Source organism: Diadema antillarum, unplaced genomic scaffold, assembly GCF_040938485.1.
Source record: "Diadema antillarum isolate AM-2024a unplaced genomic scaffold, OU_Dant_1.0 scf00000099, whole genome shotgun sequence".
Taxonomy (NCBI): Eukaryota; Metazoa; Echinodermata; class Echinoidea; order Diadematoida; family Diadematidae; genus Diadema; species Diadema antillarum.
The window spans coordinates 3984021-4233128 of NW_027270988.1; the positions used below are offsets into that span (position 1 = coordinate 3984021).

General features: G+C 39.4%; 3 protein-coding genes across 3 annotated transcripts; 2 read left to right on the plus strand and 1 right to left on the minus strand.

Moving 5' to 3' along the window:
• Positions 1–201: 201 nt before the first annotated feature.
• LOC139718795 (MAM and LDL-receptor class A domain-containing protein 1-like) lies at positions 202–40678 on the plus strand. Its single transcript, XM_071630259.1, has 32 exons — positions 202–318; positions 1759–1882; positions 2550–2735; positions 3052–3314; positions 4600–4690; positions 5203–5331; positions 5721–5980; positions 11128–11212; positions 12310–12540; positions 12892–13154; positions 14753–14840; positions 15402–15575; positions 16726–16880; positions 18491–18683; positions 19431–19571; positions 20204–20469; positions 21354–21438; positions 21570–21656; positions 22743–22886; positions 23544–23803; positions 25741–25825; positions 26670–26816; positions 28924–29081; positions 30521–30713; positions 34220–34357; positions 35139–35410; positions 36051–36135; positions 36864–37037; positions 37951–38159; positions 38604–38694; positions 39377–39514; positions 40404–40678. Exons 1-32 carry the CDS (start codon positions 202–204, stop codon positions 40676–40678), a joined length of 5307 nt encoding a protein of 1768 aa, XP_071486360.1.
• A 9469-nt stretch (positions 40679–50147) lies between these two features.
• On the plus strand, positions 50148–196847 carry LOC139718796 (MAM and LDL-receptor class A domain-containing protein 1-like). Its single transcript, XM_071630260.1, has 143 exons — positions 50148–50316; positions 50841–50960; positions 52074–52295; positions 52963–53106; positions 56112–56386; positions 57581–57665; positions 58054–58200; positions 58715–58869; positions 59279–59474; positions 60103–60243; positions 60963–61116; positions 62011–62128; positions 62737–62821; positions 63679–63849; positions 64841–65100; positions 65468–65558; positions 66312–66461; positions 66969–67234; positions 70501–70591; positions 71377–71514; positions 72253–72387; positions 73117–73350; positions 73947–74090; positions 74707–74960; positions 75926–76010; positions 76703–76849; positions 77996–78051; positions 79160–79352; positions 79774–79914; positions 80886–81151; positions 84330–84414; positions 85002–85172; positions 85448–85707; positions 86320–86413; positions 87457–87588; positions 88485–88735; positions 90284–90374; positions 90993–91130; positions 91556–91678; positions 92661–92885; positions 93591–93779; positions 94802–94975; positions 95609–95791; positions 96364–96501; positions 97391–97516; positions 98070–98155; positions 98922–99081; positions 99823–100112; positions 101620–101818; positions 102601–102870; positions 104262–104389; positions 104920–105124; positions 105497–105753; positions 106311–106475; positions 107056–107302; positions 109035–109148; positions 110389–110630; positions 111154–111403; positions 111861–112117; positions 112647–112737; positions 113820–113960; positions 115210–115407; positions 116074–116226; positions 116918–117058; positions 117596–117730; positions 118457–118587; positions 119513–119624; positions 120303–120709; positions 121791–121881; positions 122717–122854; positions 123675–123884; positions 125394–125546; positions 126665–126805; positions 127302–127430; positions 128283–128413; positions 129070–129199; positions 129837–129986; positions 130758–131005; positions 131660–131750; positions 132501–132641; positions 133816–134072; positions 135182–135431; positions 135942–136207; positions 136738–136942; positions 137930–138067; positions 138868–138993; positions 140977–141107; positions 142334–142418; positions 143309–143428; positions 144369–144515; positions 145075–145346; positions 146476–146731; positions 147401–147629; positions 148183–148354; positions 148950–149052; positions 149765–149917; positions 150661–150842; positions 151987–152155; positions 153234–153365; positions 154170–154432; positions 154953–155187; positions 155630–155716; positions 156898–157067; positions 158097–158217; positions 158766–158915; positions 159552–159808; positions 161435–161525; positions 161923–162054; positions 162705–162850; positions 164155–164271; positions 164882–165116; positions 166307–166533; positions 167138–167261; positions 167665–167781; positions 168595–168735; positions 169469–169725; positions 171366–171450; positions 172112–172240; positions 172841–172990; positions 173461–173567; positions 173960–174124; positions 175506–175596; positions 176291–176446; positions 178456–178575; positions 179078–179196; positions 180005–180160; positions 181268–181457; positions 182905–183051; positions 183630–183727; positions 184813–184977; positions 186072–186192; positions 186733–186849; positions 187863–188003; positions 188659–188933; positions 189790–190006; positions 190534–190671; positions 191342–191439; positions 191913–192074; positions 192830–193004; positions 193957–194046; positions 194440–194533; positions 195318–195399; positions 196758–196847. Exons 1-143 carry the CDS (start codon positions 50148–50150, stop codon positions 196845–196847), a joined length of 23286 nt encoding a protein of 7761 aa, XP_071486361.1.
• An 8637-nt stretch (positions 196848–205484) lies between these two features.
• Positions 205485–217473, minus strand: LOC139718797 (dnaJ homolog subfamily C member 5B-like). The gene is made up of 6 exons (XM_071630261.1): positions 217377–217473; positions 215500–215731; positions 212554–212635; positions 211274–211330; positions 210203–210355; positions 205485–205565 (listed from the first exon to the last, which is right to left on the minus strand). The coding sequence occupies exons 2-6, from the start codon at positions 215598–215600 to the stop codon at positions 205485–205487; spliced, it is 474 nt and encodes a 157-aa protein (XP_071486362.1). The 5' UTR covers positions 215601–215731; positions 217377–217473.
• Between the last annotated feature and the right edge of the window lie 31635 nt (positions 217474–249108).

Genomic DNA, 249108 nt, shown 5'->3' on the forward strand with positions numbered 1-249108 from the left:
TCATATGCACCCTTTCTGTAAAACGTTCAAACGTGTAATAGAAAACTCAAAATTTGTCTGTGATAACATTGCCCTTTAGGTGGTCAATACGCCTACATCGAGACATCGAGCCCGCGGACAGTCGGGCAGACTGCACGTCTGACCAGCCCGTTTAACCAAGTAACCGCCGGAGGAACCAAGTGTCTGAGGTTTTGGTACCACATGTATGGCGCCACGATCGGCTCCCTGCGAATTTACGTCTCCAAGCAGGGCGACCCCATCGGCAGCCCAGTGTTCCAGATGTCCGGCACACAAGGAACTGATTGGATTCTCGGCCAGGTATAATTGGTTAAACACAGTCGTAGACATAGTACACCCATTTCTTTGTATATTTTGAAATCCAGAGAGATTTCGTGAGAGAGCCAGGTTATCTAGGTTATGGTTCATATACGCAAGACAAGAACCCCCTGCCTTACTTCATCATTCTGTGTAATCCAAGACAGATATGAACTCATAATACTGGAATGGCAAATAAATGACAAAGTAATATCGTCATGGTGTAGGATCGAACTGAATTAATTGATTATTATGTATCATGTGCATTTTGCACATTGTTACAGTTACGTAACTACTGTATGTTGTTCGGGTGACGAGAAATCTTGTAAGCATATTACAGGTGGCTGTCTCGATATTTTCTAATGTATTCTCATTGTTTGTTTCTCTTGCTCTTTTTACTGTCTATTCCTTTACGTCACACTCCTTCCTTTCATAGTTTTCGTTATTAGGTTGATTGTTTATAACTTCAACATTCATCTAAGGACCTATACGATACAAGCTTGCTTTTCAGTAGGTTCCTCACATTTCATGTTTGCAAATCTGTCTTCTCTTGTCTTCTCTTTTAATTACGACGTTTTGTCTAGTCTTGTGTTCTATCGATGTGGTGTGTACTGCTAACGACACCTACAACATCGCTCATTTTATCAATTTCTAATGTCAATTCATGTCGGTTCATGAGATCATATACAGACCAATATTCTGATACTGCGGTAAAGAGAAAGTCTAGCTCTCCTTCCCCACTAGCACTATAGAATTAGGTGATCCGATTATCCTCTGGGATCATTATTTTTTTTTTCGCCCATATCAAAATTAACGGGAAAATCCTAAAATAGCTCATGGCCACTTTAATACAGTGCACTCCGGTTATCACGAAGTCTTCGGGACCGGTGGTGTTCTTTCGTTGTACCGAGAATTTCGTTATAGCCGTATTTAATTTGTTATAACGGGAGTGCATTGTAACAAGTTACATCTTGAGAGGGATCTCAACTACAGTTGTATATGAATGTATGTTTACACGTATATTATATATATAGTGTATCTATCTCGATATACATTGTAGGGATTTGTACATTTATTTGCATTATGTAGGTATGCGTACACGTTATTGTGTGAATATAATATGTTTATATACTCTGATTTATGTTTTTAAATTTTATTCTGACCCCTGTTTATGAATGCATAAATCCGATTACCTATATCCATTTTTGTACTCGTTTATTTACTTTTCCCTCGTCATTATTTGAATAAAGAAAACGTATCTATCCATAACCACGGAGACCACCTTACCCTTGATAGTATAACCACATGACAAAAGTGAAGAATGTTTCAGAAGAAAATGACAAAACCTAAGACATTTCAAAAGTATATGCATTTGGATACATTTATAAAAAAATTCCAGATTGTCTGACACTGAAGGAGAAGATATTACGTTTCCCCTGACAGGTGGATATTACTCGTCAAGATGCTGATCGATTCGTTGTCACTATAGAGGGCGTCGTGGGCACTGATTTCACGGGGGATATTGCAATAGATGACGTGCAGATATACAGCGGTTATTGTCCTCAAGGTAAGTGGAGTATTTTGGAGTAACATTCTGCCCAGTGAGCAGATAAAGGTCACAAAATGAAATGAGACAAAATTCATGACATAATGAAACACAGAGTAGGAGTTTGTTAACATGAAAGTACGTCATATTTTGTTTTCTTTTAAACGTTTTTGTTGTTATTTGTTAGTTGCATTGATTGGATGGGAATGTGATTTCGCATAATACATGGAAATTGGTAGATGAATCTGGTCGAATATTACAACAATGATGTTAATCCTCTATACGCGCTTATGTACAATAACAAAGTGTGACAAGAATTACATTAATGACACATTAATGAATTTTGATAGTTGATGTGACTTGATCCCAACGGTTAATATTGCAATAGCTTATCTTGATTTTGCATTACTAGGAAACTCGTTTAAGCGTCAATAGAGAACTCACTTACTTGAGGTCGCTATATTCGTTTATCTGTTCCCTGTTGTGTGCATTAATCACTTGCACGTCTAGAAAATACGTTTGTCAGGTTATAAGGAATTTGCAATATCCACTGTGTGATTGCTTTCGTTAGGGAGTTTTCATGATTTGTCTTTTACAATAACAGAAAAACAGACAATTAAAAAAAGAAGAAGAAATGAATAAAGATTGAAAGACAACTGTAAATCTTATCAAAATTCTTTTGTAATAGTTGTCGTCACGCCGAGCCCTTCTTCGATTCCCGCCATCGTCCAGTGCGACTTCGAGGACCCCGCCATCTGTGGCTTCTACCAGGACGTCAGCGGGACCGACGACTTCGACTGGCAGCGTCAGAGTGCGAACACGCCCTCATCGGATACCGGACCACCAAACGACCACACGTATGGCACTTCCGCCGGTAAGGGATTTATTTCAGTGATTTCATTGCGTTTATCAATATTTCATTTTTAATAAAAAGAATATGATTACTTACAGAAAATGTCCTAGAAAAAGTTATACACGTTCGAAATTAGATTGCATAATAGGTGTGAAGTCATGCAATATGCATGATAGAATAATTATTTATTTTCAAATTATTCATGGGATGTGCATACTCTTATAGCAATTTCTTGTTCAAAGGTAATCGGACACGAGTGGGTCTGTCTGAGCTCGACCCCCCCCCCCCCTTTCCCCTGGGTGAAACATTCAGGGCAATCAATTTCTTTTCGATGAAGGTTATTACATGTACATCGAGTCTTCCTCGCCTCAAGTCCTGGGTGACGAAGCCCGTCTGTGGACGCCATCTTACCCAGCCGCCGGTGGTCACTGCGTTGAGTTCTACTACCACATGTACGGATCCAGCATCGGAACGCTGAACGTGTACGTGGTGCAGAGCGGCGGATCAGTGAGCCAATCACTGCCCGCCTGGAGCCGCTCCGCAGACCAGGGAAACGAGTGGTACATCGCGCGCTTTGTGAGCACCATTCCCACTTACCAGGTGAATTTCGTTGACTTCTTTCTCTTAGTTGTACGGAACAGTCTTCCTTTCGTGTGTGAAGAGCAATTACAACAGACTTTCATTTGTTTCTTTTTAATAGGGGTGCAAAGTTATAAAATCATAAGAGCCACACCGCTTCGTTGTAATTTTCTTTTTGCGAGTTATCGATTGAAATACTAGTAAACAAAACCAGGTACTCTTTTAATGGTCCAAGACTTTCATTCTAAATTCTTCTATGTTACTTGTGTCGATTTTTTGTCCCCGCCGAACGAGTTCGAGCAGGGGACTATGAAACGGGCTCCGTACGTGTGTGTGTCCGTGTGTCCGTCCGTGTGTCCGTCCGTCCGTGTGTCCGTCCGTGTGTCCGTGTGTGCGTCCGTGTGTGATCAAAATCTTCAATTTGCTACTTCTCTGTCATTTATGAGCCAATTTTGATTCTGTTTGTTTTATATGATAGCACTACATGGGAGCTTTGAAACTTCTACACAGAATTTCAGTCGTGACCTTTGACCTTGACCTTTGACCTATATTGTACATTTTGCTACAAAATGCTACTCCTTCGCCATTTCTAACCCGATTTCGATTCCGTTTGCTTTATGTGATGGCACTAGGTGAGGGCTTCAAAACTTCTACACAGAATTTTGACCTTTGACTTCTTTGACCTTTGACCTTGATTTTTGACCTGTATTGTACATTTTGCTACAAAATGCTACTCCTTCGCCATTTCTTACCCGATTTCAATTCCGTTTGCTTTATGTGATGGCACTAGGTGAACGCTTCAAAACTTCTACACAGAATTTTGACCTTTGACTTCTTTGACCTTTGACCTTGATTTTTGACCTATATTGTACATTTTGCTACAAAATGCTACTTCCGGCGGGGACATATATTACGCACTGCGTAATTTCTACTTTTCCTTGTTTTCTGTATTCCCCTAAGATGGCTAAGCAGGTATACAATAACATTTCAGATTATTATCTCAGTAACACAGTTCAAATCAGGAATAGTTAGTTGCAACGTAAATACATGTATCTGTGAGGTTGGTTTTTAATCTAAATAAATGTTCTAAAGAGATTGTTTTGAAGAAAAAGCATAATCTTATAAAAGTAAGCAAAGAATAGAACAATACAATTATAGAAAACAACAATACACTACCCCCTCCAGGGGACATAAATAGCTTGAAAATACCAGTTATACTGTTAGAATTCGCGTTTCATTTCAAAAGCAGAGTCATAAAAAAAGGTCGATCTTTAACATCTCGTTCAATTTGATAAAATTTTTATAGGTTGTCTTTGAGGGCGTCGTTGGGTCAAGCTTCACCTCCGACATCGCCATCGATGACTTCAGAATCACAGACGGCACGTGTCTCGCTCAAGGTGGGTGTCAAGCAGGGCCGCGGAACGGGGGGGGGGGGGAGGAGTGGTGTTGCAGCCCCACCTACCCCACTTTTGGCTCGTAAAAAAAAATGAAAAATGAAAATAAATCACAACATTGATCTTGACCCCCCCCCCCGTCCTGCAGCCCCCATCGCACACTGAAAAAAAAGGAAAACAAAACAAAACAAAACAAAACACGTCAAGTCTGTGTCAGGGATACAAGCTCACACGTCATTCTTATGAATTATTTCAGTTTCAAGAACTGTCTAGGCGAAGTCGAAGCCATAGCTAATGGTATTATTTCCTTCCACAAACACTTCCCATCACATACAAAGCAATAATCCTGACACTTAATCCGTAAACTGCTGACGTAGGCCATTGATGCAACGGATTCTTATTACTAGCTAACTCCCATGTAGCATTATCTGATTTCAACATTCATTTGCCATGTTTGCTCAATATACCCCGGGATTTCCCATGACTTCCTATGATAACTGTTCTCTTTGTTGCAGGTGATTGTGATTTTGAAGACGATTTGTGCACCTGGACCAATGACGTCACTTCAGACGATTTTGATTGGATCAGAAAGCAGGCTTCGGCAGGCACGCCCTCTACAGATCACACGCTGGGGACTGCAGCAGGTACCTTCACTCGTTTTCTGCTGGACAAAAAAAGTTTTACGTTCAGATCCACGACATTCTGGCATGCAATTACTTAACTTTGTGGTTCTTCATTATGACATAACAAAATAGTGTTTCCCTCTTATTATTGCGATCTCTCTCTTTAACTTAAAGGCACATGTATTGTGGACACCTTTTTTTTTCTTTTTCTTTTTTTTTGCATGGCATGCATGGTGGATACGAAGTTGTAACTCATACTTATGTTAATGGTTAACATTTTCATAATAGTGTGTGTCTTGATGTGTTGACTTGTGCGATATTGGTAGAGTGGGCCAGCCCTACTTCTGACTTTTATTGTGACTTTTCTGAATAATGTTGTTGGGTTTTTTTTCTCCAAAACCCGACTTCAGGCTATTACCTTTATCTCGACACCACCAATCAATCCCCCGGCAATTCGGCCCGGCTCGTCAGCTCGCTCTTCACCGCCGCTCCGGGCACACGACGCTGCGTCACCTTCTGGTACTACATCGAGGGTGTGGATTCTGGCGCCATCGTCGTTGCTCAGGAGATCAGCGGACAACCTGACGTCATCAGGTGGAGATTAGACTCAACTCAAGGCTCGTCGTGGAATTATGGTCAACTGCCAGTCTCACAAGATAATGATTACAGGGTAATTATCGTATAAAATATGAATGTCTGTGTGGATGTATCTGTGTGTCAGTGTATATTAAGGGAAACGCCACCCCTGGACCTGCCTCGCGAGAGAGGTAAGGCAAGTGCTTTTTTTTAGTATAGGGCCTATGCTAGATGAATGACGCTAGAAGATTATTCTCTCTATATCGTTACCCTACCCTATATACATGTATAGGGCCAACTGTGAAATCATGAATTGCTGCAGTCTTCATATGCAGCGATGACGTCACATGAATCTAATCAGAATTTTAGAATTCGCAACTTTTGAACGGATTTTCCGATTTTCCTCCAACTTCACTGATGCACAATACAAATATACTCATGAACTTTCATCGCCCGTTAATTAATTCATGCACCTGTTTCTATCAAAAGCATCACAAAAAACATTTTAAACATGCCTTCCTGCTTTGATCTCATCCTCACAGCCGACGGCCATGCCATGTTTTAAGGTTTGCTGCTCTCTATTGTGTTTATTCAAAGGCATTTGAGTCTGAAAAGGCAGCTCAGCTACATGACCCGAAAGGGTAAACAGTTCTTTTGTCAGCAACGATGCACGATTACAGAATCGTCATCGCCCAAAAATTTGAATGCACAGATGCACATAATCAGGACGTGGCGGCGGTGATGATGGGATCAAAGAAAGACCTCCGTTCATAGTCCATAAGCGGGTCCATGGTTGGACTTGTACGAAAGATCATGCAGCTCGTTGAAAATGTTGCCCTCTCCCAGATGTGCGGAAACGCGCCTGGATCGGAGTCTGTCCAGAACATGCGGAGAGGTTGCCGAATGAAAACGGATCTTAATAAATTTGCGTTCCGGCGTCTTGTCCGGGCCCTAGTGGAGGCCAGGTTCAATTTTAATCGAGACCGAAATTTGCACGCAGAAATCAACTTTCCGACACCTTCGGCAACTTGGTCTGTTATTGTCATGAGGATATCGTAATGCGGGGCATCCCGCCTTTCTGCAACTACTTCATCCTCTTCTGCTCAAACGCTCCTGCTGAAAGCCTTCGTCGTGCGGGCAGCTTCCGGAAGGAAAACGCGGACCATGCAGACGCGGATCTAAGGCCCCAGTCACACAACAAAATACGGATCCTCAATGATCTACACGATGATCCGGGGAGTTCCGGGATAATTTCGACCGCGATGAAGCGTCGACGAGCGTTGATATGACTGTACACAATGTTATCAACACGGCAGCTACACGGATAAGGCCGGAAGAGCGCCGCGTCTACACGGACCAACACGGCATCTACACGGATCAACACGGCAGCTACGCGGCAGCCACACGGACCATCCCAGATTGCTCTGCCAACACGGCAGTCCCCGGATGACGCCGGATGACTTCCAAAAGTTGTCGAGTTGGCCTCCCCGAAGGCGTCAACACGGATCTCTCCCCGGAACACCACGGATCAGATCCGGGGTTCCCGTACTGATGCCTCAGTCACATAGACATCCCGGATCAACCCCGGATCTGATCCGGGGTGATCCGGGGAGAGATCCGTGTTGACGCCTTCGGCATTCTGGGACATCCGGGAGGACAACACGGCAACTTTTGGAGGTCAAAAACATCCGGCGTCATCCGGGGACTGCCGTGTTGGCAGATGCGGGATGGTCCGTGTGGCTGCCGTGTAGCTGCCGTGTTGATCCGTGTAGATGCCGCGTTGGCCGCGTTAGCCCCGTAGACGCGGCTCTCTTCCGGCCTTATCCGTGTAGTGCCGTGTTGATACCGTGTGTACAGTCATATCAACGCTCGTCGACGCTCCATCGAGGTCGAAACTATCCCGGATCTCCCCGGATCACCGTGTAGATCCTTGAGGATCCGTGTTTTATGGGGCCTAATTGCGAGCTTTACATCTGCGACGCAAAGACGCCGTTTTCAGACAAGGTATTCAGCACAACCCCGTGTGCGAGACACCTTTCTGAACCGTTGTCCATCCCGGCCGGAGGAGGCGCGTCGTTTAACATTAGCGTCGCAGATCTAAAGTTCGCTATTTATAGTAGATTATGAGTGCGCGGAGCTGATTATTGCGGTCAACACACGGAAGCATATACCTACAGGTTGTATGTAACATGTAAGATTTTATTCTCAAAATTGAATTCCGCTTTGTGTCAATAAGACGCAAGAAGTCTGGGGAAGGAAGGCGAGAATCTTATCCCGCAGCCGACCATCTTTTCTCTCTGATGTTAAAACCAGTGATTGTCAACTTTTCCCAGGACCCAATTAGGCCCTAAGGGTGAAAGCAATTGAGCAAAAATGACATTTCGCCTTTCTCAGGAGACTTTATCTTGGCCTTGCTAAGAAACATAAATCAGGCATCAGCCAATCAAAATTGGGTATTCAAAGACTTAATTAAAAAGTAGAAATTTTCGCGGTGTTGAAATTTTCGCGCATTTCGCGCAATCAGAAACTAGTGCAAAAATAAAAGCACGCGAATGTTTTTGCTTGCCATATGTTCCTGTAGTTGATATCTTGATACCGCGGACTTAAAAACACGCGAAACCCGATCTTGTTACCGCGCCGAGCGCGAAAAATTAGTCGCGCGAAAATATCCACTTTTACAGGTCCGAGGGCCTATTTGATTTTCTGACCTAAGTTAGGCCTGTCTAGGGGCCGCGGAACTAGGGTGCCCCCTTCCCCCCCCCCCCCCGCCCCAATGCGCGCGCGCACACACACACACACACACACACACACACACAAACTCGCAAAAAAGTTTAAAAAATATAGACCCCCTATATAAATCGGGGAAAAAAATAGACGACCCATTTAATTTCCAAAGGTTCCGCCCTTACATTCTTCGATCCCGTCTAACGGGGATCGAGAGGGGTGGGGAACCACTGACCCACGCGTCCCGTCCCCATCCCACATCCCCCATCCCCACAAAACCGTTATGCAACCCTGGCGAGCGGGTATTCCGGGAGCGTGTTTTTTTTTTTTAGACGACACAGAGTGGGGACCCTAAAAATCTATTGGGGACCCTATCCCTAAACCTAACCCTCATCCTAATCCTAACCCTAACCATCAAACCCTAACCCTAACCGTAACCGTAACCGTAACCCTAACCCTAACCATAAACCCTAACCCAACGTTTTTCCCATAGGTTTAATACGCGCCATGCCCCAATCTGTGCCGTCTTAAAAAAATAACGCATCCCGGCACCCGGTATAAAGATGGGGAGAGCGCGCGGGACTTCAGTACGATGTGAGAGGATCCCACGCCGGGCACGAACGAACAAACGCTAAACCAAGGAGGTATAATGGTCCTCTCATACCTCCTTGGATAAACCGAGCCTCTGCACTACTAGTATTCGTAAAAAAATGTATACTAGCCGCCGAGATAGAGATGAGCGCTAGCGAATGTTTGGCCTTGGTTCTCGATGTCACTGCTATAATAGTGCGTGACGTGCTACCTCTTCACTTCAGTCGTAAAAGCACAATGAGTGTTATGGGGTGACTGGGGTACTAAGTAAGTAATACTGCTATCATAGAGATAATCGAACTACTGTACATTAGTTACATCATGTTATTTGAATGTAATTAAACTCGCAGTTGAAAAACTGCACTGTTGTCCCTCGGACTTGTCCGACTACTCCGGGCGGCCAGAGGCCACTGCGAGGGGTACAGGTGGGGTGGTGGTGGGTGCCTGTCATTCAAGGTGTTGCACGCAATAGGTCTATAAACCATATTAGAAACTACGTGGGCGTAAAAGTTTGCCAATCAAGAACGGACGTATATTAAGACTCTAACGTTATTTGCAGTAGTCAGACAGAGGCCGCACTTGCCTCTGCTCGAGAAGATCGAAAACTTTGATATGGATTCTAACGTTGGGTTGATGATCGTGATGATCTGTGGAGTATGATTGTACATCCTATTCCTTGCAGATCTTGTGATCTCAAGTCTGCATAATGTTGGCCCAAACCATCACTACAGGCATCACAGTGGATTTACATACTTGCCAACTCTACCGCATTTGGCGGGAGACTACCGCTTTCAAAAGATTTCATTAGCATTCAAGCTAGCGCTGCTTGGATTCTACCGCTTTCTCAAATGAAAATGTTGGCAAGTATGGATTTATAACCCTAACTAGGCCGGGGGGGCCTCTGAGGCCCTCCCCCTCGACGTTCCGTGCGATGTATCGCAATCGCAAAAAGCTTTCGCCACAACGTTTCATGACTTTTTTCTTTCGAGTCTCGCGCATCTTTTGACACCAAATTTGCGACGCCCGGACAGGCGATTCCGAAGTTATGCATAAATATGTTCATGCACGCGGACCAAAAATTGCTCAAAAACGTGAATTCGTGTACAATTTCAATGCAAACTGTGCTTACAGGCAAATTTCAGAAAAGCATGATTATTTTGGTGTTTTATTGATTATAATCAGCGAATAACATATTTTCTTGTTCGGAGTGATGTCGTGCACAAATTTCATCGAAAAAACAATGAAAAACATAAAGTCGAAAAAACAAAGAAATACATAAATTCAAAAAAACAATAAAATACTTAAAATTTTTTTCTGATATCACAATTTTTTTGAATTACATTTGCTAAGGACACTAAAAAGAATATTTACACAAAAAATGTGCCTGTTTTGAGCTTTATTTTGTGATTTATACCAAATAGTCTGATTTCACGCATCATTATGCATAAATTAGCATAATTTAGCATAAATGATAACTTTTTGAAAAATTAACTTCAAGGTATTTTAGATTACATCATAGGCAATGTGTGTGCCAATTTTCGTCGCGATCGTGCGGTCGACGGCCGAGATCTGGAGGGGGGGCCTGGGAATGCTGTGTTTTATACCATTTCTACACTTGGCAGTGATCGAGAGCGATCTAATGTTATATGTTACAGTACTCGGATTGACAAAGATGTGACAATTTGATCAGTCTAATTAAGTAACAGCAAGATCTGCATGTTACATGCATTCACCATCATCTTTATTTTCTTTTTTGTTCATCTGCTATGTAATTTGACCAAAGTTTGTTGGAATATATTTTGTATGGTGTATGCATCCTATTCCAGTACAATGCAAATGAGCTAGGAGTAAAGTTACCCTCCAGTGGTGTGTTTTTATCCACCTTAAGATAGTCTTCAACCATTTTATTTTTCGTTTATCCCGTAGCTTGTGTTCCAGGGAGCGGCGGGTTCCTCCACCACAGGGACCATTGCTGTGGATGATGTCATCGTCACAGACAATAACTGCCCAGGTACAAAGGATTGGTTCAAGCTCAGCTGGAGCCCATAAATTCTTACATCATTCCTGTCAGAATTAATCTATGCTCTCTCCAGTGCTATTAAACAAAGTCTTCATCAGGCAGCATCAGTAACTGTTTGTTTGTAATTTCAAAGCCTGGTTATAGGCCTACACTGATGTTCCAATATCTGTTTGGTCTATGAGTTGGGGAAAAAAGAATTGTGGTATGATACACAACTTTTATCATGCCTGGAGCACTTTGGATTTTTTGTGAAGTTGAATTGGTGAATTATGATTTCCTTCGAAATTTTCTTTTCTGAAATTTGCAGGCCTAGATCAGGGTCCAAAGTACACAATCAATAATATGTTTAGAGAGAAAATGGAATTCACTATCAGTATGGTATTGATTGAAGTTGAATGATAGATTACCGGTACAATGTAAGTGGATAGATTATGAGTGCTAAATAAAACATTTTGATCATGATATGATAACTCATTATAAAGGAAGCCTGTCATGTAGCATAATTTCTGTGAACTTGTGTGTTCAGAGAAGTTTGTCTGGGCATTTCAGGCAATTCAGCACCCAGTAAGTTTGGCATTAGGATAACTAAATACCTCATTTGGATTGAACATCAGTCTATTAGTGTTGGCAAACTATGCAATAGACCATGTGTAGGTTTGGTTCTACATACCTGGTACCGTACGTTGTCACATTTTTATGAAAAGAGACAAAAAATGCACTCTTCGTTGCATTTACTTGGTTGGGGGTTACAGTGTATGCTGTGACTCTTTTCTTTACACATGACATGACAATCATCCTTGAGGGTCATGAAGGTACTAAAAATGATCATAATAGAGCTCAGCTTTTTGCACTTATTATTGGAGCCACCTTCTCCGTATCTGATACCCTTGCATCTATGGAAACTGTAAGCTTCCATGATGCTTCTTGATAATACTGGTATCAGAATTCAAAGAAAATTTATGACACGATATCTCATAGACACCTGACCATCATACGTAAGTGAATTCCAAGTGTCTTGACTGTTATGATATTCAATTTCTTCCATATGCTATCTACTTCTCCCCCTCCCCACCCTTTTCTGAATACAGTGCGCCCCTACAGTGCAGACATTGGCCCCACCTTTCCCCCCTCTAGCCCCATCCCCACCACTGCTCCCCACATCGTGATCCCAGCTGGGCCAGCTAACTGTGACTTTGAAGGGGGCCTATGCAGCTATGTGCAGTCAGGCAGTGACGGCTTTGACTGGACCAGGAACTCCGGCCCCACCCCAACACAAAATACTGGTCCTAGTGATGACCACACCCATGCAGGCAGCATCAGTAAGATGGAAAATGATATTCTGTATGTTACATATAAAAAAAAGTATGACATGCTTTGAGAAACTCAGAAATGGAATCTATTGACTAAGATCAAACATGATTGATATTAGGAGTTTGTTATTTTGACTTTTTGCCACATACATAATTATGTGTAGGTATGTGGAAACTGTATCACTATTAAGAAAGAAAAAAAACATATCTATTTATCTTCAGGGAAAATTTTGTAGCTTTTTTTTTCATATCCATAAGAGATAGCAAGAAATGATGAGATTTCTTCTTGCCAAAAATGTTTAAGGATATGCTGATAAAGTTCAGTTAATCGTTTAGATCTCCTGTGTTTGCATTTTGCAGGTATTGCTGGATCATACATGTACACAGAAGCAGATACCACCACCGTCGGACAGACAGCTCGTCTGAATAGCGCCCTCTACAGTCCCGTCACATCTGACTCCTGCCTCACATTCTGGTATCACATGCATGGCCAGAATGTCGGGACACTGAATGTCCTGACGTCGTCTGGATCAGCGGAGACTGTGCACTGGACACGGTCAGGCACACATGGTGACCAGTGGCTAGTGGCCAGGGTACCCTTCTCTGGCACACAGACCTACAGTGTGAGTACCTCAAAATTTGTCCTAACTTTTCATAAGTAGTGCACACAAAGGCATGTACAATTTAATTAGTATCTGAAAGACTTGACCGAAAGATCGGTCAGTATCTGGTCGTTGGGGATATGTTCTGCAGAGACTGCCTCTGGCTTCACAGAATCCTCTGGAGGAGAGCCATAAATGTCAAAAATGATAGAAAAAAACTCCTCTGGACATGATATTTCTGTCTACTGTAAGGCATATTTTACTCCAACAGCTTACATCCTTTAATTATTGCCAGACTGATATTCATATGCTGTGCAAAAATATCGAAGGGAAACTTGAAACATTATTGCTGTATTGGAAGGGAATCATGTAACATGCTGTTTTGTCATTCTAGATCAGGTGTAATCTACAAAAGTCTATATGATGATGTATAGCTAATTAGCAGACATCAGAATGGTATAAGATGCTTAGTAAATTACAGGGTTTCAAGTCTAGTTGGTGGTTAACCAGTAGTGTCTGCCTGCTTTGTTCACTGAGTGGCACACAAGCTAGAGTGTTTTTTTTTTTGCTCAGACATCTGAAAACTAATTTTCAAAAGAATAGAGATTACCTAATCCCCCTAAGCCCTATTGTGTCACCATGGCCTTTCTGTTGGACTGAGGCACATTGCTACACCTCATTGACCTTACTAACTGGAGTCAAAAGGGGCCTGAGCTTTCGATCCTAGCAGAATCTTCCTCAGAGGCAAAATGACAAGCAGGCAGGGAAAGCAATCACAAGGACTTCACACAATAGGAACAGTCAGGGACAGGCTAGGGACACAACAAAAGAGACAAAAGGAGGGGGTAGGAGGTCATGGGCAAGGAGCCCAACAGGTAAAGGGAGGGGGATTAGAGCAGGAGAGTGGACAGACAAAAGGCAGAGGAGGGTCAGTAAGGATCCTTAGGACCAGGGGGCAACCATTGAAGGAAAAGGATGAATAGGGAGGCAACATCAAAGAAGATAAGGAACAACAGAGGGATAAAGAAAGGAAAAGAATGAAATAGCAACAGCAAGGGGAAGGGAGGGGGGTGGGTAACTGCGGAAACAGTAAGCCCTAAAAGGTGTACCAAGAGGAGGCAAAATGAAAGTGAGAGTCAACCAACAATTGAAAGTTATCAAACATATACAATGTGTACATCAAAGTGTATTAATACACAATAATGGTGATAATAACAACAACAATAATGATAATGATATTGATAAAAGAAATTATTGAGATAATAATTAAAGCACATAAGAAAAAAAAAGGGGGGGGGGTTCCTGACCATACTAACTTTGCAACTAGGTCAAGTTTGGATAGATTACTGACTTCTGATGAAAGAGGTTGGCAAGATTAACTGAGTGCCTGAAGACATTAAGGTTTAACCCCTGTTAGTACCATCAGTCACCTGCTTGAATGTTTTACCAATGTTATTTTGAATTGGTGGAGCTGAAAGGGTTAATCAGAAGAAAAAGCTCATGCTGTGATCAGTGTAATCAGTTTTGCACAGTTATCCAGTTTGCTTGAGTGTGTATATTTGTATATGTGGTAGAAATATAATCCTGTGTGCTGCTCTAACTGGTTGATCCTTCCACAGGTTGTGTTTGAAGCCGTCATGACGGGTGATCCAAGCAGCGACATGGCCATTGATGACATCCTTCTTGAAAACCAGGACTGCCTGGCAGGTAACTGTTAATGATAGTCTTTTAATGATCACTCTGCATCCCCCAAACACTCCTCACAATCCATGTTGTACTGGCCTGTCACTTATGACTGCACAGACACATCCAGATGCTGTTGTGTGTGGCGAGAAAGAGGATCCTAACTGGCAATATGTGAAACAATGTCCATAACACAATCTTGTGTTAGGAAAAAGAAAATATTAAGCTACCATTGTTAAAGATAAGTAGGTTGTTTTCCATGTGCTTTTGCATGTATCTGTTTTGATTCTTTTTGTCAATGACCAATGTAAGATAATTCAAATAGATATATAATTGCACAAGTACAAAGAAATAAATGATTGTTTACTAATTCATGTGACATTGCATTCTCAATTTTACCACAGGGGAGCACACTAATGAAAATCTGTTCCGAATATTGTTGGAATGATGCTTCAAAATTACATGCTATACCGGTATGTTGACATAACTTTCTAAAAATTGTCAATCACTTTTATTTCTTGATTGATCTTTCATTATGTTTTAGTTAATCATTATTATATTTTTTATGTCTGTGTTGTAACTCAGTTACTCCGAGTCCAGGAGCCTTCAGTCCGATGTGTGACTTTGAGTATGGCTTTGCCACCTGTGGCTATAGCCAGGAGTCTGTCCTGGATGATTTTGATTGGAGTCTTGGGACAGGGCCACAAGGGCCATCCACATCGGGGCCAAGTTCTGACCACACCACAGGCACTGCGGGAGGTAAGAAGGGCTGACTGGAACTTGACGAGCTTGGCACTACACTACACTACACTACACTACACTACACTACACTACACTACACTACACTACACTACACTACACTACACTACACAACCCTATACTACACTACACTACCCTATACTACACTACACTACCATACACTGCACTACACTATGCTACACTACACTTCACTACACTACACTGCACTACCCTATACTACACTTCACTACACTACCCTACACTGCACTACACTATGCTACACTATGCTACGCCACACTTCACTACATTGCAATGAAGTAAATATTTCTTATGAAAAGTGATTGTTTCGTGGGGTTCTACAATGAGAAGACAAATTGATAACATCAATCCTGCAACAATGCTGAACAATAAATAACCATGATGGAATAGTTTCAAAGCAGCAAATGGGTTGAAGCATGATGCAAATTTGGTATGCGTTCATTAACAAACTTTAAGGAATTTACAAAGGGTTTAATTATCTGATACATGGGTCTTATGTAGTTTCTTCAACAGTCTGTGGTAAATGACAAACCACTTTGTAGCTGTAGGTCAGTCTACATTGGTGGTCTTCTATGCAAGCCTAAGAGCTACACAGAATTGTTTTCCTTTTTCCACATTACACTGATACATTTATAGACATTAAGAGTTTAGAAAAAATACCAACAAAGTATTTTGACTGACAACATGAAAGTTTATATTTCTCGGCAAATCTAAATTTTCATCTTTTAACCATCTCCTGTCCAAAAATTTTACTTTTCACAGTGTTTTGAATGATTTAGTTTGTGAGGCATATAACTATTGCATCTTGAATTGACCAATTGTATTTATTTAAAAATGGGACCAATTTTACAAGATTGATTGCATGTAAACTTCAAATTTTGATTTCTCAAAACTATGTTTTTCTGGTAATCATTTTGTTACTTTTTAATTGAATCAGCCAACGTATTTATCATGCAACTATAACATCCAGCTGAGCTTGTGATATATATTTGAAAATACCTAAACCAGGAAATCATGGACAGTTTGACCATTAAATCATTTGTTGTAACAGGTCACATTTAGTTCACTAAATTCTCAGTCAAGTGTTACATTGATACTTTGTCATGTACTCTATCAATTTTCTCCCTGGTAGGTAAATACATGTACATTGACACAGCTGCCCCAAGGGTGCCAGGAGAAAAGGCGTGGCTCTACTCACACACCTTCCCAGCTGCTGGTAGCCACTGTTTGGAGTTCTACTACCACATGTATGGGGGCAACATAGGCTCCCTGTCCATGCTAGTGGAGGTCAGTTCAAACTCTGGATATGTTTCTAAGTTACTTCCTTTGTAAAAGGGGAGGAGATGCAAGAGGTGAAATCATGCCATGTTTTTGATAACAAGTAATTTCCTTTCTTTCTTGGAAAGCGCAATAAAAAGTCTATGGGGGGACTTTTCTTGTTGAGATTTGGTAGATCAAACCTAATGCCACATAACATTCTGACTTTGAGAGAAATGGCTGCAAGCTGAAATGTTACATATACATCTGCACAACTAAACTTGAGAGAGTTTATGTCAGAATTGGTACTGTGTCATTAATTTATTACAGTGGGAAGATGTCAGTTGTAGCAGCAACCAGAACTTTACAGAGTTGGTTCACATCTAAGTTAGATCATTCCCCTTCCTTGAAACAAGGACCAAGATAGATGATTTGTTACCTCTGCCATGGAGGGTATGTTTTTGCTGCTGTTGGTTGGTTTGTTTGTTTGTCTGTTTGTCTTTGTGCAAAATATCTCAAAGAGTTGTAAACAGATTTTGATGAAACTTACAGGGAAGTTTTGTAATGACACATGGAAGAGATGATGGAATTTTGGAGGTGATCCAATAATTTTTATGGATTTTTGAAGCATTTTTGATCTTTTGGCAGGTAGGATCAATGAAGTCGGGAGTTCATGCTGCACTTTTTAGGTTTGCATACACGCACTAAAGTGCATGCTATGCTCTGCTTGGGGGAGGCACTGGTTGCTGATTTATTTGATGAAAATCACTGTTGAAATGGCTGAGATATCAAAAAAAAAAAAGGAAAACAAAGTGGTCCTGATAAAAGGTGGATCACACCTTTTCTTAGGACCTTTTTGTTTTGGATATCTCAGCCATTTCAGAAACAAAATGCATCAAATAAACTTATATTCCTAGAATTATATGCTCTTTCATATTTCATCTGAGGTTTTTCATTATCTCTCAAAGAAGTTGGAACCTGAAGCTCCATCTTAACCAAAATTATACCATCCTTTTAAGTGATAGGCTTGGTTTTTAAATACAGTCAAACCTGCCTTAGCGGCCACCTCTCTATAGCGGCCACCTGTCTATAGCGGCCACTGAAAAATCCCCCCGAGAGAAAAGCCATGTTAAAGACCCTGTGTATAGCGGCCACCTGTCTAACGCGGCCAGCGGCCACAAATTTTGTTTCCCGCGGTAGATTTTAACCTGTCTATAGCGGCCAAAAACCCGATGGAGCCGTAGCCGAGCTGATAATTCTGCTTTTTAGCCGTGCCAGTCATTTCTGGGCAACATTCAGTGATCGCCACCGTTGCATTCATCACTTATTCAGTCACAATAATGCACTAATTCATGACTGTGCACATGCTACATCTAGTGTAGGCCTACTGTGCAACAATTTCATAAACACCGGCATTGTTCTAGATATGCATGATACACACGTGTGCATACGTACACACATAAATGTACATGTATATACAACGATGATACATGTACATGTAGGCAATGCACACAAAGTTGGATTACCTGTCTATAGCGGCCACCTGTCTATAACGGCCACTTTATCCGTATCCCTCGGGTGGCCGCTATAGACAGGTTTGACTGTATAATACTTTTTCTGAATGTCCTTTGTAATACTAGGTTGGTGGTTTGCTATCATCCCCCTACTTCACATTGAGTGGTCAGCTTGGTGACCAGTGGAACGTGGCCCGAGTTCCTCTGGCCATCAATGACGACTTCCAAGTTTACTTTGAGGCGACAGTCGGTGATGGCGCCCTTGGCAACATCGCGCTCGACGACATTGACATGTATGCAGGATCCTGCCTTACACCTGGTATGAATCTAAGACTAGGATTGCAGTAGATTGTGTGAGGGCGTTATTGCCTGATCTGGCTGAGTGCAATGGATATTTGTTTTAGCAGTATTATTCACTGAAATATACACTGTACAAAAACACTATAAATGTGTTGTCTTGGAGGAAGACTTTCATTGTTATTGGAGCAGTTGAATGTTTCTTATCATTACAAACTATGTATATCTTCAAGGAACATACATAGTAGTCACCATTTCATCACCCTAACTTTTAAAGCTTGAAATCTCACTTATACTTGTGAGTGCAAAGAAGATTAAGCTATTAAAGGTACATGTAAGAATCCTCTTATTGCCAATTTTGATAACTTCAACAAGTTTTGTTCCTACATATATAGTAACACAAAAGTCCAGTTTTGAAATCAGTTGATTCTATGTTTTTCGTATGATATGAATAGAAAACTCATTGTACAAATTCAGCGTGGATAGATTTTGTTTCACTTTAGTATCTAACAAGATCATTTGGCATCCAACAAACCCTGAGATGTTATTGAGAGCCTCATATGAATCTGCAATATGTCAGACGAAGTACATGATGCCATATCAGGTACTTAATTCTGTGCCTTTCAAGAGTTGACAGGTGGCTTACAAATGTTGGCCATACAAGTAGCTCATCACTAGTGCTACTGACCTTAGGTCTTGTCATGTGCTTAGTGGAGAGTTTTGGCAACGTGATAATTCCGTTCTGTCCCCACATCTCTACTGTCTATAGGTGACTGTGACTTTGAATCTGGCTTCTGTACCTGGACCAATGACCCCACTGGGGATATGTTTGACTGGATCTTGGGTTCAGGTGGCACACCAAGCATAGGAACAGGTCCCTCTGTAGACCACACCCTGGGAACAGCCTTAGGTAACTCTTGTGGCTCCAGTTCTTCACCTGTGTGCTTGTATTCCTTCCACAGTGTGTAATTGAGGAAAATTGTGAACATGACACTATAAAAGTGGAAGTTTTGTGGTAGGGAAATTTTTCGTGGCACCTTTTTGTTTTAGGAAAGGCTTAATTCTGATCCTACTCATGTCCATGTTTAATATTGATGAGCATTCTCATGCTCTCTGGACTGTGTAGATATCATTTAAGAATAGATATTGGAATGTAAAATAGATCATAAATTACAGCAGCAAATTGTACATTGTTGTATTTTGAGATACAGTCAGAATCAGGAAATTTCCATGCCATTGATGCCATTAAGGATCCAAAAGTTTGATTGATAGGTATCTGACAGATGAATTCTTACACCTTAGAAGGATTTTTTGTTATTATCATTAGAGGGATTTTTGTTTTTTGATAGTAAAGGGATTTTTGTTTTTTATTAGCGGAGGGGTTTTTGTTTCTAATTATCAGAGGATTTTTTTGTTTTTTATTCTACTGATCAGAAGGTATCATTCTTTGGTTATGGTTAACTAAAGATTAAATCAGGGTATAGTTTTGGCAGTGTAAAAATCAATGAGTCAGTGTCATTAAAGCTACCGTTTCTGCTCCAGGTACATTTGTTTTCATCGAGACGTCGTCACCCCAGGTGTTTAATGATGCGGCCCGCCTCCGCAGCCAGGCATTTAGTGCCACGCCCTCTGGAGGCAGGTGTCTGCGATTCTGGTATCACATGTATGGCACTCAGATCGGCTCGCTCCATATCTACCTCGAGACCGTAGAGGGCAGCGTGACCTCTGACCTCTGGATCTATGGTGTCAATGTAGGAGATCGCTGGTCTGAGGGACAAGTACCAATCATCAGCTCTGTGAATTACTACGTGAGTCTTTATGTCTTTCAGTCATTGATAACTCATTTGTTTAAAAAATATATATATACAGTAGAACCTCTCTTATCCGGCCTCCCTTTATTCGGATCTCTCTATTATACGGACGCAATCTCGCTGTGATTTTTTTTTAATAATTATGGGAGAAAAGCGGGATTCCCAACTCCTTGAGAACTCCTACACAAACACTCATGAATTACATTATTACTTCCAACATGATTAACATACATTAAAATTTCCTTCCAAATTGCTTACCTTCAGACATTTTAACATTCCCAAACATCCCCAAATGTAACAATGAAAAGGTTGCAGTATACACATTACTACATGTGGTACTACAATGGGCTACATCAGTACATGTGTATGTATTATATGTACATGTATAAAGCATTGAGTCTCCCGTATCCAGCCAAATCCCTTATCCGGATGAGCCCCAGTCCCGACTTGTCCGGATACGAGAGGTTCATCTGTATTTGACATTGTGTTTTTATCTATCCTTTGTCCAAATTTCTTGGTCATAACATGATTTTGCAAGCAAAGAACCAATTATCTGGAACCTATTTTTCCAGTTGCTAGTATTTGTTTTTGTTTTTTAAAACCTCTGTCATAGGATTACATGATCAGATGAGACAGATAATGATTTATTGTCTCAGATACATAACAAAAGCGGATTGACTTCAGCATCAATGTTTGACATATTGCTCAACATGGCAACTGCCTTAAACAAACTGCCAAACTTTGACAGAAATTTTCGTAATTAGTAGTATATTTGCAATCCAGCATTGCAATGGACATCATATTGGTGAGATTTATGCAAATATTTGGTTGTATTGTAGTATCAATTTTTCTTTTGTTTTGTTTGTTTGTTGACATTTTAGGTTGTATTTGAAGGGATTGTTGGACAAGGTTTTGAGGGAGACATTGCGCTGGATGACCTCATGTTTGTGGAGTCTTATTGTGGAGGTGAGTTTTAGCCTTTCTGTGCCAAGCACTTTGGACATTTTGTAGAATGCTAAGGTTTTTTGAGCCACTTGGCACTCAAAGCACAGAAATCTAACATTATATTTTGTCTGTGCTTTACATCCACTCTTTAGTCCTACCACCTCAGGCTGATCCAAGACCGCCCTCATTGACCACTCTAGACACAGGGACAGGACTGCCGTTGTCCACGCCATCACCTAGTAGGTTTGAAATCACACTTTTGTCACTTTGAAGGCTTGGTATGAATCTGTAGAGTATCTGTATTGACAGCATTGGAATTGCTTCATTTGTTGAAAATATTCTGTGGAATGACTGTTTTGTTTACTGAATGACTCCTCTTATACCAGCATGAATAATGATTTCTTCTGTATAATAAAGAATTGTATAGTGTTGTTTTTCATGCAATCAATAAGAGCCTTGCTAAACAACAGGAAAGTTTATTTCACAGAGACTACTCTATTCTCTTTAGTTTGGCAATCTAAGGGACATCATGGGATTAATGTGATATTTTGATTATTGGCAGGAACCAAAGTTGCTAAGCTGAAACAAAAAGAATGTGACACAACTGGTATTTACAATCAGTGCAATGTGCATAGTGAAAGTAACTTGAAGATGTGAGTGTGGTTTTGACATCTGTCATTATTGAAATCATGACATCTAATATGAGGCTTGTAAATCTTGTATTAGCATAAAAAGTCTATGAGGATTTCAGTATCTTGGTTAGATATGGGCTAGAGAGGTCAAACATAGTTCATAGAGGGAATCTAAATTCATCTTCCACTATTTGGAATTTGCATGCAATACATCACAAGGATTTACAAAGAAACTTATCCTGGCTGGAGTGACTTATTGCCAGGATACTGAGTTGACTTGGAGCCTTTTGTGTTCAAATCTAAACTGTGATTTTCAATGGTAGAAAGGTAAAAATATAATGTGATGGTCACTTGTGCCCTTGCAGTAGTCTTTCCCAACAAACTGCATGCGTTTCTTTCTAGACAGAAGCTCAATGGATACTACTATGACCCGATTTGAAATCAATTATGCAGCAGTGATTATGTAGCAACCATGTTCAGATACTCTGAGATTGCAACACTGTTGGTGAACCTCTTTGGGCGATATTTCACTTTTGAAATTGTCTAATCATAGTGGTATTTCAGATGTTTCTTATGCATATGTCTCCATTTCACAATAAAATTTGACAGTGTTCTGCAGGCTTATTATAGAAAGCATTTTTTACCTCTCCTTTATGCTGATGACACTAAGAAATGAATGTTTGTATCTTACAGGTCCCAGTGTGTACAGCTGTGACTTTGAGGCGGGCTTCTGTACCTTCACCCAGGCCACAGACGACGGCTTTGATTGGACCAGGAACTCTGGGGAGACCACGTCCACTTACACTGGACCAGCCACTGACCACACCCTGGGAACAGGTACAAGAGAGATGACCTCTTCAAAAGCTGACTTACAAAGTTTTTAGTTTAACTCTGATGGTGATGGGTGTCACTTGGAAAAAATATCACCAGAAATCAAGCTCTCTAGCAACATTTGTTATGCAGTTGTAGGTTTGTTTAAGTTTTTTTTTTCCCTTCAGTGTGTTCCCAAAATTTAGAAGAACATGATGGAAAAATTAGGTCTATGTAGAAAGGGCAAATTTGGTTATGTGTTAACTGAGATTGCAATAAAATCAAACTATTCAATACGAAATGAAATTCTGACTCTATTCTCAAATATTATATAAACTAGAACATTTGTATTTAGTACTCAGAGAGCACATTGTGTGGCTTGGCATATCTTCAGTGAGTCTAGTTTTGCGTGAATCAAGATTTTCAATAGAAAAAAATGAAATATGTGAGAAACCAGAAGTTGAGAATGGAAGAGTTTGTGTTGGTTGTTATTGCCAAAACAATCCATAAACCACAAATCATAGAACAATTCAACACACAGTAAGACACTCATTCGATAAATTTTTCACATTTTGATTATCTTGTTCTGTATTACGTGGTCTGAAATATGCTGAAATTATTACCCTTTGAGTATTAGAGGTGGTGTTTAAAGGCTATGAGCTCTTTGTATTTCATTCCTTTCAGTCGCAGGATTCTATATCTACACCGAGGCCTCCAATAACTTCAACAACATAGCCCGGCTTGAATCTGCACTGATCCCTGCCTCTGTGGGGAAGATTTGTGCTCAGTTCTGGTACCACATGTGGGGGGCCGACATGGGGACGCTGAGTGTGTACGCCAAGGTTGGGTCCAGCCTCGGTCCGGTCCTATGGTCTCGCAGTGGCTCCCTCTCTAGGAAGTGGTACAATGCCCAGGTGGAATTCATCCCCACTACTGACTACAAGGTAAGATACGTTTAACCCATTGAAGATGAGTCCCAAGAATACTCGGGCAGGTGTCTATGGGAAATGTGTGTTATAGCAAAATCAGTCCGCCCTCAACGGGCTAAGTTACAATTCCTCTCCATAACAAAAAAAAAAAAAAAAATAGTAAAAGTGTCATAAGCTTTTGCATGTCACATTTACAAACTTGACTCAGTCAATGGCTTGCCAACTTGTGAACTTTTCTCAAATGATTTATGCACCAATACACATTGTTTTTGATTGATGGCCATGTTGAAAATCAGGGGGCATATGTAAGCGAGTATCATGTATGATCATGATATTGATCATGGCTAATGCTCAACAACACATGCAATTATATGATATTATACAAATGATGCACAGGATAGAGTGCGTTAAACGCCACGAAATAATCCTGTGCATCATTTGTTTTATAAAATGGGTCGAAAATTCGAAAACTAACAGCATTTTTCTGCGTTTTTCACGCACGTTTGTGGGTCAAGAAGTCCGAAGATGTTCGTCCCAAACATTTACGCACGTCGCACTCGGAAATCCCGCACATATAAGTATGATGGGGGGTTGGGTTTCCGGACACTTAGTTCCCGCATGAAAACTTACTTATTTTACATAGAATATGCACCCTTTACCTTAAAGACTTGGATAGACTCCTCATATAGGCCTACTAGACAACATACTTTGAAAACGGCGTGAGAATTAACCTGCTAAATCGTTGGATTTGCCCTTCAAAGTGACTCCATGTATGTGTTCGGTCCCACAACGCGTGGTCTACTGTACTGTACGTATAAGAGTATACGTACGCCACACATGTTATGCACAAGGGAAGAAAGGCCGGCGGCCGGCAGCCCGAACTAGAAGTTGTTTACAGGATTGACAGCGCGTATGCATGCAATTCAAAGGAGCCGCCGCGCGCACAGACGATCGGCAATAGGATTTAACACGCAGTGCAATGGGACTGAGTAACCAAAGCACACGTGACTCATTTCAGCGCTTCCTATTGGCTACATTCTTGAACCCATTTTATAAAAAAGATTACTTAAAATATACATATTGACATGTTATATACTTTGCATTTATTGGTTGGCTCTCACTTTAATTAGTTGCCACATCTTTGTACACCAGGTGTAGGGCCTGCTGCTTGTTCAGCCCCCCCCCCCCCATTCTTTATCCTTCTGTTGTTCCTTATCTTGTTTGATGTTGCCTCCCTATTCATCTTTATCCTTGACAGGTTGCCCCCCCCCCCCCCCCCCCCCCCCATGATCACTAGCACACCTCTGCCTTTTGTCCATTCACCCCCTTGCTTTAATCCCCTTCCTTACCTGTTTGGCTCCCTGCCTTTGACTTTTAACCCATCCCTTTTGTTTTCATTGTTCTGTGTCCCTATAGCCCTCCTGAAACTGCTTGTTGTGTGTAGTCTATTATGTGAGTGCTTTCCCTACCTGTGTGTCATTTTGCCTCTTACAAAGATTCTGGTAGGATCGAAAGCTCAGACCCCTTTTGTATGTGTAAAAAGCACTATACTCACTGTAAGTCAACTTGAATTCAGAAAAGCATTAAACTTCACAACAAATATGATAATTGTTGAAAATATGATAACTGGAGCATACAATGTATCATTTGTTCTTGTATTGCCTTGCAGTGACAGTCATTAGCCAGAATTGTCTCATATTCCTTTTTTTTTCTCTCTTTTTTACAAGTGAGGAAAAAGCAAATGGGACAGAAAAAAGAATGCAAACAAACAGCATTGTTTGGTATGAGGAATAAAAGAGCCAGTATACTTGGCTTATACAGTACATCTCTCTTTACTGTTTATTTCAAGAGTTCTGAAGACTTGTTGATAAAATTCATTATTTTGTTTTTTTCCTTGTATGTGTATGTTTGCTGATCTCTTAAACACCAGTGTCACATGTTTTTATGCACAGTTTGTGTTTGAGGGAGTGACGGGAACCAACTTTGACAGTGACATCGCCCTGGATGACATTTTCATCACAAATGGAGACTGCCCAGGTAAGATATGATGTTCATTTGCAGAAGGGTACCCCTGATTTCAGCTCCCATCTTCCCCGAAAAAAATAAAAGATTTTGATTTGCATCAGAATAATATCATCCAAAGTCTAGGTGAAGTTGCCTTCTGTGTGGAGCAATGAGAAAAAGGAATCTCTTTTAACTCGTCAAGGACGGGCTGATTTTGCTATAACATGCATTTCCCTCAGACACCTGCATGAGTATACTCGGGACTCGTCCTCAACGGGTTAATCTTTTGATTGTGAAGTGGTATGCTAATTAAGTCGTCCACATCTCACAAATTACTTTGGCCTAGAAACATGTATATGCAACAGTGCCCTGCACTGCACAGACTTGATTTGTGTTTGTCTGATATGAAGATGTCAAAAAGATGCTACAGGGGAGTTCTCTATATTTTTGAATTGTCCCTCTCATACCCTTACAACACAGAAAAAAAAAAGTATCCTCAAGTAATGTGAAATATATGAAAATTTAGAATTATGTTAGAGTCTAAAGTTGTACATTTTGATCACAACCTGTCTGTATTTCACAGTCCATCCAAGGGACCTACAATTGTATAAGACATACCTAATCACACAATTCTACCCCCCCCCCAAAAAAAAAAAGCATTCCAGAAAAGCAGCAAGATTAATACAATTTTCCATGTGTTCTTTGATTCCAAATTTTCAAATAATTATATACAAGAAGAATTACTCTTTCAGAAAATAAAAAAAGCAACAACTAAAGACTGATTACCTGTTTTGAGTCATCGTGTATAATCAGCATGTGTGACTTTTTGTTGGTTTTGTTCACATATGATTGAATACCCATCTGTTTGTGACTGCAGGTTTCCATACATGTGGCTTTGAGGACTCCTCACTCTGTGGCTATGCACAGGACACAACGGATGACTTTGATTGGAGTTGGACAGCTGGATCGACAGCGACGCCATACACTGGACCCTCTGTGGATGTTACCATGGGAACAGCCTATGGTAAGCCAAACAGGCAACTACAAACCATTCTTATGTTCTTTTAGTTTTTTGTCCCCGCCGAACGAGTTCGAGCAGGGGACTATGAAATGGGCTCCGTACGTGTGTGTGTCTGTGTGTCCGTCCGTCTGTCTGTCTGTCCGTCCGTCCGTCTGTCGTAGCGTCCGTCCGTCCGTCCGTCCGTCTGTGCGTCCGTGTGTGATCAAAATGTTCAAAATGCTACTCCTTCGCCATTTCTAACCCGATTTTGATTCTGTTTGCTTTATATGATAGCACTACATGGGAGCTTTGAAACTTCTACACAGAATTTCAGTTGTGACCTTTGACCTTGACCTTTGACCTATATTGTACATTTTGCTTCAAAATGCTACTCCTTCGCCATTTCTAACCCGATTTTGATTCCGTTTGCTTTATATGATGGCACTAGGTGAGGGCTTCAAAACTTCTACACAGAATTTTGACCTTTGACTTCTTTGACCTTTGACCTTGATTTTTGACCTATATTGTACATTGCCTACAAAATGCTACTCCTTCGCCATTTCTAACCCGATTTCGATTTCGTTTGCTTTATGTGATGGCACTAGGTTAGGGCTTCAAACCTCCTACACAGAATTTTGACCTTTGACTTCTTTGACCTTTGACCTTGATTTTTGACCTATATTGTACATTTTGCTACAAAATGCTACTCCTTTGCCATTTGTAACCCGATTTCAATTCCGTTTGCTTTAAGTGATGGCACTAGGTGAGGGCTTCAAAACTTCTACACAGAATTTTGACCTTTGACTTCTTTGACCTCTGACCTTCATTTTTGACCTGTATTGTACATTTTGCTATCAAATGCTACTCCTTCACCATTTCTAACCCGATTTTGATTCCATTTGCTTTATGTGATGGCACGAGGTGAGGGCTTCAAAACTTCTACACAGAATTTTGACCTTTGACTTCTTTGACCTTTGACCTTGATTTTTTACCTATATTGTACATTGGCTACAAAATGCTACTCCTTCGCTATTTCTAACCCGATTTCGATTCCGTTTGCTTTATGTGATGGCACTAGGTGAGGGCTTCAAAACTTCTACATAGAATTTTGACCTTTGACTTCTTTGACCTTTGACCTTGATCTTTTTACCTATATTGTACATTTTGCTACTAAATGCTACTTCCGGCGGGGACATATATTACGCACCTCGTAATTTCTACTTTTCCTTGTTTATCTTGTATGTGTTGTATTTTTACCTGCCAAATAATGTAGGGGTTTAATCCTTGTTTGTGATAGGGGGTCTAAGTCAAACAATCTTACAATGTGCAAGAGGTTGGAGTGTGAAAATTTATCATAATCTTGCACTTCAACATCATTTATTTGTCTTGAATGCAAAACGTGTGAATCAGGATATGCCATCCATTAAAAAAAAAATATGGACATAGTACTACTGTAAAAGTGGATATTTTTGCGTGATTTTTTGCGCTCAACCCGGTAAGAAGAGTTTCGCATGGTTTTAATTCTGCCGAATCAAGATGGTAAGTGCAGGAACATATAGCAAGCAAAAATATTCACATGCTTTTATTTTTGCACTAGTTTCTGGTTGCGTGAAATGCTCAAAAATTTCAACACCACAAAAATGTCCACTTTTACAGTAGTTTTGAGTAACAACTTGTATAAGTACAGGCATTTACATTAATACTAAAGCAAATCACCACATCTCCAGCTTAAGTAAAGGATATGTACAGTACTTTTTTGTTGTTTTTCCGTGATATTTATTGATTTCCTTCAATTTTACATTTTATTATACCTTGCCTATGAAGAATACAAACACACACACGCACACACACAAACAAACAGAAAAAGCTGTACTATACCACTACCCTTTTGTATGTCTGTTCTGTCTGTGTTGCTGCAGACAAACAGTCAAATATGAAGCAGTTGATAATCGTACTGACAACCAGTCAATATACGTAAAGCCAGTCAATATTCAGACAACTGGTCAATATATTATTATACAGAAATCCAGTCAATATACAAACAACCAGTCAATCTACATACATCCAGGCAATGTACAAACAACCAGTCAATATCTAACATTATGTTTTGTCCTGATTTTTTTTTCTCCAGGACATTACGTGTACATCAATGCTGCTACTCAGCAGCCAGGGAAAACAGCAAGACTTGTGACGCCGTACTTCGACCCGGCGACTACGGGTGAGACGGAGTTCTGCTGGACGTTCTTCTACCACATGTTTGGTGACCAAATGGGTGCACTTAGTGTCATGGTGAGTACATCAAAACGAGTTCTATTCCTCAATATCACGTACTCTTTGACAGCTGTGTGTGTTCTTTCCTTTCATTTCACAGTTATGGCAAGCAGGCCAGGAAACACTTAGAAACATACAGTTGGCCAATGTTTCCCAGATAATTGTAATTTCTTTGTAATCAATGTTACATTTTCATTGCCACCCCCATTTTGTGATTGAGAGCATGTATAGTAGTGCGCGATGCACTTGTGACAACTGATTGAGTGCGAATTGCTAAAGTATTCATTGTGACGTCAGTGACCGTGCAGTTTAATATGCTTTCTCTATAATGTCCCATAGGATAACACGCCCTGCTGTTATGCTTTCTTGTTGCACACTTTTTGCATGGCTGTGCATGTTCGTAAGAAAATCAAGGACGCACACATGGCTCATTTTAGTGCTTCTGATTGGCTACATTCTTGAACCCATTTTATAATTGCTTTCATGTGTGCATTATGCATAAAAAGAAAAAAAATATTTAAGAAGAACAATTACTGATGGGGCTAAGTAGATAAAGAAATGAATGAATGAATGAATAGATAGACAAAGAAAGAAAGAAAGAAAGAAAGAAGAAAGAAAGAAAGAAAGAAAGAAAGAAAGAAAGAAAGAAAGAAAGAGAGAAAGAAAAAGGGCTTAAAAAGTACATAGAACTGGACCCTGTGGAAGACCAGCTAGTGCAGCAAAATATGGGTTATCCAGCCATCTTGTCAGGCAGGAAATAAAGACAAACAAACAAACAATCGAACAAATGAATAGTAAGCAAATAATCATCGACTATGAGGGCATTGGTACAATTTAACATTGACGTGGTGATCCGTGAGGTGTCTATTAGGTCAAGCCGAAGGCGAGGGTTGATAGACACCTTAAGGATCAACGAGGAGATGTTAGATTGTATTCATTACCCCAAAAATAGGAGATGATTATTTGCTTTATATCCCACATCGACTGACAAACTTGAGATTTGACCAAAATGTATTCCATCAACTACACAGAGTTTTGTTTTTTAATCGTGCTGAATATTACAACACAGTCTGCGGCAGTCAAATGAACGAGACTAACGTTAGATCGAAGACAAGAACAAGTAATACTGATAATTGTGCGATGTGCATGGATGTGTGCCACTAGAACTTGGTAGCTACCCGCGTGGCTGATAGATGCAAGCAATACCTTATATCGTTTGCAATCGCGGGTATGGTAACAAGTGGTAACCAAAAAAGTGTACCGCATATGTAATAGTACCATGGCATGGATGTTACAGGAGAAAAACATCTCTCAATCGCGTGTTCCAAAGTCAAGTAATCCCATCGATCAAACATACTTATGTGCGATATAATTATATTTAAAAGCTACCATGTAATTCATGCATGGTGTGTACAACCCATCGGAACTGATTGCTCGTGTGTATTGACTCATGGCAGCTTGAAGGAGACCCACAGCCTCTGTGGACTCAGTCAACCTCTGACCTCGGTGACACTTGGTTCTTTGCCTCCGTCAATGTCTCCAGCTCCGCCGTCTTCCGTCTGGTGTTTGAGGCCATGGTAGGCTCGGGTCCCAGGAGTGACATTGCAATAGATGATGTTGACTACCAGTTATCACCATGTGGTGCCATAGGTGAGGAATTCATTAAAACTCCCCATATGTGAGTCTAGCAATTTCCTCCTGTAAGTGCCAAATTTGGATCATGCAAATGAGCTGCACATTGTATTGCTCTGTGCAATCCATATTATCTTGTTCCCTACACAAACCTGGGGGGCTGTAATGTAATCAAATCTATAGGGATTTGAGTAACTTGTGGGAGAAATTTAATTGGAAAGTAGATTTCATGAAATCTCATGTGAATTTCAAAGCCTCACTCAAAACTCACATTTTTCACCAGGCATTCCATTGCTAACTCTCTTGGAGAAGTCTGCGCCTTTGAATGTTTCTATAACAGATATATGGTGCTTTACAAATGCTGTCATCATCATCATCATCATCATGACTAGTAAGAGACATGCTATCTAACCCCCTCCCCTCATGCATGTAGTTGTACACCGCTAATTGAACCCTAATTATGAAGATATTGATCCAGATACATGTGTAGGTAATATGATAGGTAGATAGATTTGTAGATGTAATATGGATGAATCGTTGGATGGATGGTTGGATGGATGGATAGAAAGATAAACAACAGACAGGCTGACAGACGGACAGATAATAGAAAGAGATATAGGAAAGTTGGTAGATAATAGAAAGAGATATAGGAAAGTTGGTAGATAATAGAAAGAGATATAGGAAAGTTGGTAGATAATAGAAAGAGATATAGGAAAGTTGGTAGATAATAGAAAGAGATATAGGAAAGTTGGTAGATAATAGAAAGAGATATAGGAAAGTTGGTAGATAATAGAAAGAGATATAGGAAAGTTGGTAGATAATAGAAAGAGATATAGGAAAGTTGGTAGATAATAGAAAGAGATATAGGAAAGTTGGTAGATAATAGAAAGAGATATAGGAAAGTTGGTAGATAATAGAAAGAGATATAGGAAAGTTGGTAGATAATAGAAAGAGATATAGGAAAGTTGGTAGATAATAGAAAGAGATATAGGAAAGTTGGTAGATAATAGAATGAGATATAGGAAAGTTGGTAGATAATAGAAAGAGATATAGGAAAGTTGGTAGATAATAGAAAGAGATATAGGAAAGTTGGTAGATAATAGAAAGAGATATAGGAAAGTTGGTAGATAATAGAATGAGATTTAGGAAAGTTGGTAGATAATAGAAAGAGATATAGGAAAGTTGGTAGATAATAGAAAGAGATATAGGAGAGTTGGTAGATAATAGATATATAGCAAAGTTGGTAGATAATAGAAAGAGATATAGCAAAGTTGGTAGATAATAGAAAGAGATATAGGAAAGTTGGTAGATATAGATACTGTACAAGTGGATATTTTCGCGCTACGAATATTTTGCGCTCAGCCGGATAAGATAAGTTTCGTGTGTTTTTAATCCCGCGGAATCAAGACATCAACTACAGGAACAATATCTTCATAATTATTGTTGTTGAACAACAACAACAATAATTATGAAGATATTGATCCAGATACATGTGTAGGTAATATGATAGGTAGATAGATTTGTAGATGTAATATGGATGAATCGTTGGATGGATGGTTGGATGGATGGATAGAAAGATAAACAACAAACAGGCTGACAGACGGACAGATAATAGAAAGAGATATAGGAAAGTTGGTAGATAATAGAAAGAGATATAGGAAAGTTGGTAGATAATAGAAAGAGATATAGGAAAGTTGGTAGATAATAGAAAGAGATATAGGAAAGTTGGTAGATAATAGAAAGAGATATAGGAAAGTTGGTAGATAATAGAAAGAGATATAGGAAAGTTGGTAGATAATAGAAAGAGATATAGGAAAGTTGGTAGATAATAGAAAGAGATATAGGAAAGTTGGTAGATAATAGAAAGAGATATAGGAAAGTTGGTAGATAATAGAAAGAGATATAGGAAAGTTGGTAGATAATAGAAAGAGATATAGGAAAGTTGGTAGATAATAGAAAGAGATATAGGAAAGTTGGTAGATAATAGAAAGAGATATAGGAAAGTTGGTAGATAATAGAATGAGATATAGGAAAGTTGGTAGATAATAGAAAGAGATATAGGAAAGTTGGTAGATAATAGAAAGAGATATAGGAAAGTTGGTAGATAATAGAAAGAGATATAGGAGAGTTGGTAGATAATAGAAAGAGATATAGGAAAGTTGGTAGATAATAGAATGAGATATAGGAAAGTTGGTAGATAATAGAAAGAGATATAGGAAAGTTGGTAGATAATAGAAAGAGATATAGGAGAGTTGGTAGATAATAGATATATAGCAAAGTTGGTAGATAATAGAAAGAGATATAGCAAAGTTGGTAGATAATAGAAAGAGATATAGGAAAGTTGGTAGATATAGATACTGTACAAGTGGATATTTTCGCGCTACGAATATTTTGCGCTCAGCCGGATAAGATAAGTTTCGTGTGTTTTTAATCCCGCGGAATCAAGACATCAACTACAGGAACAATATCTTCATAATTATTGTTGTTGAACAACAACAACAATAATTATGAAGATATTGATCCAGATACATGTGTAGGTAATATGATAGGTAGATAGATTTGTAGATGTAATATGGATGAATCGTTGGATGGATGGTTGGATGGATGGATAGAAAGATAAACAACAAACAGGCTGACAGACGGACAGATAATAGAAAGAGATATAGGAAAGTTGGTAGATAATAGAAAGAGATATAGGAAAGTTGGTAGATAATAGAAAGAGATATAGGAAAGTTGGTAGATAATAGAAAGAGATATAGGAAAGTTGGTAGATAATAGAAAGAGATATAGGAAAGTTGGTAGATAATAGAAAGAGATATAGGAAAGTTGGTAGATAATAGAAAGAGATATAGGAAAGTTGGTAGATAATAGAAAGAGATATAGGAAAGTTGGTAGATAATAGAAAGAGATATAGGAAAGTTGGTAGATAATAGAAAGAGATATAGGAAAGTTGGTAGATAATAGAAAGAGATATAGGAAAGTTGGTAGATAATAGAATGAGATATAGGAAAGTTGGTAGATAATAGAAAGAGATATAGGAAAGTTGGTAGATAATAGAAAGAGATATAGGAAAGTTGGTAGATAATAGAAAGAGATATAGGAGAGTTGGTAGATAATAGAGATATAGCAAAGTTGGTAGATAATAGAAAGAGATATAGCAAAGTTGGTAGATAATAGAAAGAGATATAGGAAAGTTGGTAGATATAGATACTGTACAAGTGGATATTTTCGCACTACGAATATTTTGCGCTCAGCCGGATAAGATAAGTTTCGTGTGTTTTTAATCCCGCGGAATCAAGACATCAACTACAGGAACATATGTGGCAAGCAAAAATATTTGTGTGCTTTTATTTTTGCGCTAGTTTCTGGTTGCGCGAAATATTTCAACACCGCGAAAGTTTCCATGTTATGTATGTAGCACTGAAAAATATGTTCTTACTGAAATATGTAACTGTACTGGAGCTTGGGTCATGATGTAAAGAGACAAATTCTCTCTATTTGTTACCTGCTCCTTTTATCATCAGGATCCTGTGACTTCGAGTCCAGCATGTGTATGTGGAAGAATGTGGATGGAGATGACTTTGATTGGCTGAGACTACAAGGGACCACGCCCAGCACAGGAACCGGTCCCAATGTTGACCACACCCTTGGAACCTCCTTTGGTAGGTCTTAATTTGCCACACCCAAGACACTAGAGCAATTAAAAAAAAATCACATACACACACGCACACACACACACACACACACACACACACACACACACACACACACACACACACACGCATACATTGTGTGCAACAATCAATAAAGCAATCGTATCTTTTTATCTGCATGCAGTATTCCTACTCTGGTAAGAAACAAACACCTGCTTTGAATTACATACTTAATAAGCTGAGACTGAAATAATTCAATTTATTATGAAATGATGACATTAGATATTCTACATGTATTAGCTTTTGATATAGCTATATTCTTATATTCACATATATCTTTAACTAGCATGAGTATGAACTGTGAGTATGGCTTCATTGTTTGTGTGACAAGTAAGAGATGACAGTTTTTCCGTGAAGCACCAGGAATGATATCATCTGCAGGAAAAACTCAACTGACCTTCTTTCAGAGAGCGTTCAATGTGCATTTAGGTGCCAAGATCAGTGGTTAGCCCTCAGAACCTATAGCAGATATGGTCACAGTATCTTACTCACTGGAACACAACTACAAATACTACTGTCAAGGAGTTTTCATGTAAAGAAGTTTGATCTTTCACTATCTAAAACAGTTACTGTGTAATCATGCCCTACACTTTTTGGTGCTCAGTTGTGCCTGAGTTTTCTTAACCCATTGAAGACGAGTCCCGAGAATACTCAGGCAGGTGTCTATGGCAAATGTGTGTTATAGCAAAGTCAGTATATCATATACAAATGTTCTATCTTCCCACTGCAGGCTCCTACATGTTCATAGAGGCTTCCTCACCACGGCTAGCCAGTGAGGTGGCACACCTCTTCCTGAGCTCCCCTGATCTCACCGGTCAGCGCTGCCTTGGCTTCTGGTATATGATGTTTGGAGTGGACACCGGTCAGCTGCTGGTCTACGGGACGACAGGTGCAGCCCTCCTTTCTAGCGAGATCCTCTGGTCACTGAGCGGTCAGCAGAATGTTGACCAGAACACCTGGCTGTATGGGCAGGTCACTGTGGACTTTGATGCCATTAATGAGGTGTGTTAACCCTTGGCCAATGCAAACCAACATATGTATGGTGCCTGTTTTAAGTCTATGGCAATTTCAGTTTGAGAGGGAACAGGTTAATCAGGAGATTATTTAGTTGATAACATAAGATGCTGTGCCATGGAGAACACAAACTTGATGGGTTTTTTTATTCTGTGAGAGCCTGAATTGAGTTTCCATGACAACCATCACCATGCACACTAGCCAAGCTGAATATGAAGTCTCACACAATTGTTAAGATGCTCTTTAGCTTTTGTTTGTCTACATGCGCTGCATCTATTAGAAAGTATTTGAGATCTGGTAATAATTAATTTTCTTATATAAATTGAATATCAATTTTTCTTTGTTCAGGAACAGTTTTTGTATGTAAATTACCTGTACGTCATATTTTTAACTCGAAATACTCTCCATCTAACTTCTGTAATTCTTTTTTTTTTTTTTTCGATGACTTCATCACTCTAAAATATCAAGACTTATTTTGGTACCAAATAGGTGTGCTCACTTACACTAAGACCTCGGCATTCTTAAAGAATCCTACAGTGTTAGATAACACCAAAGAATATTTGTTCAAGCCTGCTGTGATTCTATGTAACATAATGATCTGATTGCTGTTGACCTTTGACACACACAGGTCTACTTGGTGGCTGTCTTGACATCCGTTCCCTATGGAGATACATCAATAGATGACATAGTTCTCACAGAGGGAAGCTGTGATAGTAAGATCTCCACAATTGTGAATTGAGTTAATGTAGGTCTCTTTTTTACAGACATTGTTTATTTTAGAAAGAAAAAAAATTACTTACAGGACAACTTGTGCATCATGGTCATATATATGGATAAGTGGCTCTGGAGCAAAACTGTACAGAATAGTTACCAGTCATAGCTGCTGATTAATGTGCCTTGATATTAGCATACTTTTATGATCTGTCAATTTGACCCTGGATATCTTTTTGTTTTGTTTTGTTTTGTTTTCATATTGAATAACCAGCTGTGCATGCATCTAATGCAGTATTAGGATTGTATTGATCAATGAAATGCATACATCTTGCTGTTTCATTCCTCTCCATGTCTGCAGCGGTTATAGGGAAGTCTATGCAGAATTGTAGGGCAAGAGGTGTAGTGCACAAAAGAAAGAGATGAATATTGAAACAAGGATTCATATTATGCCAGCGTGCAAAGTACTTACTGTATCTTGGAGGCATTTGACTAAAAATTTGAAGCGCACCATTAACCCATTGAGGACAAGTCCCGAGTATACGTGGGCAAGTGTCTATGGAAAATGTTTGTGTGTTGTAGCAAATTAAGCCCGTCCTCAACAAATAATAATATGATGAAAAGGTTATGCAAGGAGACTTATACATTGGAAGTATCTTTGTTAAAGTTTCTTTGTTTAACAAATGAACGTATCAACTTCTAAACAACATTGTCTATTTTTATCACCCAGCTCTCCCTGCCTCAGCAGTCCCGAGTGTCAACACAGGTTCAGCGTCATGTGACTTTGAGATCAACTTCTGCCGCTACACCCAGGACCCCTCGTCGGACTTTGCCTGGTCACGCCTCCAGGGGCCAACGTCCTCCGTCAACACCGGTCCTAGCGGTGACCACACCTCTGGTTCAGGTGTGTCCTCATTTATCCATTCTGATATCAAGTTTTGTCTTTTTATTTTAGTTTTTTTTTTTTTTTAGCTTAACTTTTTTCCAGAATATTCAGTTCTGTTTTTGCCTTGTTGAGTTACAAGCCATTGCCAGTTTGAAATAATCTTTTTATTGAATTTGAGATTTACTGGGGGATATTGGGAACATTTGCAAATTAGCTTCCTAAGAATTCTGAAATCAAAGAGAAAAACCTGGGTTCCTGTGGTGATGTTATATGATGTTGTAGAGTTGACAGAAGTGCAGTGTAAAATTCACTTGTCACTGTGAGTAATTCTGTGTCTACAGAACTGTGGTGAATATTAGTCACTCCTTTCTGTGCCAGGGAATTTGGACAGTGTATGTGGCATTTTCTGTGCCAATCAGGGTTCAAAGCACACAAGCACACAAACGATTTAAGCTTTTTTTTTTTTAAGCTTCATTCTTACCACCGACAGAAAATTGTACTGCTGCTGCTCTATCATGTGATATTATCAGGGTGATGTATGTCTTCACAGTTTTTTACAACTGACACCAAGATGATTACCATGTAAAGTGTCAGGTCAGAAAAATGACTGAACTCTGGTATCTGCATGATTCTATCTCCACTATAGTCTTCAATCTCTACACCCAGACATGTACAATGCAAGGTGCCTTACAAAGTACAACTTCTACCTGTAGAATTTTTTGTCCTACACTGTGTATGAGCAGTTAATATCTGTGTACACTGCTTATATTCAGAGTACATACAGTATACACCTGTATATATATATATATATATATATATATATATATATATATATATATATATATATATATATTTCTGTTGTTTTTCAAAGGATTTTATATCTTCACTGAGGCGTCTAGTCCCCGTTTGCCTGGAGATACTGCTCGTCTAGTCTCACCATCCCAGAACACGACGGGGTCTGCTGGAATGTGTCTTGAATTCTACTACCACATGTATGGTGGCACCATGGGAACACTGAAGGTCAACGTCCTGGACGAGAATGGAGCGGAACAGACCATTTTCAGCCGGGGGCCGTCTGACTTTGGGAATGTATGGAATCCAGCAGCCATCAGTGTAGACTCCAGTGGACAAAACTTTCAGGTGACGATACATTGTATGTCATATGTCATGTACAATGAGATTCATGTACATGTACATTGTATCTAGGGGTTTTTGCTATCGTTGTGCACTTCCTAAGACAACAGCTACTCTAGTTGTACCTCATCATACAGAGCTGAGCTGCAATGATTCATGTGTAACACAATGTTCTCTTATCCAATGCTTCCAACTTGTTTGTTTTTACCATATTCATATCTTCATATATTTTTATGTTTTGCAAGACTTTTTTGTGTATCTATTGTACAATATAAGTTAACAAAAACTACTTTCGTCCTGCAGGGTAAGGGTAAGTGTTAAATTGTCAGGCCCAGTTGGAGATAGTTCAGGTACCTGGAGAAGGATTAAAAATCACATTAGTGGCACAATTCTTTGGTTTGCAATAGAAGCTCTGATACAATCTCACATTCTACTTTGTCACTTCCTCAGTTTGTCTTTGAGGGCATCATCGGATCATCGTTTGAGAGTGACATCGCTGTAGATGACATCTCCTATCATAGTGGAAACTGTCCCCCATCAAGTAAGAAATTGTACTATCATCTTCTTGTGTTTCTAAACAGGGATGTATGCAGGGACTTTCCAGGCTACTGTCCTCCCCATCCCCCATCCCAGGCCCTGATTATTTGTGACATTATGCATCTTAATCCCTCCTCTGTTGCAGATTGTCGTGAATGCAAATTTTATGAAAATGTTCCCTTTGTTGTGAAACCATATAAGATCTTAACGTTTACAAGCACAGAGCAAACTACTGTTTGCCATTCCGGTGAAATACTAACCATTTCCCTCTTGGACATGGTCATGTAGAATAAAATCAATCCACATAATATGTTTTCCCATTGCCATTAATTTTGATATACATATATTGTGCAAAATAAAGGTTTCAATGGTGGTTGTTCCATAGGTTTTGGATATGTGACATCTTGAGGTAAACAGAAAAAAAAAAACCACATTATCTCATCAATGTGGCCAAAATATGTAGATGTTATTCTGAGTTCAAGGAAATTCAAGATTGATATGTCTTTCAGAATTTCCCCACAAAATTAGTGATAATTAAATAATACCAGCACCAACAGAAATAGCAATAATTATAACAATAGTAGGATTAGGAGGAAAACTAGTTTCAACTTTTCGTTCTACAGAGTGGTCACTTCAGTCATGAAATACTGGTGTTTGTCATGCCATTTCAAATCTTATTTTTGCAGGAACTTGTGACTTTGAAAGCAGTATTTGTGGCTGGACACAGGAGACTAGTCTGGATGATTTTGATTGGCTGAGAGTCCGAGCGCTGGACGTTCCCCATGGCACCCCACTGGGTGACCACACCACTGGAACCTCTACAGGTACAATTTTATGCTGTCATGTGACACTGTAATATCGCCCTCTCTTGACAGAAGCACAGTATCTATAGTCCCAGTCACATCGACATCCCGGATCACCTCGCATCTGATGCAGGGTGATGCGGGGAGAGATCGGTGTTGATGCCTTGGGCATCCTTGGACATCCGGGAGGTCAACACGGCAACTTTTGGATGTCAAAAACACCCGGGGTCATCCGGGGACTGCCGTGTTGGTAGAGCAATCATAGATGGTCCATGTGGCCACCGCGTAGCTGCCGTGATGGTCCGTGTAAGCGCCATGTAGATGCCGTGCTATTCCAGCCTTATCCGTGTAGCTGCCATTTTGATACCATGTGTACAGTCATCAACGCTCGTTGACGCTCCATCCAGGGTGAAACTATCCTGGAACTCCCAGGATCATCGTGTAGACCCTTGAGGATCCGTGTTTATATGTGGCGGGGGCTTACATGTTGATTTGCTATCAGGAGATGTTTTGTATTGCCTGTTTTACTTTCTGAAACCTGTGTAACACTTTAAATCACTGTGATTGTTCTTGTTTACTGGAAGTTGTCAGGATAGAATTGTGAGAAATTTTCCAATTCTGTATGATTTCAAAGCATTAGTATTAGGGAGGAAAAAAATAATTGTCTCCTGTGAGAATAATAATAAACCTTCATTTAGATGTCAGCATGGGTTGCGGTTTTGCCAAAATTGAAAAAAACAACAACAACAAAAGAAAAAAAACCCAGAAAAGAAGTACATGTATGGTGAAATAGGTCTATTTCTTTTCTTTTGATATCAGTTGATTTGGTGTGCAGGATTTTTGAAATTTGATCAATGTTGTTCAACTAGATTCCATTTACATTTGTACATCCCTTTTCTGCCCTCCGCAGGTTACTTGCTGTTTGCTGATGTAGCCTCTGCACAGCGTTACCCTGGCGACCAGGCCCTGGTGTACAGCCCTTCGTTTGACGCCACCCAGGAGGGAGACTGCATGAAGTTCTGGTACCACATTGATGACTACGTGGACGCAGGGTACATCGCAGTGTGGGAATCTGTCAATGGCGCCCTCATTGGCCCCTATTGGTCATCCACGCCAGGTTCTCAGGGAGCTTCATGGCAGTATGCTACAGTGACGGTCAAGTCTAATGCAACTTTCCAGGTATGAAAAAAACTTTATGTTCACCTTTCAATTCCAATACTGTAAAACCAAAAATATTCACGAATTGAAACCCACAGCCTTTATCGAAGCATGACATTTTTGCAAATTTCCACTAGCATTCAATACATATAGTGTAGACAAGAACTTCTGCATGCATTTCAATATTGTGGAATCAAAATGCATGCAAAATTTTGAATGCACATGAATCTTCTTTGGTTTTACAGTATATTGTAATTCCCCATAGAGTTAAAACATGGTTCCTGTAATCATTGGTTGAGTGATTCCTGTAGGCACAGTGTCTTCTCAGTGCCCTTGACAGAGATGTATATAGCATCAGCAACGAAAGGATGAGGCCTTACAATACATGATTGTGCACAGTTTGATCATTCACAATCATCATCTGTGTGTTGCCCCCTTCCCCTTGCAATCAACCTGCCGTACAATGGCATTGATAAGTACATGTTGTGTCTTGTATACAATGTACGTGGGTAATTCCATAAAGTTGGGGCAACGTCCATGTAGCATCGTGATATTTAAAAAGTACATTTCAGCATAACTCAATATCAATTATGCTATACATTTATTGTTTGTAGGCTTTACATTTGCATTGAGGCCACACATTTTCCTGGAAATTTTGTGCCATTCAGACTCAATTTTGATGAAGTTATTAAACAATATGTAACAGTGTCCTGTAGCATCGTGACGTGTCCATGTAGCATCGTGATATTTTAAAATTTGGTCCTAAGAGGTAAATTATAGCAATCAGCTTGACCAAAATCTGATGCAATATGCATATTTACAAGATATGAATGAGATAGCTAAATATCTCAAATTTCCTGTAAAGAGCTTTTAATTCTAAAAGAAAATTACAAAATGTATCACGATGCTATGCGGTGTCCTTTTTTGTGACATTTGGTGGACACCGCGTAGCATAGTGACACATTGTGTAATTTTCTTGCAAAAGTAAAACTGTGGAAAGGAGAGTTAAAGGACAAGTTCACCTTCATAAACATAAGGATTGAGAAAATGCAACAATATTAGTAGAACACATCAGTGAAAGTTTGAGGAAAATTGGACAATCGATGCAAAAGTTACGAATTTTTTTAATTTTTGTGTTGGAGCCGCTGGATGAGGAGACTACTGCAGCTTGTGAGTCATATGCGTACAACAGTATAAAGAAAATGTAAAAGAAAATTCAACATATTTTCACTTTTTTCGCATAATAAAAGAGCACTTGACTTGCCTCTTTCTAAAGGCAGGGGGAATAATATTACCCATAACATTTGTCGGTAACGAGTCAGGGGAATGTGTACTTTTTTCAAAAGATGGAATTTTGTGAAATTCTCTTTATATTTTCCTTATATTGTTGTACGCATGTGACATCTAAGTTATTCAAACACTGCAGTAGTCTTCTCGTCCAGCGGGTACTGCACAAAAACTTCAAAAATTCATAACTTTTCAACGGATTGTCTGATTTTCCTCAAACTTTCAATGATGTGCTCTACTAATATTGCTACTTTCTCTCAATCCTTATGTTTATGAAGGTGAACTTGTCCTTTGATATTTAGCTATCTGACTAATCAGTAATTATGCATATTATATCAAATTTTGGTCAAGCTAATTGCATCAATTTGTCTTTTAGGACCAGATTTTAACTATCACGATGCTACATGGACACGTCACGATGCTACAGGACACCGTTACATATCGTTTTAATAACTTCATCAAAATTGAGTCTGAATGGCACAAAATTTCCAGGAAAATGTATGGTCTCAATACAAATGTAAAGCCTATAAACAATGTATAGCATAATTAGTATTGAGTTATGAAATGCTAAAATGTCACACTTTGTGCCCCAACTTCATGGAATTACCCACATATCAAGCACCCCCTGCCCCTTGGAAAGCAAACATACAAACGAAAACAAAAAATTATGAATGGATGCATAAAAAGAAAAGACTGTTGCATGTATTGAGTAGTTTTGCACTTGCTGAATTTACAGTGTATGAGGCGCTTATTGATTGGATGTTATTTTGTATTGAATATGACATACTTCTTGATGTGATTCACAGGATCTCTTCTACTTCAGTATGTATTTCTTGGGGGGGGGGGGGGGATTGGGTGTAACCAGTTTTCAGCTATACTGTTGACAAAGTGGAGTTCATGTGCCCCAGTGTTGTCATAGCCAGTAACTTGATGTAAATTGAAATTAGTGGTCTGTGGAATGTAAAGTTATGAGGCAAGGTGTTAATCAAAAACCCTAGCAAAGCCACACTGCCCTACTTTGGCAAAAGGAAACAAGTGACATACCATCCGAATTTGAGTTATTGATGTTTTCATAATTCACATAATGAGCTCTTCTTCCAGGCCAAATTTCATGCAGAAACACTCATCGTACTAAGAGATATATTAGATAAGACATCATGATAGTCCAGTGACGTCAGTGTAAATGACAGACACATTTTGTTCTTTTACGAGAAATTTCACTTTTGTCACTTGCTTCCTTTTGCCAAAGTAGGGCAGCACAGCTGGTGCTCCTTCATGTACTTTAACATACAAACAATCTAAAGTGGAATATATTCATCAACTAGAACCAACTTAGATTGAAATTGAGCACTTTCATTTTTTGATGTAGTGTACTAACCCAGATCATACCTGCTAGGTACATGTACATGTATATGAGTAATGACTTCTCCCTTTTGCATTGGATTTATTACAATGTTTTTTTATAAGACTTGATGCCTAACAGGGCTTTTGTATGTGGAAGAACACCAATATTGTTTCACTGCAAGTCTTAAAGCATAATGGCCAAAAATGATATGAAGTCACTTTTCCTCTCTTGCTAGTCCAGATTATATATTTTTTCGTATGTGTGGTACATGTAGCTGGAAACTTATGATATCATGTTACCAAAACCTAGCAGTATTTCATGATACTGGTTTGTGTGTTTCCAGGTTGTACTCCAAGCTGTGGTGGGACAGATGACAGCAGCAGACATTGCTGTGGATGATATTCTCTTTGAGTATGGAGCCTGCCCAGCACCAGGTGAGTTGATTCTCTACAGTGGGTGATATTCTCTTTGAGTATGGGGCCTGTCCAGCACCAGGTGAGTTGATTCTCTACAGTGGGTGATATTCTCTTTGAGTATGGGGCCTGCCCAGCACCAGGTGTGTTGATTCTCTACAGTAGGTGATATTCTCTTTGAGTATGGGGCCTGCCCAGCACCAGGTGTGTTGATTCTCTACAGTGGGTGATATTCTCTTTGAGTATGGGGCCTGCCCAGCACCAGGTGAGTTGATTCTCTACAGTGGGTGATATTCTCTTTGAGTATGGGGCCTGCCCAGCACCAGGTGAGTTGATTCTCTACAGTGGGTGATATTCTCTTTGAGTATGGGGCCTGTCCAGCACCAGGTGAGTTGATTCTCTACAGTAGGTGATATTCTCTTTGAGTATGGGGCCTGCCCTGCTCCAGGTGAGTTGATTCTCTACAGTGGGTGATATTCTCTTTGAGTATGGGGCCTGTCCAGCACCAGGTGAGTTGATTCTCTACAGTGGGTGATATTCTCTTTGAGTATGGAGCCTGCCCTGCTCCAGGTGAGTTGATTCTCTACAGTAGGTGATATTCTCTTTGAGTATGGGGCCTGCCCAGCACCAGGTGAGTTGATTCTCTACAGTAGGTGATATTCTCTTTGAGTATGGGGCCTGCCCAGCACCAGGTGAGTTGATTCTCTACAGTAGGTGATATTCTCTTTGAGTATGGAGCCTGCCCTGCTCCAGGTGAGTTGATTCTCTACAGTGGGTGATATTCTCTTTGAGTATGGGGCCTGCCCTGCTCCAGGTGAGTTGATTCTCTACAGTAGGTGATATTCTCTTTGAGTATGGGGCCTGCCCAGCACCAGGTGAGTTGATTCTCTACAGTAGGTGATATTCTCTTTGAGTATGGGGCCTGCCCAGCACCAGGTGAGTTGATTCTCTACAGTAGGTGATATTCTCTTTGAGTATGGAGCCTGCCCTGCTCCAGGTGAGTTGATTCTCTACAGTGGGTGATATTCTCTTTGAGTATGGGGCCTGTCCAGCACCAGGTGAGTTGATTCTCTACAGTGGGTGATATTCTCTTTGAGTATGGGGCCTGCCCAGCACCAGGTGAGTTGATTCTCTACAGTAGGTGATATTCTCTTTGAGTATGGAGCCTGCCCTGCTCCAGGTGAGTTGATTCTCTACAGTGGGTGATATTCTCTTTGAGTATGGAGCCTGTCCAGCACCAGGTGAGTTGATTCTCTACAGTAGGTGATATTCTCTTTGAGTATGGGGCCTGCCCAGCACCAGGTGAGTTGATTCTCTACAGTAGGTGATATTCTCTTTGAGTATGGGGCCTGCCCAGCACCAGGTGAGTTGATTCTCTACAGTAGGTGATATTCTCTTTGAGTATGGAGCCTGCCCTGCTCCAGGTGAGTTGATTCTCTACAGTGGGTGATATTCTCTTTGAGTATGGGGCCTGTCCAGCACCAGGTGAGTTGATTCTCTACAGTAGGTGATATTCTCTTTGAGTATGGGGCCTGCCCAGCACCAGGTGAGTTGATTCTCTACAGTGGGTGATATTCTCTTTGAGTATGGGGCCTGCCCAGCACCAGGTGAGTTGATTCTCTACAGTGGGTGATATTCTCTTTGAGTATGGAGCCTGCCCTGCTCCAGGTGAGTTGATTCTCTACAGTGGGTGATATTCTCTTTGAGTATGGGGCCTGCCCAGCACCAGGTGAGTTGATTCTCTACAGTAGGTGATATTCTCTTTGAGTATGGGGCCTGTCCAGCACCAGGTGAGTTGATTCTCTACAGTAGGTGATATTCTCTTTGAGTATGGGGCCTGCCCAGCACCAGGTGTGTTGATTCTCTACAGTAGGTGATATTCTCTTTGAGTATGGGGCCTGTCCAGCACCAGGTGAGTTGATTCTCTACAGTGGGTGATATTCTCTTTGAGTATGGGGCCTGTCCAGCACCAGGTGAGTTGATTCTCTACAGTAGGTGATATTCTCTTTGAGTATGGGGCCTGTCCAGCACCAGGTGAGTTGATTCTCTACAGTGGGTGATATTCTCTTTGAGTATGGGGCCTGCCCTGCACCAGGTGAGTTGATTCTCTACAGTGGATGATATTCTCTTTGAGTATGGGGCCTGTCCAGCACCAGGTGAGTTGATTCTCTACAGTGGGTGATATTCTCTTTGAGTATGGAGCCTGCCCAGCACCAGGTGAGTTGATTCTCTACAGTAGGTGATATTCTCTTTGAGTATGGGGCCTGTCCAGCACCAGGTGAGTTGATTCTCTACAGTGGGTGATATTCTCTTTGAGTATGGAGCCTGTCCAGCACCAGGTGAGTTGATTCTCTACAGTAGGTGATATTCTCTTTGAGTATGGGGCCTGCCCAGCACCAGGTGTGTTGATTCTCTACAGTAGGTGATATTCTCTTTGAGTATGGGGCCTGCCCAGCACCAGGTGTGTTGATTCTCTACAGTAGGTGATATTCTCTTTGAGTATGGGGCCTGTCCAGCACCAGGTGTGTTGATTCTCTACAGTGGGTGATATTCTCTTTGAGTATGGGGCCTGCCCAGCACCAGGTGAGTTGATTCTCTACAGTAGGTGATATTCTCTTTGAGTATGGGGCCTGCCCAGCACCAGGTGAGTTGATTCTCTACAGTGGGTGATATTCTCTTTGAGTATGGGGCCTGTCCAGCACCAGGTGAGTTGATTCTCTACAGTGGGTGATATTCTCTTTGAGTATGGAGCCTGCCCTGCTCCAGGTGAGTTGATTCTCTACAGTAGGTGATATTCTCTTTGAGTATGGGGCCTGCCCAGCACCAGGTGAGTTGATTCTCTACAGTGGGTGATATTCTCTTTGAGTATGGGGCCTGTCCAGCACCAGGTGAGTTGATTCTCTACAGTGGGTGATATTCTCTTTGAGTATGGAGCCTGTCCAGCACCAGGTGAGTTGATTCTCTACAGTAGGTGATATTCTCTTTGAGTATGGGGCCTGCCCAGCACCAGGTGTGTTGATTCTCTACAGTAGGTGATATTCTCTTTGAGTATGGGGCCTGCCCAGCACCAGGTGTGTTGATTCTCTACAGTGGGTGATATTCTCTTTGAGTATGGGGCCTGCCCAGCACCAGGTGAGTTGATTCTCTACAGTAGGTGATATTCTCTTTGAGTATGGGGCCTGCCCAGCACCAGGTGAGTTGATTCTCTACAGTGGGTGATATTCTCTTTGAGTATGGGGCCTGTCCAGCACCAGGTGAGTTGATTCTCTACAGTGGGTGATATTCTCTTTGAGTATGGAGCCTGCCCTGCTCCAGGTGAGTTGATTCTCTACAGTGGGTGATATTCTCTTTGAGTATGGGGCCTGCCCTGCTCCAGGTGAGTTGATTCTCTACAGTGGGTGATATTCTCTTTGAGTATGGAGCCTGCCCTGCTCCAGGTGAGTTGATTCTCTACAGTGGGTGATATTCTCTTTGAGTATGGGGCCTGTCCAGCACCAGGTGAGTTGATTCTCTACAGTGGATGATATTCTCTTTGAGTATGGGGCCTGCCCTGCTCCAGGTGAGTTGATTCTCTACAGTGGGTGATATTCTCTTTGAGTATGGGGCCTGTCCAGCACCAGGTGAGTTGATTCTCTACAGTGGGTGATATTCTCTTTGAGTATGGGGCCTGTCCAGCACCAGGTGAGTTGATTCTCTACAGTGGGTGATATTCTCTTTGAGTATGGAGCCTGCCCTGCTCCAGGTGAGTTGATTCTCTACAGTAGGTGATATTCTCTTTGAGTATGGGGCCTGCCCTGCTCCAGGTGAGTTGATTCTCTACAGTAGGTGATATTCTCTTTGAGTATGGGGCCTGCCCTGCTCCAGGTGAGTTGATTCTCTACAGTGGGTGATATTCTCTTTGAGTATGGGGCCTGTCCAGCACCAGGTGAGTTGATTCTCTACAGTGGGTGATATTCTCTTTGAGTATGGGGCCTGTCCAGCACCAGGTGAGTTGATTCTCTACAGTGGGTGATATTCTCTTTGAGTATGGAGCCTGCCCTGCTCCAGGTGAGTTGATTCTCTACAGTAGGTGATATTCTCTTTGAGTATGGGGCCTGTCCAGCACCAGGTGAGTTGATTCTCTACAGTGGGTGATATTCTCTTTGAGTATGGAGCCTGCCCTGCTCCAGGTGAGTTGATTCTCTACAGTAGGTGATATTCTCTTTGAGTATGGGGCCTGCCCAGCACCAGGTGAGTTGATTCTCTACAGTGGGTGATATTCTCTTTGAGTATGGGGCCTGTCCAGCACCAGGTGAGTTGATTCTCTACAGTGGGTGATATTCTCTTTGAGTATGGAGCCTGTCCAGCACCAGGTGAGTTGATTCTCTACAGTAGGTGATATTCTCTTTGAGTATGGGGCCTGCCCAGCACCAGGTGTGTTGATTCTCTACAGTAGGTGATATTCTCTTTGAGTATGGGGCCTGCCCAGCACCAGGTGAGTTGATTCTCTACAGTAGGTGATATTCTCTTTGAGTATGGGGCCTGCCCAGCACCAGGTGAGTTGATTCTCTACAGTGGGTGATATTCTCTTTGAGTATGGGGCCTGTCCAGCACCAGGTGAGTTGATTCTCTACAGTGGGTGATATTCTCTTTGAGTATGGAGCCTGCCCTGCTCCAGGTGAGTTGATTCTCTACAGTAGGTGATATTCTCTTTGAGTATGGGGCCTGCCCTGCTCCAGGTGAGTTGATTCTCTACAGTAGGTGATATTCTCTTTGAGTATGGGGCCTGCCCAGCACCAGGTGAGTTGATTCTCTACAGTGGGTGATATTCTCTTTGAGTATGGGGCCTGCCCAGCACCAGGTGAGTTGATTCTCTACAGTGGGTGATATTCTCTTTGAGTATGGGGCCTGTCCAGCACCAGGTGAGTTGATTCTCTACAGTGGGTGATATTCTCTTTGAGTATGGGGCCTGCCCAGCACCAGGTGTGTTGATTCTCTACAGTGGGTGATATTCTCTTTGAGTATGGGGCCTGCCCTGCTCCAGGTGTGTTGATTCTCTACAGTAGGTGATATTCTCTTTGAGTATGGAGCCTGCCCAGCACCAGGTGTGTTGATTCTCTACAGTGGGTGATATTCTCTTTGAGTATGGGGCCTGCCCAGCACCAGGTGAGTTGATTCTCTACAGTAGGTGATATTCTCTTTGAGTATGGGGCCTGCCCAGCACCAGGTGTGTTGATTCTCTACAGTGGGTGATATTCTCTTTGAGTATGGGGCCTGCCCAGCACCAGGTGAGTTGATTCTCTACAGTGGGTGATATTCTCTTTGAGTATGGGGCCTGCCCAGCACCAGGTGAGTTGATTCTCTACAATAGGTGATATTCTCTTTGAGTATGGGGCCTGTCCAGCACCAGGTGAGTTGATTCTCTACAGTAGGTGATATTCTCTTTGAGTATGGGGCCTGTCCAGCACCAGGTGAGTTGATTCTCTACAGTAGGTGATATTCTCTTTGAGTATGGGGCCTGTCCAGCACCAGGTGAGTTGATTCTCTACAGTGGATGATATTCTCTTTGAGTATGGGGCCTGTCCAGCACCAGGTGAGTTGATTCTCTACAGTAGGTGATATTCTCTTTGAGTATGGGGCCTGTCCAGCACCAGGTGAGTTGATTCTCTACAGTGGGTGATATTCTCTTTGAGTATGGGGCCTGCCCAGCACCAGGTGAGTTGATTCTCTACAGTGGGTGATATTCTCTTTGAGTATGGGGCCTGCCCAGCACCAGGTGTGTTGATTCTCTACAGTAGGTGATATTCTCTTTGAGTATGGGGCCTGCCCAGCACCAGGTGTGTTGATTCTCTACAGTGGGTGATATTCTCTTTGAGTATGGGGCCTGCCCAGCACCAGGTGAGTTGATTTGATGCTGTGTCTGTCCTTGTGGCCTTGAGTAAGACATTCTTTTGACAATCTGCTTTCTAGATTTATAGAGGAGTGCCTCGTGTGTAGATAATCATGTCTTTAATATCAAACAGATTGAGTGTGTTTCAGTGTTGCCATGACAATGTTGCAAACTTCCACTTTCTTTACCAAGACTTTTTCATAACTGAACCCTTCGTGCTCTCAGGCCTTAGTTTGATTTGCCAAGCTTTTTTGCCAACATTCAGTAATTCAACCAAACTTAACCTCGTTGTAAAGTTTGCAAGCTTACTCAGGTGTAGCAATATGCTTCAGTCCAACAGGAAGGCTGTGATGACACATTAGAATTTAGTGGGATTAGGTACCCTCTATTCAATTACAAATAGGTTCCACTGTGGCAATTTGTAAAAGTAGCACACCAATTACTAGAGGCTGTGATATAGAAAGAAGCCAATGCCGTGAGGAGCCTCTTGCTAACCCGTTGAAGACTAATCCCAAGAATACTCAGGCAGGTCTCTATGTGAAATGCGTGTTGTAGCAAAATTAGTCCATCCTCAACGGGTTAATGCTGAGTCTTTGTCCAAACCCAACAGGCTTCTGTGACTTTGAGCGAGACTACTGCACATGGACCAACCCCCAGACTGGCGACAACTTTGATTGGACGAGGAGCAGCGGGGCCACGCCCAGTGTGACTACCGGTCCCAGCAAAGACCACACCCTCTCATCACCCTCTGGTAGGAATATGATTAATGCTATGGAAACAGACAAAATATTTACAATTATAATTGCCATCGTAGGTATTTCCTGCCGACCAAAAACTAAATTACAAACCATTAGTGCTGAAGAAAGCTTTCAACTTTCGTAAGATTTTGTGCTTGTTGTTAGAAATATTAGAAACAATGAAGTAAGCCAAAATGTTAAATGTTGAAACAAAAGATATTTAAAAGAATGCAAGTTTATTAATTTAGTAATAAATACTTTTCTGTATCCAAATGATCACAATAAAATCTATTTTCTTGTTTAGCTGCTATTAAATATTTTTTTAACAAAACATTTGAAATTATAAATTAACTGTAATTTTTCAGGATAAATGATTATGTTTTGCATTTACTCTCAAATCAGTTTTTTTCTTATTTTCATGTAAAATTTTCGTGTAAAATGGTCTTTCAATACTAAATGATATTTTGTCTTTTAGTCTCTAAATTATGTCAACATTTGTTCTGGACTGAAGGTAAAATGAATATGTTTTCTCTCCCAGGTCACTATGTGTACCTGGAAACAAGCACCTTACTTGCTGGTGATGTGGCTTGGCTGGTCAGTGAAAATCTACCATCTGATGATGGCTGCTTCTCTTTCTGGTATCATATGTATGGAGCAGGTGAGATTATGTGGACATACATTATCATATGATAAAGTATTGTTTTCAAGTTCAAGTTCAAGTTGATTTATTTCACTTCTAACAAGCAAATAAATAGAAATACAGTGAAACGCTCGTATACACAGACGTCAGGGAATCAGTACCACAATGCGATGAACAGAACAACATTGTAAAAGAGATAAAGGTAAATTATCAACAGAGATACAAATAACTGTTACGTCACTGTGGTAAATGCATAAACAATATTGCTGGAAATGGAGGGGACTGCTAAAAAGCAGAGCTTGTAGAATGCAGTCCCCTCATAGAGAAAAAAAAAATTGCTAAAAAACAACAACAAATTTCCCTAAGCGGTATTAAAAAAAAAGACAGTTGTATACAGAATATACAGTTTTATTGTTGTATACAGAATCCTTGATAGATTAGGGGTGTGTGATTTCAAAGGACATTAGTCTCAGCATGTGGTAACTTAGCTTTTCATATAAGAATATAAGATACCTGGATTGCTGTTTGTTTTGCAGGTGAATATTATTTATTTCATATGTTTCCCATGAGATAGAAAAGAGCCATCGTTGCTGTATTCATTTTGAGTTGTTTATGATATTATCCCATTTTAAAGTTTCCACATAAAATGAATAAACCCCCTCCTGAAAAACAACATCCAACCCCCCCCCCCCAAAAAAAAGGGGGGAAATCCTTTGTCTGAGCCTTTTTTCATATCAAATGTCACTAACTACAATATTTTACAGAATAACAGAGATAACATAATGTGTGTTGTGAACACATGTTTGTTTGCTTTTTTTTTCTTTTCACATGCAATATTAATGAGAAGTATTGAACAAAGTCCAAGAAAATTATTACACAGAAATGGACAATTTAAGCTCTTGTGGGATGCCATAGTGGCAAATTCAGTTTTGTCTTTTGATTTTCTTCCCATACAATTATTGATAAAGTAAACAAAATCTGATAATTTAATGTTGGAATTTCACGTCATTAATTATGAGTTTGTGTTTCAGATGACTTTACCTTTAATGTTGTCATTGGTGTTAAAAGGGTATTCGAGGTGAATAGGCTATTCATATATACTTTGAAAATATCTCTTTCTTTATACCTTAGGTGTTGGATCTCTGAATGTCTACCTGATTGATGGCATAAATGGGAACATGGCCCTACAGTGGAGCCAGTCTGGTAACCATGGCGACCGCTGGATCAAAGGTCAGATGTCGACCTCTAACCCCAACACCTACCAGATTGCGGTGGAGGCCACGTTCGGGGGAAATTACACGGGAGACATCGCCTTAGATGACACCTTGATCAGTGTGGCTGGACTGTGCAATGGTAAAGCAAATATTGCAGCTGGATATGTACAAATATATGTGTACTACCCACCTAGATTTAAACACATATCATGAATGAACACTCAAGGATATCACACAGTTTCAGGTTATCAATGTTAATGATAGTAATGTGGTCTTCTTTATCCAGGATAGTCCTTTCTGTTTTGCCACTGCTCTACCAGAGGGCAGGCCCTGCTATTATTATTACCCTAGCATTGCCTGGTACCCATTTATACACCTGGGTTGAGAGAGACATGGTGGCTAAAAACATCTTTTCTAAAGAGTAGGCACTTGACAGGATTCAAATTCAGGACTTTCTGATTGAAAGTCAAAGACTCGTTTCCACTATGCCACAGTGCCCCCACATGCACAAGTGCATTTTAGCAAGGCAGGGCGATAGTAGCTACATGTTTTGTAGGTTAATTTGGAAGAAAAGGGTGCAAAGTGTTATGTGTATGCAACAAATATATGCTGTATTTTAGAAATGCTATGAAGCAGAAGTACTTCAGCACATGATGTGGTTAAAAGTGTGATAAAAAGGTGTTTTATTCAAGAGAAAATTAACTGTCGTTATTATTACAGTGCCTTTTAGGTGTTACTGAAATGTAGCCTTAATAATTGGTGGCATTTGCAATTATGTTCCATTCATTCCTGTCTTCCAATCACAGATTCCAGTGAGTGGGACTGTGACTTTGAGAATGGTTGGTGTCAGTACACCCAGGCCCAGGATGACAACTTTGACTGGGTCCGCCAGCAAGGGTCCACCGGCTCAGTAGGGACAGGACCATCTGTGGACCACACAACAGGAACAGGTCAGTACCAATATCCATTCTAGATATGATCTTACCAACTGCTGTGTGTTACTTTAAAAGCCATTAACTTTGAGCCATGAATAAAAAACAAACACAAAGACTTCAAAAGAGGACTGAATAATTTTTTTTTTTTTCAAATGAATGAGTTGAGTTGCTTACCTTGAGAGCTTTATCTTTTGGTAAATTCTTCTTATTCTTTTAGTCCGTCTTACGGTTAAAGGGAACACAAACCCAAAGAGCAATGTGGATTGAGTAAAAGCAGTAACATTAGTAGAACACATCAGTGAAAGTTTGAGGAAAATCGAACAATCGATGCCAAAGTTATGAATTTTTAAAGTTTTGGTGTTGGAACCGCTGGATGAGGAGACTACTAGAGGTTATGACGTATGAGAGGACCACAATATAAAGAATATATAAAAGGAATTCCACAAAAATTCACTTTTCTAGCAAAATGAAAGAGTTCTTGACTAACCGCTTTCAGAAAGCAGGGGAATAAGTGCTACCCCTAACATATGTCAGTATCAAGTTGATGGAATGTGTAATTTTCATGAAAAATGACTTTTTATTGAATTCCCTTTTTATTTTCTTTATATTGTAGTCCACTCATACGTCATAACCTCTAGTAGTCTCCTTACCCAGCAGTTGCAACACCAAAACTTTAAAAATTCATAACTTTTGCATCGATTGCCCGATTTTCCTCAAACTTTCACTGATGTCTTCTACTAATATTACTGCTTTCACTCAATCCACATTGCTCTTTGGGTTTACTTTCCCTTTAAGTAACAGAATTTTCTTTCAAGCCTCTTTCTTGCTGAATATATGATTGAGAGTTAGATTGACAACACATATGACATGAGTAAAGTTCCCATTTTTCCCCTGTCAAATTGGCAATATTTTGTAAATTTTCTTCTCATTTTGTACAGATGCAAGGAATCCAACCAGTTCCTTGTAGTCTTTGTTCAAGGCAAAATATGCCATGATATTAATAAGGAATAAAAATATTGGAATTTCCCCAAAACTTGACTGTTCAAAGTAATGTTACAAGGGGCAGGGAATTAACGTAATTACAAACAAAATAGCTAGGCATGGTTCAGGCACATGAAAAGGGTCATCAGGAATTCTGTATAAAAAAGCAATCAGTGGTTTGCTCTCCACATCTTGACATAGGTAAAAAGGTGTAGAATGCCTTGCAGTGATAATAGTTACACATCTTATGAAGAAAGCTACACATGAGATGTATGACATGTACACAGAGTTCTGATAGCTGGATCTTTGTGTACACTGTACTTAGAGCATTTTTATGCAAAGTTCACCCCAACAATGTACAACCTTGTAGGCAACTGACCAGTGACACTGTATCATACATCCCCAGCAGTACTCACTGACCTATAAGTTGATATCTAGTGAAGATAGCAAAATACAATGTATGTCCCAAGTGTACGTGTGTCACACCTATTGTGGTACAAATGTTGACGAAACATGGGAAGGATGGTTCTAGCAGAGAGAGCTTAATCTTCTTTTGAAGAACCATAAGAGTCAGCTGACATGAGCAGTACTCCTCATAAATGTCTTCTTAGTATGTCCAGAACATGTTGTTAAAGCATTCTGTTCACTCAGTGACAGAAATATGCTACTCACATACACATAGTTAAGCCCTACTTGTCACAATTCTACAAAAGGAATAATTTTCTGTGCTCAACAACAACAGAAGAAATGATATGGAGATATATCAACTGTAGAATACTATAGCGTGCAGCTTCCATTGAGTACTCTATATCATGGTACATTCACATCTAATGTAGATAACAGTGTAGTGCATAATACTGAACTTCATTGAACTACACAAGGAGCTGTATTTAATGACAATGGCTGAGCTGTTACTGTAGGGGTTACATGTATATCAGCTCAATATACTGTATACTGATGTTGCTTGATATTGCTCACTTGCAAGCTTCATGCAACTTGACCATGAACACCCCCCCCCCAAAAAAAAAAAAAACACACACACAAACAAACAAACAACAAACAAACAACAACAAAACAACAACAACAAAAAAACAACGCAAAAAAAACCCAGAAACACCTTGAAAATAATCTTATTTCAAAAAATTATTGCCATTATACTGGCAGCAAAGATAAACATGAAGAATGGGAAAAAAATCTTTAGAAACATTGTATTTGTTGAATCCATTGATTGTAGTTTAAAGTAATTCAGTATGTTTGGTTATGTAGCAATGATTTCACCTTCTTGCCTATTTACCCATTATTAGGACAAACTGATTTTGCTATCACATGCATTTCCAATAGACACAGGTCTGCCAGAGTACATGTGGAGCTAGTATTAGATGGGTCAAATTAGAGAGTCTTGCTGAATTAAATGTTTGTTCACTTATCTACAAGTTACAAGCAGTAAAAAAAAATGGACTTTGCTATAAAATGAGTTGTGTGAAAAGTTAAATAAAAGAAAAATGACTGAATTGCACAGAATTCATGACATCAACTGTCACTATCAAGATGTTTATTTTATGTGAATTGGAAGCAAAACCTTATTTCTGAAAATGAATTATTCTTGTATGATATATTATTGTCTATCAGAGAGAAAAAAAATAGAAAAAATAAAGTCTTGATAAATCCTGACACAAATACATTTTTCACTCTTTTTAAGCATTACCCAATATTTTTCAGCCCCATCCTTTTGTTATTTTATTGCTTCATTTCTATACAATGTCAAAGATGCTGGTATCTAGATTTCTGAAACTGGAAGTATTGTAGAACACAGCCTCTACTTAATACATTTGCTGTCATATATTTCTATATTTTCAATTGGCAGCAAATGGTTATTATGTGTACATCGAGACATCCAGCCCCAGAGTGTCTGGAGATGAGGCTAGGATCATGAGTCCTGTCATTTCTACCACCTTCCGTCAGTGTCTCAACTTTTGGTATCACCTAGCCTCTACTTAATACACGTGCAGTCATATATTTCTCTATTTTCACCCTAACAGCCAATGGTTATTACGTGTACATCGAGACATCCAGCCCCAGAGTGCCTGGGGACGAGGCTAGGATCATGAGTCCTGTCATTTCCACCACCTTCCGCCAGTGTCTCAACTTTTGGTATCACATGTTCGGCCCCACCATCGAGACGCTGAACGTTTTTGCCAGGCGCAACGACTCGGCGACCTCCAACCTCGGAAACCTCGTGTGGAGCAGCCAGGGTCAGAAGTCCGATGAGTGGTTCTTGGGATCGGTCACCATAGCTGAGGCCTACCCTTACCAAGTTAGTCAAAGCCCCACAATGTAGTGTGCCATGTACAGTAATTATTTAAAACTTTCTGTGCGTGTGAGTCAAATGTGCACAAAATTCACACACAAAGGTGTAGACAGATGATGAATGTGGCATGGTTAGTTCATTATTTAATAATCAGTCATTGATAAGGTCTACTGTGAAAGTGGATATCTTTGCGTTAGTAATTTTTCGCGCCCTGCTAGGTAAGATGAATTTCGCGTGTTTTTAGTTCCGCGGAATCAGGACATTACCCTCTGGAACATATGGCATGCAATAATATTTGCGTGCTTTTATTTGCGCTAGCTTCTGGTTGAGAGAAATGCATGAAAATTTCCACACTAAAAGTAATATCGTATGCTACCCTGTATAAGTCTCACCGTGATACTCAAAGTATGTCAGCACACATTTCCTGTCAAATATTACTAAACAGAAATTAGCCTCAAGAATAGCTTTGCTAGCTTGGCTGGTTTGATGCAAACATTCTAGATAATTTCTCATATTATTTGAACACACATGGTACATACATGTTGTATGTATCTCCATGCATAGCACCCATAAAAGTAATGTTAATGTACGCACCAAATGAAATGTGTAGCTGCGATGTTTAATGTCAACTATGCCAAGTGTAATCTAGCATCAGTATGCTAGAGTTACAGCCTCAGATATAAATGTTGAAGGTAATTCATACCCTGTCTCTGCCAACTTGGTGGGCTTACATGTATCAATTATTACCTACCCATGAAACTATGGGGTCTGATTGGACAGAAGTAGCCATGACAACAGTGAGAAATTATTGAGCTTCTTCCACTGTAACCTTAACCTTGTTCTGTAAGCATGGAATGTATCTGTAAAATATATCTGTACTGTAGTGTAACACTAAAATGTCAATGTTTCTCCACAAAGCTGGCATGAACACAAAATAGAATGGGTAAATAGTTTTGATAGATATTGAAATATGTACAGTTTTTTTTTCAGTCACAAAAAAACTTAGGCAGACATAAGAAAATTAATTGCATCAAAATAGACCCAACACTATCAGTGAATAAAAGTTAAATATTGAAAAGTTTCTGCTTGAACAATTGATCACACACTGTCCAAGAAATTGATGTTAATCTCATGTTTACACATGGAAGAGGCTACAATTAGGAGGCTAACATTCTTGTGTGTGTCTCTTCCTATTTAAAGCTGGTGTTCCAAGCCTACGTGGGATCCTCCTTCACAGGGGATATTGCCCTTGATGACATCACAATACGTCAAGGGGACTGTGAAGGTCAGTGTCAAGGTCACATCCGTCATTGTCCCCTAACCCATGTCTGCCGATAATTCAGGCTTTTTCTCCAGTCATATTTGTTAGTTCCGTGATCACTTATGGGTGTTATTCCTTGGTCTATGAGATTTAACTGTTAGTAAACTGTTAGTAGACTGTTGTAATATCCAAAATACTTTTGCAACAAAGTACCCAGATGTGATGTGTGGCCAGTAATAAAGTCAGAGCCAGTAGACCATTATTTCATGTACTACATGTAATTGTACATGTCTATTGTATGGTCATTATCAACACAGTCTATAATCTCACAATAGCTTGAACAGACAACAATTTAAAGAAAGTGAAAATGATTTGTCCCAATTGTAGTATATTTCTGTTTTTGTCCCCACAGCGACTGCAACTTGTGACTTTGAGAATTCGCTCATCTGCGGCTATCGCCAGGATGCCACCGACAACTTTGATTGGACGTACTGGTCTGGGGACACACCCACCCCACTGACCGGTCCATCCGTTGATGTCACGTATGGCAGTGCTTATGGTGAGGGGAAGCATAGAGAAGTGCTTTACTGCATCTCATGGTGGAAGTGAAATTTGCAGAAATCAAGGCACTTTGACAAAACATGGAATGCCCAGTTTGTGATAAATGCCAAGGTTATGGTAAAATCATTTTACAAACACGTTAAGGTAAAATCATCTTACTTTACACGTAAATCATCTTACAAACATTGACCCCTCAAGCACATACATGTAAATGCATATACACGTAGCTGGCATGATGATGCAAAATCCAAGTGAGTTGAATACAATCTTTTCTGGATTCACATCAGTCATATTCATATGATTTCCAGTTCCCTTCAAGTTTGGTTTGTAAACTGATGCTAGAGTATTTAACAGTATTTTGCCTGACAGTTTTCTGTAGTGTATAAGCCAATCCTATTACATTTTGATAAAGCAATGAACCATGGCCAGTGGATACACTGTATATTTGACTCATCAATTCTCCCTCGATCCATATCTGCTGATTTTGTCTTTGCTTGACTATGGCTCATCAGGTCACTACATGTACATCGAGACTTCCCGGCCCAATACTCCTGGTGCTAAGGCTAGGCTGATTGGTCCTCACGTTTCCATGGAAACAGCATCCACGACTTGCTGGACTTTCTTCTTCCATATGTATGGTCAGGATGTCGGTACACTATCAGTCTTGGTAAGTTTGTGCAGATTATGGTGCCAGACTTTTTGGATGTTTCTGGTTAATGTTTCAGAAAGTTTTGTAATGCATGTAACAAAGCTTTTCAGATATAAATCATAACATGAGTGGCATTAAGAAATACTCATAAGACGCTTTGAGATGTTGGTAATATCAAATCTTACTGTGTATGTATTATATATCTTTACATATATAGACACACTTTTTACTTCTTTTTTTTTTTAAATGGAAATAATCTCACTGATGTCCCATGCCTCATCCTGTGTTGGTATCAAAAAGCATAGTACATAATCCATATTTAGTTTGTATGAGCTCACTCTTTAGCCTTACTTTCTGTCAGCCAATGAGGCAAGACCACACACTGATACCGTATGGTGGATGAATTTCCCAATCCTTTTCTCCTCAGTCCAACAATGCTGATGCCACACGCACCACACTGGCATCTTACTCTGGCAACAAGGGCAACCAGTGGTACAGCACATCGGTGGAAGTCACTGGCAATGGCTACGAGATCGTGTTCGAGGGGACGGTCGGAAATGGGGAAGAAGGCGACATCGCTATCGATGAAATCAATATGATTGATGGTGGCTGTGATGCACTCTGTGAGTAAAACATCAAAGATTTTTTTTCCCTTTAACAGAGATGATCTTCAGCTAGTCCTTTATGGGCTGCCTCTTGTTTTGTTTATGGGAAATTTACTTTCTGAGTTAAAGAGTACCAAAGTGATGAAGTCTTAGTCTTTTGTTGTAGTGTAGTGCTGGGTCCATACAAAAAAATTACCCTTGCATTTCAGGCAGTGGGTTGGAACTGGATGTGAGCATAGTGAGCAGCTGTTGTGTTCACAGATATTCAGACTACCTGAGGTTGTGTAGAACCAGTTTCCATAGCTATGAATGGCTACAATGTATGTAGCTCTAAAATCTGAGGTATGTAGGGGTGAGATTAACCAACATGAAATTGTTAATCAGTATAATCAAAAGTTTTCTTTAAAAACCATTTCTAGAATAAATCGTCACTCTGATGGTTTATTGAGAAAATTGTTGATACTGTATCTCCTTGTATTTGTGGCATTATGATTATTGCACAATGTTTGTACAGTATGCTGTTTTGTGCCACAACTGAACAACACAAATGCAGCAAATATGATAATTCAAACCTTCTTTAATCACTGCTCCTGATTGTAGCTTTAATGTGTATTTGACTTTTTTCCCTCTTTGGATGGACTCACAGTGGATTGTGACTTTGAGGATGGTTACTGTCAGTGGTATAATGCCCCTCTGGATGAGTTTGACTGGATAAGGGTGCAGGGAGGCACCCCTTCTGCCAGCACCGGTCCCCTGTATGACCACACCCTTGGAGCAGTGGGAACAGGTATCGTAATCAGTTTATTAACCCACAACTCTTGCTTGTGTGACAGTACCATATTGTACATTGCATAAAAACAAATGTTTATTATGTTTTAATGAAACCTCCAAGGAATGAACCAATGAAGCTGTGGTGCCAGGAACATTTTGTAAGCATGTTCCTTGCAATGACGAATGTATAGTACAGCATTTACCATGAGAGTTACGAGTTAAACAGATTGTGTGTTAACTTTGTCTAGTTGCTCTTACTGGAGTCCACAAAATGCACACCCTTTCCATGTCAGCTCTGTATTCCAGCTTGTACCAACCCTTTGAATGTGGGTATTGACACAAAAAGTGTATCATAATGTAATTCCTTTTCAATGATGATGAATGATGATTTTTTTTGCTGAAAAAAAGTAATTACACAGTGATTTTTTTACTAGTTTGGTTGTTGAATTAGTGTATTTCCACTCAAATTGTATGTTAGTCATTTGTAACTAAACAGAAAATGCTAATAATTGATGATTTAGAGCTTTCTATGTGGAGTAAAATACTTTGCACTTATCCTGTTGTTGAATTCGCATGTTTCCACTCAGATTGTATGTTCGTAATTTGTAACTAAATAGAAAAGACTAGTAATTGATAATTCAGAGCTTTCTATGTGGAGTGAAATGTTCACATTTATACTGGGAGGCTCCTTGATTCAGTTTTGTTAACATTTTGAATGTAAATTCTTCCTTGAAGGATTTTATGTGTATGTGGAAGGGAGTGCACCCCGGTTGCCGGGGGATACAGCCAAGCTATCCAGCGCCATCTTTGATGCAGGACCCATTGACGTTTGTTTCACGTTCTGGTTCAACATGTTTGGTCAGCAGATTGCTGGACTCAGACTTTACAAGTAAGAGGGTTATCCACTCTTCCACTCTCAAAAGTAAGACCATTGTCCACTCTCACTATAAAAGTCTAAACTTTCATGGCAAGATTGCCTATGGCTTAAGATGCTCCAATTGATAGATGATTGAGAAAATGGTCTGAATTTCATGACATTTTGCTGTTGAGCATGCTATCTGCACCCCTCCCCCCCCCCCAAAAAAAAAAAAAAAAGACTGTCAGTGACAACTAGTCAAGCATTCTGAGTTCATTCAAATGTGAGAATTAAAATGACTTATATGTGTGTCATGATGCAAAGTGGAAGAAACTGATCCTAGTAAATGAGAGAGCAATGAATAGCACTCAGGTAGTTATTATGAGAATTACAGTTAGGAGTCCCCTACAGTGTACAGCTCTAGGTATCCCATTCCTGTTGATATGAGCCATGGCCTTGGTAGAGAGAACTAACCCAGGCCTGAAGTTTGTAACTTTTCTGTGGTAATTCTTGCCTGTAACAACTTAACAGGAATTGTCACAATATTTAAGGTTCAATGTACATTATAGTATCAATCATTTCTTATGCTGTTAGAGCGATAATGCTAGCGTATACCAGGATTGGTTGCAGTTGCCTTTTCATGTCTTTGTACGCACTGAGCATTTCAATTTGATGATATTCACTTTACAGCGTGTGCACCAAAGGTGTATTCTGAGTGATGAAAAGTAAGAGATTGTCACTGAATTATCTCTGATACAAAGCAAACAAAGTTTGAAAGCCTTGGCTGATAGATACTCACCTAAATTAAATGATATTTCATAACAAGGAGGTAGTCCATTTTCTTGTTGATAAATAATCATCAACCATCCCATTTAGACTTAGAATACCTTACTCAGTCTTATTTGCTGATTTATTTCTTTGATCCAGGCAAGACACGTCCAGTGGGGTAGCCAGTCCTGAATTGATGTGGTCACTGGACGGTCAGCAGAGCACTGACCAGACCCACTGGATTCAAGGACAGGTGGCACTCAGCGGCTCATTCCTGGTAAGGAACACCACTCGGAGCTGCCAAGAATTAACTGTACAATTTGTATTAATCATCTGGAGGTATAAAGTATACCATACATACATGGTAGTTATGAGAAGCACTATTAGAGGAGAACATACAGGAGGCAAAGTGTGAAAGAATTGGGGTTGAAAGGAGTCTAGAGATTAGAGTGAAAGATTTTAAGAGTGAGTTATTATTGTTATTATTATTAATATTAATATTATTATTATTATTGTTATTATTATTAATATTAATATTATTATTATCATTATTATTATTATTATTATTATTATTATTGTTATTATTGTTATTATTATTATTATTATTATCATTATTATTATCATCATCATCATCATCATCATCATCATCATCATCATTATCATTTTATTATTATTATTATTATCTCTATCTTTGCAAGATATCTTTTGGAAATTAATATTGGAGATTAATTATTGATACTGTCTCTCCCACTTTCACCACACTCAGCAATGTTTTCAGCAAGAAATACCATCAACATTCATTGTGATGTCAGTCTTAGTTCCTATTTGTGTTATTTTATTCTTTGACCTTATAAACTTACCCTTTGCTTACCCTGTACGTCTTAGCTTCAATTCTGGGGAGTGATTGGATCTGGTTACTATAGCGACATCGCCATCGATGACCTGGAGGTGGTGCCAGGAACCTGTTCTTGTGAGTCTTCCCTTTAATCTTATTTTCTCTCAAAGGACAGCTTGTACATTCCTTAGGCCCATGCCTATAAAAAAAAGTGATGTTCTGCATGTATGTATACAAGCCAGTGGGCATTCTACAAGCTCTACCCATGAAGAGCCACGTTTCTGTACTGTCTATGCCTGTTGATCTTAGCAGATTGTGTTATGAATGACTCCATATTCAAAGTAATTTTATCGGCATCCTAGTTGCATTGTCTATTTAGATTTGTTTTTTTCCTGGAGTAGGCTGCTGATTTTGATCATGTTTCCAAACAAGTGAGTCTTGCCTTGCAACATTGACATGTTGGTAATGGCTGAAAGAAAAAAAAAAAATGCTGAGCTCATTTAAAGTATCTTTCTGTTGCTCATGAGGTTATGATATATTTATCACATGATTTAGGAGGTGTTCACAGAAAATGAAAATATCACATTTCCAGTTAAAAATGAAAGGAACACAAATATTCTAAAACAATAAATTGTTTTGACTTTCATGAATATTTATCATCTGTACCAGGAATACTGAAGTTAATGGTAATGACTGCCTGGCAAGTAACATGTTATTTGGTGTATAAAGAGTAGAACACATCACACCATACATGTAAAGGAATCCATTCGCAGAAATGTATGCACAACATTTCATGCAGAATGAAAGAGAAATCAAAACTATCTGATTCATGTTTATCTTATTTCAGGTCAATGAAAATCTCATACTCTCATGTTACATTCCTTTTTGATTTAAGCAAATAACTGTCCTTGAGATTACCGAAAGTTGCAACATCTTCCTAGAATTTCTCAGTAGATTTAGGTTAATCATCTAATTCTGTGTCCTGGTTACAGTAATGCCAGCTGATGCTGATCCAGACAGAGTGGGTGCAGGAATCTCATGTGCGTTTGATACCATGTGTGGCTGGACACACGACTCCAGTGACCAGTTTGATTGGACGATATACTCTGGCCCTACAGCTTCACTCAATACAGGACCCAGTAGGGATCATACCACGGGATCAGGTACTTCCTGGCTTCCTTTTTCTCATCACAGCCAAATGTAGTTTCTTAACCCGTTGAGGACGGACTGATTTTGCTACAACACGCATTTCCCATAAACACCTGCCCGAGTATACTCGGGACTCATCCTCAACGGGTTAAAGAGCAGACTTTGAAAAAAAAAAAATAAGAAATAAAAAACACACACACACACATATTTCATTTGTTCGTGAACCTCTCTGTGTGCAAGCTCTCAGCTGAGACATGCAGTACTTTTTCATCAGCACTTGGATAATTTTTACAAACTTGTCCTAATCTTATGTTCACCAGCCCACTCGGGCATAACAACAGGAAAGCCAGGGTGACAAAGTAGGGATCAATGAGATTAGGTAATGTCCGTTCATTGACAATTCATTTCCAGACATCTGTGCCAGTCGGCAATTAAAGTGATCCAGCTGAATTGCCACAGGCAGAACAAATCACAGAAAGGGGTAAACTATTGTGCCATTATTCTTATATTGTCTTTTTTACTTTTTGTCTTTGAAGCCTGGAGTTTTGTTTTTTGTTGCTCACAAAAAAGAAAAAAGAAATGGCAGTCTTCACAAATAGCATCACACATTATTCCTAATGATGTTGTTATTGTTTCAGTAGAAATTCACAACATGAAATGTATCGAAGCATGTATATATCAATCTTTTGTTGCCATTGCCAAATATTAATTGTGATCGTTTGTGTTATGCTTCAAAGGCTAGTTTTTCGTTCAAATTGTTTAACAGTACAAACTGACAGTTAAACACTTCGTGTTGTGTGTTATCATTTACTTGGTGGAAATGAAGAATGATTGATTTGAATTGAATTGGAGCATATTGACCTTCCTTGGCTGAAAGTCATTCTCAGTATATCATTCATCTGTACAGTGTACAAATGTATGTTTTACATACAATTGATGTACTTTGCTGTGTGACTCTGTGTAAGAAATATTTCTTCAGTAAATAACTCCTATTTCAATTGACAGGAAGCTACATTTACACCGAGGCATCGGCTCCAAGGCTGCCCGGTGAGGTCGCAAACCTCGTCTCGCAGACCATCGCACCGACCGGCCCCAGTGGTGCCTGCTTTGTGTGGTGGTACCACATGTTTGGTGGTACCATGGGCACCTTCAACGTGTACCAGGAGACTAATGGTGTCAGGAGCTTGCGGTGGGCTAGGACTGGGGACCAGGGCAATGAGTGGAGGCTAGCTCAGTTCTGGATCAACAGTACAGACACCACTCAGGTAGTCTGTTTCCTTCACGTATTTGAGCAATACTTTTCACTACAATGGTCTTTTATGGTCTTATAATGATTTTTGATATATTGATGCCAAGGTTACTAGAGATCTATATGGCAGGCTTATCTAATTTCTATGAGTAATGGTTTGATTTGTACAATGTACATGGTAGGAACATTTGAATTGATAACATACAAATGTTTCCCATGTGTCAGATTATTGCACATTGATGAACATTCAAGCATGAACTAATTTATTTGAGAGCAATAGAGAGCATTCTCGTATGTTTGCTTTGTCATCAAACAAGGGCAATATTCAAACAGTCACTACATTTGTATGTTTTGCTATGTTTGTTATGTTTCACTCCTCACAGATCATCTTCCAGGGTATCGTGGGTGCGTCATGGGAGAGTGATATCGCCATTGATGACACAGAGTTAACTCAAGGAGAATGTCCACCTCTTCGTAAGTCAAACTTCAAGAGTGCAAGTACTGTAAAGCAAGACATACAAACTCACGGCATGAATTTTTTTCAAAGTGGAGCCAACAGCCTGTTTAGCAACACAAAATTTTTGCAAATTGCCTCTGGCATTCATTTGCATGTAGTGTATAGACAAGAATTGTTGCATGCATGTAAACCCGTTGAGGACGAGTCCCGAGTATACTCGGGCAAGCATCTATGGCAAATGCGTGTTGTAGCAAAATCAAACTGTCCTCAACAGGTTAAGTTCGCGATCTTGGCTGTTGCAAAATTAGTGAAATTAGAATGTTAACATTGTTTCATGGTAACTCCTTTCATAAGAACTTGTGTCATATAATCGATGTGTCTTGCAAGTGTGTATTAATCATACTTATATATAAAACCATTTGCAAAACTTGTAAAACAAGTTACATGTACGTAGATTGGGTACTCAGTAAATATGGAATACAGGATATCTTTCTTGGCTTGGAAAAAAAAACCCTTTTTTTTTGGTCTTTTGATCTGCACGTCCAATCTGTTAACCTTGAATGTTTCTTATACACTGTAAATCTTACCGCATTAAAGCTTAAAGTTACATGTATGCAGGAAATTTCTTAGTTCCTCAAGGCTTCATGAGTTTTGTATAGAAGTGTTTTCACTGAAGTCAAATCCAGTTTAATGTGCACAAAGTTGAATGCAAATGAACAGCTGATGTGGACTGGTTCACACAAGGCTAAGACTGGATTTGTCTTTCACAGCAACCTGTGACTTCTCTGACGGCACCTGTGATTGGACGCAGGAAACTCTGATGGATGATTTTGATTGGATGACTGGTTCTGGTGCGGACACCAGATACGGGCCTGCAGGACAGAGTTCTCTACCGGACAAGACAACAGGGGTCATTGGAGGTCAGTGCAGGAAGATTTCTTGGAACCTTGGAAATATTACATGTCGTCATTTTACAGTTTGAAGGGCAAACGTTTCTTTCTGTGCGAACCTGCTGTAACAGTTGTGCCTTTAATTAGATGATGTTTGCATTGATAGATTCACAGGTTTATGTTTTGTTTTACTTCACAACTGAATTGTAAAATTCTATATTTCTTATGGACTGTACTCAATGTGTAGATGGTGAGAAATGAAAGGAACTGAGGTGTTCCATAAAATGAGTTGAATGAAAGATCAGATGAGGATACAGCTCTATGGCACTTTTCACTGTGTGTGTAGACTCTATACTAGCATTTACAACTTTTACAGTGCCTGAGTGTGTATGTCAAACTGACCAAGCAGTCTTCTCTTTTATGATGTACAGGAAGAATTGTAAGATACAATCATACATCTCACTTGTTAATTTAGTAAGAGTTTTGACAAATATTCTTCTTGATTTATTTCTGTCTTCTGATATCATGTTTTGACAGGATTTTATGCCTACCTTGACCTCCGTGACCCGACCCTTGCTCCCGGTGATTCTGCCATGTTGAATAGCGCCCTCAGATCGCCGCCCGACAATGGCGCAGACTGCCTTGGGTTATGGTACCACATCGATGCGGTGAATGTCGGCGCCATCAATGTCTACCAGGTGACCAACGGTACCATGAGTGATGTACTATGGAGCATCGACGGTAACCGAGATGACTACTGGTGGTTTGCTGGCGTCAGTATGATCGGTCAGCTGCCTTACCAGGTATGCACTGCACTGCGATCAGAAGATTTTGGATTTGGATTACATGCGTTCAGACACTCGCCTATTTCCTGCCCCAGTTGTCTCACCTCCCACACACACACACAAGCAGACAGAGAAATAAAGGAATACAAATGTGCATGTACTTGTACATCCATGCCCACAGTTTAAAAGTCATTTTGTTCATAATAAAGTTAAAAGCTAAGTAGGGACTGGCTAGACTTTAAAGTCTTGGCACTACGTTTTAAAAATTTCACTTTCCTTTTCTTTTTTTTTGGTAGTGTAATTGTGCTTTCAAAAAAGTGGGGATTTTTCACATGAAAATGTTTCAAAATAAGTCTCAGAGTGCACCAGAGAGCATAAAGAACCCTGGAGCATCCAGGGCTCTAAGGTGGGCCCTGGACCCCGCTGCAAGGGTCAAGCGCTCTGCGCTCAAGATGTGTGCTTTGTGCAGACTACAACCATGTATTTGGTGTCAGTTGCAAATCCTCCCTAAGTTCGGTTTCCAAAAGTTGGCATCTTTGAGTTTTGCTGTTACGAACAATGCATTTTTGTAAGATGGTGATGTTTTGCGCAAAGTCAAATGTACAGTGAACTGCTGTTATTGGGACTCTAAGCTCTTTCTCGAGTTGTGTGTCTTGGATACATTGATTACAGTAGTCTCTGTATTCTCCTGATCGATTGATGTGTTGTGTCAGTGACTTGTTAAGGGCTAGAGTTTCCTCTTTTCTGCCAGCATAGGCCATTTACTGCTTTCCTGCAAATCTCACACTCATGGTTCACATCACTCCTTGGTTTGGAAACCTGAGCGTGGTGGCCGACTGCTTTCCATGTGTCTTAGAAGCACGTGAATTGCACATGATGGTGACTTGCTTCAGAACATGCAATCTTGTACAGTTTAAAAAGTCCCTCCTGACTGAGGTTGGCTGGCAAAATTATTGGTGGGTGGTTGTCACGTCCACGGGGAGCTGCTGGCTGAGGTAAGCCATTATCCCTGGCATACTCCACAATGAAGTTCACAATGTGAGTTGCTGCATCAAATGTCAAGGCATGCTTTGGTTTTCGTCCAGTGTTTCCATGGCTCCTAGGTGCAATGCCTTCTGTTGCTACAAGCTTCATTAGATTTTTAAGTCGCTTCTCCCCAATGTTATGAACATACAAGAAGCAGTTTTTGCAGATCTCTTGTCCGTTGAAGTTATAAGCATACCGCTTCCTTTTCACTTCCATTGCAGCGCTGCTCGATTGTTTTACTGTCAGCTTTCCCATGATGTACAGATCATGATCCAATTTAGTACTAAGCTCATGCATTGGCAGAGTGTGGTCAAAAACAGTGGAGGCGTCCAGTTTCTGGTAGTGATTTGTCCCAGAGCACCCACAGCCATTGTTCATCTTTATGCTGGTTTTATTCTTCAGTTCATCCTTCATCTACAGTTCCTGGATCAATTCCATCCACTTCCTGCTGGGATGAAATAGATGCTGTAACTTGCTCAATAACTTTTAAACTCATGGGTATAATTTTCTTCCACATCCTCGTCTTATTCCAACTATTCTTCTATTTTGCATTCAGAGGTCTGTGTCTTCAAGTGACTGATGATGATATGTGAATTCCTGGACAAAAAATTCTTTAAAAATATCATCAACTTCCTGCAAAATAAAAGTAAAGGATAAAAGTAAAACACCCTGATTTGGGATAACATTAATTTCATACTGTGATTCATGGGAGATAATGCATTAACTGAAATAATACGTAATATCAATCACATAAGATGATGTTAAAGTTATTTATTCCTAATCTTAGCTCCTATCAACAACAATGTTTGACTACTGAGTACCCTTCAGTAAGTATAATGCAATCTTATATTTACTACTCAATAATACATTAACCACACATTAGAATTTAGATACAGCACTAAATAACAAATGTAACAGTTTCAAAAAGTCCAAGTAACCATGTCCAAAGTTTGATACAGTGTATGAATAGTCTCTCATCAAAGATATAAATATATTTGCGTTCTTCAGAACAGAGGCCTGACTTAATCGTACTGGACTAAACTCTTTGTGTTCAGGCTGCTATAAAAATAAAATCTAGGTGAATGTCTTTTGCGACAAGGCTCAACCACAATGATCGATAGTCAATCGACATGCACATGCAATAGTCATTGCCTGAACATAAAATGCCCTGAAATTATTTTCACCGCTAAGACACAGGATTATTAAGGTCAGCTTGAAAAGCTTTGATTTTGAAATTTGATGGAAAGAGGGGTGATAATAAATGTGACACTGTTATACATCTACGCATTGTCAGACACAGTTCTGTATTTACTTTGTGAAAATTTGTGAAGGTCCACAGATCCGTGATAAAAAATGAAAGATTGGGACTGAGCTTCAGTTTTAAGCACAGTGCAGGAAGAGCACAAAAAATTATTTTGTTTGGTGTGTGTTCTTACCGCTTCATCCATGATGTTGATGCTCAACACAAATCATTCAAGGCAATGAATAATCAAAATGCGACAGTTGCCTTAAAAAAGAAAAGAAAAAAAGAAATGACAGGTTGATACAAGTTGACCCCAACATTACAATAAATGTAGCTAGCTCAAGCAATCACAGTTTTTGTTTATTGGTTTGGTGTGCATTTTCAGTTTGTCAAACTTTCACACCGTTTTCTAGCATTTGTGCACTACATAGCTCAGGGCCCTTTTCTCAAGTCACATCCCTTTTAATATTATCCTCCAGGTATTGGATACTTGGACCCATAATAGTCTAAGGGCTTGTGAAGTATGCATTAATGAGCATGCTTAATGCAAAGCAGTGAAACCATCAAACTTTGAATACTCTGAAGAGCCTTTATAAATGATTGGAGAGAAGAGTTTTGAAACTTGTTCTAGATTTCTGGAGAGTTGCCTGGCAGCTCCAAATGTCACTTTTTCAGGAAAATGCAAGCCATGTGTATCAGTCCTGCAAATGAGTGTGTGATAACGTATTAGAAGAACTTATTTGTAAGTGCCAAATGATGTTCATGTTGTAGCAAAATCAGCCTGTCCTTAGCAGGTGAAGCTTGGATATGTTTCTATGCATTTGTGCAGTTTTGTTTTGTAGAAACACATGGGATATTGATTGAAACTCCAGTTCAAGATTTGTGAATATTGCTCCTACCCATGTTCTTTTTGTGAGCTGCAAGATTGACAGTTCTGTATGTCTTTTGAAAGATTTAATAAAGAAAACAAACAGCCTCCTCTCATACCTTTAATATTACTCCCACTCTCCTGTAGGCTGTGATAGAGGGTGTGGTGGGGTCTGGATCTGAAGGAGGAATCACCATTGATGAAGTAGGCTTCACCTCAGGACCTTGTAATCCACCAGGTAAGATCATAGCAGGGAGTGCAGATCAAATCTTAGCTCCAGTGAGGCCAGTTTGAAATCAGTATTCTCATTTCTAGCTTTTTTGTGATTTTTTTAAAAACATATTTACCAAAGGTGCTGTCATCTAATACCATGTGATTTTATTTCCCATATTTGTAAAACTTGAGGTCGTGTTAGGAGGTCAACTTTTCTGGTTTCTTTTTTAATTCGTCCTTAATCATGATGAGGAATGTTTATTAAACTGACCTGTGAGTATACTACATTTTACTTAACCCGTCGAAGATACAAGTCCCGAGTATACTCAAACAGGTGTCTCTGGGAAATATGTGTTATAGCAAAATAAGCTCATCCTCAATGGGTTAATGCAGAGATTTTAGTGTACAGGAAACAATTTTTGGCGCAAGATCTCCCAGTGCATGGCCTATGAATTGAAGTATAAACTGCTGAATAAAGATTCTCAAGGATTGTAAATGATCTTGCTTCTTTTTCAAGATCGGAGTTAGGACTATTAAAGTGGATATTTTCGCGCGAATAGTTTTCGCACTCGGCCGGGTAAGAAGAGTTTTGCATATTTTTAATTCTGTAGAATCAAGACATCAACTACTGGAACATATCGCAAGCACTAATATTCTTGTGCTTTTAATTTTGTGCTAGTTTCTGGTTGTGCAAAATGTGCAAACATTTCCACTATATAGTTTATCACTCCTTTTGATTACCGTGATAGATTTTGATGTGAAAGAAATTTAGCTTGAATTAATCAAGAATCTTTGTTAATCCATTTGAAGGTCACTGTAACTTTGAGAAAGGCATGTGCTCATGGCAGAACCGAGATGGAGACAACTTTGACTGGGAGAGGACTTCTGGTGCTACAAACTTTGACAACACTGGGCCCAGCTATGATCACACACTCGGAAACGATCAAGGTTAGCTCTGCACTCAGAGTTTCTTCTCTTTTTGAAGCCTGTATACAATGTATGTCAGCAAATTGATACTTGTGGATAGTCCAAACCTACCGTATCTGTAGTGTAGATTTAAGAATTCAGTGTACTGTCAACTCTGTGTATTAAAAAGTCAGTCTTGATAGGACTGAGGAAAACTCATCAACATCAAATTATTTGACTTTTGCAAAGATGACTGTGTGTGATTGTGTTTTTTTCTTCTTCTTACCCGGTATGATCAACTGTCTGGTCCACCAACTCATTTTTTGCTTCATTCAGTTCAATTGTGATTGTCTGCCTTAGCAGACATCAGAGGTATTTGAACAATTTAGTCTCACTGGGAACACCAATTCTGGATATGCTGATGATTCCACTCTGGCTTGGTAGATATGAAGAGTTTGTTCGCAAAAACCGTTAAGTCCATTTTTGAAGATTTTGAAGTACGGTCTCTGTCATAAAGTACAAAATAATACCTTTGAAATGATATATTGGTCACTACATATAAAGCTACACTTTTGTAGTTGTGGTCAAAAGAAGCAAAAAATTTCTTATTATTCTCTTTATTTTTCTTGACCTTTAATCGCAAATATTTCCTTTTAGCAAATATGGACTTATCGGTTTTTGCAAACAAACTCTTCATATAATCAACTGTAAAACTGTATGTTGTGTAGAATCCCTTGTGTCATAATATACCCTTATTATCTGTTAATTTTTCCCCTCCAGGTTTTTACATGCTGGTAGACACTGTACCAGACACTTCCATTCTAGTGGCAGGAGACACGGCTGACCTGTACAGTGAGGTGTTTGACCCGGTGGATGCTGCATGCTTCACATTCTGGTATCACATACGAGGAACAGGTATGCTACATCATATCATAATTGCTATCAACATTAGACACGTGATAGGATGGGGATATACCCCAGAGTGGGAAGGCTGACCCAGCTGTGATATACAAAGTGTACATTGTACAACGAATTGTTGGCAGCTTTATCACTGATCTCTATGTAGTGCACATAGCCGAAGAATCTTGACTGGAGTTGACTCTTACTGACGGTTGTACACTTCCATGCATGCACATACAATTGTATATATTAGTTGACACATGGCTGATGGAGCTACAGATGTATTCGTCATTATTTAATGTACCCGGTGGGTAGCGCATGAAGAACAATGCAATCAGACCACCCATGTTTCCCCATGCTACCGGGGCTGGAATGCATTATCTCCAATTTGCAATACCCCCCCCCCCCCCCCCCCCCCCACACACACACACACACACCAGTAGGCCTATACATATGACAGTGCTCCAAAAGATGAAACTGTTACACCTCTACAAACATTAGATGTAAGTGTTTCAGTAGTAGAATGTACTCTCTCTGTTTTATGTTTAAGATGCCCTAAATTAAACTGACTGTTATTGTGCACTGTAAGTGCCCTTTTGTCATATAACACTCCAAGAATTTAGAGCACTTGATTTGGTAGCTTTGAAGGAATGGGAGTTTTGATGTTTCAGTAACTAGTGAATTGAATCCAGACACTCATGTAAAAAGTGTCCTATGTTGTTAATGTTTAATTGTCACCTGCAGGGCTTCCAGCATCACTTGTAGGCTCAACCTTGACCTTTGACCCTCCCACGACCCACACACTCACCCAGCAGTTTGTCGTGACGGGTGATCAGGGAGGGGCGTGGCTGTACGGACAGTTCAACGTCTCCACGACGCTGGAGTACCAGATCGTCCTTTCGGCAGTCTTTGATGCCGCCAATTGGACAGGGGACATAGCAGTGGATGACACTGGACTGTTTAATGGCCTTTGTGAAGGTGTGCTGCTTTTTGCTATCATCTACAAATAACGAGGTCTATCACCTTTTGCTGCTGACTGGGCTTTGATGGATTATACATGTATCATGGGGATCCAAATATGCTCGGCACTTCCTTTCCCGGCCTTAAACACAAAATTGTCATATCTCTTTCGACTTGGAATAAATAGGAATGAGATGTATCCTTTGCATCAACTGTTATGATTTGAGGAGAGAGAAGTTGATGTAGCTTTGATAATGACTAAGAACTCAAATTTGATATTTTTGTGTACAAACCAATGGGAGAATTGTGAGGTAACATCATTACCTTCTCCAACTTGTGTTTATTTGTCAAAAACATAAAACTTTATGATTATTTTTCTTAATGATATAATGAAATGATATTTCCATCCTGATAATAATATAACAATATTTTCATCCTGATAGTATTCCATCCTTGAACATGATGTGGTATTATATGCTGTACTGTACACCAAGATACGTACATGTAGTGTTCAGTGCTCATTGTATTTCATTAGTGTAGGAACTGTGATATTCATTCTTTTTTTTTTCTTGTTCTGTTTGCAATTTCTCCTCTGTCCATCCATCACCTGATAGTTCCAAACCCATGGTCATGTGACTTTGAGGATGGTCTGTGTGGCTACCGACAAGCCACAGATGATTCTGATTACTGGATGCTTGGAACGGGAACGACTCCGTCGATAGAGACAGGGCCGTCTTCAGACCACACAACAGGCCTGGGTGAGACAAAGTCCCTCATGTACTGTATCAACTGAAATTTTCACAAAGTGCTGCTTGTTGAACATTTGTATGCATTGCTAATCTTTGCAGCTGCAAGAGTTTAGTGACTTCACCTTTCACAAAATAAATAAGAATGAGTAACCAGTGACAGTACTAGCACTGAATGTTTTTACTTGTTGAGTCCTTGAACATGAACATGTAGAGCGTTCTGTAATTGAAGTACTGTACTAATGTGTTTTTTGCACGTTTTTATGTATATCTGCATGCTGTTATTTTTATAGTTTAGAGGCGATGCGTGAAATTTGCAAAAAATCAAACCTCTGCAAAAATTTCAGGTTAATGTGCAGTATTCAGTATCATGTGTCTCATGGGTGTCTTCTTGAGGAGAATCATCTTACCAGTAAAATGGTTTAAGCCACTTGGCTCCACTAGCTCAGTATGCCATCTATTGGTGATGGTAATAAAAGAGTTCAATAGTAGATGTGTCCTCATTCAATTTGATCATTTACTCTCTACATTCGCCTCTGACTAGAATATGCTTTGTACTAGAAGATGACCTACAAACAAAATCAAAATTGTTGACAATGAATCTTTTTTTCACCTACTAACACCATAGGGAGTTACATTTACCTTGAATCCAGCGTGGGTGTGGCAGGGGATACCATTGGACTGATCAGCCCCATAGCCCCGCCCGGATCCTACTGTGTGGAGTTTTGGTACCATATGTATGGTGCCACCATAGGAACCCTCAATGTTTACATTCAAAACAACCAATCATCAACTGGACTCCCAGTGTGGACACGGTCTGGTTCCCTTGGCAACAGCTGGACCAGGGGGTCCATACAGATTGTGGACATTTACTCATTCGAGGTACAGTACATAGCTCATGTCCAGAAAATATGCATATCAGTAACTCCTTTTTGTTCTCAAATCTCAAGTCCCTCGGGTTATATAGGACATTTGAGGTTCTGTTTGTGAGAAAGTCACAACTCATGCATGTATTAGATCTTGATTCATTTATTCATCGCAAAAGGCAGGGTGTTTAACCGGATGAAGTAGTTCCACCTTATATTGATTTGGACCCCGTGGAAGACCAGCTAATGCAGCTGAAGATGGGCTATCCAGCCATCTAATTCTTAGATGAAAAGTGAAACAAAACAAACAAACAAACATAATGTAGAGAAGAAGAAAATTCTAAGATAAAAAGTGAAACAAAACAAACAAACAAACAAACATAAGACATGATGATTGAAAGGATAACTTAATCTTTGAATCAGCCACATGCTGATTTGCAACATTAATGTGTCTTTTTAGGTAAAGCAGAATATATAACAAGCCCACTTTCATTAAAAATCACAGAAAATGACATATGGTGTAGAAGATGTACAATTGTAATTGAATTAGTTGCTTATTCATGCTAACTTGTGTTTCATTCAGGGTACAAAATATGGACAGTGTCGTTTTGGTCGCAAGGTTTTGAAGTGCCTTGGAGTCTAGTGGGCGAGAAGATTGATTCACAGAATCAGTGGATACTGAATCCAATATAGTTTATAGACAAGCTGTCAACTAGCATATTTGTATCATATGATAGTGTGTCTCGATTTTCTTCAACCAATAGCAAAAAGATTAAGAAGAAGAAGAAGAAGAAGACGACGACGACGACGACGAAGAAGAAAAGATATGTTTTTGGAATAAAAAGTATGTTTTATGCCTTAATGAGTTACCGTTTCGTGGATGCAGTTTTTCATTTTGCATCATAGTCCCATGTATGCAAAGCTCTTGTAGGGAGCTTTCATGAGTCTGTGGTAGCTTGATCCATTCTTTCTCCCCCAAAGGTCATCTATGAAGCAGTCAGAGGCTCCTCCTTCACAGGGGACATTGCCTTGGATGACCTTGACCTCTATGAAGGACAATGTCAAGGTGACCTTTAAAATTTTTCTTTCCACATCATGTCAGTGTATAATACCTAATCAAATAGAGCTCTGCCTTGTGCTTTCCGCAGGAAGGCAATGTTGGCGTAGCTTGTCAAAAAATGATCTCAAAAGGTTCTTTATTAGACTGCAGTCTTTTACTGAAATGTGGGCAAAATGCAGATGTAGCTGTTTTACATGCACATGCGTCCGAGGTACACATTCACCCAACACTTACTCCTGATTTTATAAAGTATACTCAGCTACAACAAATGAGTGCGTCATCTCCTCTTGTAAAGTCTTCACAAGCTTCTAGTAAATTACTGTATGCTTGGTATCTTTCAGTAAACTTTAAAAAAGACATTGATTATGGTCATGTTTTCACAAATTCCCCAAATTAACAAGCACTATTTAACAGTGATGCTGAATTGATCGATCATGAACTGAAAACAATGTGATCAATAAATCATTAGTCAGACCTGCTATGATTTGACAAATTTGCACACAGGGAGTTATGAAAAGTGCACAAGAAAATGATGATTATTTTGTATTAGTATCTCTCTTCAAAACATTTTGGAAAAAAAAAAGCGTGCTGTTGGTGCTGAAGGATTACTCATTGACAAAGAACAGTGATCAGGAAAGAGCAAAGCAAACAAACAAGGAAGATGTGAATATAATGTGGAAATGTCTTGTTGATTTTAGCTGCCCATGAGTGTGACTTCCAGGCCCCAGACCGATGCGGCTACACCCAGGATGATAGCGATGACTTTGACTGGTTGTGGGGTGAGGGTAGCACAGATACCATTGGGACTGGACCTGATGTTGATGCTACCTATGGCTCCATCTATGGTGAGATTCTTGTTGAGTTCGGTCTTTTCATGCTGTCTGACCCAAAATCACAAGCGTAGTTTAAATCAAATCCATGTTTTAAGTTGATCAAAATCACAAGCGTAGTTTGAATCAAATCCATGTTTTAAGTTGAAATCAAAATCACAAGCGTAGTTTGAATCAAATCCATGTTTTAAGTTGAAATCAAAATCACAAGCGTAGTTTGAATCAAATCCATGTTTTAAGTTGATCAAAATCACAAGCGTAGTTTGAATCAAATCCATGTTTTCAGTTGAAATCAAAATCACAAGCATAGTTTAAATCAAATCCATGTTTTAAGTTGAAATCAAAATTACAAGCGTAGTTTGAATCAAATCCATGTTTTAAGTTGATCAAAATCACAAGCGTAGTTTAAATCAAATCCATGTTTTAAGTTGAAATCAAAATCACAAGCGTAGTTTAAATCAAATCCATGTTTTAAGTTGAAATCAAAATCACAAGCGTAGTTTAAATCAAATCCATGTTTTAAGTTGAAATCAAAATCACAAGCGTAGTTTGAATCAAATCCATGTTTTAAGTTGATCAAAATCACAAGCGTAGTTTGAATCAAATCCATGTTTTAAGTTGATCAAAATCACAAGCGTAGTTTGAATCAAATCCACGTTTTAAGTTGATCAAAATCACAAGCATAGTTTAAATCAAATCCATGTTTTAAGTTGAAATCAAAATCACAAGCGTAGTAGTTTAAATCAAATCCATGCTTTAAGTTGAAATCCATGGACTGAAAAAGAAATTTAAAATAGTCATAATTTCCCCATGTGTGTGTGTCAGCGCGTGTTCATTGTTGGATGTCTGTTGGCATAAATGATGTGTCATGCGTGTTTATGCAGTCTAAATTTGCATAATTCATGAAATAGATTTAAACTACCTATGGAATTCATGAAAGACTTGCGAAAGACTTCCCATACCTCTCCTTGATGTAATACAATGTCTACAGATAGTCATGGGGAGGGGGGGGGGGTGCCATAGGTTCATAGAATTTCTGATTCACTTCAGCAATGGCATTGTCAGAGCCATGGGAATGGGCTTATCATGTGTACATAGCCTCAGTAGTCTGGGAGAATTTTCATCATTTTTCCCTCCTTTTCCTGATTCACTTTGACACAGGGAAATACATGTACATTGATGCCACAAACCAGACAATGGGTGATACAGCCAGACTGGTAGGACCTACGTTTACACCGGAAACTTCAGGGATCACATGCTGGAAGTTTTATTACAATATGAACGGGGCTGACATAGGTACTCTCTCTTTCAAGGTAAGAAAAGAAGCACAAATGTGTTCCCTTTTTATTTTACATATGTATTTTATACTGGTATTTCATTATTTTTTTAATCATTAACATTTGAAACATAGTGCCTTAATACAGCATTTAACACTGGCACTGGTCCAACAATCTCAGGCCAGTAAAATGGGTTATTGTGCAGCCCTTCTTAATGCTTTTCTGCACATGAGGAGACATTAAAGGTTATAATAAACCTTTACCTAGCTTCTTGGAGAGAGAGCAATCACATGGTTTAATAACAAAAATTATCTTCCAGCTAAGAACATTTGTTATGAAACAAGTTGCATATGGAGTGCCCTATTGTGTCATCAATATGTACACCTGTATGTGTGCAGATGTCCCACACCTTATAAATGTCATATCCGGTCTGTGTCATCGCAGTTGCAAACATTTCTCATTCTTAGAGTGGATACAAGTAATTTATCTGTATATATTTTTTCCTTGTTAATCAAAGAAAAAACATTAATAACAGTTGTCTTTATGGTATTATGATGAATGCCAAACTGAATGCTCAACTTAGATATCATTTTCGATGGATAATCTCTTTAATGCTTGCTGTAAAGTAAGAAACAGCAATGAACCCTTTGTTGAGGATGTCAGGACACGAAGAACTTGAGATTTATTTTTTAACAGAGCGTATTACAGCATTTCACCTTTTTCCTCCCATGGATGGTCCTGACCAAACTTTACCTCAGTTGGAAGTCTTTCTGTCTTTAAAGTTAGCTTCTCTTGTATCAAATGTCAAGGAACATACTATGTGTCTAATAATGTTGATATCCCCATCTCAGTCATGTTCTTTATTTCAAGTTTACTACATGTACAATGGCTGTACCAAACTGAAAATATATATCAGGTCTTAAGACGTTTAACACTTGTTTATATTACCAAACCATAAGGAAAGAGTTGATATTTTCATGCAAAATAGTTAATGCTGGAGTAGGGAAAACAAATTTACTATATATTTGTGTCTCTCTTTATTCTACAGCTGCAGTCGGACTTAAGTACGCCCCTTTGGTCAGTTTCTGGTAACCTTGGTAACGCCTGGTATGGACAGCAGGTGACTATCACCTCTTCCCTTCCGTACCATTTGGTCTTTGAGGCCGTTGTCGGACAGGGAGAGCTGGGTGACATTGCTGTCGATGAGATTGACTACCGAGATGGTGTCTGTGATGACTCAGGTAGATTGATATTATTATCTGTCTTATCAGTTATCATAGAAGAAAAACCTCTACTGTCGATATGAAAGTTTTCATGGTTTGGAAGTTTTTGCGCATTTTGTACAACCAGAAACTAGTGCAAAAATGATAGCACAGTGATATTTTTGCTTGTTACATATATGTACTGCTATGTAATTTCTTGATTTTGTGAAATTTAAAGCATGCGAAATCCATCTTTACTTGACAGAGCACGAAAAACTGCTCATGTGAAATATCTACAGTTGTACTCTTACAGTAATTTGCTCCATTTTAAAGTCAGATCGTGGTGTCAACCCAAATAATTACAAATTATCTTCATTTAGATTTAGTAAAAGTTTTCCTTAAAGTTAACCCAGAACCATAATGTCCACCCCAACTGATTGGTGTCATTTCTGTCCTCCAGTTTCCTGTGACTTTGAGCGAGACATGTGTTTGTGGAGAAACACACCGTATGGAGACAACTTTGACTGGATCCGGCAGAGTGGGGGCACCCCTTCCACTGGGACCGGTCCTCTGGCTGACCACACCCTTGGCACCAGTCTTGGTTGGTCCCCTTCTTTCCCCAGAATCCTTATATTAGAGAGCTTTAGATCTGCTGCACGGATGTTTTGAGACGACGCTTGACCTAGACGTTCTCCTCTTCCCTGCATCGTGCTGAAAAGTAGCTTTAGATTACGCTGAGAAGCAATGTATAAAAAATAAAATGGCACCCCCATATGATCGATGCATCAAGTAGCTCTCTACGTCATGAACTGAGCAGACGTAAAAATAGCCCAGAACGTAGTGAAAACTCAGGCACGTGAGCTATGAATAGATCGCGTCTGATACGCAATTCTGTGCATGCTCAGACCAGGTGTTTTTCTCTCTGAACGTCCTTGTCGCGCAAATCTAAAGCTCCCTACTGTTCCATCAGCAATCCCCTTTCTGTGCCCCCCCCCCCCCCCCCCCCGACCTCTCTACTTTTGAATTTGCCACATTGCTCCTATCAATATTTACTTGTGATCTCTGGTTGTCGTTTGTTGTTTGAATTGGAATTCATCATTCTAAGTTGGTTAGAGACATTATCTGCCTTAGTGTACATAATGAATGATGATATCATATTCAATCCCTTCTCTGTGGCCCACCTGGCTGTGTTTGATATGTGCTGATACCAGGAGAGGAAAGAAGATGGTGTGTTTTATGATAATTGTTTGTTTGTTCATTTTCCATCTGAGAAGATGGCTGGATAGCCCATATTTAGCTATGCTAAGCTGGTCTTCCATGGAGTCCAGTTGGATGTGATAAACCAATAGGCCTATAATTAGTATAAATTGATTATAAGCTTTTGTTAATTGTCATTCATCTTATTCATTTTTTTAAATTTTTTTTTATGTGTAACATTCGAGACTTTTTCCAAGGATGTTGTCTTTGGTGCAACACTCCTTTGATACTACCTTCAAAACACAGTAGTATTATTTAGCTTCTCACAGAGCCTCTAAGTGTATTGTTTCTGTGTAATTCTTACTCTCCCTCCAGGTTTCTACATGTACATTGAGTCCAGCTCAGTGGGAATCAACTCCAAGGCCCACCTCCTCAGCACCATCTTCCCCTCAGGAACCGGCTCCTGTGTCTCCTTCTGGTACCACATGTACGGCTCCACCGTCGGCGAGCTCAACTTCTACGTGATCGACACCATCTCCGGCTCGGAGGAGTACAAGTGGCGGTTGTCGGGGCAACAGACGACCGATCAGAACCTGTGGATGGAAGGCAGGTTCATGGTTATGGATGGAGACGGTATGACGGTAAGATGTGACTCCACCCTCCTTGGATGTTGTGACTTTTATGCAGATTGTCTGCAACAAGGCCATTATTGCATGCTCCTTCATTGACATTAATGGCCTTCTTCCACGAAGCAGACCATTCCATGTACAGCAGGGGCATTGAGAAATGTATTGTCCTTTGTTGTTGGCGTGGTTTTTTATGTAGAGTTTTCCACCATGAAAGGCTGCTAATAGCATGTTGCAGTATATTATTACCTTGGTGCTGGAATCAATCAAACCGATACAAACCTATCCCTGTGTGTGTGTGGGGGGGGGGGGGGGCGTCCCAGCCAAGCTGCTACATAGCATGTTGAAGTCTAGACCTGAGTATATGTGGGTGTCTATTGGAAATGCATGTTACAGTAAAATCAGCTTGTCCTGAATGGGTCAGTGACACATACATGTACGTGTACCTGCTATTAAAAAATCCCACCTCACTGCCCTGTTGAGAAGCATTGTGGATTTTAAGATGCTGTGGAGTACACTGTGGTACATGGTGTAGATCTTGAACCTGCAAGCTACTCATTAAAGATTCAGTGTGTAGACTTCTGGACCACAAGATCCAGTCAAGTGTAGTCTGTGTCAGTAGTCACGAGCACAAAGGAGGTTTTGTTTTTGCCGGCTTTGATTTGTTTGTTTGTATGTTTTTTGAATGCAAACTAACTGAAATGAACAGATTTGGACAAAATTTCAGGAAATGTTTGTAATGAGTCAAAATACAGTAAATTTTGGTAGTCATCCAGATAACTGTCTACATTCAGGAATTGTTTATACTTTGTCATTGTGCTATTTTCAGCATATGTGACCCTGCACCTCAAAACAAACAAAAAGTTGCAAGACATGAATTTTTAGTTAAGACCATATTCTAGAAGAGCAGACTTTAAGCTTTAAAATGATGTATAACTCAAATCAAATGGACTCTCCTAACCTGTGTATCTAAATATTGGAAACAAAGCACAAACCCAGGAAAAGTGTGAACTAAGAAAAGAGGCTCTGAAGTACAGTGTCTATTCAAGCGCTTAATCTTTACAAAACCGTGCTGGCTGTGCGATGAATGGGACAAAAAAACAAGAAGTAAACCACTAGAGTAACAACAATGAAGGGATTATCAAATTAAACTAAAATTAAGCATGCCTCATTAACACATTCTGTCCATAATTAACGCCAACTTTCAAAGCAGTAGCACTATCCTTTCAAAAGTTATTAGAGTTGAAAGTGAAGAGTGTGGACAAGGTTTTTCAGAAATGAAAAAGGGATTCTAAAGACACACCTAATCACAATATTCTAACAAAAATGTTCGAGATAAACTGCTAAAAAAACACACTTTCCTGCCCGTTTTATGATACCAAATTTTAGCACAATGTAAAAGAAGACCCGCTCTTTCAGAAAATATGAAAAAGTCAAGTTCTACTAGGTTGAACCATTTCACTTATTTTCAGTCCTCACGCAAAATCAGTGTGTGCGACTTTTTGTTCGTTTTGAGGTGCACGGTCACATATGCTTGGTGGAGATGTGCGTTCTTTCAGTGCTTTTGTAGTCCTTTTTTTTTTTGGCAATTCTTATCAAGGGCTACTACTTTGACTAGACAAGAGACAAGTTTAATAAAAAAGAAAATCCCTAATTTATTTGAATGTGAGAATAAAATACTGTGATTCAATGACATGAGTTCCTCTTCTTTTTTTTTCAAAAGAAAGAATTCAAAGTATTTCTACTTTAGCATTTTTACAGATGCTTAAAGTGAAGAGGTAGTAGATCTCAATGATCGCTGGCCAAATCAACCCAAATTTGTATTTACTGTCTTAACACTCTGTCTTATATTGTGTATGTATTCAGTGGAAAAAAAAATTGTTGTATACTGTCTTTGTTGTTTACAGCCTTCACCAACTCCCTTCTCTAACATGGTGGTGGTAAGGGGTCACTTCATATCAGTCATTGGAAAAAATTATCACTGTTTACATGAATTCAGACAAATCATATTCCAACCATATTCATGCATATCTTGAGGGAATCGATTCTCTTCCTCTTTATCCACAGTTAGAGTGTGCATGTAGACAGTGTGTGCGAATGTAAATCATAACCAGAATTTTATGACATTCGACTGTCTTATCATTGTACACATGTTTCCTAGAACATGAAGTCACAGACATGTAGATAGTATTTTGAAATTATCTTTTTCTCAGTTTATATATACATTTTTAATGGCATTCATGTCTTTCCTTTCTCTATTTCTGTGCAATTAATTTTCATTTTGATAAATGCAGTAAGATTGAATGTCACCCATATTTACTGACATACCGTGTACGTCACTAGTTTATCCAAATTAGCATACCTTTTGTATAGTCATATAGAATATTATTCAAGCGCATACTTTCGTCATTATCAAACAGTATTTATATGTTGGTATACTGATATATAAACATAAAGATTTTTATGAATATGTGTACTGGCATATGTTTATATGCCAGTACACTGTATATACTGTTATTTTCGCGTACAGATATTTTCGCGGATAACGAGGTCATAGGCATTTTTGCATGATGTTGTGTTCGCGAGTCGACGCCGACGTTTACGTAAATGCTCTATTAACACATTGCATGGAGACATCTTCACGTGTTGTTGAATTCGCCATCCAACTGTTTTTCGCGAAATTTGCAAAAATTAAACCCTCACAAAACTAACAGCTTATACAGTACTTGTAAATGGACTGCTTCTACAATATGTATGTAATGTCAAACAATAGACGAGCCACTGTTTATCGATGCCTGCTGACGATGTTTAGGCTAGTCTGTGATCCACTTGATGATCATTGCATTTCATCTTCCTCAGACTTTCAAGAGCCATTCCATGAGTATGTCACCTATAATATTTTGGTGTCATTTAGCATTTACATTCACGCTGACAAAGGCAGTTCTAATAAATGGCAGAGCATACCATCAAGCATTGGACCCATAACGATGCACTGGCTTTACTATTTATCATATGATTTCTGTTTTTCTCACACATCAAAAAAAAGAAGAAAATTGATACAGCTGTCAGCCTATGTGTATTTCGTGACAAACTGCACATGTATGCAGAGTAATGCAAAACAGGTAAACTTCATAGCTCCACACTAATTGGAATACTGGTTTCTAGAATTTGTTGTTGTTTCTTTGACATGTAGATCAAAGTAGAGGGTACAACAGTGACCAGTTACTATGGAGACATAGCTATTGACGACATCTTAGTTCTGGACCAGGTCTGCCCAAGTAAGTTGATGTAATATAATAGTGTATGAATTAAATTAGAGTCATCTACAAAATGTGAGCCACATTAAGTAGATGAACCTCTATCAAGCTACATTCTCTTTATTGTGTAGTTGTCACCCAGTAAATTATTCAATTCCAGGTGCCTTGAAGAGTACAAAAAAAAGGTTTCTTTTACTTCGTCTGCACATAACATCCCTTTATTTTCTGTGATTTATGAGGACTGTTAATTCTTACTGGAACAATCCTATGTAAAAGTCATTTGTAATGTTTGATTCTATAAGACAGATGGAATTAAAGCTTGTAAGCACAGTGTGCAGTGTGGATATACAGTAATGCAGCCCCAAAGTAAGAAGATGGGAAACTTGTATGAATCAAAAGCCATATATGTATTTTAGTGAAACAACTCACATACACATGTGGTTTGATGATATTTACATGTACATTCAGTCCTTCATTTAGATTTTAGTTATTACGTTCAGCAATATAGCAATATCGTAAACACTCCTATAAATTGTATTTGCTTGGTACTGTGCTTTGTTATTGCAACAAACTTAATGTCTCTAGTGATAATTTCCTCTTCTGCGCAGTTTCCCCTAGCAACGCTGACCCCGCCCTCCAAGCAACGGTCACTTGTGACTTTGAGATGTCCCTGTGTGGCTGGATACAGATGAGCGATGATGAATTGGACTGGACTCGGCAGAATGGTGCCACATCGTCCACCACCACTGGACCGACGGGTGACCACACCAGTGGCATAGGTACAAATGTGATGAAAGGGTGCATACAAGTAGCTTTGTGATTGAGACAAGGATAGGGGAATTGTCCATCCACGTTATCTTGCTGACCCACTTCTGAAAGCATTGCTACAGATTGTTGGGGTCGTTGGGATAGAGAATGCAAGAGAATATGAAAACCTCTCCAACTTTGGAAATATTGCCTTTTGAGATACGAATTAAAAAAAAATCTTCATTGTTTGCATACTCTTCAAATTTTGAATATGCCACATAAGTAACTTTGTTTTTTGTGTCTCCAGGGTTCTACATCTACCTGGAAACATCTACCGGCACACTCGGTGACGCCGCTCGCATCAGATCGCTCCAGATTCCTGCAACCCCAGCCGGTGCTTGCCTCCAGTTCTGGATACACATGTACGGTGCCACCATGGGCAAGCTGAACCTGTATAGACACAGCTTGTTTGACGGGAGTACCACGTTGGTATGGCAACAGGATGGAACGCTGACAAACTCCTGGATCTACCAACAGGTGGACTTTGCCTACGGCCAGGATTATGAGGTTTGTTTGTTTCCATAGAAACAGAGAAAATGTGCTGTTTGGATGGTGGTTGCCATCATCTGCTTATACAATACAGCTGTATCATTTCCATTACAAAAAAATATTCTGCAATGAGTATTGGTCATTAAACTTGATACAAAGTTCTTAAACACCTCTGTGTCAGGGATTTTGGGCAGTGTGTAGATTGCTGTGGGATTTTCTGTGCAAATTGGTGCTCAAAACACAGAGATAAAAAGATTTGTGATGCTATGAATACAGCATGTTGGTGTTATAAGAATGAAATGAAATGACTAGCTATCTGATTGTGTTAGTCTTTTGCAGACTTCATTAACAGGAACATTGTGGTATGCAGTGAAATGTGTTTTCTGTGTATTCGTGCAGGCTTGTTTGTAAGAAAGGGATAGAGGACCTAGGCCAACAATTATAATAAAACCAAATAGATTACTACTTTTTGGTACACATGTGTAACAGAGCAAAGGTTTATTTTTTAGTGACGTAGTGTAACATGTCATAACATTATGGTTTTACTTATGAAGTTATGCACTTATTATAATATGGAAACTTTCATTCCATCTGTTTTTTTTTTCTATCAAATTGTGTAAAAAAATCCAGCTTATATTTGAGGCAGTGCGGGGTTCAGATTTCACTAGTGACATCGCGTTGGATGACATCTACTTCGATTCATCTTCAATCTGTCCAGAGCAAAGTGAGTTTTGGTGATAGCTGCGTTCTGCTCTCCTTCAGCAATACTTGACTGCTTGTGTATCTCACTGTACCAATCTCAAGATTGTTATGCATGCTCACTCAATCTTGGTGATAGGTGACTACATGTATAATGCCTGGTGACAGAGATCTTACATGTAGTTGTGTTTCACAAAGAATTAAAGGCGATCTTAAAAGTAAAGATCAACTTAAAATTATGGTATGCCATTGGTTTCCCTGTACAGTTTTATCAGCCTTTCAGAATCCATTTCTGATTGTTATTTCCCTAATATGTTTTGTATAGATGGCTAAATGAAAGAGTCCCCCAAATTTTGATTTTCATTAGGGAGTGAGAATACCTATGAAGACACGCACAGGATACCGGAATTTGAGTTGATCGTAACTTTGAAAATCAACCCAATTATGTATTTGTTGTGAAACAGCCCTCTGTAGTCATAGATGAGAAGGCGGCTAGACCAGCTCTATCATTTCTGTTTCTGCTTTAAATGCTAAGACACGACCACAAGACCTCATCTGTATTGAAAGCCCATACAGTACATGTACTTAATCAGATTTGCACTGTTTTTTTACCTAGCCAGCTAAAAGTCAGATATTCCCCAGTGCTTTCTTATTAGCATCAGTAATGAATAACTAAAGGCTTCATTTGCTAGCTGTCAAGGGAACATTATCATCACATTGAGAGCCATAACAAATAGGTTGGATATATCAATGCCGTTCTTGTGTGAGGGAATATGATGTCTCCACTATACTGTAACAAGTGGCTTATTTGAATATTTTAAGGTGCATATACAGACAATAATAAATCAACTCATGCCAGGAATGTTGCGCAAGTAGTATACCAGTACTCCAAGAAGGTTCTGCTTAATACTAAAAAAATGTAAAAGAACCGGTCAATTTGTCACTTTTTCTTGAACAAAAGTCCATCAATGTGTACCATACAATCTAATGTTAGTCTAACGTACCATTATTATTTCAGCACATCATAACAATTTTGTTTATATGTTGATTGTTGGATAACATCCACAGAGCAATGCAGTTTTGAGCATGACTTGTGTGGCTGGACACAGGAGACTAGTGTGGATGACCTAGATTGGAGCCGTGGCAGTGGGGCCACGTACCCTGTGGTGCCCACAGACAAAAGCACTGGAACGGCATCAGGTGAGATGACTGTTATTGAGTATGGCATATCATTGTACTATTATGGGGTCATTTTGAGGTAAACTTGAATTCTTTCCCACATTTCTGTGTGGTTTCTCTTTGAAATACAACTGTATACCTTATCGTTTTAAATTTAATAAAATTCACTAAAATTTCTTGACAAAATACTTGTGATAATGTGTAATTTCACCATCATATTTTTACATTTTTCTCAGTTGAATAAATGTTTTCTTGCATAGATTGGTGATAAGTCAGGCAATAAACTCGAATGTTGTTAACCTATGTTGAGATAAAGTTCACAAGATTTGTATCATCACAGCACAAAACAGGATAAAACTAGTCACAACTACAAGGTCATCATGAAACTGGCATATTGATTTCTTTTTTCCTGTAATCACACCCTAACATTCTCAATGTTCACAAGATCATTTGTGGTACAATTTTTTGCATTTTTTAAAAGGTGATTTTAAATACCGTCTTCTCTCCCGAGTAGAGTTGACACAGATTACTGTGTGATGTGCACTGAACGAAGTGAATGGAGAGTAGGTAATAAATGACAATGTGATGTTCTATTTGAGACCAATAACTTTATACAGTACCTTAACATTTGATCAGCTGAAATATTTGTGCAACTTTTTCTGTAAATGAAGGAGGAAGGACATACACATAGTTACAAAGAAAACTTTTGAAAAATAAAAAGCTTACTTAATAGCAAAGTAATTTCAATGCAGCTATAGAGGACCAAAGTGTGATATCATAGCCATTTATCGCCATGGAAACTGGTTCTAATCAAACTCACCTGGCCCAAATGTTTATGCACGCACCTGGTTCCAACCCAAGCTCAAACAGAAGACTGTGACATCATCACTTCAGCACTCTATACTTGTATCACTCAGGTCACTTTGTGTACATCGACACCACAATGCCCCATGCCGACGGAGACTTTGCCATCATACGGAGCCCCGCATACAACCTCTCCTCCTTCAGCCACTGTGTCCAGTTCTGGTACTACCATGATGGTGCTGGTTTCATTACCCTCCACACCCTGGGATCGGGGGCCTACTCCGCCCCCCTGTGGACCACACCCACCAATACGATGAGTGGGTGGCGGTATGGGAGTGGGACAGTCTCAGGGGATAACATCCAGGTAAGGGTGACATTTGCTGGTTTGTGATTTTTTTTTTTCTTTCTGTCATTCATTCTCTTTTGTGTAGATGAAGAAGAAAATTGTGATATGTGTTTTCATTTAACACGTTAATGTCGGACTGATTTTGCTACAACACACATTTCCCATAGACACCTGCCCGAGTATACTCCAGACTCATCCTCAACAGGTTGAGAGTGACTGATTCATAAGGAGTGTGTATCCCTCTGTAGATTAGGACAATAACATGACTTGGCACATAATGTGTTAACCCCCATCTACTGATTTAAGTACAGAGCATAAGCAAATATCACAAAGAGCAAATTCGCACATTAGGCCAACTCTTGCTGAATATGATGAGTTTTATGTTTTGCACTTGAATGTCTTTCATGCATTTATACTAAGCATAATTGTATGTAACAATTATAACGTCAGTTTACCCAATCAAATAGCAGCATGTTCATGAAAATATAGAAAGACAACATTTTTTTTCTAAGATTATTGGAACATGTTCTGATGAAAGGGAAACTCTGAGTACCGAGGTATTGGTATTTCTGATTGCACAGCTTTCAGCCAGCTTGTAGAAAATTTGATTTAGGTTACTATAGACTATGCATAGATTACATGAGAATCTGTCCAGCTTTCAGCAAGCAGAGTTACAAGTGTGTGGGTATTATATGATTGTATGCCCCCATGATTTATTTGTCAATCAAGATCAGTCTCTTGATTGTGCATACTATGGTTGTATGTCTCAGCATACATTGTTCACTATTTGGTTCACAAATTTCTTCACTTATTGGCATAGATGTCAAAAAACTAATTGTCACTGAATATAGATTACTTAATCCCTCTAATCCCTCTAGTGTCACCATGGACTTTATGTAGGACTGAGGCACATTGCTACACCTGAATGGGCTTACTAACTCAATAATTATGTCTTTTTTTGAGCGATTTAATGAATGCTAAGAAAAGACGTTGCCAGTGATAACTCAGTGCCCAATCTCTTCAGGCCTTTAAAGGTGCATGGTCGCGGTGTTTTAGTCAAATGCGTATGCGGGCGCACGGCACAAGTTTCCTATAGAGACCTACACTATCGACTCCTCTTTAGCGCTTAGGCTTTGGCCCACTTCCCCGAGTCCAAAGAAGTCTGATTCACTGTAGTCAGTGGTCCGATCACGGTTCGGCTCATGATTTGGCTGAGGGGGATGACAGCTTCAGCAAACTTCTTTTGTGATGTCATAATAAGAAGCATATACGGTGTATGCACGCACCCTGGCATTACTACAGACTGCGTGATGCGCAGAGAAGACAACGAAGGCAACGTTACTTAGCAACACCTACGCACTTTACTCTTGATGACAGCTCAACTTCGGTAATCTTCGTATCAATGCCAATGGTGATCGGCAGTATCATCAACAGCGCCCTCTACACTACCGGGACCATGCACCTTTAAGTTATATTTTAACAAATTTCTGAAGAAAACCGCAATACATAATATTGATATTATGGCATAAATACTATGAAAAGGTTCTGGCCTTCTAATTGGTCCAGATTGCATTCAAGGGAACAGTGACAGCCTTATACAACAGCGCCATGGCGATGGATGAAATCAACTTAGAGTTTGGAGCTTGTCCCCCTCCAGGTTAGTTTTAGTGTGAGAAATTTTAGTCTGAGTTGGTTTTAGTGTGAGAAATTTTGATCATTTGACTGCAAGTGATACAAATTTGTGGTGTATTGTCATACATTGTTTGTAGCAGAATGATTTCCAGTGAATATACATGTACAGTGTAAAATGGAGTTCCTTTGCAGTTTGATATTGAGCTTGAAGTAGTGTTTCAAAAATGTTGGCAAGATTGTTAGTTGTCAGTAAATAAAGTACCATGTATAAAGTACCATGTATCCTTATACATTGTTTGCGTGTTCTAAAGTTGTTGATTTTTTAACCAAAAGTGTATCTGTTCTAAACAGCATTTTATATGTAAATGTCCTACCTTGCTAAAAACTGTACTATTCAATAGGTACTAAAATGAAAAACCAAAAGGTGTTGTGATATTACATGTACCTCTGCTTAAAAACAAAAACAAAAATAAAGCAACTTTGTCATTCCCATCATCTAAATGTCTCGGATTGTAATTTTGACAGCCTAGGCTGGTCTCAAGTGTGTACATCATACCTCCTTGATATGACACAAATATTTTAGTAACAGCTGTATGTTTACAATGGAGACTACAGTATGTGTCATGATTTCTTTTATATGCAGGTTATTGCACCTTTGAGACACAGCACTGCGGTTGGTCCAATGTTGACAGTGATGATTTTGATTGGCAGATTCACTCTGGGGGCACACCCAGTGATAGTACCGGGCCTCCATTTGACCACACCCTGGGCACAATCCTAGGTGAGCAAAATTTGTGTAATCCAGAAATTCTGATGTATTTAAGAGAATATCCTTTGCATTGTAGTGTTGTCAGCTATTGTACCATTTATCACCATGCCTTTATATGAAGAATAACTTCAAAATTATTTTGAGCACTCTTACCTGTGGTCTTGTTCCATGCTGTATAGAAGTGATGCATACTTCACTTCCAACCAACTTATTTTATGATAGAGTAGACTCAGCGTTTTGTCAGGTGAGGGGGAAGTCAAAGTACACTGTATATTCTTGTTTAATTTGTTAGGTACTTGATATTTTCTTCTTTTTCCATTGAGTAGAATGTTTTGCTTCAAGATAAATTCATATACATGTAAATACAAATTTTGAACATGACTGGTTGGTATTTGTTCTGTATGTTTTGACACTACCCAAATGTTATTATCACACAGGTCATTATGTCTACATTGAGACATCTGATGCTAGCACTGGTGAGAAGGCAAGGCTTGAGTCTGAAATCTTTCCTGCCCGCCCCACCGGCTGTCTCTCCTTCTGGTACCACATGTTTGGTGCAGGTGATGTTTGCCCTTCTTTCAGTTTCCTGTCATTTAAGGGTAGTACAGCAAGTACTGAGTTGTGAAGCTATTAACTCTTAGCATGAAGGTACACATTACCGTACATCACAACTCAAGTCTTGGCATTTCATTTTCTGCCAACTCAAAATGAAAATGAGACCAAGGGGGTGTTTCATAAAGCTGTTCGTAAAGTTACAAACAACTTACAAACGACTGGTGATCAGTTGTGATGTGCTTTACTTACCAGAATTTCCATGATTCAGTACAAGAACTGATCACCAGTCGCTTGTAAGTTGTTCGTACCTTTACGAACAGCTTTATTAAACAGGGCCCAGAGGATTACCAGTAATATACTGTCAGTCAAACAATTATCTGCCTCCATCAATTATCTGTTGCTAATGTTAAAGCTTGTCCACGTAATTCTCAATTTTCAAGTAACATTGCAACCAATACTCCAATTATGACCACACTTAGGTTAAAGGTGCAGTTAAGGTACATGTCTATTCATGTTATGGTGCTGTCCATGGTCATATGCAAGGGACTAAGGTCATTACTTGGTCTCATCTTAAGATTCGCTGCAAGGTTTTGCAACTACTTTGCAACTACTCATCCACTTGCAACAAATTTCGGGGCACAGATCTGCCTTTGTACTTCTCATAATGACATTTCATCAAACTTTCTATCAACTCACATCGATTATTGTAGTGAATATGATTTTTGTCTTCTTGTCTTCAAGACTTCAATTTACCACTGATACTACAACTGTACATGTCACACTTGTTGAAATTGCTCTTCAATTTTGATTCATTCTTCCACTTCACATCACAATATGCATTCTAAAACTCATCCCAAGCCAGTGAGGCACCATTTGAAAATAGATTTTAGTATTACAAATATGTACAAATCAGTAAAAGAAAAAAACACCCCCCCACAAAGAAAAACACATCCAAATGACCTGCATTTACTACCTCTGACCAATCAGACATGGGAACTCTCAACATCTACCTCCAAGAACTACCAAACGGTCCTGAAACCCTCATCTGGAGTCTGAGTGGAGACCAAGGAGACCAGTGGTTGCCAGGGCGACTGGATGTCTCCACAGGGTTTGAACACATCATCACCTTTGAAGGCATTGACTCCTCCAGTTTCACTGGTGACATCTCGCTGGACGACATCGACTACCTCACACGGTCATGCAGCAGCATCTGTACGTATCTGAGTCTATGAAGGTGTAATTGCTGTGCCGTTGACTTCAAGATACTCTAGTTCACAGGAGTTAATACATAGTAGACCAAGTTCCAGTAAACGAGGGGTTAAAATCCTGTGCACAATTTGGAATCAAAGTGTGCAATGTATTTCAAAATGTAGGAGTATAGGTGTAAAACCATTTTTTCAAATGAAGCAATAGACCAAGGTGAACCTATTCAAACGACATTTCCACTTATAATGCAGGTCTAATCAAAGAGTATTTTTATTAATTTGCTGTTTTGTTTGCAGTATTGTCTATGTTTCGTCTTGTGATGTATTGACTAATTAATGTAAAGCACCAAGGAAGCAGTCTGTGACAGGCATTATATACAATCTATGTTTGTAATTACATCTGCAGCATGCGACTGAAATAATGATGTTTATTTGTTTTTCCTTTCTAGTGAAAAGTGATGACACTCATTCATTTCCAGTCCTCCTTACCTACATTTCCCTCATGATTATTTGTTAGATACATGCAGCATGATGACAACTTTTGGTGATCATATTTGGATTCACCATATTTAATCAAAATAATACTTAAAGTAGCATTAATAGACACTGTCCTCTTTCTCACAATATAGCTGATATTGTCAAACACATTTTTGGAACTTCAAGTACACCCTAATTTTGCTGTCTTGGTTTTTTTAAAATTTTCCCTCCATAGCACCTTCCACGACCTTAGCCCCCCAGCCCACCAGGCAGCCCTCTCAGTGGGACTGTGACTTTGAGGCTGGGTCAATCTGCAGCTGGGTACAGGGCACTAACGATGACTTTGATTGGTCACTTCAGCAGGGCAGCACAACCAATAGCGGATCAGGCCCATCAGCTGACCACACCCTCCAGAATAAGAATGGTTGGTCTTCTGATCCTCTCAATTATTTTGCTTTTATTTTTTTCTTGTTTTTTTTTTTGAAGGGGGGGTTGCGGGAGGTATCATTACCTATTACATATTCATCTTTAGTTTATTTCCTATCACATTTCACAAAATTAAATGTGCGCCATACTGTTTCAGATGAAGACATTCTAATGCCCCTTTTGAGTGAAGTGAAATGTTACAAGTGCACTCACATGTTCCTTCAATATTGAATTGAGGTTGACTTTGATTGAAATATAATTTTCATTTTGTTTGTGAATGTTCAAATCATGTTACATTGGTACTCTGTGCAATGCTATATTCATATCTACCTTAGATAGTGCTGCCACGTGGATGTAATGTTTAATCATTATTTGTATACTGTAGTTCTGACAAAATTCAATGTTTTATACAAAAACAGGACACAGATTATGAGCTGAATATCTATCTCTGTATACAATTTCTACCCATAAAACTGCTCAGAATCATTCACAATACATGCGTGCAGGGTTTGTTGTATTGTACTTGATACAAGAATTCCTGTGCACTTATCATACATTTGGCACAATTCCTGTGATATCAAATTAGGAAAACTAATGCAGGTGAAAAAAGAAGACTTCACGAGTAGCACAGGAGTTATTATGTTGATAGTACAATGTACATGTACTTATTGAACATACAGTTCGTAGTTTTTAAAGCAGTTTAGAATGTTTAAAACAAAAACTGAATATCTTACACCACACGGAAGTGAATACCGTGCCATCACATTGCCACTGTGTGTTCAGATATGTTACTCCATACAAAATTAGTTGAAATATTTAGAACAATTTACAATTCCTCTTAAGATTTTAACATTCCATAATCTTACAAATGTGGATGTGACAGTTTGCTGTGGTGATGTTGGCCTTACAACATTAAAATCTACCTGTTATGTTGCTTATACACTTTGTATACCATGTGCGTAATCAAAAACAGTCGATTCTGATTGTGTAGCTTTTCTCCTGGTTGCCATGGTTACCCAGGTTACTATGCCGTGATAGACTCCAGCAGTCAGGCAGAGAACCAGAAGGCCCGTATCTATAGCGACGCCATCCCTCCTCCAGCAATCTCATCCTGTCTTCAGTTCTGGTACTTCATGTATGGTTTCCATGTCGACACACTCAACGTGGGAGTTGGCAACAGTGACGGAAATCTCAGTAAGCTGTCTATCCAGTAATACTGCCATTTCAATATAAAGGGTATTTTTTTCTGAGGATATGTTTGTGCCTTTAGAGTGCAGTAATGCTGGCATTGCTAGATTTTGCTTTGGATACCAACAACCATATTTTGTTCTTTAGCATATTTTTTGTGAAGACTTTGCATTGGTTATACACCTCATTTTTCTGTTAGTAGACCAGACAAAAGGAGCTAATTACAGCCGCATTGTATTTGATAAACATAGAATGTAGGCCTTAATTTTACAGGGGACTTGTCCATATCACTGTATGCAGTATCCCCATAGATATATCATACAAAGTGCAGTTAAATGCTCCCGTTGTATTCTGTGCTGTTTGATCATGGTGTAGTTTCCATTAGTCCTACATGTATGTGTACAATGCATGTATATACAATTGGGTTGGTTTTTAAAAAATAATTCTCTTCAGCTTTGTGTTTGGACTGTTTCAATGTATGAAACAGTCTTAAAACAGCCTTTTGCTGAGAAATCTCTTCAACAAACCACATTTTATTTGTGAGGAATGGAGAGTACGTTGGGACAGTACAATTTCAATATGGGCCGGTGTATAAAATGTACACTGAACTAATGAAAAGCCTTTTATTTTGTTTTGCAGATGGAGGACCTCTATGGACCCGGTCTGGTGAGCAGGGCTACAAGTGGGTCCAGGGACAGGTCCCATTTGCCACCAACTCCATCTACTCCCGGGTCTACTTTGAGGGTGTGGCTGGAAACGGTTACCAAGGAGATATTGCCATCGACGATGTGATTGTTTTGGATGGAAATTGCCCTGAGAAATGTGAGTGTTGCATCTTGCAAGGTGTACCTCTTCTTTTCAAGTCGTCACATACTGTTTGTATCACAATAATTTTGCCATTACATCATATAATTGTATGTACACTATGCAGCACATCCCATTCTGAAGCATACAAGAGCTAAAACATTGCTTGGGGATACTTAGTGGGCCCTGTGACTGGTTATGATGTTCTGTAATCTCATGTACAATCTATTCCCCTATAGGATTCTTAAGTCTCCATAGTCTTTGTACAGGATGGACATATTTTTCATGGGCAGTGGGTTTAACAGATGATACAATTGTATAATGAGGCACATCATCGTGAAACATGGGCTCTGCATTATGTAACTTAATCTTTTTGTTTGCACGCTGTCCACTATTTAATGTACAAGACATCGCTCAGAAATCAGTCTGTCTCACGAGACATCAGTCTTATTAAACATTAAAATTACATTAAAATAGTACATTCCTAACCTGGCATAGAAATCTACATTTGATGTCGATTTCCATTCTCTGTGATAGAATGTACTCCTAACTATACTTTTTCTTCATCCACATGCTGGCGATCCTGACAGTGTACTGTGACTTTGAGGAGCAAGACATCTGTAACTATGTCAACGACAACACCGACGCCTTGGACTGGTCCCAAGAAAGGGGCGTGGCCTCCATAGCCAACCTTCCACCAGTGGACCACTCACAGGGCACTGATAATGGTATCTTACCTGTTAGCTCCAAAGTTCTTCCTTGTTGGTAGAGAATTTAGCTGATTGCTTAAAGGGGAAATCCAGTCCAAATATAAGTTAGTCTGATAAGAAAGAGTAAACTATTACAGCTCAACGGTATAAATTTGATCGAAATGGGATGAAAAATAAGGAAGTTATGACATTTTGAAGTTTCGATATTTTTGGGGGAAACAGTTCTTGAACAGTCAATATGAATTATGCAAATGGCAAAGCTTCAAAATGTCATAACTTCCTTATTTGTTATCTGATTTCGATCAAATTTTTACCATTGAACTTGTAAAATTGTACTCTTTTTATCAGACTAACTTATATTTGGACTGGATTTCCTCTTTGATAATTAGAAACCTAGTCCCATATTGGGACCATTTCTTTATGTATTCCATGAAGGAGTATAGACTACCTGATAGCTAGTGAAAACAAGGGCACTCTTTCATCTTGTGTGTATAGTCTTTCTTGTTTTAATAATAATAATAATAATAATGCAGGGTACTTATAATGCGCCAATTCCACATAACTAACATGCTCAAGGCGCAGTAGAAAAAGTGAGTTATGAAGTACAAAAATCATTACACAAACATGCACATGAAAATGAATGAGACAATAATGATGATGGAAAAAAAAAAATCATAATATACAATTCTACTGGAAAATGGTTACGAACAAATGAGTTTTCCCTTATGATGATGTTCTGCTTTTCTTGGTCATGTGCCTACATTTGTACTTGAGGATCTGTCACCTGAAATACAGTGTAATGTCGCAAAATTCTTGTTTGTTATACTTTTCATGTTACATTCCATGCTGATACCCTCTCACATCCTGTTATCCTAGTCAACAATCAGTGTTATTCTGATGCATGCAGGATACTACATGAGCATTAACACCGGTCAGCGTCCAACGTCTGGAGAGAGTGGACGACTGTTTTCTCCTCCGTACCCCGCCCCAGGGTCAGGCTTCAGATGTGCTGAGTTCTGGTATTCAATGAGTGGTAAGTTTACACATTTCTCAGTAATCAGTTCATTTTTAAATCATACAATATTCAAAAAGAAACTTTTTAGAAACATATGGATTTGCCTATGATGGAGACTTCCTATGTGCTCACATGACAGGATCTGATATAATAATAATGATTATAATACATTTACAGAGCGCATAATAAGCACATGCTTCTTTATGCGCCGATATGCCTACACTGACCATAAACTAGGATTCTGGAAGGATAATGTCTGTGTCTCCAACAATTTGGAGACTTATTTTTCTTTTCTGTTTATCAGACAGATGCAGTACTATGTTGTAAGGCATAGATCTTTTCTACATTATCGTGATCTTTCAGTTTGTTATGTTAGGCATTGTTGATCACACATGTTATGGTGTGAGTGTCTTTCACAAAAATAACTATAATTCCATGGGCTATGATCATGTTACAGACATGATAATAAGATTCAGAGTGAAATGATTATCGTATCAGATTCAGGGACAGTTGCGATACATTTGTTTGTTTGTTTTTCACATTTCTCTTACTCCAATCTGTTTACTTTAAGATTACTTTGGAGTTTTCAGTGTAGAAGCCCAGTTCTATGACAATTATGGCCAACTCTTGCCTACCTCCATGATGACAAGCTACACAGTAAGTTTCCATGTTGGTTTCTTTAATATATGTTTTTCTAAGTCATTTGATAAAATATGATGGTCAATTTTGCCAAAGTGCGAGATAGGAACCACACTGCTGTAGAGTAACCCTTCAATCAGAAGTACAGTGTATACTTTACAAAAATAAGAGAATATGTTGCATAGATACAGACACAGACTGGCACTGAAGTAACCAAACAATTTGTTTTTGTAATTGTCTATAACATAGTTCATGTTAGAAGACCAGTATTTGTGTTTATCAATACTTGCATGTGAAACTCATTGACATTAATTTACAGTGCATGTTCTTTTTCACATACAAATCAAATTTTTCTGAACCTTTGATACAGCTTCAAAGCATGTCACCCTGAAAGCCAAACGAGAAAACTGTAAATTACAAGCTTTGTTTGTCAAAAGTTCCCTTCATTTCCAACAATTTTGATTTTGATTTGGTATAATCAGAAAGGCCACAGTATTTATTGTCAGTTCACAGTTTTATTTTTCTTTGTTACGGCATTATACTGATTTTGTTTTAATGTGTTTATGTAAATGTTTTGTCCTGTTGGAAATGAAATAAAATGAAATGAAATAAAATAGAGGATGTGATGTGTGTTCAGTTCGTAGTGACAGAGAATGATAGTCTCAGAGTATTTATGTGCTCTTTTCTAAATCTTTATTCATTGACAATTAGTGTTGAAGACATCTTTGTCAGTTGGAGAGTAAAGCACAATAAGGGATAATGTTTCTGTTGTGTTTTTGTCAAGGATCCTACACTGGGTTTCTGGAGAAGAGGAACCCTGGAGCTGTCCTCCGCCTACCAGAACGTCTTCTCCTTCAACATCCTCCTCCAGGGAGAAATCCTAGATGCCTACATCGCCATCGATGATGTCCACATCAAAGATGGACAGTGCAGTGGACAACCAGGTCAGGACATTGCTGTAAACCAGAAATTTTCGTGCACATTTTAATATCATGAATTTTGCGAGAGCCAAGATTCGTGAAATTAAAATGCTCGCAGAAGTTCTTGTCTACAGTATATGCATTGAATGCCAGTGGCAATTTGCAAAAATTTCAAGCCCCGAATATATCTGGTTTTACACTTATTCTCATTGTATAGATTTGAGGATTGCCTACTACCAGACTAGAACTACATGGCCAATTACAATTTGTACACATAGTTACATGAACTTTGTAAAAAATAAATACCGTTTTATGCCTAAAGGAGTGATAAAGAATTCTTGAACAGAGATGTCAATTACTGGGCAAAAACCACCATTCAGGCCATGGTAGTATGAAAGTTTAGATCCTTTTGTGTACAAAGAGGCTTTATGTACTGTGTAGGTATGATTTAGGCCCTCTCTTACATTCTACCCAGCATCCTGGCTGGAAGTTTCCAAAGCCGCTCTACTTTTAATGTATTTGTATGTACAGTTGTACATATAAAAGCATTCATTTTTTTAATATCAGTTGGCTTGTGTAGCATTCACTGATTGCAGTAAAGCAGCTGTAAAGATCAATACACTTGAGTCAACATAGATTAATGCGTACATTCACATTTGTACACTGATGTACTACAGTTCATCAGTTGTAAGAATCAGTATACATTCCTTAACTTAGATAATACATAAATCCAGAATTTGTGCACCATTACATGAATTTCCCCAGGGACATGTAACTTTGAGGTGGACATGTGTGATTGGTCCAACACTGAGCTGGGTGATGAGATTGATTGGCTACGACACAGTGGTACCACTGGCAACGTCAACACGGGCCCCGCCCTTGACCACACCACTGGCACGCCCTCCGGCTGGTATGTCTACATTGACTCCGCCCGAGGGGGTACGGGGAGCCGCGCCCGCCTGGAGTCGTCGAGTATCGATGCCACCAATGGGGCGGCTTGCTTCACCCTCTGGTACCACATGGTATCAAGTGGGAGTAGCCCTGGAACCATTAATGTGAGTTATATGGACCTTTTCCCTAAAATACAAAACTAGAGTCTAGTCCCTGATTCATGGGTTTATGTTTATGATAGGAATCAAGAGATGAATTCTGTGACTTAGGCAATATGAAATGTAAGTGAAGTTTATTGTGAGTACCAATACAAGCGATCATCTTTGCCCTTTGTGAGTACATTGTTATTCATCTGGCAAGCTGCAATCAACAAAAATTGTGAAAAAAAAAAATTATGAACTTGCTTATGCTTTGCCCAAAATTACTCAGGGGGTGCTTCTCTTCTCCACTGACATTCTGTGCAAATGAGAAATGAACTCATTGTTGGAGATAGAGCAGAGAGCTACATCAAATATGACTGTGCTCTGAAAGACCCTAGGGCATGTAGTTATTATCCTCGCTTGCTTAAGAGAGCAGTCCATGCCTCTTTGGGTTATATTGATTGAATCCAATACATATGTAAGCACTGGTATTCCATATATGCAAATGAGTGATATATACATGTATACGTCAGATAAGAATAAGAGTTCACCAACTGATATACCAGAAATAAAGAAAAATATTACACTTTATTTTTGCAATTAATCAGTGCCTTTGCTATGGCACACAGTGGTCTGAAATCCACAAAACTACCAGGTAATTGTGGTCAATGTTTATACCTTTGTTAATTCTGACTCATCCTCATGAAATGCATGTATGCCACCATTTGAATAAAATACACATGATTTTGAAATCCATTGATATTGCTTTCTTGTATAGGTTAGAATGTAATGAATTAATCACTCCTTACGTAACAGGTTGCCTGGGAGACAGCATACCGCTCAGAAGTCCTCTGGTCCTACTCGGCCTCGGGACCCGACCAGTGGAGATACGCTGAGTTCAACTTTCAAACTTCCCGACCAATTTAGGGTAGGATGTATAGAAGTGCAGACATACACAGTGTGTAACTGAACTTGTAGATATTTGCTATTAATCTGATTTTGAGGTTAGATGTCATTGATGTACAGCATGGGTCATACTCCCATTGACTTGATATCTACATCGATAATCATCTTTGACAGTGTTACTTGTTTTCTTTCTAATTTGATTAAAAGCATTTATCTAATGGCATTGTTTGTTCAGCCAGATACACTTTGTACTTTCCAGAAAACAAAATATACTCTACATTTTCAGTGATTCAAAGATATGACCAAATTTGATGTCCATTTTATAAATTTTGTTCCTCAAAACTTATAGTCCCACAGTACAATGTTATACCAGTGCCTGTGTTATGATACTGCATACTAATATTCACAGTTCAGGAAAATTTTAATGAGAAACAGCTTGAGTGATGTCATGATGTTTGTCAATTTAATTTCTTGCAAATGTGACAATTTACCTACCAGCCTATTGACATGTGACCAAATTTTGTAATGGCGTATTGACAAAATGATTTGATATCTGCTGTGTAAAGGATGTTGCAAGAGAAGAGGAAAATATTATGAGCATCGTCCTAAATACACTTTACTGCAGATACTGATAGAGGGCGTCCTAGCAGAGACTGGCACCTGCGACATCGCTGTCGACGATCTCATCCTCTTCAACGGGGCCTGCAGCGGGCTGACGGTGGAGCCGCCTTTTGTCTGCAACGATGGCCAGCAGACGATATCAGGTGGCTTGGTTTGTGACTGGGTGGCAGACTGTGATGACGGATCAGATGAGATGAATTGTGGTAGGTGCCATCATGTCTGGACATCATACTTTTCTTTTTGAGATCTCTACTAGGTCTTTGATCCATGTTCACCAAAACATTAACCCATTGAGGACGGACTGGTTTTGCTACAACACACATTTCCCATAGACACCTGTCCAAGTATACTCGGGACTCGTCTTCAACGGGTTAATGGTGGGCCGCTGGGTAAATAAAGCAAATTGTGAAATATTTGTGCCACTAGTGTCAATGTGCAGGATTACCAAAGAAGTACTACTTAAAGGTATTTTCTATCATTTGCAAATGAAGCAAAAACCCAACTTTAGTGATTCAAAATATTTCTAATATGTGAGTTTCCAATAGAAATGACCAGTATAAAAATTTTAACCAATGTGTGTGCCGATTTTCGTCGCGATCGCGCGATCGACGGCCGAGATCTGGAGGGGGGCCAGGGAGCCCCCCCCCCCCCCCCCCCCCCCCCACCCCCGGCTAAATAGCCCAGCCTTGTTAGGGTTAAGTACATGTATTGTGTAATAAGCAAAAATGTGAGTAATAGTTATATCAAAATTGTTTCAGGATACCATCTGCAGTTATGGTTTATTGAGAAAAGTAATGATACCTGTATCTATTCATATTTTAGGTTTCATAGCAAAATTTTTATATGGTAGGATGTTTAGTGATACAATCAACCTACACCTATGCAGCAAATGTGATAACTCAAACATTTTTAAAATCACTGCTCCCAGTGGTAAACAGTACATTTATCTACCTGTTATCATAAATGTTTCAATACAACACAACAGGAGTCTGTGACTTTGACAGTGACATCTGCAGCTATACCAGTAACCCCACAGGGTTGTTCCCATGGATACGGCAAGGTGGACAAGCAACCACACCCCCTCCTGGGCTTCCGGTCCCCGGTTCTGACAGCGACCTCAGTAATGGCTACTACATGATAGTGGACTACACAGCTGGGGCCCAGCCGAGTGACTACGCCCGGCTTGAGGGACCGTCGGTCCAAGAGGCTGGCTCATTCTGTGCCATAATCTTCTACTATGTCTTGAGTGGTTACAGTGAGTGCTAGAATCACTTGCTGAATTTTCTCTTCTTTCCTTTACAATTTTTTATCATCAAGCTCAAGCTTAGATAGTACACTGTATATAAGCCAATATTAGAAAACTAAGGTGAAAGAATTTGGGGTATGATTGTACTTGATAGACGTAAATATGATAAGTGAAGAATACTTAATGATGTAAGAGAATAAATTATACAGAGGAAACATACAGAATGAAGGATATGAAGGATTTAGAATACAGTCAATGTACTACCTAGGAATCTACCAGACCTGAGAGGCAGTCAAAGAAAACTTACAACTTGCCCAAAGTGGCATTCAACCTTGAAATCATAAACAGTCTGCTTGTTCCTGTGACAACAAATGTCATCATGTGGTTGATTACTGGTACAGTTGAACCTCTCGTATCCGGACAAGTCGGGACCGGGGCTCATCCGGATAAGGGATTTGGCCGGATACGGGAGACTCAATGCTTTATACATGTATACACATGTACTGATGTAGCCCATTGTAGTACCACATGTAGTAATGTGTATGCTGCAACCTTTTCATTGTTACATTTGGGGATGTTTGTGGGTGTTAAAATATTTGAAGGCAAGCAATTTGGAAGGAAATTTGATGTAATGTATGTTCATCATGTTGGAAGTAATATGTAATTCATGTGTGTTTGTGTAGGAGTTCTCAAGGAGTTGGGAATCCCGCTTTCCTCCAGTAATCATTAAAAAAAAATCACGGCGAGATTGCGTCCGGATAATAGAGAGATCCGGATAAAGGGAGGCCGGATAATAGAGGTTCAACTGTATTTAGGATTTTTCCAAGGATATACATGTACAGTTTTACCTTCCTCTCAACTTTCCCCATGGAACGATGTTTTGAAAAACCACGTCAAGCAGGACTTAGACTTTTATCATGCTCTGCTACATTGCATGTTTCTGTACTTCAGTTTGCATATACATGTAGATTGTTTACTCAGTCTTCATCATTACAGGCCTCGAATTTCACCAGTTTTAGGGACAGGCAATTTTTGGTTTTAGGGGCACTCTTTCTCAAAAATTTTTAAGGGCAGCAAGGAAAAGTTGCAGTAAGCATGGTAATTTTGAGAGAGGCATTGCGGCAAGTTGCCTTTTGCCTCCCGGGTAATTCAAGGCCTGTCATTATGTAGAAAACCTGAAAAAAATTGCATCTGTTGTTATATCACTCGATACCCATTTATGTTGTTCATGTAATTGTTTGCCTATGGGAGTTTCTGATAATTAAATGTATTTGTCTGTTGGCAAATATAACAAGTGTTCCATTATCGTTAGGTCTTGCTTATCCCCTCTACTGAGTATGACTTACCCACATGGTATAGGAGTTTACCAGCAGTGGCATTATTTTGTATGATTCACTCAGGTGACCTGATGGTGTCCTTCAAGGCCTGGTCAGGAGAGGAGACGGTCATCTATAGACTGACCGGTCCTAAGGGTTCTTACTGGCAGCAGGCTTTGGTCTACACTGGACGTATCACCCACAGCCACACGGTAAGCTGACTCTGGGCTTTAAATCAGAGGAGCTGTTGCTTTCTCACAACAAGCTGTCTTTCCAAGAAATTTTTGTGTTACTTTGAGGAGGGATTATTGCTTATTTTATGAGCAATGATTTTCTTTTTGTATATACCTCCTTCATGGTGTTGATTTGATCAGATTGTGGTAATTCTGCATTCAAGAATGTTCCAAGAGAAGTGGGGATATCAAGAAATTGTCCGTTTTCATTCTCTGAATGCTACCAGTATTTTCCCAGTAGTTCTTTAGATGAGATGGAATGGTTTGTATATGTTGAAGATGACTTCTGCCTAAGACCCCTCCCCATGTGAACATATGAATACGCCTTAATCGGGTGGAATAAAGATGTGTGCAATCTTCACCTTATTTCAAAATCCACATAAAACTGTAGAAGGAGCCATAGTGGAACAATTCATGATTGTATTTTGATTGTTAAACCAATATTTATGTAGGTACTGTCACTAGTACTACTTTGTTGGTGATGTTTTTTGCTTCCCTTTCTACAAAAGTTCAACTTCCTGAGTTTGCCCGACCTCAACAATCCCGGGATCAATGCCGTGGATGATATCAACTTCTACAGCTGTGGTCTACCCAGTCCCCAGCCATCATGTGACATTGGAGAGTTCCGCTGCTCAAACCGCGCCTGCGTCAGCATCGAGTACGTCTGCGACTTTGCTGATGACTGTGGGGACTTCTCGGACGAGATGCAGTGCAGTGAGTGGACGAATGTCATTGGGTTGCCATGACAACTGATGATTTGATATTCCATCATTGGTTTGTTTCATCTGTTTTCTTAATGTCTGGCTCCAACTCAATTAAATGAAAATGTTTTACTCATAATTTCTCTGAAAAAAAATATACGGACTCCAACACAATTAAAGGAAAATGTTTGATTCATATTTTCTATGAAGAAACATAAGCTGTAAGATATTGTCAAGGTGTAGAAAAGGAAAACATTGTATGACCTCGTATATCTGCCTTGTTTTGGGGGGTTTTTTTAGCGAAGTTATCATCACTCTGATTTAAGCTCCATTGTCTTTCCAAGTTTCATTTATCAATTCTTGCCCTCATTTATGGACTGACCAGGTACGTCAGACTACACTGCCCGCTGTGACTTTGAAACGGACCTGTGTACCTACTCTGCCCTTCCTGGTGACTTTGACTGGATGAGGACATCATCCGCCCTCGTGGGGGACCACGCCTATGCACCCACTCGGGACCACACCCGTAACAACAGGGGTGGATTCTTCCTATTGGCTGACTCCCAGGGTCAGAGGTCAGGTGACGTTGCCAGGGTTGTGTCGCCAATCTTTGAAGCCACTGGCCTTATCACTATTTGCACAGTGAGTTTGAGTTTATCTCATCATTTTCATTGTAACACTGTAAAATACCATGATTGTTATATCTGCTTGTACTAGGATGTGCAGGTGTATGCACCATATCATTTGAAAGGGAAGAATTGATAGGTAATGTGAGGAAATATCCAAAAATATGCAGATGTTAAGAAGAAGTTGTTTGCTTGTGTAAGAAAAAAATAATGACAATGTCTTAGAATTTCTTGTTCAAAAAAGCAATTACAAACTAAGTGAACAATTAAAAGTGCATTCATAAGCTAGTAACACAGCAGTATGGCATGTTTGGATTTTTTATTATTATTATTATTATTGAAGAGATTCACCCTAGTGCTCTTTTCTTTTTCTTTTTCTTTTTTTGCATTCTTCATTTTGAAACAATTCAAATAAGTCTGTTGCACCAGGCACCTTCTTGCTCTAAGGCAAAATGTCAAAATTCAAGCTCAGACCCACTCTTTTCTCTTGGTAGATATTTTACTCATGATTACCATTTCCATGTGCATTTGCTACAGTGTTGATTTCATGTGTCTTATTTCATTCCATTCTAGATGCGGTTCTTCTTTATCTCCTACGGACCTCAAGTTGGGACCTTCAATGTCTACACCAGGACAACAGAGGGCGGTCCACTAGATTTGATCAGGTCTATCAGGAATTACGTCACCAACAGCTACATTTACATATCAGAGTCACCAATTGTCACTTCTGACTTCCAGGTACTGCAATGGCACCTTAAATTGCTTTTCAAGTTGTTTTGAAAGGTCATCTTTGCTTGCAATGTAGATCATAGATTTAAACTTATTCTGTATTCACAGCTGAAAATTTTGCTTGTAGAGTTTCTTGAAATGAGAGATACATGTATGTCATTGTGATGAATGTATGTATGGGAGATTGCTTATATATAGTACATTACAAGCAATCCTAATACTTACCCTTGCGGTCATGTAAAGACCATGTTGACGTTCCAGCTCCATCATGAGAAGGTGACATTGTGCATCGACTAGAGTCACATGTGTAGCTGTGAAGGACTTGTACAGTACTTGGGAGTACCTACGTGTAGATACAGGGAGTCTGGAACAAAATTGGCCATGTTCAAACCTGGTTACCTTTTCTTTAGTTTTCCCAAGATGACATGACCCTTTATTATATGTGTAGATGTTTGTTATCCACACTGCCAGATCCTACTAACTCTATGCATCATAGTTAGGAAAACCAATATGAGTTATTTTTTTCTTAACATCCATTTGTATTTAACTGTGTAATTAAATGACTGATGCAAAACTTGTGTGCCCGCAGATTGTCCTGGAGGCAGTAGTGGACGGTGAGAGTGGAACCATTGCTATTGATGACATCAGCTTCTTCAACTGTCCACTGTCCTCCTTGACCTCCCTGCCCCCCGGCTCCACTCCACCCCTCCCCACCACCAGACCGCTCTGCCCCTACCCAGGGGACTTCAGCTGCGGGGAGGGCACCTGCATCGCTGCAGCCCGGGTGTGTGACTTCATCGAGCAGTGTCCCAACGGAGCTGACGAGGCACTGTGTGGTAAGCATTCATGGTTAAATCTAAGATGGATTAAGCATCATACAAACTTAATGCCCAACATGCAACCAAAGAAAATAAAATGAGCAGATCTGTTCTTCTTTATACTGAAATATATAACTTTTTATGCCTCCGCCAACGAAGTGGCCGGAGGCATTATGTTTTCGGGTCGTCCGTCCGTCCGTCCGTCCGTCCGTCCGTACGTCCGTACGTCCGTACGTCCGTCCGTCCGTCCGTCCCGTTTTGTTTTTGTCGATATCTCAAGAACCGTGTGGTGGTTTTACATCAAACTTGGTATGAGGGTATATCCTTGGGGGATAATACTTTGTGTGGATTTTAGGGTCACAGGGTCAAAGGTCAAAGGTCACAGGTTATTTTGTGAAAAAAAATTGACACTTCATGTTTTTCTCCATATCTCGCAAATGGTTCAAGGTATCTTCATGGAACTTAGTATATATGCTTGTACCGATGGGCAGTGATTATCTAGGGAAGTTGGGGGTCATGGGTCAAAGGTCAGGGGGTCAAAGGTCAAGGTCAACTCCTCAAAATATCACTACTTTCCTTATATTTATGCAATGCCTAAAGGTTTTTTTTTTTAACTTGATGTATACATGTATTACCCAATATATATTCTGTGGGAAGTTTCTTGCCCAAAGGTCAAAAGGTCAAAGGTCAAGTGAAAGTGCTGAATTGCACTTTTTCCTCCATGTCTCAAAAGTAACTCAGGTATCATCATGAAACTTACATATTTATGCATGTTCAACCTAACAGTGATTCTCTTTGGAACTGTGAGGTCAAAGGTCAAAGGCCAGGTTTAGATAATGCTATTTTCCCATTTGATACTGAAATTATATTTTTTCTCAATACCTTGAAACTAAATGCATTTAAACTTATAAAAGGGCCAAAAGTCAAGTAAAAATCATCAGTTCCCCAAATACCTGCACTCTGACATTTTAATCATTCATCCAGTTGAACCTAGTTCTAGGAAAGTGAACATTCAGCACATTAAATGTGTCAAACCGGTCATTTTAATATTTTGCCAATTGTGTGAAACTGTCATCACACATTGTCAAGACATTGTACTATAGACCTATTAGGAGAACCATGAATTATTGCGGAGACATATCAGTCGCCATAGCGATATATCTAGTTGTAGTGTATAGTTTCCCAAACTCCTTCGAGAATTCAGGTTGTACACCATTATTCTCACTTATTAGATGTACAATGAAAGGCATACAAACACTTGCGCCGTTAAGAATGTAGTTTAAACAAGTCTGGAAAATTAGTTGTAAATTTTTTTCTGTGTGTAATGAATTGTATTCCTTTTTCTCTTTAATCTGTAAGTATCTTATTTATTTTGAGGTACTATTTGCTCAGTTGTAGAGGTGCTTTACAATGTACTTCCAACTATACCAGTGCCTGTGTATAAGAAAATTAGCATGATTATTTATTTGTGGCTGTTTTTATAAAACCTTGTGCATATTGTCATGTTGTACATACAGCATATTATAGCTTCTTTCTAGACTCTTGGGTGATGATATGGTTTCTACAACTGTAGCTGCACTTGACAAGAATGCTAGTATATCAAACCAAGTTCAAAGATTATGATGTGTGTGTGTGTGTATGTGCTTTTATGGTTTTGTTTTTGTGAAAGGGTGTGGTACATGATGTTAAATATAATATAGATCAGATTCATTACCCTAACCTTCCATCTCTGTGTAATGTACTACTAAAGGAGCCTGTGAATTTGACGATGGATTCTGTGGTGGAAACAACTTTGGCTGGCAGAGGACTCTGGCAGGGTCAGACTCTGATGCACTCCCCACGGATCGCTATGGCAACCCCTCCGGTGAGACTAAATCTTTTTAAGACAAATTTAATCTTCACCCATCTCTCTATTACCTTGGCCTTCAGTTCCTTCCAATTTTCACAAATTCGGAACACAAACTAGCTATATATGTCATATATTTCAGGGTGTTTTATTTTCATGAACTTTAGGAGTCCACTTATATTTGCAGAATGAAGAACTTATGAAAATATCTTCTTTTTTTTTCCAACAGCAGACAGGCATTGTATACTGCATGAGATATTGCCGACTTTTCTCTTTAAATGGATGATGTCCATTTCTGTTACATGTGATTCTCAGTTGTGAATTCAGCCATTTGTTAGCTTGTCTTTCAAGTTGTGATTTGTAAAATACAATGCTTACGAAATGTATGGTGTATGCAAAGTGTGTGTATGTGTGTGTGTGTGTGTGCGCGCGCATATCTTCACCCTTTGAGGACGTGCTGATTTTGCTACAACACATATTTCCCATAGACACTTGCCCGAGTATGCTCAGGACTCGTCTTCAATGGATGAAAGGCATAATTTACCATTTGTAAAAGAAACAAAAACCCAGCATTAGTGCTTTAAAATAGTTCTAAAATGTGAGTTAGGGAAAGAAGCAACCACTGTAAAAATTTAAATCCGTATAATCGATGTTAAGTATTGTTGTAAGTACACAAAATGTGAACAATACAATGTACTTACAATAAAGATGTTTCCAGACTAAACTGTCTACAGTTACGGTTTGATGAGAAAAATGCTGATATCTCCTTATATTTTAGTCATATATTGCAAAACTTTTATATGGTAGGATGTTTTGTGATACAACAGACCTACACATATGCATCAAATGTGATATCTTGAACATTTTTTAAATCACTGCTCCCAAAGGTAAACAGGACCTTGAATGTATGCATACAACATTGGGCCACATTTGTCTAGTGTTTTAAGTCAAACTTTTGTCATTGTAGTGCCAACATTGAAATGGAAAGATCCGTAGTTCTAACATATCGCAGTGCATCTACGTATTGCTAAGTGATTTCAAAGACTGTTGTCAGCTACAATTGTGTGTAATCTGTGAGATGTGTCATGTCTGTATCCCCCTTCATATTGACACTTGTCCGAAAAGATATTGTGTGATAAATAATTCAGTGTCCATGTGGTTTTAAAACATTACTTTGTTAAAAAATCAAATGGTAGATAAGTTAAAACATGAAAAGCATTGTTTTCACAGGGTTAGCATCTTCATCTTTCTCTCTTAGATCCAGGATACTACCTGCAGAACATCTTTGGCTATAACTCCTACACCACGCCGGAGGTAGGACCATCAGGGTCCAGATGCCAGATCCAGTTCTACTACTTCATGAGTAACTCCACGGATCTGCTGGAGCTACGGGCCTACCTGGTGGATGGGGAACAACTCTTCCTGGCCCGGGGTACGGAGTCTCCGGGAGTCTGGCAGCTTGGAGCTGCATACGTTGGTGCTCGTGATGGGAGGTTTGAGGTAAGGGGTCATACACATTCCTTTTGTTGCCAGGCTTAGTGTTGTTATTCCTATAATTTTGTGATTATGATTATGATTATTGTCATTACCAACATCAATTTCAGTAATTTCATTTGTCTTTTTGTTTTTTTTATTCAAGTTATTATTTTTATTACTCTGTCCTTATCATCATTGCTGTTTTTATTGTTGAGTATGACAGACAAAAACAGATATTGTGGGGGACATTTTAAAAGCTGCTCAACCATGGTCTGAACTTGAGAGGTCTACCATACAATTTTTTTGTGTATGACAACCTTTCGCCAGGGGAGTGTAATCTTGGAGATTCTGATCAACCCATTGAATCATGAGTATAATCAGTCAGGTGTGTGTAGGAGATGCATGTTATAACAAAATCAGCTCATCTTCAACAGGGTAATTATTTATTGGAATGAGGATTTGACTATTATACCATGTACATTTGTACAATGTACCTTCCTGTGGACAAACTTTCAAATCATTCTCCATTCATATGTCTGTTATCCAGGTGAGTTTTGATCATGTGTACCTCAATGCCCTGGAACCATTCAGCTATACCATCGCCCTGGATGGCATCAGCTTCTTAGACTGTGATGCCAACTTGACCCTCGCAGCCGACCTGAACTGTACCTTTGAGCAGGACACCTGTGGCTACATCCAGCCTTCCTCCCCCGAGGATGACTTTGACTGGACTAGGATCCAGGGATCTACGGCCTCGGCCCAGACTGGACCCCGCTATGACCACACCACAGGATCAGGTATGTGGCGTCTGCAGAGCCTGGTCCCGTGATAAGAGCAAGCAGCATCATTTAGTTCTCTTTATTTTGACATTCAGTGTACTGCATCTTCTCTCCTGAATATCCACCAGTTTTCAAGAAGTCTGTTGCTATAAAGATAAACTTGTTGCAAATTTTGCCTGCTCTATGCATTGCAGCAAATAAAGAAAACAATCATCTCTTGAATGTGTAAATGTATTATGAATATCTATTGTGCCTGTTGTAGACAGTGTACATATATTTTTATGTATATTTGTTTATTTGAAATACTCGAACATTCAAGAACAATAACCATCTCAAGATGAAAGATGAGATTTATCAAGTCCCAGTCCAAGTCTTTTCAACAGTTGTAGAAATTACACACACACACACACACACACACAATATTGGGCATGCGTGCAGTGTGTTTAAAAAAATATCTTCCACTACTCCTGCACAGGATACTACGTGTACATTGAGACTTCAGGAGTAACAGCAGGCCAAAAAGCCCGGCTGGAGTCCCATCCCCAACCACCCCCGCCAGAGAGTGGAGTGTGCCTGACCTTCTACTACCACATGTACGGTCCACATGTGGACCGGTTCAATGTCATCCTGCAGCAGGGGAGTATGGAGACACTGGTGTGGACGCGCACACAGTCACAGGGAAATGAGTGGCTGCTGGGACAGAGGACGATCACTTCACTCTCAAGTTGGTCTGTAAGTAGTCTTAATCAAGTCTTTTGTAGATATTGTCCCTTCACCCGTTGAGAACTGGCTGATTTTGCTACAACACGCATTTCCCATAGACACTTGCTTGAGTATACAATGTACTTGGGACTCGTCCTCAACGGGTTAATTTGGACTTAAGCCTGTGAGTGCAACAATGTCAGCTTTATTTCAATTTCAGTTATTTCTCCACTTGTGCAAATGAAAACCTTGAAAAAATCACCAATTTTTACTTTAAGATATAAACAAGAATACTCAAAAGAAATAGACTGATATAATTACTTGTATAGTATACAATATTTTAATGCGTCTCTGTCTGCTGCTGTGAAGTGTAGTGTGTTTGATAATGACTTACGACAAATGTAAAATGCTCTAAAATTGTGGGATTCTCAAAAAATGTAAAACGGGGAAAGAAAAGATAATAAAGGTAGGATTGGTTATGACACCATTCCAAGGATTAGAAGTAAATTCTTGTGATGCATCCAAATTTACAAGCCATGCATTTCTGGTCAACTTACAGGTGATCTTTGAGGCATTTCGGGGTCCAGGCTTCTCTGGCGACACCGCCCTTGATGACATCATCATCTATCCTGGAGTTTGCCCCCCTCAGAGTGAGAAAAACTAACTTTCGATCTTTCAGGTCGTTGTATCATGTATCAGTGGTAGAAATATAGGGAGCTGCATCAATCCACTGTACAGAGATGCCAACTGTGCATTGTGCAGTTTTGTTTTGTTTTGTTTGCTTTGCCAAATGTACTGCAGGTTTCATGGAAAATGCTTCATGGAAAATGCTGCATTTTCCCAAATGGTATTACCAGACATGTCTATTTATACAAGAAAGATAAAAATGCTGTTTTCCACCAAAAATACCCCTAAGCCTTTTTCTGTCCTCAGAATACTGCTGTGCTTTTTACAAGAATGGTAGTTCTCTAATCTGTACTACAATCTGTAGAGTTGGTCCCTAGTTTGAGCCACAGTGATACAGGCTTATGGCCCACTTGTGTCCCTATGACATTTTTTCATCTGTTGAGAGTTCAATGTTGATGTTCTCTGCCTCTACTGCTGGGATATGAATTTCAGGTTGTGTCTTTGTGTGGGAGAATAAAACCCCACGCAAGTCAAAGACCCAACTTCGTTCGTTCCAGAGAGCAAGGTACATGTACATTACACTGTACAAACCTGGCAGACAAGTGGTCAATCTAACACAATGTTGTGAAGAATTGGGTAAAAGAGACAGACCTCTTTTCATTTGCCTCAAATGACCTGTGATCTGAGAATAATTGATTTATTCATGTAACTTTTGCCATGCATGAATTTAATAAGTGGTAGACACCACAAAATCAGTGCTGCTGATGTAATATTGTTCATTTGTAGTCACACTCATATCTCAGGAAGACACTGCCTCTCTTTCCTCTAGATTCATCATTTTAGATTAACATGTTGCATGCACCTGTATGATTGCAAACTAATGGTTCCATTTGTGCATGGATATAAAAGTTTTTAATGACTGTAGAAATTTTTATCGTAATTTCTTCGTTTTTGTTGGTATATTGCTGAGAAGGAAAATGATAACATTAAGTCAGTGTGCACATGTAGGTCAGGACATATCTTAAAACTTTTGTCATACTGATGTACACTATTTCTATGCTTAGTGCTTAGGCTTCTTTTGACGTTGACCTTTGACTATTCACAGAGGAGTGTGACTTTGAGGTCGGCGGTCTTTGTGCCTGGAGCCAAGGAACAGACGATGATTTTGATTGGTCCATCGGTAGTGGTGGATCTGCAGCTAATGGTACAGGACCTGGGTTTGATCACACAACAGGCACAGCAACAGGTATTTATCGTACTATGCTATACTTCTTGATTACTGTCTTGTTATTGATTGGTTGTTTGTCTTTTCTTGATTGAAACATTTTGCATAATTTGAATGTCTCATCACCAAGGAGAGTTTACTCTGATGCAGATGAATTAGCCATGTTTGAGATATGCCATAACCTTATATTTTGGGCTATGGAAATGGTGTAAGCAGTTTTTATGCCATAACCTTATATTTTGGGCTATGGAAATGGTGTAAGCAGTTTTTATGCCATAACCTTATATTTTGGGCTATGGAAATGGTGTAAGCAGTTTTTATGCCATAACCTTATATTTTGGGCTATGGAAATGGTGTAAGCAGTTTTTATGCCATAACCTTATATTTTGGGCTATGGAAATGGTGTAAGCAGTTTTTATGCCATAACCTTATATTTTGGGCTATGGAAATGGTGTAAGCAGTTTTTATGCCATAACCTTATATTTTGGGCTATGGAAATGGTGTAAGCAGTTTTTATGCCATAACCTTATATTTTGGGCTATGGAAATGGTGTAAGCAGTTTTTATGCCATAACCTTATATTTTGGGCTATGGAAATGGTGTAAGCAGTTTTTATGCCATAACCTTATATTTTGGGCTATGGAAATGGTGTAAGCAGTTTTTATGCCATAACCTTATATTTTGGGCTATGGAAATGGTGTAAGCAGTTTTTATACCTCTGCCAAGAAGTGTCGCTGGAGGCATCATCAAGCTGTATGATTACCAAGAGTATAGGAACTGCTCACAGAGTCACTGCATACACTGTTCACTCCATATAATCATAGTTACAATGTATCTGTGTTAAGTCCAGAAACAAGTTAAGTAATGAAACTATTCCCACTAAAATCTACATTAGCAGACATTTTATAGCTGGCAACATAATTGAATGGGTTATACAGGATACTGTAGTCAAAAGTTAATGCGTTAAAAAAAGTCATCACAGATGTAAGGTGTTGAATTGGTAGATGTGAGATGATTAGTAATATGTGTATAGTTGTATCTCCTAACATCTAGCGTCAGTTTGGAAGTGCGGTTCTCTGTTGTCCCAACAGTAATATTGGAATAGATTATATCATGTGTAAGTGTGCTTCAGGAGGTCTTCACTGTACCCGCTACATTTGCCTCACTGGTGGGTCTGGAGAAATAAGGATCAACTACTCAGCATTAATCATTCAAATAACTTTTCTCACATCATTGTATGCCTTGTGTTATTCTCTGTTTCCTCGGCAAAGGAATGTTTGCCTATGTGAGCACAGCGCCCCCACGTGTCCCGAATGAGGTAGCCCGTCTGGTCAGTCCCCTGTTCCAGCCGGTCACTAGTCAGTGTCTGGGTTTCTGGTATCACATTCTGGGAGTCAATGTCGGTTCCCTCAATGTTTACGTCTACGATGTCGTCACCCAAACCTACACCTTGGTCTGGACACAGAATGGTGAGCCATAGTTTGTGGTCTATTTCTCTTTTTACGTTCCATGTATGTCCCATTTTCCTATAAATCAGTTTACAAGCAAACCCAATTGCCTTTTTGCTCTAAGAAAATATTCTTTTTTTTTTACAATCATTATTAGTATTGCAGCTGCAGTGATTGACAAATTATGTCATTGACACAGTATTGGTTTGCATTTTTATTTATTTTTTTAATTTTTTTTTTTGTTGGTGGCTGTATCCAAGTCTGAAGAAAACAGGATAGATATGCTATTTGGCTGCATGTGTGATGATCAGTGTTTTATAATACATGTATGTACAAGTATGCCAATACAAGTCAACATGCATGTGCACTGCACAGGCCCTTGAAGTTTGTTTGAAAATTCAGAGTCTTGGAGGCAACAGATAAATTTCATAAGTTCTATGTGCAACATATTCATATAGAAAGTCAATAGGGCTTTGGACTATTGTTCCTGAGGAGGTTACTGTGAGTCACGAGACATGATATATTGAGATGGACCTGGTATATACAATGTACATGTATAACTCTATTTTGCATCACCTTTATTAAAATAGATATGAAATTATGATTCTAAGAAAAACACATGACATTTGAATTTTGTAGCTGGAATCAGCTTCACTGTACATCACACTCCTCTGCTCACATCTGTAGGCCATGATGAGAATTCCTGGCACTTTGGTCGAGCCACCACGCTCGCCAGCCATCCCTACCAGGTGGTGATAGAGGGCGCCCTTGGCTCAAACCCTGTTGGTGACATTGCTATTGATGATGTTAAGATATCTGATGGTTCGTGCCCCAGGGCAGGTAGGCAATATATTTTGTTTGAAGACTTCTTATTAATATGTAGAATTCTCTTCATAGGGTTTGGATTTTTAATTTCACTGTTTTATTTTTACCTAGCTAGTTGTTGGTGTTGCTGTTGTCATTGTTGTTGTTATTTCTTAACCTTTGCAGCTTTGTGACAGTTGTATGAAGCTGCATTTTCCTATTTATATCAAATACACATGGCAAAAGATTGCTAATAGAAAAAAAAAAATCGTACATGATGACTGAGTCCATATATACGATCATAGTTACACAGAAGGTACAGGTTGTACGACATTTCATAACCTTTTTCATGGTTTAACAAAAGTGTTACGGGCAAAAGAATGTGAGGGAGACCAACTAGATCTTTTGGATCATGAAACAATAAACACACGTACAGTGTTGCGGAGTTTTTTGTGGCAGTCGTCACTCAAAGCACACGAAGGGTTAAGTTACTTAGCAGCAGTCTATTTAGGAGCTGGTATGAAATGTTAGTACGAGATGTCATTTCTGTCATGGTAGTTCATGTTAACACAAACTAAACTGAATCATATATTGAGATACTGCAGCAGCATTCATCCACTTAGTTATAACGAGATTTCTATGCATTGATATTTTTCCTTCTTGTTCAAGTAAACAGCGATGATGAAATTTTACTATTCTTCCTCTAAATCTCTTGTCAAATGACCAGGATTCTGCGACTTTGAGACCGACCTGTGCAGCTGGACCAATGAACGCACCCGGGACGACAGGGACTGGTTGAGGAACAACGGTGACACACCAACAGACTACACAGGTCCCACTGTGGACCACACCTATGGCACAGCTCTGGGTGAGGATATACCTCTCTGATATACCTTGAGCGCATGATATGTCTCTATATGTGATGACGCGCAATGATACATCCGCGTGCAATCTTTACTCTGCGTGCACAGTGTATGAATTGCATTTCCCTTCATCAACTTTTAATAGATACATGTACACACTGATTATTCAGTATTTATGAATGACAGTCTTGATAAGAATCATGGGCATACATGCTTAAGTATGTACACATGGCATACATGCTTAAGTATGTACACATGTATATGTGAATAATTTGAACTATTGCATTACTATTCATGTATTTGATTCATTACATGCACATTCAGTGGTGGATTAAGAGGGGGATGCACCAGGCGTGTGTACCCTCTTTATTTTTTGGTTAAAACAAACGAAATAAAAAGAAAAAATTGAAATGAAACCAGGAAGTAGGACCAGAAATACCATTTGCACCCCTCTTTACGGAATTCCTGGAGCCGCCCCTGACATTGATCGTTCACCCCAATTGATTTGTTTACCCCCCCCCCCCCCCCCACCCCCACTCCAGGAATGTATGTATACTTTGAGGCATCTGACCTGGGGTCAGGGGTCGTGGCCGGTCAGACAGGTTGGTTGGTCAGTGAGCATCTGCCAGCATCCTCTGGGTCATGTGTCTACTTCTGGTATCACATGTTGGGTGGAGGTGAGTGGTCAGTTTAAACTTTTCCAGTATCTACAGTTGTGATGCCACTGTAGCATTTAAGCTGTGTGATAGTTTGATTATGAGTTTATATTTGTGTAGTTACACATTGTATCTCATTGAGTGTAGTTCAGAGCAGCCAACAAGTTTTTTTTTTTTTTTTTTTTTTTTTTTTTATAATTAAGATTTCAATCTATTTCATCAAACAAGATTTTGTATTGAACATATCGGTGTACATTATAGTTTGTTGATCACCGCGATGAAAAATATAACTTTAGGTTACATTCATTGTGAAAATAGAATGCAAAAACGTAGGTGTGTCTGCAAAAAAACGATTAACTTTTTATGTTTGAAATGTTTTGTTTTTTCAGTTGCAAAAATTGTACAATTGTAGTTTTGGACTCTCCTACATAAACATATATTTTTATCTTGTAAGTGCACAAAAAAGAGAGTCATAAAGTACCTCTGAAAGATTTGCTGTTCAAAAAAGAAAAAAAATCTGTTACTAATAATGACAAAATAACTGCACATTCTGTAATAGATTAATATGAAATAAATTGTTGAATGTTGGCTCTCATGTGTGTCATGCTGCACTGCACACACAGGAGTATACACTAAACACTAGTACACAGTAAATTTAAACTATTCAATATTTCAAGAAAATGATGATGAAAGTCTATCATTTGGCATTTCACTTATTGGCAACCATCCATCCTTGTCCAATGCCAGCCATTGGTCAGCTGAATGTCCACTTGCTGGACGAGGCCGGAGGTACTACCCTGCTATGGCAGAAGGTTGGTGCCCAGGGTGACGTCTGGTTGAAGGGAGAGGTGGATGTCAGTAGTGGGGAGGAGTTTCAGGTAAGGAAGCATAGCACACACTGTATCATCTATCTTGAAGATATACTGTGAAAGGGGAAATTTCTTGCGGTGTGGAAATTTTGCACAAGCACACAAATATTTTTGCTTGTGATATGTAATAACAGTTTGTCACTTTGATTCTACCGAATTCATTTTTCCTGACTAAGCACAAGAAATTACTCATATGAAAATTTCCACTTTTACAATACCTACATGTAGTAGTTTAAGATGGAAAAGATGCACTTACAAATTGTAGTGTGTCTTTTTGGTTCATTTTAGAAAAGCCTATAATAATTATTGAAATGATTGTGTCTTTTGGATCAAATAGTGTCATTTTAGTATACATTGGATGAATTAAAACCTTGTGAACTTTGTTAAAATCATGAAGTCATGCGAGTTTTTGCAGTACTATCACCTAGAAAGTTGCATGATCTTGGTCTCTTAGTGTTTGGGTATGTTTTAAGAGTAGTTTCGCCAGAACACGAATACATAAACCACTACTTTTGCACAGAGAGCAGATATGTGTGAAAGCCATCAATGGGCTTTGATCACAACCTTCATATGGTGTTCACTACGTCTTCAATCATTTTGTAGTGTGAAGTGTCTGCAAATGTTTTTATCTATGATGTAGGAGTATACTTTTATGTCATTAAACACATGAAATGGAAACAGCATTCAATGAGTCTGTTTTTGCAATTTTGATATACCACAGTGAGATGTTCGATCTTGCTGTCTTTATGAAGCCTGGTATGAAAATTTTCTGAGTGTATAAATGTACCCTTTTCTCACAGTGTAGTGGTCTGTTTTACAGGTGTCTCATGATCCTTTACAGCTTGTTGTCTTTGATATGGAAAGCATACAAACTTTGCACCATCTGAATATATGCTATAGTGAGAATGTCATCTTTATTCTATGAATGTGACAGATTATTTTCGAGGGCACGACCACGAATGGCGTTGGGGGTGACATTGCCCTTGATGATATTGACGTATCACCGGCTGTCTGCGGTGGAACACCAACAAGTGTGCCAGTTGTCTGTAAGTTGTTGCATCAAACAAATCGTATCACCAGAGGCAAAAAAACCCAAAATATATTCTACCGGGCCATTAACAATGATACAAAAATTGCCACTATATTACTTAGAATAATGCAGTTGTTAATCATAACCTGCAATATATGTTTAATAAGCTCTATATGCAATATATTGCCAAACACCTAAAATAAAAAGGTACATAGGAACATTTTAGTGTACTGTACAATAAGAACAACAAAATGTAATAGAATAGAAACAATTATTCTATGTTTCCTACATAAAATATTACATACTATTTATGGCATGCTAAATATTATGATACTAAGTAAGCCTCCACACAAGTCTCACAAAGTCCCTAAATGTAAACTTTTTTGTTTGGGTGTTTTTGTATTTTTCACTTTTGTTATCTGTGAGCTTTGCAGGGCTATAGCACTTGTCCAAATTTCTTTCCAAAGACTTCTGTCCACAAAAGATGGTAAGAACACCAGCCACCAGATTAATCTGAAATTTGAAAAATTACAGCAGTCTTCTGATCTTTGGTAGATATTAAAATATTGTAGAGTTTGGGCTGTCATTGCTGTGTGTATGACATGTGAACTTCTGCATTTGTTGCTAGACATTACGAGGCATGTTTAATGCATGGTTTGTGTCCCTCTGTATCCCAACCCCCCCCCCCCCATAGCAATGGACTGTACCTTTGAGCAGGACCTCTGTAACTATGTCCAGCTGACGGACGACGAATTTGATTGGACACGACACCAACAGGCGACGCCAAGCTCCGCCTCTGGGCCAACTTTCGACCACACAACGGGTTCAGGTTGGTACGTCTACATCGAGGCCTCGGGGCCGTACATGTCTGGTGATCGGGCCCGCCTCCGTGGCCCGGACCAGAACCCTACTGCCCAGGATGGATCGAACCCGAAGTGCCTGGTGTTCTGGGCCCACATGTATGGACCGCACATCAATCGTCTAAATGTCTACCTACAGAGGGCGGGCCAACAAGACGCAAAGATCTACACCAAGTATGGTACGCAGGGTAGCGTGTGGTTCAAAGCTGAAAAAGAGATCTCGTCCGCGTCTGCATGGAATGTGAGTCTTAAAAATCATATCTTCATCCTAATCATTACTAGCTGTTGTCTGCTCACTTCAAGCCAAAGAATTCCCCTCAGCTGATACTGATTGGTTTCAAGTGGTCTTTTTCTTAGAAACTCAAGTAGAAGCATATCTCTTACACTTTTTGTCCTTGTCTTCCCTGACTACAAATATCTTTATAAATTTTCCTTCGTATAGACCGATTCTGTGACGCGCTATGTGTATTTTTGGCATGGGCAGCGCCATTAACGCGGTGTCTTAGCCGACCCCCTCCCCTCTCCCCCACCCCCTTCCGCGCACGGAATGAAAAACTGATGCATGGTCGTTTTAGCCAATAGGCGTCTTGTACTGAGTGCGCGAATGCTTGCTTAGTGCGCGAACCTTTGTTACAAGTGCATGATAAACATGTTGCGTGGGGGTGGGGGAGAGGAGGGGGGTCGGCTGAGACACCTCAAAATGAGCTCATGGCTGCGCCCAGTGCCACAAATTTTCTGCTGCCCTCAATGAACCCGAATCGGTCTATAGAAGTCGTTGCTGTCGTGGAATACTGGCCAGCCATTGAATACTGTCCATATAACTTATGGCCTTGGTGCTCTATGTTGCTCTTAATCCTGCATTCCTTTTTCAGCTGACATTCTGGTGTCTATGTGTATTTTTCTTCTTCCCTGAGTAATTTTCTTCTTTAGCCTTCTTTATCTTTTGGCCGCACAATTGTATGTGTATGATTTTATTCTGTATGCTATTTAGTTTGAAGTCTGTACTTCAATCACTTGCCTGGATATCTAAGCTTAACCTTTGAAATGGGTGTTGTACATCGGATGTGTGTTGTTTGTATTCACTTTATATTTCATACAAGTCTGTGGTGGACATGATATTGAAGGAAAGTCAGTTTGTAGTAAGTGATCTATATGTGAATGATACAGTGTGACTATCATTTTCATCTTTCAGAATCAACAAACACAACATTTAATTGACACTCTTTTATTGTGTGTATCTTACCACCGTGCCCTCCTATCCAGGTGCTTTTCCAGTTCATGTGTTTATCCGTGGTTTAATGCATGACATTCTTTTTCTCCAGATAATCTTTGAAGGAGTGATGGGTGACAGTTTCTTTGGAGACATAGCCTTGGATGACATTACACTGTATGATGGGGCTTGTCCACAAGAAGGTAACATGCACCAGTCTCTGTCCTATGTGTTGAAAAAAAAAATCATGTGGCATTTAATTACTTGAAGATAATGCTGCAAAAGGTATACTGCAATGACATACTTTCACCTGATCTTTTACTGTTTTATTTGTGTTTCAAGATTGTTATTGAAAACCAAATATAGCCCATATTATCTGCACATTTAGATTAAGAGAAGTACAGAAGAGAATTTCACAAGATTTGAGATTTAAAGTATGAATAGAATAGAATCTATGGGGAAAAAAAAGCCCCACTAGACAAGTATTGTACCACAGAAAGTGAGGATGATGAATATAATGTAATTCTACATTATGTCATTGATAAATTTATGTTACATTATATGTTTCTTTGTCTTATGTGCCTTATATCCCATATGCCTAATATGCCCTGTGTGTTATGCTGGTATGTGATATGCTTAATATGTTCATCTTATATGTCATATGCCTTGACAAAATCTCACATTTCAAACCATCATCAAGGAGTGGTCCTGTTTATATGATGAAAAAAAAAATGTGATGCTTGGTAATATGAAGGCAGTTTTGCTTCACTGTACTATTTATATGTGCAATTCATTTGAAAATGGTACTTTCATTTTAAGAATGCTGTCTTTGATTCAAGAATTCTCTCTGTTGTATGTCTATGAGGTTACTGCCTTGTGACCCAGATCAGCTATATAACACTGATTTGAGCTATTTTCTCTGCTCCTAAAAGTAAACAATCTGTTTTTAAAAGTAAAGTCAGGACTACCTAGCAAAATTTGGAATAGTTAATGCCTACAGTATATATACATTTCATCATACTTGTACGTGTCCCACAGTGGCCTGTGACTTTGAGCTGGATTTGTGCAGCTGGATGCAGGATACATCGGATGAATTTGATTGGACGAGAGACTACGGAGGAACGTCCTCCAGTAACACCGGTCCAAGCGTTGACCATTCCACAGGCACTGCAGAAGGTAATCACACATTGAGTCACAAATTCTGCATTGGCAAAGACACAGCAAATTTCTTTCTGGGGTAATGTTCGTTATTCTAGAGATTTTACAATCTGAAAATGAAATAAGGTTTTTGTTCCAAAAATGAAAAACCGTCTGTAAGGTTTGTTTTTCCAAAGGTTTAATCTGAAAGAGAGAAAAAAAAAGTTCATTAATCTGAAAATGTGCAGGCAGAGACATAACTGATGTCTTTCTGTGTGCAGTTGTTTAAAACTTTAAGCATAGTGAAAAGAATAGATACATTTTGAATTCATATTGTCTATTACGAGAGCAACGTGTGTGACACAACACTGCAATTAAGTACTGTAGATTTGTTATACATTGTGAAAATAGGACGTCCTCTTCAGGACTTGACACATCAAAAACAAAAGCAAATAGCAAGTGCACCATAAGTCACTGCATCTGTATATGTATCTATCTAAGAGTGTGTGACAAACACATTACTACTGTGTTCTGATTTCATTGCATTTACTTGAGTACCATTGTGATTCATAGATTAGGAAGTGTGATGCCATGTATTAACCTGTTGAGGGTGAGCTGATTTTGCTATTATCCATTTCCCGTACACACCTGCCTGAGTGTACTCCTAACTAGTCTTCAACAGCTTAACACTCCTCCATCATTAATGAAGTTTTGTTTTTCTATATTTTCTTACCTTGAAAGTTGATTGAGTGTGTAAAAATTGATCAGTAATCTCCGTAAGCTTCACATGAATTTATGAAAATAATGTATTTGGAGCGGCCTGTATTATGTTGTGTCCTCTGTCTCAACCCTTTCCCAGGTTTCTATGCCTACATTGAAGTCTCCTCCCCCCGTGTCCAAGGCGACAGGGCACGCCTCCTCAGTCCGGTCTACTCGGACACGGACAACGAATGCCTCAAGTTCTGGTACCACCTCTATGGTGGGGCCATTGGGCAGCTGAATGTGTACACCTTGGACCAGGTCACGGTCACTTACAGCAACGCCCTCTTCAGCAAGTCTGGTAGGGAAGGTAGATGGATCGGTGAAATAGGAGAGAAACTATTGAAAGTGAAAAGATGATAGAATTCGTGAAGAAGAAATCAATGATGAAAGATAGAAGAATAGAGATGAAAAAAAAAAAAGACTTTCGATGCAGGGGGAATGAAGTTATCGGAGGTTGAAAGTTGATGGAGAGTAAGGAAAAGAGAGGAAATAATAACATAGCAGAAATGAAAACAAGGAATCAAGGAGAAAAGGAGGCAGAAAAAGTGCATCACAAAACCAACAAAAAATTTGCACCCCTTGATTTCACACGAGGACTAAAAAGTAGTGAAATGGATCAACCAAGTCAATTTTGATTTTCCCATATTTTGTGAAAGAGCTATTCTTGTAGATTATGCTGAAGTTTGGGATCATAAAATGAATGAGAAAGTGTGTTTTCAGCAGTTTTTCTACAACCCCTCTCTTTGTAGAGTAGTGTGATCAGGTACGCGTATGTGTGAGAGGCCCCTTTTCATTTCTTGAAAATCCTTTGCACACTCTTACGCTTTCAACTCTGATTACTTTTGAAAAGGTAATGCTAGTGATTTTAAAGTTCGCATTAATCATGGACAGAATGTGTTAAGAGTATGCTCAATTTCAGCTTAATCTGATAATCCCTTCATTGTTGTTGCTCCAGTGGATTACTTCCTGTTTTTTTGTCCCATTCATCGCACAGCCAGCACGGCTTGGTGAAGAGGAAAGACTTGAATAGACCCTGTACGTCAGAGCCTCTTTTTTCTGTTCACATTTTCCAGAGTGTGTGCTTCCTTTCCAATATTTAGATAGAAGAGAGTCCATCTGAATTGAGTTATATATCATTTTAAAGCTTAGAGTTTGCTTTTTCAAAATCTGCCCTTAAAAAAAAAAAAATCCAAGTCTGGCAACTTTTTGTTGGTTTTGTGATGCAGGGTCACATATAGTATAAATTGTTGCTGACTGGTAAAACAGCAGCCACATTCACAAGAATGTAGTCATTGTTGTTGTTTTTTTCAGAAATTGCACAACATAAACATAGTGATGTAAATGTGTATAATACAGGGATGCCAGTCCTGATTCATTTGGGATGATTTCAATATCACATGAAGCCAGAGTGATTGCAGGTAAGGTCCTTTAGCCTATACCCAGACAGGATTTAGACAGAGAAATTAACATGGATTTCTTTGGTTTTGATCATTTATCAAGCAGTATCTCAAGATGCAGAGTGTTGCTTATGTTCAGGATTTAGTAGTTACCAAAAGTGATGCAGATGCATTCCCATAAATTGTATTGCTTCATACAACTTTACGTCTATTGCAGGAAAGTTAAAAATACTGTTTTTTCCCCAACAAAAATATGCCACTCAGCCTTCAAGAATACTGCAGTCCTGTTTTAAAGGTTGGCATTCCTGAGTATCATCATGCTGTGATGGAACATAATGAATGTCAGTATATCTTTTAACACACAGCCATTATTTCATTCTCTTGATACATTTCTGCCCTGTAATGACTCCATATGATAGGTCCATCTGAGGATACTTGGCGCTTTACTCAGGTTGATGTCTCATCTCCCCACCGCTACCAGATCGTCATGGAGGGTGTGAGGGGAACCAACGTCGGTGGCGACATCGCCATTGATGATATCGAGATTGTACGTGGAGCATGTCCAAAACAAGGTACCCAGTTCATTCATACTTGAATTACACTGTTTGATGCTTATGAGTGAAAATCTTGCCCTCCCTGTCGATTTAGTATTCATAACACATAATTATGAACAATGTGTGTTTGATGTCATTTACAGGTGTATTAACTGCATTTTTGTGTGTTAGTTTGTTTGGTTTTTTTTTGAGGGGGCAAAAAGATCAGACCCTCGAAATAGGAGGACTGCTCGTGCTGTTAGATGGAAAATCTACTCTAAAAATTAGTTTGTGTGAATAGAAGCAGAAAAATTAGAGAAATAGTAGGATAGTGTTTGACAAACTAGACAAACCTCCAGAGTGCAGTCAATTTTTAAATAGATTTTTAAGGTTTTTGGCAAATTGTGCTTCACACATCTTTCTCTCCAGATTCTACACAGAGTGAAGGATGATTAGGATGAAATTTGATGAAATTGAGTGAAAACACAAGATCAAAATGTTGTCTTCAGTAGCTATGTATACAGCGTATAAATCTACTTACTACATGTACATGTATGAACTGTTTTGCAATTCATATTGTGTATTTTTTAGCATTTGCGAGTTTGCTGTTATTTTTTTTTTCCATTAAGGCTGGAATAGGCTATCAGCAATATGGCTCTGAGGAATAATAGCCGGGCTTGTTAGACCAATGAATTATACTCAACAAATTACTTGTGGAAAGTTTACAGGGATAGTATAGTATTGGTTGAGCTGAGGATTCAGCTTTAATTGTTTACAAAATACTTAGAAACCACCTTATGCAATGTTAAAAAGCATACAATTCTAAGAGGAATTCAAAGTTTACTTGATGAAATTTGGTTTTGAAATGGCTGATATAGCCAAAATCAAAGTGAAACAAAGCAACCCACCTTTTATTAGGATTGCTTTGTTTTGGAAATCTCAGCCATTTCAAAACAAACTTTCATTAAATAAACTTGAATTCCTGCTAGAATTATATGCTCTTCCATATTTCATAAGAGGTTTCTCTTTATATGAAAAGCCATCATCAAACAAATGTTGGAAACCTGAAGCCCCATTTCAAATGAAACTGCATCATCCCTGTAATGTGAATTCTGTCTCCATATCATGCTAACATTTTCTCTGTTGATGTGCCCTAGGGGCTTGTGACTTTGAGACTGGTCTTTGCGGCTGGTCCCAAGAGCTGACTGCTGACGTGTGGGACTGGCTCCGGACCAGTGGGTCCACCCCCAGCTCAGGAACAGGTCCTAGTCAGGACCACACCACAGGCACTGGTGCAGGTGAGGGGACCATGTTTTATATAACAATATTGAATGGCATAACATCATGGAATTTGGGTATCACTGGCATGAAAACTGGACACAATTAATGCTGTTTTCATATTGCAGTTACAGGAAAAAAAAAAAAGCTTTATCTGGGTTAATTTGTGTTAATGTTTTTTTCCCCACACCTAATGTAGAATGTACATGTTCATTGTATTAGGAGATTATTTCTGTTCACATGTGCAAAGGTAGCTGTAAAATCTAAGCTCACCATACATATTACGTGATACAGGTTTTTACATAAAAGCTGAAGGAGTTATGATGGAAAATACTCTGTCTGTGCAATTTAGGTTTGAATGAATGGGACCATCGCAAAAAAGAAAGTGGAGCATTTAAATTTAAAAGTTCGAAATTTCCTTTTGAGTTTAAAGTCCTCCCTTTCACAGTTTGCAAGTTGACCATTTCCAGTTGATGTTTGTCATAAAGAATTTTGTTCTGTGCATCTGCTGGTCAGGTTTCTATCTCTACTTTGAGACATCTCACACCACTCTGATCCCTGGAGACAACGCCATCTTGGTCAGTGAGCACTTTGACCCCGCCCCAGCAGCCTGCCTCAGCTTCTGGTATCATATGTATGGTACAGGTGAGATCTTGTGACTAGTATTACTATGACCTGTTCACTGTAGCTGTGGTGCTGTTTATGTCATGTACTGTATATTCAGAAAGTTATGTTTTACATCTGCAAAAAGACTATTGATGAATTCTGGTATTGGAAGTATCATGTTTTGAAATGTTGTGTGTATGTTTTTAATTGAAACACATAAGATAGTACATTAGCAAACCATAAGTATGCTTTCCATTTTGTTTTTTGAAGTGTGACCACATACAATTCCTGACAGATTAACAAAATGCTTCTGCAATATGGCTGTCATTACTTAGACACCCAACAACTCCAGCATACTGTAAGTTTATAGAGTAGCATGTTAGCATTCCACTTTCTAGAACACTCATCATGCCTGCTAATACTTCATGGATAAGAATCTGTAGCATGTAATGTCAGAATGGAATGTGCTCTGAGATCGCACAGCAACATGCGTCTTTAATATATGTTATAGGTAACACATTACAATGTAAGTCCTTGGGTTTTTTTTTTAATCAGACATTATTACATTGTCTTTTGTGTGCCATAAATTTGCAACCCAAAATATTACCACATTTGTAATATTAGACAAAGATTATATCAATCTGTTTTACTTCATTGAGATTGCACAAAATTGGAAACAAATTTTGAATTGCGTCTTTTGCAGAAAGAAACATGTAACTTGAATCCTCTGTAAAGGCTCAAACCAGAATTGATCTATTTGGAAGCTTTGCCAGGATTCTGCAACCAAAATAATGGAGGGAGTTTTTTAAGTTTGCACATGAATTAATACTGGCTGTTTTATTTGCTGCCCTCCTTTGCAACTGTGCGTTCATTTGTAACTCTGCTCTCTAGGTGTTGGTGAGTTAAACATCTATGTAACAGACAATACAAACAGCCAGGCCCAAGTATGGACAAAGAGTGGTGACCAAGGCAACGTGTGGTGGAGTGGACTGGTCCAGATGTCGAGTGTCGTGGAGTTCAGGGTAAGAGATCAGTTTGCCGTGAGACATTTGAATGGTTGTGCAACATGTATCAAGTTATGAGTAGCTGCTTTACTAGCATTCTCGTGTCATCTTCAGTGTGAAATGTCAACATTCTAAACAGATTAGCCCATTGAGGATGGGCTGATCTTGCTACAACACGCATATACCATAGACACTTGCTCAATGGGTGAAGGATACAAAGTCATTCAGTGTCGTTCCAGAGCTTGCGGCTAGGTTTGACTGCAAATGTCAGATGACACCTGTTCTGTGTAGATGACCGTGGTGAACTGGACAAGGCAGAGATTGTGTTACTTGCTATTGCCTTCTTTCAAAACATTATAGATTGACCATGTTTTGTATTAGTGTTACCATACCATTTATTTTTGAGAATGTGTACTTGATTACCTAATGATTTCATAAGCAAGACTCATTGCCCATCTACAACTTCTGTGTTCTTTTCAAATCATGCTGGTCTTCCATGATAAAAGTTAACAAAATCTGCTTAATTGTAGAACATGGCTGTGTAACAACATGTGTAGCCATGATCTTACATTATGTATGTTAGAGAAAAAGTACTGATACATTGTATGATATTGAAGAGTCTACTCATTGAAGATCAGGAAACTTATGTGTTTTTCTTGTTCTTTCTTTGAAAGGTTCAAATTGAGGCCGTGTTCCTTGTTGACTTTCTTGGGGATATAGCCATTGATGACATAGACATTGAGCTGGTGCCCTGTTCTCAGCTCACCACAGCACCTCCAGTCCCAACTACAACACCTACCTCAGGTTTGTGTTTGTGTACCAGTCTCTTTCTCTCTCTCCTTGGTCTTGATGTTGAGAAAATTGACAAATGTTTTATAATCAGGAATGTTATGAGATAGGATTACATATTAATTTTCATTTCTCAAAAACCTGCATTCACCCCATCAAAGGTGTGAGGTTTAGAAGAAATGTTCCCTCAATTTACATGTACATTTCAATTGAACAATACATGTGCCCTTCTTACAGTCCATTCAACAAAGAATGTATCATACAGGCATGGCTGGAAAAAAAAAATGTAAAAACATTCAGATCAGGAGGTCATATTTTGCTCAATGTTCTCTGGCATCAAATCTTGCATCATATTTTGTTTTTTTTTGTAAATACATTTATTTGAGCAATAGATATAAGGTTTTGGTCAGAGATGGAAATCTATTAATGCCTCACTTGTTATCGTTCTTATAATCAGTACCAATGTATATTGACATGCATTGGTGATGTGTGGAATGCTGGTAAAAGTGATTTATCACTGAACAGAATTGTTTGAAACTTAGATATACTGTTACAAAGATTGATTGTATATGAGAAATGTAAGAGTATACTGCAATGAATCAATCTTTATGATTAATTCTTTTTTTCTCCTTTCTTTCCTCATGAACTGCAGCTCCTGTTCTTTCACTTTGCACATTTGAGGCTGACCTCTGTGACTTCATCCAAGACAGCTCTGATGACTTTGATTGGCTGCGAAGATCAGAGGCCACGCCTTCCTCTGGGACTGGTCCTCAATTTGACCACACCCTTGGAAGTTCCAGTGGTAGGTTAAGAAGTCTGTATAACCCTTTCTGTGCTCTGAGTGCTTATCTGCTCAGAAAACCCCTTAGTGTTGGACATACATGTACTGTCCAAAGTCCCTGGCACAGAATGAATGTTAAGAGTCTGATTACAGTTTTGGGGAAAACAAACAAGATTTAATGACTTTCAACTATTAAAGGAATTCCTCATGGTACAGGTGTGCAGCTGCATAGCAAAAGACTTAGGTGGAACAGTTGCCCCTGATGGTTAGAAATAATCTGATCCCCTTCAGCACATTTAGAAAATTGAGTTTAAAGACCCAAAATTCCCTGTCATCATGTGACCACTTCCCATAAAACCACCAAAAGGGTCCTAACCAGAAAGTTTCCTTAGTTCTCTTTTTCAAAAAGTGGAATTTTAGTTTTTCATCAATTTATTGGTGGTTTTATTTTTAGCACAATATCTATTCAATGAAGCCCTTAGGGGACCCACTAGTACTAAAATAAAGAAGTTAATATGAATTAAGTGTTGAATTTTGCAGAATGCTAATAATGCCAGTTGTATGGGTTATTGCCTTATTTAAAGGTTTGTGTTTGACTTCCCCATATCAGCAAGAATAGGCTGGAAGAAATTGCACAAATGCATTAAAAATATCCCAAGTCCTTGCATGGAAATGATTGTGACATTAAGTTAATAATTGGAGCCAACTTCTGCTGATGGTATCTACATAAACTACAAGCCTCATGAAAAGTTCTGTGCATCAAAATGTCTCCATCATTATCTGCTTTGGAAGGTTCCTATGTGTACACGGAAGCAACTGGCCACTCCAGTGGTGAGAGCGCATCCCTGTGGTCGGTTACCATGGCAGCTACCCAAGGAGGATGCATGTCCTGGTGGTATCACATGTATGGAGCAGACATCGGGAGACTGGATGTCTTGGTCCAGTACACTGGAGGTCCGGACGTAGTGGAGTGGACACGGAATGGGAACCAGGGAAGTGACTGGAAGCAGGCTCAGGTTTACCTCATTGGAGAATTCATTGTAAGTTGATCTAAAAATGAAGATTTTATATCATCTATGAATTAATCCACATTTAATTCAATTAGCCTTTAAGCAGAGAGACACAAAAGTGAAAGTGTGTTCTTTGCTAGAGAGAAAGAAAAAAAGCTGTGATGTGTTCTTATGGTAGAGAGAATGGAAAAAAAGGTTAAAGGGTTTTCTTGATGAGCAAGAATGTTATGAACTACAAAATGGATTGGTGTTTTCTTCCAAATGTACATAATGTAATGTACTTCTAGTCAGGTTTAGGTGATACTGTGAGTCAGTAATATCTGGCATTACTAAGGGAATTTGCTTTATATCATTCAAACAATTGCGTGAATGTGGTTCTCTTTGATAAATATTGGCATAAAAAGGCTCATTTGCTTTGATAGTACATAGTTTTTGTATCTCATTATGCTTTCATTGCCTTTGTCATCAGTATCATTCCAAGGTGCAATAATTTTGTATAGATATTTATGTTGATAATGCCTTTGAATATGTTTGTGAGAAAGCAATCATGCAATAAACAGTGCATTCCTAGAAACATGGCTTGATAAGTCATACACCTTTCCTTGAAGTCTAGAAATAATCCATGTTTGCAGTGCAAATAGTAATTACCATCCTCAATGTTGATTTGATTGTCACTCTGCACAGGTGAAATTCAAAGGAGTTGTTGGTAATGGAGATAGAGGTGACATCGCCATGGATGACATTGCTTTCAGCAGTGGTCAATGCCCACCATCAAGTGAGTTAGAAATCTATCAGCGCAAACTGTGTCACCTATTGATTCATCATTGTGATGTCTTCTAGTTATTTGATGTATTTCTGTGGTTCATGAGAAGAGTTTCCCCCTTGTTGTTTCTGTAACTAAGTGCAACAAAATTGATCAGTGAGTAAAATGAATGGTTGTACCTTGCTAATGATGCTGCTATCTTGAAATATCCCCTCTGTTAAAAATATTCATATGTTCATATTTTATTGTAACAGTATTGGCAGTGTTACACTCACTTTTATGATATTCAGGACCTACTGCCTGACTGCACTGACTGCCCTGACTGCATTTAAATTTCAATTCATTTCCATTCAAGTCAAGCCAGTTACATGTAGGTCAGGTCAATTTACAATAATGGTAGTTCAAGTTCTCAGTTTACATGCACACAGTTTTTTCACAAGAGCATTAATAACAGTCAGTCCATTTGTCTCAAGGCTTTTCATGTGTATGAAAAAGCAAATATTGCAAAGGCAGGCACCAGTGAAATAAGGTTATGCACCGTAATCAGTCTAATATGTAAAGTAACCCGTTAAGATGTTGAATGCAAGTACTGAGATATTCAACAACTTATTTTTAAATTCACAGACCTGCATGGACTACTGAATGGATAAAGAAATCAAATTAAAGCAGTTTCAATATCTCTATAGCTTCTATCACAAGAATTTAGCTCAAGCTGTGATTTGTATAAGTGTTATGATTGGATTTGATGCATTCTTTCTGTAGCATTCTGTGACTTTGAGACTGGAGATCTGTGTGGATTCCAGCAGGATCCTTCAGACGTCGGTGACTGGACGTTGGCCAATGGAGGGATGTATAACTCACCCTATGGACCGTCCAATGATCACACATTCCAGACTGCCTACGGTAAACTTTTCTTTATCCACAGAGTATACTTGAATACTCTTTCTAAAATTGCCTCATTAAAATACTCACAGTGGGCAAACATTTTTGTACAATGTACTGTATTATACACTGTAGTCAGTCCAACTGGATTCCTTTTAATATAATTTATTAGACACCATAAAAACTTTGTTATAGAAATAGATGCGGTTTAGCAATGCTAAATGCAGGAATCATCATGAATTTACAAACAAGTCAGGTGTTGATAGATACCCTGTGAATGTGTGTCTTTACAGGCTACATGGCATATTATTGTCATAATTTTCCTCTCTTTTTTTTTTTGCTCAAAAAGACAAATACATAGGGTGTCATAATTGTCTTTGAAACTAGCAGCGGGTTACTTGATTATTGTTTGAGACTGTTATTTGTTGGTTTGTTTGCTTTTTATAGTTACGTCATAGTTCATTTTATTATTGATTTTGACTATAAAGTCCTTGCATACATTAAAGCTTGATCAAAATGCTAAGTGCATTAATGTCGCAGATAGACAGATGGGTGAAGGAGAAAGGTTTGCAGTAACCCCATGTCATCGTTTGAGAATGATAAGGGCATTAGGTTGCCACTTGACCCATAGTGTTTAAGACAACTGAACACCCTGCTCATTCTCAACAGACAATGTGTATGTATGTACACATGGTGTTCCCGCAAACTTTTCTCCCTCATTTACTTCACCATGCAAACCTTTTAAAGGGTGTGTACAGTTCTGGTCGAGGTGAGGATTTAGCTTTTAACGTTTTGCGAGATATTCAGAAACCACTCTATGAGATGTCAAAGAGCATGCAATTCTAAGGGGTATCAAAAGTTTATTTGATGAAAATCGGTTTTGAAGTGGCTGAGATATCCAAAAACAACGTGAAACAAAGAGATCCTAATAAAGTTGTGGCCTGTAGTCTTATATTAATATTACCACTTTTTTGGATATCTCAGCCATTTGAAAACCAATTTTCATCAAATAAATGTTGAATCCTTCAAAAAATTACATGCTCTTTCATATTTCATAAGAGATTTCTCATTACCTCACTTTGGAATGTAAAAAACATGAATCCCCACCTCAACCAGTACTGTACAGCCCCTATAAGCAACACAAGACTTATTGGTGATCTTACATCATGTGTCGACCTCCTCTCTCTCCCTGTAGGATACTACATGTTTGTAGGCTTCCTACAGCAGAGTCCTGGCAACCAAGTCAGGCTCATCTCCCCTGTCTACCAGGCCACCTACCAGCGCTGTGCTAGGTTCTGGGTCTACCGCGACGGCCCCAGCCCCCCGGACCTCAGGGTCACGGTGAATGTTGGGGGATCCCCCGTGCTGACTCTGGTTGACGGAGGGCTCCCTCTTATGGGGAATATGTGGACAGTCATGGAGGCCTCGTTTTCCAGTCCTCTTGATTACACAGTAAGTTAATGTTGGCCTACGTGTAGCTGCTACAAAGTACATACATTTGTATGTGACCCTGCACCTCAAAACAAACAAAAAGTCGCCAGACATGAATTTTTAGTTAAGACCATATTCTGAAAGAGCAGACTTTAAGCTTTAAAATGATGTATAATTCAAATCAAATGGACTCTCCTAATCTATCTAAATATTGGAAAGAAAGCACAAACTCAGGAAAATTGTGAACTGAGAAAAGAGGCTCTGAAGTACAGTGTCTATTCAAGCGCTTAATCTTTACCAAACCGTGTTGGCTGTGCGATGAATGGGTCAAAAAACAGGAAGTAAACCACCAGAGTAACAACAATAAAGGGATTATCAGATTAAACTGAAATTAAGCACGCCTCATTAACACATTCTGTTCATAATTGATGCCAACTTCCAAAGCAGTAGCACTATCCTTTCAAAAGTTATTAGAGTTGAAAATGAAGAGTGTGGACAATGTTTTTTTCAGAAATGAAAAAGGGATTCTAAAGACACACTTACTCACACTATTCTATAAAAAATGTTCGAGATAAACTGCTAAAAAACACACTTTCCTGCCCGTTTTATGATACCAAATTTTAGCATAATGTAAAAGAAGATCCGCTCTTTCAGAAAATATGAAAAAGTCAAGTTCGGCTAGGTTGACCCATTTCACTTATTTTCAGTCCATACACAAAATCAGTGTGTGCGACTTTATGTTCGTTTTGAGGTGCATGGTCACATATACTTTGTAGATCAAGTGCTATATTTGCATATGTCGGTGTGCAGTTTTTGTTTTCTTGACACTGCAATATTTGTTCAAATGTTTCCAAAATTGCATGTGCAATGAATGTCTTGAATTATCTGAAAATACACAGTTTTTTCTTTCAATACTCATATGAGAAAATTTGAGCAGTAGTCAGTCATATTGAATGGTTAGAATGAAGCACTCAGCTGAGTTCTGTCACAAAGTCAACTGTGGTATGATTACAATTACTTCGAGAATCATGTTCATCTCATCAGAAAAATTTGTTATCCTTAGCAAGAACAATGCCGGATGTCAAGGTATCATGGTATGACAATGTTTTGGTCTTTCTGGTTCATCACAGATTGTATTTGAAGCCACACTCAATCAAGATGGCGTCCTAGCCCTGGACGACATCGACCTCAACAAGGACACCTGTGCTCCTGTAGCATCATGTGACTTTGAAGCAGACACCTGCTCCTATGTAAACATCCCCTCTGACTGGAACATTGGGCATAATGGGGATACGGACCAATTTGACTGGCTGCGACTCCAGGGGCCCAGCCAAGCGACCACTGGACCTTCTATGGACCACACCCGTGGAACATCGCTAGGTAAAGGTCAAGAGGTCAAAAAGAATTGATGCAGGAATACGAGATCATTAGGGATGGATCATAATGTATATTTAAATGTGATTCTTGTCATGAATCTCACTAGTTTGACAGCTGTGTGAAGAGTGAGAGAATCGCTTTACTCTCTCTGATAGTGCAATTTTTCCATTGATGTGAAATGTCATACAGTCAGTTACTATAAGCAGTATAGATTAAAATCAACATCATCATCATCATCAGTTTGGTTTTTACGTTCAAGCCTTTGTTTTGCAAAGTAGCAATTAAAAAAAAACAGCGGAAGATGTAAAACTAGCTGCATTAGCTATTAATCAAGTTCTTACAATAAAGTTAGGTTACGGTGTCACAATTGCTATGTTTTGCATGCTTGATTCAGGTCTGTGTTAGAGAAATTATGGTAAAATCAACTCCTTAGTTTGCACTTTAAGTGCTGTATGAATTTTCCATCTTTGGACATGGTGCCTCAAAATGCTAAATATTTTGCCCAACATGTAGGTTTTTACATGGTCCTGGACTCCTCCTCTCCCCGTTCCTCTGGCGATGCGGCCTGGCTGATGTCGGAAGCAATCATGGACTCCGGTGACAGGTGCCTGTCCTTCTGGTTCCATCTGAATGGTCAGGGGGCAGGATCCCTGACAACCATGGTGCGCAGTGCAGCCACACCCGACAACTGGACCCCTATCTCGACAATGTCTGGTAGCCAAGGGGACCAGTGGAACCACGCCCTAGTGACAGTGACTAGTGATGGCAGTAACTATGAAGTATGAAATGAGTGAACTTTAACCCTTAATTGACAAATTGTCCTTGGATGATATATCACTAGTGTAAGGCAACTGTTGTTTCCTGTAGAAAGAACTGTGTAGAGAGATAAGATGGGGTATGCATTGATTTAACTTGAACAAAGGCAATTAACTAGTGCACTTTTAAAACAGTAGTAATTTCGAGCATTGCATGTATCTACTAATGAGTGATAGACCAATCATAACAGGTTGCGAAGAAACTAAATGTACAGCGGTATATCTACACAAATAGGAAAAGATCAAGATTACAGGTTCTCACGACATTCAACTGTTTGCATGTATTTCTATCGCTGTTCTTGCCAGGTAATATGACTGATTTGTATATTTTGGCATTATATCGTATTTGTGTCTGATTTTTGGGGCTTTGTATGACTTCCACTTCTTTTCTTCTCACATATTATTGTTCATTGGTTTGTATTCTGTCTATTTTGTTTTTATTATTGGTTTTACTAATGATAAGTATACACACCCTATGTCTGTGAATATTCTAGATCATCTTTGAGGGCGTGGTCGGGACACCATCCCAGAGTGACATTGGTCTGGATGACATAGTCCTCTACCAGGGAGCCTGTGCCTCCCCGACACCGACCCCGCCCTGCCAGTTCTACTGCAATAATGGAGGCTGTCTGACGGACAGGACCCAAGTTTGTAACTTCCAGGATGACTGTGGAGACGGCAGTGATGAGCTCAATTGTGGTAGGAAGGTCCCAGGGGATTCAAACAGGATACTCTCTGTGTTTTGGAGTATTGCCTAATTGTATTGTATTATGTCTAATTTATAAAAAGATAACTTTGTTAAGAGAAGTCATTGAATATCAGTGAATGCCTGCCTCTTATGTTCATTATAATTGGTTATGATTAGCAAGGGGAAAAAAATATTCAGTTATTAATTCATATGGAATCTTGTACTCTGTAGATTATAGAAAATGGAACATATAATAGACATTGCATGTATTCATTATCACCCTGAACAAAACTTATTCTGAATTTGTTAATATTCTGAGGCAAATGTCATTATACAGTGTATTTGGTGGAGCAATGTTCAACAGGAAACTTATGAGATTAGCTGCTTTTCTAGATGATCAAATGTAAAGAACTGTCACGACTGTGTCATTCACCTATACCTTTCATTTAAGTTATATACTGTTTTGTGTTGCTGCTTTTTATTTCTGGAAAAAAAAATATTTATAACCACCCATATCATGATTTTATCCATAGGTCCTGAGAGTCCTATCTTACACTCAGTCTGACTTGAAATGACTGCAAAGATTGTGATTCCTCCACAACTGATATTATCTGGGGACCGTTTCATGAAAGTTGTCAGCCCTGACAAATTGTCAGTCTCTGACAATCACCATGGTAACAGTCAGTGACCAGAGCTTCTCAGCCAATCAAATCCACAGATTTTGCTGAAATTGTCAGAGACTCACAACTTGTCAGCGCTGACTAAATTAATGAAACACCCCCCAGATGTTCATCAGAGTGATGTAGAATTTTGCCTCTTTCTGTGCAGAATGATTAGTTGACCACTTCAGACAAACTTCCCCAAAAGATTTGATATGTCAAATAACACCTCTGTGTAAAAACATCCAACGGACATGAAATGCCATGTCCAAAGGTATGTCCAAATGTGTTTGTCATGTGTAGTCAATGCTTGTTTTGTTTGCCACTATGTTGCTTTAGGATCATGTGACTTTGAAGGAGGCTGGTGTAACTATACAGACTCCAGTGATGGGGGCTTCCAATGGATGATGGGTATGGGAGCCACGCCTACTGACAACACCGGTCCTAGCTATGACCACACCCTAGGAACGTCACTGGGTACGATTGCTTATTTTTTTGTGTGTATTCATAATTTGCATATGAAATGGTCCTCTCTCAATTGCAGTGATATGTCCTAGAGTCTAGATGTTTCGTGTGCGAGTTCTTCAGTGTCATTCTCTAAACTGGCTTAGACGTATCAGGGCAATTGCCTCCCAGAGGGCAATTTACCCCTGGATAAATGCTGATTAGTGATAAGGTTAGAGTAAAGATTAGGGTTTGGGTTAGGGTTAGGGTTCAGAGTTTGGGTTAGGGTTAGGATTAAGATTAGGGTTGGGATCAGGGGAAGAGTCCAGGGTAATTGCCCAGGGGATAATTGCCTAGACCCAGTGTAGATGTCATCTTACAAATTTGAACGTGGAAAGGTTACAACTGAGTACTGGCTGTTTCACACAATAAAAGTCTGATGGGTTTTTTTTCCAACAGTCCACTTACATTGTATTTCTGTCATACAGGATTCCCATGAAGATGTTTTCCTAATGCATCTCCAAGGCTTTTCCACCAAAATGATAATCATCTACAGACCTGCATCCCTTCAAACTGATTCAATTGATTCCTGTCTCCCATGTAAACACAAGAAAGTAGTACAATATAAAACTTGCATATATTTTGAAAAATAGTGTCTTAATGAAGTCTGCTGTATGACAATGTCACAATTGCAAGAGATCAAAATGTGTATATACAGTTTGTATGAAGGTAATGTAAAATTGTATAATGTCCTTGAAATTGTGTCAATACACATTGTACCTACATGTACAACCTCTTGTGCATTTTGTTTGCATTTGTTTGAACCCCCACAGGGCACTACCTGTATGTGGATTCCAGTACAGGATCAGGCTACAGTAAAGCTATCCTCGTTTCACCATACCTCCATGACTCCAGTCCGTCTTGCTTCCTACAGCTGTGGGTTCATCTCTATGGCACAGGTCTGGTTGTTGTTGTTGTTGTTTTGGTTTTAATGACATTTATCACTCAAAGTTGAGTATTTACGCCCTTTGACTTGAGTCTGACTCACTGTCTAGGGTAGCCTTTTGCCAAGACTCTCTCGCTGTAAGATGGCTATAATGGGCAAGAGAAGCGAGCCTAGCTGAGCGCAGCAACGCGAGGGCCTGTTGAGATCTGCTTCACACATCATCATTCATGACCACAGGAACCCTACTGAATAGTCATATTAATGGGTTCCTGTCGACCAATGGAATGGCATGCTCCCCATATCCACTGCGTTGTCTGGCTGTTTGCAGTCATCACTGACCACCTGTGGAGGTCTGTGGCGTGCATACATGGTATACATATCGGGCTCAAGCAGACTGGCACGCTGATTGGTCAACTTTTGCTCCCGAAATCGGGGAGCAAAATTTGGTAATTCAAAGGGCTGACAAAAGGATGCGGAGCAGATCTCAAAAGGCCCTCGCGCAACCCCACTTGGCTGGGCTCTCTTCACCGTATAGCAAGAGAGACTTGACAAAAGGCTATGTCTGATGCAGATCGCACTCCTCCACTAAACTCTGTGGTGGTCTTCTTATGAAGCCACTCATGTGTCTTTTTTTATCTCTGCCCTGTTTTATTGCTAGGAGATGACAAAAACAACAACTGCATGATGAAATCAAGCAATGAAATTCAAAGAGGCTGGGGAAAGTGACTGTTAATCATGTATTACATCTCACTGTTTTAACATTAGTATTAGCTTATAAAATGATGAGATTGCTGTCTTAGCAGACAAGACCAGCAGGAACTTACACTGACAAAGGCAACCTCGTGCACAGCTAATCTAGATAGTTTAGAATGAGGGGAAAAGTACTGAAGGAATTAAACATGATGTGCAACGTAGAGCTGCTAGCATACATGATCCTCAATCCAACGAAAACAGAAGTCAGCTTTCACCCATGGAAGATTCCCTCATTTAACTGAGTTTAAGAAAACCTATTGTACAGGTGTAGATGTTGCTCGTCTGTCAACATTATTTCCTTTGAACAGCTATATCAAATTAAGATTTAGACAATTATCAGTTGTGATAGACACTATCAGTTGTGCTAGCAATTACATGTAGTCCTTATCAGGGTGAAATATTTGTGACCCGCTACAACAAAAAGGTCCTAAAGTCGCGCACGGTCGAAGCCGTGAAAATCGAGTTTGAAGTCAGAGCATTAAAATTGTTCAAAACGTACAATTTTCTGATTTTGACATATTATTGGAGTCTGACATGTCTTCTATCATCTGTCGAAATTTTGAAGCAAAATGATGAAAGGAAAGACCAAAAAATAGCGTTTTCTGAGCCATGTTTTTTTGCGTTTCAACGAAGCAGAAACTGGTTTGAAAATTTGGATTGAGCGCCACAGATAGGCTCCGCCCCTAACAACGACAAGAGTGATCTCATTGCTCAGTTTGCTGCTTGCTGCTAACCGAAGCGTGAAGCTCGCACACTGCCCAGTCGACTGGTGCGTGCAGGCGGGGTGCTCTATGCTCAGCCGTTTCTCACATCCTGGTCACTGATTGGTCGGTGAGGAGACCGCCGACGCTGTGCTTGAATGAACTTTTCGGGGGTTGCTAGGGCTTTAATACCTTCTATTGTCCGGAGCTGAAAACTGACTTGCGTGTCCCTTGATCGCGATTGCGTCAAAAGGAAAACTTTTAGGGCGCTTTTCTCGAAACAGTGATTTCCCAGACGTCTCGACATGCTCTCTTTTAAACATCGATATCTCCGCAGCCGATTATTTTTATAAGATGTGTTATATATCAATTCAAAGCAGAAAGATTAGGGAATTATGTCATGCAATTTTCAAATAATCGACCGCGCCCGACTTTAGGATCATTTTGTTGTAGCGGGTCACATTTGCTCTTCCTCTACTTATTTATTTTTTTTTTACATGAAAGTTTGAAAATTCATGGCACAATATTTCTTTTCTGCGCAGACATTGGAAGTCTTGGTGTATACCTGAGATCTGGTCTCTCCAAGACGTTGCTAATCTACCTAGCTGAAGACATGGGCAACCAGTGGAACAGAGTCGACCTGGGTGTCGGCCGTGTGAAAGGAATGTTCAGGGTACTACTAAGAATCACTTCTCTGGATCAATTCACCTACACCATCTGTGCCCCCTGTTCACACAGCAGTAACTTGCCAAACTTTTATCAGCAGTCAGTGTATAGACCATTAAAAAAAAACACTCATCTATTCAATTTGTATGCACACTTTTTGTATGCAAACCTGCAAACAGCCGTAAAGCTTTCCTAATACTTGAAGACCCAATAAAGCATCAAGTGCTGGATGATAACCAACTAAATTCCAAGTTTTTCGGTGGGAGGGGCGAGTTGCAAAGCTTTTTACTTGATCATCAGGGAAAAGCCATGAATCGCAATACATGTGTGAACCAGCATGCTCCTCACAAAACCTTGCTCTAATGTACAAAATGTAAGTTTAAACAAATCCACTCAGATGATGATAATGTGGCAGTTAAACACATTCAATAGAGATCCATAGCTGGCATGATAACTATTTATTCACATGATCCACACATGATCCCAGCGTGATTTTTACATGATTTACACATGATTCACACATGATCCACACATTTTCCACATATCCACATATGATTCACACATGAACCACCCTTACTGTGCTTTACTCACTGATTAGCAACAATGTCTTGTAAATGAACTCTCAGTGACCAGAGATTACCGACCCTCTAATCCCTAGTGTCATCATGACCTTTTTGTTGCACTGAGGTATTGGTGCACCTGATTGCACTGACTAACATGTGACTGCGTTGTAGGTCCAATTTGGAAAGGGCACACTAGTGGATGTTAAATTTAGCTAGTCAGTCACAATTTATATTCAGGACAGAAGTATCATTTTAACACATTCAAATCTGTTGTAATGAATTTACATTTTCACACTGTCAACTAGTGCAATGTTGCCATATACATGTGCTGTAAAACACGATATATTCGCAGCATGAAATTTTTGCAAATTGGAGCCGACATGCTTTTTTGTGGCATGAAATTTTTGCGAATTGCCACTGGCATTCAATGCATATAGTGTACATGTAGGTATGAACTTATCGCGTGCATTTTAATTTCGAGAATCTTGGCTCTCGCGAAATTAAAATGCATGCGAACATTCCTCGTTTTACAGTATATGTATGAAGTGTATTCACATCTACTATAGATTACTTAGTGCTGTGTGCATACATACAGTGATCCTGCATGACTCAGTATATGTGTAAAAAGAAATCCTGCGTGACCGTATCTTTCTCTTTATCTTGATCTCAGATTCATCTTGATGCTATTCGCTCCTTTGATGTATTGGGTGATATTGCAGTCGATGACATCACCTTCAGTGGCTGTGGCTACCCAGGTTTGTGTGCACAGTTATTTTTCCTATTCTTGCATAATTTGTGACCTCACATCACAAATCCAACAAAAAGTTGCACACACCAATTTTTACGTGAGGACTCAAAATAGGTGAAATGGGTCAACACAGTCAGTCTCGAGTTTTACATATACTCTTACAGAGCAATTCTGCTTCTTCAATATCCTTATGTTGGGAGCATATAACAAATGGGAAATTGTATGTTTTTTTAAACATGTTTTTGTAGAAGATTTTGATTAGTTATGTATTTTACATTTCTTTAAAAAAAAATTTACAAACTCTTCACTCTGAACTGTAACACCTTTTGAAAGATTGATGCTACTGCTTTGAAAGTTGGTGTTAGGCATGGATGGAATGTGTCAACAGAGCGTGCTCAATTTCAGCTGAATCTGATAATCCCTTCAGTGTTGTTGCTATGGAGTTCTACATCCTGTTTTGTCCTGTTCATTGCACAGAGCACGGCTTGGTAAGATTAAGTGCTTGAATAAAGACACTATACTTGAGAGCATCTTTTCTCAGTACACAGTTTTTCAGAGTGTGTGCTTTCATGCCAATATTTAGATAGGTTAGGAGAGTCCATTTGTATTGAGTTATACATCATTTTAAAGCTCAGAGGCTGCTCTTTCAGAATCTGCCCTTAACTAAAAATCCATGTCTGGCGACTTTTTTTTTTTTTTTGATGCAGGGTCACATTTGCGTGACTGCACAGTCTACTCTGTTACTTTGTGTTACCTCCTTCCAGCATGTATTTCAAAATGTCCAAAAGTATGGCCCATGCCTTTTGATGAAGATAAATTTGTCACTTTAAAGCAATCAATTCAGAATCAATGGAGTGCCTGAAAATAAGTCTGATATTATTTATTCGTGTTATACAGCCCCCTCTGCACCCTGTAGCTCCTCACAGTTTGAGTGTGCCAACCAGGTTTGCATCGATGCGTCTCGGATCTGTGATCTCAGCGATGACTGCGGCGACAACTCAGATGAAACTGACTGTGGTGAGAAATCTGTGTACATATGATTTGTTAATGTTTGCTTTATTGCGATTTGGCAAAGTGGAATTTATTCAATCAAAGGAGATGTTGATATTGTCAGGACAGTGATTGTAAGAATAATATGGTATCGTTTTGCTGGTGTAGATTCTATAGATTTAGCATTGCCTTCACAGGTACTGTATACACAAAGTGAAATTCAGTAAACAAAAGGAGATTTCAACATTGTCAAGATAAACATTTTAGAATGATATGTTACTGTAAAACATGATACCTTCGAGGCATGACATTTTCGCGACTTGGAGCCAACGGCCTTTTTTGCAGCATTAAATTTTCGCAAATTGCCACTGGCATTCAATGCATATAGTGTAGACAAGAACTTTTGCATGCATTTTAATTTTGCGAATCTCGGCGCTTGCGAAATTTGTGAAATTAAAATGCATACAAATATCCCTTGTTTTACAGTAATCGTTTTACTAGGGTAGCTTCTATAGGTGTAGTATTGCCTATGCATGAAAACACATATTAAAGGGATAGTATAGTATTGGTGGAGATGAAGATGGGCTTTTATCTTTTTGCAAGAAACCAAGAAACCATTTATGAAATGATACAGATCATACCATTCTACGAGGAATTCAAATTTTATCAGATGAAAGTCAGTTTTGGAATGGCTGAGACATCCTAAAACAAAGTAAAACAAAAAAAAATCTTAATAAAGTTGGGTCCCACCTTTTATTAGGATTGCTCTTTATTGGATATCTCTGTTGTTTCAAAACCAAATACATGTAAGAGTTGAATTCCTTTTGGAGTTACAAGCTTTTCATATTTTATAAGAGGTTTCTCATTTTCTCAACCAAAAAAATGTTTGAAACCTGAAGTCAGGTCTCAACCAAAACTATACAATCCCTTTATTTTAATTTACTGACATCCGTCCTTCTGTCCACAGAGCTGTATGAACAGTGTGACTTTGAGGCTGGTATCTGCGGCTGGGAGCAGCTGACCAATGATGAGCTGGACTGGTACCGGTTTGCTGGGATCTCCCCCTCCTCCTGGACCGGTCCTACCAGAGACCACACCACGGGGCTGGAGACCGGTAGGGTGATGCCTAGATGGGTGCACAAGAAGATGCTCCTAACAATGACTTACAAACTTTGAATAGCAATGATGGTTCTCATAATAAACAGTTTTACAGAGTATGATAAAAGTGATCCTGATGAAGTTAATGGTGATTGTGGGAGGAATCATGATTCTGTGTGTACAATATGTACATTGTACAAACTGTATATGCGGTAGAAATTCACATACAGTCTTGCATGTAGTAGTAGTAGTAGTAGCAGTAAAAGTAGTGTGAGTAGTAGTAATGGTTAATAATGATAATATGGTTAATGATAATGATAGAATTGGTAATTGTGTCTTTCATGACTGTTATTATTGATATTATAAATGCAATTATTATTATTATTATTGTTATTATTATTATTATTATTATTATTATTATTATTATTATTATTATTATTATTGTTATTATTATTATTATTATTATTATTATTATTATTATCATTATTATTATTATTATTATTATTATTATTATTATATTCATCATATTAATAGTAATATTGATAAAAAGTTCACTATTATTTATTTATTTAAAGGGACCTACCTCTACCTGGAGACATCCAACGGTAACCATGGCGACCGTGCACGTCTTGGTAGCCCCATCCTCCAACCCATCCCCCAGTCTGCCGCTACCACATGTGAGTTCCGCTTCTATTACCACATGTATGGTGAGGACATCAACTCGTTGTCCATCTACACCCGAGAAATCATCAATGGTCCCCTAACGTTGCTATGGCAACGGGTCGGAGAGATTGGAGATTTTTACGAGAGGGCAGACATTGTGCTCACCAATCGTAATCCTTTCCAGGTTAGCCAAACATACTTTTCTAATCCCGCCTCTGTATGCTTGAGTTGTCTCATACCATTCATTTCCATCTACAGCATTATTTTGACAAAGAACTCTTACAAATTTGTACCTGCCTTGCCCTAAGTGTCTTCCATTTCAGTTTCAAAAAGTTTAGAATACAATTGTAGTCAAAGTTATCACAAGCCCAACAGTTTTTTAAGTAAATTTATACCAAGTTCACCTTATAACCATGCTACATATACCTGTCTGAAATATATGTTATGTATTATTACAGTGTTTTGTATGTACATGACTGTGAACGATAGAACCTTAATAAACCAAAATGAAGTTCACTTGTAGCTGCCAAGACAAGTTAATTTCCTCACAAGCCAAATGCAGGCAAATGATATACATGTAGAGGTTGTACGTAGGAAATTCTGAAAGTTGGTCTCTAGATTAACCCTTGACATATGTAGAAAATTTAGTTTGTGTTTAATGTAAGAACCTGAAAATGTAATGTATGCATGTACGTGGAGAGAGCCATAAGTTTACCAAACCTTTTACTCCATATCACGCCACTGGGCAAAACCATCATCTCATATATTTTGTTTGCGTAATTCTTTTTGAGTTGGGATTTGAAAGAAAATTTCATAGCAAGTCATTGAAATTTGCAGATGAGAATCACAGCGATAGACAGGAGTGTGCCAAAATTGCTGCTTACAAATTGTGTGTTTCTGTAACAGTACCTAAATCTGTTCCATTCACAGATTCAAGTAATACTCATGCACCATGAATATCAATCCACTTTTAAGAATTGGCAACCTCAAATTACATCATGTATCAGACTTGTGCAGTATCATACAGGGAATAGCGTATCATATCAAACTTTCTTACAATGCCTGTATTGTTCATTTCAGTAATTTAGCATGTAATATCGAACACTGTTTTGTGAGAACTTTGTATGCATTTTCATAATATGTCATTTTAAGCCGTTGAAGACTCATCCCAAGTATACTCAGGCAGGCATCTATGGGAAATGCGTGTTGTAGTAAATTCAGTCCGTCCTCAACGGTTGAAGCTGTACAGGAAGTGAAGATATTCCCATACTCTGAGGGAGGCTTAATGTGTTTCTCCCAAATTTCCTCCGTAGGTCATCGTTGAGGCGACTCGTGGAAGCGATATCCGTGGCGACATTGCCATCGATGACACCAGCTTCAGCAGCGGCTGCACCTTCCAGTCAGCCCCTCTTCCATCAGTGACCACGCCCATGCCTACCGTTGCCGTGACAACCCTTCCTCCCTGCCCACCCAACTCCTACCAGTGCCAGGATGGTTCCTGCATCGACATAGACATGAGATGTGATAGTTCACCAGACTGCCCCCTGGCTGAAGATGAAGCAAACTGTGGTAAGCAGGAAGAGTGCAACTTGGGACCTACAATGTACGAAGCAGAAGGGCCTTAATGTTGGGGGTTGATAAGCAGCCTGGATGACCTTCTGCTTTTACAATGACAGAGACATCAACCACAAAGAATATGAGAGGGAGATTCTTGTGCCCAAAAAGTGATATGAAGTACATTTTTGGTTTTGGTAATGTTCAAGTTTTTTATCTATTCCTCCTTTCCGTTTTTCTATGAACTGTTATTGAGTCGTAATTTCCAATTTGCCTACTTGTAAGTTCCCACTCAGTGCCAAGTTCTCGTCCTCCAGTGTGATATCTATTGAAAAAAAAAATCATTAACAGAAGTTGACTTGAGCAAATAAGTTTGTAATTGATCTTCAATCAAAATGGGAACTTAGGCAAATGATTTTATCACTGGAATCAGTTGTGCATCAAATCCAGCAAGATCCTATAAAGGTACAAACCTTATGCAAATGAAGTGAAAACATGAATGTGGCACTCTGGTCAGGTGAGTGACCATGGAAAAGGTCAGGTATAATAAAGTTACATAGGATTCTAAGAAGCCTTGTAACAAAATTTTTGATGACTGCAAATGGCTGATACTGACATAAATAGTGGGATGGAGTGAGTTAACCTGACTACTTAAGTTATCTCAGCTTTCTTATCTTTCCACAGGCGCTTGTGACTTTGAGAGCGACACGTGTGGATGGACAAGTTTTGACAATGGTCTCTACGTGTGGCATCGCACGGCGGCCAGTGACGCCCCTGTGGGGAAAGCGCCCTCTACTGACCACACGCTGGGAACAGCTGCCGGCTCATACATGTTTGTGGACAGCGCGTCAGGAACCTTTGGTGTGAGCGCACTGCTGATAAGTCCACCCCAGCTCGGCAGGACTGGACAAAGGTGAGAGCAGAGTACAAGATAAAATTGAGTTTTTTCGTCATATTTCATGATGCAACCAAATGAAGTACATATTTCTGGATGAAACAATAACAAAATCATCAAAATACAATTCTAAACATAGGAACTAGCCACATAGTTACGTAAATGCAGTGATGTATAAGCAAGTAGACAACACAAAGCTGTATTTTAGTAAATGAAGGAAGGAAAGCTTCAGTCCGTAACAAAGGAGTTTGAAATATGATGGAGCAACTAATAGCAGTGCTTGTAAATACTAATCAGTTGCTTTTGTTGAATTTGTTCATAGAAATTATGATAGAGGACAAAATTTGCCGTGAGGAGAAAGATGCTGATATCGATGATAACAGATGATATGTTGTAAAGGATTAACTCTCCGTGCCCTCTGCAATTAAACTGTGATGAGAAGGCTTATTGTGGTGCTGATGGGTATTTGGCTATGATACCCCCATATGTCATTGGTGGACAGTCCAGCCATAGGGTATGTTATAATACAGTATATGCCATGACTTTTTATCACCCCTAATACTCACTGTAGGTGTGAACTGTCCTTCTACTACCACATGCGAGGGGGGCAGGCTGGCACCCTCACAGCCGCTGTGTACGACAACAACCTGTTGGATGGGTCGTGGGTGGAGTCTGGTGACCATGGCAACCAGTGGAATCAGGGCACTCTGGCTGTGGGACCTCGCAATGCTGGCCAGTATTATGTGAGTTGGGGTATTGTGTTGCCATCTTAACCCTCTGACCCTAAAATGTTGTGATTCCTCATGGGGATAAAACATGCCACCCCGGTTCTTGTGATTGACAGGTTAAATTGTTGCAGCCACTGCAGACATGGTGGCAGGGATGGCATTGGCAGTGTTAAAAGTGATGTTCATATAAGAAGGCCATCATGATGGTACTTGGTTTCATGATACAGTAGATCGCTGATAAAGTGCTAAAGATACATGTATTCAATTGTAGCTTAATTAAGAGTCTTCACTTGAGATATTGTGAAAGCTGTAATTATTTTTGTGTACAGGTATTTTCACGAATGAGGTCACAGACATCTTCGTGAGATGCTGTTTTCACAATTTTGACACAGGCTATCGTTAGTGCACTAATGCCTGTCCGTTTGCGATATTGTCACATGCTAAATTTATGGTCCAGCTTTTACAGTAGATTCTTTGGTGTTTGTTTTGTTTTCTCTCTTTAGATTTTTCATGAATGGATTTAAATTGGATGAATTCATTATTTTTTTTTTTTATTACACTCATTTTCAGTGTGAAAGCCTTCTGACAAGACTAATCTTTCATTTTCTAGATTCGTTTTGAAGCATCTCCTGGTGTAGGCTTTGATGATAGTTCCCAGACCACTGATATAGCACTGGATGATATCACCTTTGTCAACTGTGCGGACACTGATGGTAACGCAACAAAACCTCTTTCGTTTCTTTCCTAAGATTTTTAATTTTCTCTGGTTGAGGTCTCTATGCTTAGCTTGAGTTTTTACTTTACCACATTTCCTTTCCTAATCTTTCTTTTCAACATTCTTTTTAATTGCTTTCTGCATGTTATAGCTATATGGCATATGTGAAGTTCAATTTTGTCACAAGTGTTATGGAGTGCAAATCAGTATGTTGATTCTATATTCATAATTAAAATGCAGGCAAGTACATGTACAAAAGTGTCTGAACATGATGCACTACAGATGACAGCCGTCACAGAGTAAAGATCCGAGCAGGATTATGGTTTTATTGTGCAGTTCAAATCTTTCTCCAGCCTGGGCTTAATGGAATGTTTTGTGCAATTATTCATCCAGACTACAGGGCATGTTCAATAATGTAATGCTTTTGACTAAGTTTTGAGCAAATGATAGGTGTCCAAGGAACTTTAAGCCCACTTCCAAGGTATTATTTTCAAGGTATGACATGATGAATTTAAAGTTGCTTATTTCAATGGTTGCTTTGGATAATATACAATGCATTGATATTTACTGCTAGTGATTGAGGAAAATGATATGAATGGCTTTTGATTGTTTACTTTTTTACCAATTATTGATCAACTACTTTTGTTTTACATATGAAGTCATTTACTTGCATATATGTTTACATTCATGCTTTGTCCATCACACTACAGATGTGACATGTGACTTTGGAGCCAGTGACTCAGCGGGCAGTTTGTGTGGCTGGACACAGGCCGTGGGCAGTGACAACTTTGACTGGGTGGTCAGAAAGGGAAGCACACCCTCTGCCTACACTGGCCCTGCCACTGACCACACAACAGGAGATGGTAACCAAGACTTGTAGATTCTTCCTTTGTCCACCCCATCCCCCCCCCCCCCCCCAATAGCTGACTGTTTGTCGTTGTGTTCAAGAAAAAAAATTGGACCCTATTAAAAGATAATTTGCCCCACTGAGTTTAAAGGTGTAATAAGGATACTAATCTTATTGATTTGTGTTTACATGTACAGTATGTGGTTAATCTTAATGCCTAATCAGTGTCTTTTGAGCAAGTGTACATTGATCATTTAGGCTGATCTTCCCCATCCCCAACTGATTGCAGGTATATTGTTGATGACTTTTGTCTTCTTTGAGTAATTAAGATGCATACAATGTATTCTTTTCTGTCTGCTGATGATGTACAGGAGTAATATGCCAAAGAGGCACATGATATATGTTTATATGCTTCAGCAAAAACATGACACACCATGTGAGGTTTTATGTGTGTGTGTGTTGAAATTATGACCCAATTAACAGATGTTCCATCTTTCATCTCTGGACAACACATACAACTCACTCCTCTGTTTTCTGCTATGTTCTGTCTGCCACCTATCATAGGAGCAGGAGACTTACAGGTATCATGATCTGTAATTTCTTTCTCCACCAGATCATATATTTTACTACACTGTATCGAGTAACATTTTTTGACTGATTAATGCTAATACGTTTTTGATTGCAATTCAAATTCAGTTTTAGCGTAATGCTTATCTGTATCATTCATATCTCTACCAATCTACTCCTCATTCTCCCCAGGGTACTATGCATACATAGAATCCTCCTCTCCTAGACTCATTGGAGAGACTGCTAGGCTGTTGTCAGGGCCACTGAGGTCAACCAGGGGTCAACCCTACTGCCTTTCCTTTTACTACCATATGTTTGGCGGTGACATCGGTAGTCTGAACTTCTACATGCTGGATGGATCAACCGAGAGATTGGTAAGTTTGATGGTGCTTCTGCACCTATCATGCCTTAATTGGTTTAAAGCTTGTAGCTCCCACTTGGAAAGTGTTGTGGGTTTCTTGTTTGTGTGTTTTCTTTTTAGATATAGATCAGGCTGTATCACAGCTAACACTGACAACTGATGGATATCTCCCCCTTTTTGTACTCCATGTTACAGTATTGTGCGATCTGTTTTCATTCATTTCCATGTCAAAACATTACATAGACCCCGTTTACAGTGCGAGGCTCGGCCGCGGCTGAGCCGCGGCCGTGCCCAGCCCCGCTTCAGTGTAATCGCACAAAAGGCCAAATGTGAGGCCAAAATTGGCCTCGCATTTAGCCTCGCTCTGGAGGTGGTCTTGGCCGCGGCCGAGTCTGGCCTTTTCTTGGTGTAAACGCAAACTGGGCCAAATGCGCGGCCAATTGCACGGCCAATTTTAGTCTGGCTTCCAAACCCTCTGTCTGTATCTTTCGCTATTCAGGATATTAACCCCCTCAACGTCGAAAACTAGTATAGTTTAAGGTGGTTTTGTCCTGCAAAGGATTCTTTCCTTCGGCAAAGGCCTTTGCCCAAACGGCGACTTCGTCGCCACGGAATTCAGTTGGCAAAGGGTCTGAAAACCAGACAATACCAAATTGCGTTTGTTTACAAGCAGAGCGCCACTACGACAAAATATTGAAATGTTTTAATTAAAAGCGCGGCCGAGCCCAGCAGTGTAAACGGACAAAATTGCGGGGCTCGGCCTGGCAATTGAGGCTGGGCTCGGCCGCGGCTCGGCCCAGCCCCGCACGGTAAACGGGGTCATATAGGCCTACAAAAATCAAAATACAATTGCCTTGTTACAATTTACATGATTGTATATATTTTGAATGGATGGATCATAAAAAGCACACAAGAGGCTTATAGGAAATGACCCCCTACAAACAATCATTACATATCAAATGAGCAATAATCAGACAAATTCAAATGATGTAACAAAGGTGAAAATACAATGAAAAGAGAAGAAAATAGGCAGAGGCGGAAACAATGCATACTTATGCAGACATTGCCTTCATTTGTCTTCATTGGTGCAGTTTTCCTTTCAAAGCTTCTGTTTTTTTCATGTAACTTTTCATTTGTTTGATCTTTGTATGTAACAGATTTGGACCAAGTCAAGAACGCAGGCCAACGAGTGGCGTAGAGGGCAGCATATCATCACGTCCACAGCTGGCTATGAGTTGGTGATAGAGGGTGTGATTGGCCCCAGCTGGCTGGGTGATATCTCTATCGATGATGTCAGTCTTGAATCTGGAGACTGTCCTGCATCAAGTGAGTGCATCAAACTTACACCATCCATCAAGAGTGAATATGCATTGCACATTCATGCCATCTTTTATATCATGATAAGCATTAAAATAAAGAGAAAGTACATTTTCCTGTTTGAATTGTTCAAACAAGGCAATCTGATAACAATCTGTAAGGTTAATAAAGGCTTTTTCGACCAACAGAAGAAGTGAAATATCCTTGCTTTGTTTCTTGTACCACATTTGGTCTGTGTCTTTATTTTATTGTTAAAGCCATAATTTATTACAAGTATGGATCGTGGAATCACACTGTATCTTGTAATTCAGAGTGTCTCAATTTGTACACAGGTATGGATTGGTTAAAAAAGGTTTACAAATCTGACAACTGAATAGGGAATTGATACCATTGGCTGCTAAGATACTGACTACGTATTGTATGTAATGAACAAACTTTAAGAACTCTGTGTAAGGCATGGCTGCTGGTTACTTTATCAGCTGTAAATTTGAACTGTTTGAGCTCATACAATGCATTCAACACTGGGTTTGACTTGTTGGTGGGGTGAACTTACAAACATTTGTAACACATGGTGATATAGGGCCCTGGCAGACCAAATCTTCAATTTTAAATCATGTGCTCACCTTTATGGCTGAGCTTTAAACTCTTCAGTTGACTGCAACTTTGAGCAGTCCAGTGAGACTGATCATTAATGGTCAGCAATTGTGGGTTGATCACTAAGAGGAACTTCACTTGCAATGTAATACATGGTTGTGGCAACTCGTATGTGTAAATGTTTTTTTAAATGTTAGCTACAATGTTTTATACCTAAAGGATGTAATTCTTCATGACACATCCATGTGACTTGTGAGTTTGACTGTCTTTAAGATGGACTAACAATCATATGCAATATGATTCTAAATGATATGACCTTTTGTCTTCTCCTTTCATTTGAAAACGGTGGAAAACAGTCCTGTGCATCTGAAATAAATAGCACCATTAGTGACTAGTTTGACTGCCCTTGAGAATGAGCGTACAATCACTTTATAATCTTAGTCTCAATTGGGGACAACAATTTTGACTGAGATCACGATACTTTACTTTGCAGTGGAGTGTGACTTTGAGACAGGACTGTGTGACTGGACCAATGATGACATCAGTGATGAGTTTGACTGGTCACTAGGGTCAGGGCAGGGAGGTGTGGGACCTGCAGTGGACCACACCACCAACACTGACTCAGGTTTGTGTCATGTGATCAGAAAAACCTGGCCCTGTTTCATAAAACTGTTCGTGAAGTTACGAACGACTTAAGAATGACTGGTGATCAGTTCTGATGTGCTATACTTACCAGAATTTCCATAATTCAGCACAATAACTGATCACCAGACATTCTTAAGTTGTTCCTAATGTTACAAACAGCTTTATGAAACACCCTCCTGGTTTGATTTTCACTACATATAATGTAACTTGCTATCATGTACAAATTTCCTTCAGTGAACTTACCATACGCAAGTGCAGTTACTGAACTCTGTGCAATTAATGATCGTGTGAATGCTTGCCTTGTGTTGTGACAATTGCAAAACAAATGAATGTGATGATTATTAATAAGTGTGTGCTTTCATAGCATATCACTTGTGTAATCTATCCTGCCTAATGCAATCTCTCTTTTCTGCAATTTTGTTTCTTTTTTTTTGGTGCATTTTTTCTTGAAGATCCTTTGTTTTTAATAAGTACCTAATATCAAATAATTTAGAAGCAAATTGAATTTATATATGATGAAAAATCATTTTTTGTTTATTTTATTTATTTTTTTGTTTCGTTTCTGTAGGGTACACGTGTAGCTACTGTACTGCTGTATGTCAATCATTTTCACATTAATATTCTTGTCTGGCTGTAGGTATTGCAAGTTACATCATAACAGTCGTGAACTTCTTTAGTAGAATCCATTCTTAGGAAAATTTGTTTGTTTTTGTATACATATATACTCCTAAATGTGTGTTCCTGTTTCTATTCCATGTTCACATCACATGAATGAACCAAACAGGTCAGTATGTCTATGCTGAGGTTCTCAGCCAGCCAGCTGGTTATACCGCCCTCTTGGTCAGCCAGCTGTACAGCCCAAGCGCTCCGCGCTGCCTACGGTTCTATTACCATCTCAGTGGGCAGGATGCAGGCTCTCTGACTGTCTATAAACAGGACGAGGGCGATATATTTGTCACGGCAGGCTGGAGGAAGTCAGGTGACCAGGGCGACCTCTGGAGGTCAGGTCAGGTCACTATAACCCCAACAATGACTGACAACTATAAGGTGAGGGAGAGTTGTGTTTTTTTTTTTTTTGGGGGGGGGGGGGAGAAAAGAAAGAAAATTACAAGGTTTAGGAAAAATTACATTTATGTGACTGCGAGCCATACAAAGTATACTCAAGATTCAACATAGTGTATTCCATGGATGTGAGAGTTCAGAGTTTAATCTCATATCAAATCTTTTACTCTGCTCAAAGCCCACTTTTCATACTTTTTCACAATTTAAATGCATTGAAATGTTCAGTTGTAATTTTTTCTTAGATTTTTTTTTTCTGCAAGAACTCTTAATATACCCCTGATATTCAATGTATGCAGCAATTTAAAAGGAGATAGTAACCTTGGTAGCAGTATAGATTATAGTTGTGGTGATTGAAAATGAAGATTTCTATGAAATGAGAACAGATAAAATCAATAAAATTTGAAATTACCCATGTTTCCAGTGAAGTGCAATAATGGTCATGATCATCTCATAAGTTTTCAATTGTTTCAGTGCACATTATTCTTTGTCTTTCCCCCTATTACAGATTTATTTTGAAGCCACGTCATCCGGTGGGTCCTCTAACTCTGACATTGCTGTTGATGATGTCATCCTCACTGACACAGCCTGCCCTGTAGAGGGCGCTTGTGACTTTGAGACTGATATATGTAGCTGGACCAATGATTATGACAGTGATGTGTTTGATTGGCTGAGAGGCAACTGGGAGACATTGTCTGGATACACAGGGCCTACTGTAGACCACACATTACAAAATGCATATGGTAAGCTTCTGTGATTTATCTATTTATGTTTTGTGAAAACATACAAAGTTAAGCATTCAATATCTGTGTATTTATGGTGTGTGCATTGCAGGTTGTGATTGATTAATTATGTGTTAGGTGTGTAGTAAATCTTTTAAGTTTGAAATAAAATTTCTGTATGTTTAAACCATTAGAGGCTGCACATGAACTCCAACAATAATTTTGTATATAAGTGTACAAGTATATTCAGATTTTGATCTGCAATTTTTTAGATTTTGTTATGTATATAAATATAGTTTACAGATATACATATTTTTCGTAATTTATGATTTGCTAATGTTATTTATGAGTCAGAATGCAGATTGTTGGACAGGGTATGTTCTTCATATCATCTAATTGTAACACAGACCTTGATCTCCTACAGTGAAATGGTGTTTACTTTGTTGGCACATCTCACACACAGGTCACTATGCCTTCATTGAGAGCTCTGCCCCACGTGTCCGTGGTGACAATGCTTGGCTTGTCAGTGAACACTTTGAGGCCAGTGGAGGTGAGACCATTCACTGTTTATTTTAAATAGAAATTGATTATCTATGCTAATAGAATGTTCAGTTATGAATGTTTTTTTGTGGGTCTCTATTACTATAAGATTGCTGTTTTCAGTCTGAATTGGAATTTACCTAGTGAAAAGAGAGAAACTAGCCAGAAATTGAACTCTCAGAGAGCTATTGTGAAAAGACGTACTTTGGTATAAAGCAGACTATATGAGTTTTACTTAAGGTTCCTATAGTGCAAGTTCGCTTCATGTGTCCAGCTCTCCAGTAGTAAAATGTCAATTTCTGTGAATCACCAGTATTGCACATACGTGTAAAATTTAGACGTACAATGTACATTGTACTTGAACACATTACTGTCCAAAATTAGAAGTGGATGGCAGCTGAAACTTTTGACTTAATAGCTAGAGTAAACTCATTTCGTACAGGAACTAGCTACGTCATGAATACATTTTGAAAAAAGATGTCTAAAGTTCAGTTTACACCCACATGTACTTTTTCTGCACGAAAAATGTCAAAAGTTGATAATGTGCTCTATGTACATAGTATGGTACCAGACATTTTTGGCAGTGGTTGACAATGTAATGTCTGTAGACCCATCTTAGGAAGTCAGTGTAGTATTATTATTGACTGTACACAGATGATTATATTGAGAAACTAAAAAGGCATTGATAAGAAAATTTCATAACATTTACACGTACCATTCAGCAAAATCACCTTAAATGTATCTCATGTTGTATTTCATCGCTGCTACGGTGTCATCCTAACTTTCCCAGTTGTGTTGTAAGAATTTGCTATAGTGCAAACATGCCAGAAATTATTGTATGGCTGGCTGAATTCCCTTTCTCCAGACTGTGGCATATACCGGTATACATATTTCTTCACCTTCTACTTCTTGGTGATGGACATAACCACTTCTTGCCAATGAGAGAAGAGAAGTGAAGGGGAAAAGAATACTTGTACTTACGTCTTGTGTGCAAACACACAAAAGAATTCATACCACCGAAGCAATACGTGTTTGTTCTGCTGACTCCCATGCTATTCCTATTCCAAAATCACTGTGCAATGCTTGACATGTGTTTATTTCTCATTTTCATTTTCATTGAGTTTGTGTGCTTCTATAAAGTCCATTGCTTTTTTACTGTGTTTACTGCCATCCCATTTCCTTTCTGCTCAGGTCGCTGCTTTGAGTTCTGGTACCATATGTTTGGTCAAGGTACAGGGACTCTCAATGTCCACACTCAGAGGCCCAACTCACAGCCACAGCTGGAGTGGACAAAGTCTGGTAACCAAGGCAACGTGTGGCAGCAAGGACTGCTCAATGTGGCAGCAACCTCACAGTTTTGGGTCAGTGTTTTTTTTTTTTTATCATTATTATTTTCATTAGGCAGAGATGTATTCAATTGGTGTTGTTGAGATACATTGTATATTGTGCCTGCTCTCTTTGTGGAAATATAATAAAGGAGTTTGTGTGGCTTAGAATACCAGTCCCAGACAGAATGAGACGGGGAGTATGACTATGTAGAAAAGAGAAAAGACTCGTTGATGGGATATTGATGACTATGAAGATGATGGTGTTGCTGGTGATGAAAATAATGAGTATGATGATGAGTCTGATAATAATGATGATGATGATGATATTAATGCAGAATATCAGACTTGATTGTAGAATAAACTTGCCCTGACAGCAATTACAACCTAAAGAGCCTCTTTGGTAAATAATGTTGATCGTTATATAAATTGCAGAATATTGAATTGTCATTTCAATCTGGTCATTTATCATGGCTACCTTGTGACACAACTATTGTCTGTCTAGAGAAGCAGTGGTTTTCTCTTCTTTGTCCATGTACAGATGTACAAGTAGTAACAGAGTTTACATTTTTTGAAAGATATATTCATGACATGATTTCACAAGATATGGTTCTCACTTCAACTGAAATCATGAAATATCACTTAGTACATGTGTCTGCGCCTGTGTGCATCTGTGTTTGTCTGAGCGAAGAGTTACCTTTCTTAGGTGAACATAACAGCTGCTGTATTTCAGTGTCTTATTATCTCTTTGCTGTTCTCGTAAATGTCAGCTTATTTGTCAATCCCTTTCTTTTGTTTTCCTGAAATCATTATGAGTAACTTTTATCTCTCCAAATTTTGTGTACTTGCACCCCAAACTGTGCTCAAATATTTACCAATCTCTTCCTTATATGTTCAGTAACTAAGTAACTCAAGATAAGTTCAACAGCATAGCAGGCTTTTGTTTGTTTGTTTGTTGTTGTTTTTTGTACCACACAACTCTTTTTGCATAGCTTCAGTATTTGTCCTATGAACCCTCAGTCATGAATAGTACAGTGAACTCATTGTTTATTTTGTGTGCATCAGATCATTATTGAGGGTGTGGTTGGATATAACTACACGAGTGATACGGCAGTCGATGACCTCATGCTGCACAGTGGCCCGTGTGCGTCAACTCTTCCACCTCCGACTACCAGACCCACATATGGTGAGTTTGTAAATAGTCTTTTCCCTGATTCCAGCAGCAACAAAGACAGTTTATGAAGTGTGCATGAATTATTACATTGCAGTGTATGAATTATTACACCACTGTGTGAAGAGTATAACATCACAGTGTATGGATTACTACATCACAGTGTATGCATTTTTGCATCACAGTATTTGAATTAATTATTACATCTCAGTGTATGGAGTATTACATATCACACCTAACACGGAGTGTTAATTATGTATTCTCAGATATCTACACCAGTAAGCATGCTTACCTCTGTTTGTGAACTTGGCTGTATGTAGCATTTAGCATTGCTGTGGCAAATTACAGTCTAAAATAGTCGATGTTAATAATAATAGCAGTACTCTCAAAAACCTCTAAGGCTTAATTATCACATCAGCCAGCTGTGTGAATTGGGGAATATTAATGTTTGATCACTAAATCATATTTTAGATTTTTTTTTAAATGTGATTAGCTCATTATGACAGTTCATAATGAACAAGTCACACGAGATAATAGTACCATATCTTTGATTTGAAACCTAGTCCCCGATTCCCACAACTGTGACTTTGAGAATGGGCTTTGCACCTGGGTCCAGGACCCATTGAACGACTTCAACTGGACCAGGGCCTCGGGGACCACTGGCAGCAAAGGAACAGGACCTGCTGGGGACCATACCACAGGAGATGCTACAGGTTTGAGGAAGAATATTGTGTTATGAGATGGTTAGCTATGCACATCATGAAATAAATGTTGTAGAGTAATTTGTTGTCATTATAAGAACTTATTGAATATGTGCACACCCACCTGTGCATATTTTTTTGTGTGTGCCTGTGCATTTGAACATGTGTGCGTCTGTGTGTGTATGTGTGTTTGCTGAAACTTTTTTCTTGTTTTGCTACCTTAAGATGAATAGATTAAGATGAATTCAGTCATCAGTGTACTGAACAAACAGCAGAAAGTGCAATGATGGACATGATTCCATGCTTGCCTGTTACATTTCCACTATTTCTACATCTTAGTAAGATATAGGAAATCAATGAAATATGGTACCAGGAAAAAAAAAGACATAATTAATGAAACCTTTGACATCAAGCTGCTTCATGGATGATACTGTACATATAAATGGAAATGTGTAAGAGGTCATAGTACTTGAACAGCAAGCAGTGATGTGCAGATTCTCTTCTAAAGCAAGGATGAGAATATGCTTTTCAGGCAACACCAGTTGTATGGCCGCTATTGTTGCGAGTGCCTTCACACATGGACAGCTTTGTGACACCTGTACATGATTTATCGCTGGCATTTCTCAAATGTTTTTTCTCTCTTTTCAGGTTACTACATTTACACAGAGGCAACTGGTGGCAACTTAGGAGACACAGCCAGGCTGAATTCCAACTACCTGACGAATGCAGACTCCAGTGGCTACTGCATGGAGTATTGGTATCAGATGTATGGCAAAGATCTGGGAAGTCTGTCTGTCTATACATCAACAGGAACAGCAGAGACTCTGGTCTGGCGTGAGACTGAACCAAGAGGACCATTCTGGAAACAGGCTCACATCCACTTCACTGGCTCAGATTCCTATCTGGTACAGTTTAGCAACAATTTTTCTGGGTCGTAGGAGGCTGAACAGTGCTTCACATATTCTTTCTTGGGTTTGTGCAAGGAGGTTTAAGAGATGGAGTTCCAACTGGTTGTAATTATTCAAACAGTTGTCACTTTTCTATTGATGTACAAAAGAATTCCACAGGTGCATCTGTGCCTTTGATGGCGGGGTTTGATGCCGCCGTCTTGCTGAGCAATCTGAAGATTCATTTTGAACGTTAACTTAATGTTGGCTATATTTTGCTTGTTTATCTATTAAATGAAACGAAATCTCACTTAATGATAAAGCTCATTAAACAAAGGTCAATCCCTTCAAGAAATATGTGCAAAAGTGTAAATCAGAGCTGTATCATGTGAAAATGTTTAAAACTGTACCCTCCTGGAAAGCCGGTTTTATCACTTTTCCACTTAATTCCTCCAAATAAAACTGATATGGAATAATCTTCGAGTATAATTCTATATTCATAGATACATCAGATTAGTGGCCGGGCACGGCCAGTCGAGTAATTTTCATTTTCATTTTATCATTTTTTGCGCAATTTCTATTCGCGCATCCCTGTGTCTTTACCTTTATATACCACCTATCTTTTATAAGTAGGGATGGCGAAAAGTGATTACCATCGCAAAGACATATGTTCGTTAGAAAGTGGCTGATGATTATGCAATGAGAAATGAGTCAATTGTCTTCCTATCTGCGCGGCAGATCCAGTTTGCCACATGCTTCAAATACTTTCGAGTGGCGGCATCGAACGTGACTTCAAAGGAAATACGACAGTTGTGACTCCATTCTCTTGAACCTCCTTGGTTTGTGTGTGGCCCTAAAAGGATCTAGAGCTGCTCCCATGCCTGATGGTTGGGCAAGCATGCTCTTTTCATATTCAAGAGAATTATGTTGGGAGTGGGTAGGCCCTTTTCAGGGTGACACACATATCCAAGAAAGAACATGTGATACACTGTTAATCCTTCTACGTCCCCAATGTTCTACCACCATGGAAACCTCCAAATATTTCAGCAATTGTTTCTCCAGTACCACTTGTATTTCATTATCTCGCATTTACAAACGTACTTCAAAATTCTAAAATCGTCCATGTCACCTTAGGCTGTGTATGAACCCTGTCTGCGCCAGGGACTTTGGACAGTGTGTACAGTCCTATAGAGATCTTTGTGCCAGCCTTGCAAAGGGCACAAAGGGTTAATCTTACCTCTTTTTCACACATGGAAGCCACTTAATGGTTCAGGAGACAATTAATCAATTCTACATTTATACATGTAGTTTTAACTAGTAGAATTTAGAATGTATAACATGCCTATGCAATCATTCGTATCAAATTGTAGAAAGTTACCCAATTGTGGAATTTTACAACTGTTACAATAAACTACTTTGACTGTTGGGTATGGGCAGAGTCTAACTTTTTTAAACATCTGTTTTCTCTCTGTTTTGTGAAAAGAAATACATGTTTTTTTGTGTTATTGCTCTGTGTTGAATAGATGCATTCTGTTTTAAATTTGCTTGTGTATGCAAGTACATTGCAAACTTTGTAAGGAGTTGAAACTGTACTTTTGCAATTGTAACTCTGCAAAATGTTAATTGACTTCTGTACCTTTGAAGGTGATCTTTGAAGGTATCCGAGGTTCTGACTTCCAGGGAGATATTGCTCTAGATGACATCGTATTCCACCCTGGAGCCTGTCCAACTGCTGGTCAGTCTGATATTTATTCCCCCTCAATGTGACTTATTCCTCTTGATATGAATTGGTACAGTTTGAATCTTCTAGACCCATAACTTCTCACACAAAACCTAGCAAGAAAACAAGAATTTAGATCAACTCAGATTACATTCAATCAACTCAAGTCAAATGATATCAAGCTGCAAGCACCAACGATACCTAGCCTCTCTTCTGCCCTCTCCAGGTATTGTAGCCATTGATTATACGTACAAGGTTCCAGGTTAAAGCTGTTGAGACTATCACTGCATGAAACCTTCTATCATCTCATTCACTATAATTTGCTGGTGCAATGAGTGCAGTTAACATTGTCCTTGTGTATATCAGAGCTGCCACGATATATTTTAATTTCTTTTCCATAATTTCTCCACAGGTATGTGTGACTTTGAGAATGGAAACTGCGGCTTGGTGCAGCTGACTTCAGACACGTTTGACTGGGAGCTGATTGAGGCTGGATCTAGGGCTACTGGACCTGCCATAGACAACTCCTATAGGACTGACTATGGTAAGCTAATATATGATAGATTAAATTCATAAGCATTGAAACAGACATTACCAAGTTTTGTCCGAGAAATAACCTTAAAACTTGGACACCAAGTTACACTTAATGCTTCACTATCCAGTAAAGTTGTTGCATTTATAGTTTCCAAACCATTGTTTTTTAATAAACAATGCAAATTTCTTGATGCTGAGATCCAGTGTGTGGGATTTGCAGAAAAAGTTATATCAGACATGTTCTGCAGATTTTCTTGCACTGTGACAGTCTATTTACCATCTGGAAGTATGATAGGATGACTTTCTTGACTGAAAGACTGGAAGTTGAACAAAATATGAAAACTTCTGTGTGGATTTGAAAAAAAAAAAAAATCTTTCTGACATGCATCATAAGAGATTAAATGATTATTTTGTTCCCCTCCAGATGAAAATCTTTATGTTGATTATTGAGAATCAACTCTTTTCTTGTCTATTTGCAAGCAGCATAGTTTGATTTTATGGAATTGTGTGAAGCTTACAATAAATTCTACCGAGATACTACCACTGGAAATCATTGTAGACATTAAAAAAAAAAGACATAAACTAGAACTAAATGGTTTCACATTATTACATGTTAGCAGTGTGAAGAAAAACAACACATTTGACCATCTCCCATTGCAGGTCACTTGATGTTTGCTGACCTGTCCAGTCTGTCCACTAGTGGTGATTATGCCACCATCCAAACAGGGTTCCTTGACCCCACCCCCACATCACAGTGTCTCCAGTTCTGGTACTACATGGGAACCACCCAAGTCTCTGTTCTTGAGGTACTACTTAACATTCATTTTGTCAAGTCTTTCTAACTTGGCAATGATATATATATCAATTTTCAGATTTGGTTAAAAAAGCAAGGGTATATCTTATTTTGATGTGCCATTATGCAATCAGCTAAAATAAAAAGAAAGTTTTATGGCATATGAAGTGAAGAGTGAAAAAAGGCAAAACAGTCCTAACATCCATACAACCTCCTATCAACCTCCTGTTCCTTTCTCTCTTTTACTGTGAATTGTTTATCTTTACCCTCTTGCAGCATCTAATGGAAAGACATGTTTTGATGTCTGGTGCCGATGTACATGTACTGGTCCGGGCACTTGATGTGTATGACGTTTTTGTTATAAATTTGTTTGGCCACTTCCATAAATACAATTTAGACTTAAGCTGTGAAAGCCAGTAGAGAGGCCCAGTGTGTAAAATGTCTACCGTATCATCAAACTGATCAGGTTCAATGCATAATGAGAACAACTACACTCTTGTTAAAGCAATGTTGCATGTTATAAAAATACTCTGCCCCGTGGATAGGACCTTAAACTTGAGTTTCCATGTTTGAATCAGTCACAACTCACAAATATGGAATGTCGTACTCCACTCCTAACAAAGAGCAGAATGCAAACTGGATAAAGTGGTCACTCAGGGTAATTAAAAGCTACACTGTAATGATGACAACTCCTCATGGATCATCTTACATGACCACCAACTGTCCACAGATGGTGTTACCTCAGCACCCTGTGTTGTATGTGACCGTGCATCACAAAACGAACAAAAAGTCGCACACACTGATTTTGTGTGAGGACTGAAAATAGGTGAAATGGGTCAACCTAGCCGATCTTGACTTTTACATATTTTCTGAAAGAGCAAGTCTGCTTCTACATTAGGCTGAAAATCTGATAATCCCTTCATTGTTGTTACTCCAATGGTTTACACCCTGTTTTTTGTCCCGTTCATCACACCGCCAGCACGGTTTGGTGAAGATTAAGCGCTTGAATAGACACTGTACTTTAGAGCCTCTTTTCTCAGTTCACACTTTCCTGAGTGTGTGCTTTCTTTCCAATATTTAGATAGGTTAGGAGAGTCCATTTGATTTGAGTTATACATCGCTTTAAAGCTTAGAGTCTACTCTTTCAGAATATGCTCTTAACTAATATTTCATACAGTTGTATCTGGTGACTTTTTGTTTGTTTTGTGATGCATGGTCAAATATGAATAGATACATGAGCTTTGACAGTGAATACACATGTACATGTTAATATGACATTGTGTTTTTGCATTACTGTCTTGGTTACCATGGTTACAGGTATATCTGAAGACAGTGAGTGGAGGATCCACCCAGCTGTGGGAGATGAACTCTGTGTCTGTAGCTGATGAGTGGCACGTTGCTGAGGTCAACTACACCAGCTCTGAGAACTATGCTGTGAGTTAACAAATCTGTCTTATGTCAAAAGTCTTCATTAGAGAGAGTAATGCATTAACTCATTGAAGACGAGTTCCGAGTATACTCAGGCAGGTGTCTATGGGAAATGCGCGTTGTAGCAAAATCAGTCCATCCTCAAAGGCTTAACAAGGGGTATCATGTTCACTGGATCTAGTTTTTTTAATTCCAGGTATAAAATCAAATGAACATTTTTTACTTGTATGTGTTGCAGTGGCACATTGGTAAGCAAATGGCATGAGACACTGTGATCTGAAGATTTAAACTCAAGCTTTTTCTTGATTACCTTTCAGTCATTCCGGTGACATTAATAATAAGTAGAAAGCAAAACTATAACAGTTGTACTTGACGTCTTTGAAATATTTCTTAAGATATGTACGTTTTGCCAGTGTATTGATAAAAGATTTCTGATTTCACCAGATGATTTCACCAGAAGGTCTGCCCTTGCAAGAGTTTTCTATCAGGGAGTATGAGGTACATAGATTGTCACCCCTCATTTGTGATGTACTGATATTTTCTCCCTTTTCTAACGGCATCACTCTTTTTTCAATCATTCTAGTTAGTTAATGCTCTCGATTATTGTTTTGTTCAGTTTGCCTTCAGGGCATCTTCCAATAATTACCAGACAGCTTCAGGCGTCGGCATTGACGATCTCACCATCTCGACGGAACCCTGCGCTCCATTTGGCGAGTGCACCTTTGAGAACGGCCTGTGCACGTGGAAGAATGAGGAGTCCTCCGATGACTTTGACTGGCTCCTGAACCAGGGGGCCACCCACTCGGAGGATACTGGTCCCAGCTCTGACCACACCCTGGGAACACCCTACGGTGAGATGTTCCTCCTTTTTAAAAGTTTTCTTTTATGATGGTCTAGAGTGATGAGAATGAGCTTGATGATGATGTGTGATTATCTTTAAGTATGAAAATTAGCATTTGCCGTATCAAAGTACATATGTAGCAATGTCCAAGCTTTTGCTCGCAAACATTTTAAGTTTTCCCTTTTAACAGTCACACCTGTCTATGTATAGCAGCCACCCAAGGAAAACAGAAAGAGTGGCAGTTATAGCCAGGTTGCCATTGTAGACAGGTTTTATGTGTGTGTTGGCATTATGTGTGTTCGCATAATGTTTGTGTTTTTGAGCTGAAATACTTTTGATGTGAGACATCTGAAATATTTTGCATGTACAATGTAAGCACATTGCTGTTTGAGGTGTCATTCTAATCTGTGTAAGGAATGAAGTGTGTGTAGAGACTCGTCTGTATGTATTTTCATGTTGTACAATAGGAAATGGTGAAGCATTTCATGGACCCAGATGTCTATAAGAATATCTTTAGGACAAAGTGTGCCAAAGCACTTTGTACGTATTGATTCATGCATGCAATTCACACTACAGATTATTAAAACCCATTAATGAAAATCAGGCAAACTGTAAGCCTTATAAGGCATTGTTCAAGAGCTGGTGGCCCTGATCAGTTTCTTCTGGAAAATCTCAAAATCTTGATGATTGTCAAAATACTGTGATCAAATCTTTGAGTGAACTGATCCTTTTTAGGACCAATACTCATCATTGAGTTATTGGGTGAGTATGTCTTTTTTTGGGACCAACATTCAATGCTGAAAGTGTTTGGAATATCCCTGGTGCCAGAGCCTGACATCATGAAAACTTCCAGAAAATATTTCTTTGCAGAAGTCAATATCCTTTTTACTGTATCCACACACAGGTTCACATGTGTACATCAAGTCTGACATCATAGAAACTTCCAGAAAACACTCCTACTTGTGTATGTAAAAGTGAATATCCTTCTTAAGTTATCCCCACACAGGTTCATATGTCTACATGTACACTGAGGCTGACATCATAGAAACTTCCAGAAAACACTTCTCCACAAAGATCAATGTCCTTCTTAACCTGTCCATACATAGGTTCATATGTCAATATCGAGACTGACATCATAGAAACTTCCAGAAAACACTTTGCCATGAAGGTCAATGTCCTTTTTATTTCATCCATACACAGGTTCATATGTCTATATAGAGGCAACTGGTCAGACTGAGGGAGATGTAGCCATCCTAAAGTCCAGTGACTTCCTAGCACCAGTGACCCGCTGCTTGGAGTTCTTCTACCACATGGGTGGGGAGGATGTCGGGTCATTTTACGTCCAGGTTCAGCCCGATACGTCGTCGTCGGCAACCAATGTCTGGTCCCAGCAGGGTGACAAGGGGGATACCTGGAGACAGGTTCAGGTCAGTGACCTCTGTAGCTTTTGATTAAAGTGTGTTTATTGGTCAGAGTTGACTCGTTAGCATTGATACACAGCCAAGACATGCCAATTACTTTCTTTTGAGGTTACGTGTTGGTGTCAAGCAATATACACAAAGATTAACATCTTTTCAACTCATGTGGCTTGAAAGCAGACTATGACAATCAGGCAAGCATGTACAGTGTGCAGAAATATAATGTACAGTGTACTGTAAAAGTAGAAATTTTCGTGATGTTGAAATTTTTGCGCATTTCGCGCAACCAGAAACTAGTGCGAAAATAAAAGCACACAAATATTTTTTGCTTGTCATATGCTCCTGTGCGTAATGTCTTGATTCCGCGGAATTAAACACACGCGAAACTCTTCTTACCCGGCAAAGCGTGAAAAATTAGTTGCGCAAAAATATCCACTTTTACAGTGGTAAACTGAACAGATTCATATTCTTTGACATGAATTTGAATTATTTTCAGATTGGAACATATCATGTACATATATATATAATGGACAGCTTCATATTGGCACCGTATAATGCTCATTTGTAACTGAATGTCATGAAAGAATTTTTCTTTCCCTCATTATTTGCATAGGTTACTCTTCCTGGTAGGAATGACGCTTACTCCTACCAAGTATTGTTCAAGGGAACGGTTGGAGCCTCTTTCAGGAGTGACATCTCCCTTGACGATGTGACCTTTTATGATGGCCAGTGTTCAGGTGAGATTTCACAGTGCCATCAAAGATGCAGACTGTTTTTTTTTTTTTTATTTGCAGTATTTTGTACCCTTTTGCCAAAAGACTGCAGGTTTTGTAGAAAATACTGTCTTTCCCAGTTGTATGTGGCATTCACATGTATATACATGTACATGTATTGTAGGAAAGATGAAATATTGTTTTCCACCAAAATATACCTTACGAGCCTTCAAAATATTGCAGTGCTGGTTACAGCATCCCATGTTTGTGTTTTACACATCCATTGCCTTTCAGAGTGAGGGTGGAAATTTGTACATGTATTTTGTCTGTGAATTTAGGGTTGTTGTATTTCAGGATAATTTTTGAACATGTCCATCAATAGCAAGCCTGTTAATGATCTATTTTTAATCCTTTCTATGTGTGGAAGATCCCCCTACGGAATGTGACTTCTTCTGTAACGATGAGGATCAGGCGTGTGTGCCCACAGACCAGAAGTGTGATTTTGTGTCTCAGTGTAGCAACGGTGCTGATGAGGGAGACTGTGGTAAGTTATGTGTTGCAAACTTTATTTGTGCATCCATTTACTGTGTATGCCATGTATTTTGCAAGGCTTTTATTTTCACAAATTTTGTGCGTCAGGTGCTATTCGCAAATCTAACAACACATTAAAATATCAACTCTGAATCTGACATGAATATAACATGCACTCATACATTTCTCTGTTTGTTACTATACTCCATGATCACGAATTTAACCACTTGCAAAATTGTCGGGAAGTCCGATTAAAAAAGAATAAAAATGCCTTGCTAAATATATGCCATATACAGTTAATGCATGGATCTATGAATCTCTCAACTACACTATGTACATTTAGGACTTGATATTTTCATCTCTTTAGTAGACAGGGAGTACATCAAAATTCTTCAATGCTGCTGCACTCTGTCATTTATTTCCCTTGATGTTTTCTGTTATCGGTTGTGGAATTTTCTCAATATAGACAAAAAAGAAAGAAAGAAAGAAGAAGTACTCTCATTGGCTATGATAAATTTATGTACTGTTCACTGAATGAAATATGATAATTGTGATTTTCTTGATACTTACATAAGTGAATAATTTCCTACCCTGTACTCTCATCATAAATGAAAGATCTAACTTTGTCATTCTGTTTGGGATTCCAAAACTGAAGTCATCAAAGAGAATAAGATTGCGACATTTTCCTCATAAGCCAGATGACAGCTGAAGTCAATCTATATTTTACATAATACATTCCAAGGGTAAAAAATGAAAAATGAAGTTGTATTGCTGCAATTACTTCGTAAGATTGAATGAACAAAGGAAGAGGAACGTTTTTTTCCAGGTTCCACCTGTACATTTGAGGTGGACAGATGTCGCTGGTGGAATGCTGGTCATCCAACCCATAAGTTCATCCGTAGTCAAGGGGCGACGCCCGATGCTAACACAGGCCCCGCCTATGACCACACAACCCTGACATCTGCAGGTAACCCTTGTCAATTATGCCATTACCTTTCTGTAATGTACAGTGTACTTGACATACAGTTGTTTGTAATCCACTAAATATTTAGCATCATCTATGACCCGACCAAAGCTTGTTCCGGGACACGGGACCAGTGTTTAAAAAGCACTGTTCAGCAATGCTTCAAATTTGAAATCTGAACTTTATTTTTAATACTGGTCCTACATGATGCCAATGTGTATGATAGAACGAAAAAATATTATTAGTCATGAAAATCAACCTTTTAAATTTTTTTAAAAAGTGGACATCTACAAGTGACTCGATTTGCCACACTCAATTTTTCCCAAGGACACTATTTGTAAAATGAAACTGGTAGAACTAATGGCTAGCATGGTGATAGTGACTGAATGATTCTGTAGAAAATCATACTTGCTCAGTCTCATATTATAGAAGTCACTGCAATGTTAAGCAATTAGGTTATAACTAATTGACAGTTGCCTTTCATTGATGTAGATACACACTGATTATTTGATGTTCTTCAAAATCATTAATTTGAATGTCAAATCTCTCGAAAATTATGTATAGGATCAAATACTCGGATAATAAGTGTTTTGGAAAAAAAAAAGGCACTCCTGAAGATATGAATACATCCTTTTCTTCATCTCATTTCAAGATGGTATATTTATATGTGTGTGTGTGGAGATGAATAGGAAATTATTTTTTCAATCTTTATTTTGCATTCACTGTCATCTTTCAGGTTGGTATATGTACGTGGGGACATCTCCCGGTAGTGGGGCAGCATACGCCGTGCTCTCGTCCGTCATGCACCGCAACGCAGCGGCAACCTGTGAGGTGCGCTTCTGGTTTCACATGCTGGGTGACGACGTCGGCACACTCCAGCTCTGGGTCCAGGAGCAGTACTTCCTGATGCTGCCGTGGTTCAAGTCTGGTAACCATGGCGACCGTTGGCATGAGGGCGTGGCAGGACTTGGTCGCATCCACGGTGGATTCAACGTAATTCTTGTCATCTGATCTTGAGCCAATTACCATGTCTATTTCTTGATGATTTGTGTTTGAATTTTTTCTCACGATTTTTATGCCTCCGCCAACGAAGTGGCCGGATGCATTATGTTTTCGGGTCATCCGTCCGTCCGTCCGTCCCGTTTTGTTTTTGTCGATATCTCAAGAACCGTATGGTGGTTTTACATCAAACTTGGTATGAGGGTATATCCTGGGGGGGATAATACTTTGTTTGGATTTTAGGGTCACGGGGTCAAAGGTCAAAGGTCACAGATTATTTTGTGAAAAAAAAAGGTTGAAAATTCATGTTTTTCTCCATATCTCGCAAATGGTTCAAGGTATCTTCATGGAACTTAGTATATATGCTTGTTCCAATGGGCAGTGATTATCTAGGGAAAATATCACTACTTTCCTTATATTAATAATGATAATAATAATAATTGTTTTGGATATAAACTCCAAATTTTATTGTCCATGAATGGAAATTCTTTTTGCCCAATTGATCGTGGGCCCGGCAGCCACTGAGCAGCGCCAGATCGACGTTGCTCTAACCTTTTCAACTGTTGAACGGCAAACAAGGTAGCAGCAACTCCCATCTTTTAACGTCTTTTGGTATGACGCGGCCGGGGTTTGAACCCACGACCTCCCGATTGTGAGGGCAGCCGCTCTACTCACTGAGCCAACACATCGGCATATACAAATTATGCAATGCCTGAAGGTTCTTTTTTTTTTTAACTTGATGTATACATGTATTACCCAATATATATTCTGTGGGAAGTTTCTTGCCAAAAGGTCAAAGGTCACAAGGTCAAAGGTCAAGTGAAAGTGCTGAATTGCACTTTTTCCTCCATATCTCAAAAGTAACTCAAGGTATCATCATGAAACTTACATATTTATGCATGTTCAACCTAACAGTGATTCTCTTTGGAACTGTGAGGTCAAAGGTCAAAGGCCAGGTTTAGATAATGCTATTTTCCCATTTGATACTGAAATTATACTTTTTCTCAAATACCATGAAAATTACTCAATGCATAAACTTATAAAAGGGTCAAAAGTCAAGTAAAAATCATCAGCTCCCCAAATACCTGCACTCTGACATTTTAATCATTCATCCAAGTGAACCTAGTTCTAGGAAAGTGAACATTCAGCACATTTGTGTCAAACCTGTCATTTTAATATTTTGCCAATTGTGTGAAACTGTCATCACACATTGTCAAGACATTGTACTATAGACCTATTAGGAGAACCATGCATTATGGCGGAGGCATATCAGTCACCGTAGCGATATATCTAGTTTTCTTATGATGTCAATTAAAAAGCAGTCATGATTATTATGATTGTGTTATGAATGTTATCTTAAAATTTGTAGGGATTGTACCTTTACACCATATTGACATCTCAGTCTTTGTTTAAACCAGAAATGATGAGGTACAGTTGTATTTACTTAAATTTACACTATTTGTTAGCTCTGTGTTAAATGCATCATAATATGACATATAATTGGAAAGTACAATATACATGTGTGGCATTAAGTGATTGGAGTACACATAGTGAATTCAAGCTAATGAAGGAGCAAATCTTTTTTTGATGATATGTTTTGAACTAACAGGAGTTCATGCCCTCTACTACTATAGGTTAAGTTCCAGTCTGTGAGGACCTTCGAAGTCCTGGGCGATGTCGCCATCGATGACATCAGAATGGAGGGCTGTGCTCTGCCAGGTAAGAATTAGTTGCTTAGCAACCAGCATTGGCCCCTCCCCATTAGTAATATGTCATATTTTGCCCGATAATGAAGTACCTCAGCTAGTTGCAAGTGTCAATCATTTTCATACATACATTTCAGACAAACCTCTTGCACCTTAAAGCACTATTTTATGAATTTTGGTAGCATGTATGCTGGATGATATTTCATGGTATTTGAAAATTATCATTCCAAGACATTGCCCCACCTGTTCTTACAATGTAAATGCCTGACATGAGAGTGCAGATTATCATAAAAGCCTTTGGAGGTACAGTATGTATCAATCATTGTTCTATACACCATGCATTTTACGGGAGGAGGGAGGGGGGGGGGGTTATATTTGTGAATTTTGCAAGTTGGGTGCTATTCACAAAATTCTAAAACACATGGTAATATTTACTCTGATCTTAAACATGAATGAGATGTGCACTTTTACATTTTTTCTTCCATTGCTGTATTCCATGATCAAGAAATAAAGTACCAACGAAATTGTCTGGAAGTTCCACTTTGCAAATAGATTAAACTCGCCAAATATATGGATTATACAGTATTGTACTTTTATGACTTTGTGTAATATCATGATGGAGTTTCCTCAAGCTTTGAATTTTAGCTCTCCCTCCCCCACCATTCTGCTTACAGCTGAGCGATCTTCTGCCTGTGGTGCGGATGAGTTCCGCTGTGACCGTAATGCCTGCATTGACTCCCGCCGTCTCTGTGACTTCACTGATGACTGTGGAGACTATTCTGATGAGGATTCTTCCCTGTGTGGTAAGAACAAGCTTTGGTAGCTTTGGTTCGTCACAGCTTTGACATATTTCTGTACATTAGGAGATACCATTAGATGTAATTTTGCTTTCTTTGTTTTTCTGTTTCAAGCATATACACGTGTCAGTTGAAAAATTGTGTTTCGGTTGGATTTGTTTCATTTGAGCTTTAATCATTTGTATTCAACTCGAATTCCTGTAGACTTTAGAGAGAGGTTGTCACTACTCACTAGTACAAAGGATGGATCTACAAACCTTGATAGGGATTAGCCCTAAACATAGGAAATCACTCATTTGCCAATACGGATAGGGAGCTCATATCTTTGAAAGACCCCTTAAAACATTGATGTTAAAAAGAAAGCTCTTTTTTATGTAGGTCTAAGAAATATTAGTGCTCAATTTTTAGAATGTGCAGAACCTCAATATAAGGTGTAGTATAAAGAACAAATCGGCCAAATTCTTGTAAGCTTTACATCAAAATGCCCAGAACTTAGATATAAGTTGTATGTTCTTTCAATTTTATAACTTTCTATAACATAGCCATAGTGAGTTACACCAGTACCTACTTGTAAGCCCACAAGGTCTCATGTTTCTTTGCTTTCAGCTTCATATGACATGTGCAGCTTTGAGGTGGATTTCTGTGGCTGGACCCAGGAATCGACCGATGAGACCAACTTCATTCGAAGGACCGGTCCCTCGGACACAGAGAACTATGCCACAGGACCATACAGGGACCACACCACTCAATACACTGGTGAGATGGTGCTTAAGGTGTAAACCATGACTTTTCTCATGCTTTGCACAAGGATTGCATGATATTGTATCATATTGAGGAAGGAATTGTAAGCTCAGTCTCTGTGAAGTACAGTCATATTGCTAGATATCATTGTTAATTGTCTATGTGTGTTGATTTTTGTTTACCCTTTAAATGCTATCATACTTTCTTTTAACAGCTGTTTATGAAAAGTGTTGAAAATATTCTCCTACCGATTTGCAGATAAAGCAGAATCTTGTTTTGAAATATCTTGCTGACATTTTTTCTTTATCAAATGATATGATATGCAGATATGAATATACTTCTCAATATATCTTTATTTTTATGGGAGTGGTGTGATTACATTTTCAAATCCAATTAGAATAAACCTATGAGAAACAGATAGCAATAATAATCAATGACGATGACATCACTTTAAAAAAGAAAGAATATCATATATTTCATCCTAGGTTTCTACTTGGTCATGGACTCCAGTCTGACTGGTCTGAGTGAAGGTTCCAGGGCCCGAGTCATAAGCCCCGCCTACCAGCTGGTTGACCCCTCGGTCACATGTCGGGTGAGAGTAGTCACAGATTAATATTTTACCATTTTGTGCTGGAATAGTAATACAATGTATGTCAAGATGTTTGGCACTTGAACAGAAAGAATAGAATCTTTGTGGTATTCAGCCCTTCTTTGAGTGACAGATTTGATATAGCTATATGTTTTTACAATTTATGTACCTTGTAGCCAACAGAATTGACTCAAGTGCTTGTATTGCTGGCATGAAAAAAAAAGATAAAGCCATTTGCAGTTGACTTTTCAGTTGCCATTTAATCATATTGATAAACCAAGGTAACCAATACTGTAAGTATAAATATCCAGAGAATCTTACCATCTGTGCTCACCCATATATGAACTGTGTGGAAAGTTTTCATTGTACCTTCTCTTGTGGCTGTTTGTCCGTAGTTCCGTTTGTGGTATCACATGTTTGGCAGCGACATCGGCACCCTTAATATCTACTACCGGACTGCTGTAGGGGCGTACTTTACACCCCTCTTCTCCAAGTCAGGTCATTCCAATGATTACTGGGAGTTGGCAGACATGGAAATCACCTCAAGTAGCAACTTCCAGGTAATATATCTGAAGAATATCTCATTTGTTAGGGTAATGAGGCAGTAATAAACCATGCCTTTCACATTGTACTGTTCTAGCTCTGCTTGAGTGTATATTATGGTAATGTGATTGAGTATGAAAAATAATTTGTAAGTGTTCACTATACATAACATACAAGTACTGATAGAAGTACACATTGTATTTGGTGTACACACAGATTGAATGAAGGCTACACATTCCTCCAGTACAAATGAAATGAGAAGAGGTACAAGAAAAAAATAACAATAATGAGCCTTTACATATGTGACCCGCTGCAACAAAAGGATCCAAAAGTCGGGGGAGGACAATTTTCTGAAAATGACATGACATTATTCCCTTACTTTTCCACTTTAATGTCATACATAACATGCCTCAATAAAGTACTCAGTTGCGGAGATATCAATGATTTTATTAGCGCATGTCAAGTGGCTTAGGAAATCAGCGTTTCGAGAAAACCGCTTTCAAAGTTTCCCTTCCGACACTGTCATGATCAAGGGGAAGCGAGACAGTTTTCACTGTTTGACAATAGAAGGTACGCTCCTAGCAACCTCCGCGATGTTCATTCAAGCTTAGCACCAGCGGTCTACGCACGACCAATCGGTAGCAAGGATGCAATGCACTGACCAATGAGATCACTCCCTCGTTGCTAGGGGCAGAGTCTAGCTGCGGCGCTAAATCCAAATCTTCGGACATGTTTCTGTTCCGTTGAAAGTCAGAAAATCATGGCCCAGAAAAGGGCTATTTTCTTGCCTTTCCTTGTATTATTTACCTACGAGATTTCGGCAGATGACAGAAGATATATTAGACTACAAAATTTTCTCAAAGACAGAAATCCGAACGTTTTGACCTATTTTGATGATCTGACTTCAAACTCGATTTTCTCGGCTCACCTGTCAGCGACTTTAGGATCCTTTTGTTGTAGCGGGTCACATATACATGTACCATCAGATGTGGGAAGAAAATAATCAATTTCTCTGCCTTGTAGTTTTAGATTTTATTCATTGGATGGTTATGTGAAACATCTAAACAAATAAGTATGTATTATTTAAATCTGTCTTTGCAGATCTAGTCCTAGTTATCCTATCTGGTTTGTCATGTTTCTAGAGTAATAGCAAAACTCAAGTCTTATACAGTTTGAGTGAAATCTTCATACATGTTATGTGCACAGGAATTACATACATTAGTACAAACACCCTCCTGAGAAAAAAAGAATTGTAGGAACACACATCTATCATCATTCTGCAAATATCTACACATTCTGTTTCCACTCTCAACTGACAGAATATGTACATTTGTATTATCATGTTGCCGTAATATTTTCTCTTTCTATCACTCATTCTCTCTCTCCATCTTGTCCTAGATTGTGATAGAAGCAGTGCGAGGGGACGGACCCTATGGAGACATAGCCATAGATGATACCTCGGTCACTCCACAGTGTGTCCGGGCAAACTGTAAGTCTCTTTACAGTGATATTATGTATAAGGGTTAACGTATTTAGAAAAAAAGAGCAAAACAGGGCTGAAATTAGCCTTAAGTTGAACCTTACTGCCAAAATTCAATCAAATCATGGCTGCCGTTGATTGTTCACTAGTCAACATTGCTCAGAATAGTTGAGAGAAAATCTTTGTTAATTTGGTTTCTCAGTTGAAAAAGATAAGATAATGAAAAATATTCAGTACCATCATTAGTGTGTTACAACCGTATTTCATTTCCAACTGCACAACCTACAGAAACTCAGAATAAACTTATGTTTCAGATCTGCCTTCAATTGTTGTATATTTGCGTTGGACTTTTCTTTTATGCTAGTGATCTCTTTTGAGTCGCTGTCTTCTTGAAGACATAGAAACAAAACAAAACCAATTAAGATACTCATAGTGGAGTTGCCTTGTGAGAATCTAGTGGTGAGCGAAAAGAATGTACTCTTCTTCCAATATCCAAAAGGTAGATATGAAAATTCATTGCATTTTTGTATTTTTGTTTATGTTAATGAATATTTGAAAATGACTGTACCTTATAGTAACCTGTTCAGCACCAATGTAAAGTATACTCTGGCTTGAATGTGTAGAAATGAATATGATAACAAAAATTAAAGTGTCCCCCAGGGTCATATGTATTATGTCTTTTGTTGCTTCACCTCCCTCTCAGCTGACCTACCCACTGGGTCCACCTCAGCACCCCAGACCACCTTGGGTCCATGCGGTGCAGGCAAGTGGCAGTGTTCTGACTCAACATGTATTGATGTGGACAAGCTGTGCAACTATGAGAATGACTGCAGCAACGGGGATGATGAGGCTTCATGTGGTAAGATCAGATGAAGGCCTTCATGATTAGTCAATCTTAAATAGCATTAAGTAAGGGATTTTTTTTAATGTCCTGTAGGATAACGATGTGCCAGGACATTAGTGTTATAAAATATCACTTGTGCACATAGATTGTACATCATTGATTGATGAACATCCAAGTGGACCCCATGGAAAACCAGACTCTAATAGAGCAGCTGAATTTGGGCTTTCCAGCCATTTTCTGAGATGAAGAATGAGAGAAACTAACAAGACAAAACAAAAATATCTGCATTCAGGTTTGATGAATATAAAAAGTGTATTTGTAGTTGAGATGAAGGTAACTTTAAAGGGGATGGCTAGTAACTGATCAGTGGGAATCAGTGGGAATGCTGGAGGGTGATTGTTTCAATCCTTGTGGGATTAAAGAGTACACTATATATCTATTCTTGTGTGAAAATTATTTGCTTCAGAATGGTCTCATATTCAAGTAATGTGCAGTTTAATGTTTCCAGGTAAGCGTCCCTGGTCAGTGACGGGGCATTAATCTGCAAATTACTTGAATATGAGACCGTTCTGAAGCAAATAATTTTCACACAACAGTAGATATATAATGTACTCTTAAATAAATCCCACAAGGATTGGAACAATCATCCCTCAGCATTCCCACTGATTCCCACTGATCGGTTACTAGCCATCCCCTTTAATGATAATTTTGATCATTATGGTAATTGCTTTGATAATGGCAACAGTGATGATTATGATGGTAATGATTGTGATGGTAACAGCAGCAATTATAATGGTGGTTGTGGTACTTATCACAATGGTAATGCCAATTGTCATAGTTGTTATAATGGAAACAGCTATAGCTATGTCAAGTAATGGTCAGTGATGATATGATGGCAATACCAATACATTGTAGTTGTGATATCAACAGTGTCAATAATGGTTGAGGCAGGGACTTTGTTGGTTACAACAATGATTATGATGGTAATGGTGATGATTTGATGATAAATGGCAGTGATTATGATGGTTATGACGGTGATGGTTAGGGTAGTAATGGTAATGATTTTGATGTTAGCGATGATGATTATGATAAAACAGCAATGAACATGTTTATTGATCCCAATTAAGAGGTAATGTTTGTAATGGTAAGGATAACAGGTATGATGGTAATGACTACAAGATATGTTGGTCAAGATTATGATGGTAACAGTGTAATGATTATTATTATAAAATTGACAGCAATAGTTATGCGGGTAATGGTGATGATTTGGTAATTCAATTCAATTCAATTCAATTTATTTTCATATTTCTCAATGAAGGAATGTACATCAAATATAATAAAAACATAGTGAATCATAATATGCGGCTTGGATGCACGGTAAATTAATGTAAACATATAAAACATAGCGGTCAATCATCGTACGTTTGGTTCTATGTATAACGCTACAGAAATATGATGGAACTTACTTAAAAAGCGAGCTTATTAAGCGTAGGTCCCAAACTCTGAACAGAGTGTAAGATACATATGAGGAGCACGGATGCAACGTAGGACCAAAATAAAGAAAAACAAAAATGAAAGGCAAAAATACCCGGGACAATAACAGAATCTTCTCAATACAAATAGTGATAGTAATCATGGCAACAAGTATGATGGTATTATTGAAGATTATGATCATGGTTATTGCAACAGTTATAATTATGGTAATGGTAGTAACTGAGGTGTCAAGAATTATAGAAACCAGCAAGAAACAAAATACTTACAGGGATGCTATTGTTATGCTAATGATGATAATCATGTTGGTAACAGTGATGATTCCGTGTATGAATTTAGTAACTATGGTAACAATAGTCACTAAGAATGATGGTAATATATATCAAGAAGATTAGAAGATTCTGTTATTCACACTGATAACCAATCATTTTGTTGATTTGTAAAACAAAATGTCATTTGATTGTGTCATTGAATTATAAAAGTTGGCTTAAATATTATTTGCAATTTCTACATCAACTCTATTCCCATGCCAGGTTCATGTGATTTTGAGTTTGATCAGTGTGGTTACCAGGACGACAGCTATGGGACATACGCCTGGACTAGGGAACAGGGCAGTTTGCTGAAGGCTGATGTGTCCCCAAAGTTTGCTGGTGGTAAGTCCTTTCTCAAACATCAATGTACATTGTATGTCACAAATATAAATAATTACAGATATATATAATTATATCTGAAGACTTATTATGTACATGTTTGTAAGTGTACATGGTACAGTTTTTAACTCTGGTACCTTAACTAGTAAACCGCATATTCCTTGTTTTAACTTTCAATAGTGACATACATTATTTCTTGTGTTAAATGGACCACATCTGTGGTGTCCATGCTGTTGTTTATGTGTGTATTACTTTGTAAAAGAGTAGAGGATAATAGCTGTCACTGTAACTGCAGAAGAATTACCTTGTTTGTGTGTTTACCAAGTGTGCATGCATTCATGAATTTATGAATATTGCACGAAATACATTCACTTCAAGGTGATCTATGTACACTACACAAGTTTTTTTATTCTTATTCAGTTGGTAATTGATACATTCATGTGACATTTTGTACATTTGTATATGTATTGGATTTCTCTCCATTCATATTTTGTTCCCCCTGTAGGTTTCTATATGAAGATTGGAAGTGGAAATGGCCAGTTCAATGAGCAAGCTAGACTTGTGAGTCCAGTCCTTCCTGACACGGCTCCGGGATGCACTGTCAAGTTCTGGTTTATATCACAGGTAAAAAGTCTCCTGATGAAGTCTAGCATAAATGAATCATTATTACCAATTGAGGAAGAGCTGGTTTTACTATAACATGCATGAATTTTGCTATAATAGACACTTCAAGTTCAAGAACTTGAAGTTTCAAGTTTATTTAACCAATTCATTAAACATTTGACATTTTACAAAAGGATACAGCATTAAGAATAATGAATGGTTTGGGACCCCAAAAGAAGCAGAGCTTGTAAAAAAGGGGTCCCGGATTAACATATAAAACAAAGCAAAACATACTAAAGTTTTAAACATATTAACAAGAAGTATAATAGTAACATATTTACATAGGACAAATGCAACACAAGCACACACACACACACATGCGCACACACACACACACACATTCAATCACACAAACACGTGTCACAAAAACTCTCATGTACATACATATAATTTACATGAAATTGCAGAAAGATACTTTCTATTTTACTATACTTTTAAATACAGCTTCCCTGATCATTCTTGTTTTACAAATTTCCCTCAAGATAAATGCGACATGTACGTTTAAAGTTGGATAGTGATGAGGCTGACCTAATTCTCAATGGCAAATTATTCCATTCTCTAATACAAACATATACAAATGAATTTTGGGCAGTATTCTGTAATGGGTTACAACATTCTTTAAATTCATCTTCTTTCTTCCAAGTAATTTAATTAAAATGAAAGGAAATGGAACATCTTGCAGATATGAATGTAAAGTTGCTTCCTGATATATTCATCCAGTGTTTTATCAAATTTATGAAGCCGTATTTCTGCATTCTGTTTTAATTAGATGGCCTCTTCTACACCTCGCACTGAGTTCTACCTCCAAGTCCACCAAATAAACAACCCCGCCGGGTCAGCTGTTGTATGGATTCCACCCTCTACGTCCACCACTGCATGGACACAGGCTACTGTAGGCCTGGGACGCCAGATAAACAGCTATCAGGTAACGGAAAGGAAGGAGTTTAAGAATCCAGGCTGCTCTTGTACTCTCAATACTCTGCCCTCCTGCGTTCCCCCCCCCAAAAAAAACAACAACAACAACAACAACAACAACAACAACAACAAAACAAAACAAAACAAAACAGCACAACAATAGCTACAGCATGACAACAACAACAACAACACTAAAACTCAGAAGATGGCAACTTCTCCCCAAATCACAGTGCAAAAATATGTACCATGACAAGCCCAAAATCACACTCTCTCAATAGGCCTTGTGTGCATTATTGGCTCCACATCTCCTAGATAAATAGGCTCTAGACTTGATGCTTGCATATCAATCCAACCAAAATACAACACAATGTTATCTTTCTAAACTTCTTTCAAATCAATCACTCATAACAGAAGCTCCCATATTAACTACCTGTGTAATCACTGTATCAAGAAATGAAACCACTGCTGGTAATCATACTTTCCCAGTAGTACCTCCACAGTCATGGAACAGTCTATCCTACATACCATCATCCAATAACAAATACCACATGTAAAATCAAGAAGCTTGGCTGTTGGAAGTACAATAATTATTATGTAGTACTGGTAGCTACAGTTTTGTATAAAGATATGTAGTGAGGGCCTATGTTGGACAAACTATTTGTAGTGCAGTGCTCTATGAGTTTGCAATATTTGGTCATCATTGTTTGGATATCTCTGATTCTTTTTATTCACTTTTCTTAAGGATGAGGTTAAGGGAATGAATGCTCAGTTTCTCACATCACTTTTAAACTGCATGTCCCCAGAAAAATATGACAGTGTGTAGTGGAACACACTTACATTTTGCTTCAATTTTCACAGTGGAATGGAGATACAGAGTTTGCCTGTCTTAAGGAGGGATATTTTCCAATTACATAAGATCATGTTTGTCATTTCATAAGATATATATTTTGCATTACAATGTAGATATCTCTCATCAAAAATATATGACTGCACTGTATTGTGTAACTGCAGGGATTGTTTTTTGTGCTTACCCTTTCCTTGCTGTGTATTCACACTTTATTTAGATGCTTGCATCCTCTTGATGAATTATTTCTTTTTCTTCTGTATTCTCCTGCAGCTAAGATTTGTGGTGTTTATAGAGGACAGTACAGATGTGATTGCCATAGATGACATCACGTTTGAAGGCTGTAAGGTGGAGTCCTACGAACCCTGTGAGTTTGTGTGTGATAACCTCCTCTGTGTGCCGTTCTATGAGAGATGTGACTACTCGGACGACTGCACTGACGGAACGGACGAAAGGAGCTGTGGTATGTCCAGCTGGAATTCACTTCCATTTATTTCTGTCATCTTACCAAAAGCCAAAAGGCACTATCTAAATTCTCAAACTCATACTAGGCAGGCTTAAAAAGAAATGAATGAGTAAAAAAGATAGATAAGGAATTGAAGCACCTGATACTTACTATAGCACCTTTTTGTGTCAAGTGCAATACTGTATGTACGTGTACATGTGGAGGTACATTGTAAATATAATTCTCAGCCGAATGAAATATCATTATCATTCATGAAAATGCAATCTCTGTTTATATCAGTTACATTTGATAACTTTGTGTCGTGTAAACGTCCATATTTTCGCACAATTAATTCTTTTGCACTGATCTGCTTGAAAACATATTGGCGAGTTCTTGAATTCATGCTGCACAACTGTCATCCAATTCAAAATGTGCAGAGAAAATTGTGCAAGATATTTTAGAGGGTTTAGAGTATGCGCTAGTCAAAAGTAGCGCAAAATCCATGAAAATTAATGTACCGCAAAAATTTATGCATTTACAGTACTGTATACGCCGAATATTTCGCGAGGTTTTTATTGTTGCGAATTTCACGAGTCAGGTGCTATTCGCGAAATTAAAGACACACAAAAATATTGACTCTGATCCCAATGTGGATGTGACATACGCATGTACATTTCTCCATTCGGTATAATACTCCACGATCGCGAATTTAACCACTCGCGAAATTGTCGGGAATTCCCGATTCGCGAAAATTTAGACTTGCGAAATATATGGCATATACAGTATTTCATCATCATGGTTCAATTTTATTGCTTGTCCTTCTGCATGCTTCAGTAAATTCCTGTCCATTTGTTTGTGTGTGAAATTTGTGTCCATTTGATTCATTGGTACAGAGAGGGTTAGCCCATTCCACACAGGAACCTGGTGGCCTATGTATTGAAGGCACATGGTCCCAGTGGTTTAGTCAAATGTGTACGCGGGTGCACGGCGCAAGTTTCCTATAGAGACCTACGCTATCGACTCCTCTTTAGCGCTTACGTCTGTGACCCATTTCCCCGAGTCCGAAGAAGTCCGATCCACTGTAGTCAGTGGTCCGATCACAGTTCGGCTCATGATTCGGCTGAGGGGGATGACAGCTTTAGCAAACTTATTTTGTGGTGTCATAATAAGAACCACATACTGTACATTGTATGCACGCACCCTGGCATTACTACAGACTGCGTGATGCACAGAGGAGATAACGAGACAACGTTACCTAGCAACACCTACGCGCTTTACTCTTGATGACAGCTCAACTTCGGCAATCTTCGCATCAATGCTAACGGTGATCGGCGGTATCATCAACAGCGCCCTCTACACTACCAGGACTATGCGCCTTTGAGTCTATGGGGATTTCAGAATTCAGTATCAAACAGATTAATGTGAATCTCAAATATTTGACATTGTTGTCACCTCTTGGTTGCAGACTCCTATGACAGGTGCGACTTTGAGACTGATCTGTGTGACTGGAAGCAGAGTAGTGATGATGATCTAAACTGGGTGTGGCTGACTGGTAACCAAGGGGTGCAGGCTGGTGCCCCTGGGGTAGACCACACCCTAAACACTGCATTTGGTAAGCATCTCTTGTGTTCAGTACCTCAGCGGGGTAATTCAGTGTGGTGTGTCACTGATGTTATGAAAGTGTAGGAGGAGTCTGTCGCAACATATTATTAGATTCATTGAATGTGCAAATATATGAAACCCATCTCCATGATTTGTATTCTAGATGTTGAAGTTTGGCTACAATTTTGATATGTGATGTTAATGTTTGATCTGAATGTATATTTCTTTCAGGTAAATTGTATTTTAATCACAATTGATTCTATACTCACAATACATCATTGTAAGAAGTAATAATGATATAAGTACATGTATACATTCATGACAATGAAAACGTATTTGTAACAATACAATATTCCACTTGAAGTACACTATAGCTTCCATTATTCCATGTTTTTTATTGTGCGTTTGTAAGTATGTAATCGTTATATATTGTTGCCCTCTTCTGTACAAGGAAAATTTTATCTTATTTCAATAGATTTCATCACAATTTGCCTAATTGTTATGTTCTGTTCTTCAGGCCACTACCTGTATCTCTACACCTCTCAGAGTGATGCCTAGTTGTAATTGTTGTTATGTTCTGTTCTTCAGGCCACTACCTGTATCTCTACACCTATCAGAGTGATGCAAACAAGAGGGCTAGACTAGAAGGACTAGTCTACTCAAAGCCTCAATCTGGGGACTGTCAGGTGAGTGGTCAAAGGTCAAGGGTCATTAAAGTCAAAGGTCAAAACTTCAATGAAACAAGAATTCACCTGTTGTAGGATGGCAAAATGTTCAAAGTGGAAAGGCATAAAGACGGTAATGTTATATTTTGAGAGAGGGAAGCAACAAGAGAAAGCAACATGTACGTACAGTTGTACATTGTACATGTATAATAGTATGTACAAATCCCTAAGCAATATACATTTATAATGTACTGGGTATGAGGAACAAAAGGAAGATAAAAAAATAGTAGTAAAGATCTGTCAGTCACACTATCGGGAAAGTGACAGAAATAAGCATCCACATAGTTCAGACTATTGATTTGTTCAAATGTTTCTGTAGATTATTTTATCAGCTATTTTTTGAACAAAACATTTGCCCATATTTACATTCATTATATGATACTCATAACTGGGAACACACATACATAATCATAAACTCAAACATATCCCTACAAGTGTATCTTTGTAATTGATTTCATAACGATTAACTTTTTGATACACGTGTATGAGTAACCTATTTCTCCACTAGAGTTTAAAGAGGAACAGTTTACATTCAGAGAAATTATCTCATCTCAGAGCACAACTTTACCGGTCACACTATGAATATTGATATCTCAATCTTGCATGGGGTTTGATGGACCAGCCCAAAGGTTAACCCATTGAAGCTTTATACTTGGTTTTGCTACATTATAACATGCATTTCCAATGAACCCAAGCCCAAGTACACTGTACATATTGTACATTGTACACTCAGGTCTAGCATTCAACAAGCATGGACAATAACAGATGGACCATTTTGAACACTGTGTGCTTGTAGGACCTATAATTACCTGAATACAGGGAGGTATATGGAATTGCATAGATCTTGTAAGATTACAGTCTCTGTGTTGACCAAACTACCTTTTTATCTTTTGGTAATTCTGAAGATTACCTATTTTTTAATGATTTATTCAATCTTAATCTCAGACTAGTGTTTCGTGATGAGGTTAATTCTCTGAAATATGAGGGGGAATTAGGTCAAATTCATTTTCATCTTTTTTGTGTGTTTTTGTAAATTTTCTTCTCAGATGAGGTTCTGGTACCACATGAATGGGGTCAATGTCAATGAACTCAGAGTCTTGACCTTGGTCTCATTATCTGACCTTCCTGAGAGTGTCTGGTCACTGACCGGTCCACAAGGTGACCAGTGGCTGAGAGCTGTAGTCTTCCTGGACATCAGCAACAAATTCCAGGTGAGAATGTTGTGTGTGCATACACCGTACTTGAACCCACCGTACTTCAACCCTTTGATGATGAGCTGATTTTGCTATGACACTTTGCCCTACTATCCAAGACTAGTTTTCAACAGGTTAAAGTGGATAGATAGGAGTTATCCTGTGAGCTTTGTGATTATGTGATTGATTCTTCTACAGATGCAGTGGTAATCTTGATGGCAAACATGGTATTAAGATATCTTTATGGATAACAATGTGAATAGATATTCTTATTAGATTTCGTTGTAATTCTATATATTCTGAGAATATTTTAAAAACCTTTTGTGTGTGTGTGTGTGTGTGTGTGTGTGTGTGGCCCTGTGATTGTAATTTACTCTTTATTCTTACATTGTTGCAAGTCTGTGATCTTGGTCAAATTCTAAATCTAAGTATAAACAATAAAAAGCTTGCAGTTCATCTAAGCTTGGTTCGTCTGATGTTGTTATGATGTGATTTTGCCAATAACTGACTATATTTTTGCTAAACCATAACAATAAAGGTCAAAAGTTGAGGTCAAATTTTTATGTTGTGTATATGAAAGATAACTGAAATACAATGTACAGTACATGTTTATGTTTACTTGTTATTGCCTCAAGGTTGCTGATAAAATGATTATTAGACGGTTCTTGCTAGGTCATCATTTAGCAAAGGTTGTGATGGTCAATGTGGTACAGATGTACAGACAACAGGGGTAAATGGTGCATAGTCTACACTGTTACAAGAGCTAACATTGCAATTGTGAATCTTTTTCATGCATCAAGAGTACATGAGTCAACGCTATTTCCCATTTCTCCCTTTGCAAGGTTTTGGGAGAGACTTTTTTTTCTTTATGACATTCAGTAGAAGGAATACATTTTGCAAGAGCTATGAAACATAACAAACGTGGCAAACTTCTTGGAAACAGATGTTTCTCTTGTTTAAAAGAAAAAATGTTTCTGAAATATATCAAAGATAGGCTGATGTTTTGAAGTGAAACCCACATTAAAACAAGACTGAAGATGCATTGACATTATAGCAAGAGATAGACTCAGTCTTTGGTGTGAGTCTGAGTGTTCGTGCTCCTACCCATGTAGGTTTTGATTGAGGCGGTTGCCGGCGGCGATGATGACAGCATTGGTATAGATGACATCTCTTTCACACCGGGATGTGTAGTCTCACCTGACCAGACCCTGCCCATCAAAGTCACACCCACAAGTGAGCTGTCTCTCTCTGCCTTTAATAGTCTACACTGGCTCTACTGTGTTGAGTGAATGAATGCAATTTTCAGACTTCATTCTTTTTCTGTCTTCCTGTTTTTCTTTGTTTGTTTGATACTGTAGTTTGTAGGAAAACATTGTACAGTCATATTCAGACACCTATCTCCACGTTTGTTTAAGCCTTAATCTTGCAACATAATTCATTGCATATATTGTGTAGATGTAAACAGTGAAATATTTCATTTGGATTTTCCTTTCCACCCTTTGGGGAAGGGGTTTACATACATGTACATGTACTTACAAAAAAAAACATATATATACATATACATGTACAGTGTATATATTTTGATAATCTAATGGGGTTGATTTGAAAATACATATTTATGTTGGACAAAAGTAAAGTATTGCAAGCAAGTAGAGTTATTGTAGCAATGTTTACAAGAGATGGCTGTCGTATTTGACATTCTATCCATTATTTATATGTACATGATATTTGGATGCTGTAAATCCCTGTATGTTTGTTTGTCTCCACACACAGGTACACCACACTGTGATGTAGGCCAGCGATTGTGTGGGGACGGGTCATGCATTGCAGCCAACAAGTTTTGTGACTTCAGATATGACTGTGATGATGGGTCTGATGAAGCAGACTGTCGTAAGGATTGATTCCAACCTATCAATAACTCTCTTTGTGTACCATGCTCTTTCAATTCAACCACAGAGTCTTAATCACTAGGTCCCAGGTTCAGGTCTATTGGCAATAGTAGCCATGCTCATAGGCAAGACTCTTTATCCTCATTGCATATATGTAGTCTAAAGAAGAGACACTTAGCTGCCTGTCTCTCATAGTACAGTAGTAACGAAAGTGTTTTATTTTGTAAGTTTTTTGTGAATGATTGTTTGTTTCATTTCGTAAATCAAAGTCATGTTGATACTCATGCACATACTCAAACTCAAATTTATTGTATAAAGTTGTGCTAAGTAGGAGAAATCTAACTACACTTCTGTAGTCAAAGGGAAATTAATCTAATATATGTGTATTTATTCAATGAATGCAGAAATATTACAAGGGTGCATCACTTAGGTTTGAGGAAAATCAGAAAATCAATTTGAAAATTATGAGATCTTTTCAAGTTTAGGTTAAATCTATGTGCCCTCATTGCTAGATAAGGAGACTAAAGCAGAATTAATATCTTCACAGGAGGGCAATGATACAGTGATTATATAGAGATAATTCCACAAATTTAATTTTCAAAGAAAGGTAAATATTTCTGTAATAATGGCACCAAAACTTCAAAAATTTGAAACATGTGGTATGATTTTCCTCAGACTGTACTGATGTGTGCCACTAATATTACTGAGTGCATGCAGTAATATTACATGTATATATTTGGGATAAATTTCTCTGTAAATTTAGCATGTGTCCACCAGAGAATAGTTACCTGGCTGGACTTTTTCCTGAAGAGTTTAGCAGGTTCAGTAGAGGATTAGGTAATAAATTTTATGGAAGTGTAAAAGTGTGCTATGAACATAGAATTTCCAAGTATCATTAATATCTCAAAGTGTTTTTATTATGATTTTTATGTTGAAGGAAAAGTGTACACACAGACAAAAATACTGCATACACACTTTTGTATGTCTGTATATCTTTTGCAAATTTCTCTTCAGCCACGGTATGTAACTTTGAGTCAGACATGTGCTCCTGGCAGCAGAGCCTCAACGATGGTTTTGATTGGCTGCGGTACAACGCCTCCGAGTCTCAGACATTCATGGGCCCTCAGACGGATCACACCCTCAACAACCCTCAAGGTAAACAGTCAAAGCCTGTATGTTGCCAGAAAAATTTTGGTAGCAGCACCACTTACCATGATAATTTGTGTGTTTGTTTGTTTTGTTGTTATTGTTGTTGTTGTTGTTGTTGTGGATTTTTTTTTTTTTTGGGGGGGGGGGGCTTCTTACCTTTTGGTCTACAGCAACCTAAAGGAAATGAATCTTGGACATAGTCTGTGGGAATTTCAGATTCTTGTAGGAAACTACTGTGCAACTGATACATCCAATTTACTCATATTGGAGTTAACCATGAATTATAACGGGAATCTTAAGATTTTGCTTTTCAAATTTCCTCTTTTAAGCAAATTTCCTCTTTTTTCAGTACATAGAGTATAGTCAACTGTGAAATATAAGAAAACATGACTGTGAAGGTATTTATCTGTCATTTGCAAATATCTATCAAAGGTTGAGACTTTAAAGTTAACCCTTTGAGGATGGTTTGATTGTGCTACAACTCGCATTTCCCATAGACACTTACCCGAGTATACTCCGGACTCGCCCTCAACGGATTAATACTAGAACTACGAACTGGGACAAACCATCTAATCTAAACAGCTGATAATGTGATGTTTGTGAAATCAAGTTTTGCCATCACCATTTGTTGACCATTCCATATCACACACACCACCAACAGGAATATACTATTATGTGGACGGCTCCCAACTGACCGTACCGAGTGCGGTCAATGAGTTTGCCACTCTGGTCAGCCCACGTTTCTCCCAGGCAGGCACCACCTGCTCTGCCTCTATCTGGTATTACTCCTTTGGTGCTGAGTTTGGGCGCCTGGCCCTCAAACAAAAGGTGCTCACAGAGGAGAGAACAGTGGCCATTGTCGATAGCGGGAATGCAGTGGACAATCGCTGGACCAAAGCAGAGATTCAGATCCCAAAATGTGCAGCAGACTTCCAGGTAGGAATCTACAGCCATATTCGCACACACGAAATGCTTTAAAATTACTAATGTTTGCGTGCATTTTAATTTTGCGAATTTCATGAGAGCCAGGATTTGGAAAATTAAAATGCATGTGAAGGCTCTTGTCTACACTACATGTATTGAATGCCAGAGGCACTTTGCGAAAATTTAATGCTGTGAAAAAGGGCCGTCGGCTCCAATTTGTGAAAATTTCATGCCGCTTAAATATCATGTTTTACAGTATCTGGTTTTGGCATCGCAATGTGAAAAGTGATTTCATTTGCCACAGTTTACTCGTAGCAAAATCAATCACTCAGCTACATTTGAAATGCTTCAGATTTCCATACTGTGTATGCCTAAACAATGACTGAACATGACTCCGCCACTCTAGTGTGCAGACCTAGTGTGGCGAGTTGTATTATGAGACACAAAGTAAATAGTTCTGGGCATTTGTTAATGGGACTGACTATCTTTGCAAGTATTCAGGTTGTTCACATGGAATTGTTTGTCTCTGTTGCAAAATTTTCAAAAGCATCTTGCTTGCTTAATTGTTTAAGTGGTTCTTATTAAGTTGGCAAAATGTTTCAGAAGATTTAAGTTTCCTTTTGTCTCCCAAATAAGCAAGTTTTTTTATTTCTTCCCAATTATTTGCCAGATTTGATGGATCTAGCCAGTTTCACTTAATCCTCCTCCAATAGGAGACATATGCAAAGAAATTCAGAGTTGCCAATTTACCAATGACATACGACATTATCTGGAGTAGATTACTCCAGAACTTGATTGGTGATAAAAAAAAAAAAATGTTAGAGTAACTTTCAATGAGAGATTAAACTGGTTCGCCCATTGTGTCCAGGTGCTGATTACAGCTGAGAATCACCAGACGGCGCCGTATGCAGGTGGCTTCGCCATCGACGATGTCAGGTTCGACAATTGTGCCTATGATCTAGCAACGCCAGGGGCCTGCCCCGTTGGTCAGTCAGCCTGTAGCAGTGGCCAGTGCTATCCTACAGAGTACCAGTGTGACTTCACTAAGGATTGTTGTCTTGATAATTCTGATGAGACGGACTGTGGTAAGTTGGCAATTATTAAAAAAATTCTACAACATTTCAACATTTGAGTGTTATACATGCATGTTTTTCAAAATAGTAGATATGTTGTACCTGTACTTTTGTTGGGTATTGCTAGTTTTTTTTGTACAGAAAGAAATTTATAGTGTTGACATAGGAAATATTAAAATGCTAAATGAAGAATCACATAGCAACACTGATTTATTTCATATGTACATGAACATGATTCTATGATAAGGCATTGAATAAGATTGTGCTGGTATTGAATGCACAAAAATTATTTTTGTAATAATGCAGAAATTATAGAACTGAATGTTTAGATCAATTGCTACTCCATCACATGCTCATAATGCATCATTCACACTGCGATTGATAGTAATATGCTTTGTTGGTGAAAGAAAGTCAGGAAAATAAGGGAAAAAATAACACAGTTACAGTCAAGGATATGACAAAATATATACATGGCAGATAGTAGTACATGTATTTAGATAACAATGTGTATTTGTACTTGTCTTTTGCTTTGTGTTCAGCTTCATACGCACGATGTGACTTTGAGTCAAGCCTGTGTGGCTGGGTGCAGATGACAGACGATGATTCTGATTGGATGAGGATTCAGGCTGCCACATCATCCTCACTATCATTTGATCACACACTGGACAGCAGTACTGGTGAGATTGATATGTATTCACACACTGAATAGCAGTACTTTGTGAGAGTAATATGTAGTATATCTGAGAAAGGAAAGGGGACATATTGATTCAATTAGATTTATTATTCTACCTTTTATCGAAGCATTTATGCAAGAAATGGGGTAATATAGGAAAGTTATAGAGAAATTTGCAAGCTTTGGTATTATATAATAACTGTGAGGAATTGAATTGCATATGAAGCTGTAAACATACTGTAGCATATTGTGATTCATCCATTGGTTTGTGCACTGTTGTGCATTCAAGCACAATATACAAAGTTAGTAAGCCATTGACTGAGTTGGGCATGCAAACATACCACACAAAGAGTTCAAGTTACAGTCATGACTGCAGTCAGAATATGAATAAGCCTGCAGATAATGAAACACTGATGAGCTTTCGTCACATAGCCTCAAGAAGTAGAACTTGAGGAGGTATAATGGTACCATAAAAATCTAACATTGAAACTAGATGAATGAACTCTCAGTAAATTGGATACTTTTGATGATGCCATGGACACTGCACTTATGACGATGATAGTGGTGGCAATGATGAAACATGGAGTTTGTATGTTTGCCCTTGTTTTACTCACACAAACTTGTTTAGTGAGCAGATGACTGAAGAGAAAAATATTCTTTGTTCTCTTACCCAGGCTCTTTCCTTGTGGTGGATCAGTTCCAGCTGGCTGGCAGTGGTAGTACCGCCCAGCTTGGTAGTTTTGTCATCAGTCCAGTCTCCTCAGGCTGTACAGTGAGTCTGCAGTAGATGTGAAACTGTTATACCGCCCTCTCTTGACAAGTACTGTATAGAGGGTGACTGATGTAGACCATTATGTTGTTGTTGTAGTAAATTTGTGTTTTATGTCTATATTTTATTACTGATTTATAGTCTTACACCTTTCAGTGTATCATTTTATTATGGTATGATTTGCATAAGTATCATATTTTTTGTTAAAAACAAAAGGAAAAAAGAAAAAAATGAAATGAAACCCAGAAGTGGCACCAGAAATAATAGTTGCACCTAAAAACACTTCTTTGTAAAGAAGAGTGAAAGAACTCTGTAGAGTAGAGATTTAGTTTGTCTTATGCATGATATTTCGTGAGTTATAATTGTATACCTGTATCTATGATCAAGCTTTAATATTTGCATGAAGGTGTCATTTTCATAATACAACGTTTTCACACCATCACGATACCTTGCTGTGATATTTTTTCCTTAACCAGATGAGGTTCTACTATTACTTGAGTGGGGATGATGCTACTCTAAACATCAAGCTCATGACCCTAGTAGGAGGCCCTCTAGAGACCAAATGGAGTATGTCTGGTGACCAGGGACTGACGTGGAATAGAGCCTCATTACCACTCACCAGCAGTGTCCTCTTCCAGGTAAGATTCATACTCAATAGTGTACAGACGCCACTGCTTAGAGGGATGGTATAGTTTTGGTTGAGATGGGAATTCAGGTTTTAACTTTTAGTGAGATGATTAGAAACCAATTATATGAAATATCAAAGAGCATATCATTCTAAGAGGAATTCAAATTTATTAGATGGAAATCGGTTTGGAAATTGTAAAGATATCAAAAAACAAAGCAAAACAAAGTGGTCCTAATAAAAGGTGGGATGGGTCCCACCTTATATTAGGACCTCTTGATTTAGGATATCTCAGCCATTTCAAAACCGATTTTCATCAGATAAACTTTGAATTTTTCTTAGAATTGTACATGTATGCTCTTTAATATTTCATTTAGATGTTTCTTTTTTAATGATCTCATATAGAGGTAAAACCTGAATCCCCATCTCAAGCAAAGCTATGCCATTCATTGGACAATTCTGGAGTGAAAGTTTTGTCCAGATTGAAAAGAAGTCAGCAATGTAGTCATCAGTAGACAGCATGAAGTTTAACAAATGAGATCACATGTCACTCCAGAATGTATTCCAATCAAGAGAATAATAATATCACAAGCTATTGAATCCTGAACCTTCACAAGGAAAGCACCAGGGTGCTGTCCTCTAGACCATAGGACAGCCTACCCAAGATCACATGAAGATAGTAGAGGATGACAGTGCAGATGATGATGAAATTATGTTTAATACCTTCAGAGTAAAGTTTATCTGTCATATTCTCCAATCTGTGTCCAGATTGTTCTGGAAGGGGTCAAAGGTGATGACCCCGGCTCCTTCCTGGCAGTGGATGATATGTCCTTCACACCAGGGTGTGTCCAGTCCAGCTCACCTCTACCGGTCAGTACCACCACCCCACCCACTACCAAGGCAACCACTACCAAGGCAACACCTGCCAAAACTACATCTAAAGGTGAGCCACCTGATTCACCTGTAGACTTCTTTTGATTCTTTGTCACCTGAATTGCTCGTAGTCACCCCTGTGTGTGAGTGTGTGTTTTTGGTTGCAGGTGTGTAAAAATACTTTTGTAGGATTTTTTTTTTTTTTTTTTTTTGGGGGGGGGGGGTGGGGGGGACTGGTGTACATCATCCAAATATCACCTTCTCCTGCATGCTGATTTCAAGAGATACGTGATCAGTTTGTCCAGACACGCACAAATTTGACGATGTGTGATTTTTTTTCTTTTCTTAACTGCTTCCTTCAATCAGTGGAGCTTGACATTAGGTGCTAAGAGGTTAAATATGTGATAGAGATACCTTTAATGTGACCATGCCCTCTTTCAATTCATGCCAAACATTTACCCTTTGAAGCCTAGTCATGAGATACTTTAGGTTGGGCAAGCATCTATGGGAAAGTGTGTCACAGTAAAATCAGCTTGTCCCGAATCAAACTCTTAGATTTGGAGTATTTGGATTTTTCTTTTAATTGTAATCCGATGTATAACTATGAAACAGGAATGTAATGTGGAAACAGGAATTTGTGTATAGTTTCATCATGATGAGAAGAATAGATAAGTTTGCATGACGGGATCATTGCAAGAATTTGTCAGAGTTGTCTCATAGGGAAAGTATTTCAGTATCAATGTGTTGATAATACATTGTATCATTAGCTTTATGAAGTAGCCTATAGTGTCCATGGCATTTTGTAGTCAAGGTTGCAAAATCTTGCTATCCTATTTCTGTCTTGTTTGCTCAAAGGGTTTTACAATTTCAAGATTCAAGCTTCAAATATGCTGAAGGTGTCAAGAAAATTTTGTGATCCATGCCCGTATTCATAATACTGATATGCTTATGCCTAAGGTTAAAGAATTTAAATTATAAAATTCCACCTTGCCATTTTTCCTCCTCTTTTTTTTTTCCCCCAGCTAAAACCATGCCACCAGGCAGTACTGGAGGAACGACGGTAACACGGCGCTTGCCTACACCAGACAGCCAGACTGGTGACAAGAATAATGGTAAGTTGAATACTGTAAAAGTGGAAATTTTCGCGGTGTTCAAATTTTTGCGCATTTCGCGCAACCAGAAACTAGTGCGAAAATAAAAGCTCGCGAATATTTCTGCTTGCCATAATGTGCCTGTGCGTGATGTCTTGATTCCGCGGAATTAAAAACACGCGAAACTCTTCCGACCCGGCCAAGCGCGAAAAATTAGTCACGCGAAAATATCCACTTTTACAGTACTCTTTATGTTTGAGCAGTGTTTTTAATCAGTCAGATATAAGTGAAACAAATCCCTTGTTTTTATGTTGTTGTTTTTTCAATGTATTTTTTTTTTTTTTATGACATGCACCACAATTTTGTTGGGATGAAATTGTAAGGATTTGTGTTGTAAAACTTCCATCTTTACAGATACGGTTTACATCGCTGTGGGAGTCGTGTTGGGAGTAATGATCATCCTTGCTTTCCTTGTTCTGGCTTTCCTTCTGGTCTCCAGAAAGAGACAGTGAGTTTCAGTTACATATAACAACATGATCTTTAAGCCTTTCTGTACCAGAAAGGACAGAAAGGACTCTGGACAGTGTGTACAATGGGGTTTTCTGTACTAATCAGCACTCAATGCACACAAATGGTTATGACTTTAGAATCACTACTGAATGCAGCTATTCGAAACACGCTATTGTCATTGCAATTTTGATAGTCAGCCACATTACAAACAAGTGCCGTTCATATTTCTGGACTGAGTGCAAGAAGAGTCACTTGAACAATTTTACATTGAACTCTGATGTACATTTTTGAAGTATGTAATTTATTTTGTGCTGGAGAGTATTTGATCAAAATATGATGTCATATTAAACCAGCCCCAGGGATTAAACCAAATAATGTAAGCTTTTTCTGCCCAATGTGTATGCTTTGTAAATAATGTCAAGTGTGTGCTTCTAAGCACATGTACCATGATCGAGTACATGGACCCAAAATGTTCCAAATGTCTATCCTGTATGTGTAGCATTTGTCTCTGTGTACTTGGCCGACGTCGATACTACTCAATGGCTCCTTAACACAAACTGAGTTTATGTTCAATACTGTACATACTGTCACACACCTGAGCATCAATTCAAACCATCCCAATGCCTGCCGAGCTGACACAAATCAACATAGATTGCTCTCAGGTATGGTCTGGTACAATGTACATATATAGAATTCAAAATCAAGAGTTTCCAGAGTTTCACACCCAGAGTTGGAAGTTTATGCTCATTTTAAAGACATATTTTTCTGTAATGATTTGTCAGGAGTAAGACTGTAGAGGAGACAACAGTTATTCCTGGCTCCATGGAGAATCCTGGATATGATACAGACCTTGGAATCACCACGGTAACCACAAAGTCCTTTTTCAAACTTCTTACACCTTGTAACCTTCTACAACAAGCACAGCAGTAGTTAAGATTTTGCTCATGTCCAAAGTTTGAGAACGAAGACTGATGAATTGTAATAGGTTTTTATAAATGCAGAACAATGATATTTTTGTCACATGTTTTTTAAAATAGTTTGACACATTGAAGTATTTCATCTAGAAGAACAATAGCAGTTTTGTTTGCTGATGATAATAAATTTCAAGTAGCAGTATCATGCTAGAAATGAGAAGAGTTTGTTATTGCTATCTCTCTTGTATAGTGCATCTATCTGGAGTGTTGTTTCTTCTTTTATGTTTCAAAATGGTGTCGAGAGATATTAACACACCAACTAAAATCAGAAGTAATGGTATAAGTTCATCCTATGCTCAAGATAGAAATACCCATTGGATCATATTGATAGCAAGACTTTGATTTGTCTCATTCTTCCTTGACTGTAGTTTGCAATGAATGATATCAATACAGAGATGTTTGGAGCAAGTGGAATATATGCAACAGGTTTACCGGTAAGTGACTTCAAAATGCTTCAATACGTTGATTCTCGACATACAGTTAATACCTAGTGGCAATATTTCAGTTCATTTTGGCAAAATAATGAAATCAAAGAAATAGTATGTGTGAAATCCCTTTAATTGCAGGCAATTGAGATGTTGTTTTGTATATGATGAAAGACTTTTGCAGACAACATTTAGGTAAGATTCTGGGGTATATCCCTGTGCTAGTGAGAAGATAGAGAATGCAGTCATTATTTGTAATTCACTGAAAAAGAATTAAGCTCATATTAGTTTTGATTGACAATGTAGTTTTCCGCATCACTCATATTTTATATGATACATCTTGCATGTTTATTTTGTTTCTTATACTGGATTTATACCATAATAGCGTATTGAATTGTAATGGAAACTGACTCTATTTGATAGATGATGTTGGTAAATACTTAATGATGCTTGATTGAAAGTAGTAGCATTATGAAGGGCCTGTATGAAGAGCAAAAATAATCATCCCAAGTCAGATTATCTACTCAGATGCGTTGAAGGCGCATGGAGGAAAATATGAATTCATTTTGATGTGGGATGCAGTCTGAAAAATGCAATCTGCAAAATGAAGTCGACATTAATCCTTAACGTGCCAAGACCACATTTACATGTCTATGACTGGGTGTTAAATTACTAGCTCACAGCAGAATGCCCAACTGGAGATATGTTTTGGGGGTTACATGAAGATTTGTAGAGATGATGTACATATTCATATCATATCACATCATTTTCATATATCTTACTCTTCTATCTCACTCTCCTTTTTCTCTCCCCCCTAATACAGGATGTAGAGAAAACAGACCAAGATGGAATCTCCAACCCAACCTACAGTCATCCCGCAGAGTTCCCCATCAATAATGACACGCAAGCATAGTCAAAGTCACATTTTAAACATAACCATCTCATGTCAACATGATTCCAGTACTCGAGTCCCATTCACATCTTAAAGATACCTATTTCTTGTTGACATTATTCCAGTACTTAAGTCCCGTTCACACCTTAAAGATTCCTATTTCTTGTTGACATTATTCTAGTACTTAAAGAATGTATGAGATATCTTCTACCCTAGTCCAGACTGTTTGTCAACATGTGCAAGGTTTCATTAATATTTTGTTTCATGTACTATTGTCATATACATGTACCAACTTCACCACACCTTACAGAAATTTTTATATAAGAGAGCAGGAATACAATAATAGTAATACAAAGAATTGAAGGTATGAAGTAAAAGATATCCACTCTCGAGTTTTAAACTGTGAAGAAGTCCTCCATTGGACATTGATGTGTGTAATGTGTGACAGGGTTTTGCTGTAAGAGGTTGACTATTAATGTGTGCTTCTGCCTTGCTTTTCATTTTTACACCTTAAAGCCAATGTTTACCAAGAAATACACTGTAGGACTTCTCATAGACTTATTACGTAGAACAACCATCAGCCTTTGGATATAGGTTAAACCATTTGCAATCATATATTGTATTTTATTATAACTTTATCAATAAATACTCTGACATATGTGTTCATAGAGTATGTTTATAGAGTCATTTCAATTATGTGATTGGCGTAAGTGTTAGTTTGCGAATGGTGGAGTGTACTCATGTTGCATTTTACAACCATATCATGTACTCATGTTGTATATCACTTTGCAAATGTTGAGCAAGTTTACCCATGACACAAAGTGTTCATTGGAGATGATACCTGTGCATTTGTTTCAAGTTAGCAAAGCTAAAATACTACTCACAGAAGTGTTTCATTAAAAGAGCATTGTTGGTGCATTTATGAAGATCGGATTAGGACCATCAAATTCATTTGTTAAAGAGATTGCAATGTCAGGAAGAAATTGCTGAATGTGTACAGATACAATAATGCAAGATGGAGGAATACGATGCAAAATGTATAGAGGCGAGACTTATTTGCACAAAGTTAAAATCTGTGACCATCTACAGTGAGAAAAACTTTAATAGAATGATATAAACCAACAATGAGACTGAATGTCTGAATTTTGCTGTGCTGATCTATGAATTTCGTATTGAGTTAAGGCTGTGAACATCGACCACCATAGTTTTTACTATGTGGGCCCTTTTACATGTAACCCAACAAATTACATTTACAGTTGTATTGGAATACAGGCAGATAAAACTTATTCAGTCTGAGAGGTATAATTAGTACACATATTTGACTGATCTTTTTGTTTCGTAATCATATGTTGTATATCTTGCTTTCTAAATCTTTCTAGGTACTGAAATACGCTGCATGGTTTCATGAGGATGAATCTCATAACATGCAGTGAATTTTAGGAGTTCTGCTAATTGTCTACTTTGTTCAAGAGTGTCTCTCTGCAATAACCTGTCATAAAATGTGATTATACCCCTGTGTCATGAATGTTGTGCCAATGGTATCCCTATTATTATCATCTTGTGAAAAGTAATGCAGATGTTAACATTATTAAAGTGTGAGTTGTTATTAAACAAGAATGTATATTACAGTAAAACAAATGTCAGTCATTTGTGTGTTCAAATTTCATTTATTTCATATTATTGCCAAGACCTTTGAAGCAAATATGTATACATTAACCTTTGATTAAAAGAAAATTATAAAAAAAAAATAAAAACATATAATTTACATCATGAAAACTGCATTTACATTCCAGGCAAGTTGCAGCCACTTCACACTACTGATGTATTATCGAATTGTCATCATCAAGAAATAAATACTGTATTCACACATGTACATGAATCAGAAGAAAATGTACACTTACATTGTGTATAATTGGATATACAACAGGTGTGTAATATATAACACTCGAGTACACATGTAGTAAATAAATGCTGCATTAAGAGACCTGTGTCATGTGGAACATATATCAATCTATGATGAAAGAATACCGGTAAATATTGAAAGAGAAAACTGGTTTAAAAAGAAAAAAAGTAACTGAATGAAACATTGCAATATTCAACAACCACATGATGTGCATATTATGTTCCTTCAAGGAAATACCCTGCTGTTTTTTCTTTGTCTCTATATGTTTACCTATCTTCCTTTCTCCATGTATTTGTTATATCTTCACCTCTCTCTCTCTCTCTCTTTGTCTCTACAATGTTTCCATCCACTATCTTTCTATTTTAGACATATCTCTCTCTCTTTCTACCTCCCTGATTATACCTATCTGTACATTACCTGTATTTTACTACTAGATTGCCCTTACTCTGAGCTCCAGAACAGTGGGCCAATATCTAAAAAAAAGAGAAAACTAATCACAGTATTTGATTTGCATTATCGAAATAATCTTCAGTACATGTGTAATTGGTTATTAGTGGTGTTCAAAAAAAAAAAAAAAAAAAAGGAAACAAAATCTGGAATGCTCTAACAAGACAAGTTAAACCCACTGGGTCAAATGAAGACTTTGGTTTTACCAGGAAATGCAGTGGAGCAGAACTGACATAAGCCTCGCATGGACTGAACTTAGGGCGCGTTCGAGCGCTCTCTTAAAGTGAACTGTACCGTACCGTACCGCGCTAGAGGAGCGTTCGAACGCTCCTTAAGTGTACCGTACCGTACTGTATCGAGCCAAAAGTGGATCACTTCCCGATGTGCTCCAAAAGCGTACCAAAGCGTACCATAAGTTCGTTGTAAAGCATGCGCGTATCAAGCGCATACGTCACAATGCAAAAACATCATTCTCTTTGTTCGGGACAGCTGTAAGTGTAAGCGCAAGGTGAATGACCTTCTCGCTACAAACAAGCGTGACCTTTTCTAAAAATAGCTCGTGCGGTACGCTTTCTCCACAGAGCTTTCGAACGCTCCCAAACTGGCACAGTACGGTACGGTACGCTTTGGTTCAGTTCGCTTTGGTTCGCTTTAGAGCGCTCGAACGCACCCTTAGTTTCACAGTACAGCAGCTGCTGTATCAGTTTTTGTACTAAAGCAAAATTCATTGTGGAATTGAAAAAAATATACTTTGTATTTAGAAATAAGGACACTTATACATGGATTATCAAAAAAATAAAAAAACACTAAAAGTATGTGCATCACAGACACTGACAATTATGGCCTATAAGACAGAATGAAATAAGTTGAGAACTTTTTTTTTCAAAAAATGTAACATATGCCTATATGATAACTAAAATTGCTCACTTATAACGAAAGAGTTGTATCTAAAACAGTGCTAATCTCTTCACAAGAAATAAATAAGTAAAACCGATACTTATCTAGCATGTGGTCTAAGGTTCCCTTACAGCTCCTATGAGAACTACATGGACATTAAAAGAGGTGTTCACCATTCATGGAAAAGTTTGACCTGTTGCGAGGAATCTTGTGGGTACCGTTTAGGGCCTGTGGGAATTTCAGAATCTTATGGGAACAAAATAATGTAAAGTCCCTGTTGTGACGTTGAGTCCGCTTTGGTACACCCATCATGGTCTTAGCTAATGTTACGACATGATGCATGGTGCATTGTAACACCTCACCAACCCAAACTCACAACAGATGTTCGTAAAAGGCCACTGCACACTACAAGACTTTGCCACGATTCACCAGCCGTACAATCTAAAGACCGAAAGTGTGACGTCACCAGCCTTGCCTGGGTCTCGGCGCCAGCCATAGAGAAATGACATGTTGACTTTTCACGACAGATTGGGGACTTTCAGCCAATCACGCTGCAGTATGTACTGACGCCAGTACAGTCGTCAGCCTATACAGCTACATAGTGTATGTCGGCTGATCGCAGTGTGCGGTGTGTCGAGTCATGCGACTGGTCTTGTGACCCTGCTTTCCTCCTCAGTCCTGCGACCGGTAGGCTATAGGGTCTGTATACTGGCATAAGGCCGGGAAAAGTGACACACACAATACCTTTCCGAGAACGGATTATGTCATGATACATGTCTCATGGGCTGTGCCTTGTTGGCAGAATAATTCAGCTTCAATCAAGGAAACAAAATAATGGGAATGCAGTAGGAAATTATGATCACAGGGGGCTCATACGTAACATGTTTGGGAACAAGGAGCTACTTTGCATGCTATTAATCTTCCAGACTAAAAAATATACTGGATGTTCAATCATTGATACTTTCCCGCATATCGATTAATGTCTATACTTTCAGATAACTCTTAAATCAAAATATAGATTCAGCTCTTGAAAACTGAAGTAGCCATTTAATAACCAAAGCTGGTCTATCAAAAAAGAAGACAAAAATCGTCCTGGCTGTGAAAAGCTACGGAAGATAGCAGTGAATCACAGTCAAGTCACATACATGTACTCAAGTAGCAGGCAATGGACATCATACAGTGCGCCCCCTATCGAAGCATCGGAAGAGTCAGTTTGATAGGTGAATGTTAATGAGTGTCGCATTGTGCTTGCCATTCATCCAACACTATAAAAAGGCGATACATTGCATCCTCCCCGCTCCCCGCTTCCCCGCTCCCAAGTGAACACGGAAGGTTAAGGAGCGGGCATCGCGAACGCTTCGTTGTGAATACCGCTTTCCGAGCTGGGTTGGGTTGTCACGGTATCTCCATTCTTCTCTTCCGCCCTTTCCTTGTCCTCCTGCGAGAGGAAAAAGAAAACAAATAAACAATGGGCAAGCGCAGTTTAACACCTAGTCACAGTAACATGAGGGTGAGATAAGCCTCATGCGTTCACACAGAGCTAATGTCTGCGATAAACCATCAGAACGACATCCTGTCTATCCGCCGGTTTTGCTATCGATCTTTCTATAGCCTCGTTTATCACTTTCAACATTACATGACATTTACTGTGACTTTTCCTCGGCCTAGACTAGGCAGACGGTTTAACAGGGCCCACGTTTTACAAAAACAACAACAACAACAAACAAACAAACTAACAAACAAGCAAACATGTGCATAACGAGTTATGATGTGTATGACTCCATATATGCCCTCAAATATAGGGTGACTTTCAGCCATAACTCGAACAGCAAATAATTATGTCCTGCGAGTAGGTGTCCCTCCTCGTATAAATCCCTTATACATTTTTAATTTCGTAAGCACGAAAATAAATACATGAATAAACAAGCAAATAAGTCAACATATAAATAATGATAAATGGGATATCAACTTAGGTTGACGTGAGTAAAGAAAGAAACCGACTTCTCCATTTTTCCACGACAATCTGTGTTAGTGAATGGCTTGTATTATCACAATTTACGTGCGTATGCGTGTCTTCTTTCACGCATAGATGGGAAAAAGACAAGTCGAAGATACTTGTACGCTTTGAAAAAAAAATTTATATATATATAATATATATATATATATATATATATATATATATATATATATATATTTGTAGATACTTGTAGGGACTGTGAATAAAAAGAAAGAAAAATCTCTTGAGTATGGCAATTTTTATAGAAAGACTTGGAGAAAGAGAGAGAGATGAGTATATGGTACATACCGCCTCGCTGACGTCGGAGAAGTCTGCATCCTCGTCGTCATCGGGGGTCCGCCGGCATCGCGAGCACAGACCACAGCACCCAAAGCAGCAGAAGAGACAGCAGCAGCAGCAGCAGCATCCAGTACAGATTACACAGATGATTGACGTCACCTATCGGAAGCAAGAGAACAATACGGATCATGCAGGTTGCATACGATTTGACGGGAACACAATGATCATAGGCCAGATGCGATACTTCCATTTATTATTGCAGCAGATATGACTATGCATGCAACAACCCGGGGAAAATGTGACTTAAATTCAAGACTTCTGGCTGCTGCGGAAGCTGCAGTTCTCATCATGAATATAACGAGGTCGACGTCAGAATCTTCATCGTCCTTTATATCAATTTACTAATGAAAATTTACTAAAAATGCAGCCAACTGTGCGTCACTTTTTCATAAATATATCAAGCCAATGATTGCTCGTTGGATAAAACAATTTCATGTACATTAAACTGATGTAGATTATTATTCATCCCGTCGAAACGTAACCCCAAAATTCTTATAAACAAAAAAAAAATTGACTTCACTCAAAATAAACTATGTAAGGACCATTCTTCCACTGGACATGCTGGAAGGACGTCAGAAGAAGTTGATTGTTTATCGGCGAAACGTCGCACGACGTAAGTTTCCAATCCCGTTTTGTGATTTTTGATATCGAGTTCAATATACATTGTAACACAATGGCACCTAATAGTTTTTAAAGTTAATAACGCATAATAGTACACTCTTTTGTTGATGTCCAATCGTCGCTACTCGTTCGATCTATGTCTAACGGACGGTGGTTGAAGTAATCGTACAAATACATGAAAACTGTCAAACACATGCGATGATTAATTTGACGTTTTGAGTCAAGGTTTTCAGACATTTAAGCAGTACGAAAAAAAAAACGATTTATAAACAACATAACGCACAAGAAGTTAAAACATGTACTATTTTATTATCATAGAGAGCCTATGAAAAAGTGTGAAGACAAGCAACCAAGCTCGACAAGAATACTCATGATGTTTTCTTATTATCGTGTCAGTAGGCGTTTTGACATCAGCCCGATAAAAATCCAAGCTCGAGATATTTTCCTATTTCCCAAGTCAGAAAATAGCGCGCTATTTCGAAACATCGGGCTGATGTGAAAACGCGTATTATCAGCGTTTTCACATAAGCCCGATGTTTCGAAAAAGCGCGCTATTTTCTGAAAGGGGGAATTAAAAAATATCTCGAGCTTGGATTTTTATCGGGCTGATGTGAAAACGCCTATATAGCGCGCTACTATCCTGCTATTTCAGAAATTTCCCGAGTTGGACTCGAGAAATTTTCTCGATCAGAGCGATACAATTAGCGCGTTAATTTGTGTTCACATTATCAAATAGCGCGCTATTTCGAAACATCGGGCTGATGTGAAAACGCCTATTATCAGCGTTTTCACATAAGCCCGATGTTTCGAAAAAGCGCGCTATTTTCTGAAAGGGGGAATTAAAAAATATCTCGAGCTTGGATTTTTATCGGGCTGATGTGAAAACGCCTATATAGCGCGCTACTATCCTGCTATTTCAGAAATTTCCCGAGTTGGACTCGAGAAATTTTCTCGATCAGAGCGATACAATTAGCGCGTTAATTTGTGTTCACATTATCAAATAGCGCGCTATTTCGCTATCGGGAAAATTTCTCAAGTCAGAAAATAGCGCGCTATATCGAAACATCGGGCTGATGTGAAAACGCCTAGTGAGCCACCTGCAACAACTTCATGAATTCGAATAACATGAGATGCAAATAGTGGAACATTCCTGCATTGATTTGCATATTTCATTATCATTTTGCTCGCATTTCACACGTCACGTTATCACTTTGGTGCATTAATAGGCGTTTTCACATCAGCCCGACGTTTCGAAATAGCCCGCTATTTTCTGACTTGGGAAATTGGAAAAAATCTCGAGCTTGGATTTTTATCGGGCTGATGTGAAAACGCCTAATGTTGTCGCGTAATAACCAAGAAAGATATTGTCAAAGATCTCATTCCTGTACGGAGGCATTTGATTATTACGCCATTTTACCAGCTGAGTATTCTTCTACTCAATAGGCGTTTTCACATCAGCCCGATAAAAATCCAAGCTCGAGATATTTTTTAATGTCCCAAGTCAGAAAAATAGCGCGCTATTTCGAAACATCGGGCTGATGTGAAAACGCCTATTATGTCGTGTAGTAAATGTCGCAATTTCTTCCTTGAAGCAGAGCAGGTCTTTGAACTCCTGTTTCTTGCTTGAAGTTTACACCGTGATTCAATACATCAAACTGCCGATTGTTACTTTCCGATGCAGCCGGGGGATTCCTACCGGTTTCTACCGAGGTCGCCTGGTCAGCGTCCTGTCTAATGTCACTTTATAGAAAGGGACAATTATGAGGTGAAAGCTGGAGTGTCATCTCTTCGAGCAAGGCTCAGTCTTACTTATAAACACCATTACAAGATAACGCTTCTCCGACAAGGGAAAGACAGGTAAACGAGGACTGCTCTTGGCAGGCTTAATTCCACCGTCTGAAGAGTCGGTACATGCTTGATAGGAAGCCATCCCTTATAGGCTGATATCTGCAGCAAAGGTATTCCTGCTAATCAAGGACTAGTGAACAGCGATGGAATTGTGCGTTCCGGTGATATTGAAGTGCCTTCATTAACTATCAAAACCTGTATGAGCAATGAACCTGTTTTCAGTGATAGTATCGAATCACAGAATTTCAACCTTTCTTTGCTGCACGTAGCAGTCAGTCTACCTTACCAGGACTCTACCAGGACTGACAAGACACCACGCATCAAAAAAGGAGCCAGAACAGGAGCAAAATTTCACGATTTAACCTTCAAGATTCATCGGTAGTAACAGGACCCGCCCTGGGTGCGCTTTTCCGTTTTGCCCGAGGAACGGCGTTTTCTTCTACTAGTATATTACTCTTAAGAACGTGTCAGTCATGGAGATACATATATGTATGTATGCCTCTCACAGCTAATAGAACTCAAGGATGTCATATGCAGCAGCAGTGATGATCAAAAGCGATGGTCAAGAGGGGGTTAGCGGTGGCACCTAGCCGGCTTGCTTCTTCATCGAGCCCGGGGAGACAGATGGATGTGTTCCTGGCATCAGTTTGAAGAATTTGGCATGGCCCTGATTGGATACAGGTCAGTATCAATCCATGTAACTTTTATACGGGAGTACCCCGAGCCTATATACTGTATCATCATTAAGGTGTTCACTGTGCTTTTTTGTTTCATGGTGATACTCTCACTCATCACCATGCATCCTATCCAGAAATAAGACTTGATAAGAACTTTATGAAAGTCCGATGTAAGAAGTTTTGTGAGATGTTGTTGGTTCCGATTAAGAAAAAGTAAGAAAAAGAGACAGCACGTCATCCTTTCTCTTCCCATCTCGCTGTACTCCAGGAATTCAGGCTATGCACCGCCATTACGGAAAGCACCATTGTAGGACCCTGTCACAATTTCACTGAAATAGCTCGGTAGCATTGTCGTCCACATACGATGCAATGCAATAAAGCCAGCTCGTAATTAGCTCTTGGTATACATTGGTACAAATGGTCTTTCCTTCCTATTTTTTTCTCAGCTGGCTAGGCACTTCACTTGTCCTGAAAGCAGGATAATGCATGAGTTTGCAGGGACGTCACCAGCTTTTTTTCAAGGGGGGTGCGTTTTGACCCTAATGTAACGAGATTTTTTTGAGAGACATTTGGAATATAATCCCTGGACTTTTCATACTGTTTGTTTGTGTTTTGTTTTTGTTTTTGTTTTTTGGTTTTTTGTTTTTTTTTTAGGGAAACCAAGCGGAGAAAGGGCACCGGTGAAGCTAGGATTTCATCTTTTTTTTTTTCTTTTCTTTTTTTTTGGGGGGGGGGGGGAGGGGAGGGTTAGTTTTCAATGGAGCGAGCAGGGGGGGGGGGGGTGTGGAAGTGACTGTTGTCCACCCACCCCCCCCCCCCTCCTCCCACGGTGAGAACTTTTTGCATTTTGACAAGTTTGTCATGTTTGATGTTGTAAAGGGTGCAATTTGTTGCAGGCTTTTTGCGTGTTTTTATCGGCTTGAAACAGTCCCAGTTGTTGTAGGTAGCAGTACCAAGTTGATGGAAATTGATGTTGAAAAATGTGCCTATAAACTATCATTTCAATAAACTTCTTGTATTGATTTTACACTGATATGATGAACGCGACCGATCCCGAGCAAGCGGAGCGAGCGAGGGGGAGGGTGTGAAAGGGGGTTAACCCCCTCCAACGGTTAGAACTGAAAATGCATTTTGATGTTGTAAATGATGGTTTTTTGCGTGTTATACCGACTTGAAACAGTCCCACTTGTTTAAGGTATCGGTATATTTTGAAGTAAATTGTTATTGAATAATTTGCCTATCAATGGTATGATTTAAATAAACTTCTGGTAATAATTCTTACACAGATGTCATGAACGCAACCGAGCCCGAACAAGCGGAACGAGCAAAGGGGAGATTGTGGGAGGGGGTTGGATTATGGAATGACGGTATGACACGACAAATTACTGGCAGCAATATCGGGAGAATGCCATAACGATTACATGCGAGCGAGCGGAGCGAGCGAGCTTCAAAATTTTACATTTTACAGTCCAAAAACTGCCTTACTTAGCCATATTTTTTCGCTTTGTAAATTAAGGGGGGCGCACCGGGTGCAACTGCAGACAATCAATGGCAGTAACAACAGGAGAATTGCATAAAGATTCGGCGAGCGAGCTTGAAAATTTTACCGTCCGAAACTGCCGTTTGAAGCTATATCTTTTTTGCTTTCGAAATTAGGGGGGGGGGGGGGGGACGCACCGGGCGCATCTGCTGGCATTTACTGGCAGCAATATCAGGAGAATTTTAATGCGAGCGAGTTGAGCGAGCGAGCTTCAAAATTTTGACATTTTACAGTCCAAAAACTACCGTTTGTAGCTGTATTTTTTCGCTTTGGAAATTAAGGGGGGGCGCACCGGACGCAACTGCAGACAATATAACTGGCAGTAACATCAAGAGAATTGCATAAAGATTAAATGCGAGCGAGCTTGAAAATTTTGATATTTACAGTCCCAAACTGCCGTTTTAAGCTATATCTTTTTTGCTTTCGAAATTGGGGGGGGGGGGGGGGACGCACCGGGCGCATCTGCTGGCAAACTGGCAGCAATATCAGGAGGATTTTAATGCGAGCGAGTGGAGCGAGCGAGCTTCAAAATTTTGACATTTTACAGTCCAAAAACTACCGTTTATAGCTGTATTTTTCGCTTTGGAAATTAAGGGGGGGCGCAAAGGGCGCAACTGCAGACAATATTACGGGCAGTAACATCAAGAGAATTGCATAAAGATCAAATGCGAGCGAGCTTGAAAATTTTGATATTTTACAGTCCCAAACTGCCGTTTTAAGCTATATCTTTTTTGCTTTCGAAATTAAGGGGGGCGCACCGGGCGCGACTGCTGGCAATTACTGGCAGCAATATCAGGAATTGGATAAAGATTGAATGCGAGCGAGCTTCAAAATTTTGACATTTTACAGTCCAAAAACTACCGTTTGTAGCTGTATTTTTTCGCTTTGGAAATTAAGGGGGGCGCACCGGGCGCAACTGCAGACAATATAACTGGCAGTAACATCAAGAGAATTGCATAAAGATTAAATGCGAGCGAGCTTGAAAATTTTGACATTTTACAGTCCCAAACTGCCGTTTTAAGCTATATCTTTTTTGCTTTCGAAATTGGGGGGGGGGGGGGGGACGCACCGGGCGCATCTGCTGGCAATTACTGGCAGCAATATCAGGAGGATTTTAATGCGAGCGAGTGGAGCGAGCGAGCTTCAAAATTTTGACATTTTACAGTCCAAAAACTACCGTTTGTAGCTGTATTTTTTCGCTTTGGAAATTAAGGGGGGCGCAAAGGGCGCAACTGCAGACAATATTACTGGCAGTAACATCAAGAGAATTGCATAAAGATCAAATGCGAGCGAGCTTGAAAATTTTGATATTTTACAGTCCCAAACTGCCGTTTTAAGCTATATCTTTTTTTCCCACCGGGCGCGACTGCTGGCAATTACTGGCAGCAATATCAGGAATTGGATAAAGATTGAATGCGAGCGAGCTTGAAAAATTTCGTCATTTTACAGTCCAAAACTGCCGTTAGAAGCTATATCTTTTCTGCTTTCGAAATTACGAGGGGGGGGGGGGGCACACCAGACGTAACTGCTGGTAATTTAGGTACTGGCAGCAACATCAGGTAAATTGCATAACGATTCAATCCGAGCTAGCGAAGAGAGCGAGCTTGAAATTTTGACGTTTTACAGTTAAAAAACTGCCGTTTGTAGCTATTTTTTCGCTTTGGAAATTAAGGGGGGCGCACCGGACGCAACTGCAGGCAATTACTGGCAGTAACATCAGGAGAATTGCATAAAGATTAAATGCGAGCGAGCTTGAAAATTTTGACATTTTACAGTCCAAAACTGCCGTTACAAGCTATATCTTTTTTGCTTTCGAAATTAAGGGGGGCGCACCGGGCGCATTTGCTGGCAATTACTGGCAGCAATATCAGGAGAATTTTAATGCGAGCGAGCGGAGCGAGCAAGCTTGAAAATGTTGATATTAATACAGTCCAAAAACTACCGTTAGTAGCTGTATTTTTTTTTTCTTTTTGCATTAAGGGGGGGGGAGGGGCACCGGGCGAACTGCCGGCAATTACTGGCAGCAACATCAAAAGTGCATAACGATTCAATGTGAGCGAGCGAAGAGAGCGAGCTTGAAAATTTTGACATTAGTTTTTTACAGTCGAAAAACTGCCGTTTGTAGCTATACTTTTTCGCTTCGGAAATTTAAGGGGGGGGGGGGGTGGGGACGCCCGGCGCTCCCCTCCCCCCGGATCCGCCACTGGTAGTCAAGGGTGTCGGTTTATGTTCATGACTTGGGGAGGTATGACCAGCGAGGTGGCGTCGAAGAGACCAAGCCGGGGAAGGATGTCCAAAATCTATCTAAATAGTAAACACTGTAAAGAATACTATAGTAGATACGTATAAAAAAGTGCTGCCAGAACCAGGGGTGCGAATTGTTTTTGCCCACGATTTTTTTATTTTTTTTTATTTATTTATTTATTTATTTTTTTTTTTTTTGGGGGGGGGTCTCTGGTGCAAAGTTGACAAAAAATAAATCAAAAAGAATAATTATTTAGCGCCCGGCGTTGAGGTCGCTCGAAGCCTGAAGGTTTTTTTTTTTTTTTTTTTTTTTTTTTTTTTTTTTGTCTGAAGGGGGGTGCGTTCGCACCCAACGCACCCCCCCCTGGTGACGCCCATGGTTTGTCCGATGTAACAATTTTTATGGAATTCATATTCAAACAAAGAAGAAACTTGCGCAGAGCTGGTGACCGCTGGGATAACTAGTGCATGCCGTTCATTGTTACTCTTCCTCGGCTTTAATTTGGTATAAAGACTGAACATGTTTTCAATTTCGCTGCAAGGTGCTGGTCATATGATAAGCAAAGAAATCTTCAAAAATTTCCCTGGATAGAAAAGACGGTGACCGGCAACTGACTGAGTTGGTCTGTTGACAAGCTGCACTGCGCTCTGTTCTTCTTCCCCCGGTCACCATGTCACATGACATGATTGTGTGAATGCTGTTCGCGCGCTGCGTAAATTAAAGTCACTCATCTATTCTGTGCCTACCCCCATTTTACTGTTTTCTGAGAAAGCATCTAAATGATGTGAATGACTGTAAATGACGTAAAGAGAGAAAAAAAACAAGATTAAACGCAGACTTACCTTGAAGCATCGACTGTTCATCATGAAGTACCACTTTACGTAGTCATCGCCCACCTGGTCTGCAATGTACAGACCCAGCGACCCGTACTCGTCATAAATCTGCTTCTTCTTCTCGTCTGTTAATACCTTGTGTGCCCGATTGATTTCTTTAAACTGTTCGGTGTCATGATAATGATCAAAAGTATACATTACAAACATCATCGGTATTTTTGATTCATAATTCGTTAGAATCAAAAAACAATATCACGATCAATGTCCTTAAATGGCGCGGAGTAAATTTCTGCATGTATTTCTTCCACTCTACGAGCATATATTTTCGAACGAAATCGTCTCATGTAAGATTTTTATTGTGTATTGTTTTCCTTAAAGTCATAGGTCAAAAGTAATCGTTCCTCTACGGATAAAAGCAAATAAAATAATACACGTATCGAAATTAGAACTTGAAAACTCACCACTTGACTTTTGTTAATTGATTTCGTAGAAGACAGAGCTTTCCGATAAATATGATAATGATCAAAAGTATACATTACAAACATTAACGGTATTTTTATTCATAATTCATTAGAATCAAAAAACAATATCATGATCAATGTCCTTAAATGGCGCGGAGTAAATTTCGACATGTATTTCTTCCACTCTACGAGCATATATTTTCGAACGAAATCGTCTCATGTAAGATTTTTATTGTGTATTGTTTTCCTTAAAGTCATAGGTCAAAAGTAATCGTTCCTCTACGGATAAAAGCAAATAAAATAATACACGTATCGAAATTAGAACTTGAAAACTCACCACTTGACTTTTGTTAATTGATTTCGTAGAAGACAGAGCTTTCCGATAAATATGAGATTTTTTGATAAACGGTATGTATGCAAAACAAGAAACACGGGGGAAAAAGAACTTTGGCCTTTTTTGACATCTTCTGACATGCACACCGCGTACCCCTGATATAGAATATTACATCATTTGAGTAGGCCCTATAGCAATGCATGGAAATAGAATTAAAAAAAAAACCCTCCACTGGCATTACTGGAAAATAAAAACAAGAAGTCACTACTGATTGGTCAAACTTACCTTGTCCTCTGCAGTAGGGTCATCTCTGTTTTTGTCAGGGTGATACCTCAGTGCTAACTGAAAAAAAAAAGAACCGTAAAGGAGAATTAGGACCATGCTTGTTATATTATCAATCAACAACACATATTCACAGCCACACAAACGTACATAATTATTAGATACAATTTTCTGGTGTAACATACCAGCCGATTTGAGTATATATCGGCGATGGAGGCTAGTAATGTTTACACGCGCCTGCAAACACACCGCTATTACCTTCGTTTTGTGGAGTTAACCGACCCAGGAAATCACCGTGCCACGGGTGTATTTCTGAGATTTACCGGGAATATCATGAAACAAAGAAATGGAAATGAAATAAGAATGTTTCATCCTATGATTCATCTAGGCCCAAGGTTCTTAGAGTTAGTTACGTAACCTTTGTCCCACCCCTGCAAGTCGGTTACCTCCTACTCCGTCCGTGATAATAGACCATTAATGAAAGATTGAGTGAGCATGAGACCTTCAAAGATTCTAGAATGAGTTTGATGCTTTGAGACAGTTTAGCATCGAATGCTCGCCGAACAATCTCTGACTGCGTTTTCCTTCTTAAAGTACTGTAAGAAATTGTGCAAAACAAAATATCACTTAACTAATGAATAGAGCTTTAGTCTGATTTCGATCACAGATCCATATCGAATCAGCAAAAATAAATCATATATCAACAGCATGAATTACAATTGTCATGATAACAGGGTGTTTATTAGTATAACTGGTATGATTATTACAAATGAATGCTTTAGTTTCAGCCGTACACTATGACTGTGACACTTATTCATAGCGCAACGTTGAGGTATTTTGTAGTGACACTGGTTCTGCTACCATCAAAATCGCAAATGCACATGGCTCACTAGTCACAAAATAAGGAAACAAACAACAGAAAACCTACAGGTTTAGAGATATCAAGAACACACTTTAGTTGCAAATCTTATCAGATATATTTTGGAGTCATCTTGTCCTAGACTACTGGTTTAATACTTTAGAGATGTTGTTTTAAAGCGCCTTTGCCAGCATTACGAATTGCTTTATACAAAATGACGTGCGCACCTAACTTGCGTCCTGTATTCACACTGTGGACGAAAGAATATTATACGTGATTTGCCTACAACGCTGGAATATCATTGAAATCGACGACGAACTACCAGTATGCGCACTTAGTGACACTTGTATGGGCCACTTTGTGCAGAAAATTTTGTGTCAACAGGCACAAATTTCTTCTGAGAAATCATGAGAAAGAAACTTACTCTTCTGTACGACTTTTTGATCTGTTCATCAGTGGCATTCTTTGTGAGTTCAAGTAATGCGTAGAGTGACTCCCCTGACACGCTAAGAAAGAAAATAAGATTAAAGAATACAAAAATCAGACATGAAGAGGGAGGGAATAGGAGTGAATATATTACATAGTGAGCAAATACGTGACTATATGAAAGACACGCGGGAACAATATGAATCAGATGCGTGTGTAAGCTGAAATATGTTGTGTTTGACGGTTTAACTGGGGAAAACTGACATAGGAGGAGAAAATCCAATGTAAACTTCACTTGAAGAGAGATTATATTCAAGAAAGAATTTGAGAATGATGGTGGGGCATATTTCATTGAATTACTCATTTTGTCAATATTGACCGGTCGCTGTTAAGCTACTAAAATATATAAATATACACGTCTTTCATGTCCCATCTTGTCTCATTTTGTGCCTCCCTCCGCCGCTGTTCGTTGTCTCCCCCTCTCCTACCCCCCCCCTCTCTCTCTCTCTCTCCCTCCCTCTTTGTTACCCCCCCCCCCCCTCCCACCGATTTCCATCATACCAAGGAGCTTTGAAGCTCCTTGATCATGCTTGCACCCAAGTCTCTATCTCAAATCGAAGTATGTGCAAACAGCATTATCTCTCTCGAGCATGTCGAGTACAAAGTATAACGGTCATTACTTGGTATATGCATGCACTGCTTGCCAATATGCGGTGTAGGTATGTTCATACGTAGTTTCAAGTTTATGAATGGACCTTTGATATTCATCTTAAAGGACAGGTCCACCTTCATATACATAAGGATTGAGAGAATGCAGCAATATTATTAGAACATATCAATGAAAGTTTGAGGAAAATTGGACAATCCGTTCAAAAGTTACGAATATTTTAAGTATCTGCGCAGTCACTGCTGGAAGAGGAGACTACTATAGTGTATGATGTCACATGCGTACAACTATATAAGGAAAATAAAAAGAGAATTTCATAAAACTTTACTTTTTGAATAAAGTGCACATTTCTTCGACTTGCTACTGACGTATGTTAAGGGTAATATTATTCCCCCTGCCTTCTGAACGAGAGAAGTCGAGTGTTCTTTTGTTATGCGAGAAAAATGGAAATAAATATGTTAAATTTTCTTTATTCTTTCCTTATAATATCGTCTGTTGAGAATGAGAAGGGCGTTAAGTTGTCTCGAACACTATGGGTTTTGTGACAACTTAACGCCCTTATCATTCTCAACCGACGATATTATAGTTGTACACATATGACATCACGAGCTATAGTAGTCTTCTCATCCAGCCGTGACTGAGCAGAAACTTCAAAAATTCATAACTTTTGAACGGATTGTCTGATTTTCCTCAAACTCTCACTGATGTGTTCTACTAATATTGCTGCATTCACTCAACCCACATGTCTATGATGGTGAACTTGTCCTTTAATGTGTAATATCTGATTTCTCAATCTCGTCCATCATAATACATGTATTCAGAATGTTTTCACGAGTGTAAATATTCAGAATGTTTTCACAAGTGCAAATATTCCGTATATGGAGTGATATACGAGGAACACCTGGCGGAAAATAGACTTATATAGACCTTAAACCATAACTGTCGAGTAGATAACTGCTGTATTCATTGAACATATCGAAGACTTCCTTAACTGTCGTCAAAGACATGCCAAACACAAGAACGACATAATGAACAATTACACAATAGGTCTGCTACAGTTGGTCGGAATGTAGGCCTTGTATATAGTGCTCGGTCTTCTTTTTCACATCTTATGACTCTCTTTCGCTTTCTCTTCCTCAGCTTCCATCTCTCGCTCGTGTGTTTTTTATTGTTGTTTTTTGTATGTGCTTGACTTTCTCCACAGCAGCCATTGTAACCTTCGTTCATTCTGTGTCTTCTCTCTCTCTCTCTCCTCTTCCTCCTCCTTCTTTTCCTGTTCTTATTTTTTAATCCATCATTTCTCTTCTTTTCCTTGATTGCAGTTAAACCAGCGCAATAACAGCAAATGGTGTCTACTTTGTCTTCTTGCCAATTTTTACTTTCTTGTGTCACTTACATATAAGATTTTAATGTATATACACGGACTAATGAATTACTAATTGATCATACAATCTTAATCTAAACCCGGCTCCTTTCATCTAATTTACTCACAATCTTCCTCATTCGATGATTTCGCATTGACAGATATCTCATCTTGTGTGGACGCTGACTATATAGGGAAGTAATTGGGAAGAAATTGCGGTTTGACCCCCCCCCCCCCCAAAAAAAAAAAAAAAAAAAAATCTTGTGATGGGACAGTCGCCTTTCTGGACCCTTTATACGAGAAGTAAAAGTTGTTCTTGAACGACGAATCTTACAATCAATGTCTGTTCTCTATCATACTGGTCAGGACATTGCAAATATGATTATTTTTTCCTATTTGCCTGAATAGGCATTTCGGGCAATAAGGGAATAGACCTCTTTAAGCGGGCAAGTAGGTGTTCAAATATTTCCCTTGCCCATAACGCCGAGATTTAGTTGTCCACAGCGAGTGGGCATATAGGTTTGTCACGCCCGGTGATGGGATAACATTCCGCATTATACGCAATACATTATTGACATTAGGAGTGCACAATGGTAGTTTAAACCTACCATCGATTATGCAAATTACGATTGTGTATACAACAAATTTGATAAGAAAGACATGTTGACATGCGCATGTAACAACGTAGATGCACCTATTTACTATAGTCCGTGGACTAAATTTCAAATTACGACTTTGATTTTAATCATTTTGTGATTTCTGGTCATTATGTCTTGTATTGCCTGTGTGGTTCTATGCGGTTATATACGCAGTCAAACCTGCCTTAGTGACCACCTGTCTTTAACGGCCACTGTTTTCTACTCCCTTAGATAGCCGCTCTAGACAGGTTTGACTGTATCTCCACATCTCCTCACCTCATCGATCGGGCATCAGACTGTGCTTTGCTGGTGTTTTCTTGCCCGGACTGCTCGGCTTCCGCCTCCTTCTCCGATGGAATCTTCTTCTCTTCATCCATTATTCACTCCTTGATAGGCCAGTCTTGAATGAAGACTATCCTCCCTTTTACTTGCTCCTGAAGAATAAGATTGATCTTGGCTCTGTCTTCTCATAAATGTGATGTCGTGCTGCACATGAAGTCCTAAACATCTGACGAAATCATGATACAAACACGGAAGTCTTATGACCAACTAGTTAGACATTATCAGAATATCTAATCACAAAATAAATATGCAGAGGCTGCAGAACTGGCGGAACACTAAAATTAACCCTTACATGCGGGAAAAACGAAACAGTAGTATTTTATACGGTATTCATCGAATTACAAGTTATGTACACCAACAGAAGTGGTTGAACAAGAAGTACTAGTACTACTACTAGTATTAATAATAGGAGTAGCAGGTGTAGTAGTAGTAGTAGTAGTAGTAGTAGTAGTAGTAATCATAATATTAATACAAGTTGAAATGGTTAGGTAAATCATTTTGATAGTGATATATTTTTCATCAAACAGTATATCAAATCGTAGATCTAATTGGCATCAAATGCTATGGGGAAACAGTCCCGCTGAACATCTAATGATCGAGAATTAATTCTTTTTTTTTTTGGAAATACGTCGAGAACTCAATTCCTGCTTTGTTTCGAAGTTATTGTCAAAGCAGTGTCAGAGGAGGCAAAATTCCCCTGACACTAAACCTATGCCGTTGTGGTTCAAGACTATACTGTAGTATACTCTCCAAAAAAAAATAAGCTTATTGCTTGATATCATAGAGAAAAAAATATATAATGTGCACGATCACTTTAACAGCAATTACCTTGAAAAAGCCTTCATGCAAGTTTCAAAATGTACTGAGAAACCGGCTTCTCAATATTGGATAGACAACACGTATATCTTATCATACATTCTGATATGATTATTACAAAGATGATTGACGGGATTCGCGTCGACATTTTGAGCGCACTGTATAGATGGTTGTGGTTAGAAATAAACACTTTGACAAAGTATGGTTGCGCTAGTACGATTGTAAAGATCAGTAGTATGCATCTATATGTTATTATAGCTAGAACAGATAAATACTCTGAATGTTATTTATACTAATCAACGTTGGCTACTACTGCGCTATAATTTGAATTTTTAACAAGTGACATCAGAGACTATTGACCGAATATCCTTAATTTCTCTGTTTTCAGCACGCGTGAGGAAAGACAAGTATAGAACCTTACATTGATGACGGTCTCAAATTTGCTGGGCAACGTCAACCCCGCGAGTGACGTATCCATGGTAACGCAAAGCTACGGGATAATTTTAGTGAAGATGAACGACTGATCACATCACACCGCACCGAAGAGTATTTTGAGAAGCTGTTTCACTCGATTGCAGAGCTACCAGCTACTCATACGGTTTCAATTAGCGTTTTTTAATCTGCCTTGAAATGATTATTGCGGAGTCATTCTAAATAATTAGGCCTATATTCCCGTTGACAATGAATCAAACAACAGTAACTGATGCACTGTCATTTCTAAGTCTGCATCAGAGACACGCACGTGAAGCAGCTGTTAAAATTGTTTCTTTACCGTACCTCACTCTGTTGGTGAACTTTCTAGAAAAAGACCAACATTGTGTTCCAAGCCCGTTAACTGAACACCACAAAGATATAGTATTTAGACATTGAATAAAGCGCAATGAGGCCGCGAACGGGGCGGAATGAACGGTCAGCTGTCGCGAGTAATTAGCGAATATCAGCAATGCCGCCTCGATGGACGTACCCCACAAACTATAATAGTGACGAGACATTACCCCTGCAGCCCTGGCCGGCTCAATTCGATGCGGCCTCGTTGAACTACGCGGATGTTAAAAGCACGTTGCATCACATAATTGCCTTATCAACATTCAGTGATCAACATTGAAGCGATCACGAAATATCACATTACAAGCAGCACATATTTATATTATAACTCACCTTTCCGCCACCTGTGTGTAGGTAGGTATTCATGTCATGTTCGTGCTTCCTTGTCGACCAAACTGAGCGCGAAAAGGCCGCACACACTTGGCACACAAGGCGGTTCTTAAACCCGCACGCATCGGCATTGTAAAGGAGGGAGATTCCGTTCAAAGTTCACGCCAAAGGAGCTGCGACAATGCAGCACAGACGGAGCCCTCAAAGAACATGAGGGTAGGCAAAGGGGCGGTTTTCATCGATTTACCCATCATCGTTTATCAGTCTCACGAAACTAACCCACTTATGAGATCAGCGCAAATTACGTAACCACATCGTCAAATAGGGCGGAATGTATGTAACGACACCAGTTCGCACGTTTGGAGAATGCTGTAGCTGTACTTGTTGTAATGCCATGTAACAATGACAATTTCTCTTAATATAAGGTCTTTAAGGTCTTTAAGGTCTCGGTATCGATGTAAAGACCGTTAGCGATTGAATGCAGTAGTTAATCACTTCTCAACGTGACATCAATTGCATGAGCTCCCTTTCTATTCATTGCCAATGAATCACAGTCTATACGTCTCTTTCTACCTTCCTGTCTCTTCACTAAATACGTTGCTAACTTCATTGCTCTTTCTCATGTTATTAACCGATATTAGTGGGGTGGCTTAGTGACAAATATACTGATAATCGTGACACGCCGGACAAAAGTGTCATTTTTTCCTCAGACATTTGTATATATATGAGGATCAAAATTAGGGGGTGCTCCAAGAAATCCGCTAACAGAAAAGATGAGAAAATGCCCTTAATTTGTACATAACAATAGTGTCTGAATTCAAAGACTATACACAGGGCATTCGCCAGGTTTCTGTACAATGCAATGCAATGTACATGGTTGCTAGTCTTAAAATTCAGACCCATAATACGACATATTGTGTGCATGTTTACAGTAATACACCATTTTTACTGGTTTTCCTATGGTAACAGGTGGTTAGTCTGTGTTGCAGACCTGAGGGAGGTGTGTTGGAATAGTCCAGTTTTCTTAAGCACCTTTTCATTAAATAATTTCCTATAATTTCTGGTAAAGGATTTTTTTAGTACTGTCTACCTCCTGTAGAGAAATGGCAAAGAGTGACATGTGACTCTGGCTCAGATACTTTAAATCTTAGGCAATGACTGAGCCAGGTGTAGGACTATGTCACAGTTCATTTTTTCTCCCAGAACTACTAGTTTACCAGTAGAAGAGCTGCATATTCCATTGAGAACTTAAGGTTTTGGGTATTGACCTACATATTTCCTAACAAATTTAACCCGTTTCCTCCAAGATTGTGTGAATTCCATAGGTTTAGCGCAGGGATTACCTGGTTCCCGTAAGCAATTTTTATAGTCCGCACCTCCCCTCTTTATATGTTTCTTATTTCTTGTGGGGGTTATTCAAATGTTTAAAAAGGTTAAAAGTCTATTTTCATAGATGAAGTTGAATTTAGACAATTTGAATATTTTTAAAAATATATTGATATTTGTAATTTCACTCATAAAGACTTAAAGCGGTTTGAATATTTTTGGTCTGATAGCTATGTATAGACATGTTATTAAAAAGTAAAAGCAATGTTTGATTGGTTCACATTATCCAAAGAGGGTGGGATGTAGTTGGCTGGTGAACAAAGTCTATGGGGAAGTTTAAAAAGTTGATAGAAATAAAACAAAATCGGCATAGAGCAGAATCTAAATCACAATATGATATGACAAAATTCCCGACCCCAAAGGCGGTTGATTCTATGATGCTTTATGTCAAAATACATTCCACCCAAAATACATGTGATTGATAGGAGGAAAAAGTATAGTACATTAAAAACAATATAGTTCAACTAACCCCATTAGTCGAGCAGCATAATGAAATGATTGTTAAGTTTTATCGCCTTGTCAATTGAAGATGATGTTACATAATGACAATTATCAAAGTCAGCTAGATCTACGAGTATATCAAGAAACCAAAAAGAAGGGGTGGGGTGGGGTGGGGAGAGAAGAATGAAGTAAGTTATTAGTATTTGTAGTTTTGGTTTTCAGTATATTCATTTTAATTTCCTTAATTTCCGTTAGGTCATCATGGATTGGAGCATTTGTGTACTAGTAATCTGCCAGGAACAAACACAAGAAAAACTTAAAGGTCCTATATTATACACTTTTGGGAGAGTGACTTGAAAAAAAAAATGTTCAGGATATCACATTTTATGCATAATATGTGTAGGTCTGGGGGCATTTCATGAAGCATTTTGTCCGACAAGTTGTCGGACAAATTTGCTCTCTGCCAATCAGATGCAAGGATTTCTGTAGTTTGTAACAGTTTGTCAGAAAAATATCTGACCAAACTGCTTCATGAAATGCCCCCCTGGGGGGCATTTCATGAAGCATTTTTGTCCGACAACTTGTCGGACAAAAATGCTCTCAGCCAATCAGATGCAAGGATTTCAGTAGCTTTTAACATTTTGTCAGACGAAATATCTGACAAAACGCTTCATGAAATGCCCCCCAGTTGTATCACAAGACATCCTACCATATACAGTTTTTGCAATCAAAGCAAACATATAAAGAGATATCAGTATTTTTCTCATTAAAGCATAAATGCGGACGGTTTAGTCTGGAAACATGTTATCATAGAAATATTGTTCACATTTTGTGTTATTAACAATACTTAACATTGATTATACAGATTCATTTTTTACAGAGGTTCTTTGTATCCGTAACTTACACTTAAGAATAATTTTCAAGCACTAATTTTGGGTTTTTGCCTTTAATTATCCACAAAAAGGAGGACTCAGTGCATAAAAGGTGTATGCTTTATTTTTGGAAAATGTTGAGGAGATCAGGAAAATAATATATATTGATGTAGATTTTGGACCTGAAGGAGCAGTTGAAGCATTTTTAAGAAACAATGCCTTGTGGCATCGTTCTTATCATCAAAAATTAATAATGGCAAACTCAAATGAAAATTGGAGGGGGGAAGAAAAGATGAACATAATGACATGAGACAGCTTGGTAAAGATTAAACGCTAAAATAGACAATGCAGCCTCTTTTCTCAGTTCATACTTATCCAGAGTGTGTGCTTTCTTTCCAGTACCGGTATTATTATTTAGATAGGTTAGGGGAATCCCTTTGAATTGTGTGATACATCATTTTAAAGCTTACAGTCTGCTCTTTCAGAATCTGTCCTTAAAGGACAAGTCCACTTTCATGCGCACGTGGATTCAGTGAATACAACAATATTAGTAGGACACATCACAGAAAGCTTGGAAAAAATCGTACAATCCGTTCAAAAGTTATGATTTTTTAAGGTATCTGCACAGTCGCGGCTGGATGAAAAGACTACCACAGTGTATGATGTCACATGCACACATTCTAAGGAAAATGAAATGAGAATTTCACAAAACCATACTTTTTGAATAAAGTTCACATAGTTTCTTTGACTTGCTACTTACGTATGTCAAGGGTAAAATTATTCCCCCTGCCTTCTGAAAGAGAAGTCGAGTATCCTTTTGTAAGCGAAAATAATTTATGTTGAATTTTCTTTATTCATTCTTTATATCGTTGTACACATGTGACATTACAAGGTATAGTAGTCTTCTCATCCAGCCTCGACTGCATGAGCAGAAACTTCAAAAATTCATAACTTTAGAACGGATTGTCCAATTTTCCTCAAACTCTCACTGATGTGTTCTACTATTGTTGCTGCATTCACTCAACCCACATGCTATAAAGGTGACAAATCTTTGTCTGGCGACTTTTTTGTTGATCAATTATACCAACCCTGATGGAAATCTCTTCAAATTCATAAGTTCTGAAGTCTCCTTTAAGTTTAACCAAAATCTATATATGTAGTTGCCATGGCAACATACCACTTAACACTAATGAAAAGTATTTCAAACCTCTATACATCCCGTTGATCAGTTGTACCTATTCAAATGGAATCTCTTCCAAACTGGAAAATAGCCTCCTGTAACTAACTTCAATCAAAAACCCTCGTTTTGGGTTGCCATGGCAACGCACAAATCAACAATTATATTTGACCCCTGGTTTATACTCTTGGTACCTTCTATATAACGTTCATATCAAATTTTGTGAAAATTGAATCTTCCTACCTGGAGAAATAAACAAAAACATGATTTTTAGAAAAAGTTCATTGACCTTTGACCTTTGACCTTTGGAAAATTCACCCCAAATTCAATCAAAATATTTTACTTGTTCTCAATATTCTTCCTGCCAAGTTTTATCCAGATTGGATATTCCTGACCTGAGAAATAGCCAAAAAACCTATTTCACAAATAAAGGTCATTGACCTTTGACCTCTGACCTCCTTCCCAGCATCAATTTTCTTGGAGCACCCTATTTTTTGAGAAGGTACATCATGAAGTACCTTTGGTGAAAAAATCATGCTTTTGTCCGCCGTGTCACGATAATTTCACTAAGCCACCCCACTATATGCAATTGTACGTAACAATGAACAGCAATACTAGGTGTTTCAAAAAACATTTCCCACTTTTGATTCTTAATAATTCATAAACTATATATCAGATAACACTGTCATTGATATGAGTAATAGCTGAATAGTGTACAATTTGGTTGAAGGTGGTTTGAATATGAAAACATAAATCAGTTTCATGAAATACATGATTAAATTCACAGTTAGGTTCCAGATTTTGCTCTATTTTCAACCCTCTGTACAAAATTTCACTTTGCACAGGGGTCAATGGGTGTGTATGGAGTGTGTGGTTAACACCCTTGCAATGGTCCTAAACAATGGTTAGGGTTTGAATGCTTCATTATTTATTCATGAGAAATTCCACTATCACAACTAGTCTTTATTCAGCCTCTGGCAGTATCTGTGTAAAGTCAAACGCCTGCCGATACTGTCGTTGGGTCTCGACAGTGCTAGCTCTCCCTACTTCTGAATTACATTGAATACCTTCTGTTCTATCGTAAACATGGTGACAGGAAGCAAACAAAATCAATTAGAGTATACACTTGTGTAAATGGAGCCTTAAATAAATCTACTGTGAAACATATCGCCCCAATGATAAATGCTGCTGAACTCTTTACCAAAAATTATTTCTTTTTATCAAAAAGCGAAAAATTTGTCAGACTATTTAATTAGTAGACAGTTGCATTACAATGAGGAACTTTAGCTCACTTATGCTTATTTATATCCCAAATTTAGTGATACAGTGGACTCCCGTTATAACGAAGTCCTCGGGACCGGCAGTTTTCTTTCGTTATATCGGAATTTCGCTATAACCGAACAAATAAACAATAGAAATACATAGAGTGGATGACATTGCAGCCCAAATTTTTACTTCGTTATAACCGGAATTTCGTTATAACCGTGTTCGTTATAACGGGAGTGCACTGTATATGAAGCAAAAGTTGAAAATGATTGCTAGCTGGAATGGAATGTGGTGTTTGCAAGCACATGGAAACGTGTGCTTTCTTTTTCCATGTGCATGCAGTTTACCCTTTACCGTGCATGAATCCAGACTAGCAGTGCCCAGGGCAATCCACATGAATTATTGATTAAGCATTCATGTGCCTGGGAGCAAGAGACTGACGGCTAGTGAACAGGTGGTTCAGGCATGTCCATTGTTCAGGGCCATTGTCGGCACACACTCACATACACATCATTGGTTCCTGTGCAAGGTTCAATTTTTGTACAGAGGGTTAAAATTTGACCAAAATCTGAAACCTTACTTCAAAATCAATCTTAGATTTAATGAAACTGATTTATGCTTTCACATTTAAATTACCTTCAACCAAATTGTACACTATTCAGCTATTGTTTATATCAATGACAGTTTTATCGGATGAATAGTTTTTGAGCTATTAATGATCAAAAGTGGGAAATGTTTTTTGAAACACCTAGTATTTATCGGCACGTGGAAAATGCGCCCTATAATAACGATGATGATGACAATAGTAATAATAATGATAATGATGATGATAATGATAATAATATAGGTTATTGTTATTCTTATAACAACAATAATAATTACATTATTGTCATCATCATCATCATCATCATCATTTTTATTGATATTATTGTTAATACTATTATAATTATCATTATCATTATATTTTCGTATCTATCCTGCATGGGTCGCCTTTTCAATGTACTGTAATCACTGCTCTTCCCGAGGACCCAGCCATTATTATAGCCCTGTATAACATTACTCGTACTCTGCTTACCTATTTTACACCTGAACAAAAAAAAATTAAATTAAGTGCATAATTTGTGTGAGACTTGCGAGGTTGTGACATTAGCTCTTCATTCAATTTGATTGTGTGGTTACCATCAATATCGATGTTTCACGATAACACGCTATATAAAATTTGATATCTTTGCTCATTTTATGTCCGATGTCCGATGTCCGCTTTGATAGAACCTCTATACCACTCTATTTGTCTGATTTTGATGCGAATTTCCTCTTTAATACTCCATCACTCTCTCACCTGTGACGCCAGAACCACACATTTGGAAATTTCTCTCTGGAAAAATTCATTGAAATAATTGCACTTTAATATTTCATTGGCATTAAAATCATAACGTTTTGTGGAAAGACATAAAATTGATGAAACATTTATAAACAGTTGCAAGTTAGTCATTTGGCACACAAAAAAGTGACATCTATCAAAACAGAGCATAATAAGAAAATTACAGCTATTACAAAGATGATAAATTGACTTTTCTCGCTCTGATATACAATGTTATTGACAGTCTCTTCTCATTTACATTTTTTCTTTTAATTGAAGTACTCCTCAAATATACTTTTATAGAATTAACGTGATTGTTTATAGGGGAAATCATAAGAACGAATTAAACTTACATTCACACAATATTTTGCCAGTCTGTCAGAAAAAAATAAATATAAACATGATCACATAATCATAATAGGGCTCAAATATTTTTCGGCCGTTTTTTTTTTTTCGTAAGTTTTTCTCTTCTGTTTATGTTTTTGTTAGTGAGTAAGTGATATCGATCATATATCGGTTTACATTTAATTGACTGAAGGCTTTTCGCTCTTCAAGATGAATGCACCTTAACGGAGAAACTACGAATATCTATATTGTAATACATTGCGTTTTGAACATTTTCTTTGGCTTTCTCTTTTGTTATAGAAATAGATTTTTTGTGAGTCCATAGTTTTGGGGTGAACAAAATTCACTTTCACCTCTTATTCTCCATTATTCCCATTACCTGATTTAAACATTATGTCTTGAAAGCATTAACCGATTACAGCGTACATCATTAAGTGCTGGAATGATTTTGATACAGTACCTTCCGGGACTATACAATAAAACTTTTTGACTTTTTATAGGGGTAGATAACGTATGAAACTCGACTAAATTGACTCTCACAGGTGATTAAATGAAATCATGTAATTACACTCGGCTTGATTAGTTTCATCGAAGAAGAGCAAATTTCATTTCATTTGTTGTGAAAAAAAAAATCTGCGTTATTTCCATTTGCCACTTAATAAGTCGTGCAGATATTCTTTGACAAAAACAACTGTAACATATTCAACTCGGTTCCATCTTGATCAATGTTGATTGTGTGGTGTGAAAAACCTCGGATGGCTTCGATCGATCCGGTGGTCCTGATTAAAGGATCTGCAAGTTTGAGCAACACAGACAATGAAAGCCAATAGAACCATAGCATTACGTAAAGCACGAACAGGAGTTAGCTATTTGTTACGAGTAATGGGAAATTACAACTTGAAAAGCAAAAAGATGCTTAAAATGTTATACCTCACAATTTGTAAATGCTTATTTCGAAAAGTTATTAGCTAAAAAAAAAAGACAGAAAAGTTATGGGGAAAAAACTCAACTGGAGCGACTCTAGGAAGAGCCGAAAATGCGTAGGAAAACACAGTATTTGGATAACAGTATGAACATGAAAATTTCAAAGAAATATAAAGGAGGAAAAATACCTTCCGTGAACTACAAGCAGGATTCTATGGTTCTCATCGTCTCTTCAGTTTCTTTCTCGGGGTAACACTCCTCCTTTCCTGTCCTCCCCATTCATAAGTCACCCCGCCCTCTGTTGACAGTCAGTATACATCCCTTTCCTTCCATCCCCTCCCTCTGATGGTTATACATTGTGTTGCATGCGCCAGTGGGTCGTTTTGTGGAGATCGTTTCAAGGTGTTAAGGGGCCCTGGGTTGTCGTCTATGCTGTATTCCGATTGTTCGTCACTTGCCTGTTAGCGTTTCTTTCTTTGTTTTTATTTTACAGTAACGACTATTTGTGGTCATAAGGTCTGCCTAAACTTTTCATACCCTCTCAATCCTCCGAAGTGTCCATTTCCAATCTGTCTTTTGTAAGTTTGTCTTTTGTCAGTTGTTGATTCATCCTCACATGAAAGCTGATTGAGCTTTTGCATATCATTGTTTCCTTCCTCTTTTCCCATTTCGAAGTGCGATATTTATCCTTCCTTCTATCTCGATCTCATTGATGTGCGATATTGTTTCTGCTTTCCGCGTAGGATTGTTCCTGCATCTCCTTTCCCTCTTCCGCATTGAAATATTTCCGGATTTGTCTCTGCCACCTCGCCAGCAATAAATCAACTTTGTAGACGTATGACGTTGTTTTTTTTTTCATTTCAGTTTGTGTTGGTTCTCCTTCCTTAAACCATGTCGCTGGTTATCTATCATTATAGGAAGATCCCCTCTGCTGATTGGATGCTAATTCCGTGCATTTGACCAATCACCTTCCTTGTGCAATAACAACGTTTTTTCTGTCGTGCTATATTGTAGTGTGCTCTGCTTGAATTGTTTTGTTGCGTTTCCCGTGTTTCCTCTTTAAGAGCCCCTGTCGTGCTTTTTGGCAAGTATCCGTCAGTGTCCATAGGAACTTTATGCTAAATGACCCACTTCTTCCGGAACCCGGTGAGGCTTGTATGCTGTGTAAACTCGATGGGTGATTGCCATATTTACCAGGCAACGAGTTAGGGTGAGTTTCATCAGCTTCTCTGTTATTTCTCAAGTTTTTTTCTGACCTTCTTTTTGAATTTTTTTCTTTGATGTTTTTGTCATCAGAAGTGAGTTTCTTTAGACAAAGTTGCACTGTTGTGGCGCTGCTTAATCCATTACCATAGTTTGAGGCAATTTTCACTCCAGTAACACATCTGATTCAGTTTCTACCTCTGCGTCGTTCAGTGTTTGGAATATCCAAGCTGGTTCCATAAATAGTTTTTGGCGTTTTGATTTTGTTGCCATCATTAGTTCCATGCAGTCTTCGCTTGCTTTCCCATGCATCATTCTGCATACTTGATAACGCAAGACAGTATCATCATTATGTTCCTTTCGTATTTCGTACCACTTATCTTGCATTTGGTCATCAACGAGCAGTTATGAATTTTGTTGCTTCATCTTATCATATGACTGTTGTATGGAAATGTTTTATCTCTTTGCAGTCATCTATTTGTGTTTACCTCCATTTGCTGCTGGCTCCAGACAGTCGCTACTCTCGATTTTCATGTCCTTTGTTAATCGCCCATCCCGTTTTGTCCAAATCGCTTGATATTTCCTCAGTTAGCTGTCCCACGTCCGACTCGACCTTTTCTGTCAGAAACATGGTTATTCTTGTCTGATAGATTTTTTTTTTTATTCACACGACTCTTCTTCCTAATGGATAACAGACGAGAGAGACTGAACATCTAAATCTTGTTTTGTCTTTTGCCCCATTTCCGCTGCCCGGTTTTGATAGGTTTCATAATGCCTCCTTTCTTTCTCCCTGTATAGCTCTGTGTAACATGAGTGCCTGTGGATTTCCATTGGTGGTATCAATATTGCAAAGTAAAGCGCAGTTGTCAGAAGAAACTTCTTGAATGAGGGGAAGACGTCGATGTGATCTTTCTGCCAGTCTTCACTAGTCTGGTTCTATGATCTGACAGTCTGCACCAGTCTTTTTCTGTGATCTGCCAGCTCTGCACCAGTCTGGTTCTGTGATCTGCCAGTCTGCACCAGTCTGGTTCTGTGATCTGCCAGCTCTGCACCAGTCTGTTTCTGTGATCTGCCAGCTCAGCTGCACCAGTCTGGTTCTGTGATCTGCCAGCTCTGCACTAGTCTGGATCTGTGATGTGCCAGCTCTGCACCTATCTGGATCTGTGATCTGCGAGTCTGCACCAGTCTGGTTCTGTGATCTGCCAGTCTGTACCAGTCTGTTTCTGTGATCTGCCAGCTCTTCGGCAGTCTGGTTCTGTGATCTGCCAGCTCTGCACCAGTCTGGTTCTGTGCTCTGCCAGTCTGTACCAGTCTGTTTCTGTGATCTGCCAGCTCTGCAATAGTCTGGTTCTGTGATCTGCCAGCTCTGCACCAGTATATTTCTGTAATCTGCCAGCTCTGCACCAGTCTGGTTCTGTGATATGCCAGTCTGCACCAGTCTGTTTCTCTGATCTGCCAGCTCTGCACCAGTCTGGTTCTGTGATCTGCCAGTCTGCACCAGTCTGTTTCTGTAATCTGCCAGCACTGCACCAGTCTGGTTCTGTGATCTGCCAGTGATCTGCACCAGTCTGCTTCTGTGATCTGCCAGCTCTGCACCAGTCTGTTTCTGTGATCTGCCAGTCTGCACCAGTCTGGTTCTATGATCTGCCAGCTCTGCACTAGTCTGTTTTTGTGATCTGCCAGCTCTGCACCAGTCTGTTTCTGTGATCTGCCAGCTCTGCACCAGTCTGGTTCTATGATCTGCCAGTCGGCACCAGTCCGCTTCTGTGATATGCCAGTTCTGCACCAATCTGGTTCTGTGATCTACCAGTCTGCACCAGTCTGCTTCTGTGATCTGCCAGCTCTGCACCAGTCTGTTTTTGTGATCTGCCAGCTCTGCACCAGTCTGCTTCTGTGATCTGCCAGTCGGCACCAGTCCGCTTCTGTGATCTGCCAGCTCTGCACCAGTCTGTTTTTGTGATCTGCCAGTCGGCACCAGCCGCTTCTGTGATCTGCCAGCTCTGCACCTGTCTGGTTCTATGATTTGCCAGTCTGCACCAGTCTGTTTCTGTGATCTGCCAGTCTGTACCAGTCTGTTTCTGTGATCTTCAAGTCTGCACCAGTCTAGTTCCGTGATCTGCCAGCTCTTCACCAGTCTGCTCCTGTGATCTGCCAGCTCTGCACCAGTCTGTTTCTGTGATCTGCCAGTCTGCACCAGTCTGTTTTTGTGATCTGCCAATCTGCACCAGTCTGTTTCTGTGATCTGCCAGCTCTGCACCAGTGTGGTTCTGTGATCTGCCAGCTCTGCACCAGTCTGGTTCTGTGATCTGCCAGCTCTGCACCAGTCTGTTTCTGTGATCTGCCAGCTCTGCACCAGTCTGGTTCTATGATGTCCCAGTCGGCACCAGTCCGCTTCTGTGATCTGCCAGCTCTGCACCTGTCTGGTTCTATGATCTGCCAGTCTGCACCAGTCTCTTTCCGTGATCTGCCAGTCTGCACCAGTCTGGTTCTGTGATCTGCCAGTCTGCACCAGTCTGGTTCTATGATCTGCCAGTCTGCACCAGTCTGTTTCTGTGATCTGCCAGTTTGCACCAGTCTGTTTCTGTGATCTGCCAGTCTCAACCAGTCTGTTTCTGTGATCTGCCACCTCTGCACCAGTCCGCTTCTGTGAGCTGCCAGCTCTGAACCTGTCTGGTTCTATGATCTGCCAGTCTGCACCAGTCTGTTTCCGTGATCTGCCAGTCTGCACCAGTCTGTTTTTGTGACCTGTCAGTCGGCACCAGTCCACTTCTGTGATCTGCCAGCTCTGCACCAGTCTGTTTCTGTGATCTGCCAGTCTGCACCAGTCTGGTTCTATGATCTGCCAGTCTCCACCAGTCTGTTTTTGTGATCTGCCAGTCTGCACCAGTCTGGTTCTATGATCTGCCAGTCTCCACCAGTCTGTTTCCGTGATCTGCTAGTCTGCACCAGTCTGTTTTTGTGATCTGCAAGTTGGCACCAGTCCGCTTCTGTGATCTGCCAGCTCTGCACCAGTCTGTTTCTGTGATCTGCCAGTCTGCACCAGTCTGGTTCTATGATCTGCCAGTCTGCACCAGTCTGTTTCTGTGATCTGCCAGTCTGCACCAGTCTGGCTCTGTGATCTGCCAGTTTGTACCAGTCTGGTTCTGTGATCTGGCAGCTCTGCACCAGTCTGTTTTTGTGATCTGCCAGTCGGCACCAGTCCGCTTCTGTGATCTGCCAGCTCTGCACCAGTCTGTTTCTGTGATCTGCCAGTCTGCACCAGTCTGGTTCTATGATCTGCCAGTCTGCACCAGTCTGTTTCTATGATCTGCGAGTCTGTACCAGTCTGGTTCTGTGATCTGCCAGTCTGCACCAGTCTGTTTCTGTGATCTGCCAGCTCTGCACCAGTCTGTTTTTGTGATCTGCCAGTCGGCACCAGTTTGATTCTATGATCTGCCAGTCTGTACCAGTCTGTTTCTGTGATCTGCCAGCTCTGCACCAGTCTGTTTTTGTGATCTGCCAGTCGGCACCAGTCCGCTTCTGTGATCTGCCAGCTCTGCTCCAGTCTATTTCTGTGATCTGCCAGTCTGCACCAGTCTGGTTCTATGATCTGCCAGTCTGCACCAGTCTGTTTCTGTGATCTGCCAGTCTGCACCAGTCTGGTTCTATGATCTGCCAGTCTGCGCCTGTCCGTTTCCGTGATCTGCCAGCTCTGCACCAGTCTGTTTTTGTGATCTGCCAGTCTGCACCAGTCTGTTTTTGTGATCTGCCAGTCTGCACCAGTCTGGTTCTATGATCTGCCAGTCGGTACGAGTCCGCTTCTGTGATCTGCCAGATCTGCACTAGTCTGTTTCTGTGATCTGCCAGCTCTCCACCAGTCTGTTTCCGTGATCTGCCAGTCTGCACCAGTCTGTTTTTTTTTTATCTGCCAGTCGGCACCAGTCCGCTTCTGTGATCTGCCAGCTCTGCACCAGTCTGTTTCTGTGATCTGCCAGTCTGCACCAGTCTGGTTCTATGATCTGCCAGTCTGCACCAGTCTGTTTCTGTGATCTGCCAGTCTGCACCAGTCTGGTTCTGTGATCTGCCAGTCTATACCAGTCTAGTTCTGTGATATGCCAGCTCTGCACCAGTCTGGTTCTGTAATCTGCCAGTCTGCACCAGTCTGGTTCTATGATCTGCCAGTCTGCACCAGTCTGTTTCTGTGATCTGCCAGTCTGCACCAGTCTGTTTTTGTGATCTGCCAGTCTGCACCAGTCTGTTTCTGTGATCTGCCAGCTCTGCACCAGTCTGTTTTTGTGATCTGCCATTCGGCACCAGTCCGCTTCTGTGATGTGCCAGCTCTGCACCTGTCTGGTTCTATGATCTGCCAGTCTGCACCAGTCTGTTTCCGTGATCTGCCAGTCTGCACGAGTCTGTTTTTGTGATCTGCCAGCTCTGCACCAGTCTGCTTCTGTGATCTGCCAGTCGGCACCAGTCCGCTTCTGTGATCTGCCAGCTCTGCACCAGTCTGTTTTTGTGATCTGCCAGTCGGCACCAGCCGCTTCTGTGATCTGCCAGCTCTGCACCTGTCTGGTTCTATGATTTGCCAGTCTGCACCAGTCTGTTTCTGTGATCTGCCAGTCTGTACCAGTCTGTTTCTGTGATCTTCAAGTCTGCACCAGTCTAGTTCCGTGATCTGCCAGCTCTTCACCAGTCTGCTCCTGTGATCTGCCAGCTCTGCACCAGTCTGTTTCTGTGATCTGCCAGTCTGCACCAGTCTGTTTTTGTGATCTGCCAATCTGCACCAGTCTGTTTCTGTGATCTGCCAGCTCTGCACCAGTGTGGTTCTGTGATCTGCCAGCTCTGCACCAGTCTGGTTCTGTGATCTGCCAGCTCTGCACCAGTCTGTTTCTGTGATCTGCCAGCTCTGCACCAGTCTGGTTCTATGATGTCCCAGTCGGCACCAGTCCGCTTCTGTGATCTGCCAGCTCTGCACCTGTCTGGTTCTATGATCTGCCAGTCTGCACCAGTCTCTTTCCGTGATCTGCCAGTCTGCACCAGTCTGGTTCTGTGATCTGCCAGTCTGCACCAGTCTGGTTCTATGATCTGCCAGTCTGCACCAGTCTGTTTCTGTGATCTGCCAGTTTGCACCAGTCTGTTTCTGTGATCTGCCAGTCTCAACCAGTCTGTTTCTGTGATCTGCCACCTCTGCACCAGTCCGCTTCTGTGAGCTGCCAGCTCTGAACCTGTCTGGTTCTATGATCTGCCAGTCTGCACCAGTCTGTTTCCGTGATCTGCCAGTCTGCACCAGTCTGTTTTTGTGACCTGTCAGTCGGCACCAGTCCACTTCTGTGATCTGCCAGCTCTGCACCAGTCTGTTTCTGTGATCTGCCAGTCTGCACCAGTCTGGTTCTATGATCTGCCAGTCTCCACCAGTCTGTTTTTGTGATCTGCCAGTCTGCACCAGTCTGGTTCTATGATCTGCCAGTCTCCACCAGTCTGTTTCCGTGATCTGCTAGTCTGCACCAGTCTGTTTTTGTGATCTGCAAGTTGGCACCAGTCCGCTTCTGTGATCTGCCAGCTCTGCACCAGTCTGTTTCTGTGATCTGCCAGTCTGCACCAGTCTGGTTCTATGATCTGCCAGTCTGCACCAGTCTGTTTCTGTGATCTGCCAGTCTGCACCAGTCTGGCTCTGTGATCTGCCAGTTTGTACCAGTCTGGTTCTGTGATCTGGCAGCTCTGCACCAGTCTGTTTTTGTGATCTGCCAGTCGGCACCAGTCCGCTTCTGTGATCTGCCAGCTCTGCACCAGTCTGTTTCTGTGATCTGCCAGTCTGCACCAGTCTGGTTCTATGATCTGCCAGTCTGCACCAGTCTGTTTCTATGATCTGCGAGTCTGTACCAGTCTGGTTCTGTGATCTGCCAGTCTGCACCAGTCTGTTTCTGTGATCTGCCAGCTCTGCACCAGTCTGTTTTTGTGATCTGCCAGTCGGCACCAGTTTGATTCTATGATCTGCCAGTCTGTACCAGTCTGTTTCTGTGATCTGCCAGCTCTGCACCAGTCTGTTTTTGTGATCTGCCAGTCGGCACCAGTCCGCTTCTGTGATCTGCCAGCTCTGCTCCAGTCTATTTCTGTGATCTGCCAGTCTGCACCAGTCTGGTTCTATGATCTGCCAGTCTGCACCAGTCTGTTTCTGTGATCTGCCAGTCTGCACCAGTCTGGTTCTATGATCTGCCAGTCTGCGCCTGTCCGTTTCCGTGATCTGCCAGCTCTGCACCAGTCTGTTTTTGTGATCTGCCAGTCTGCACCAGTCTGTTTTTGTGATCTGCCAGTCTGCACCAGTCTGGTTCTATGATCTGCCAGTCGGTACGAGTCCGCTTCTGTGATCTGCCAGATCTGCACTAGTCTGTTTCTGTGATCTGCCAGCTCTCCACCAGTCTGTTTCCGTGATCTGCCAGTCTGCACCAGTCTGTTTTTTTTTTTATCTGCCAGTCGGCACCAGTCCGCTTCTGTGATCTGCCAGCTCTGCACCAGTCTGTTTCTGTGATCTGCCAGTCTGCACCAGTCTGGTTCTATGATCTGCCAGTCTGCACCAGTCTGTTTCTGTGATCTGCCAGTCTGCACCAGTCTGGTTCTGTGATCTGCCAGTCTATACCAGTCTAGTTCTGTGATATGCCAGCTCTGCACCAGTCTGGTTCTGTAATCTGCCAGTCTGCACCAGTCTGGTTCTATGATCTGCCAGTCTGCACCAGTCTGTTTCTGTGATCTGCCAGTCTGCACCAGTCTGTTTTTGTGATCTGCCAGTCTGCACCAGTCTGTTTCTGTGATCTGCCAGCTCTGCACCAGTCTGTTTTTGTGATCTGCCATTCGGCACCAGTCCGCTTCTGTGATGTGCCAGCTCTGCACCTGTCTGGTTCTATGATCTGCCAGTCTGCACCAGTCTGTTTCCGTGATCTGCCAGTCTGCACGAGTCTGTTTTTGTGATCTGCCAGTCGGCACCAGTCCGCTTCTGTGATCTGACAGCTATGCACCTGTCTGGTTCTATGATCTGCCAGTCTGCACCAGTCTGCTTCTGTGATCTGCCAGTCTGCACCAGTCTGTTTCTGTGATCTGCCAGCTCTGCACCAGTCTGGTTCTCTGATCTGCCAGTCTGCACCAGTCTGTTTCTGTGATCTGCCAGTCTGCACCAGTCTGGTTCTGCGATCTGCCAGCTCTGCACCAGTCTGTTTCTGTGATTTGCCAGTCTGCACCTGTCTGTTTCTGTGATCTGCCAGCTCTGCACCAGTCTGTTTCTGTGATCTGCCAGCTCTGCACCACAGTCTAGTTCCGTGATCTGCCAGCTCTGCACCAGTCTGGTTCTGTGATCTTCCAGTCTGTACCAGTCTGCTTCTATGATCTGCCAGCTCTGCACCAGTCTGTTTCCGTGATCTGCCAGTCTGCTCCAGTCTGTTTTTGTGATCTGCCAGTCGGTACCAGTCCGCTTCTGTGATCTGCCAGCTCTGCACCAGTCTGGTTCTATGATCTGCCAGTCTGCACCAGTCTGCTTCTGTGATCTGCCAGTCTACACCAGTCTGTTTCTGTGATCTGCCAGTCTGCACCAGTCTGGTTCTGTGATCTGCCAGCTCTACACCAGTCTGGTTCTGTGATCTGCCAGCTCTGCACCAGTCTAGTTCTGTGATCTGCCAGCTCTCCACCAGTCTGGTTCTGTAATCTGCCATCTGCATCAGTCTGGTTCTGTGATCTGACAGTCTGCACCAGTCTGTTGCTGTGATCTGCTAGCTCTGCACCAGTCTGTTTCTGTGATCTGCCAGTCTGCACCGGTCTGTTTCTGTGATCTACCAGCTAAGCACCAGTCTAGTTCTGTGATCTGCCAGTCTGCACCAGTCTGGTTCTGTGATCTACCAGTCTGCACCAGTCTGTTTCTGTGATCTGCCAGCTCTGCACCAGTCTGGTTCTGTGATCTGCCAGCTCTGCACCAGTCTGGTTCTGTGATCTGCCAGTCTGCACTAGTCTGTTTCTGTGCTGCCAGTCTGCACCTGTCTGTTTCTGTGATCTGACAGTCTGCACCAGTCTGTTTCTGTGATCTGCCAGCTCCTCACCAGTCTGGTTCTGTGATCTGCCAGTCTGCACTAGTCTGTTTCTGTGATCTGCCAGTCTGCACCTGTCTGTTTCTGTGATCTGACAGTCTGCACCAGTCTGTTTCTGTGATCTGCCAGCTCTGCACCAGTCTGGTTCTGTGATCTGCCAGTCTGCACTAGTCTGTTTCTGGGATCTGACAGTCTGCACCTGTCTGTTTCTGTGATCTGACAGTCTGCACCAGTCTGTTTCTGTGATCTGCCAGCTCTGCACCAGTCTGGTTCTGTGATCTGCCAGCTCTGCACCAGTCTGTTTCTGTGATCTGCCAGCTCTACACCAGTCTGGTTCTGTGATCTGCCAGCTCTGCACCAGTCTGCTTCTGTGATCTGCCAGTTCTGCACCAGTCTGGTTCTGTGATCTGCCTGCTCTGCACCAGTCTGCTTCTGTGATCTGCCAGTTCTGCACCAATCTGGTTCTGCACCTGTGATCTGCCAGCTCTGCACCAGTCTGTTTCTCTGATCTGCCAGCTTTGCACCAGTCTGGTATTGTGATCTGCCAGTCTGCACCAGTCTGTTTCTGTGATCTGCCAGTCTGCACGAGTCTGGTTCTTTGATCTGCCAGCTCTGCACCAGTCTGTTTCTGTGATCTGCCAGTCTGCACCAGTCTGGTTCTGTGATCTGCCAGTCTGCACCAGTCTGTTTCCGTGATCTGCCAGCTCTGCACCAGTCTGGTTCTGTGATCTGACAGTCTGCACCAGTCTGGTTCTGTGATCTGCCAGTCTGTACCAGTCTGGTTCTGTGATCTGCCAGTCTGTACCAGTCTGGTATTGTGATCTGACAGTCTGCACCAGTCTGTTTCTATGATTCGCTGCCTGTCTGCACCAGTCTGGTTCTGTCAGACACTTGCTGCTGGTAGTAGTTTACATGTCTCCCTTTTCTTCATCCCAAAGCTCATATTACTCCCATTTCCCTTTAAGTCCTCACATTACCTAGGAAAATAATGTCACCGCCCATAAAAGTTATTAGTAACATTTGCAATGCGACAGCATGATTCAGTGTTCTAGTGTTGCAGCTTCAGATCATTATTCTTTGTTGGCATGACGCTGCGATGAGATCATCCTCTTCAAACATGCTGAAAGCGTCTCATGCATTATGTCAACGTATCCTTTTCCAGCGCTACACTACGAAAAAGTGGTCTTGTGTTTCAGTCCGTGGATTTTAACTCTTTGACTTCTGACATGCCATAATCTGCGATTTTCTTTTCTTTTTCCCTTTGTGTTCATTCAAATCATTAGATAATTAAAGGTCTTCCTCGTCGCGCCCGAGCTGGTCCACGGATAATGTCGCTCTCTGTGGGATGAAACAACGTGGCTGTATTCTTCGCTGACGGATAGATACTTTGATTTATAAGCTCCGAGCAAAATATCAGACTAGTCATGAATTATTTTTACAGTGTGCAACACATAAGATTGCTTGAGTATTGCTGATCTGCCATTCATCTTTGGCAAGGGCTCTTCACTCCCATCCGTCATTTTGTTTGTAACTCCCTTGAACTGATTTCGACCAAGATGGCTTTTTAATCTTTCTTCTGTTAATCAGCTTTGGCCGACAATCTGATTGCTGACAATAGGGATTGTTCTCCAGACAACAGACGTATTTATGTTATGTTTCCCCCGCAACATTTGTCATTCGGTTTCTCTCTCATGACTTCAACGGACAGTGTGTGTACTCAGGCTATCAGAGTTTATACGTGCAGGTGACTCACAGGAGCCTAAATGTGTGACGTTCGTCGTCTTCTGGAATTTGGATGACCAGGCGTGACTATCTTTTTCGGAAAGGCTCTTCCTGTCAGACACTGGAAAATACGTGATCGTAAACGTTAGTTCGGATTTCTTTGCTCCGTCTATTTAAGGAGGGGTTTTCGGATCCAACATTGTCTTATAGGTCATTGTAGGTGATAGCTCATACGAGATCAACCTACTCTTTGTAGCTGACGAAGTTTCTTGCGGTGGCGGACAAGGCCGTTTCCATGGCGACAATGTCGACTTCTTTACGAGCTGTGATGATGCTATGATGCAGCGGTAGATAGACTTGTCGTTGTAGAAATGAGTAACTCTTTGCCCAAGTGCTACTGATGGTACTGTGTTCTCCCAAGTCCTCCATGGCAGACATAAAGTGCTGACGTCTGATGCAGGTTGTTTTAGTCTCTCACCATGGATGAATTTCAATATGTCTCAGAGGGACCATCACTGTATCTTCTGTCTCCATGAGGGAGTGCAGAGGTGCAGTACGTTCCTTCCAGTCAGTGTGGATTGCAGTCATTTTCTTGATGCATACTGTCACAACTGTCCCGGATGCAGACTTAAGCACGTATGCAGGGATGGATTTCAAACAATGTCTGGAGTCTGCATCTTCTTTCTTCCAACTCCTCTCCCCCTCCCCCTCCCCTGAGGCTGGCCGCCTACCAAGAAGCGAGCCAGCCGCCTCCGCTACCCACCGAGGCTTCCTCCCAAAGCATCTCCTCGGCTGTAGCGACATCTACACTGCTCCATTCCATACCCATAGAGGGCGCTACTGCGGTCTCCCATTCCATGTTTGACGCGTCCACTCTCTCCCATTCCATTTCGTCCGACTCCAGAACCTGTGGAGTGTCGACCACATTGACTTCCCAATCCATCCGCGCCCTCACGTCCACCCACTCCGTCTGCAAGTGGGCGTGTCCCTCCCTTGGTAGCCCCACCCTGACAACGGGATCACGGTAAGTAGACTTCCTTGCCAGCCGTCTGTTCCTCCTCAATCGGGACTTGGTTCTTACTTGCTTCGATGTGGAATGACTCGTTGGTGCGTCCTCCTTGAGTCTTTGCTTCTTGGTGGAAATTTGATGATCAACGTCGCCATCGTCTTCAACGAACCTCCGCTTGATGACGTCTCTAGCCTTTGACCTAATTTACCACGAATGCAAAAGTGATATACCAAACCCAACGTGTTGCGTGGTATTATAGGCAATTGCATTATTACCCTATAGCGAAAAGGAGCTCATAATCAAGCAATAGCCAGTATTATGCTGTTTGACGACGCTGCAAAGAAAAAAAAAAAAGTCCAGGCCGTGCCTTATCATTTTGGTTTTGTTCACCACAAGGACTTTACATTTAAAGTGAATACATGAAATGAAAAAAAGAAGAAAATGTATACAGCAAAATGATGCCGACCACTGTGTTAAAACAGTGCGTAGTCTAGTAAAATGTACATGTAGAATGTGATGGATGAGAATCACATCGACTGTACTTTCAAGAACAATCGCGAAGGAAGATTAGCAATGATAATTGAATTATGGTGCAAAAACATTACATCATAAACGAGTCTCTCTCATCTACGAATATCTGGTTAAGTACCAATGACAAAGAAAAGTACAGTTTGAAGATGCAAAATGTTGAACCGCGTAGACAGAACTACCAAAGTGACGCAAATGTGTGCATTTTATCGTAACAATACTCATCAATATTCATTATAAATGAACGATTAATATTCATCATAGGCCTACATCTTGATTACTTCCACGAAGACGAGGGCTGTACTGTTGAAACGTCACTTAAAATGGAATCTATCAAATGAGGAAATTAGCGTACAGATATATGTTGTCAATCAAGTAGGCAAAAATGAAGGGTAAGAAGAACTTCTATCGTGTTGTCAATATATAGAAGGTGCGTCGCGGAGAGACACCTGAATGTTTGCTAGAACTTCGAATGTTAAAGAGATGAAAAAAAGAAATAAAATGTTACAAGTCTGCAAGCCCATGATGTAATATCATGGCATTGCAAAGTTAAACAAAGATGAAACAAAACGAAGTGAAACTGAAATTATAAAACTTACAGAATCAAAACCTGAACAGCTCGATTTGTTATTCGGAAAATTGGTGCCATATCACTAACCTCGTTTCAAGTCGCCGTCTTCTGCTAGCGGAGTTTGCCCGAAGCTGAAGTGCGCCCTCTGCTGGTTGATGACGAGATTGTCCCGTCGATGACAGCCTCGCCAAAGGGATGAGATAAGGGCGAGATCGTTTTGGACGATGAGATGGATCGCTCGACTGTGGAGACGCGAAATATTATCATAGTTAACAAAACTGTCCATGTGTGAAGTAATGTAGTTTTCTGAGCTAAGTGTCGTATCACTATCAGTTATATTTTCTTCAATAAACTCTGATCGAACAGTAAAGACCACATGAGACAAACACGAACCAGCAGGAGAAGGGTAGTTTAAATATTCAATGATAGTTCAAGTCAGATGCTGCATGTAAACTGGAAATTTTAGCTAATTTCAACATTGCACTGCTCATTTTTATCGTTTATGTGTTTGATTAGCATTCAGAGGTGTAACAGCTATCATACTGAACACTACTAGTGACACTGATTAGGACAATGACAACTTGACACTAGAATGTAGCTATCCATGTTCCGAATGAAGAATGTAAAGCAATGGAAATGAAAATACATTTCATACCGCGACATAAGGTGGAAAGACCTGCGAGGACGCTCTCTTGAGGCAAAGGTCACCATTCTCTCGTGATTCGACGCAGTTGTCCTGTTCCCTCGTGTTGGTCACGGAAGGGCGTGTCACAGACGACTTGGATTTAACCTTCAGGTTTGATATGCAACAGTAACCATTAGTTTTTAAAGAAGAACAATGTAAATTTATAACCGCTCACAATCTGGCTTAGATAGACCATTGTGATGTGTGGTGTTTGAAATAGAATTAAAGATTTGATTTGTAGTAGATGTTCGCTGAACAAGGATGTAATAGACGTGCTCTGTTTTGGAGTACACTTGTACTTAGTATAATCATTTGTCCCTTGAACAAAACAAAATAAAAATCTGACTCATTCACAAATTTGTATTAAATGGCGCGTTGTCAAGTTTACGTCGGTTGGAGAAGTTCGCTCAATCCATTTGTGATCCTAAGTTTAAATCTAGGACTCTCCTACAATACTAGTTCACGGGCGACGTTTTGCCGATCAGCAATCAGCTTTATCCGGCTGCTTCCCAGAGAAAGGCAGCCAGCGTTGCTATACGAGAAAGGCCCACAATAGAGACAACAAACATTCGTTCCCTTTCCCAGTGTAAAGATGTGTTAAGGTTGGCAGATTTGAAGGAGGGGACTAGGGATATATTTTCATCCTCGCTTCCGTCTCCGATCCCTACAATCAGGCATTTAATAGCCCCGCCATTATTCATTTGCACCACTTATTAAATTCTATGAATCTGTCCAATGATTCTTCCCTCCCTGGTAAAAGAAAAAAAAATCAAAATCAAAACAGAACACCATTACTCAGCATGGCCGGCGGAACCGAGGGGGGGGGGGGGCCTCGGGGCCCTAAAAAGAAATAGAGATCTTGAAGTGTCAGCGCGGTAAGGTTATGTTTTTCCTCTGAAGACCTCCCCCCCCCCCCCTTTTTCCCCCCTTTTTTTTAGCTTGTCAGCTGAAGAAACCCGCAAGTGGAAGGGGAGAGATGAGCTGAGGATCTTTTTTTTTTTGCTTGTTAGCTCATGAAACCCGAAAGTGCCCTTCTCCCTCCCCCCTACTTTTGAAAACGCTCCGTCGGCCCTGCTCAGTATAAGAGATGCCTTACCTGCTTGATCTCGGCAGTGGTCTGAGCTGGCTGCACCTTGTACGACACCCCCTTCCGGCTGGGTGCTTCTCTTTCTAAAGAGAAGGTCACGTGACGTGTGGTAGTACTGTGTCCTTTCAGATAGACGCCCTCTGTGGTCTTCAGGATTCCCTTTAACTCTGTCTTGGTGCCAGTCTTCAGGTTTGCTGGTCCTGTTCCAGAGGTTTTTGGTTGACAGCTCTCAGCCCTCGTCTCTCTGGCATCTGAGTCGTCGATACTTCGGTCAGTCTTCTGCTTCACTTTGCCGCCTTTTTTCACTCCTGGCTGCTGTTTGCGATCTGCCCTCGTTGGAATCGGTTCATCGCAATGCTGCAATCGCTTCAGAGTGGCAAAGTACGCTGCGTTGTTCTCCAGTTCTCCGTCGGTGATTTTCTCCGAAACGTCGAACTTCAGCAGCTGATCAGCCACCTTGCTGATGTCACTCTTGGCAGCACTCTTTGGGGAATATCTCCGTGGCACTTGAGGTCGACCGAGTGCTCCGAGATCATCGTCATCATCGGTATCGCTATCGTCAGAGTCGTAGGTGGTTTTCCGGTGACGCCAGGAGGACACCGAGACGGCTAGAACTGGTTTCTCTGACGACTGAATGAGTGATGACTGAACAGCAATCTCTAGGCGCACTGACTGCAGGATATCTCCTGAGGGCGCTGTACTGGATGAAGAATCTTTAGAGGTCGCTGACCCCTTTCTGCTGCTCGTTGATGGTTCATCTTTATCCGAGTCCGAATTTTCTGAAGCGCAGGTCTCAGGCGCAACACCATCGGACTTCAGAAGTCTCCACAACCACTGCCCACTCCCAGACTTGGCTCGGTGAAGAAGCTTTGGCCTCTTCTTCTGCACTGTCAAGAGTTTCTGTTGAATGTCCATAGAGGACGTACAAGATAATGTATGAATAGTCATGTCGCTTAATTTTGTTCACTAATGTTATGAGTGCTCTCCTTTTAACCCGTTCTCTATACTGAATTCTGAAACACCAATAGACTTTATTTACAGGCTACACAGTTCCCGAATGGAACGGGTTAATATAAAGAGTATATCCTTGCTTGTAAAAATATCTTTAGGCAATCTTTACGTGACCTGCCAAGGATTTTAGAGTACTGCATTTCTACAACATAGTTTCTTTCCTAATTCGATTTGAATTCTTATCTGTATCCGTCCTCATACGTACTCGGTCAGAATCACAAAGACTATAAAAGATTGATGAATAGTCAGTAGACAACTTTTTAATGATAATGTCCTATGGTTGAAAAGACTTTCACCCATGCTCCACTAACATTAAAGAAAGTTAAGGGCATCTATGAGAGAGAGGGGGAGGTAAATACATCCACAATATCGGTTATTTTATGTTATTTGCGTGTGTAATTAATACTTTGTAAGGGATGTTATATAGTAGGCTTTGGTAGAACTGACTGGAGGTTTAGCAAGGCATGCAGGGGGATTGACATTCAAGCAAATATCAACTTTCTCTCGTGTCATGTCAACCTTTTTCTTCGAAACTCATACAAGCACTGCTGTTTTAACACGTCTTCAATACTATTTCTCCCTCTTTTTCTGAGTATCTATTTGCCTCTCCTCTCTCTCTCTCTCTCTTTCTCTCTCTCTCTCTCTCTCTCTCTCTTGCTGCAGAGACATCGATGTTTTTACAGTATATTATATTCAGAATAATTTCCTCATTTCTCTATCCCCTCCTTTTTTCTCCCCCTCCCTCTCTCGTTCTCTTTGTAAATAAGTAATGTATTTATTCAAATTCATGAAATTCTTCCGTCGAGATGCTTTCATTGCAACTGATTGACAAATTGCCCTGCATCGACGTAAATAAGCACTGAATTGATCAGTATTTAGTAGTAGCCATGATAAAAAAAAAAAAAATCATGGGCGTACATACTCGAGCGGGATTCGAACCCACGACCTCCTGATCACCGGACAGTGATCAGGAGATCGTGGGTTCGAATCCCGCTCGAGTATGTACGCCCATGATTTTTTATCATGGCTACTACTAACACTGATCAATTCAGTGCTTATTTACGTCGATGCAGGGCAATTTGTCCATCAGTTGCAAAGTAATGTATTGACGTTAAGTATATCTCTCCAATTTCTCTAATATTCCCGTTATATTCCAATTCTGCATTATTGTATTTTCTAAAAAAGCAGAAACTTATGATCTACATACATATCGTTTTACCTGATACTACACAAGGTAATGGATTTCAAAGTCCATCCAACTCATATGTCAGTCTGAAGATATGAAAGCATTGATTAGTTTTCTTTTTTGTCTCTGCTGTCATTTTCCTGATCTATAGAAATCTTCGTGAAATATATGTAATATCTCGCTACTATCTCAAATTTAACATGTTTTCGTATTTTCTTTATCTCTCCCCCTCTCTTCATCTCACCTGTCGAACTCTGATCTTCTTTTCTGTGTAAGCCAAGTTGGGTGAGCCGGTGACGAAGGTCACAAGGGTTGGGAAACGCTGGCTGAAGTGTATTAGAAAAACAGAGATACCACGGACAAAAAAAAAATAATGATAACAGCAATAAAAAATAATGATAATAACAATAATAATTATGACAAAAATAATAGAAGTAAAACATAGAGGCACAGGAAAGAGGGATAACTTCACACCAACAATTTACCAACTGCCCCCTCCCCATTCTGTAATCATTACTTTGTAAGTTTTTGTCTATTTCTATTTTTGTCATTCCCGACATATCTATACTAATCTTTGCTACATTCCATCCTTTCTACTTTAAAAAAAAAAGAGAAGAAGAAAGAAGATTAAGTGCAACACAGTATACGAATTGTCAATTTCTGTTTGAAATTCTTGGTCACAGAAAAATCAGAATATTCAAGAAAGGAAAGGAATGCATGTAGAAAATGAGATGTTATAGATCATGGAATGCTGCAACGTTCGCACCGCACGTGCGCTATGACAGTATGTGACTGACTGCATGCGATTGGTCAATACACTTGTTAATACGGATATTGAAGGGCAGTGCAGACTACTAGTATTTTGTCCGGCAAAAACTCACCAAATTTCAGCCACAAGTCTCCCCTCTCCAAGAAAGTTCTTACAGAACTTCTTGAAGATGAGAAGGATGACTTCCAGCAGAAATATCTCCGCAATCGACATTTTGAATTTCCGAAATTACCAGGAAAAGCAAAAGCGATAGGAAAATAGTATTGTTGAATACCAAAGGATATCAAACAATATGCAGTAGCTAGGTGTTGGTGGGGATTGCGTAACCAGGAGATTGGGAGTAACATGCGCGTAGTGGCATACGTCATAATAGTGGACGCGCAAGCTGCGAGCAGTGTCTTAAAATAGCACTACGTGTAATACTAGTAGTACATGTACATGTAATACGAAAGTGAAGAATGTGAAATAATTTTTCCGCTGTCCTGTTGATCGTGTACGATAAATAATGTGATAAATTGGAAATGGAGCGAGGATTTGTATTCATCATTCATTCTGCGGTAAAGTGCGTGTCTAAAAGAAAGTCATAAATGACGCAAACACGCCATCATGACTGCTTTCTTTTGAAGCCGTAAGTGGGAACTGGCACAAAAACAATGCCAACGTAGATAGTACTGGCCATAGGATCCTATACAGATATGTTTGTCATTCCGCGAATACGCCAAAGGATGAAAAGAAGAGTATGATGGTATCCATATTAATTTGATATAACACACAACAAATGGAAACAAACATAAACAACAAAATCAAAATTACACAAACACACAAAGAAAGCACCTATGACGCAAAGTAAAATATATCATATCAATAAGATTCCATCCTCAAGTCTCCATGCACGCTGTCAATGAACTGCATTTCCAATCTAAAATCAGCAAATCTCTCTTTACCTGCTTGTCAATAAAAGCACGTCACGCCACGAAATCAATTCCATATTTTTCTTGTATTTGGATAATAAAATCATCATTCATATGTTTAAATATTTTGAGATGAATGGAATTTTCGTATATCGGTGTCACAGAAATAAATTTGTATTTCTTGAATGCACGCGTTCGATTATCTCAAATGCTTCAGTTTTCACAAGGAAACTAAGCTTCAGACATCCAGTTTCCACACTGCACCAGCTTCAAACAGTGTGGAGTTTCACTCTCATACAATGTCATAATGTAGACATGTATTTGCTTGTAACTGAATGTGCTTGTAAGTGAATATGCCTGCATAAATCTGTTATTGAATAGTGTCACTATTCAACAAAAAAAAAAAAAAAAAAAAAAAGATTTACGCAGGCATATTCACTATTCAAAAACAGATTTATGCAGGCATATTCACTTACAAGCACATTCAGTTACAAGCAAATACATGTCTACATATGAGAGTGAAACTCCAAACTACACAAAATCAAACGAAACTTTATCAAAATTGGACAGAGAAGCAAAATGACAGGATTGGGAATTTGGATTGTTTTTAACGGCAATATTACCTTCAGGGTCATCGTGTAGAATGCAAATTAGACGAGTAATGACTGCCTAACTAGTGTCCCGCTGACTGGCAAACAAATCTCAAAATTCCCCATTTTGTGTCACAAAAACACAGAAGACATAACGTCCAGGATTGTATCAACTTGGTAATCATGGTTATGACGGGGAGAAGGCAACAGCTACTATTAAAGCTATCTTTAAGACTAATTTCTTGATGTTCTGTAAAGAAATCAATGGGAGAGTTGTGTTATGACAACACTGCCTCTTCTACATTGCATAATGCATCTTTTGTAAATAGATATCACTTTTTGTGGAAAATGCAGGACAACGAAATTCGATTCCACTACCAATTCCACCCTACATTGTCCTGACCCTTTGATTGAAATTGAACATGTATTCTCTCCATTAGCCACTGTCAACATGAAGGTGAGCTTCACTCTAAATCAATGATGCTTTCACTCAATTGACACAAAACAATCAAGAGCCATAGTCTTCATTACACATCACAGTTTATTGCATATTTTTAATAAGAATAATAACACTTATACATGTCTGGTATTATGCACAGAAGATATAACAAGTATAACAATCATAGTACTTTGTGGAGTCCAAAGAGTGTAGGGATAGACATGAGAATGAGACACAGATTAAAAATCACTTTGCCAAATGACGGCGCCATAATTCCAAAGATATACGAATACATTCGTTTTTCTCACATTTCATGCCATCGGAAAAGAACCAAATATACAAAACACCAATCTCTAGAAAACAGCGGGTTCATTTTTGTATCTCTCTAACTGATTAGTACAATTAAATATAAATGAAATCCTTTATTACACAAATCTAAAATGAGATATTTGGGAGGAATTAGACTAATAAGAGACTAACGGAAATCTACAGGTTTGAGGATAAAATATAAATACATGACACTGCATTGTGTCTATCATAATAGCATTTCCAAAAGAGCAAACAAAAGTAATAATACATCGAAGCTCATTGAACTCTGAAGGTCATGCTGATGGTTTACATGACAGGAGAGTGGAGTGGGGGTGGAGGGGAAGGTGGGGGCAGGACCACATGCGGGTGGGGGGGGGGGGGGGGGGTTCAGTCAATGCCCTGCCTAAGGTAACGTCATAACTGTCTCACAGCAAAACATCTGCATGTTTGTGTGTGTGGAGGGGAGACGGGTTGTGTTTCAACACAAGCCTAATGTCCTCACACTTAACAGACAGGGAACAGAGAGTTTTCATTTGCTTTGTTGTTGTTGGTTTTTTTGTTCTCAAAGAATATTTCAAAATGATGCTACAAATCATCTCTTTTTGACAACATATCACATAACATTTCTCTGTGATATCAAATGCATTTCTAAGACATTTGAAATGAATTAGATGCACAATGTACCATCATAGTTATCAACATCATAACATAATTGCTACTGTATTAATATACCCGCTTCTGGAAATCCTTTCTTGCTGGTTCCATGTAACGGCCACTGATTTATTTTAAAACCTACGTATCTGAGATATACACTGTATCTAAAATGACACCATGTCACTGTGGGGAAAGTGAAATTGAACCAAAACCATTTGAATGAAGCCAGGCAAACTTCAGCAAGGTATCCAAGAATACAGGTTAAATGTAGGTAGATTTTTTTGTAGGTCCTTCACTACATTTAGCACAAACCCTTTGCTAAGTATGTCTGCACACTTGACATTACTCCATTATTGTGCAAGGTATTAATAATGCTCAAGATTTTCATGAAGGTTTTAATTTTCTCTCTGGATGATTTGAGGGGGTCGGTGCAATATAGTGCTAACCCACACAATAGTCATTTTGAGCTAATCGCTGTTGAATGTTTGGAAAGTCCATATATTGTACATTAATAAAACATGAATGCATGCATTTTTTACCATCTTATTGGTTGAATTCAAATATGACATTTTCACGGAGGTTAGAATGAAGAATAAGGATTATGAAAATACATGTAACTCAATTTTGACAAAAGTGTGGGTTAGCACTATATTGCACTGACCCCTTCATTTGTACTCCAGAAATGTTTCTCTCATATTTGGTCTCCCTATCCATCATTAACCCATTGAGGACAAACTGATTTCGCTATAACACACATTTCCCATTGACACCAGCCCTAGTATATTCCAGACTAGTCTTCAACAAGTTAATACAAAAAAAATCCAACTATAGCATTTAATGTCAATTACTTATTTTTTTTTTTTTACAACACAAGACGTTATACGGAAAATGTTTCATACTTTCAATAAACTGTCTATAAGATCACTTTTAATGTCAGCATGCAAGTACAACGTATGACTATTCTTTAAGAGATTAGAGTACACTTGTGAATATCAGGCTGAATGACATTATCCTTACCTGTCTCTCTACAATCTAATACTACATTAAAATACCAACAAAATACAAACTTGCTAGTGGAAAGCCACTCTGTGTTTTACATGTGACTTTAATAGATTAATAGAATACCGTCTCACAAATAAAATTGTATAAGTTTCATTAGGTTCAGAGGTAGAACAAGAAAATGATGGAATTTTCCAATTTCTTACCATTTCATGAAACTGTACAAAAAAGTCACAATTACAAGAATGGAGTAGATGATTATGGGGAAGGGGGGGGGGTTTACCTAAGAACATTTTATACAAACGATTATTTTTGGTCAATAGTTTAGCAAATACAGTTAAGAATCCATCTCTGCCACTTTGAGGCCATTTTCTTAAAATGATTTTTTCCTTCTCAGGCTGTGTCTCCTGATTGAGATGTATTTTCTCCCCTTAAAATTTTGCGTTCTCCCGCTCAACTTTCCTTTTGCCAACAGAAATGTTCAGAAATAGGGCTAAGATACTGAAAAGTGGATATTTTCGCGCAACTAATTTTTCACACTCGGCCAGGTAAGATACTGTAAAATGAGGAATGTTCGCGTGCATTTTAATTTCGCGAATTTCGCGTGAGCCAAGATTTGCGAAATTAAAATGCTCGCGAAATTTCTTGTCTACACTATATGCATTGAATGTTAGAGGCAACTCGCTTAAATATTGTGTTTTACAGAAAGTTTGGCATTTTAAATTTCGCGGAATCAAGACTACTGGAACATACAGCAAGCAAAAATATTCATGTGTTCTTATTTTCGCGCTAGTTTCTGGTTGCGCAAAATGTGTAAAAATTTCAACACCGCGAAAATTTCAACTTTGACAGTAGCACTACAGAGGAGCTACATATTGTATAAACCTTGAGCTGCAGGGCCTTCAAGCAGGCCCTATATCAGCCCCCTCCCCCTGTGATTTGCACTACACACACAACATAATACTGCACCCATGTTGACATATCAGAATCTTCAGTTTTGTAGGGGTTGAGGCAGGAGAATCGCCCATTTAAGAGATGCCTACCATTGGACTCTGATACATGACCCTCTCTGTATAAGTCAGCAATACTGTTCGTACCACCCTAATGTGAGGGACATAGATGATTACTATTATTTTCACTTCAGAACGATAAACATTAGCAAAGATTTGTGTTCAGGTCAAAGGGAGGCTGGTTAAGGAAACAACATCATGACCAACATCGTATTTGCACATTTTTCCTCAAACGCATGAAAATTGCTCAAACTCCACCACTTTCTCATTGCATGTCTAATTCAAAGAAATTTCTACCACTCTGTATTAATACCAAAGTCAACGTAAAACATAGAGTGGATTAACACTTTTAAGAATAATGATGTTACAGTTTTTGTGTGTATGGCTCCTCACATTACATGATATCTATCCAGTGTATATTGTGATGATTTTGACACTTGTCACCTGATCAACACAAAATATATTGCAAATTTATGTAAAACCAACTCAGATTGTCAATTTCTGTCATAATTCCCGGTATGATGCAAAGCTCTGGCTCAGCTTAGAATGATGAACTGTGTACGAGAGATGAACACAAAGCTCAATCAAGTAAACAGCTGAAACACATTCCCTGTGGTTGCACACAAAGTGATGTAAAATCTACATTTCTGTTTCCCTGTGTGTGTGTGTCTGAGTGTATGTGTGTGTGTGTGCAATTATTCCATTACAACATTGAATACAGAATGACGTATTACATTCAATTGTCCACCAGTGGGTTCACATACACACCACTGTTGGAGAGTACACATCAATTACTTTCTGCAAGTGTGATGCAACATGCAGACATGTATGGTGGTGTCAAAGAACACAAAGGCAAGCAAGTTTACATCTTGCTAAAAGAATGTCACTAGGTTCAGCTCACAATATGGAATGTCCCTATACTCTTACACTCGCGTCAAGGAAACCAGAAAACACACTCACCGACACACCACCTCACAGTAAGGATATATATCTTTGTGATCTGACGTAGATTACTGTAATGTTGTTGAAAAGTGTATACATGTACAGTGTAGTTTGGTAAACACTTTCCCATG

Coding starts and splice junctions, on each gene's coding strand:
- LOC139718796 (XM_071630260.1), top strand. CDS start 50,148: ATGCTGAGTCTTTGTCCAAACCCAACAGGCTTCTGTGACTTTGAGCGA. Junction 119,625..120,302: donor AACAAGTGTGCCAGTTGTCT/GTAAGTTGTTGC, acceptor CCCCCCCCATAG/CAATGGACTGTACCTTTGAG. Junction 136,943..137,929: donor CAGTGATGAGCTCAATTGTG/GTAGGAAGGTCC, acceptor ATGTTGCTTTAG/GATCATGTGACTTTGAAGGA.
- LOC139718795 (XM_071630259.1), top strand. CDS start 202: ATGTATGGCGCCACGATCGGCTCCCTGCGAATTTACGTCTCCAAGCAG. Junction 1,883..2,549: donor CAGCGGTTATTGTCCTCAAG/GTAAGTGGAGTA, acceptor CTTTTGTAATAG/TTGTCGTCACGCCGAGCCCT. Junction 19,572..20,203: donor CACCCTGGGAACAGCCTTAG/GTAACTCTTGTG, acceptor TTTCTGCTCCAG/GTACATTTGTTTTCATCGAG.
- LOC139718797 (XM_071630261.1), bottom strand. CDS start 215,600: ATGGATGAAGAGAAGAAGATTCCATCGGAGAAGGAGGCGGAAGCCGAG. Junction 212,636..215,499: donor TCTGATGCCCGATCGATGAG/GTGAGGAGATGT, acceptor TTTCTTTCTTAG/CGTGTCAGGGGAGTCACTCT. Junction 205,566..210,202: donor TGAACAGTCGATGCTTCAAG/GTAAGTCTGCGT, acceptor GTATCCAATCAG/GGCCATGCCAAATTCTTCAA.